Here is a 288,358-nt window from a genome sequence, read left to right as displayed (position 1 = left end):
TCTCTTCCATTATAATGTTGGGAGTGCTTTCCACTTTTGTTTCGATATTCTCCCTACCTTTGTACTGTTTTATTCTGTTCTTTGAAAAGAATGCTCCCCCCCATTCTCTTCTCTTGTGGATTTTTCCTCCTTTCCCTTTGTCTCTATAATCCATTTCTCCTTCTTTTTTCTCCTTCCTTGTGCTTCTCATTTTGCTTCTTTGGTATCCTTGCCGCATATGGCTTTACTTACTCGGTTTCCTCTACTAACACCCACAAGCACAGGGCCCCGCCTCCTCTTTCCCTGTCCTCCTTTCTTTGTTCCTTCTAATCCCTTCCCACAGTAGGTAGTCGGTGTTCTGGCTCTTCTAGTGTCGAGTGCATCAACCTCGTGTGTTCGCTGAATAGGTCTTTTAAGGACATAGCTCCCTGGTAACCCTGAAGCTTCAGAGAGAAACTTAAATCCTACCTATTAAAGGAAGCCACTCTAAATCAACTGAGATTCAAGAGCAAAGGTTTCGAAAGGGCAACCTTTTCTTCAGTCCTAAGAAATGAATCATTACCTGACTCATTATTTTTCTTCTTTTTTTTCCTCAACGTAAGGCAAATTTTCACAGGAAGTAAACTGGAACAAGTTACAAGCTCGTATTTGCTGTCCAAACTCATTTGCATAGGGAACAGTTATTGACTAGTGCTTTGGGGTTGACGATCGAATCTTACAAAAGTGAGTTAGATTAACGATGCTGAGAGGAAAGAGATTTGGGAAAAGGGCTGCTACCATTTTGGAAAACAGCTAATTGTATTTTATTATGGGATGTATATTTCTGTCTTTTTCTTGGTAGCCTGAAAACTCTTCCATGAGGTAATTAGTTTTACATTCCAATAACTTTTTTTTTTTTTTTAAGAGAGGGAGAGACTGGGGGTGGGGGGAGCGTGGATGGAGAGGGAGGGAAAGGGAGAATCTTAAGCAGACTCCATAGCCAGCAGGGAGCCCAACTTGAGACTTGACCTTACGGGGCAGAGATCAGGACCTGCTCAGCAGGCGGGAAGCCTGCTTCTCCTCTCCCACTCCCCCTGCTTGTGTTCTTTCTTTCACTGTCTCTCTGTCAAATAAATAAAATCTTAGGGAAAAAAAAGAAAGAAAGAAAGAAAAAAGAAAAGTACACAGCGAAAAGTGAGGTTTCTCTACTCTCCACCAGTCCCCCAGCTTCTCGCCTGTTTCGGCTTCTGTGGCCATCTTCTAGAGACTGTGTATCCATTTACATGTTGCACACACACACATTTAAAATTTGATGGTACCTTTATATACACTCTATTCAGAATGTTTTTTCCTCTGAACTCATGTGTCTTGAATCTTTCCATATTAAAACATAAAAATAGTCTCCACTAAAATTAAGAGTGTGTGTGTGACATTTTAAAAGTCCAATAGTACTACTAAACTCAGTGTTTACATAATTATGACCAAGCTAGTCTTATTAGCTATGTAACCAAGGGCAAAGCTACTTAGGTTCTCTGTGTTTCCTTCAGGTTCCTTATGTATAAAGTAAGAATATAATAGGATTGAATACTTAGTTCTGGCCCAGAAACCCTTATTCACAATCCTGAAAACCAAAAAGCTGAGAAATGGAAAGTATGTAACATTTGATGGCAAATGCTTCCTGGAACTGACTTAAAGATGCTTAAAGTTCTATTTATCCCTCTCAGTTTGGATTTTTGTACACTTTACCATAGAAATTTAATTTTGAGTTAGGATATTCCTTAGACATAATTGGATTGTTGAGTAATAAAGATTATATATGTGCTCTATTCCCTTTCTAAAATCTGGGAAAGTATCTGAATTTTGAAACATATATGGCTCTAAGAGTTTCAGATAAAAGACTGTGGACCTATATAAAAAGTACTCAAAACCATACCTAGCACAAGTCATGGGTATTATGTGTTATTTGTTTTAATTATTACCAGTTGAGCTACATAGCTCTCTGTATGTACATTCATTTTCTTTTTCTTGGAGGTAATAATTGTCTTGGTTTTCTGTTTGCTTGGTTTTAATGTGTCAGGTACAAATTTTTTATATATGAATTATAGAAAAATACCCATTCAAAATATTCAAACACACCATATATAAATATACAAAACTGAAAGTGTATTTATTCATAAATGTATTATTATATTCCTATATTGTGTCGCATCCTCCACCAAAATGCAAGTTTCTGAAAACAGATGCTTGTCTATTTTGTTCTCTGTTGTATCTCAAGTGCCTACAATAGTTTGTGGCATAGAGAAGGCACTTAAATCCCTACTGATAGGTGAATCTAGCAGGTATTCTATTAGCTTCATTTTCTTCTCAGGCTGTTCTCTCTTGGAGCCTTCTGTCCTCTTGCTCCATTCAGGACCAGCAGCCTTCTAGGATAATAGGGATTCTTTTTGCCTCTTTCTTTCCTCTTTCCTCTTTCTTTCTTTCTTTCTTTCTTTCTTTCTTTCTTCCTTTCTTCCTTTCTTTCTTCCTAAAGTAGGCTCTATACCCAACATGGGGCTTGAACTCATAACCCTGAGATCAAGACCTGAAATCAAGAGTCGGTCGCTCCACTAACTGAGCCACCCAAGCGCCCTAACTTTTGCCTCTTTCCAATATTGAGTTTCCTTTTTCCCTAAAACTTTCTCTTCCTTGTTTAGTTCTTCATTTTGGAGGGTCACAATTCATAGATTGTAAAATGTTTTAGTAACTCTTCCAATTGCTATTGCTATATAACAAACCACTTCAAAACATAGTGGTACTCTGCCACAACGCCCACTCATTGTATTCTAGATTGTGTGAGATAGGAATTTCAGAAAGGCTCAGCTGGGCATTGGTGGCCTGGGGTCTCTCACTGAGGTTGTATTCAGATGGAGCTGGAACCACAGGAATTCTACAGCAGCTAAGGGCTGTTTAGGTCTCTCTCTCTCTCTTTAAGGTATTTCTTTGTTATTAAGAGACTCTCCTGGGGTGCCTGGGTGGCTCAGTGGGTTAAAGCCTCAGGTCATGATCTCAGGGTCCTGGGATCCAGCCCCAAATCGGCTCTCTACTCAGCAGGGAGCCTGCTTCCCCCTCTCTCTCTGCCTGCCTTTCTGCCAACTTGTGATCTCTGTCTGTCAAATAAATAAATAAATAAAATCTTAAAAAAAAAAAAAAAGGAGAGAGACTCACCTTTTGGTCTCTGTGTGTGTCTAGTTTGGGCTTCTTCATAGCATGGCAGCCTCAGGGCAGTTAGACTGCTTACACAGAGGCTGGCTTACAAAGAATATCATTATTCTTGCCTTGTATTTAATGATAGGTTGGTGGGTATAGAATTTGAGAATGGATCATTTCCCTTCAGGATTTTGTTTCCTAACTTTCAGAAGCATTGTTGAGAAGTCCAATGTCATTTTATTTATTTATTTTTTTAAATTTATTTATTTGTTAGAGTGAGAGAGAGAGCAAGCGAGCACAGGCAGACAGAGTGGCAGGCAGAGGCAGAGGGAGAAGCAGGCTCCCCGCCGAGCAAGGAGCCCGATGTGGGACTCGATCCCAAGACGCTGGGATCATGACCTGAGCCGAAGGCAGCCGCTTAACCAACTGAGCCACTCGGGCGTCCCAGTCCAATGTCATTTTAATCCCAGATCCTTTCTATGTCAGCTGATAAATATTCTCTTTATCTACAGTGTTCTGGAACTTCATGGATATCAGGGAATAGATTTGATTAAATTAACGGAAGTTTTGCTTGGTTGAATTTTACATTCTGCTCAATTTTATATCCTGAAAACTGGGTTCCTTCCCATTACTTCAGTAATCTAGCTTGAATCAACCTGAGTCCATCGTGACTGCTTTAACAAAATACCACAGACTGGGGAGCTCATACTAACAGATTTTTTTTCTCATAGTTCTGGAGGTTGGGAGGTCCAAGATCAAGGTGCCAGCATGACTGTGTTCTGGTGAGAAGCTTCTTTTCTTCCTGATTCATGGCCAGAACCTCCTTGCTGTGTCCTCACATGTTGGAAATAGCTAGGGAGTTCTGTGAGGCCTCTTTTATAAGAATACTAATCCTACTTGTGAGGGCTCCACCCTCATGACCTAACCACCTCCCAAACTTCCCTGGCATCCTCTTAATATCATCACTTTGTCATTAGGATTTCAACATGAATTTTAAGGGGACAGAGACATTCAGACCAAGAGACCTCTTCTGACTAACCACCATTCATGTTGGTAATTTTCTGACTTTCCATTCTTCAGCGCCAGTATGTAAAGTTTTGTTTTTCTTTTTAAGATTTATTTGTTTGAGAGGGAGAGAGACAGAGAGAGGAAAGGGGGGAGGGAGAGGCTAGAGGGAGAGGGAGAGAGAATCTCAAGAAGACTGTGTACACACTGTGGAGACGGACACAAAACTGGATCTCAGGACCCTGAGATCACAACTTGAGCAGAAACCAAGAGTCTGGCACTCAATGGGCTGCACTACCCAGGTGCCCCAAACTATACATGTTTTATAATTTACTTCTAAAACTTAAATTCCCTAGATGTTTAGCCTATATGTTTCATTTCCCTCAAACTCATTTATTTTTATAAATTAAAAAATATATAAATATTATATATATATAAACATATATATATATAAAGAAACCATGTTTGCTCTTATTTTTTATATCCCTATAGCACCAACTGCAGGGCCCCCATTCAGTAAAGAATAGAATAAAGGCAGTCTATGAGTGAATACTCCACATCTTCCAAGAAATGAACTGCCCCAGGGACACCTCAGCAGCTCACTCCTTAAGCATCTGCCTTCAGCTCAGGTCATGATCGCAGGTTCCCGGGATTGGAGCCTGCTTCCTCCCTCTCTCTCTGCCTACCTTTTGTGTCAAATAAATAAATAAAATCTTAGAAAGAAAGAGAGAGAGAGAGAGAGAGAGAGAGGAAGAAAGAAGCTGCCCCATTGTTGACTTACTGCTATAGACAGAAACTTAGCACTTCTCTCTTCCTCTCTAGTTCAGATCAACCTGTCCCTTTTAAAGGCTAGCTCTTTCCACAGTACTCAGAAATAAGTCACATGATCCTCCTGTGGCGCGGCAGTTTACGCGGCAGTTTACCATAAACGGAGTGAAATTTCAATTAATGCATTGTTTAATCAAGCTGTTGTTTTCCCTCTAAGTCTTTAAGATGTTGTACTGTTTTGCAACTTGATGTTAGCATATATTTTATAACTCTTGAAGGTATTGCTACCTTGTAAAAATGTTTGTAATGATACAATAATTGTGTTGTGTTATGTAATCAACCTGGTTGAATCTCTGTTCTTTGGGGATATTGTAGTGTCTCAAGGTCACAATTTTGAGGATCTATCTTCACCACACAAAGGCAGAAAATGGGGAAAAAGAGACAACCTCTTAAAAATTTGGAAACTAGGTAAGGCTGCTCTGCAGTTCTTTTATTTAATCACACATCAAATAGATGAAGTTCTCTATCCCTGCAAGCAAATCAAGAGATAATCTTAACACCCAAATTTAAATGAATCAAACACAAGCCCAATAGGATGAACTTCTCTGTCTTCGGCAGTAAGTGGAAAGATTATTTTTAATACTCTAAACAGCAGTGAAAGTGACCTGAGTGTAGCCTCAGGCAAGCAGTACATCAATGATTGTGATTGATTTGGCTAAAATCTAACTGAATATATTGTATTCTGTACTAAGAAAGATGATGAATAGAGGAACAATGATCAGCATAAAGTATAACAAAACAACAACAAAATTAAAGTATTAGAAGTTATTTGTTTTGCAGTAGTCATGTGAAATAAACACAAATTCTGTTAGTCATGAATATAGGCATGGTGATTCAGTGGGCCTCACTATAATTCAATTTGTTGAGATTTAATAAGTGCACTTTTCAAAGATAGTACTCTGAATGAAAATGAAATCGAATCACAATCAAATACTTATCTTTCCAGTAGTCAGAAAGTTTTAAAGTGATCCCATCTACCCAGTCTTACATTTTCCACTTTATACACAACAGCTCTAGGATTGATAACATACCAGGTCCCAGCTCTTGCCCATTTGAACCCTTGCCCAATGACCCTGGTCATTATTTGCAACAAAAACATACCTCATAATCTCCAAACTAAAAATCCATTGTTGCCTATCCAACATGAAAACTCTTATATGAGACTAATCAGATAATAATTTAACACAAGATGTACATTTTTTTAAAGATTTTTTTTTTTATTTATGTATTTGACAGACAGAGATCACAAGTAGGCAGAGAGAGGAAGGGAAGCAGGCTCCCTGCTGAGCAGAGAGCCCGATGCGGGGCTCGATCCTAGGACCCTGAGACCACGACCCCAGCCGAAGGCAGAGGTCTTAACCCACTGAGCCACCCAGGCACCCAAGATGTACATTTTTAAAAACCAAAATATAAGCTTTCTAAAAAAGACCTAATCTTTAACATGCGCAAGTCACTTCATTTCTTTAAGCTTCTATGAAGAGGGTTTACCTAGCGCTAACCTATTATGAAAATTCTCTTACAGTCTGATTTTATAACGTACAATTATAGCCACATTTCCTACCAAAATAAAACTTTTTGCCAGCAAAATAAACACAATGGAACCCTCTGAACAGTGTTTTTCTAGCTGCAGGTTGCAATCCATTAGTAAATCATGAAAGCAATGTAGTGGGTGTACTGCTTGTGGGCATTAGAACCCAAACAAAACAAAAGCTGAAATAGAATAGAAGAGAATAGTAAATCTCAGACTGTATTTTAGCCGTAAAGGAAGTATTGTTTTGTGAAATACTTATTTTATTTTATCAATCGTGTACTGGGTTAAGATGGAAATTTTTTTGAGATAAACTGCTCTATAGCTGCAGTTTTCAGAAAGTGGTCTGAGGAAGACCCTTTCAAGAAGCCTAAGAGATCCTCTCTCTCCTTAATTACGTACATATCTGTATGAGGCCAGATTTTCTTCATCCAAATGCTTCAACCAAAACATTTCTCAGCAGACTGAATGTAGAAGCAGCTATGAGAATTGAGCTGTTTTCTTTGAAGTCAGACATTAAAGATATTTTAAATACTGTAAAACGACTCCACTCTGCTAATTTTTTGGTTTCGGAAAGAATATTTTAAAATGCTATTTATGTCAATGTTTGTTATCTAAACACTTTGAATTTAAACTTAATATTTGAATATATTTACTTTAATTGCTTTAATTACTAATACGGTAAATAGCAATTGGTAGAACCTACACGAAAAGCGCTTTGGCGCTCTCAACATTTTGAGGTCAATATGGTCAATATGAAACAAAAGACTTCAGGCCCGAATCGTGGCAGGTTTAACTCGGTCTGAAGGCCCTTCAGCAGAGCGCCTCGAGCACCACCCACTCCGCGGACACCCAGACGGGGGACGCCCCACCCTCGGCGAGAGTCCTTGCAAACAGAAACAGATATCGACTAAAAGGCGGGACTTGTCCCCTATGTGGACGTGTAACAGTGAACAAGGGTAGGTTCCAGTTGCAGGGGAAACCAGGTCACAGGAGGAAAGCAACCTTTCAGCGAATCTTTGCGACACTGTCGCGTTTCGTTGGTTCCCTGCCGTAAAAACAGTCGCGGAGCCGCCCCCAGCCGAGGCAGCGGCAGACGTGCGGGGCAATGGCGGATATGGAGGACCTCTTTGGGAGCGACGCCGACAGCGATGCTGAGCGTAAAGGTGGGATCGGTTGGGCTTCAGGGGAGGAGTGCGTGTAGGGGCTTCTGCGGCGGGAGCCCGACGGCGGTCCAGTTCCGGGTCTGCGAACCCTCGGGCACTGCGGGCCAGTGGTGCCGCTTCCTCCACTCCTTCCTCAGCGCCCCCTGCACTCCCGGCGGTACCAGCCTCCCAGGGCTGGTGGGAATGGAGGGACAAACAGCGTGAACCTCGGGGTTCTTGGTGTGCGTGGAGCATGCGGTGCTTGGGAGCGTGTGGGGCGGAGGGGGGCGCGGGGCAGGGGTGGCGGCGCGGGCGAACCTGCGCAGCCCGCGTAGGAACCTTGGGGTCCTGCTCCGTCCTGTCTTGCACAGGCTAGCTCAAGTAAGGGCTGTTCATGAATGAATGGCATTGGGTGCTCGGGAACACCGGGACGAGATGGATGGATTTACAGAGGGGTTCGGGAAAGCCACCTGATTGAAACCAGGGTGTGGCGTGGTGCGGAGTTTGAAATGTCTGGGGTGAGGAAGACTGGCGGGATACCGCGATCGGGCTGTGCATAGGCGTTATGCACCGGAGACAACGTGTCTTCTGAGAGCCTGTACAGAAACTGGAATTTCTTGAGTCTGTGGTATTAGGTTGGAGAGCGTATGGGGGATCAGCGTTTGATTTGGAGAGATAAAGGATTTGTTGATGAAATGATTACTGGTGCATGGAAATATTTCTGGCATAAAGACCGTAGATAGTTTGAGTATGAAATATGAATGGGAGTTATTTGAAGTAAGAATGGCCCCAAGATCCAAGTTCAGAATTCTTGCAAACTTCCAGGCTCAAAGTAACGTATCTACTTTTTCCCTTAGCAAAATGCGTTATTGTGGTTGCTCTTTTTTCTCTAACTCCTATTTATTTATTTATTTTTAAGAGTGTAGTGAAGGGAGTACTAGGTGGAAATGTAAAGTGAGGGCTCTATGGGGATGCGCGTATGGGAGGTTCTAATCAGGATGAGTCAGGAAGTGTAGAGTCCTGTGTACTAACTCTTGTTCTATTATCTTTGCTAATGTTTTCATTTCCCCCCTTATTTTTACTTGTCTGTATCTCATTTGCCTTTCAAGGCACAGTTTTATGTGAGCTCTCCCGTGACTCACTGTTATGAAGTTGTTCATTCATTCAATAAATATGCATTGAGCCTCCTATCATGTTCCAGCACTTTGCTAGGTTTTGGGGATAGAATGGTGAAAAGATTGTCTCCCGTTGCCCGACCGGCTTACCTGGATGTTTAATACTATTTGATAAGTACTTGGATGGGTAGAAGCAATAGTTTAGTAAGTGTACCCTGCACTTTCTCTTATTGCAAACTCAGTGTATGGGGAAGTGACGTATGGAGATGATTGCTTCTCTGGGCTTTATATTTTACTTTCTTGTGAGTCTGTTGCTGCTTTTTTCCATGTTACCATTACATAATAGGATGCTATAGGATTTACTTCTAAATCTGTCCTTGAAGGTTGCTCTTTGGTCTTGAAGGTAGTATGGATGTGACAGGGTAATTCCTCAGGCCTAACCTATTTCATTATGCCCTTGCACTAAGAGCTGTGGACCTGACAAACTTTTTGCCATAGCAATGGGTAGACTCTCTACCTAGGCCCAACGTGTTTCTTTTATGTATAATTGTGCCCGGTGTCTTTAATTTCTTTCAACAATGTTTTGTAGCTTTAATTGTATAAATCTTGCATCTCTTGAGTTAAATTTACTCCTAAGTATTTTATTCTTTTGGATACTATTGCAGGTGAAGTTGTTACCTTAATTTCATTTTTGGATTGTTCATTGTTAGTGTATAGAAATACAACTGATTTTCTTGTATCTTGCAACCTTGCTGACTGTATTAGCTGTAATTGTTTTGTGTGTGTGTGTGTGTGTGTGCACGCATTCTTTAGGATTTTCTACATATGAGATCATGGCTTCTATAAATAGGGATTGTTTTAACTTTTTTTTTTCTAATTTGGATGGTTTTCTTTTTCTTGCCTAATTGCCCCAGCTATGACTTTTTGTACAGTGTTGAATAGAAGTTGTGAGAATGGACATCCTAGTTTTGTTCCTGATCTTAGGGAGAAAGCATCCATGCTATCACAATTACATATGTTAGCTGTGGGTTTTTGTAGATGCCCTTTATCAGGCTGAGGAAATTCCCTTCAGTTCCTAGTCTGTTGAGTAGTTTTATCATGAAAGGGTGTTGGATTTTGTCAAGTGCCTTTTCTGCATCAATTAAGATGCTCACTTTCCTTTACTCTGTTAGCATGGTCATATTAACGTTGGACCACCATTGTATTCCTAGGATAACTCCCACTTGGTCATGGTGTATATCCTTTTAATATGCTGCTGGGTTCAGTTTCTTAGTATTTTGTTTAGTATTTTTGCATTTGTATTCGTAAGAGGTATTGGTCTGTAGTTTTCTTTTTGTGTGACATCTTTAGAATGAGTTAGGAAGTGTTCCCTTTGCTTCAAGTTTTTGGGAGACTTTGAGGATAGGCATTAATTCTTTAAACATTTGGTAGGATTCACCAGTGAAACCACCTGGTCCTGGGCATTTCTTTGTTGGATTTTTTTCTCTTTCTTTCTTTCTTTTTTTTAAGTGGGCTCCACACCGAACATGGGGCCTGAACTCAGGACCTTGAAATCAAGAGTCACATGCTCTACCAATTGAGCCAGCCAGGTGCCCCATGTTTGTTGGAAGTTTTTTGATTACTGATTCAAACCCTACTTGTTATAGGTCATTTCAGATTTTGTACCAAAATCTGTTTTGGTAGTCTTTTTTCTAGGAATTAATCCATTTCATCTAAATCATCTAATATGCTGGCATAGAATTGTTTATAGTATTTTCTTTTAATCCTTATTTCTATAAGGTTGGTACTAATGTCACTACTATCAGTAATTTGAGTCATCTTTTTTTCTTGGTCTGTCTGGCTAAAGGTTTGTCAGTTTTGTTATTATTTCAAAGCACAAACTTTTTGTTTCATTGATTCTTTTATTTTTTTCTTCTCAATTTCATTTATTTCTACTCTAATCTTTATTTTTTTTCCCCTTCTGCTTGCTTTGGGTTTAGTTTTATCTAGTTCCTTAAAGTGAAAGGTTAGGTTATCAGTCTGAAAATCTTTCTTTCTTTCTTTCTTTCTTTCTTTCTTTCTTTCTTTCTTTCTTTCAGCTCTATGTCCAACATGGGGCTTAAACTCACAACTCTGAGATCAACAGTTGCATGCTCTACCGACTAAGCTGGCCAAGTTCCCTTTTCTTTTTTAATGTAGATGTTTACAACTACAAATTTTCCTTTTAGCACTGTTTTTTCTATATCCCTTACCTTTTGGTATCCTGTATTTTCATTATCTGAAAATATTTTTTAATTTCCATTGTGATTTCTTCTTTGAGCCCTTGGTTGGTTGAGTGCATTGTATAATTTCTGTATATTTGTTCATTTTCCAGATTTGCCTTTGGTTCTGAATTCAGTTTCATCCCATTGTGGTCAGAAAAGATACAGCCTTCTTCAATTTATTAAGATTTGTTTTGGGTCCTAACTTAGGGTCTATCCTAGAGAATGTTCGATGTGCACTTGTGGGGAAGAATATACTCTGGTGGTGGTGGAGTGTTCTGTTGATGTCTGTATGTCTGTTTGGTTCCTCCGTTTCCTCATTGATCTTCTGTCTAGTTCTGGCTCTTACTGTAAATGGGGTATTGAAGTTTCCAACTAAAGATTCTATCTGTGTATTTGACAGAGACATAGCGAGAGAGGGAACACAAATAGGGAGTGGGAGAGGGAGAGGGAGAAGCAGGCTTCCCGCCTAGCAGGGAGCCCAGTGTGGGGCTCAATCCCAGGACTCTGGGATCAAGACCTGAGCTAAAAGTAGATGCTTAATGAGTGAACCCAGGCGCCCCAAATAAAAAACCTTAAAAAAAAAGATTTATTTTGTCTAATTTTAGTATGATCACTATAGCTCTCTTTCGGTTGTTTTTTTTACATGAAATATCTTTTTCCATCTTTTCACTTTCAACCTCTTTGGGTATGTGGTTCTTAAGTGAGACCCTTGTAGAAAGCATATACATGGGTCACTTTTAAAATTCTCCAATTTCTGCCTTTTCATTGGAGAAGCTAATCCATTTTCATTTAAAATGACTACTGATAAGGACTAATGCTATTTTGGTTTTTTTTTTTTCTTAAGATTTTATTTACTTATTTGAGAGAGAGAACACAAGCGGGCAGAGGGAGAGGGAGAAACAGACTGCTGAGCAGGGAGCCCCACACAGGGCTGAATTCCAGTACCCCGGGATCATGACCTGAGCCAAAGGCAGACACTTAACTGACTGAGCCACCCAGGTGCCCCCATTTTACTATTTTCTATATGCCATATCTTTTTTGTTCCTCAGTTCCTATATTATTGTTGTCTTTTAAGACTGATTCTCTTTTAAGGTACTGTTGATTTCCTTCCTGTTTCTTTCTTTTTTTTGTATAGTTTTTACTTTTCTTAGCAGTTACTTTGGTGATAACAGTTAACATTTTAATTTATAATAATCTATTTTGGATTAATGCCAACTTTATTTTAGTAGTATACAGAAACATTTTTTCTCTACATAGTTTACTCTCTCTTGCCCTTATGTTGTTATTGTCACAAATTACATCTGTATACATTGTCTTCTCAGTAATGTGGTTTTATAATTATAATTATTTTATGTTACTGTGTTTTAAACCTAATCGAAAAAGGAGTTACCAGAAATACATTGATGTTGACTTATAATTACCTATTTATTTACCTTTACTGTTGTTCTTTATTTCCGCATGTGGATTCAAATTACTGTCTGTTGTCCTTTCATTTCAGCTAGAAAGGCTTCCTTTAGGAGGCAGGCCTACTAGCAACCAGCTGTTTTCGTTTATCTGGGAATGTGTTAATTTTGCCAGTTTGTTTTTATTGAGGTGAAACTCCTATAACATAAAAGTAACTGTTTTATTTATTTATTTATTTATTTATTAAAAGATTTTATTTATTTATTTGACAGACAGAGATCACAAGTAGGCAGTGAGGCAGGCAGAGAGAGAGAGAGAGAGAGAGGAGAGGAGAGGAAGCAGGCTCCCTGCTGAGCAGAGAGCCTGATGCGGGACTCCATCCCAGGACCCTGGGACCATGACCTGAGACAAAGGCAGAGGCTTTAACCCACTGAGCCACCCAGGCGCCCCAAAAGTAACTGTTTTAAAGTGAGCAATTCCATGGTATTTAGTACATTTACAGAGTTTCTATCTTTTGACTGTTTGAACATTTGTGTACAAGTATTTGAGTGCATGTTTGCAGTTTTCCTGAATATATACACAGGGTTGGAATTGCTGAGTCTTACGGTAATTCTTTAACTTTTTGAGGAGCAAGTAAGTAAACCATTTTCCATAGCAGCTGGACCATTTTATGTTACTACCAACAATGTTCGAGGGTTTCAGTTTTTTGTTTTTTTTGTTGTTGTTTTTTTTTTACATCTTTGCCAACACTTAGCTTACTTTCTGTCTTTCCTTTTTTTTTTTTTTAAAGTAGGTTCCAGCATGGAGCCCAACACAGGGCTTGAACTCATGACCCTGAGATAAAGACCTGAGCTGAGATCAAGAGTTGGACTCTTAACCCACTGGGTCACCCAGGCACATGCATACTTTTTCTTTTTTTAATGTAGCCATCCCTGTTGGTGTTAAGTGGTATCTCATTGTGGTTTTGATTTGCATTTCCTAATGGCTAAGGTTGTGGAGCAACTTTTCATGTGCTCATTGGCTATTTGTATATATAGCTTTGGAGAAATCTCACTTCAAGTCCTTTGACTATTTTTTTTAAACATTAATTTTATTTATTTATTTGGGTTGGGGAGAGAAAGAGAGAGAGTGAGCACAAGAGGGGGGAGGGTCAGAGGGAGAAGCAGACTTCCTGCTGAGCAGGGAACCTGATGTGGGACTCAGTCCTGGGACTCCAGGATCATGATTGGAGCTGAAAGCAGTCGCTTAACCAACTGAGCTACCCGGGCACCCTCTTTTGTCTGTTTTTTAAATTGGGTTGCCTTTTGTTGAGTTGTAAACATTCTTTAAATATTCTGGATACTACACACTTAGCAGATAATGTGGTTTGCAAATATTTCCCCCATTTAAAAAAATTTTTTTTTCACTTTCTTGATGTCTTTTGTTGCATAAAAGGTTTTCATTTTGAAAAAGTCCAATTTATCTATTTCTTATGTTAGTCATATCACTTTCATTCTGATGTATAGTTTTGCTGGGAATAGAATTCTTGGTTTACAGTCTTTCTTTTAGCACTTTGAATATGTCATGATTTTGATGAGAAGTCATTGTTATCCAGGATTCCTTGTGTGGGACAAGTTGCTTTTCTTGATGCTTTTAGCATTCTTTTTTTTTTTTTTTTTGTCTTTGTCTTTAACAGTTTGATAATGAGGTATATAGGTGTGGATCTCTTTAACTTTATCCTCTTTGGCATTGACTGAGGTTTTTGGAATGTCTTTCATCACATTTGGGATGTGTTTGGCCATTATTCAAATAATCTTTCTGCCCTTTCTCTTCTTCTGGGACTCCCTTTATGTATATGTTGGTACATTTGATGGTATCCCACAAATCTTTTAGATTTTGTTCATTTTTCTTAATTTTTTCTCTTCTGTTCCTCATTTGATCTTAATTGACCTATTTTAAAGTTTGCTGATTTTTCTCCCTAACTACATCTGCTGTTTAGCTCTGTTAGTGAAATTTTCACTTCATTTATTGTATTTTTCAACTCCAGGATTTCTGTTTGGATCTTTTAAAATAATATCTTTTTTTTTTTTTTAACTATCTGTCTTTTTATTGATATTCTCTATTTGGTAAAACATCATTTTCATTTTCTGGGCTTCTTCAGGGACAGTTTCTAGCCTTTTTTCATACATATGGGCTCTACTTCCTTGTTTCTTTACATTTCCTTTTACTTTTTTCTTAGTAACTGGCTATTTTGAGTATTATAATGTGGCAACTCAGGAAGCCACATTCTCTCCCCTCCTCAGGATTTGTTGTAGTGATTCTTTTGAACTAATTCAGTAAAGTCCAGGATCTTTGCTGTATGTGGCCACTAAAATCTGTCCCATTAACTTGTGATTGGACAGAAATTTCCTTAAATGCCTAGAACCAAAACCAAAACCAGCCAACAAACAAATCCAAGACAAAACAAAAAACCTCCTGGTCTTTGCAGAGACTCAACCAGGCAGTTTAAAACCTGTTTATGCCTTCATTTCTTGCTTGAGCAGAGCCTGAAGGTCAGCCACACATGAGAGCTTACTGCCCTCTCAGTTCTTTCCTGAGCATATGCACAGTCCTGAGCGAGTGTGTGGACTTCCCAGATATCTAATAATATGTGGGAGCTTTTAAAAGCCCTTACTTCCCATATTATGTTTTTTTCCAGTCTTTCCTCCCAAGCTTTTTAAGCTTATTACTTATCCCAACTGCTATCCATTGTCCTAGGCAGAGGCAACTAATGCATTCACCTGTAAATGTTTTAGACAAACATTCCCAGGTAATTGCCTCATCTGAGAAAGTTCTAAGTGATCTAAAGTCAGCCCTTTGAGCCAGTCCTTCAGTGATCCACCAGGCAGATCAAAACTAACAACCATGATTCTTTGTGAATGAGATGCCTCTGTTTCCTCTAGTAGTAGTTCTTATACTAGAAATTTGGGCTGTCTTTAAGGCATTATTGAGCTGGGGAGCTGGGGATTGCAGGGGAGGAACGGGGTAAGTTAAAACACCCTGAAGTTTTATTGAGATTCAGCTGTTTTTTCTTGCTAAGCATTCCTCTGGTTGCTGCAACTTTCGGTTAGTTTCCTGAGTGGGGAGGAAATTGATTCTGACTGTTTTTAACATGTATTTTCATTACTTTTATGTTGAGATTGACTTTTGGTGTTCTTTACTCTGCCTTTTTCACTGACAGCACCATGTGTTTATATGCTTTCATAGATTCTGATTCTGGATCAGACTCGGATTCTGATCAAGAGAATGTTGCTTCTGGCAGTAATGCCTCTGGAAGTGAAAGCGATCAAGATGAAGGGGGTGAATCAGGAAAGCCAAGTAATAAGGAACTGTTTGGAGATGACAGTGAGGATGAGGGAGCTTCACATCACAGTGGGAGTGATAATCACTCTGAAAGATCAGACAATAGGTCGGAAGCTTCGGAGCGTTCTGACCATGAAGACAATGAGCCCTCAGATGTAGATCAGCACAGTGGATCAGAAGCCCATAATGATGATGAAGATGAAGGTCAGAGGTCAGATGGAGGGAGCCATCACTCAGAAGCAGAAGGTTCTGAAAAAGTACACTCAGATGATGAAAAATGGGACAGAGAAGATAAAAGCGACCAGTCAGATGATGAAAAGATGCAAAATTCTGATGATGAGGAGAGGGCACAAGGATCTGATGACGATAAACTGCAGAATTCTGATGATGATGAGAAAATGCAGAATACAGATGATGAGGATAGGCCTCAGCTTTCAGATGATGAGAGACAACTGTCCGAGGAGGAGAAGGCTAATTCTGAGGACGAACGGCCAGCAGTTTCTGATAATGAGGATGAGAAACAGAATTCTGATGATGAAGAACGGCCACAGATGTCTGATGAGGAGAAACTGCAAAATTCTGATGATGAAAGGCCACAGGCCTCAGATGAAGAACACAGGCATTCAGATGATGACGAGGAACAGGATCATAAATCAGGTAATGCATTTAGGAGAACCAGAATGGTTTAGTAGAAGCACCCAGATGCAGCAGTGGCCCATTTATTCTTTCTGCATTCCCACCTTTAGTGCCCTGTTTTTCTCTTCTGTCTCTCCATTTCAGTCTTTCCTAAGTATACATTTTGCTTTAAAAATTTTTTGTAATGCATTTATTATTTCTATCCCCCTTCATTTGTTATCTGATGATAGATCAGGAAGAAAAAAATTTAAGGAGGACAATCTCGGAGACAGATGTATGGTGCTTGAGTAACTAGGTAATGAATTGAGTTGGTTCCATTCTGGTGGGTAGCCGAGAAGCTTGCCTCGGGTTAGGGTATCTTTGGCTGGGGGGAAAAAAACAATGCCATTGAAACATCTCCATAGGGTAGTTGTACTGAGGTGTAAATACCATGTTCCAGCTCAGTTTTTTGAGATCCAAAATTTGATCATCCAGAGGTAATTAGGCTCCAAGGAGTTCACTCAGACTAATCAAATGCATAACAAACTAATTTATAAAGATCAAACTGCAAAATTATTTGTTTCAGGAGCATCAGTTATTTCTCTTGTTGTTGTATCCTTGCCCTTGGGGAAAATTGACATTGGATACCAAATGATAGTATCAGGAGCTTACCTAGGCAGTATAACATTTGGAGAATGAAAACATGGCTGGCTGACCTCAGTGCTATGGATGCTTAATACATGCATTCTCCTAGAAAGATGTGCTTGGGTCAGAATATTCATTCCTTAGAGACTACAGGAAACACATAGCCAAACTTTGGCCTCTTGACCCCTTTTATAATGTCCATTTACACTGTTCTTCTCACGTTAACATGTTCTTCATATAAAATATTAAAGGGATTTAGAGATCTTATTTGTTTGTATTATAAAAGTCATCTTGATCAGGTTAGACTTCTTCCTCAATCCAAGGAATTCTTGGATTGCTTCATTTCCATAGGTGTTTGATTATAATTACATATCGATCCTATCTTAGCTTACATATGGGGGAGGAGGTCTTTAACCCTGTAAACATACCTCACAGGATAACATTCAGGACCACATTTTGGCATCGTTTAGGAGAGGAGGCCAGAAAATTTTGAGAGGTGGATATAGATCTATCTAGACTACTGGGCTGCAGAAAGTATTCAATAACTAGTTCTGGGTAGAGTTATTTTTCTGGTAGCAGAATTGTTAAGGGTCATGCATTACTTCCCCAATACTAGCAGAGTAACATTGGACTAGGGTTATGGTAGAGAATCTTATAGCTGGTCATTCTGCTTAACTCTTACCTAAATTGACAGTGATTTTCTTGCAGTTTACAATTAGATAAACAGTTGTACCATCCAGAGATAATGTTATACAGTTGACCCTTGAACAACATGGGTCTGAACTGTGTGTGTCCACTTATATGTGAATTTTTTAATTAAATACAGTACATTATTGTAAATGTACTTTCTTTTATGATTTTCTTAATATTTTCTTTTTTCTAGCTTACTTTATTGTAAGATTACAGTGTGTAATACATATACAAAATATCTATTGTTTACATTATCAGGGAGACTTCCAGTCAGTAGTAGGGTATAAGTAGTTGTTTTTGGGGAGTCAAACGTGTATTTTTGACTTTGTGTGTTTGGGGGGGGTCTGTGCTCCTGCCCCCCATGTTGTTCAAGGGTAAACTATATTTGTCTCCTCCATTGCAATACTTTTACCTTTTTTGTAATGAGTCCTATAAATTTGGTCATAAGTTTCAATACTACTCTTCTCATTCTGCCAGATTTTTCTGCTTATAGAAAACAATTTTCCTTTAATGAGTTATAGTTTTAATTAACATACACATACAGAACTGTCTGTATGTGTATGTGCAGTTCTAGTAATGTTAATGCATATGTAGTTTTGTGTAACCACCACCACAGATCAGTTCTTAAAAAAAGGATCACCCTAAAAAAAACCCCTCATCCTGTCCCTTTTGTAGTCACATTCTTTTTCCATCCCTGTCGCCTGACAACTACTGATCTGTTTTATCACTGTAGTTTTGTTTTTTTGAGAATGTCATCAGAAAAATGAAATCATATAGTATGTAGCCTTTTTGTTTGATTTAGACTTGTTTCACTTAGCGTTGTGCATTTGAGATTCATCCAAATTGTTACATGTATCAGTAGTTCCTTCTTATTTGTTACTGAGTAATTGCATTGCATGGCTATACAACAGTTTGTTTATCCCCAGTGTGCTTCTAAAACACAGAATTCAAAGCTAAGAAATGACTGTGATTATGAAGAACCTCTAATTCTACTCTTACAGAATCTGCAAGAGGCAGTGATAGTGAAGATGAAGTTTTACGAATGAAACGCAAGAATGCAATTGCCTCTGATTCAGAAGCAGATAGTGACGCTGAGGTACCAAAAGGTATTCCAGATGCTTATTTTACGTACATATGTATATATTTCTGTCTCTCTTTCTGCATTTAACTGTAGTGCACTGCCAACTCTGGGCATTTACCCCAGACTGCATGACCCACAGAGAAGAGTGTGGATATAGGTAGTGTACACGGTGAAGTTGTATGGATATTAGATTAGATTAGGTAGTGTACACGGGGAAGTTGTGTGTTTAATCAGTTGAAGAAGAGCCACCTTTTTCTTTTTTTTTAATGTAAGCTCCTTGCCCAACATGGGGCTTGAACACATGACCCTGAGATAAAGAGTTTCCTGCTCTATGAACAGAGCCAGCCAGGAGCCCCTCTTTTTTTTTTTTTTTCCTGCTTCATTTAGGTTAGTTGAATGTATTGCTGGGAGGCTGTGGCTCTGGTTGAGGTGGTAACCTCTATTCTTTAGTTTGAATATTGATAGTTTCAGGACAACTTGTTCTTAAATGCTTAACAGGTTAATAACACATGAAGAACTTGATTCTTTAAGCTGTAGGTTAGATGAAGAATTCATCAAAATGCATGGTTAGATAAGGTAGGTTTGTTTTAAGGATAACAGATCGACCTATTCATCTCTATGTATGACTTTCAAATGGCAGATTGCTCTACAATAAAGATGTTAATATAAAAGTTTCTACAAATACAATTTTGATAGTTTGATTATGCACAACTATCATTGTACTGAATGGTAATTAGACATTAATGTTGAGTAGTTTATATAAATTATTATAAATAGCATGACAACTAAGGCAAGTAATTAGAGGGTCAACTAGAAATAAAAGGAGAGAGCTGGCAGAATAGCAGGCTCTGGGATTTACTTAAAGACAACTAGTAATTTTGTGCCTGGACTTTGGAATCAGATGATCTAAGTTAGAATTTTTGTGGCTCCACTTCCTAGCTGTATGAGTTTGGTCATGTTAATTACTTACTACACTTCAATTTTTTTTTTTTTTTTAAGATTTTATTTGTCAGAGAGAGAGAACACAAGCAGGCGGAACAGCAGGTAGAGGGAGAAGCAGGCTCCCACAGAGGAGCCTGATGTGGGATTTGACCCAAGAACCCTGGGATCATGACCTGAGCCGAAGCAGGAGCTTAACTGACTAAGCCACCCAGGCATCCTTTCTTTTTCTTTTCTTTCTTTCTTTTTTTTTAGATTTTATTTCTCAGAGAGTCAATTTTCTGATGTATAAAAGGGAAATGATAGAGGGTTATCATGAGAATTAGATACATTCATTCTTTCATTTTACTCAGTTATTTATTGAGACTCTGCTGTGTAGTGGTAATCTTCTGGGCACTGGGAATGTAGCAATGATCAAAACAAAGACCTTTTCCCTTGAAGAACTCACATTCTGGTGGGGTCAGGGTAGGTTAGGGAGACTGAGAACACAAGAAGAAATTGAATATATAGTATGTCAGATGGTGATAAGAACTGAGGAAAAAATGAATCAAGAAAGGACATGAGGGGCACATGAGTGGCTCAGCTGGTTAAGCATCCGACTCTTGATTTTGGCTCAGGTCATGATCTTGGGGTCCTGAGATTGAGCCCTTGCTGGGACTCCACGCTCAGTGGGAAGTCTCTTGAGATTTTCCCTGTTTCCCCCTGCCATGCACGTGCATGCCCACTCTCAAATAAGTCTTTAAAAAAAAAAAGAAAGAAAGAAAAAGAAAAGGGACACCTCGGTGGCTCAGTCAGTTAAGTGTCTGCCTTTGGCTCAGGTCATGATTCCAGGGTCCTGGGATTGAGCCCTGCATCCAGCTCCCTGCTCAGCGGGGAGACTGCTTCTCCCTCTATCTGCCTCTCCTCCTGCTTGTGCATGTGTGCTCTGTCTCTCTCTCACAAATAAGTAAATAAAAATCTTAAAAAAAACAACAACCGGGGGGGACATGAGAGTGTCTGTGGGTGGGGTTTTCATTTTGATTTTACCATATAGATGAACTTTGAGTACCCTGGCCTTCCTTGCCACCTTTTTTTTTTTTTTTTTAATTGTTTTGGCTTTATTGTTTTTAGAGCAGTTTAAGGTTCACTGTGAAATTGGGGGAAGATACAGAGATTCCCATATACCTCCCACCTCTACACATGCATAGTCTCCCTCATTAATAGCATTCTCCACCAGAGTAGTACCTTTGTTACAATTAGCGAACCCAGGGACACCTGGGTGGCTCAGTTGGTTAAGCGTCTACCTTTGGCTCAGGTCATGATCTCTGAGTCCCAGGATCTGGCCCCGCATCTGGCTCCCCGCTTGGTGGAGAGCCTGCTTTTGCCTTTGCCCTTTACCCCACTTGTGGCTTGCTCTCTCTGTCAAATAAATAAATAAAATCTTAAAAAAAAATTAGTGAACCTGCATTGATACATCATTATCATCCAAAGCCCATTATTTATATTACTGTTCCCTCTGGTTCACTCTGGTGTTACACATTCTGTGTGTTTGAATATATGTGTAATCACATGTATCCATCATTATGGTATCACATCTGGTATCATATGGAGTAGTTTCACTGCCCTATAAGCCCTCTGTGTTCTCCCTGTTCATCTCTCCCTTCCCCTAACTTCTGACAACTACTGATTTTTTTGCTGTTTCTATAGTTTGCTTTTTCCAGAATGTCATATAGTTGGAATCATACAGAATGTAGCCTTTTCAGATAGGCTTCTTTTACTTAGTAATATATATTTCCTCCATGTATTTTCCTGGCTTGACCACTTATTTCTTCAGAGCACTGAATAATATTCCATTGTCTGGATGTACCAGTATATCCATTCATCTCCTGTAGGACATCTTGGTTGCTTCCAAGTTTTGGCAAATATGGATAAAGCTGCTATATAAACATCTGTGTGTAGGTTTTAGTGTGGACTAAGTTTGCAGCTCTTTTGGGTAAATACCAAAGATCATGATTGTTGGAGCATATGGGAAGGGTTTGTTTAGTTTTGTAAGAAACTGCCACGCTGTCTTCTCAAGTGACCATAACATCTGGCATTCCTTTGAGCAGTGATTGAGAGTTCGTGTTGCTCCACATTTTTGCTAGCATTTGGTGTTGTCAGTATTGTGGATTTGGGCCATTCTAATAGGTTGCCTCTTGCCTTTTAGTGTTCTATCCGCCCCCTTGTCTTAATAGCTCACTATCCTGTTTTATCCTAGACTGTGTCATTGCCAATAATTGTAACTCTAATATAATCCCAGTTGCAAGCAGTCTACTTTCTGACCACCCTCCTGTCTTTCTTTTTACCCCCTCTTCTACCTACCTTGGTTTATTGGTTTATTACAGATTATTGTTGCTTTGTCAAACCTAGGTGAAGTTCTGCCTCAGATGGTAGACCGGGGTCTGCAGTTTTAAAACTTAGGGAGTATATAGAGAATAGGTGTGTATTGAGTGCCCCAAATGTGAGTATCTAGACTGTAGGAAGACATTTGGGCTCCTGGGGAATAAAGGAAAATAAAGAACAAGGTTGCACTAAATGAAGGGGAAAAGACGTCTCCTGTGCAGTTTTGCCTTTCACTGAATTGACCCCCTTCCCTTTCCACAGGCACTCTGGTCCTTTCTTTGAGAGCCAGGTTCAGAGTTGTGCTGAAGTGCCTGGTCCAGAAACCTTGGCAATGTGTGGAAGTTACAGCTTTGAAGAACCTTGGTTGTAGATACTAATACTGTAACTTTTTCCTCAATATTAAAGATAGCAGTGGAGCCATGGATCTGTTTGGAGGTGCAGATGATATATCATCAGGGAGTGATGGAGAAGATAAACCACCTACTCCAGGGCAGCCTGTTGTAAGTAAAATTACCAGTGTGAACTGGGCCCTTACTGAAGCCTAAGTAAATGTTTCAGAGATATCACTCTTATGCCAAGGAGAGGAAGTTGCTAACTGATTTGCAGTATGAAAATACAAGGAACAGATGACTTTCTTAGGTAAGGAACTGTTTATGAGGAGGAATAGGAAAACTGCCCTGGTACTTCTATACCATGGAGTACTGTTCAGCAGTGGAAAGGATTGCAATATTCATATACACAAGAGCTTGGATGAAATTCCAGGGTATGCATAGTGACAAAAAGCCAACCGAAAAGGTTACATGCTGTATGATTCCACTGACACAGTATTCTTGAAATGGCAGAATTACAGCAATGGAGAAGAGATAAATGGTTACCTTAAGAAGGAATGAGGGCAAGAACAAAGTGGATATAGCTCTAGAAAAAGGTGATACGAATCTTAGTGGTGATGGGAATGTTTTGTATCTGATTGTATCAGGGTCAGTCTCCTGGTTGTGATATTGTACTAGATAGTCTACAAAATGTTACCACTGGGAGAAACTGGATATAAAAAGAAAGAAAAAAAAAGAAAGAACGGCCCAGTATGAGGTTGGTGCCACACTTGAAGAGACAAGACTGCAACGATTTGTGATTTGAGAATCATTGATTTAAGTGTTTTTCTTGTTCTTGCCAAGAAGTGTGCTGCGTTGAAAATCTTCTCTGATTTTAACTGATAGAGTGACTTTGGTTGGTGAATATGTGGAACACAGATTTATCACAAAAGAGATCTTATATTGATGCTTTCCAAAGCGATCTTGTTTCCCTTGTGATTTTTAGTGGGGGCTTGTGTGGGTAGGGTAGAGATTGAGGGCTGCTTTAGTTCCAAAGCCTCAATATGCTTTCTGTCTACCTAAGTTATTAAAGTGTGGAGATTGAGCTAGACTAGACCATGTCTAATGTTCTTTTGAGCTCTAAAATTGATTCTTTTACTAGGATGAAAATGGATTGCCCCAGGATCAACAGGAGGAGGAGCCAATTCCTGAGACCAGAATAGAAGTAGAAATACCCAAAGTCAACACTGATTTAGGAAACGACTTATATTTTGTTAAGCTGCCCAACTTTCTCAGTGTAGAGCCCAGGTAAGAGGGTCAGTTAAAAGTGTTTCTAGATGTTGGATAGAAATATGTGGATTGTTGCTATTTTTCTGATTTTACACGAGGTGGCTAATCACAAAATGGAAAACTCATCATGTGTCCCTGAAAAAAATCAAGTGTATCCAGTGATGGAAAATATGTGGACTGTTGGTAAAAGAGACTTTTAATGCTTGTAATTGTTTTTGGCAGTTTGATACTTCCTTATGAATTAGCAGACATCACAAACCTTTGGTGGTTTTTGACCAGTGCAGCCCTGAAAAAGCTGAAATCCAGAGTGGCAGACTTAGCTAGAGAAATTGCAGCTGCTCACTGTAGCTGCCATCGTGGATCTAGAAAACCTAATGGTTTGGGACAGTTAGTGTTGATGGCTGTTATTCACTAAGTCACATGCAAGCTGTTGTGAGATTTAAATTCATTTTTTCCTCCAAGCAAAATGATGTGGAAAGCTAGAGCATGGGTGGCCTGTTCTTTGGAAGACTTACATAAGAGTGAAGAATATTTCAAATATTTAGCCTTGCCTTTTAAGCAGTATGTGTTAACACCAATTTTCAAGAAGGTGTAGTGATTTGAATACTTCCTTAAAGTTGAACATGAAAATATTTGATGGTTAATTAATTAAAATAATTAAAAATTATTTTTATTAACATATAATGTATTATTTGCCCCAGGGGTACAGGTCTGTGAATCATCAGGCTTATGCATTTCACAGCACTCACCATAGCACATACCCTCCCCAATGTCCATAACCCAACCATCCTCTCCCTATCCCTCTACCCCCCAGCAACTCTCAGTTTGTTTTGTGAGATTAAGAGTCTCTTATGACTTGTTTCCCTCCCGATCCCATCTTGTACGATTATGACTTTTAATTAAATTATGATTTTTAGTGTAATGGTGTCTATTAATAGAGCTGTTATATAGCTGTAATATTCCTTAAAAATATTAGTAAGTTTATTTTAAAAACATTTTGTAGACCTTTTGACCCTCAATATTATGAAGATGAATTTGAAGATGAGGAAATGCTGGATGAAGAAGGTCGAACCAGGTTAAAATTAAAGGTACTCTTCCAGGCTGTACTCATTTAGTTTTTTCTTTTATAAAGTAAAACCTGGGGATAGTCACTTGATACTTGAACTTTTAAAAAGGATTTTTTATGTTTTTTGTTTTATAAACAAATGAATTGTGTTTTCAGAATGTTTTTAGGAAGAAAATGTATAGCTTTTTCTTTGTATAGATCTCTGTAAAATACGTAGCACTTTTCCATCATCTTTTTCACTGTTACACTATTCTGATGCTTTAAAAAAATTATTAGCTTCTTCCTTCAGAGTAAGCAGCATTATGGTTTGGTGTTTATAATGACTGCCTCCATATGTACTGTGGGTTATGTTCTAGCGATTCCTGCAAGAGGAAATCCTTCAGGTTCTTTGATCTATAGATTAAAAAAATCATATACAAAAGGAGAATCTATTACTAGTGCCTTCCAGTTGCTCTTGTTGGCTATTAGAGATTTATTATGCTACATTCCTATTAATGTTTCTCTTTGATACCTTATACTGGCTGGCTGTCCACAAAGGGCCTCTGATCTTCCTTTAATCAAGGAGGGTGAAGGTTAAGCAGATACTTTAAAGCTGAGTTATACCAGAGAATGAGAAGCAGTTGAACTCATGGTATGATATTTGCAGCTATGCTTTTTGAATTCTTAAATCCAAAAAATTTCCTGTAATTATTTCAGTTTTCAGTGAATATTGTGTATGGTGTTTGAATATTAAGAAGTGGCAGTCTGGCATTCTTAGAATTCAGGGGCCGAATTTTGAGAATAATTCCATCTTTTCAAGTGTGATAGATCTACAGGTATCTAAAGAACCTTATACAAGATGGTTTCTATACAAAATGTGTGGGCTTCAAAAGTTTTCAATGAAATTTCACTACTCTTTCCTCTTAATGGAAATATAAATCAAATGAGAAAATGGAAATAGACCCCAATAAATCATTCCAGGACACAGAATTAATAGGCATAGTTATTAGACTATTAGTTATTTTTTTTGCTGTCCTTTACCTTGCCTCTTCTCTTCCCCCATTTGCTCATCTGTTGATATTTTTCCTTCAAGCATGTGTTTCTATTGATAGAGGGTTAGCACTGTGAATTTTTCATGCCTGTTTTAGTGCCTCTGATAGTATTCTACTGCTTTTCATTATTTCTCATCATTTATATAAATTAATGTGGTAGTTCTGTATTTATTTACTCTTTATTGATTTTTTGCATTTTTGCCTTACCTTCTGCTAGGGTGCAACAATACCAATATATCTATTTTCAGGCCATATAATATCAGACTAGTATAGGCATCAAAGATGAGGAATGAGTTTCTCATTTCTCATTTCTGTCATCAAAGCCTTGGTGCTTAGGGGCACCTGGGTCGCTCAGTCAGCTAAACATCCTACTCTTTTTTTTTTTTTTTTAAACTATTTCATTTATTTATTTGACAGAGAGAGAAATCTCAAGTAGGCAGAGAGGCAGGCAGAGAGAGAGGGCAGGCTGAGCAGAGAGCCTGGTGCGGGGCTCAATCCCTGGATCCTGAGATCATGACCTGAGCTGAAGGCAGAAGCTTAACCCACTTAACCCACTGAGCCACCCAGGTGCCCCTAAACATCCTACTCTTGATTTCAGCTCAGGTCATGATCTCAGGTTCCTGAGATTGAGCTCTGCATTGGGTTCCCTATTCAAGCAGAGAGTCTGCTTATCTCCTTCTCCTTCTGCCACTCCCCCAGCTCATGTGCTTGCTACCCCCCTTAAATAAATAAATAAATCTTAAAAAATAAAACCTTGGTCGACATGTAACAGAAGCTTTGGTATGTGATGGAAAATAACCTTGGACCCTTTGTTTTTTGAGCGATGTTCCCAAGACTAGGATGATTATTCCTTTTTTTTTTTTTTTTAAAGATTTTATTTATTCATTTTTGAGAGAACACAAGCGGGGAGTGGTCAGGGGTGGGAGGGAAAAATGAATCTGAGGCGGAGTCCATACCGAGTGCAGAGCCTGGTGTGGGGCTCAATCTCACAACCAGGAGATCATGTCCTGAGCAGAAACCAAGAGTCAGATGCTGAACTAACTGCCACACAGGTGCCCCCATGGTAACTGTTCTTAGATAGTCAGTTGGTGGTGTAATTAATTCTTTAACGAATAAGGAACCAGGATGCCTGGCTGGCTCAGTTGGAATTGTGTGTGATGCTTGATCTCAAGGTCGTGGGTTTGAGCCCCACACTGGGTGTAGAGAGTACTAATAAACAAATAAATAAACTTAAATAAACAGTAAGGAACCAGCTATTGTTTATATATTTCTATGAGGTCTTCCATCTTTAAAGCTACTTTACTGTGTCTTTCATCCCAATAGGGTTAAGACGTAGCAGTGTATCCTGTCATAGCATCATTATAATATGAATCACTTTATATAATAGCATTTTTCAAACTGGCTTCTCAGTTACTAATGGCCTATATGTGCATATTTTTTGGTGTGAAAGGGAGAGTAGGAATAGTATAGATTGTTTTTATCCTTTTATTAAGGAAAATTTTAACACATTACGAATATAATGAGAACCATATAATGAACACTGATGTACCCATCACACTCTTCAGTGGTTATCAGGTTGTACAATCTTATGTCCCCTATGTTCCCTACCATACCTTATCCAGACTTTTGAAACAATCTCAGATATGGTATCATAGTTAATTAATGAATATTGATTTCTTTTATCAGCTGGCTTCATGGTTTTTTTTTTTCTTTTTCTTTTTTCTTAATTTGTTTTCTTTGGTAATCTCTACACCCAGTGTGGTGCTGGAATTCACAACCTTGAGATCAGGAGTCAAATGGTCTTCCAACTGAGCCAACCAGGCGCCCCCATAGTTGTGTATTTAGTGAGCAGTAAAGAGGAAAGGAAAAAACTGGAAGGGAACCAGTAGGACCCTGTTACAGTATTGGTTTCTGGACTAGAATTCAGTGATTCATCCCTTACATACAACACCCAGTGCTCATTACAAGTGCCATTTCTCTAATACCTATCAACCATCTAACCCATCTCTTACCTACCTCCTTCCATCAACCTTCAGTTCCCTGTAGTTAAGAGCCACTTATGGCTTGTTTCCCTGTTTTCTTTACTTCCTTCCCATATGCCATCTGTTTTCTTTCTTAAATTCCACGTATGAGTAAGATAATATGGTATTTGTGTTTATCTAAATGACTTCACTTAACATTATAGCTCCATCCATGTCATTGCAAATGACAAGATTGCATTCTTTTTGATTACTGAATAATATTCCAGTGTGTGTGTGTGTGTGTGTGTGTGTGTGTGTGTGTGTGTGTATTATACTATATCTTCTTTTTTTAAAATTTTTATTAACATATAATGTAGTATTTGCCCCAGGGGTACAGGTCTACGAATCATCACAGTTACACACTTCACAGCACTCACCATAGCACATACCCTCCCCAATGTCCATAACCCAACCACCCTCTCCATGCCCCTCTCCCCCCAGCAACCCTCAGTCTGCTTTGTGAGATTAAGAGTTTCTTATGGTTTGTTTCCCTCCTATCCCATTTTGCTTCATTTTTTCCTTTCCTACCTCCCAACCCCCCCACTCTGCCTCTCAAATTCCTCATATCAGAGAGATCATATGATAATTGTCTTTCTCGGATTGACTTATTTCGCTCAGCATAATACCCTCTAGTTCCATCCATGTCGTTGCAAATGGCAAGATTTCATTTTTTGATGGCTGCATAGTATTCCATTGTGTGTGTGTGTGTGTGTGTGTGTGTGTGTCTGTGTAGACACACACACGCACACACAACATCTTTATCTGTTTGATGGCTGCATAGTATTCCAGTGTGTGTGTGTGTGTGTGTGTGTGTGTGTGTACGTACACACACACACACACACACACACACAACATCTTCTTTATCCGTTCATCTGTTGATGGACATCTATGTTCTTCCCATAGTTTGGCTGTGTGGACATTGCTGCTATAAACATTCCGGTGCACCTGCCCCTTTAGATCACTACATTTGTATCTTTAGGGTAAATACCCAGTAGTGCAATTACTGGGTCATAGGGTAGCTCTATTTTCAACTTTTTGAGGAATCTCCATGCTGTTTTCCAGAGTGGCTGCACCAGCTTGCATTCCCACCAACAGTGTAGGAGGGTTCCCCTTTCTCCGCATCCTCTCCAACATCTGTCATTTCCCGACTTACTAATTTTAGCCATTCTGACTGGTGTGAGGTGGTATCTCCTTGTGGTTTTGATTTGTGTTTCCCTGATGCTGAGTGATGTTGAGCATTTTTTTCATGTGTCTGTTGTCCATCTGGATGTCTTCTTCGCAGAAATGTCTGTTCATGTCTCTGCCCATTTCTTGTTTGGATTATTTTGTTCTTTGGGTGTTGAGTTTAATAAGTTCTTTATATATTTTGGATACTAGCCCTTTATCTGATATGTCATTTGTGAATATCTTCTCCCATTCTGTTGTCAGTTGTCTTTTGGTTTTGTTGACTGTTTCCTTTGCTGTGCAAAGGATGATCTTGATCTTGATCTTGATGAAGTCCCAATAGTTTTTGCCCTTGCTTCCCTTGCCTTTGGTGATGTTTCTAGGAAGATATTGCTGCAGCTGAGGTCGAAGAGGTTGCTGCCTGTGTTCTCCTCAAGGATTTTGATGGATTCTTGTCTTACATTGAGGTCTTTCATCCATTTTGAGTCTAATTTGTGTGTGGTGTCAGGAAATGGTACAGTTTCATTTTTCTGCATGTGGCTGTCCAATTTTTCCAACACCATTTGTTGAAGAGACTGTCTTTTTTCCATTGGACATTCTTTCCTGCTTTGTTGAAGATTATTTGGCCGTAGAGTTCAGGGTCTATTTCTGGGCTCTCTATTCTTTTCCATTGATCTATGTGTCTGTTTTTGTGCCAGTACCATACTGTCTTGATGATGACAGCTTTGTAATAGAGCTTGAAGTCTGGAATTGTGGTGCCACCAACGTTGGCTTTCTTTTTCAACATTCCTCTGGCTATTCGGGGTCTTTTCTGGTTCCATATAAAGTTTAGGATTATTTGTTCCATTTCTTTGAAAGAAATTGATGGTGTTTTGATAGGGATTGCATTAAATGTGTAGATTGCTTTAGGTAGCATAGACATTTTCACAATATTTGTTCTTCCAATCCATGAGCATGGAACGTTTTTCCATTTCTTTGTGTCTTCCTCAATTTCTTCCATGAGTACTTAATATTGTTTTCTGAGTATAGATTCTTTGCCTCTGTGGTTAGGTTTATTCCTAGGTATCTTATGGTTTTGGGTGCAATTGTAAATGGGATCAACTCCTTAATTTCTCTTTCTTCTGTCTTGTTGGTGTATAGAAATGCAACTGATTTCTGTGCATTGATTTTATATCCTGGTACTTCACTGAATTACTGTACAAGTTCTAGCAGTTTTGGAGTAGAGTCTTTGGGTTTTCCACACAGAGTATCATATCATCTGCAAAGAGTGAGAGTTTGACTTCTTTGTCAATTTGGATGCCTTTAATTTCTTTTTGTTGTCTGATTGGTGGGGCTAGGACTTCTAGTACTGTGTCGAATAGCAGTGGTGATAGTGGACATCCCTACCGTATTCCTGACCTGAGGGGAAAAGCTCTCAGTTTTTCCCCATTGAGAATGATATTCACTGTGGGTTTTTCATAGATGGCTTTGATGATATTGAGGTTTGTACCTTCTGTCCCTACACTTCGAAGAGTTTTGATCAAGAAAGGATTCCATACTTTGTCAAATGCTTTTCCAGCATCTACTGAGAGTATCATATGGTTCTTGTTCTTTTTTTTGTTAACGTATTGCATCACATTGATTGATTTGCGGATGTTGAACCAGCCTTGCAGCCCAGGAATAAATTCCACTTGGTCGTGGTAAATACTCCTTTTAATGTACAGTTGGATCCTATTGGCTAGTATTTTGGTGAGAATTTTCGCATCTGTGTTCATCAAGGATATTGGTATGTAATTCTCCTTTTTGATGGGGTTTTTGTTTGGTTTTGAGATCAAGGTAATGCTGGCCTCATAAAGTGAGTTTGGAAGTTTTCCTTCCATTTCTAGTTTTTGGAACAGTTTCAGGAGAATAGGTATTAATTCTTCTTTAAATGTTTGGTAGACTTCCCCTGGGAAGCCATCTGGCCCTGGGCTCTTGTTTGTTGGGAAATTTTTGATGACTGTTTCAATCTCCTTACTGGTTATGGGTCTCTTCAGGTTTCCTATTTCTTCCTAGTTCAGTTTTGGTAGTTTATGTCTCTAGGAATGCATCCATTTCTTCCAGATTGTCAAATTTGCTGGTGTATAGTTGCTCGTAGTATGTTCTTATAATTGTTTGTATTTCTTTGGTGTTGGTTGTGATCTCTCCTCTCTCATTCATGATTTTATTTATTTTATTTATTTGGGTCCTTTCTCTTTTCTTTTCGATAAGTCTGGCCAGGGGTTTTCCAGTCTTATGAATTCTTTCAAAGAACTAGCTCCTAGTTTCGTTGATTTGTTCTACTATTCTTTTGGTTTCTATTTCATTGATTTCTGCTCTGATCTTTATGATTTCTCTTCTCCTGCTGGGTTTAGGCTCTTCTGCTGGGTTTAGGCTTCCTTTGCTGTTATTTCTCCAGCTCCTATAGGTGTAGGGTTAGGTTGTGTCCTTGAAACCTTTCTTGTTTCTTGAGAAAGTCTTGTATGGCTATATACTTTACTCTCAGGACCACCTTTGCTGTGTCCCACAGAATTTGAAGAGTTGTATTTTCATTATCATTTGTTTCCATGAATTTTTCAATTCTTCTTTAATTTCCTGGTTGATACATTCATTCTTGAGTAGGATGCTCTTTAACCTCCATGTATTTGAGTTCTTTCCAACTTTCCTCTTGTGATTGAGTTCTAGCTTCAGAGCGTTGTGGTCTGAAAATACGCAGGGAATGATCCTAATCTTTTGGTATCAGTTGAGACCTGATTTGTGACCCAGGATGTAATCTATTCTGGAGAATGTTCCATGTGCACTAGAGAAGAATGTGTATTCTCTTGCTTTCGGATGGAATGTTCTGAATATATCTGTGATGTCCATCTGGTCCAGTGTATCAGTGAAGGCCTTTATTTCTTTGTTGATCTTTTGCTTGGATGATCTGTCCATTTCAGTGAGGGGGGTGTTAAAGTCCCCTACTATTATTGTATTATTGTCGATGTGTTTCTTTGATTTTGTTATTAATTGGTTTATATAGTTGGCTGCTCCCATGTTAGGGGCATAGATATTTGAAATTGTTAGATCTTCTTGTTGGACAGACCCTTTGAGTATGATATAGTGTCCTTCCTCATCTCTTAGAGTCTTTGGCTTAAAATCTAATTGATATATACGGATTGCCACCCCAGCTTTCTTTTCCTCTTGGTTTTGTTTTTAATTAATTAATTAATTTTTTATGTTCAGCTTAACAGTAATAATTGTTTTTGCACCACACCCAGTGCTCCATGCAATACGTGCCCTCCCTAATACCACCACCTGGTTCCCCCAACCTCCTACCCCCCGCCCCTTCAAAACCCTCAGGTTGTTTTTCAGAGTCCATAGTCTCTCATGGTTCACCTCCCCTTCCAATTTCCCTCAACTCCCTTCTCCTCTACAGCTTTCTTTTGATGTCCATTAGCATGGTAAATTATTTTCCGCCCCCTCACTTTAAACTTGGAGGTGTCTTCATGTCTAAAATGAGTTTCTTGCAGACAGCATATTAATGCGTTTTGTTTTTTTATCCATTCTGATACCCTGTGTCTTTTGATTGGGGCATTTAGCCCATTTACATTCAAGGTAGCTATTGAGAGATATGAATTTAGTGCCATTGTATTGCCTGTAAGGTGACTGTTACTGTATAGTGTCTCTCTTCCTTTCTGGTCTACTACTTTTAGGCTCTCTCTTCGCTTAGAGGACCCCTTTCAATATTTCCTGTAAGGCTGGTTTGGTATTTGCAAATTCTTTTAATTTTTGTTTGTCCTGGAAGCGTTTTATCTCTCCTTCTATTTTCTTTTCTTTCTTTTTTTTTTTTTTTTAAGATCTTATTTATTTATTTGACAGAGATCACAAGAAGGCAGAGAGGCAGGCAGAGAGAGAGAGGAGGAAGCAGACTCCCTGTTGAGCAGAAAGCCTGATGTGGGGCTCGATCCCAGGACCCTGAGATCATGACCTGAGCCGAAGGCAGAGGCTTAACCCACTGAGCCACCCAGGCGCCTCTCTCCTTCTGTTTTCAGTGATAGCCTAGCTGGATATAGTATTCTTGGCTGCATATTCTTCTCGTTTAGTGCTCTGAATATATCATGCCAGTTCTTTCTGGCCTGCCAGGTCTCTGTGGATAAGCCTGCTCCCAATCTAATATTTCTACCATTGTATGTTACAGACTTCTTGTCCCGAATTGCTTTCAGGATTTTCTCTTTGTCACTAAGACTAGTAAGTTTTACTATTAGATGATGGGGTGTGGACCTATTTTTATTGATTTTGAGAGTAGGTTCTCTGTGCCTTCTGGGTTTTGATGCTTGTTCCCTTTGCCATATTAGGGAAATTCTCTATTATAATTTGCTCCAATATACCTTCTGCCCCTCTCTCTCTTTCTTCTTCTTCTGGAATCCCAATTATTCTAATACTGTTTCGTATTATGGTATCACTTCTCTCTCGAATTCTACCCTTGTCATCCAGTTGTTGTTTGTCTCTCTTTTGCTCAGCTTCTTTATTCCTCATCATTTGGTCTTCTATATCACTAATTCTCTTTTCTACCTCGTTTATCTTAGCAGTAACAGCCTCCATTCTTGATTGCACCTCATTAATTCCTTTTTTCAGCTTTGTTAGATTTTAGTTCTTTTATTTCTCCGGGAAGGGATTTTATTTTATTTATTTTATTTGTCCAGATAGGGTTTCTCTAATATCCTCCATGCCTTTTTCAAGCCCAGCCAGCACCTTGAGAATCATCGTTCTGAACTCTAGATCTGAAATATTATACTGTCTGTATTGATTAGGTATATAGCTGTCAGTACTGCTTCTTAGTTCTTTTTTTTATGGTGAGTTTTTCCGCCTTGTCATCTTATCCAGATAAGAATATATGAATGAGAGAAAAAATACTAAAAGGGTGGCAAAGACCTCAGAAAAATGTATGCTAACCAAATCAGAGGAGACCCCAAACTGGGGGGAGAAGAAAGGAGGTTAAAAAGAAATTTAAAAAAAAAAAAAATATATATATATATATATATGTACACATATATATGTGTGTGTATAATTTAAATATGTATATATATTTTATATATATATATTTATATATAAATAAATTAGACTGGTGAATAGAACAGCTCCACCCACTTGATTCTGGGTGTATTTTGGTCTCTTAGAAGAAACTACCTCCCAAAATTTTAAAGAAAGAAAAACTTATACATATACACATATACATATACATATACACATATGTGTAAATATATACATATATGAAAATAAGGGTAAACATGAGGAAGGGATGGAATATGACTGTAAAGATGTAAAATTTTAAAATATTCTAAAAAAGGAATTGATAAGTTGGTTGGAAAAAGAAGAAAAAAAAGGGTGGGGGGAGAGAATGTGCTCAGGCTGGAGACGAGAACAAAGCCCTGTGCTAGATTTAGAGTATATTTTGATCTATTAGAAGAAATTGTATCCCAAAATTTTTTAGGAAAAAAAAAAACCCTATATGTATACAAAAAATAAGGTTAAATACAATGAAGGGTAAAATATGACTATAATAATGTAGGGTTTAAAAAGATTTTTTTTAAAGAAAGGTATTGTTAAGGTAAACTAGTTAAAAGATGTTAAAAGATGAAAGAGGAAAAGTTTAAAAAATTAGAATAAGAAAAAAAAATTTTTAAATTTAATTAACTTTGCAAGACTAAAGAATTATGGGGAGAAAGTCATGAATTCCATGCTTTGCTTTCTCCTCCTCTGGAATTCTGCTGTTCTCCTTGATTGGTGAGCTTGGTCTTGGCTGGATGTTCTTGCTGATCTTCTTGGGGAGGGGCCTCTTATCGGGATTCTCAAATGTCTTTGCCCGAGGGGATTCTCAAATGTCTTTGCCTGAGGCAGAATTGCACTGCCTTTGCCAGGAGCCAGGCTAAGTAATCTGCTCTGGTTCGCTCTCAGGAGCTTTTGTTCCCTGAAAGGTTTCTGTAGAGCTCTGGAAGATGTGAATGAAAATGGCAGCCTCCCAGTCTCCGGCCTTAGTAGCCGAGAGCTCGGGGCCCCACTCCTCAGTTCGCCCTCGGAGAAAAGCCATCAATCCCTCCTGTCTCCCTGGTCTCGGGCCATGCTCTTGGGCTCACCCTGCCTGTGACCAAGTGTTTCTGTCTCTGATGCGTGGGCCCATTTGGAGTCTCCAAACCCAGCGGATTCTTGCTTCCAGAGGAGGAAGGTGAGTCTTCCTGGGTCTGCCATTTGTGGGGTCCCTGCTCAAAGACCAGTGGTCCGACTGTGCTTAGGATCACAGTTAAAGGTAACCCCAAGCTGAGAGCTCACTCCTCAGCTCCGTCTCTGTAGTCAGCTTCCCCACTCCGATACCTGGCAGCTCTGTCACGCTCAGACACCCTAATCCTTCTGTGGCCCTGTGGGACCTGAGACCCCACTGTCCCTGTGAGGGCTCCACCACCACTTAGCCTCTGGAACAATGTCTCTCAGTGGAGCAGACTTTTAAAAGTTCTGACTTTGTGCTCCAGTGTGCCACCGCTTGCCGGGAGCCGGCCCCTCCCCAACAGTCTATCTTTCCATCGCCTTGTATTCACTTCTCTGCACATCCTACCTTTCAGAAAGTGGTCGATTTTCTGTTCCTAAAATTGGCTGCTCTTCTCTTTGCTCTTCTGTTGCATTTGTAGGTGTTTGGAATGGTTTGAGAACTATCTAGCTGAACTCCTGCCACCTGATGTCCTTTCAGTCCGCTGCTCCTCCGCCATCTTGCCCAGACTCTATATGGCATCTTCTTAATCAATTAACCAGTCAGTGGACATTTAGGCTCTCTCCATAGTTTGGCTATTGTTGATAATGCTACTATAATTATCAGGGTGTGTGTACCCTTTCAATACCCCTTGTATCTTACTTAGTAGTGCAATAACTGGATCATAGGATAGTTCTATTTTTTAACTTTTTAAAGTTAAAAAGTATTCCAGAGTGGCTGCACATTAGCATTCCCACCAACAGTATGAGTGGGTTCCCCTTTCTCCATATCCTCGTCAACACCTGTTGTTTGCTATTATTTTAACCATTCTGATAGGTGCGAGGTGATACCCATTGTGGTTTTGATTTGCATTTCCCTGATGATGAGTGATGTTAGGCATCTTTTCATGGGTCTGTTAGCCATCTGGATGTCTTTTTTAGAAAAGTGTCTATTCATGTCCTCTGTCAATTTCTTAACTGGATTATTTGTATTTTGGGTATTGAGTTTGGTAAGTCCTTAATAGATTTTGGATACTGACCCTGTATCAGATACGTCATTTGCAGTTAGCTTCTCCTATTCCGTAGGCTACTTCTCAGTTTTGTAAATTGTTTCCTTTGCTGTGCAGAAGCTTTTTGTCTTGATGAGGTCCCATCAGTTCATTTTTTGCTTTTGTTTCCCTTGCCTTTGGTGACGTGTCTAATAAGAAGTGCTGTGGCCTAGATCAGAGAGGTTTCTTTTAGGATTTTGATGGTTTCTTGTCTCACATTTAGGTCTTTTATCTATTTCGAATTTATTTTTGCGTATGGTGTAAGAAAGTGGTCCAGTTTGATTCTTCTGCATGTTGCTGTCCAGTTTTCCTGACACCATTTGTTAAAGAGACTTTTTCTCTTGGATAGTCTTTCCTGCTTTGTTGGTGATTAGTTTACCATTTAAAGATTTATTTATTTATTTGAGAGAGAGAGTGATTTGAGGGGGTGTGGGGAAGGGCAGGGAGAGAAGGAGAGAGAGAATCTCAGTCAGACATGCTGCTGAGTGTGAAGCCTGACACAGGTCTTGATCTCAGGACCCTGAGATCATGACCTGTGCTGAAATCAGGAATCAGTTGCTTAAATGACTGAGCCACCCAGGCGTCCCATTCCCATTGAGTTTTTAATTTCAGTAGGTTTTCATTTTAGAAGCTCTTGAATGTTTTCCAGAACCGCCTGGTGTTTCTCCCACATGCAGTCAAGACAAAGTTAGATTCTAAACCTTTTATTAAAAAAATCTGGGTTTTTAATCTTCTTGGGTGCTGCTTTTTTCCTTACCCATATTTGGGGAACTTCCCTATTTCCCTGGGCAGAAGTTTTTGGTCCTACGTTTATTTGGTTTTTAGCTTTATGAGAGAACCTTCTTTCTTTCTTTCTTTCTTTCTTTCTTTTTTTTTTTTTTAAGATTTTATTTATTTATTTATTTGACAGAGAGTACAAGCAGGGGGAGTGGCAGGCAGAGGGAGAAGGAGAAGCAGGATCCCGGCAGAGTAGGGGGAAGCCCGATGTGGGACTCGAACCTAGGACCCAGGGATCATGACCTAAGCCGAAGACCGCTGCTTCACCCACTGAGCCACCTAGGCGCCCCGAGAACCTTCTTTATAGAGGGAGCCTCAAGTCTAAATTGCTACTTCCTTTGGCCTCAAGTCTTATTTCCTGTCCTCATAGCTTTTACTATGAGTACTTTCTTAACATATCCCAGGGCTGCTATGGATTTAGCATTAGCTCAAATGCTCTGGCACTCAGCTTCTTTTGTGATTCCCGCACTAGGAGTTCAGAAGTTAAGCTAATTGTTTTTCCTGTTGTTAATGTAGTCAACCTCTCTTGTTGATTATAACAGGAGGGTTTCAGTATTGTCTGTTTCTCTGTCACTAAGTGTGTGACAGAAATGCTATGATTATGTGTCTCTTGAGGAAAAAGAAACATTAAACTACAGCATTCTAAGGCACTTGTGTTTTGAACCAGGTAGAAAATACGATAAGATGGAGGATACGCCGGGATGAGGAAGGAAATGAAATCAAAGAAAGCAACGCTCGGATCGTCAAGTGGTCAGATGGGAGGTAAGCTCAAAATGCCTTGAAAAACATTGAAATACCTGGAATGTGGCTAGGAGAGGTGAAACTTCAGAAGAAAACCTTATTTGGGGGATATCTCTTATTAAAGGGTTTCCACTACTTGGTCTCTGGCATTGCACAGAAGACCTGAGAGAAGTAAATAGGTAGTTGAATGTTGGACAGGCTGGTGAAAGACATTAGAAATAGGCCAAAAATGTGGTCATCCTCTCTGGCCATAGCCTAATAGTTTGGAACTATTAGACCAGCTCCCCTGCCCATCGCCAGCTGCTCACTGTAAGGTAACAAGTTAGAAAAACTACCTTTCATTGGGAAAGTGGTGGAGACTGAGTACCCATTAGAGCACGCTTTCCTTCTTGGCAGGCTTTGTTTGTAAACCAGAAACATACAACGTATGTTACTCTGTGTAGGTGGTTTCTCATATATCGTGTCTCCTTTTTTCCTCTCCTTCTGAACTCTGTGAAAGGAGAGAAAGTAGCAGTTGAGTCACAATTTAAGTAAAGTGAAATGGTAGAATAAAGCTTTATGACTTTAACGTGTGAAGTGTTCCTTCTTTTCAGCATGTCTCTGCATTTAGGCAACGAAGTGTTTGATGTTTACAAAGCTCCACTACAGGGAGATCACAACCATCTTTTTATAAGACAAGGTACTGGTCTACAGGGACAAGCCGTTTTTAAAACCAAACTCACATTCAGGTAACTATTAGAAACTACTGTTTTTACAGTAAAAGCAGTGAATATAGATACTGTCCAAAATACTTGACTCCTGATTTGACCTAACTGTCCATATAGTTCACCAAGGACTAGTGTCTGGTTCTCAGCTCTGAAGGCTCAGAGGCTGTTCTGTCAAGTGCACTAAAAGTTGCTGTTTCACAGGGAACCAGGTCATGATAAGAAAACTTAGAATTCTGAGACTGTTTTGTAAACCACAGTGTTAATTTATTAATTCCAGTGATGACCATAACTGCCAGGAGGCCTAGAATACTTGCTGGTCAGTGTGTCTTTTTTTTCTTTCTTTTTTTTTTTTGTTGTTAAATAAAATTGATCTGGAAGACTAACTGGTAGCTGGAGGTTGGTAGTGTGCATGCAGTCAGAGGAAAGGCAGTGAGTTGGGTGTGGAGGCTGGGGTCGTCTCGTTCTTGAGGCTGCAGTACCAGTAGCTCTGCAGGGATGTGTCCCTTGAGCAGCCCAGGACACTCAGGTCAGCTGGTGAGAGCATTTCCCTTCTTTAGACGGGTAAGCACTACACTGAGATGTTTTTATTTACTTTTTCTTGATTGGAAGCCAATCATCCTCCTTGGGTAATGTTTATCTTCAATGATCTTGGTTATGACTTAGCTTTTTGAGGATTGTAGTGGTCAGAAGTAGAGGCTTTCAGAATCAGATAGACCTGTATTTCTGTCTCACTTCCGCTTGTGTGACCCTGTGCAACTTTCTCATCCTCTCTGCCTCATTTACTTGATACATAAAATGGAATAATTATAGAGTAGCTGTGACAGTGAAGTCATTTCACTTGTAAAAAGTGAAGCACATTGCTTGGCACATAGTTTTCAGTAAATGCTCCTTCAACCCATATATTTATTGATTCTGGAGGGTGATCGTGCCTTGTAAAGACTTTTACTCCAGCTTTTGTTTTTCACTTGTAAGATAAGAATGTTCCAGTGAGCCACAGGATGAAGAAGGTTTGCAGTCCCTCACCTAGTATATGCAGTTGAGCGTCCTTGCCTATTTTTTGCTGGAGAATAGGAAATGGTGTCTGGTCTCTCGTTTTGGTGATGTTGATGATGTGACTGACTCACAGATAAATCTGGTAAACAGACATTTTTGTTCATTTCCTGCAGACCTCACTCTACAGACAGTGCCACACACAGAAAGATGACCTTGTCACTTGCAGATAGATGCTCAAAGACACAGAAGATTAGAATCTTACCGATGGCTGGTCGTGATCCTGAATGTCAGCGCACAGAGATGATTAAGGTTCGTTTGCTATGCGTTATCCTGAGATTTTTGGTACAGTCATGCCTCGGAGAAAGTGCAGGTTTGGTTCCAGACCTCTGCAGTAAAGTGAATATTGCAGTAAAGTAGAATCAAATGAATTTTTTTGTTTCTCAGTACATATAAAACATATTTACACCATGGTGTGCAATAGTATTATGTCTAAAAAATGTACATATCTTAGTTGAAAGCTTTTTTGCTAACCATCATCTGAGCTTTTCAAGTCATAACCACTCATCACAGATCGCCATAACAAATAGAATAATGAAAAAATTTGAAATATTGCAAGAATTACCAAAATATACAGAAACACAGCAGGTGCTGATGGAAAAATTATGCACATAGACCTGCTTGGTGCTGGGTTGCCACAGGCCTTCAATTTGTAAAAAAACAAAACACGGTATCTGCAGAGTGCAATAAAATGAGGTATAGCTGTATGTTAAGAATAGCATTTCCCAAGTCTTTGTTTCTCATTCCTTACCCACCTTTATTCTCCTCGCGCCGGCATGGGCAGAGAGCCGGATCAATTCCCGAAGCATTTGCCAAGCAAGAGTGTTGTGGTGATGGTCACAAGACAGACGCGAGGGCTCGGGTTTCACTCACCAGGTCCTGACGGTTCAGGAACAAACTGGGGTCTGAAGGGATCTGAACATTGGTGTAGAATTTCAGAGGTGATTCACTGAGCTATGTCTGTGTCATAAAGTAGTAGAAATGCTAGCGATGTAGTCTAAAATAGAATAAAAACAGACAAGAAGTTTAAGTGGGAACATGCCTAAGGACAATCAGGCAAAGGTCTGTTTATAATGTTGTGCCTTTTTGAGTTGCCACACTGCTGGTGAGGCATGCATTCATGCAGGGGCACCGTCCCTCAGTGATGAGGGCGTATGTGTATATGGACACTGTTGGCTTTTCGTGCAACACTTGCTATAAGAACCTGGATGCAGCCGAATAGGTTCATTCTCTGATACCTGCTAGATCTCACGCATTGCCCTGCCTGCTTCATGGGATTCCATTCCCGAGTGCACCAGAGCACAGTGAGGCAAAGACACTCAGGCTGTCAGACTCTGCTGATGGCCTGGCCCTGGGCCCCTGCTTTCTCTTCCTTCTCATATTTTGTTCATGGAGGCAGGTTAACTAAACCAGGTTCATAGCAGTGCCTAACCCAGTAGTGTGGGGGCACGTTGGCTTTGGAGCCTTACTACTTGCCCCATTTCCTAGCCTTTTCTCCTCAAGCCAAGGTAGCTACAGGAACCTTCAGACTCTGGTCTCAGCATTATTGGAAGAACCCTCTGGACCACCTTGAAAGATACCCCAGGTCCTACCCCACTTCCCCAGTTTCCATGGAAATGCATAAGGAATGAGCTAGTTGTTAATCCTGGTTGTACCAACAGTGATTTTTTTTCTATACTCTGTACAACTTTAATGAAAAGTTCCCTGCATAGAATGTCTAGCAACATAGAGTTGTGTGCAGTAATAGCAATTAAATGAGGAATTCAAAGAAATACTCTAATACCCCTGACCTCTCATATTCTGTCTCTACCTTGTAAACACTGTGAATGGCCAGGCAGAGGATGTGTGTGACTATTCTGCTTTAGGGCTCAGGGATCTTCCCCTACCAGCGCCTCCCCGTCCTGTCATCAGGAGCTGTGGGGAAGCTCTCTGGCGGGGAGGGGCCCAGACAGGACCATCAGCGCACCACTGTAGTTCGGTAGACCCCGAGCGTGCCCGGTGTCTGTCTCAGGGGTCAGCAGACACAGCCTCCCTCAGGCATTCACTGGGCTGAGGTTCCTCAGGCTGCTCGCTGCTCTCTGGGCTCTGCCTGGCAGCACGGGGGATGCTGCAGCTCCCAAGGCCACATCTGTGCCGGATCTGATTGGGTGATTAGCATGAGGGGGCCTTCTGCCCCTTCACCCTGTGTTGCTTTCACGCCTTGGAACTCATCTGCACTGAGTGATCACGGTGTGAGGTAATGGGTGTGACATGGGGAGGACTGCAGAAATAGGTGTTATCCTGGGCTGGGCATTTACAGGTTCTTTATAGTAAAAGTAGTTTAAGTGGGCAGTAAACTAGCTCATTTTTTAAAGTTCAGTGTATTATTTGCTTCTTTGCAGAAAGAAGAAGAACGTTTGAGGGCTTCTATTCGTAGGGAATCTCAGCAGCGCCGAATGAGAGAGAAACAGCACCAGCGGGGGCTGAGTGCTAGTTATCTAGAACCTGATCGCTATGATGAGGAGGAGGAAGGCGAGGAGTCCATCAGCTTGGCTGCCATTAAAAACCGATATAAAGGGGGCATTCGAGGTGAGTGTGCAGAAGTTTAATTTCGTAAATTTGGGGTTCAGGAATTTATCTTTGCATTTGGCCTACTCTGAATGCCATCACTGGATATTTTATTGATTTGTTTTTTTGGAGAGAGCTGGTGGTGGGAGGCGCAGTGGGAGAGAAAGAATCCTAAGCAGGCTCTACACCCAGCACAGAGCCTCACATGGGGGTTGATCTCACAACCCTGAGATCACAACCTGAGCTGAAATCAGTAGTTGGACACTTCACCAATTGAGCCACCCAGGCGCCCCTGGACTTTTTATTTTTGAGAAACCGGTATTAATGAGTGATACATTTCAAGGGCTACTGAACTAGACCTTGCAGAATTCTTTGAGGTGAGCCTGAAAGAACTGCTGTCTCGTTCTTATTGTGGGGGACAGAGACTTTGAGAGGGTGAATTGGTAAGATGGTAAGTGTTGAGTTGGTAAGTGGACAGTTCTTGAACCAGGGTCATCAGACTCGTGAGGCATTGGTCTCAACCACAGCACTGCATCCAGCGATTTCCCCGCAGTCCGCAGACGGAAGCTGGGGTAGAAGGCTTGGCCTGGTCCCTGACCTAACTCTGCCAGCTCTCAGTTCTGCTACTCTTCAGTTGGATGACTTATGGAAAGTTATAATACCTATCTCCTGTTACTCCATCAGGAAAAAAAAAACAACCTATTAATAATGATAGTACTTAGAAAGTGAGGTGGTTTTGAGAATTAAGTGACATAATATATGTAAAGTACTTTGCCCGGTGCCTGGCGCATAAGAATACTACATAAACGTAACCTAAAACCATTGTGACTCTTCTTACCAGTCCTCAGCTTCAGGCAAGTGTCTTCATATCTCTGCAGATCGTGTTCCCCATCTGTAAAATGAAACTCCAGTCCTCCCTAGATTGACCTGATAGAGCTCTGGGAACCACTGTACAGTGTAAGGTATACCATGGGGGACCATGCATCCTAGTTTGGTCCTTACTGAGTGACAGATTTTAAGAACACTCGAATTTCCCCTGTGCCATCCTATAAAACTCCTTTCTCCTTTTCTTGCAGTGACTGCATTTGTTCTCAGGAGCCATCACACCCTTCTTGCCTGCCTGTTAACTTATTTTGGCCCTACAGTACAGAGACGATTTTTTTGTTAGTGCTGATTTCCCACAGTAAAGATTAATTGTGGAAATAAACCACATAAAAACTGAATAAAAACAAAAAAATTGAGGATGCTTTTAGGTAGAGAGAGATATAATATTCAGTTCTCCAGAGATTAAAAACCTGACCGGTTCATTAGCGTTCATTAAGTCCCAGGGAAGATTCCGGGTTCGCTTGCCAAAGGGTTGGTCTAAAGTCAGCTGTGCTTGATTCCATCCTGAGTTTCACCAGGGCTGGGACATCCGTGCAGATTGTTGCTCATGTCCATCTCCTTTTGAAATGTCCATCTGGCAACAAATGGTCTTTACAGGACTGGGAAGCCACCACTTGTTTTTTTATCTTCAAAGCTTATTTTGGAATTAACAGTTATCCCCCATGAAAGAATGACTTGGGTGTCAGTAGCTTGTTCTGGAAGAGTTACTGGTGTTTGTGTGTCTAGTGACCTTGCACACAGCCTTTTTCATACTTAAAACTGGTCAGATGAACCATTCTTGTATTTTGAGAGGGTAAGTGCTTCACTTCAGCATACTAATCTTACATTTATTTTTAAATCAAAAAATTTTTAGGGATTTGTTTCTTCTGGAAAAATGTACAGAAGGAACTAAAGATAATCATCAGAAGAAAAATCCAGAAATGAACAGATCACCGTCTTTGAAAGTTACTCACAGATAATTCCTTTGCTTTCAGAGGAACGAGCCAGAATCTATTCGTCAGACAGTGATGAGGGATCAGAAGAAGATAAGGCTCAAAGATTACTCAAAGCCAAGAAACTGACCAGTGATGAGGTAAAAACAAATGTATTCAATGCTAGGGGTTTACCCTGTGTCCTTGAGTCCACTCCCGCCCAGAGGCACAGACAGATGTCTGTCTGCTTTGCTGAAAGTCAGTGAGATAGAGGCAGTGACAGGAGCAGGAGCGGCCCGAGGAGGGTCTGACCCCTGTGCTCAGGCGGAGGTTGCAAGGCTGCTCAGAGGAGTCCTCTCACTGGGTATGGAAGAAAGTGTTAGCTTGTAGGGCACACTGGCCCGGTGGGCATCCTAGGGGGATGGGAAGGCCTGTGAGGAAACATTGGGGTCCTGAGCTACCAAGGCTTGACTAGAAACTAGAAATCGTTCAGTGTGGGTAGATCAGGGGGTTTATGTCTTCTCTCTTTCTTTTGTTTTTGTTTATTTTCAATATTTATTTTTTAATTATAGAAACAGTTCTTATGGTAGAAAAATCTTTTTTTTCCCTTAGATAAAATAGTATTTGAGTAGTATTAAATAAATTAAATTTTTATTAAAATGATAAAAAATTATTTCAAAGTAATTTTAAAATATTTTAACTGATGTTTTTAATAGTATCCTTTCCAAATGATAAGAATACAGGTGCTGAGAAATTTTAAGTCTTTTTTTGAGGTGTAATTGACATGTAACATTAGTTTTAGATGTCCAATATAATGATTGAGTCAATAATTGTATATATCGCATAATGATCACCACAGTAAATCTATTTAACATTCATCACACATAATTACAAACTTTTTTTCTTATGGTAGGAACTTTTAAGGTCCTTTTTAAGGCCTATGCTATTAGCAACTTTCAAATATTCAATAAAGTATTTTTAACTATAGTCACCATGCTATACCTTACATCCCCAGGACTTCTTTTAGTTGAGTCTTTTTAAATCTCTTTTTACCTTTGGTGTTCTTGAATTGTATTGTGACATCTCTTTGGTATTTCCTTTTATTTTTCTGATTGGAATTTGTTTCTGAATGTGAATTCGTCATTAGTTCAGAAAATTTCTCGGTCGTCAATTTTTCAGATATTCTGTGCCATTCTTTATGTCCTTCCTTTATGAAACTGATTAAATGTCTGTTGTTCCTTCTCTGTTCTCTACAACTCTCAAACTGTCTTTCATATTTCCCTTGTGTTTGTCTCTGCATTCTGTGGTATTTCTTTAGAGCCCTCTTTTGGTTCACTGCCCCTGTCTTCACCTGTGTCTCATGTTGTTAATCTCTTTCATTGAGTTTTAATTTTGTTTTAGTTTTCATCTGTAGAGGTTTAGTTTCTTTCTCAAATTGGCCATTTACAAAATGCTTAATTGTAGTTTCTTTTTCAGATTGGTCATTTTAAAAACTCTTTTCCCTAACTCATATTTCCAGTTTCTCCTTTTTAGGTCTTTAAATGTTTTAAACCTATGTGTATATAGTCTTATGTCTGGTAATTCCAGTGTCTGAAATCTTTACATGTGTGATTTTATTGCCCATTTACTGGCTCTATTTCCTGCTGACTTATTTCTCTGGGTGTCCTGGGTTTAAGTGATTGATTTACTTAGCTCAGATCAATGGGAATTTTTGAGGTGTCTAGATTGATGCATTCCTATAAAGAAGATTTATATTCGCCTCTGCTGGGTGCATTGAATATTGGCCACCTAGGATCACTTCATGTTATGTATGTATGTATGTATGTATTTAAGAGAGGGAGGGGGGAGTGCAGAGGGAGTGAGAGAATCTAAGGCAGGCTCCACACCCAGCACAGAGCCCAAGGCAGGTCTTGATCCACAACCCAGAGATCATGACCTGAGCCCAAATCAAGAGTCAGACACTTAACCAAATGAGCCACCCAGGCACTCCAGCTACCTGGGATCACTTTAAAGTATACTTTAAATGAGGTCTTTTTAGATTACCTGGAATGAGGTCTTTTTAGATTACCTGGAAGTGAGAATTCTGACTTGAGGTTATGAATTTTCCTAGAACTGATTAATTTTTTCTGTTTTGTAATGATGACAGATATCCTGTGATCCAGCCAGTGACTTTAACTCTCATTCTGTGGAACCAGCTTTCTCATATTACTTGGTTCTAGGTTATTTTTTTTTCCTCCAAAATCCTGTTCATTCTTCAAATAATTCAATTACACATAAACTTGTGTGTATGTGAGAAAATTGAGCATGCCAACTTTTTGTTTTAAATTGAAGTATACAGCTGACACACCATGTTCGTTAGTTTCAAGTATGGAACGTACTGATTCAGCAGCTCTCTACGTTACGCTTGGCTCATACAAACTTGTTCGTGGCCATTGATAGCTCACTAGCCTGCCAAGCATTTTTTTAAATTAAGTTTTGTTAGAAACCAGGCATGCTTATTCATTTATGTATTATCTATGAATGTTTTTTGCTACAGGGGCAGAGTTGAATAGTTAAAACAGAAACCGGTGTCTTACCAAAGCCTAAGACATTTATTATCTGGCCCTTTACCAAAAAAATCCACAGATCATTGCCTCAAAGAAGTGGACCTGGGCTTATTTCTGGTTTGCCTTTATACTAAAGATGTAGTTCTTTGGGGTCTGCTATTAAAGTGCTCCAGCTGGCATTTGTCTCCTGTACTCAGCACCCATGGAGCATAAAAACCAAAGCTGATGTTCACAGTTTGGTAAAGGTTTTCAGGGAGAAAGCCTGCATTAGTGCTCTACTTATCTCTTGGTTTCACTTGATTTTTGGCCTCTAATTATGCCTTATTTTCTTGCCATCACATTGATTTGTTTCTATTTTCCCATTGTTGTTAGTTATTTTCAATGGGAGGGAGGGATTGTTTTGTCATATTGAAGGGCATAGATGTTGCATTTCTGTTACATGTAATTTTAATGTATTTTGATCATTTTGGTTTTCTGTGAACTATAAACTTCTGTGAGGCTCTTATGTGAAGCAGAGTACTATGTTGCATTATTGTTTGTTAGTCACAGTATTTAATATTTCCCAGTCTTTGTTTGAAGTGGCATGCTATGGAAGATAACTAGACAGAAATTGTCAAATTATTCTGCAACATATTTGTTTTAAATTATATAGGAAGCATCTTAATGATGGGTTTATAGTGTGTAGCACTGTTGGCAAACGGGAAGCCTCATCTAAGCAGATGCTATTTTATTTCTTGGCAAGCAGAAACTGTGAATGAAAATTGAGATTTGCCATGGAACTTCTGTTTCTCTCTAGTATTCTCAGAAATGAGATTTTTATTTATTTATTTTTTTAAAGATTTTATTTATTTGACAGAGAGAGAGAGGTGTCACAAGTAGGCAGAGAGGCAGGCAGATGGAGAGGGGGAAGCAGGCTCCCTGGTAAGCAGAGAGCCCGATGCGGGCCTCGATCCCAGGACCCTGAGACCATGACCTGAGCCGAAGGCAGAGGCTTAACCCACTGAACCACCCAGGCACCCTGGACATGAGATTTTTTTAAACGTGATCCATCATGTAGCCGCCTTCTAGGCTGGGAAAACCTATAACCTCCTGACTTACAAATGCCTCTTGTGGATGCCTCCTAGCTGTCTATTACCAGAACTACCCTCTACCTTCCTCACCCAGATATAATGGTAGGGCTTCCTGTACTCTTCCCTTCCCCTTTCATGACAAAGATTTTTCTTCTGCCTGGACCTCTCATGCCCTAGCCACCTTCTCACTACTCAAGTCCTGGCTGTGGATGTCAGTGGGAGAGAGAAGGTAAGGGGTCAGACCTGCTCTAGGTCCCTCTCCCTGTTTATACAGTAAGCCCCATCCAGACAGCAGGAGCCTGTGTGAGATGCTGGGGAACTTGCAGAGTCTAAGTTCCCAGAGAACTACCATTATCAGCAGAGATTTCTGTGATGGAGTGGGGGCGGGTGGGAGGGCATGAGTCTGGATTATAATCAACTGGATTATTGAATCTTGGCCACTTGTATAGCCTTGATCAAGTCATCTCACATTTCTACGTTTGTTCTCTCATCTCTTCAGTGGCATTTATGCTTGCTGCTTGCGAAGTTGTTGGATGATAATAAATAACAGGTACAAAAGTGGGTAGCACAGTGACCTGTAGTATCTGGGCAGGAAATGCTAGTTTTTCTTCCCCAACAGAGTCCATGTTACAAAAAAGGGAAAAAGCAGCTTTTTTATCCTCTCCTACTTTTGTAAGCAATAAACAACTTTAGAAAACCTAAATAACTTGAAAGGTAGAAAAATGGGAAGAGGAGAAACTGGAAAAAGGAAAGACCCAAGTGGAAAGAAACATGAAGACAACGGAAAGGAAGGGATCAGGGCCAGTCCTCAGCTTTCTTAGGTGGAGCAGGTGACCTGCTGAGGATTACTTAGAAGGTGGTGCCCAGTGGTCTGGTTCCTCTCCCAGTTCTCCCTCACCGATCCTGCATTCCCCACCTTGGCAACCCTGCCTTTACCTGTTTGAGGTCCTTGCTCTCTGTTTATGGGACCATGGGTGACTTGGATCCAGCATAGCCCTAGGTTGCCCTCCAGGATAGGATTTCCCATGACTGAGATTCTGAATATATTTCCCTGGAACCCTTTGACATTCTTCGTGTTGGCCTCTCATACTTGAAGACAGTCGCATTTATATATATTCTTAGGTATGTTTTGTGTTAAATAAACTCTGGGAACTGGCTTATTATTATGAAAAAATTAGTCAATGAGTTTTAAAAACAATTACAGTTAGTTAAAATTAGTTTTAAATTGTTGGAAGACAATTCCTTCAGAACTGGGCTGCTGTTCCTGTGTCTATATGGACTTGCATTCCTGGCTATGTTATCATACTTCAGTCTAACAGGAATATTTCTGTCATTTGTTATAGCACTTATACATGGCACCGGGATTTATTCCACTGCAGTTCAGTAGAGTAGAATCCCATGTTTTTACTTGCACAATATGAGGTCCCCTGAAGGATGGCATTCACTAAGTCTTACCTGCCTTTGCTGTGCTTTACCGTGCTTGCCTGTAGCTGCTGGGTAAATCAGTCCTGGCAGGATTTCCCAAGCAGAATTCTGGAGCATCTTAGCCCCGACAGTGGATTAGGATTGGTGCCAGTTGGACTTGTTTGGAGGGCCCTGACCATCTCCAGCCGCTGAGCCCTGTCCCGCATCCTTTAGAACAGGCTCTACCACCTTTTACTTTTTTATTTAAACTTTTTCTTTAAATTCCAGTTTGTTAACATACATTGTAATACTAGTTTCAGGTAATTTAATGATGCAGCACTTCCATACAATGCCTGGTTCTCATCACAGCAAGTGTCCTCCTTCATCCCCATCACTGTGTCACCCATCCCCCTGCCCCCTCCCCTCTGGTCACCGTCAGTTTGTTGTCTGCAGTTAAGAGTCTGTGTCCCGGTTTCAGGCTCTACCACCTGTGAGAAGTACCATGCCAGTTCTTTAGTTCACTCAAACTAAACTCCTTAGAGAATTTTAAAGCTGAAGGATAAACTGAGGTTTATGTAGGGAACAGTGCCTCAGGGGGCTTGCATGTAAAGTGTTTAAGACTTCTGCCTGAAAACTAGTGAAAAGACAAATGGTGGGATTGAATATCCTCTTTGCCTGTGCTGATGTTGGGTTGGGAGAGAAGGGAAGTTCTGGGTTTGCTCCAGGCTAGAGGTAGGAAGGAGCACTAGTCACACCCTGGGGTGGGATCCATCTTCCAGCACTGCTGTTTGGATAACTTGACTGTTGCCAGCTGGAAAGGAAGTGCAGGAGGACTTCTGACTCTCTTTTTGAGTTCATAACGTTCCCCTTTGAATTCTCCTTGGCACTTCAGGTCTGTGGGGATGCATTTGGGATAATAAAGCAGGAAGCAAGTGTGGGATGGTGTCTTGCTCCTCAGAAGTCCAGCCATGGGGACCATCAGAAGAAGTAGATGCACCAGCTTGTGCATCCAGAAGCTTTCTTGGGTCATAGCAGAGATGCCTGGCTTTCCCCAGCTTCGGCCTTTGATTATTTACCCTGATGAGTAAGAGTAAGACCTTGATGAGGAAGACGGTTAAGGCAGTTCTGGAGTGTCATATTCTGTACCAATTCATTTTAGTCACTATTTGATATTATTTAGAAGTTGATATATTTGAAATCTTTCCATAAAAATTATTTTTAGATAACTTCCTGAATTGTTTCTATTAGAACATTATACATGATTTTAAGTAATGCGAACTTGTGTAATAGGCCTTTAACTTCTTTATTTTTATAAACTTTTATGATGTGAGTTTTTAGTATATCCAAAATAGGAAATCTTTATTTTAAAAAATTAATGGTCTTTAAAATACTGAATTTTATTTTATTTTTTTAAAGATTTTATTTATTAGAGTGCACGAGCAGGTGGGAGGAGGGCAGAGGGAGAGGGAGAAGGAGACTCTACTGAGCAGGGAGCCCCATGTGGGGCTCTATCCCAGGACCCTAGGATCATGACCTGAGCTGAAGGCAGACTCTTAACCTACTGAGCCATCAGGGTGCCCCTAAAATAATGAATTTTAGATAACAAAGAGGTGAAATGCTGAGGAAGCAGAGGAAAAGTTTAATCACCCAATCACAGTAAAAATATCCAACAGGATCAGTGGTTCTAACAGGCAGACTTCTTTGGAGAGCCCTAACTATTCCCAGGGTAGACTTAGTTTCCAGTTTCCCTGTATGCCCTTCTCCATGTAGAAGGCCTCCCTTCCAAGAGATTGCTTATAATTTCTTAGGTCTTCCTTGCGGTCCTGAAGTTGAGTTGTTTTGTAGTTAGTTTGTAATGAGCTCTGGATAGTTGTCATTTTTTAATGCTTCTAGTACTTGTAGACTTGGAAACTGGCCATGACCTTTATCACTGGTTTTATTCATTTGGTAAATGTTCTTATTTTAAAAATTATTTTATTTTGTGTTTTCAGAGGATCATTCAGCTCAGAGCTACTTTTGATAAATCTTCCTAGAAATACTTTCTGTTGATTTTCAGATTTTTAAAAATTTTATTTGTTTAGGAAGGGGAACCTTCTGGAAAGAGAAAAGCAGAAGATGATGATAAAGCGAGTAAAAAGCATAAGAAATATGTGATCAGTGATGAAGAGGAAGAAGATGATGATTGAAGCACAATGTGAAAACATTTTATGTATTTTTGTACAGTTTATTAAATATGTAAACATGAGTTATTTTGAATTGAAATGAACTGATTTGCTTTTGTGTAATTTTAATTGTAATAAAAATTTTTTTAAAGCAAGTCTCTGTTCAGGAAATCTACTTTATCTAAAGCAAGTTGATTCTGTTTAAACTTCACAGGAAGTCTTAAGTTTTAGTGAATTCCTGCTGCTCTGCCCCTTCCCTACCCCCCACAAAGAAGCCTCCTAGTCAGGGTCAGGTGAGGCAAGTGAGGCATTCCTCTGGAGTGCAGAGTTTAAGGGCCCAAAAAGAGCTTCTTGTGCTTGTTTCAGTTTGTTAGGGCTTCTATAACACAGTACCACAAACTGGGTAGCTTAAAATCACAGAAATGTATTCTCTTACAGTTCTGGAGCCTAGAAATCCTAAATCAAAGTATTGGCAGGGCCACTCTCCCTCTGAAAGCTCTAGGGAAGAATCCTGCCTTGCTATGTGTGTTCTAGCTTCTGGGGCCTCCTGGCAGTCCTTGGCTTTTGGCAGCAGAACTCTGTTCTTTCCTTGGTCTTTACATGGGTTATTTCCCTTTGTTTGCTCTGTGTCTCTGTATGTCTCCAGGTCTTCCTCTCCTTATATAAGGACGCCAAGCAGTGTGTTTAGGACCAACCCTATTCAGTAGACTTCTTAATTATATCTGGAAAGACCCTACCGCTAAGTAAAGTCACATTCTAAAGTTCTGGGTAGATATGAACCTTGTGTGGGAGGGTCCCTATTCAGCCCATTATAGTAATCAAGATAAATGATAACACGATATATGATATTTAAAAAAAAAAAAATGGAACTGGGGCGCCTGGGTGGCTCAGTGGGTTAAAGCCTCTGCTTTCAGCTCAGGTCATGATCCCCGGGGTCCTGGGATCGAGCCCCGCATTGGGCTCTCTGCTCAGCGGGGAGCCTGCTTCCCTTCCTCTCTCTCCACCTGCCTCTCTGCCTACTTGTGATCTCTGCCTGTCAAATAAACAAATAGAGTCTTAAAAAAAAAAAAAATTCTTAAAAAAAAAATGGAACTAATGCGAAAATCCATAATGATTAAAATGTCAGAATTTTATGTAAACAGGACCAGATGGCTGAAATTAGGATAAAACAAGTGAGGAGAACTGTGCAAGTACAGAGCTGGATGGATTCATGCTTTTCTTAAAAATTTGGTAATGTATTCATGGGTCTTTCACAAGAAGCTTTAAAAAACATTGTATTGGGGCTCCTCGGTGGCTCATTCAGTTAAGCAGCCAACTCTGGATTTCAGCTCAGCTCATGATCACAGGGGTGGTGAGATCGAGCCCAGTGTCAGGCTGTGTGCTCAGCAGGGAGCCCGGAGCCTGCTTGGAATTCTCTCCCTCTTCTTCTGCCCCTCCCCCTGCTTGTGTGCACACTCGCGCTCTCTAAAATAAGTAAATGTATTTTTTAAATAAATAAATAAATAAATAACATTGTATTGCAGTGTGGTCATCTAGGTCACTGAGATTTTGGCACCCCTTGTATTTTTCACTCAAGGTAAGTGTCTCACTTTTGCATCTCAGTCCTGGCCCTACTTTCTCACAGCATAATGGCTGGGATCCAAAATTGAGCATCCTAAGAGAGGGAGCCAGGTAAAAGCTGTATTACCTTTCACATCCAAATCCAACACCTTCTGTTGATTAAAAGTGAGTCACTCGTGTACCTATATTCAAAGGGAAGGAAATCTGACTCCTCTTGATGGTTGGAATGGCAAAGAATTTGCAGGTATGTTTTATTTTTATTTTTTTTATCTTTTTAAAGGGTTTATTTATTTTGGGTGGTGGGGTCATGTGCTCACAAGTTAGGGGAGGGGCCGAGGGAGAGAGACTCTCAAGCAGCCTCCCTGCTCAATGTGGAGCCTGACTCCGGTCTTGATCTCATGACCCTGAGATCATGACTTGAGCTGAAACAGACACGGAACTGACTGAGCCACCCAGGCTCCCGTGCAGGTATGTTTTAAATTTATCACACACATATTTGTCTTTTTTGTGATTTTCTTCTACATAGACTAATTAATCTTTCCCTTATGAATGGATTCTACCCAACTTCCTTTCTAGTGCTGTTGGTACAGTCTGGGAGTGCTGGTTGTGGGAGGTTTACCTGAAACCTGACTACGGAGAAAGAAAAGTGACATCGAAAAAGAAGGTCCCAAATCACCAAGGTGCCACTTTGCTTTTTTTTTTTTTTTTTCCTCATGTGCCACCTCCCTAACACGAAAACCTTCAGTCTCTTGTTGCTGTTTCTTGGTTTAACAAATTGTTAAAACTATGCCTGGCTTTTAAGAGCCTTCATTCGGCCAGTCCTTTTTAAGGCAGTATACTTTGTTTTTGTTTTTTTAACTAGTAGAAACGTGTATTCGTTACTAAGCTCTTGTCTTTTCATCTCCAAACCCACCCTTTCTTACCAAGCTTGGTGGTGCTGGGGCCAAGATTCTGCAAGCACATCTCATCTTTGCCAGCTGCCCCCTGTTAGGGGGCGCTGGAGGGAGACTGGAAGACTGAATAACAAAGAAGAGATTGCTCCTTCCTGTTTGTTTATGGAACTTTATGGAAGCTTCCTGTCAACTTGCAGTTTTTCTAAGGGGGCCCACAAACACCTTCACCTCAGCAGAGGCAGTACCTTCCCACAGCAGCTCATCCAGTTTGCAGCTTTACCAACACTTGGAGAGCCAGCTTCATTGTATCTCCCCGCCCTGCCCCGCCCGAGGCATCAGTGCCAGCTGGACACTTCTCTTCCTCAGGTATGAGTTTCAGCTCCGTACTGTAAGTTTTTACGTTTAATAATTCCACCTCTTCCTTTGTTCCCTCATTTCTAGAGGTGGAAACCTAAGTAAAAAACAATTTTTTAAAAATTTAATTCTATCTGTATAGGCTGCTGGTGTGTTTTCTGTTCCTTAACTTGGACCTGACTGGGTAGTCCAGAAGAGAAATCCTCAAAGATGTGATTTGTAGATGAGTTTGGGTTTAAATGCAGGTCTGAGCTCCTTGCCAATGAAACGGGATGCTGGTAACGCATAGTTGGTGGCATGGTGCATCCGATCACCCCTCTGGTTGAGGGCTCAAGTGGCTGTTTGACTTGTTAGGCGCAGTGATGATACTGAGGACTGTGGTGTGGGGTGGATACTTGGGAGTGCCCTGGAGCACTTACGGAAGAATATTACAAGCTTAGGTCTTCAAACATTCAGCTCAGGTCAGGGCCAGAGAACCAGTGAGCTTTCCTCACAGCCTTAAACGAATCTCCTGTCTCCGAGGCAGAGGGCTTAGGTAGCTGAATATTAAACATTTCACTTGTGCGGTTGCAGAATTGCAACATTAGTTGAATTCATAGCCTCTTGAAGTCTCTCGTGAGAAACGATATTGCTAGAGAAAGAAGCTAAGGGTGGGATATCTGTTTGGACTCAGATAAGCAGGAAAACTCAATTTGCTAGTCACTCTGCCTGTGAGAAGCAGTTTGCTTCCGTGTATCTGAGGAACCTGGTCTTTCCTTGCTTGAAAATACGGTAATAATGTTAGCTGTGGCAGTTTCCATTCTCCTCAAGACTCAGCCAACTGCATGCTGTCTGCCCCACTTGTTACCAGTCACCCCATCACTAGGATCTCATCCTACTCTGACAAAGCATGAATTCCTAGCTGAAGAAGAAATGCTTATATGCCAGAAGAACTACAAGGCTTTGCTGATAAAGGGAAGAGCCTAGGGAATACTGTGGAACTATGTCCTAGGAATGTGAGATGAAGGACAGACTATAACAATAGCTTGGGCCAAATGGACTGGTTTGGGGCACTTACCTATTCAGGATCTGATGTGTTAACACATACAGCAGGACGTGGCTCCAGAGCTGGTTAGCTACAACCTACTGGTGGCCTACTTGTAATGAAGCTTCCCTGGCATTATGTGGAGGGAATCCAAAGGCTTAGGGAGATAAGAGTGTTGGATTAAACATATCTTGTGCGACCTGCGTACCACCCCTCACCTTCTCCAGCTACTCAGCTTCTACCCTGGGAAGGCCAGATGAAAACAACATCTAATATTCCATAATTTCTGAGGGTCATGACTGGTTTAGCAGGGTAGCTGTGGCTCAGGGTCTTTGATGAAGCTCCAGTCAGGTTGTTGGCCGAGAATCCTTTATCTACAGGCTTGCCTGGGACAGAAGGATCTGTTTCTAAGATGGCTCACTCGTGCTCTTGGCAGGTGGCCTCAGTTGGTTGCCCCATGAGCCTCTCCTTAGCAGTTTGAGTGTCTTCACCTCATGGCAGCTGGCTTCTCCAGAGCAGTGAGCTAAGGAGAGAAAGAAGGAGGTGGAAAAGCCACAATGTCATGGCCCACCTTAAAAGTGAAGTTGTATTCTATTGATCATATAGACCAACTGTGACACATGTTGGAGGAGACTGCAAGGGCAGGACTATCAGAGGCAGGAACCACCAGGAACTGTGTTGAAAGCTGGCTGTCACAGCAGCTTTGCCTTCCACCAACCAAACTGGCCACCTTCCTTCTCCATAGATACTTGTCAGGCTTCTGGGGGCTAGGCTCAGGGAGCAAATTCAAGGTTGGCTTTGTGGAGATTTGGTTTCTGAATCGGGACAGTGTTGAAGTGATGGGCTAAAAACCGTGTGAAGAACCTCAGAGAAATTAATACTGTATGTTTTTCTCCTGGCGTTGAAGGTCACAGTAGGACCATGGATCTGTTTGGAGACATAGATGACATTTCTTCAGAGAGCGATGGGGACAGTGAACAATCTATTCCAGGGCAGCCTGCTGTGAGTATAATCACTAACCTCAACAGGTCCCATTGCTCGAAGTAAAAAGAAAGCTTCAAAAGCTGAAGTGTCTGGTTTCTATGGAGAGAGGACATTGAAAATTGAGTAGTGGCCTGAAACACGTGAGGAATGGGTGACTTTCTCAGTTATGTTGGGGATTGTGGATATTTCAGGTACAGAAAGAACTGCTCAGAATGAGGTTGATGCCAAACTTTGGGGCTAAACTGTGAAGACTCATAATTTGAAAACCTTTAAGTTTTTCTTTTCTTTTCTTTCTTTCTTTATTTTTAAAGATTTTATTTATTTATTTGAGAGAGATGGAGAGAGAATGAGAGAGCATGAGCAGGGAGAAGAGGAAGAAGCAGAATCGAGCCTGATGCGGGGCTCGATCCCTGGACCCTGGGATCATGACCTGAGCCAGAGGCAGCGGCTTAACCAACTGAGCCACCCAGGCGCCCTTTGATTTAAGTTTTCCTTTCCTTTTCTTTCTTTCTTTCTTTCTTTTTTTTTTTTTTTTTAAGATTTTAAAGATTTTATTTATTTGTCAGAGACCTAGAGAGAGAGAGAGAGAAAACAAGCAGGGGGAGGGGCATGCAGAAGGAGAAGCAGGCTCCCTGCTGAGCAAGAATCCTGGGATCATGACCTGAGCCTAAGGCAGATGCTTAACCAAATGAGCCACCCAGGCATCTCTGATTTAAGTTTTTCCTAACACAAACCTGTGCCAGAAGGCATGTGCTATTTGACTTTCTTCTCTGATTTTAAAGTTACTTCGTACTGGGGAATTGTACATCTTCACAGTTCTGTCATTTAATGTCTTTTCTTTTTTTAAAAAAATATTTTATTTATTTATTTGACAGAGATCACGAGTAGGCAGAGAGGCAGGCAGAGAGAGAGGGGGAAGCAGGCCCCCCACCGAGCAGAGAGCCCAATGTGGGGCTCGATCCCAGGACCCTGGGATCATGACCTGAGCCGAAGGCAGAGGCTTAACCCACTGAGCCACCCAGGTGTCCCTGTCATTTAATGTCTTATGCAAACCAGATATGTCGACAAAATTGGTGTTTTTTCTACTAATGCAGGCTAACAGATCTTGTTTCCCATGGTGGTATTTTTGGGGGAGAGGATGAAATTTTAGGGAGAGGCCTGGAGGGGTTGCTAACTCTTTTGTTTCTGAAGTGGTATCTGAATTTATTTTCAGTCACATCTCTATCTCCTAGTACTCTAGAAGAGCTAGAGCATTTTCAGTTTCACTTCAAGCTCTCACATCCTGATTCCTCTCTTAGGATGAACGTGGAGTGCCTCAGGACCAACAGGAGGAAGAGCCGATTTCTGAAACCAGAATAAAAGTAGAAATCCCCAGTATCAACTCTGATTTAGGAAATGAATTGTACTTTGTTAAACTACCTAAATTTCTCAGCATAGAACCCAAGTAAGAGGACTGATTAAAGTTTTTTTTTCAAGATACTAATTTAAAATATGTGGAATGTAAATGTTTTTTCTTATCATAAGTTGGGTAATTAATTATAAAGATAAGAGAGTCCTCACATACCTCTGGAAAAGTAAATTTAGGATGTGCTGTGGTAAAAAATGATGAGTTACTGCTGTGAGATTTTATTTCATTTTATTTTTAAAGTTTTTATTTTATTAAGATTTTGTTTATTTATTTGTCAGAGAGCGAGTGAGTACAAGCAGGGGGAGCAGCAGGCAGAAGGAGAAGCAGGCTCCCTGCTGAGCAGGGACCCTGATGTGGGGCTCCATCCCAGGACTCTGGGAACATGACCTGAGCCGAAGGCAGATGCTTAACTGACTGAGCCACCCGGGTGTCCCTAAAGATTTTATTTATTAGAGAGTGCACCAGAGAGGGGAGAGTCAGAGGGAGAAGCAGACTCCCTGATGAGTGGGGAGGCTGATTCAGTGCTTATCCTGGGACTCCGGGATTAGTACCTGAGCTGAAAGCAGATGCCTGACCAACTGACTCAGACACCCAGGTGCTCCTCATGTGAGAATTTTTTTTTTTTTTAAGATTTTATTTATTTATTTGACAGACAGAGATCACAAGTAGGCAGAGAGGCAGGCAGAGAGAGAGGGAAGCAGGCTCCCTGTTGAGCAGAGAGCCCGATGCGGGGCTTGATCCGAGGACCCTGGGACCATGACCTGAGCCGAAAGCAGAGGCTTTAACCCACTGAGCCACCCAGGCGCCCCTCATGTGAGAATTCTAATGTGAATGATTCTTCTATCATTTGGCACTTATAAATAAACCGACATGACAGCTGACAGAGGTGTTTTTCACTAGTGTAAAGCTGAAAAATCAGAAAATGAGATGGAGAAAGTTTGCTAGAGAAATCATAAATGTTCAGTGCAAAAGCCACTATAACTAGAAGAGACAATGATTTTGGACAACAAAATAGTATTGATGGATATTTTTTGTGAAGGTTCATATGTATAAGCTCTTGTGTAACTAGCAGGATACTTTTCTTTAAAAAAAAAAGTAGATAAGACCATGTCTTACTTATATTTTAGAAGACCTATTTCCTCAAACAAGACTTGGAATTGTTAGTCACACTTGGATTTTATTTCTGATAATGTTTTTTTTTTTTTGATAATGTTTTAAAATCAGATTTCAGGAAAGTACACTGATTTGCATACTTTCTTGAAATATTACTTGAAGTTGTTTTTCTATGTGACTTTTAACATATTGGTGCATGTTGTAAAGATGATTATTTTATAAGCATTAATAATATTCATTACAAAAATGGCTAATATGAGATTAAAAAACGGTTTTTAGACCTTTTGATCCTCAGTATTACGAAGATGAATTTGAAGGTGAGAAAGTGCTTGACGAGGAAGATAGAACCAGGTTAAGATTAAAGGTACTATTCTATACTTGATTCCTTTTTCTTTTTCTTTTCAAGTTTTTTGTTAAGTAAAACAAATAATTATTTGAGACGAGATTATGAAATGATCTTTTATGTTTATTCTTTAGAACAGGGACTGAAATGTCTTTTGACAATATTTTTAGGGGAGAAGTTATATACCCTTTTTAAAGTTCTCACTTTTCTAACCTTTTTCTCCCATTTACAATTTTTCAATGGAAGTAATGATAAAAATTCTTGAAAATTGTTAGCTACTTCCTTTAGGATAAGTATTTTTAGGTATATGAACTGCCTTTGCATTTTATAGTGGGTAGGTCCTTGCAGCTTCCTCAGTAACATTCTCTCAGGCTCTCTATGGGATTCCGACTACGCACAAAGAGAGGCCTTGTCTGCAGGCGGTTCCTCTCAAGAAGACCTGGGCTGGCAGGACACTGCGGTGTTCTCACAGGGCTCTTGTCTTCTTGCTTCGGGTGGAGATGAGCTTCTGTGGGGGCAGAACCAATTTTTATGCTACCTTTGTGATTTGGAGTTGCCTCCTATATGGGTAGGACACATTTGAACTAAAAAACAGGGCAAAGTGGAAGTCTCAAGTTGAAATTGTTGATTTCTTAACTTTATATTCTTTTATCTTTTAATTTTTCATTTAATGCCCAGGACTTCCCTGTCTTACTAGGTCAGGCTTACTAGTCCCTCCTTCATTGGGTTCTTAGCCCTTCAGGTGGACTTGCGGTAGGCACAGGTCTCCATTTTAACTATCTATCCCATGTGGACCCAAAGCCTCACCCTCTCTTCTTTGGAGCTCCTGGTGTGTGTGGTAATCCCTCCATCCTGCATCATACTTGGATTCTGCTTCCACTGCCATGAGCTTGCAAGAGATTTAAACAAAATAGTTTAACCAGTATCTCTCGGTATTTGTAGCGGGAGGGTTTCAGCATTGCCTAATGCACTAGTTCTCTTGTGAGCTTCCTTTAGCACTACATACCAGCTCTTGGCACATGATTATAAGTCACTGGAGGGAAAAAGAACATGTAGTTGTTACATTGGTTTTCTAATGCCTTTGTGTTTTGAACCAGGTAGAAAATACGATAAGATGGAGGAAACGCCGGGACGAGGAAGGAAATGAAATTAAGGAAAGCAACGCTCGGGTGGTCAAGTGGTCAGATGGGAGGTGCGCCCATGATGCCCAGAGGGCCCTGGAAGACCCAGAGGGATGCCTGGGAGGAACGGGGTTCTCTGTGCAGGACCTTACTTTGGGGCCATCTTCCATTAAAGATTTAAACAAATCTAGGCCTCGGAGATGACACCTTAGAAGTGGGCCCACGGTGTGATCAGATTCATGGTAGCGGCCTTCTGGGGGGGAAGCCTAATGCTAGCTCGCTTGCAGGAGCTACGATCGGGCAGTACACACTGGTATTTTGGGAACAAAGTTTTTCTGTCTTATGAAGTGGTAGAGATTGGGAAAATGACAAAACAATTATATTTCAAGTTGAAGGACGAATTTTACCACCTTTGGCTTTAAAAGGCAATACGTTATTTACAGCACCTCTGTTTTTCTCATGAATTCAGGACACAGTTCCACAGCATTTTAAGTAAAGCCTATAGGGGAAAATGGAAACTGGGCTTTGTTGAATGTCCACCCCAGTACTGAACGGTTTCTCATTTGCAGCCTCTCCCTGCATCTAGGCAGTGAAGTGTTTGATGTCTACAAAGCCCCAATGCAGGGCAACCACAACCACCTGTTCGTTCGAGAAGACACTGGTCTACAGGGACAAGCTGTGTTTAAATCCAAGCTCACCTTTAGGTAACTGTTCATGCTGACCAGTTGTTACTGGTAGTTAACGAGCAGCAAGGCGGAGAGTCGTGCAGAAAGCCTGACTCAGCTCTGATGGACATGGTTTCAAGGTGCAGCTCACCAGGCACGTGGTTTGGTTCACCTCTACCACAGATTGCTGTTTCTCAGGGAGCCAGTCCACACTGTCAAAACCAACCCAAGACCCCCGTATAAACCAGAAGAGCAGTGAATGAATTCACGTTGGTCAGTGCACCTGATAGGAGGCCTAGGAGACTGGTGTTCGGTGCTCGGCTGGCCCGTGTCCTTTGCCTTCCATGGAATTTAGCTGGGAGATTGGCCAAGCATGAGCCTGCTGTTGATAGGTGCACACGGTAGAGAAAAGGGCGAGATGACCACAGGGGCTGCGGCTCGACCCCAAGCCAACAGGTGCTCCATATCCAGCCTTTTCACTGGATGCTACTGGCTCTGCTCCTGCACACGCCTTCCCCTAAGGACCCCGTGCTGTTGTCCTTCATGCGGCTCTCCTCCAAGTGGGGCATTTAGCCAACTAACAGTGTGCACAAGGTTTCTTTTTGAGGTCATGGAAATGTTCTAAAATCAGATTGTAGGGGTGCCTGGGTGGCTCAGTCAGTTAAGCGTCTGCCTTCGGCTCAGGTCATGATCCCCAGGTCCTGGGATCAAGTCCCTTGTGGGACTCCCTGCTCAGCAGGGAGCCTTCTTCTCCCTCTCCTTCTGTTCTTCCCACCCCAACTTGCGTTCTCCCTCTCTCTCTCAAATAAATAAATAAAACCTTTATAAATAAATCAATCAGATTGTAATAATGGTCACACAACTTTATAATTTTTTTTAAGAAATTTATTTATTTGAGAGAGAGAAAGAGCACAAGCAGGGGTAGTGCCAGGCAGAGGAAGAGGGAGAAGCAGATTCCCCTCTGAGCATGGAGCCCAATGTGGGCCTCGATCCCAGGACGCTGGGATCAATGACTTGAGCCTACGGTAGAAGCTTAACTGACTGAGCCACCCAAGCGCCCCTCACTCTAATTTTTAGTTTCCTTATCTATAAAATGGAGATAATATTGACTTCACAGGGATGAGTGTCAGGTAAGTCAAATAATATGTACGGTGTCATGCGGTGCAGAGACCTGGTGTAATAAATGCTGTTCAAATCCAGCCTCTTCCCGAGCTTTCTCGAATGGAGGTGTAAGAGACAAAGGATTCTACGGCTTGCTTTTTTCCATTGTGCTCGGTGTTTCACATTCCTTACATCCCATCCCCCTCCAGTCTCAGGGACACTCTCCTAAGGATCTCCCTTTCTTCTTTCTGATATGATGTACTGCTTTCTGCACCAGGGACTCCCAGTCCAGCGCTGTCCTGAGGCCTCCTTGCTTTGACCTTCCTTCTAATCATATTCAGATGGAGGGATCCCTGTTTCATTCTTGAATCACGACTTTTGGCCTCTGCACCGCCCTTACGGAACTGAGATTTCCTGTCCCTTCTTTTCTCTCTGAACGTCATCCGGGGCAGGTTGGTGGGAGGGGTGTGTTTCTTTGGAAAAGCCTTTGATCTGACCTCCTGCTCTCCTCCTTCCTCCACTTGCACTTCGCCCCATCAGCATTCCCTGGAAATGGGACAGAGGGAAGAACCAGAGAGTGAGGAGGCTCAGGGTGCCAGGGCCCGTGGCCTGGCCTACCCTCTCTGCTGAAGGGGTAGTGGTCACTGTCCGTGGCTGTCTGTGTGTTGATAGAATCGCCTCTGACTGTTCTTAGTCTACAGTGAGGCATTCTTGTCTCCCAGCAGACCTCACTCTACAGACTGTGCCACACACAGGAAGATGACCCTGCCACTTGAGAAGAGATGCTCGAAGATCCAGAGGATTAGAATCTTACCGATGGCTGGCTGTGACCCTGAATGCCAGCGCACAGAGATGATTAAAGTACGTCAGTTAAGCTTTATCCTGGAATTTTTTTGGGTATTAAGAGCTGTACTTTCCAGAATATTAATTCACAATTTTGTGTGGCCACAACCATTTTATCTTGCTCCTATCAGGGAGTCAGCTTCAACCCAAGTGTGGCATGTCAGTGGCCACTGGTGAGATACAGCAAACCAGACACTCGTGCTCTCTGTTCAGTTTATGAGATTTCAGGGGAAATCTGATAATTTAGAAAATGTAACCTTTGACAGCTATCATAAAACTTTGTTAGCCAGATAGCTAGGAAGGTCAAAAAGACATTCCTGACTCTCGACACCAGCTCTGCCTTGTGAACACCAGTATGTGGGCAGCCAGGCAGAGGACGCGTGTGACTGTTCTGCTTTGGGGCTCAGGGACCCTCCCCTACCAGCGCCTCCCCGTCCTGTCATCAGGAGCTGTGGGGAAGCTCTCTGGCGGGGAAGGGCCCAGACAGGACCATCAGCGCACCACTGTAGTTCGGTAGAGCCCGAGCGTGCCCGGTGTCTGTCTCAGGGGTCAGCAGACACAGCCTCCCTCAGGTGTTCACTGGGCGTGGCTGAGGTTCCTCAGGCTGCTCGCTGCTCTCTGGGCTCTGCCTGGCAGCACGGGGGACGCTGCAGCTCCCGAGGCCACGTGTGTGCCCATTGTGATCGAGTGGTTAGCATGAGGGAGCTTTCTGCCCCTTCACCCCGTGATGCCTGCACACCTGGAACTCAACTGCACTGAGTGATCGCTGGGTGAGGTAACGGGTGTGGCATGGAGAGAACTGTTCTCTGAAGACAAGAAATACAGTAAATGTAAGTTCAAGTGGGCAGAAAAGTAGTTCATTTTTTCAGTTAAAAAGATTTGCTTCTTTACAGAAAGAAGAACGATTGAGGGCTTCTACTCATGAGACAATCCATCTGTGGGAGAAGCAGAACCAGCAGGGGCCGAGTGTCCCCTGCCAGGACCCCAGCAGTGCCTGTGAGGAGGAGGAGGAAGGCGCTGAAGCCATTAAAAACTATTACCAAAGGGAGCTCCAAGGTGAGCTGGGCATGGAGGTAACGTCTTCTGAGGGCTGCAGAGGCTGGTGGGCTTTTATTCCCTGTCCTGTGATTTAGTGAGGACAACAGTGCAGAGGGCTTGTATTTTTATTGTTTTTCTTAGGGCCATTTTCCCACAGAAAAGCTAGGAAAATAAGGCACCCCCAAAATAAACAAAATCAATTAAATAATTTATGTCCTTGTGGAGGAAAACATGTAATGAGCAGTTTGCCTTCTTGTATAATTGATGCGGTATTTAAATGTAGTTTTTCGTTTTGTTTTGTTTAAAGATTTTATTTATTTGACAGAGAGAGATCACAAGTAGGCAGAGAGGCAGGCAGAGAGGGGGGAAGCAGGCTCCCCGCTGAGCAGAGAGCCGGATACGGGGCTTAATCCCAGGATCCTGAGATCATGACCGGAGCCGAAGGCAGAGGCTTAACCTACTGAGCCACCCAGGTGCCCCTAAACTTTGTAGTTTTTAATATGTGCATAAAACCTGTTGGGTGTTTAAAAGTGATGACTCTCTCTCAGAACAAAACCTCTCAAATTGAAGTCATTTAAGCATGTCTGAAAGTTATATATCCCTTCTCATCAAAATTTTAAGAAAGTTGGGGGCACCTGGGTGGCTCATTCCATTAAGTGTCTGCCTTCAGCTCAGGTTATGATCCTGGGGCCCTTGGATCGAGGCCCTTGCTGGGCTTCCTGCCGGGTGGGCGGGCGGCTTCTCCCTCTCCCCACTCATGCTCTCTTCTCTCTACCTCTCAAATAAATAAAATTGTAAAACACAACAACAGCAGCAAAACAAAAAGAAGAAAACTACAGGCTTTAAAATACTGAATTTTAGATAGAAGAGGTGAAATACTGAGGAAGCAGGGGAACATATTTCAAGTAATATGATTGGAATGTCAGCCAGTGTAGAGTGAGGAGGAAGTGTCCCTCCTGCCCTGTGTCCCAGGAGAAGCCCTGATTTGTGGGGCCCAACAGGCTAGTGTCTGTGGACATGGGCTGGTGCTTTGGAGTGGCCTTCTAATGTGAAGGGCTGGCTCCCCCATCAGCTCAGAACCACTTTATTTTTTAATTTTAATTTTTTAAAAAAGATTTTATTTATTCATGAGAGATAGGCAGAGGGAGAAGCAGGCTCCCGGCTGAGCAGGTAGTCCAATGCGGGGCTTGATCCCAGGACCCTGGGATCATGACCTGAGCCGAAGGCAGACGCTTAATGACTGAGCCATCTAGAAGCCCCGACTGACTTGCAAATATTGAACCTCCACTTGGTCAGTTGGTGAATGATTTTTTAAAAATACATTTTTGGATTCAGTTTGCTAGTATTTTATTGAGGATAGCTCAGAACAACGGTAGACAAAATTTCTAGAAACATTTGATATTGAATTTTACATCTTTCCTCTCATATCTGTTCAGGAGATGAGGCCTCCGGAAAGAGGAAAGTGGGGGGTGAAGAGGAAGAAAATGACTAAAGTATAAAACGTGCCCTCATGTATACATTGTACTGACCTTTGAGGAATACAGGTTTGAACTGCGTGGGTCCACTTACAGCTTTTTTTTTTTTTTTAAATAAATATGGTACAGTGCTGTAATGTATTTTCTCTTCCTTTTGGTTTTCTTCACAAATTTTCTCTAGCTTATTTTATTATAAGAATATATAATACATTTAACAAGCAAAATATGTATCAACTGTGTTATCAAGTAAGGCTTCTGGTCAGCAGTAAACGATTAGTAGTTAAGTTTCTGGGGAGGTAAAAGTTATTCTCGGCTTTTCGACTGTGCAGAGTTGGCACTCCTAAACCCATTATTCAACAGACAGCTGTATATTGTTTCCAACAGTTTGTTTTAAAGCAATCATGACATGACTTGTTTTTGTTGAAATGATGAATTGAATCGCTTTTGCATAATCCTAGTTGTGAATAAAAAATGTTCAGAAGCAAGTCTGTGACTTCAGAAAATCCATTTTCCCCTAACTATTCTGGGTCTTGGGTTTTTGTGCATTTTGGCTGCTCTGCCCCACCTCATCCTCCCGGCTGGGTCCCGAGGTGGGCTTCGGAAGTTCAAGTCAGGTATCGCCTCTTCAGGATGTCCTCCTGTCCTGCCTAGCTGGTCTGCGGCCCATCTGTGGATTGTCGTTTATTTCCATAGGTATGGCACAAACTTTCTGTTGACCACATGGCCCTGTGGTCTTGTCAGAGCAGGCACACCACGGGAGGGGTCACTGGACGCCGAGTGCTTTGCCAAGCACCATGCTGGCCCTACCAGTTCTAATCCTCAGAATAACCAGGAGGCAGATGTTGTTAGTCCCACTTTACAGACTTGGAAGCTGAGGTTTAAAGAACTTTAAGACTATCCAGGGACACGTTGGGTGACTCAGTTGGTTAAGTCTCTGCCTTCGGCTCAGGTCATGATCTCAGGGTAGTGGGTTTGAGCCCCGTGTTGGGCTCTGCACTGTGTGGAGCCTGCTTGTGACTCTCCCTCAGCCCCTCCCTCCTGCTTGCATGTTCTCTCAAGTAAATAAAATCTTTATTAAAAGAAATACCTCTATCCAAAGCTTTTTCCTCCCAAGTAAAAAAAGCACTTTTAAAGAAGTTTTTATTCATTTATTTGGCAGAGTGAGAGGGAGAAGCAGGCTCCCTGCTGAGCAGAGAGCCTGATGCAGGGCTCGATCCTAGGATCCCGGAATCATGACCTGAGCCAAAGGCAGAACTTTACCAACTGAGCCCCCCAGGCGCCCTGGAAAGCTTCACATTTGAAGGACAAAAGATGTTTGGTGATATTGGACGCACATATGGTTGGCCACCCTCGTTTGGTCCCTGAAAGAGCAGGGGCAACTCTGCTGGACATGAGGACACTGTCTCCCCAGGGCCACTCAGACTCATAGGAGCTGGAGGTGCCAGACGGTACAAGGGCCTGAGCCTCCTGACTTCCAAAGAGGACAGGTGTCCAGACCTGCAGGAGAGAGTGAGCCCAACAGCCATCCCTGGGAGGCCAGCCAACATTAAAGATGCAACGGGAAGGTCTTCGTTCCCCTATGTTTCAGAATTCTGAAATTTTTAAATTATCTGACACTTATCCCTAAAAGATTGCTCAAACCCATTAGAACACATTTCACAGATTTTCTCTTTTGCTTGTTGGATTTGGGTGACTGGTAAGAGTGTTTTGCTGTAAAAATCATCTTTAGTTTATTGGTAGGATTGGCTCAGAGTCAGGTCCATAAGACTCTGTTTCTTCGCTTTTGTCAATTCACTTTTATGGCCAGACCAGACCGAGTATCAAAGGTATTTCAACAATAGGAAATTATTATTTTTAACTGTAAAGATGGTCAAGTATTGACAATTTTATATGGCTTAATGTAACAGACTGGGATAGAATAACTACAGGAAATAAGCTTGATCCTGAAGGGTTATGTTAGAAAGTTTAGAACATAAGAACTAATGGGAAATTTCAAGAAGTTCAAGTCTATAGAATTTTTGATAAACTTTATTGAAATTATTTCAGTATGATGTAAATTCTAAATGCCTATAGTACATAGTCTTCAAAAGAAACTTCACTGTTATGAATCAAGCTTTACTTATCAGTATATTTAATATCAGTAATATTTGAGTAACAAGACTTATGGAACTGAATTCTAATGCAGAATAGAAGGACCAAATTACAGTGATGTAAAAATATAAACTCTGCTTATAAATACATTTTCTCAATTTAAAAATAGTGAAGCATTTCTTTGGTAAGCAAGTCTTACAGTGAGAATGATCTAGAAAGATGACTTGTCAGAGCTGACAGTGAAGACAGTTTGATAGATGGTTAGATCCAAGAACTCAAACCCTTGTCCAAGGGCAACAGGAGTGGTTCTGGTACATTGTGTGTTTGGTTCCCGTGGGAGCCTTGTGTTCAGCTAATACTATGCACAAGTGAAGTGGCCGTCAAGGCATTATACTAAGTGAACTAAGCCAAAGAAAGACAGATACTGTATGATCTCATTTATTTGACTATCTAAAAACAGTGACCTCAGGCCTAGAATAGCCCGGTGGTTGCCCGAGGCAGGGGTGGGGCGTGGAGGACACCGTGGAGGTGGTCAGAGCTAGAACCTTGATGAACAAACCCTAAACCCTGAGGACAGCATGGTGACCCCGGTTAACAATGCCGTATTACAGATCTGGAAAGTTGCTGAGAGAGTAGATCTTAAAAGTTCTCACCACAGGAAGAATCATTGTTTTTAACTGTGTGAGGGGACGGATGTTAACTAAACTTGGGGTAGATATTTCTCGATATATACGTATGTCACATCATGTTACCTACCTTCAGCTAATACAGTTATATGTTAATTATATCAGTAATATTAGAAAAACATTGTTTTTGTTTTTAATTTTTACTTAATTATTTTGACAGGCAGAGATCACAAGTAGGAAGAGAGGCAGGCAGAGAGAGAGAGGGAGAAGCAGGCTCCCCGCTGAGCAGAGAGCCCGACATGGGGCTCGATCCCAGAACCCTGGGATCACGACCTGAGCCAAAGGCAGAGGCCTTAACCCACTGAGCCACCCAGGTGCCCCAGAAAAACAATGTTTTAAAAGAGTGAAGGGGCACTGTGATGAAGGGGCGAAGGGACAGGACTGAACTCGCAGAGGATGGCAGCTGCTGGGGATCCGGGAGAGCGCATCACCCTCCGGTCTGTGGGGAGGTGCCTGTGCGTCCTGACACCAAAAGGTAAGGGCAAGGGAGATGTGCCCTGCGAGTACAGAACCCAAAATACCAGATTTTATGACACCTCATCAATCTCATCTTATTTTAATGGCAGCAAGGATTAAATAAAATGTACAACAGAACATGACTAACATTTTATCAAAGCATTTTTCTAATTTTTATTATACCATGGAATCCCCTTTTTCAGTGAAAATACATCAGATACTGTCAAAGAAAAAACAATTTACAAAGTTCTATTTACATTAACTTTTCCAGAGTGCACCTATTGCACAAAATGAGTGTGTGGGTTACTTCATTCAAATAACAGGAATTGGCAATTTAATGAGATAATTCTCCTTGAACTCTCTAACAATCCACTATTTTTTTTTTTAACACAGAATGTTTATTTGGTCTTCTAAATGACAGGCACCCTTACGAAATGTATTTTATGTATACTTAAGACTTCTACTAGATTTAAGCTACAAGTTTATAGCACCAAAATGTATTTTAATATCAGTATTAATATTGCTTTTTTCAATACATACAATTTCATGTAGACATACTTGCAAAATCAACTTCAGACAAATATGAATGTAAAATTGTACAAAATGGGAAATTAAAAGATTTTAAACAGCAATTTAAAAGTGCAAAGAGTATTCTTTGATTTGGTAACCAGATATGTTTAAATTGGTTAGCCTACAGAATGTTTTAAGGCCTTATAAAATCTTTGGTTTAAAAATTAAGACTATTTCAGAATCCTAATCTATTACAACATTTTAAAGCTATGTAGAAATACTGTAAGTTACTAAATGGTTAAGAGGTGCCAGAATCTTAAAGATCAAAGTAAACATCAGTTTTCTCCCTTATAATTATAATTCTTGATTTTCTGTATTCAATTGGATGAATGGTCATCTTTAAAGATAATTATGAAAAAATGTTTTCTTCAACTTTATAACGAACTGTTATGGTATAAGCAAAACACTGCTTCATACTTCGGTAATCATAAATGAAAAAGATATTACCCATAAGTATGATATACATACTGGGTAGGGCCCCACCAACCTATATTTAAACAACAACAACAACATGTGGTAGAAGGGGTAACATACTTCTCAATTCACCGACTTATAGGACAGTGCAAGCAAGGAGGCCTTGCTGTTAGCGTAGTGGGGACCCTTGCTGCGTGCTTGCTCCCCACCCTGTGGCAGGTAAGCAGTCTCTAGAATCAAATACATCTCCAAAGCTGTGTATGAAGAGACAGAAATACTTGCTAACTTCGAAAAAGAATATCAGTGGTTTCTAACTGAAAGGGAATAGTGCAAAGTCAATCTTTGGCCCCTTTGAAACACTGGATACTGACTCAGAAAAAAATAAAGACAACCAATTCTTAGAGGGAAGCATTCACCCATTGAGAAGGCTTATTAGCAGAGTACACAAGATGCTGCCTGGCTCATTAAAGTAAACCGTCCACCCCAAGCCAAAGGGGTGACATTTTCTAATTCAATTTCAAAAACTCTTCTTTAAAGAATCAACCTACCTATCCCCCACTCTTAAACGGGATTCTTCCCTTTATTCCCTGTAAATGATCCAGCCAGGCCTGAATTCTGGTGGTCAGGATGACTCCGATTTCTTCCTGCCTGTCTCCTGTAGCTGGGATGGCTCTGCCATCTTCTGCTCCAGGGGCTGCCCTGAAACAGAGCCAGAATCCAGGTCCGAATCCCCTGTCTCTCCGCCTGTGCAGGAGGCAGCTTGCACGAGTACACTGTTCACATGATCATTTGAATGCTGTGAGCATGGGCAGTAGGAAGAAACTCTTCTCATGAGAGATTACTTTTACACAATGTGGACAAAACAGTATACGATGAAAGGAAACGTAATAAACATTAGCTTTATGAAGGACAGTTTCCCTTACTGGTTGGACAGTTCATAGCAAGCTTCACGAGGTGAGTCACGACCATCTCTGCGATCCTGCGGAGCACGCACGAATTCTCACAATGCAGTGTGACAGCTAATGCCTGCTCAGGCCAGTTGCTCCCTTACTTTAGAGTATTCATCGGTTTCAGTGACCTTTTTGCATGTGCCTCAGATGCAAATTCCATCACGTTTATCATCTTTGATTTCACGTGTTTAATAACAGCCTTCTTTTTTCTTAAATAACCAAGAGCTGGCTCTATGTCTTTTACAGAGCAGAAAACAGCTTGCCTATTTAGATGCTTTTGACTATGAGCTTTTGCAAAATTTTAAATTACACAAAAATTTAATTATGCCCAATTAAAATAAAAAACTATAATGAATTTAGACACAACTCTACTTTTAAACAAAGTACGTAACCCGGCCAAGCTGGTGACTGTGTTTAAATAAGTCTAGATGTTGCTGGCTCACACCCATCAGGTGAGCGCGGTGACCTGCAGGAGGCCCCTTTCTCTCTCCCAGAGATGGGCTTGTACTCCTGAACAGAGGACCAGGTTTTGAGTCCTTGGTTTAAAATTCCGGCATTTTGCTTTCTTAAAAAAAAAAAAAAAAAAAAAAATTCCGGCATTTTGCTTTCTTGATAGAAACAAAAGCACACTCTTGTCAAGTTCATGTATTCTAAAACAGGGAAAGGGCTCCATGCGATGGGATAAGGAAAGAAAGCTCTGATGAGGGTCTTGTACCTAACAGGTGCAAAGGCAATTCTTCTATTAGGTCCCTTTATGATTTAAAAAAGATTGGTCCTTAAACTGTTCATAGTATTCTACATAAATGATTTCCTAAACTTCTTTCACAATTGTACTTTTTAACTCATGACTCCTCACAACCCATTTAATTAAGCTAAATTAAAATTGATTTTAGCAGAAAGAAGAAATGTGATAAAATACAAAATACCACCTACTATTGATTTTACAATTTGAAACTGTTAACAACATAAACTAGAAAAAAGATACATATAGTTTAAAAAAAAAAAAATTTCCAGTCTCTTCCCTTCTACCCAGGAAAATCTTACATCTGACATCACCACCATGAGCTCCTAGTGACCTCTTCAAGTCTCCCAAAGATTGGATCTTGGTGGACTTAGGGGTGGTCTCCTTCGACTCGTCTTTTGCGAACTGTGAGAAAAAAAGAAAGCGCGTTAAAAATCCCGGTTACTGGGGCATCTGGATGGCTCAGTGGGTTAAAGCCTCTGCCTTAGGCTCAGGTCATGATCCCAGGGTCCTGGGACCGAGCCCCGCATCGGGCTCTCTGCTCAGTGGGAAGCCTGCTTCCTCCTCTCTCTCTGCCTGCCTCTCTGCCTACTTGTGATCTGTGTCAAATAAATAAATAAAATCTTGGAAAAAAAAAATCCCGGTTACTTTGTACAATGTTAATTGCTTGTAAGGAACAAGTTTCTGTACGATCCAGTTAGAGCTGTACAGAAATGAAATATCCATTTGTTCACAAGCCATTAAAATATATTCACATCCTTCATCACTGCCATGTGTTGAGAACTGAGGGGCTTCGGCATGCGAAGCACGTGTCCTCTGCTCCGCTGAGCTCCCATGGGAGCAGGGAAGTCTACACCACTGCTCCACATTCACCTTCACATCACTGCACCCGTCTTATTTGTTATTTTTAAAAAACTGATACCTGTTACGACAATGACTTATAAATTACTGTGTTAAATTTTGAAGTCACACTCAGCTGGGATTAGAACATATTAAAAATAACGATTTGCATGCTCTTCTGATGACCCATTTCCTTAGTTTGTGAAAGAACAAAAATATTTTTATCATTTTAAAGGTAAGTGACTTGCTACTATTCTCCAAATTTTCCTTCTAGTGTCTCCTACAAAATGAACTGGGCTCTGACAAAAAAACAAAATACAAAATGATGCACGCCTCAGACCCTAGTAATATGGTGAGCTCCTATCTGGTGAACATAATAAGCTCTGGCCACCAAAGTGATCAGTGAACTAGTCTAGTGGACCGAGCAAAAGAAAGGTGAGTATGTCTCAGGAGCCCTCGGCCGCTTCACAGACTGGTGACCCCAAACTAGTAGGCCATACTCGGTGATGGTAGGATAGGGTCTTCAAGCAGACATTCAAATGATGTGCAAAAAAGCTTGCCCAGCCATTGGATGGGTGCTAGCTAGAAAGCAAAAAACCGGGAGAACTGAAGTATCAAGCTCTCATGAGCATTCTTCTACTTAGCTGACTGAGTACAACCCTTACTCTAATTTTAGTCCATGTTAACAAAAAGCAAGTCTTGCATGTTTACTGAAATATTAAGGGAAAAAAAATCAGGGACTTAAGTCCTCAAATACAAACCTGATTCATATATATAGATCTCTGAAAAATACAGAAATACTTTCTTGAAAGACAAGCCAGATTAACCCTTTTGGGTAGATTCTTTCCAAGTGAATGTTAAATTGCAGCAGGGTTTAGATGTTATTGGCAGAGCATTTCAGATATTAAAATAACACATGTAAAGGAGGTCGGTGACAGAAGGGAGCAGACCAAAAAGGTTGAAAATGATGTGGTTAGCTGGAGTGAGGATAGTAATAGGAGACTCAGAGTTCACATAAATATTGCATGTGTGCTGTGGACCCTGTCTGCTGCTCGCAGCTAGGACACTTCATAGCTGGAGAGATGGGAGTAGGTAGGATTATTTCAACAAACAGGAAACTATGAGAGGTAAGACATCAGAATCAACATTAAAGATCTGATATAGCCCCACGTGCAAGATGAAGAAAAACTAGAAGCCTGGGGAGTGTATGTTTCAAATTTTGATCTTTGAGGTCTTTCTGGCAGCTACATGCCAGACTGCCAGTACGAGCACAGGGTCTTGATGCTTGCCGCCTTGACCTGTGTGCCAAGACCAAAACATAGGTCTGGGAAACGAGCAGAGGGTGCTGGGAGCACACACGGCAGAAGACGGGGCCAAGAACCAGGTCGGACTCTTCTTCCTTACTCAGTGCCTACTTGCTACCAGCAATTTCTCAGTTCAGCTGCTAGATGAGAGGCTCATAAATTTGGCCCTATTAACTCATTTTTTAAAAGGTTTTATTTGTCAGCACAAGCAGAGGGAGCGGCAGGCAGAGAGAGAAGCAGGCTCCCTGCTGCGGGGCTCGATCCCAGGACCCTGGGATCATGACCTGAACTGAAGGCAGGTACTCAACTGACTGAGCCACCCAGGCGTCCCACCTATTAATAATTCTTTGGCAATTTCTTTCTAAAACCCACTCCACTAACAGAAGTTCTCAATACTTTATGATCAATTGCAAATAAATTCTAACCTCACATCCAATCTCTAGAAGAATAAAAAATAGGGTTTTTTAAAAAGTATCATTTTAATCAAGCATCCAATGGTCAATATAATGGCTCTCAAATGCTCCCGCCAAAAAATCCGAAGAAACTACGTTTCTTCCCATCTAATTTTAGTGCCTTCTACCAGCACTGCCTTTTTATCTGCTGTGTTAGCTTCCAGAAGCAAGTACTTCTGCAAGTTTACTCTGGAGGCAGTGGCCAGCAATGAGAGTCCATTTTTACAGTCTGCATGCTGTCCTCAGCATATAAATAACTACCTTGATCCCAAATGTGAGGTTTTATCCATGTACTTCCCCACTCCAGGAAAGTTCCTATTCTCATCTCATGTCTGAAACTCTGGCTTGGCTCAGAAAAAGTGAGCATGAGGTCGGGGGGGGGGGTCTCCAGAGCTACCTACACAAGGCTGTTTGCTTTCTCTCACTTCCGTTTTACGTCAGACCACACCTTCAACGTGGCCTCCGCCTCCACCTCCTCTATTACACATGGCCGTGGACACCCAGTCAGCGGCACAGTGTCAACATGAAGCAGCCCAGGAAGTATTTTCCATGTGTTCTCTCATCTTTTGGTGTACTGTTGATTCTCCAAGTAATTAGCATGACTTTGCAAGTTACACTGAGAATCAACAGCACACCAAACACACCAAATTTCTAAAATGCAAGAGACTAAAATCTTCTCTGAGAAACGAAGTCATCAAGGGATAGACAGGGTTTGAACTAACACTCTTCACAGTAATTTGGGTTGAGAGAAGGAAGCTGTAACTTCTTTGCTTTAGAAACCCTTCAGGAATGCAAACACAAATATGGCTGAAGTTTAAAAGAACTGTTATCACTTTGAAGTGTTACTCTCTTTAAGAAGTCTTACTTTAATTCTTGTCTAAACACATCTTTAAAAATATTTCAATGACAAACACCAAACTTAAAAGAAGAGTCAATTATTAGAAACATGTAGAAACAAAATTATAAGCATCATATATTCTTTAATTCAGCCTTGGCTGGAAAAACTTATTTCAAACAGAAACATAAGCCTCAGCAGTATTTTCAGTAGGAGTGTGCAGCGAGAAGACAAACTGCCCAGTAACGGCTGTGTTCGGGAGGCCGGTGAGGACAGCAGACACTTACGTGCCACATGCTATAAAACTTGGATCGAAACTATAAGCCATGTTTTATCATGTGAAAACAAATTTTTATGTAGGCCTGTTTGATAAAAAGGGCAAAAACTTCCTGAAATGTTGAAATCTTTAATAGCTCAAGAGGCGACTTGTAACTGAAAACAAAATTTTTGTTCCAGGACGCATTTATGTTTCTAGTAGAAAACTGTTGGCTTAAAGCTGTGAAATGTTTGTTTCAGGAGAATTTCACCCATGAACCCAGTAATCACTACAACTGTGCTTAAACTGAACTCTAATTCAATCAATATAAAAAGAGCTGTGCAGATTTTAAAAACAAAGGCCCAAAATTGTGTTGAAACTTACTGGAAAAAAAAGTCCCTCTAATACATTAGCTTAATGATACAATTCAGAAATTTGATTTGAAATGTGTCTGTCTTACCCAAGTCATTGTTTTTTGTTATAGCATTAGCTGCCCTGGTCCGGGGTCCCTGCTGTGTAAACTGATATCCAAATTTAAGGATATTTGTATTTTCCTCAAGCATCTTGGCCATTTCCAATTCTACAGCTGTTCCCAACTGCTGCCTCTGGAATAATTAAAGAATAGTATTAATAAATTAGATCAAAATACTTTTCAAGGTAAGTCAAGACTAAGACATTCAGGTAAATGCTGATTTTGCTGGTCTCTTTAAATTTTCCCAATTCTTACAACATACTTACACAGGAAAAACAACATTTTGAAGCTCAGTATAATACTGTTTATACAGACACCAAAAAACTGGATTACCAGAAGGAGGTACCACTTCATACCCATTATTATGAGATGATTATAGTGTTGGCCAGAATGTGGGAAAATTGGGAAGCTCACACATGCTGGTACAAGTGCAAAACGGTGCAGTTGTTGTGGAAAACAACTCGGCCATTCCTCAGAAAGTTAAACACAGAGTTACCGACCACATGACTTCGCAATTCCACTCCTAGGTATGTACCCATGAGAAATGAAAACCTATGTTCATATAAAAACTTGTATATGAACGTTCATATCAGCATTATTCCCAATATTTAAAAAGTAGAAACAACCCACATGTAATAGATTATTCAGGCATAAAAAAGAGTAACTACCGATACATATCACAACATGGATGAACCTGCAGAATATTTAGCTAAGTGAAAGAAGGTAGACACAAAGACCGCATATTGTATCATTCCGTTTATAGGCAAATGTGCAGAGACAGAAGAGTTAAGTTAATGGTTGCCAGGGCTGGCGGGAAGGGTGATGAAAATGTTCTGAAATTAGTGGTGATGGCTGCACAACTCTATGAATATGTTCAAACCCATACTCAGAATGTTAATATTCTGGATGCTTCAAATGTCCTCATCTCCTTTCAGGCCACCACCTTCCCAAAATGCCCCCCTTCCACCTGCCTCCTGAGTCCCCAATCCCTCCACGGCTTCCTCAGTTACTGCTATAGAACATTGACCTGATTGTCAATCTTGAGTTCTGCCAGGGTTTCATTATCTCGTAGAGCATCAATCAGGGCTTGAATCCCAACTCCTGTAATAAAGTTGGACTCTATATTTAAGCTCTTCAAATTTTTGTTCACTCTCAGCATATCTGCAAAAGCCTAGAAATTATAAAGAAAATATTTAGAGATAAAAATTGACAGTACCCAACATATATTCTACCTGCCATAAACAAATATAGTAATTAGCAGAACTGCTCTGTTTCTCTTTAGACTGTTTTAGGCTGACACACAAACTCATAGGCCTCATACCTATTTTTCACACATGCCCTGTCACAGTATTTAGATTTGTCACATGTAATACTCTGTTGGTAATATTCTCTGCTGCTTTTCACACTGTTATGTTCACTCATACCCTACTCCCTCCTTTCTCCTGTCTCTCTCACACTTTCTCTCAGTTCCTGTGTAGGCCTAACTTCATCAAGGTCTCTTTGGAACATCTTTTCTTACTTGGGTCCTACTGCAGCTGGTTTATTGTATAGCAAAAATGAAGATAAATTATGGACTGATTTTTGAGGCTGAGATGGGAAGCAATGCCTAAGGCAGAAGGTCAGAAATGCTCACAGATTACCAGAACACAGAGTCAAGTTAAAAGAAAAGGCAAAAGAGGGCAGAGATACTAGGAAGAACTTGGGACAGGTATCTCTACATGTCTACTTTTCATTAGTGACAACTAGCTATGTGGAACAAATCCCTTATCCATTTGTATTGTACATACAATTGTACATACAAATGAAATGTATATACATTTCTTCAAATATTACTGGTGGCCGATTATTTGATTAAGTACTGCTCTGAAGATTTAGAAATAGAACATAAAAGTTTCTGCCTGATGGAACTTATATTTTAGTGGGGAGGGAGTGGACAATAACCAAAATACGTTAGATGGTAAACAGAGCTACAGAGAAAGAAAATAGGGTAGACGTAGAGTGCTGCGGACAGGCGTGGTCAGGAAAGGCCTCACCAGGAAGGTGACGCTGGAGCAATGGCTCAAAGTGGTGACATAAAATGATGTGAAATATCGTTTCACATCGATATTTCATGTGAAATATGAAGGGCAAAACAAGGCAGGAGAAACAAGGGGGAAGGCCCTGCATCAGAGGCACGCACCGCACGTCTGAGGAAGAGCAAGAGGCTGTATGTCTGTAGTTGAATGAAAGAAAGCGCAAGCAGCGGAGCCTGACGCTTGGTTTCAGCTCGGGTCTGATCTTGGGGTCATAAGATCAAGCCCTGCATCAGGCTCTGTGCTTAGCCGGGGAGTCTTGCTTGAGATTCTCTCTTTCCCTCTCCTTCTGTCCTTTCCTCTCTCTCTCAAATAAATATTAAAAAGAAAAAAAATGGGGCAAGTAAAGGATTATAAGACTACTGAAGGATCGTGATTTTTATTATTAGACAAATGGGGAGCGGCTGAAGGGTTCTGAGTATAAGAATGAGGTAACTAGGGGTGCCTGGGTGGCTTAGTGGGTTAAGCTTCTGCCTTCGGCTTAAGTCATGATCTCGAGGTCCTGGGATCGAGCCCCACATCGGGCTCTCTGCTCAGCGGGGAGCCTGCTTCCCCCTCTCTCTGCCTGCTGCTCTGCCTACTTGTGATCTGTGTCAAATAAGTAAATAAAATCTTAAAAAAAAAAAGAATGAGGTAACTAAACAAGTTTTTAAAAAAAACACTTTTGGGGATATCCTGATGGCTCAGTCGGTTAAGCACTAGTCTTCGGCTTGTGTCATGATCCCAGGGTTGGGGGACTGAGCCCCGCATCGGGCTCCCTACTCGGCAGGCAGTGTGCTTTTTTCTCCCTCTACCCTCCCACCCCCATCCCAGATCGTGCGCTCTCACTCTGTCTCAAATAAATGAATCACTTTTGATGCTATGTAAAAAAAGCTGGCTTTGAGGTGGGAAAGATGGACACAGGCAGCTCAGTGAGGAGGTGATCACAATAATCCAGATGAGAGAAGATGCTGTCTTAGACCGACCAGCATGATAGTTGAGAAAATGGTGAGAAATTGTTAGATTCTGGAATATTTGGAAGACAAGCCTGGATATGCATTTAAGGTTGTGAGAAAGGAAGTCAGGGGAACTCCATTTCCTTTTGTCTTGAGCAAATGAACGAATGAAGTTGTCATTTAGTGGGACAGGAAAAAATGGTAGAGGAGCAGGTATGGGGTATGGGGTGGAAGACAGGAGTTTGGTTTGGGACCATTTGGGATGTCTGTTAGCCAAGCAAGGGGTTAAAGAGGTGGACATGAGCACATAGTTCAGGACAGAGGTATGAACTGGGGATAACAATCCTGGGAGTCCGAAGCATACACAGATAACACACAGTAATGAAACAGAGTGACATCACCCAGAAAGTGGACAAAGAAGACCTGGACTGAGCCCCAGGCCATTCAGATGCTTAGAGGTGGGGAAGATGGGGAGCAACCAGAGAAGGGACATCCAGTGAGGAGAGAGGAGAATCAAAGGTAGTGATGTCCTCAAAGCCAAGTACAGATAAAGGTTCATACCATGATCAAGTGGGATTTACCTCAGGAATGCAAGGTTGACTTAACAGGCAAAAGTTAATCAATGAATATACCATATTAATAAAGGACAAAAACCACATGATCATCTCAATACACACATTAAAAGCATTTGACAAAATCCAGCACTGTAGATCATAAATGGAATCCCCTGCAGATGTTAAAAGAATGGTGTTGAACTTTATGTAGTGATATGAAAGAGCTCTAAGATATATTGTTCAGCAAAAAATTAAGTTACAAAACAGTATATACTGCATGACTTCACTTACAGTTTTTAAAATTATAGGGAAGAAATACAGGAAAAAACAAACAGAAGAGTAAATAATGTCTTGCCTAACAGTGAGCTATACATCTACTGAAAAGAGAGTAAATCTTCATCATAAGATCAGTTGAGCCACTTCTGTACCATACCATAGTCACTATTTCACTACTATCAGTAGCAGCTTACTTACAACAGCGACGGGGTCATTGCTTCGCGTGGCTGCAAGACTGAAATGCTTCACGTGTGTGTTGGTTTCCAAAGCTTTTGCAAAATCTTTTAGAGTTGGAACTGGGATATTCTTGGAATAAAATCATGTGAAATATGACATTTTAGTTTTTAAGAAATTCTGCCCATTAATCAAATGTGTTTGTACTTTTTTTTCATTAAATGTACTCAAATTTTACAAGGGGGTGGGGAGAAAAAATATATAAACAAAACATTTATTCCACAAAGAAAGTCAAACAGCCTCCTTCATAGTTATCTGATTTCTCTATTATGGTACATTTGCACAAACTGCTGACCTAGAGGAGAGTATATATCATCATTTCTCTAGCATTTTGATTAAAGAAACTTTCATTATTCTACACTTAACTATTTGGATTATAAGACGCCAACACCTGAGTATTCAACATGGATCCACTTTTCTACAAAGGGAGAGATGTCACTTAGTTTAAGCTATAATAAGAGAGATTAATCCTACACTACCTGAAATGTGGAAAGATACAGTTCTAGAAGGCACTAATTTCTCCCTTTATTATCAACACTACAATTCCCTGTAGCCTGATTATTTTCAGATCATTACCTGTTGATTTAGTTATGTGAGGACTGAAGTTTTTAAAAATTAAAATTAGTGATCAACTAGGAATGTTAGCTTTTCTCAAGGCTTGCTTTCTTCAGCTCATAGGGAGGCACACCTGCTAAAGGAGCACAGAGGTCTTATTCCCTAGGTTCTTATAATTCCCAGATGCTCTCTCAGCCCTTAATTCAGACAAATCAAGATTTAAAATGAGGAATTCTTAAAAATAGAATAAAATTAAATGAGGAGTTCTTAATGCAACTATTATACAATGAACGATACTCAAGAGATAATCTGAATTTACTCTTTGGTAATTAATCATCCCTATGCCCTCCTATCTCATTTCTTCTTTACTCTAAGGAAGCACTGCATTTTTTTAAAAAACTCAAGATCCCAGAAAACCCACTACTGTTTACTCCAGAGAAACGAAAACATATGTTCACATGTTCAGATGTGTTTAACAGCTTTATTATAATCATTCTAAACCAGAGGGAATCCATGTCTATCAAGTAGTGAGTGGATAAAAAAATTGCAGCATATTCATAAAACAGAATACTACTCAACAAACTACTGACATACACAACCACACAGATGAATCCCAGATGCATTATGCTAAGTGAAAGAAGCCAGACTCAAAGGCTCATACTATTTGATTCCACTCACAGGACATTCTGGAGAAGGCAAATGAAGGGGAAGAAAACAGAAACAAGTGGTCAGGGACTACAGCTGGGGGCAGAGAATGACAATAAAAGGGACTGACATGTTCCACATCTATGGTGGTAGCTGTACAACTTCTGCATTGGTCAAAACTCATCGAACTGTACACAGAATTGGCAGAATTTCAGTAGGTAGCAGAATCTGGCTCAATACAAGGAATACCTCAAGAAACCGGATTAAAAAAAAAAACCCCGGAAGACTAAGTGTTCTTAGAAGTAGGCAGTACGTTGGAAGCCAGAAAGATTTATGCTGACAGTGTGTAGGGTTTACATTTTTATATGATACTTTTAAAAAAGCAAGTCAGAAAAATATTATACTTTAATTTCTAAAATATAAAGGAATCTAAGCATACTGTTAGGAGCAAAAACTTTACCTTGCAGAACTGTAAAATCACACTTTATCAAAACTGCCCAACTCTCATCCTAAATCTAACTTACTTAAAGCAAGTCAAAACTTTATTGTTTGCTTAGCACACATACCTTTATATTATTCAAATTAACTTCAACAAGATGGACATCATTTTCTTTAATTCTCTTTAAACTCTCTTCAACATTGGTTGGATTTGGTGGCTCATCAAATACTGGAAGAATCTTTTCACCTTTTACCACATCTGTATGAACAAAAAGAACAAGAGTCTCACTGGCTGACATTATTACAGCGAATGCATTTATGAACTTAATGCAAAGAACACACACGTACATGCACGTTCAATACAACTAACCAGAAAGCTTTCCCCCACAATTTCTAAAAGATCCTTCATGTGTTAACACACATTTAAAGCACTCAAATAAAATGCCATCCTCTCGTATCATTTTCTCTGAGATTTAACTAGTAATTACTATAAAGGCAGTACAAATCACAGACTTAAAGAAACACAGCCTCAGTGAGAAGAGTAAGGTGATGAAGGACATGTGACCTCTTTCTCTTATGCGGAGTACTATGCATGGGAAAAAGGGAAGTATGAGTAGGAATAGGGAAGGGGGAGATAGACAGACAATGGTACACAGAAGAGTTACTGAGACAGAAATCCCCCAAATTACTGCCCTCCTTCACTCCTATCCCCCAATCCTTCACCATATAAACCATATCCATATCCTTGGCGAAAATACTACTAAGCAAAGCTGAAAGAGGACCCAGGAGCCTTGAATCCTCTAATGAGGTGTAAGTACACTTTGATGTGTATGTGAAGGTCTATGAACACATGTAACAAGCGAACATTTTAATGGATAAGTTTTCTGGGGAGAAAACCTACAGCATCAGATTCATGGCAAATGACCCAAAAAAGTTAAGAGCAACTGACAGAAAGACTGACAGAAAGGGTCACTGTCTGGCTTAGTTCTTCCCTTCTACCCTCCTCTAGCTTTTACGGGCAAAACTCATCTTAAGATGAAGTATACTGGGGGTGCCTGCGTGGCTCAGTCAGTTAAGCATCTGCCTTCAGTTCAGGTCATGATCCCAGGATTCTGGAATCAAGACAGGCATCACGCTCCCTGCTCATCAGGGAGTCTGCTCCCTCTCCTTCTACCCCTCCCTCTGCTCTTGGTTCTCTCTCCCACGGTCTCTCTCTAATAATTAAAATCTTTAAAAAAAAAAAAAAAGTCAAAGTATATTGAATAAATTCCCTCTAAGAGTACCTTGTTCTTTTCAAATTTATTACACATATATACACACATAGCATCATGAGATCAATTTAGATGATGGCCTGAAAATTATTTTCCTGAGGAAAGTGGAAAGATCTGGATATATCTGGCCTGGACGTATATATTAAAAGAAAGTATGCTCATTTTTTTCAGATTTATCCTGTAGAAGAATAGAGAAATTTCAAGCTGTTCTGAAAGGCTAGGTTAGAACAGGTATAGACTGCCTGGAGGCAGAATTTGGTTCTATACAAGAATAAGCTTCCTCCCAGAGTTCTGCTAAAAGGACAGAGTGGGCTCCCTCTCACCTAAGTTCAGCAAGGTAATCTTCTTCAAGATTGTAGACCAAGGGGGCTAGAGAAGAGCTTCCTCACTACAAAAAAAACATGAATGAGTTCTATCTCAATTCTAAATTTTACAAAACCAAAAGATTTCTTCCTTACTCCACAGAGTACATGCATTTAGAGAGCACTGCTTCGGAATGAAGTAATGGATCCAGTAAATGGGATGCTGAAACCATTAAGAAAGGCTTATGGGAGACTTTAAGTGATGGATCAGGCTGCTAACATTTCAACACACTGATGAATTTGGCATATTCCCCAAAGAGGAATGACTAGACTTGATAGGCTTCCTAATGTGATTTAATCACTAAGAAGCACTCCTGCCCCCCCAAACCCTCCAAAACAAAAAACTGTACCCGAATCTGAATAAGCCACTAGAAAATAGTTTAGAGAAACATAGGAGACAGAGAAATAAGTAAAAGGTTTACCACAAGGGGAAGATGGTAGCAGAGTAGGAGGACCCTGGGTTCATTTTGTCCCACAAATAACAACTAGGTAACTATCAAATCATCCTAAATACTCCAGAAATTGACCCGAAGACTGGCAGAGCAATTCCACAACTAAAGGCAGAGAAGAGGCCACATCAAAGAAGGTAGGAAGTGTAGAGAGTTGGTCTGGGAGAGAAACAGATCATGGCCGCTGCAGTGGGGAGGAAGCCACAGTTGCAAAGAGTGAAAGACAGACTAGCACAAAGGGGAGTGCATGGGAAAAATGAATCCCCATAGCAACTGGCCTGGAAGTTAGGAGGGCCCTGAATTTCAGGAGTTCTTGCAACCAGCGAGCTTAAAGCCTAGAGTTTTAAAGGTCAGTGTACTTGGCTGTGGGAGACCTCAGAGGTCTTTGGGGCTGCTCTTGGAGGGAAAGCAAGCAAAGAGTCTGTGGACATACAGCATGGAAACAGCAATCTGAAGAGTGCCTAGAGCACACAGTGGGGAGGTTAGCTGCTCCTCTCAGAGTGTGACCCAGAGAAGCAGCATTCACAGAGAAACCTCTCAGGGAACAAAGGAATTGGCAGGTGCAATTTCCCTCCTCTGCCTCTCAGCATAAGCACAGGGCCAACACTCACTACCTAATTTGCTTACACCAAGTCCTGCCCCTTCACTCTCTGGCAGATCTGCCCTCCCTGCCACACTTGCCTCAATCCCAGCACAGCAGAACCCCTCCCCCAGAAGACCAGCCCAAATTCCTGCCAATACCAAGTCTCCTGACACACATGTTTTGTAAGACCTCAATTCCAGTGGTAGTGGTAAGAGGTCTCATTTCACAAGCAGATCAGAGCACATCTAGTTAAAATGTGCCACATTCAGGCAGGGACCAAATGCCCACAACAGGCAAAGAGAACCTCTGCAGACAACTGGCCTAGGATAAAGTGGCCAGACAAGGATAAAGTGGCCAGCACAGAACACCAGGTCACACACAGCACACGCTAGAGACAATCCTAGACACACCAAGCCCTGGGGAACAGTGGACACACTACACGGCAGGGCACTACAAGTCTTTTTTTTTTTTTTTTAATGATTTTATTTATCTATTTGACAGACAGCAAGAGAAGGAATACAAGCATGGGGAGTGAGAGAGGGAGAAGCAGGTTCCCCGCCGAGCAGAGAGTCCTACACGGGGCTCGATCCCAGGACCTCAGGATCACGACCAGAGCCAAAGGCAGATGCCCAACAACTAAGCCACCCAGGCACTCCACTACAAGACCTCTTCATAAAGCCATTACCCTCAAGAACAGGAGATGCAGCTGACTTTCCTAACACAGAGAAACAGGCACAGAGACTTAGACCAAATGAGAAGACAAAGGAATCTGTCCCAAATGAAAGAACAAAACAAGGCCGCAGCAGGAGATCCAAGCAAAACTGATAAAAGCAACATGCCTGATGGAAAATTTAATGCAATGATCATAAGGATACTCACTGGACTTGAGAAATGAGTGGAGAACACCAGTGAGACCATTGTCATAGAGGTAAGGAATAACATACCACAGATAAAGAGCTCAAAAAACAAAATGAGAAACGTGCATGATGGCATGAACAGCAAGACGGAAGAAGCAGAGGAACAAATTAATGACCTAGATGAAAGAGCAATGGAAAGTAATCAAGTTGAACAAAAGAGAGAAAAAAGAATTATGCAAAACAAAAAGAGGGAACTCAGTGACTCCAAACATAATCTTCGTATTATAGGGTTCCCAGAAGTAGAAGAGAGAAAAGGGGGCAGGGAATTTATCTGAAGAAATAATAGCTGAGAACTCCCCTCATCAGGGAAGGAAAGAGAAACCCAGATCCAGGAGGCAAAGAGAGCCCCCAACAAAATCACCAAAGAAGGTCCACCCTAAGACATATTGTAATTAAAATATATAGTGATATATACTAATTAGTAATACAGTAATATAGTGATAAAGAAAATATATTAAAAACAGCAAGACAAAAGACAGTTACAATACAAAGGAAACCCCATAAGGCTACTGGGATTTTTCAGCAGAAACTCTTCAAGCCAGAGGAGAGTGGCATGATATATTCAAAGTGCTGAATGGGGAAAACTTATAGCCAAAAATATTCTGTCCCAGAAAGACTATCACCCAGAACAAGAGAGATAAAGAGTTTCCCAAACAAAAACTAAAGGAGTTCATTACTATTAAACTTGCCCTGCAAGAACTATTAAAGGGGACTCTTTTGAGTGGAAAGGAAAGACCAAAAATGAGAGTATGAAAGTAGGAAACACAAAAAGCAGTTAAAATGAATTATTTCTGTTAAAAAAAAAATCAGTCAAGGAACACACAAAATAAAAGGATGTAAAATATGACACCATATACCTAAAAGGTGGGGAGGAGAGGAGTAAAGAATGGGTTCAAACTTAAACAACCATCAACTTAATATAGACTATATGCAGATGTTATATACCTAATAATAACCACAAATCAAAAACCCCTAATGGATACACAAAAAATAAAGAGAAAAATCCAAATATATCACTAAAGAAAACCAGTAAACTATGAGAGATAAGAAATGATCAGAGGAAAAATCTTCAGAAAGAATCACAAAACAAGTAATAAAATGGCAATAATTGCATATCTATCCAATAATTACTTTGAATGCAAATGGACTGAATGCTCCAATCAAAAGACAGTTAAAGAATGGGTAAAAAAACAAGATCCATCTATATGCTGCTGCGAAGAGACCCATTTTAGACTTAAAGACACCTGTAGACTGAAAGTGAGAGGACGGAGAAACACTTATCATACAAATAGATGTCAAAAGAATTTGGGAGTAGCAGTACTTATACTGGACAAAACAGACTTTTTAAAAAAAGACTTAATAAGAGACAAAGAAGGATATTAAATAATCATAAAGGGAACAGCTCAACAAGAAGATATGACAAGAGTAAATATTTCTGCACCCATATACATAAAAGTCATTAACAAACATGAACTAATCAATAACAATACAATTATAGCAGGGGACTTTTACACCCTACTTATATCAATGGACAGATCATCTAAACAGAAAATCCACAAGGAAACAATGAATTTGAATGACACACTGGACCAGATATACTTAACAGATATATTTGGAACATTCCATCCTAAAACAGCAGAATACACATTCTTTTCAAGTGCACACAGAACATTCTCCAGAACAGATCCCATATTAGGCCACAAAACAAGCCTCAACAAATCCAAAAAGATCGAAGTCATACCATGCAACTTTTCTGACCACAATGCTATGAAACTAGGAGTCAACCACAAGAGAAAAATCTGGCAAGACCACAAATACATGGAAGTTAAATAACATGCAAACATGTTCATCGGTACTCATTATCAGGGAAATGCAAATCAAAACTATACCTCACACCTGTCAGAATGGCTAAAATAAAAAACACAAGAAACAAGTGTTAACGAGGATGTGGAGAAAAAGGAACCCTCCTCTTGCACTGTTAGTGGGAATGCAAACTGGGGCAGCCACAGTGGAAAATAGTATGGGGGTTCCTCAGAAAGTTAAAAATAGAACTACCACATGATCTAGCAATTGCACTACTATTTACCCAGAGAATACAAAAGCGTTAATTCAAAGGGATACACGCACCCCTGTGTTAATGCAGCATTATTTACAATAGCCAAGATATGGAAGCATACTAAGTGTCCATCCACAGAAGACTGGATAAAGAAAAGATGATGATGATGTGTGTGTGTGTGTGTGTGTGTGTGTGTGTGTGTGTGTGGAATATTATGGAATATTACTCAGCCATAAAAAAAGAACGAGATCTTTCCATTTGTAGCAAACATGGATAAACATGGAGGACATTATGCTAAGTGAAATAAATTAGACAGAGAAAGACAAATACCGTATCATTTCACTTATACGTGGAATCTAAATAACAGAACAACAAACAAACACGACCGGGCTCTTAAATATAGAAAACAAAGTCGTGGTTAGCAGAGGGCAAAGCAGTGTGAGGACAGACGAAATAAAGGGAATTAAGAGGCACAAACTTTCAGTTATAAAATAAATAAGGCACAGAGATGAAAAGTAGAGCATAGGGAATATAGTCAATATTACAATAACATGATAATATTGTATGGTTACAGATGATGACTATATTTATTGTGGTGAGAACTGAGTAATGTACAGAATTGTTCCACCAGTATGCTGTACACCTGAAACTAATATAACATTATATGTCAACTACACTTAATAAAAAAGAAAATCATAAGGAAAATATATTTATAGTTCTATACTGTAATTATCAAAAAGAATCCATATATAAGTGGATCCACACATTTCAAACTTGTGTTAAGGGTCAAAAGTAATATTATTGGGGTGCCTGGGTGGCTCTGTGGGTTAAAGCCTCTGCCTTCGGCTCAGGTCATGATCCCAGAGTTCTGGGATCGAGACCCGTATCAGGCTCTCTGCTCCACGGAGAGCCTATTTCCTCCTCTCTCTCTGCCTGCCTCTCTGCCAACTTGTGATCTCTGTCAAATAAATAAATAAAATCTTAAAAAAAAAATTATTATTGAAAAATTAAGTTACTAGAAATAGCTGCAATATGATCCCATTTTTATAAAAAACAAAAGGCTATGTGTAATATGTATATATAGATATATGTATATAACATGCATATACATATGTATATACATATATATAAGTTTGTATGAACACAGTATAAGTCTAGAAGGACATACACCAAATTGTTAACAGGTTAGGGGGTAGGGGGAGCAGAAGGCACGATGGCAATGAACAGAGACACTTTTACTTCTTAACTCATTTACTTGGGTATTGTTCAAATGTGTTGCAAAAGTATGTATTACTTTGGTCCTTTTAAAGCACCCTATAGGGGCGCCTGGATGGCTCAGTGGCTTGGGGCCTCTGCCTTTGGTTCAGGTCATGATCCCAGGGTCCTGGGATCAAGCCCCGCGTCGGGCTCTCTGCTCGGCAGGGAGCCTGCTTCCCCCTCTCTCTCTCTGCCTGCCTCTCTGCCTACTTGTAATCTCTCTCTCTTTGTCAAATAAATAAAAATAAAATCTTAAAAAAAAATAAAGCACCCTATAAATGAATTTTTTTTTAAAAAAAAGCCTGGCCTTAGGCTATTTAGTATTAGTATCAAATTAAAAGGTTTAGGAGTTGAGTAGTTCTGTGATTTCTCCTGAATGTGATTTATAATGTAGTTTTTTTGGTCAACATTGTTGTAGATTTCTTGAAAATCAGTAACACTGAAAATAAAAATGTCAACAAAAGCCAAGTTTGATTAGTTTTTATAGTGTTTACTATTAGTATTATTTGGTGAGGTGAGAGTAGTTCCAATTACATTTGTTGACACATTAAGCATAAAATATTTAGGGGTGCCTGGGTGGCTCAGATAGTTAAGCATCTATCTGCCTCTGGCTCAGCTTATGATCTCCAGGTCTGGGAATCGAGCCCCACATCGGGCTCCCAGCTCAGTGGGGAGTCTGCTTCTTCTTCTTCTCCTCCCCCAGCCTGTGCTCTGTCTCTCAAATGAATAAATAAAATCTTTAAAAATAAAATAAAATATTTAATATTCTATTTTCAATGGTTTTCTACATCAATACTATCTAATTGGAATCTCAGGTTTCAGGTACATATACAAAACATTCAGTATGTATATACTGAAGTTAATACATGGAGAAAACAAAATACATTTAACAAAGGATTGGAATTCACAATGGATTGTTAAGTACTTACTTGAAAAATGTTCTTGGTCGACACCATTGCTGCTTCCCACTATATTACATAACTGGGCATTCGTTATCAAGTTGTGCATCCCAAGAATAGCTACAAATATAGAAAAAGTTACTTTTATTTCCATCAGTTTCAAACATAAATAATTGATTTTACAACCAAAAAATTCTGATTTTAACATTTTCTGAACATTTTATTTTGCAGCCAAAAAAGGAGACAATGTGATTAAAAAATCACCTATAACCTCTTTCTCATTAATACCCCTATTACTTCACCCCTTATTTGGATTTAGATTTCCCCACATTTATGAATTAGGACACGCAACTGAAGCCAGCCTAACCCTAAATGTAAATCTATACTTAGCTCCATCTGGTGGCTAAGAGAGAATACTGAAATGGTCTATTTTTGCTGCCCATCCTCACAAGGGTTCTAGGAACAATGCAATCTAAGGCAGATTTTTACATTTGTTAACCTCATGTTCATTTACATTCATATTTTAGCTAAGAGTAGAATACCAAAAGTATAGCTGAATTCTCATCTTTAAGATTAAAGTAGCATCCCTCAAAAATGACAGGAGAAATCTGGGTTTCAGTTTTAATGCCCCTTTGCACACATGTGGCAGAAGCTACAGTATGCCCCTGGCCCATTCCCCTCGGACGAAAGCACCATTTATAACTCCAATAGTCCTTGGCATCCCAAGGAATCAGACACCTGCTCTGGCACTACACACTGATTGTCCCTTCCTGGGTCCTTCCCAAAGAACCATCACTCTTCCTTTCAAACATGTTAGCTTCTGGGGTTCCTTGGTGCTAAGATATCCCCCCACATGTCATATTTTTCTACCTTGGTAAATAGGTGCATGCAGAGGCAGGTCGGGGAGATACCTGTCCAGGTAAGAAACCAGCAATGATGAAAACCACAGGGAGGTTTGGAGTGTTCCAGATACACTTCAGAAAGTAGGGAAAGTGGTAAGGATAGCTCAGGACTGTTTGTCTGCTTTCCAGTTACTCAACTTGGGGTCTTCCTTTTTTCCCCCAAAGTTTATTTTATTTATTTTTAGTAATCTTGACACCCAAGGTGAGGCTCAAACTCACGACCCTAAGATCAAGAGTTTCATGCTCTTCTGAATGACCCAGCCAGATGCCCCTCATCTTGGGGTCTTAATGGTAAAATGGGACAGTAGTTGACCCTGGAGAGACTTTTTCAGCTTCTAGCTGCACACCAACTGGTGAAAGATTTTTATAAAGACTTTCAAATAATGTAACATGGGAAAAGATATCAAATAATATATTCCATTAACATAAAAATTTCACCACTGAGAGCATTTTAAAAAATGAAAGTCTTTGCCAGATTTATAGTATAAAAAAGACTATACTACTGATCTACTGTAGTGGTCTACTGATTCAACAGCACTTTACTAGGCAAAGGAAGCATCAGTATGATATAAGTGCTGGCATTCCCCTCCCCACTCATTCACCCATTTGTTTTAGGAGATACCTGCAAGGTCACACAATTCTGTATCAGAAGCACTTGTCAAAGCTTCTTCTAATTCCGGATCAAGAGATATTTTTTCTTCTGTGAAAGTCTGCATAGGTTTCTGTTTCGGGATAAATATTTTCCCTGTAAAATAAAGCAGTTTGTTAATTCCGGTATTTATTGCCATTTTACTCTTTTAACAAAAATTATGAAAAGTATGTACAACTGAAGCTGAAGGAAAAAGTCAAGATAAACACCTACAATAATGTTGTTTCATCTTCAGATTTTTTTTTTATTTTGGTGGGGGAGTGGGGGGGGTTAGAAAATTCATCTACTATCCTGCTCTAAGATTAGGAGTCTGAAAACACTTTGGGAAAATCTTTACCTATAAAATGGCATAATGATGCTTCACTTAGGAACTGTTGTGAAACTAAATAAAATAATGCTCATTAAAAAAAAAAAGCAGAGTGTCTAGCTCAAACAGCATTCTTTATCTTGGCTATATAGGTATTATTTTCCTTATTAATGTAAAAAATTCCTGTTTTAGCTTCATTGTACTTATGATTTTCAATGTCAACCACCTCAAATATTGTTTTTTAAATTAATAAAACATACACGAATGCATTCGTAAAAAAAAATGTTGTTTCATCTTCAATATGTATTTTAAGTTTCCAGGGCAGTACTAGGGCTGGCTGTACAATCTGGAATGAAGGAGAAAAAAAAAAAAAAATCAACTGAGAAACTGTTCTATTTGTGAAAATAAAAATAGGCTCTTTTTGGAGTAATTATGAGTTACTCAACAAATACTGAATTGAACGATGAATGTAGGAATAAATTTTAGAAATCTGTAAAACTTTTAGAGATTAAAAAAAACAAAAAACCAAAAACCGGAATCCCCTTTCTTACTCTTAAGCAACAAACTGTCGGCCAAGGCAACAATAAAGTTTATGAGCCCAGAAATTCAAGATCTAATTGCAAACAAATTCCTGTATGTCCTAAGGGGTATCTGGAAACTTTAGGTCACTATTCTTCTAAGCCTCAATGGATGCTAAAAAGGTTACCTGTTAAGAAACTTACAGGTTTTTAGAAAACTAAAATCTTTATTATGTGAAAATCAGTATTTTATTACCATATGTTCAATGCAAGAGTGAAAACATGAAGCAAATGGAAAATGGTAATGATGTAACTGCAGCACAAGCTGACCAAACAAGACATACTCATACATGGTGGGCACTGGGTTATTAACAAGAATGCCTCTGGTTTCTCTCCCAAGACAAGTGAAAAGTCTCACTAAATGATCTAGAAAGGTCTATGCATACCTTCACAGAAGTGCCAATTTCTTTTCCATTAGGAAAACTACCAGGGAAATATGCAAGATTATATGGCGTGATGAATCTATGCAGTGCTCTATCAAAAGAATGTCTGTGGGCTTATAAGTAGTATAGTGAGTGTTGTGTACTTCTTATTCAAAATATACCTCAACCTGTGCAACCAAAAGGAATCCTTCCACAACAGACTGCTTCTAGCAATCTGGCCAAAACTGTTCAGCTATTTTCTACTAAGCCATCTAAAGGACCTTAATTTCTGATACTATGTTTTTTATGGTGAGCGTTTCCATTTGTTTCTTATTAAGAAAAGAGTTTCCACATCTCTGCTGAAATTCCTCCTCTGCTTATGCATGCTGTGTACCTTGTCCACTAGATTCTTTGGCATTTTTGTTATAGTTATTTTGAAGTCCCTAGCTGATAACACCAATATCCGGGTCAAGTCTAATTCTTATATTGACTGTTATTTTCTTGAGTACGGGGAATATGTATCTTAAGATCTTTGGCTGCATGTTAGGCATTTTTTTATAGAAGTATAGCAGAGACTGAAGGAAATGATATTTTTTCTTAGAGGCATGTCCTGTAGGTCAGGGCTGAATCAATATGCTCTACAGTTGAGCTGAATCTGGGCTTTGTCCCTTTAGTTTGAGTCAGTTCCTCACTGGCTTCAAACATTCTGAATATAGGATCAGGACTTTGTCTCCAGGAAAGCCTCAGATTACAACCCTCATGAGGTTCTGGAGATCTGTGCTCCCTCCCTCCTTTTTTGAACTATAAACTGTGAGGAGTTTCTACTGATAGGAAGCCCAGGCTGCCAGCTTTCTAACTGAATGGGGAGCTGCCCTTGTTTTCCTGTCCCATCCCCTGATTTTTGGGCTTTGGCAGATCTCTCAGGCCCCCTCACCTAGTCTACTCTACACTCTGTGACATTGGGGTTGGGGTTGGCCTGGAAGGGTTTTCTCCCAGCCCTCCTGCCTCTCTGAGCTGAAAACCTATACCTCAGGAATTTTCTCTCAGCTCTGCTTCACTGCCTTTGTTCTTCTAATATCCTTAGCACTAAATGAAGACCTAAGGAAAAGAAGTGGGGGTAGTGCAGTCTTAGCATCTCTAAAGCTGCACTGTCCAATATAGTAGCCACTAGCCACATGTGATTATTTAAATTTAAATTAATTAAAATTAGAAATTCAGTTCCTCAGTCATACTAGGCACATTTCAGGTATTTGATATCTATATTTGGATAGCATGTAGCTACCACACTGGTTAGCACAAACACTGAACATTTCCATTATGGCAGAAAGTTCTAGTGGATAACACTGCTGTAGCACTTCTCTGGATTTCTAATCTATCATCTAATCCAAACATAATCATTAAAAGTTTGTTAAAAGTTAGGCTGACTTCTCCTGACTCCTTTCTATGATGGTTTTCTGCTTCTCCCTACATTTCAGTCAGCCAAGAGAGAAATATGTCACTGATCTAATGGAGGGCTTGTCACTTTCTAAAGTCATTTAGGTTTGTGTCCTCAAGCTCTCTGATAGATTTTTATTTATTTATTTATTTATTTATTTATTTATTTATTTTTTAAAAAAGACTTTATTTATTTGACAGACAGAGATCACAAGTAGGCAGAGAGGCAGGCAGAGAGAGAGGAGGAAGCAGGCTCCCCGCTGAGCAGAGAGCCCAACGTGGGGCTCGATCCCAGGACCCTGGGATCATGACCTGAGCCAAAAGCAGAGGCTTTAACCCACAGAGCCACCCAGGTGCCCCAAAGAAGAACTGAACTTTTATTTATTTATTTTTTTAAAGATTTTATTTATTTGTCAGAGAGAGAGAGAGAGAGAGTGAGCACAAGCAGGCAGAGTGGCAGGAAGAGGCAGAGAGAGAAGCAGGCTCCCCGCTGAGCAAGGAGCCCGATGCAGAACTCGATCCCAGGACCCTGGGATCATGACCTGAGCTGAAGGCAGCAGCTTAACCCACTGAGCCACCCAGGCACCCCTGACAGATTTTTAAAAACGATAATAATGTACTTATACTGTTTGTCTGGGTTAGTACATAAGAACAATAGTCTCTTGCAACTTTCTACATTTGAGTTAGAAGTCTTTCTGGTTAATCATTATTTTAAAAATGGCATTTGGTCAATCCACAATATATTTGTATTAGTAAGGATGTTTTTAACTCTAGGTAATATAATACTCAATTAAAAGTGGTTTAAGGGTGCCTGGGTGGCTCAGTCGGTTGGACGTCTGCCTTCGGCTCAGGTCATGATCCCAGAGTCCTGGGATCAGGCCCCACATTTGGCTCCCCGCTCAGTGGGAAGCCTGCTCCTCCCTTTCCCTCTGCCTGCCTCTTCCCCCTGCTTTTGGTCTGTCTCTGTCAAATAAATAAATGAAATCTTAAAAAAAAAAAAAAAAAAGTGGTTTAAACTGGTGCGTCTTAGGCTTTAATGTGCACCTCACTCACCTGGTGATCTTACTAAAATACAAATTCTGATCAGTAGGTCTCACATGGAATCTGAGTTTCTGCATCTAACTAATCTCCAAAATGATGCCAATACCGACCCACAGAACACTTTCAAAGCAGCAAGACTTCAAACAATAAGTATTTTCACAATCTCTGTAAGTTCACACGTAGGTGGTTGTAGGGTTGGTTCAGTGGCTCAGTGTTGACATCAAGGCCCAGGACCTTTCCATTCTTCTCTTTGGTTATAACCAGCATAAAGGCCTTTGTTCTCAGGCCATTAGTCTCAAGATGATTTCTGCAACACTAAGTATCAAGCCCTCATGCAACAAGGTCAGGGCAAGAAGGAGGGACATAATTTTTATAAGGAAATCTGTGCAGACTTCTTAGGTTTCTCTGACCAGTACTGGTCATATGTCCAACTGCAGGGGTGGCATTTTCATTCTATTTCAGAGACAGGTTCTGCAGTAAGGCTGAAGGGATCTGTAAATTGTTACTGAACATGCCAACCACAGAGTGTGTCCAATATTGAACTGGATACAGGACAGCTCTGTGCTTTCTTAATTCCCTGAACATTTTGCTATAGCTACACAGACACATTCTGTTTATTTGTCTGTCTTCTGTAAACTTTACAAGGGCATGGTTTTAGTTCTCTGTACATCTCTACATCCTTGCCTAGTGTGCAGCAGGCAAGCCAATTTGTTGAATAATTTGGTGATCACCTCCAGTGCAACTACATCATTTTATAAAGTATAATTTAAATACCTTGGTTCAAAGTTACATGGCAAAGTGAACACTAGAACACAGGTTCCCAAATTCCTAATCCAGTGCTTCTTTCAATAAACTGGTAGTTTTCAAGCTTAACTTTTTTAGCAATGGACTTTCCCCCTTGTATACCTATATATATGATGATATCCATAACTGATCTTCTTCGTACCAAATTTTGGAGTTCTGATGATTATTAGATAATCTTTTATTCTTGGTTGGCAAAGGCAAATCCAAATCATTACATCCTGATAACTCCATAGTACTTTTCTCAGTGGTTTGACAGTATAATTTTTTTAAAGGTTTTTATTTATTTGACAGAGCACAAGCAGGGGAAGCAGCAGAGAGAGGAGGAGAAGCAGGCTCCCTACTGAGCAGGGAGCCTAAAGGAGGGCTTGATCCCAGGACCCTGGGATCATGACCTGAGCCGAAGACAGATGCCCAACCAACTGAGCCACCCAGGTGCCCCAGTTGACAGTATAATTAAAGTGGCTTAGAATTCATGCCTTTAATTGTCAGTTCAGGATAATTACGTTATCCTGAGCTCAGTCTCACCTGCATTTTCAACAGTCTATGGCAGGAGTTCTAGAGACTGGCTGCACACTGGATTCACCTGGAGGACTTTAAAAAATTCTGATGTCTAAGTCCCACCCCAGCGATTCTGATTTAATTGGTCTGCTGCGCTATATGAGACATCGGATTTTTAAAAGCTCTCTAGGGATTCTAATGCATAGCAGTCGAGGTTGAGAACCACTAGGTTATGGTATTCACTTACTAAACAAAACTACACAAGCTATCAAATAGCTGCCCACGTCTTATTCTAGGGACCAATGGAATCTAAAGCATTATAAAAATCTAAAATGTTTATTTTTGTTATCCTCATCTACATTCCATAGAGGCATTATTCATATCTAATTTTTCCCATACATAAACTTTTGCTAATACTTACAAATACAAAACATATTCATCATAAAAAACAATAAAGCAAAACAACAAAATTTCAAAGGACTTACGGAAATGTTCCTGTGATACAGAATTTTACTATTAAGTTATACAGCTCTGAGACAGTTTGGTACCTCACCTGGCACTCCTCTTTATAATAAATTCTCTGTACATAGACATTTTTGTTGTAGGCATATTCAGCCTGTATAATATTTTAACAATATGAAAAGTAATTACTTCATATTTCTTCATGTTTAGTTTAACACTGACACTGTAACAATGATTTTTTTTTTAAAGATTTTATTTATATTTTTGACAGAGAGAGAGAGAGAGATCACAAGTAGGCAGAGAGGCAGGCAGAGAGAGAGAGGAGGAAGCAGGCTCCCTGCTGAGCGGAGAGCCCGATGCGGGGCTCGATCCCAGGACCCTGGGATCATGACCTGAGCCGAAGGCAGAGGCTTTAACCCACTGAGCCACCCAGGCGCCCCTGTAACAATGATCTTTTAATGCATATATACAAAATCCAATTATAGAAAACTAGCAGTACCTAAGGAGACCCCCCCCAAATTAATTTATAGACCTAAACAATCCCTTTCAAAATCTCAGCTGACTTCTTTGCAGACAGTGACAAAGTAATACTAAAACTCACAGAAATCCAAGGGATCCAAGACAGCCAAATAATCTTGAAACAGAAGAACAAACTGGACTTACAGTTTCCAATTTCAAAACTTAATACAAAGCTACTGTAATCAAGACAGTATTATGTTGCATAAGGAAAGACATCTGGATCAATGGAATAGAACTGAGAGTCCAGAAATAAACCCTTTATGTTTATGGTTAATTGAATGTCTACAAGGGTACCAAGACAATTCTTTCTCCATTGAGTTCAATGGAGAAAGAATTGTCTTTTCAACAAATGGTGCTAGGAGAACTGCATAGCTATATGAAAAAGAATGAAGTCAATCCCCTACCTCTTACCATACAGAAATATTATTTCAAAATGGCTTATAGACCTAGATTTAAAAACTGAAACTATAACACTCTAAGGAAAAGCTGTAAGAGTAAATCTCCATGACCCTGAGTTAGGCAAAGATTTTTGGATATGATATCACAAGCACAAATGACATAAATAAATAAACAAATAATAAATTGAACTATGCCAAAATTTACAACTTTCATGGGGCAAATGATGCCACCAAGAAAGTGAAAAGAAGGGGCACCTGGGTGGCTCAGTGGGTTAAGCCTCTGCCTTCAGCTCTGGTCATGATCTCAGGGTCCTGGGATCGAGTTCCGCATCGGGCTCTCTGCTCAGCCGGGAGCCTGCTTCCCCCGCCCCCTGCCTGCCTCTCTGCCTACTTGTGATCTCTGTCTGTCAAATAAATAAGTAAAATCTTTTTTAAAAAATTAATTAAAGAAAAAGAAAGTGAAGAGAAAAGCTACAGAAGGGTAAAAAAATGTTTTTCAAATCACGTACCTGATAAGGGACTTGTATCCAGAACATATAAAGAAAGCTCATCAATATTAAGTCAATGACTGATGTAAAACACCAGGAATTTCTTTAAGTTTTTTTTTTAAATCACTCAGTGCTCATCATAACAAGTGCATTACTTAATCCTCATCACCTATTTCACCCATGCCCCTACCCACCTCCCTTCTGGCAACCATTAATTAGTCTGTTCTCTCTAGTTAAGAATCTTTTTTGTGGTTTGTCTGTTTTTTTCCTCTTTGTTCAACTGTTCTGTTTCTTAAATTCCATATATGAGTGATATCATACGGTATTTGTCTTTGACTGACTTATTTCACTTAGCATTATACTCTGTAACTCCATCCAAGTCATTGCAAATGGCAAAATATCATTCTTTTTTATGGCTGAGTAATATTTTTGTGTGTGTGTGTGTGTGTGTGTGTGAGATCTATTGATGGACACTTGGGCTATTGTATATAATGCTGCTATAAACATAAGTGTGGATATATTCCTTTGAATTTGTGTTTTTGTATTCTTTGGGTAAATAACTAGTAGTGTGATTGCTATATCATAGGGTAGTTCTATTTTTAACTTTTTGAGGAACCCTCATACTCATCTCATAATGCTGCACCAGTTTGCATTCCCACCAATAGTGCAAGACAGTTCCTTTTTCTCCACATCCTTGACAACACTTGATTCTTGTGCTTTTGATTTTAGCCATTCTGACAGGTATGAGGTGATAAAACTGTAGTTTTAATTTGCATTTTCCTGATGATGCGTGATGTTGAGCATGTTTTCATGTGTCTGTTGGTCATCTATACGTCTTCTTTGGAGAAATGTCTATTCATGTCTTCTGCCCATTTTCTAATTAAGTGTTTGGTTTTGGGGTGTTCAGATGTGTGAGTTCTTTCTATATTTTGGATACTAACCCTTCACCAGATAGATCATTTGCAAATATCTTCTCCCATTCAGTAGGCTGCCTTTTAATTATGTTGTTCCTTTGTTGTGCAGAAGCTTTTTATTTTGATATAGTCCCAATACTTTATTTTTGCTTTTGTTTCCCTGTCCTCAAAGGACCTAGCAAAATAATTTTTAAAAACCTAATTTCAAGGTGGGCAAAAGATTTGAACAGACATTTCTCCAAAGAAGATACACAGATGTCTAACAGCACATGAAAAAAAAAAATGTTCAGTGTCATTAGTCATTGGGGAAATGCAAATCAAAACCACAACACATTATCACTTCTCACCTACTAGTATGACCACAATCAAAAGGACAGACAAGTGACGAGGATGTGGAGAAACTGGAACTGTAATATATTGCTGGTGGGAATATAAAATGGTGCAGCGACTTTGGAACAGTTTGGCTGCTCTTCAAGTTGTTAAACATAGTTAACATATGACCCAGTAATTCTATTCCTAAGCATACACCTAAGAGAAATGAAAACATGTGTCTACACAACAACTTGTACACAAATATTCACAGCAGCATTATCCATAATAGCTAAAAAGTGAAACAATCCAAATGTCCATCAACTGATGACATTTATTCATACAATGACATATGATTCAGCCATAAAAAGAAATGAAGCACTGATACATGCCACAACAGGGGTGAAACCCCAAAATATTTTGCTAAATGAAAGAAGCTCATCATAAATACAGATTGCATGATTCTATTTATACAGATTGTCCAGACAGGCAAATTTAAAGAGACAGAAAGTAGATCAGTGGTTTCCTAGGGCTAGGAATAGAGTGAAGAATTGACTGCTAGCGAGTGAGTGAGACTGACTGCTAATGGGTAGGTACATGATCTGTTTTTGGGTGATGAAGATGTTCTAACCTGAAGACTGTTGTGATAGTTGCACAACTCTGCAATATACTAAAAACCATTAAATTGTATACTCCAAATGGGTAGTATTATGGTGTGGACTGCATCTTAATAAAGATTTCAAAAAACCACGAAGGGGCTGATATATCAAATAAGGTTTTCTGTCTTCCCAAGTGAATTTATATTCACCCCCTAAAATGTAAAGAAAAAAGAATGTTCTAGGATATATTAAGTGAGACAGCAGGTTTGGGCTTCTTAATCAAAATCAGCTGTTTTCTGAGAAATACATCATTAGCAAAATGCTAGACTGATTCCATGTAACAGAAAATGCCTTTCTAAATGTGTGCCCTAATTAAGTATTTTATCAGTTAGGTTTAAGCTAAAAATCTTAATGACTATGAGACATCAACAAATATAATAGACCTTTATAATGGTTAGTTTGATTTGTGCCCTCAGTATCTCACAGGATGAGTGAAATGTTAGGCTTCTGTTAGATGCAGAGGTGTTTTGTACAGGAGTGTTTTTGCAGACAGTAAGGAAATGCACCACATATTTGGTATTGCTTTTACATAAAATTATTAAGCTTATTAGTATCATACTTTAGTATGATCATCTTGATTCTTTTTGTGTTTTTTCAAAACATGGATTATTTCTTTAAAGAAATCTCCATCTCATTCTGATAAAATGACTTAACATATATAAAGGAACTGGTATATAATAAACGTAATAGATACACATTAATTCTTTATTCTTATATTCTTATTCTTAATATTCTTATATTTCTCTTGGGATTTCTTGCATATGTGTGTGTGTGACAGAGACAGAGATGGAGTTTTCCAAAACAAACTAACAAACCAAGACTGAAAACTATATAGTCCCAGGTATCTTTGTTAGTGGTTCTTAAACTCAAGAATGGAAACAGGCTAGGCAAGGTTATTTTTAAAAAAGCTCCCTAAGTGATTCTGACAATTACCTACTCAAATTAATAACAACTAATCTGTATAATTAGAGTTCTGAAAAGATTAGGATGAGTTACCCTGGACTAGTCTAATTTAATTCCCATCTCCTTGAACTACTGTCAAAAAGCCCTGACTTATAACTTTAAATATGTGCATTTATTTGAAATAATATAAATGTGTGAGGAAATAACCGCTCATTTTTGTCCTTCAGGAGACAGCACTCAATCTAAATGACTTTAATTTCCTTGTTTAACATAGCAAAGTCTGAAACTGGAATTTTTTTAAAAACTGAAACTACAATTCTTTATATTGAAGCAAAATAAGAAAATAAACAATGTCTAGATCAGAAAATTCTGTCAGACAAGTATGATATGATATGTTCCCCCCTTGCCTCAAATGGAATAAAACAAACAAAAACAGGGCTATGACTCCTGGTTGCTAAGAATATTAAAATAGTTCAGTAATGTTTACGCAACTACCAATGACAGCTAAGGAAATAAAAGAAACCAAGATAAGAATTCATATAATAGCAATTTAAATGCATGGCACTGAGCCAAACTCCTGTTTGTGCCAAGGGGGGCAGCGGGGAAGGAAAACCTTGCCAAGACTCTTGTTATTGTCACAAAATCAGTAAGAGATACTGCTAACCATGTTAACAATTTTATTGCCAGACCTTTCTTCACTAATCCTCATCTCTTTTGCTATGATACCAAGTTACAGCTACCACAAATGCTAAGAATTATCTTAGTCATAGCTTCAGCCTTGCTGAGCATATAAAAGGTATAGTAATAAGAAACAGAGATGGCTCTTATTTATTTCATTTCTACAGAGGTGGAAGGCCCTAGCTAATTTTACTGTTTGTTTGTTTGTAAGCTACCTGTTCCAAAACAGAAATGAGGTAATTAGGCCACTTTAATGTCCAAGGGGCTTTGGGATATGCCTTTTGGCCAGATGCACACCAACTTCCAATCAACCAAACTAAAGAATGAAGGACTAACCCTGGAAAGGCATTTTTGCTTTCATCCAATGACACATGATCGCTGCTTAATACTGTAATATGATCACCAATAAATGCTCATTTATTCAACAAATGTTTAGTGAGTTTGTGCATACTAGATAATGAGCTAGAAGACACTATAAAGAAAATAAGAGATCTTTACTTTGAGGAGAGATGATTCTGGAGACTTCTACTTCTGACCAAATTCAAATAATAAAGACAGGATTTACCCACATGCCTGAAACACAAAAATGGACAGACTATACAAAAGTTTTCAAGACACTAATAATCATCAGGCAACTAAGGACAGTGATCCCGGAGAGATGAGAAACAAAGCAAACCCTCTGACTGCTCAGCTTCCTGCCTAGAGAAAAGTGTCCAGCCACAGCACAAGGGAATGGGAACCCAGGCAGGGCCTGGGAAATGTTCTGAAGTAGGAGCCAGAGCTGACAGAAAGACCAAAGCAGCTGGCATCTGCAGAACAGCATACCAGAGAGGACAGAGTTACAGAGATGAAGCTCTGGAGTTCTGGAGCTCTGCAGAGGGCTACCTTTTCATCCTCAGCAGAGTACTACTTGGCACATGTGTGAGGAAACTACCTGGGGCCAAGGAAAACACACCTGAGAAGATGCCAGGTAATAGTGCCTGTGCTCATGCAGAGCTGGGAGTAAGACCTGTTCCCAGCAGCCAGACTGCGAAACCTCATAAATCACAGGGCCCTGGGGAGGGAACTCAGAAGGGTCTTGCCTAGTGGAGCAAAAATTAGCCCTAGAACGAGCACCGCTCCAGTCCCACCCAACAAATTGTAAAAATAAGACTCTAAAAATCAAACTGTTTCTAAGTCACTTAATCATGTTCCAGAATGAAACTCAAGGATATTTACAGGGATACCAAAATATCTAGTACCCAACAAGTTAAAATTCATGTCTGAATCCAATAAAATAAAAAAATAAATGCCCACTATGGTAAGCAGCAGGAAAATTCGATCCATAAGGAAGGAAAAAATTGTCCATCATAACTGAGCAATGGCAGATGTAAAATTAGCAGGTAAGGATATTAAGAGTTATTCTATTTCATGGGTTCTAAAGTTAAATAGGGACATGGAAGATATTAAATAAAAAGGAGGAAAAAGAGAAGAACTGATGGGACAACAAAAAAGATATAACATCCTAGCACTAATGAAAAGATTGGCTATATTAATATTAGACAGTGTGATTTCAGAGCAAAGAATATTTTACCAGGGGCAAAGAAGATCACTTTATAATGACAAATGGTCAATTCATCAAGAGTATTTGCCAATCCTAAACAAATAGAAACTAGTAGGAGAGCCTCATAGTATATGATTCCAGAACAATTAATACTAGTATTGAAAAGTATGTAAATCATATACAAAAATGTTAGAAAGGAATATCCAGGCCCTGAATATGGTTATCCAGGTAAAGTTTCCCATAAAATGAGGTCTTAACATGAGTGATGAATGGTCCATCTGGTTAACTCCTTACCCCAAAGAGATAGTGAGTGAATTGTTGAAAAGACACAGTGAGAGGTCTGAAAAGGAGACCCCAGCATCTGCCTTGCTAACTTAAAGAGCTCATTTCAAATACCAGCTTCAGTGCCAGAGAAAACCACTTTTTGGAGGTCCATATAAGGTACATTTAGACTCATAAGACATGAACAGAAAAATAGGATCCCATCTACATCTTGAATTTAGTGAAAACCAACTGCCCGCTGGCAGTTACATAATCCTGCTGATTTAGGCAGGTTATAATCACGATCTTTCTGGTTTACTAAGGGATGAGGCCTGCCTTTTCTCAAAAGAAATCATGTATTCAGCAAGGTGAGGGAAGCTTCCTTTAGTGTAAGAGTGAATACAGTTAAGTTTTCTGGAAAGCCAATGTAATTGTGAATAATTAACTTGGAGAGTGTATGAGAAGTTTTTAGTTTAAAATAATCTGGTTAAATTTGCCTTCAGTAACAAGCAGGGTAAAGTAGGGCTTATGGGATTTGTGGGAAAGAAACCCAAGGGCATTCCCTTCACAGGGAAGGAAAGGAGGGGGAGGGAAAAAGCATAAATGACTCTACTCCGAGGGCCAACAGGGAAAACAAGAGGCTTGGCAAGGAAGGGAGGAGCCCCATGTGGGTGAGCCAGTGGCTCAAAAGGAACTCTCTGGTGCACCTAAGTATAGTGGACACGGTGCATGCAGCCTGGCTCCGGTCTTTCAGTGAAATAAGGGACGCTCGGGGGGGAAAAACAGACTAGGTTAAGGGTGAAGTGTGATATCAGAAATGCAGAGAAAGACTTCTGGCAACGAAAAGCAAAATGAGAGGCAGTAAAAAATATTAAAGACTAGGGCAAATTATTTCTCCAAGTGTCAAATTCATGGCAAGGATCTATGCCTTCTCTCTCTTGGAGACAGAATATTCAAGATACATAAAAATACGATGGGAAACAATCACCAGCTAAACAGTCAGCACTCTGCATTTTCACCATTCTCAAGAGGGAGAAAGAACTGGATGAATGCTCTCCTTGACCCTTGTCTTGGTCTCTACTGCAGTTACGTATTCTGTAAAATTTCAAGGAAAAAGAGGTAAAAAGCTCCCAAATATTTTAATATTTTATTTTCAAATACAAGGGATGTATGTTGGAATTACGTTGTTTTGACTTTCTTACATACTTAGTTTCTCAACATTTTGAAGATAGTAGACTCCTAAGAAAGACCTTTTCCTTTAATACTTGCCCAGACTCTTGATACCATATCAGACTTAGCAAGAGCTTATTTGACTTTGATGAACAGATGCATCCTGTGAATTCTACTGTACATGATGCACTTAAAAACAATCTTTAATACATCTTTCGTCAGCTATGCCTTCCCTTCTTTTTGCTAATAAACTACAGTATTAAAAGCAGAACATTTACTAGTGTTGGACAAAATGTTCCCCGAATGCACCTAAGACAAAATGCCTTGAACTTCACTTCATTAGGATTAATTCCCCCTTCACAGATGTTGACATATACTTTCAATTCTGTAAAATAGACAATATCATAATCATTTCACAAATCACAAAATGCAATTACTTGTTTATCTATAAATCCAACTCTCAAGCGTCCTTCTTAGTCTGTCATGTCTTTTTAAAACAGTTTGAGGTGGTCTAGAAAGACAAAATTTGGCGTGAGTATAGTTTTTGTTCATGGCCAAGAGAAAAAAATCCCAAAATGTCCAATTTTCAGTTTTATGTGGATTCCCTTCTGTCACACCAATCCTCTGTAATTTTAGCTCCGCAAAGAGGGTGTGTCTTTTAGGTGAACAACAAGTATAATTAATCATTTAATTAGTCTCAGAGTATGAAAAAGTAGTCAACTTTAATGACTGGATAATCATTTTAGTGGTTCCCAATTCTTGGCTTAAAAAAAAACAACTTGATGGGACTCTTGGGTGGCTTACGCAGTTAAGCATCCGACTCTTGATCTCAGCTCAGGTTTTGATCTCAGAGTCATGAGTTCAAGCCCCACGTTGGACTCCACGCTGGATGTGGAGCCTACTTAAAAAATAAAATACAAAAAACTGAGTAATAAGTTTTTTGACAATGCTAACCATGTGACAATAATTCACAATGTGAGATCACTATGTGATTTTGGCATACAACCTGGAGCTGAGTGACTTTGCTATAACATGCCCTGGCACCTGTCACTGGTACTCAACTCCACAACATGTCCTCCTAGTGTGACCAAAAAAAAAAATTGAGAGACTAATGGCACATCTTACAAGTTCTAACGAGTCCAAGTACACCAAAAAAGTGCATGCTTTTGTTTCTTAACAGGTTTGCCAACTTTTTTACAAAGAACTAGGAGAACCTCTACTGCCTAGAACGCATCCTCAATCTGAAAGTCTATCTCCTATGTAGTAAGTTAAGAAATTTGGGGCTCAATGAAGGTGTTCAGGGTAAAAAGTCATAGGAGAGGCATTGAAAAAAAAAAAAACAAAAAAACAAGCTTTGGGATTTTCAGAGCTAAGGAGGGGATTCACATTTAGCTCAACTGGGAGGTATGCTAATAAGCTGTGGGTGAATTACTGTCAGAATTTTCCGGAATGTGATCAAGAGCTTGAGGATGAGACCCAAAGAAAGGAAGACATATTAGTGACAAAGGATAAACAAAGCTAACTGACTGAAGGCTGGGAGTCGAGGCTGGATTTGAGAACATGAGAGCTGGCTTTGAGCTCTAGTTCAAAGTAGAGCTCTACAACCAAAGTTTCCCAACTGCTGAAGACAAGTTTGTGCCTCTTGGGGTCTAAGGCACTGTAAGGCTTTTTTATGGCTTGACCCACCCCATCTAGGGTGGTGGCATTTGCTTCCACGAGAGGGACTGCTGATAGTAGGCAAAGCAGATACTCAGACTGTATAGTTCCTTTTACAGAAATTTCAAAACAGGCAGAACAAATTTACTGTATTAGAAGCTCAGATGATGATTACCTCTCAGAAGGGAAAAGTGAGTAGGAAGAAGCCAGGTAGTGACTACACGGCTATGTAGGTGCTCACTATGTAATCCACTGAGCTATATCCTTCTGATTTGTGCATTTGCTATTTAAGAGTGTTATGCTTCAAGATAAAGTTCATTATTTTTAAAAATGCCAGTCTTAGCCACTGATCATAGCTGCCCATAAACAGTATTTAACAAACATACATAGCTAGAAGAAACAGTAAAAATACTGAATGTATTTTTTTTAGAAGATTCTATGTATTTATTTGAGACAGAGAATGAGTGAGCAAGTGTGAGTGGGGGTAGGGAGAGAGGGACAAGCAGACTCCTTGCTGCACACAGAGCCCAACACAGGACTTGATCCCAGGACCCTGAGGTCATGACACGATCTGAAGTCAGACCCTAAAAGAATAAGCCACCCAGATGCCCCCCAAATGCTAAATGTATTATAAAAAGAAAACACTAAGGGGCACCTGGGTGGCTCAGTTGGTTAGGTGTCTCTTAAGTTTGGCTCGGGGCATGAGCTCTGCTTCGGATTCTGAGCCAGCAGGGAGTCTACTTGAGATTCTCCCTCTCCCCCCCACATGTATGAGTACGTGCATGCATGAGGACACAGGCACTCACTCTCTCAAAAATCTTTAAAAAACAAACAAACAAACAAACCCACAAAAAACCCCCACAGATTATGAATGCAAAATTACCTGCTTTTTAACTCAACTATTTATTTCATACCCATCTAAAACCTAGTAAGATAAAATTTTAAAAAGTTAAAAAAGGAAACAAAAGTTATTACACTCCAGTTGAAGATAGTGTTTTTTGACTTGTCACTCATATTCCTCACCTCTATCATTTCTCCCCTCTGATATTTTTTTGTTTTACACAATTCTTCTCTACCTTCTTTCCTACGTCCTCTAATCCTCCAAGATCTTTCCCTAGGCAACTGGAGATTATGAAACAAGAGCATACTGGGAAGCTTCCTGGGTCAGCTCAGGACAAACTCAGCTCTTTCACATCTCTTATTTTCTTCTCTTGTCCTCAAATTCCACATTTTTTCCTGACATCTCTTTTTCTCACCTCTTTTCCTCTGCTTCTATCTCCATAACTATACCCCTGAGTTTACTTGAAACACACACAGTAGTTAAAGGTAATCAATATTTATTCTCAAAATATTATGTTTTCCTATATAAACAGGACTGAAGCTATAAATACTGTGTTATTATAGGTATGGCTGTTCAGATGAAAACATAACCAATAGTTGTTTCTGTAAAAAACACAAAGAACTGATGCTTTTACTCATCTCTGTGATTCTCCATACTTCAAACTATGCATTAATTGGTTCTTAATCCTTTTTTCTGGCCCTAAACATCTGAGGGACAAAACACTCCCATCCTGAACAGTAGTAACATGGTTAACTTTATGAGCCAATGTGGTCGGGCATGGTGCCCAGATAATTGGTCAAATATTATTCTGGGTGTTTCTGGGAAGGTGCATTTTAGATGAGACTGACATCTGAATCAGTGGACTTTGAGTAAAGTCATATGTGGTGGGCCTCATCCAATCAGCTGAAGACCTTAACAGAACAAAGACTGATCTCTGAGGAGAAGGAACTGTGCTGGCAGACTACCTTTGGACTTGAACTGCAACTCTTCCCTAGGTCTCCAGCCTGCTGGCCTATTCTACAGATTTCAGATTTAATAAGCCTCCATAATCACACAAGCCAATTCCTTACAATAAATCTCATCCTCTCCTCAACACAGACTTCTGGTTCTGCTTCTATTTCTCTGGGGAACTCTAATACAAATAGCCACAGTAGTGTGCTGAATTACAGATAAGGGAGAAGTGGGGTCTAGTGAAAGAGCAGAGGAACTGGGGATGACAGATAAATTTTTAAAAGGTTTAATGAAGACCTCATGTATTACCTACTCAAAAGTTATTTGCTAGCCTTCTGCTATTACAGAGACCAGAATGCTAAAATGAATTTTCCAGCCTCCCTTGCCACTAAAGGGTAGCCATGTAACGGACTCTTTTTTTTTTTTTTAAAGATTTATTTATTTATTTGACAGAGAGAGATCACAAGTAAGCAGAGAGGCAGGCAAAGAGAGAGAGGGAGGGAAGCAGGCTTCCCGCTGAGCAGAGAGCCCGATATGGGACTCGATCCCAGGACCCTGAGATCATGACCCGAGCCGAAGGCAGCGGCTCAACCCACTGAGCCACCCAGGTGCCCCTAACGGACTAATTCTTGAGAAGGGCTTCCTTCCTAACTTAAATGCTGAAGCCTAACCAGGAGAAAGCACTATGCTCTTACCATTCTTCTGGTCTGGACTACTAAGGATTCTGATGTAAAAACAGTCCCTGGAAGAGCTCATCTTCAGATCTTGCAACTGCTGCCATCATTCCCTAATGTTCCACACCCTCAACAAGAGAGTGCAAATACACTGTGGCTTCTTAGGCCAACCTGTACTGAAAGTGGAGAAACTTAACCTACTTCACATTGTGTTATATAGAGAACTTTAAGATCTATATTTGTACTCGGTCTCCAGTCGGTTTGCCTAAGGTCCAACTCTGCAGTGGGAGGGATCTGGACTAGAAAACTTTCCTGAAAGTAACGGTTATGAAGCATTGACAATTATAGCTATGAATTACTAAAGGATATCCTTTAAAAAGGGTCTTTGAAAATATGGCCTGAATTATTTGATGGCACGTCTCCTTAGAGAGAGGAGTTGGAACAGAGAAGTGTTTTGTCATCATTTGCATTCTGAAATACACTACTGAATTTAAAATTTTACCTCAGCACACTTTTAAATTTGTTACAGTAGAGAACTAGAGTGCTATATAAAATCACTGTATTATAAAACCTCACTTACAAATCATTAAAAAGGAACTTATTGGCCAAGTTGATGAAAAATGCAAATGAAGTGCCAAATTACCTAACAAGTTTTTAAGTCAACAGTCAACAGTGTCCCATCTTTAAAGCTACTAATGATGCATCTCTACAAATATTATTTCTCCAGACTTACTCTACCTATAAAAAGAAAAATCAAGTGCTACCAAAAAAATGACTTCAAAGTTCTGTGTTTACCTTTCTTTTCTCCAGTGTAGGGCACATAGTCTTCCCTGTCCTTATGCTCCAATGCTTCCTTCTCCAGGAATGAAAGGAGGTGTTCTCTATCAAATGGCCCTGTGGCGGACTTTGACGTCTGGTTCTTCTGCCGGAACCCTGCAGGCAGAAGGGCGTTCTGCCAAAGAGAACGAATCAGCCATTATGACCACCAAGAATGCCAATACTATATGCTTCCATAGATTACCCATTTAAGAAAGAATTACAGACCAGAATGTGATACAGACATTAAACACCTCATTAGAGGATTTTAGGGTAGCAATGTAAAAGTGTCCCACACAAAGTTTTTCTTCATTAGGTAGAATTCAATCATGTTATTAAAATAAGCACATACACATTTTCTTCAGAGGTACTCTACTAGAAGGAAACACCCTTTACTTTTTAAATGTCCTAGATGGTAATAAAAAATGTTTTCTTAATGACTAATAACTGCTCAGCATGTATGCATATATGGAAAATAATTCTATTACAGAAGAATTTTAAATGATATATACATCGTATTCCTTCATAATGATTACTATTTCACAGTAAAGACTTTTTCATATAAAACCATGTACGCTGTATAGCAAGATATCAGGACATTAATGTTCACTCATTTGTGTCTAAACATAATGTGAAAGGTTCAACTTCTTCATGCCTGTATGTACACATCAGTACTAGGATGTATTTGCAGCAACCACCGTCACTGCTACTCATGCACCAAGGCACACCTCGGCAGTCATAGCAAGAGCTACGTCCCCGGGTTTCCCTGTGGGTACAGTCTTTTTGAGTGCATGGAGGGACTCAGAGTGGGGAAGGGGGGGGAGGTGATAGACTAAAGTTGTCTCTTACAAGAAAATTTTCTGAATTTTTACTAAGTCCAGGAATAACAAGCAGTGATTAGACAACATGAGCTCCATCCTTTCGCTCAGTGAAAGGCAAAGTGGTAATACGGCTTTGTCTCACTATTCCTAGATATTCCTTTGCTTTGGAAATGGAAGGCAGCCTGAGAAGTCACACAAAAGGGCCACCTTCTTTTGTAACACATCCCAAAGTTGGCAATAATGCTGAATCTCATGGAGGTTATAATTTTCATTATAAAGGGAGATCTTACATAGGTAATAATAAGGAATATACATTTTATAACTAGAAAATATAGCACTTCAATTATGGCCATTTGCTGAGATCCATAGTAATTTACATAAAATCCACCTTTGTGTTCTCCTCTAACAGTAGGCATTACACAGAAAGCTCACCTATAAATATGAAACACAAAGAAGGTCTGTTCCTAACCTTACATTAAAAATGTTTCTGTAACACGAAATTGTATACGGGAACATAAATAAAGAAACAAGATTTCTACCTACCAACTTCAAAAAAGAGAGCTACGCTTGAAGAATCCACTCCCAATGAACCATCAAGTTCTACCCATTTGTACTTTCTAAAAAGTTTATTCATCTGTTTACCCTCCTCTATCTCCAACACCATTATTTTGATCCAAGCTATGATCAAGCTGGCATGGAATATTACCTTAGCTTCTCAAATGGTCTCCCCAGATCAGTTGTCTGATACTCTTCATACCTCACTCTCATACTCCATGATGTTTCTCTAGCCTCACCTCACATACCCTCCCCATTCTAGCCACTCTAGCCCTTGTTCCTCCCCTGTGCTGTGACACACTTCCTTCTACCAGAAGCCTTCTCTAGAATGCTCTGTCCACCATTTTTTGCTACTCATTTTTGAAAAAGATTTTTTCACTTATTCATTTGAGAGAGAACAAGAACATCAGCAGGAGGAAGAGTCTGAGTGAGAGAGAAAAGGACACTCCCCGCTGAGTAGGGTGCCTGACTTGGGGCTTGATCCCAGAACGAGGGGATCACGACATGAGTCAAAGGCAGACACTTAATTGAGCCACCTAGGCGCCCCTTACTACTCATTTTTAAGACTGCAGCTCCATTTCCCCAAAGGAAGCTTTTCCTGACCTACCATTATCTGCTCTTATATTAATATGGCATGATTATTCGATTAATGCCTACCCCCTCCCATTCCTCCCAGCCTGCGTCATGAGGGCAAAGACCACATTTGTTTTGTTACTCTTATATTCCTAAGCCTAGCATAGTACCAGAATCTATTAGCTGCTCCCCAAATATTTACTGAATAACGATTTGAGAATACTTTTATTTTTTTTTAAGATTTTATTTTTTAGAAAGAAAGAGAGAGCACAAACGGGGAGGGGGAGATAGAGAAGCAGACTACCCACTGAGCAAGGAGCCTGATGTGGGGCTCCATCCCAGGACCCCAAGATCATGACCTGAGCCAAATGCAGATGCTCAACTGACTGAGCCACCCCGGTGCCCCTGAGAATACTTTTAAGGAAAAATCCTCATTAAGGCAAATTAATCAAAGTTACTCTCCATCCCTGTCAATAATGCATACTGCTCTTTCACTGTGGTAGTGAAGGAGTTGCACTACTCCCAGGTATGCTCAAGCCCATGCAAAACAAGGAAGTTTTAAGGGATATGTCAGCTGGAATCATGGCTCCTTAAATATAGTTTCTGAACACAAAATAAACGACAGGTAACTGGCTATGTAGGCTATAAACCCAGCAACCATGCTTTATTGGAAGTATCCTTTAGTCAAGTTAATAGATCATAATTACTCAAGAAACAGGTAAAGATCTCATTAAAATGACTGCCATTAAAAAGTACAGGTTTCTCCCTTGTAGAATTTTGTTGTAATTATATATTCCAAGCCTTGGAAATGGAAAAAAAAAAAAATAATAACTTTTGCCTAGGCTGGCTAGCTGGCTGTCTTTAGAGATGGGTGTTTTGAGAAAATGCAGTAAGTTGGCAAGTAAATATACTGAATGCAGCATAAGGAAAATAAAGTGGCCCTCCAAAACATAACAAGGAACCACATACAACCTCTGTCCACTCTTCTCTTCCTTATCTTCTGAGACTTTGTAAGTTCAGAGAGGTTTCTCTGCCTGAGTAGCTGCTACTACCCTTGTTCTCTTTTCTTACCTCATCTTTCACTGGCACTCTTCCCCCAAATTTTACCTAACACGTGGCATGTTGTCAATAAACATCATTGTTCTTCTTGTTTCAACTAATAGTATCTGAGGTTGGGGGAGTTGCAACTGGGGTTGGGGAGCTGGAAAAAACACGTCTAAAAGTTAGAACTCAAGCCTCCCTATATAAGAAGCAGGCCACGGTTTTGCAAACAAGAATATATAAACCATGGGCTTTTCCACAGGTATAGCATAGAGCATGCATTAACAGGGGCCTCACTGCAGCTGAACAGAAGGACCACTAGACTTTGTCAGGAGCAATGAGGCAATGAGGGATCTGGTCTCAGTTCTTTCCCTAACTGCAGAATTGAGGCAAGTCACCCAATTTTTGTTTTCCATCTGTAAAACAGAGGGCAAGTGCTAACCCAGTGTTTCTCAACCAAGGTGCTCCCACAGGGGACAACTGCCAATGTCCAGAAACATTTTTGGTTGTCAGAACTATGGAGAGGATTTTTGGTTGTCAGAAGTAAGGAGAGGAAATATTAATCACGTTTTTTATTTTTTGGATTTCATGATTCTTTGCCTCTGGGGGCCTTGCTAATGTTAGACTACCCCTCCTTGGGCTAGCTAATTCCTAGGGATAGCAACAACTCTCCCTGCCCCTACCCAACAGTGTGCTTTCCATATGAAAACTAACCAATCCAGAGCTCAAACCCCAACCGCGCCCTTTCTCTCACACCAAGCCAATATCCCCCACAGACACATCCTGAATCATCCAGAACCAGTTATCTAGACAACTGGAGACTACTCCTCTGGCCCAAAGCCCACTCAAATTACTCAAATTTTCCAATACTAAACTTGCTCAAACTTGCTAACCATGTCCCACCCATTCCTTCCCTCGGAAATCGTAAGAAAGGTTCTGGGCCACTTGCTGCTTCTGGTTCCTGACCAACCCAGGTGCTTTCCCGGGCGGCCCTGTGTGCTTCCTGCTTTTGGAAACTAAGAATTAAACTATTTCTCCATGTCTGTAATCTTACCCCAGCTAATTAAAACAAAGTCCCAGATCCATTTTTAAACAGGGGGCTGTGCTATTGGCATGTAGTGAGTAGAGATCAGGACACAGGATAACTTAAACACACAGGATAACCGCCATAACAAAGAATAATTCAAGCCCCCAAATGTCAATTGTGTCAAGGTTAAGAAACACTGGGCTAGGTGAGCACTTAACACTCCTGACAGTTGTACAATCACTTGATTCAAACAGGTCTAACAGGGTGAACTGCCTGTAGAAGATATTGCTGTGACATGATCAAAACAGTACTGTTATACTGAGTTATCCCCCAGACTCAGGAGTACCACAAACTTTTCCTTGTGATAACAATTATGGTTAAGGGTTTTGATCTGTGGCATAGACACATTATTGAAGTGCTCAAGTAATGCTGAGAAAAAGAGTTAATTCTCAATAAAAATTCAAACACATGCCAGCAGGAAATGTGTTGTAATAACAAGAACAATTTTATAAAACAACCTCTACCTTGTTCTTAAAAGGCACTAAAAATCAATGTCTCAACATAAAGAAACATGTAGTTAAAAAAAAAGCCTAGCAAATAACCCTTACCTTCTAGTTAAGCAGCCATAATCTTTGGGCTCTGCCTTCAATGACTACCCTCCCTCCCCACATACCTACCAGGGAATAACAGTTCAGAAGTCAAGGGGCTCTACCTTAGCCCCGTGTAACTTATAAGACGAATAACACCCACTCCGCAAATTAAAACATTTATACATATATTCAGATCTGCTCCACATAGATTGCAACATTGCTGTGTACTTAGATCTAGTCTACTAAGGGTTAGAAACTTACTCAATTTGGTCAGCATGTTTCAGAAAGGTACAGTTAGATTTAAGGTCACAAAGAACCTTCGAGAGACACTCTACACAGGGCCATCATAGTATAGAAGCTCTGAAGAGGCACAGAGATTGGCAGACATCAGAGAGCTAATCATCTGCTTCATTACACCAAAAATGTTTCTCCCTGCCCAGAGAGAAAAAAAGTTTTTTCCTTTTTTTTTTTAAAGACATTATTTGAGAGGGAGAAAAAGAGAGAGCAAGTGAGAGCACAAGAGCAGGGGGAGAGATGAGAAGATTCCCCACTGAGCAGGGAGCTGATGTGGGGCTTGATCTGGGGCTTGATCCGAGGACCCAGGGGTCATGACCTGAGGAGAAGGCAGACTCAACCAGCAGAACCACCTAGGCACCAAGAAAAAATTTCTTATAGGACCGACTTCATAAACTTGAGAATAAGGGTGTTGGTGAAAGTAGTTCAGAAAAGGCATGTCAGTGGAGCTGAGGGGGCAGAAGTGGGGGAACTGAGAAGAGGGAAAAAGTTCATCTGGATAAAGAGAGAATGGTGGGGGCAGAGAGCGCCAGAGAAAAGTCACAAGAAAGATAACTGCTCAAAGGAAGTTATTTAGTTTCAAAGGGTCTGAAGTTATCTCATTACCACCTACCTCAGGGTCAAGGTCATCCAGAACAGTCTCCAGTTGTTTCAGTTCTGTTTCTGATAGATTCCCAAGGAGCTCATCTTCATCTAGATCCTTGTACTTTTCTAAGTCCTTCCGGAATGGTAGTGCCATGATCTGCAGTATAGGAAATCACTAAATTTTTGCTATGCAGTATAGTCAGGAGTGATTTCCACTTTTCCTTAAAGCTATAGAGAGAAAAAAACATACACATTTCAAATATTAAGTCATCTCCACCTACTTCGATCTATTTTTAGGTTGAGTGAAATGTAATTCCCAGCTATTGTATATTCTTTGGCCATCTATTACACACCACCCTTGTCTATGGATCATTCAATTTTCTTACCTTTAATTTTTTGTTGCTGTAAAACAAAATCAACTGGGAAAATTAGGAGGAGGAGGGAATATAAAATTCAAATCTATAAAAATCCATTTGGTAGAATTTAGAATTTCTCATAACTAAGTTTTAGGAGGAAAGAACTCATGTATGCCAAAATAAAATTTTTCCCATCAGTGACTTTCAAATTATTGCTACCAGAGTACTTTGCTTAAGCACATTGTGTTTAAGACACATTTGTTTTACTGTAAATTGTACAGATCACTATCTTCTGACTCAATATTAATAAGGGGGGATATTAACACACTCCCCCAGTAAGGAGTGGCCAGTTGCCACTAGGAAAAACAAAACAAAACAAAACAAACATGGGTTTTGTTCTAAAAATTTTTTTTGGAAAGGTGTTTTTAAAGGAAAAAATGCAGCTTTTTGAAAATGTTTCTATAAAAAACTCCAAACCGTGCTGGGATATGTCACCCACTGACTGGCAAGGGTGGTCACGAGGGTCTCACTATAGGAAAGGACCTTTGTCATTTCTTCACCGTGTGAATCTTTCCTAAATGAGGTAAAGCTCAACAAGCAGCCTTTTTCCAAGTACAGCAGAATTGTTCCTATGAAAGATAGTTTGAATAAATCCCACAAAATGTGCGAAGTAAAAATAAAGTATTTCTGTAAGTTCTAGCTGTAAATGTGGATCATTTGTTTCATAAAATGTTCCTATGTGAACAAGAAATAATCCTTAGACTGTGATTTGGCTCAATTTTTCTTGGCTGCAAAAACACCCAGTACTTCAAAGTCTGGATATATTTCTTTTACTACTCCTTTCTCCCAAGTTTTCCCCACTTAATATTTAAACAAATATATTTTCCTCCTTAAACCAGTAACAGTTTATGGATCCTTTTACATGTTTTCATCCCCTAAGAAGAAAGGAAGGTTCACCGCAGGGGTCTGTCAGCTCCTGACCTGACTAGCAGCCACCTGGGTCCAATAACAAGCAAATTAACAGAACTGTACTGATGCAGATGTTAAACTGCAGGCATTTTGTGTATCTGCCTGAGACAGGTCTGGCTTCCACCTGTTCCACTTGCCATCTCATCTGGTTTAGCAATTACCCTGGATTTTTTCAGGGTTGGTTTTTTTTTTTCCTTAATCAAATTATTATCATTGTTGTTATTACTAAGTTTGGTAAATGTGCACTTGATACTTCCAACTTAAGTTAACTAAGCTTATGAGGTATCTTCAGGGTTATTTTTCTCAATTAAAAGTAATACACTCTGGGCATCTGAGTGGCTTAGTCATTAAGTGTCTGCCTTTGATCATGATCCCAGGGTCCTGGGATAGAGCCCCATGTCGGACTCCCTGCTCCGTGGGAAGTCTACTTCTCCCTCTCCCACTCCCACCCACTGCTTATGTTCTCTCTCTCTCTCATGGTCTCTCTCTGTCAAATAAATAAATAAAATCTTTAAAAAATAATAATAATACACTCTGCAGAGAAGATTTAATAGAAGGTATAAGTACTTTCAAATATATTAACCATCAATTGCAGTTTTAAAGAAACTGGCAGGCAATTTGGGGGGTAAAAAGAAAAATTAGGAACATTTGGAAAAAACAGTCCCTTCATAAAAATACCAATGACATGGTATTTGAGACAGATAAGGGTAAGAAATTGATAAAAGTATATGAGCACATACCAAGAGTAATTATTTAGAATATACTGTTTTTTAATGCTTAGACAATCATTATAAAAAGCTTTTACTGTGGTTCAACAGAATTTATTTTTGAGGTTTACAGTATATAATAAAGCCAATCTCTTAGTCAATAAATATTTTAAAAAAAAACTAATTATTTTGTGTATCCACTCCCTTTACTTTCAAGTGTTCCGGTATAGGCCATAAATTCAATAGTCATCCTACTACTACAGCACTATAATGGATAAGATAATGTTAGAGGTGAAGGCAATGTTGTGTCACCCAGGTTCTATAGGTTTGGAACACAACAGTCCTTGGAATGACTGAAGAGCTTACTCCAACACATGGTCTTTATCTCAGAGTAAACTCTGTCACACAAAGCATGTTTATAGTATGGCTGAAAGAATAATAAAATATAAAAATAAATAAATAAAAATTTAAAAAAGAATAATAAAATAGGGACGCCCGGGTGGCTCAGTGGGTTAAAGCCTCTGCCCTCAGCTCGGGTCATGATTCCAGGGTCCTGGGATCGAGCCCCACATCTGGCTCTCTGCTCGGCAGGGAGCCTGTTTCCTCCTCTCTCTCTCTGCCTGCCTCTCTGCCTACTTGTGATCTGTATCTGTCAAATAAATAAATAAATCCTTTAAAAAAAAAAAAAGAATAATAAAATAAATACCTACAAACACAGTGTCCAGCTTCAGAAAAATATTAGAAGGACTCACATGTTCCCTTTCCAGCTGCATCTCCTTCCCCCAACGAAGCAGCTACTAGACTGCATTTGGAATTAACCATTCTCTTGCTTTCCCCTACAGCTTTACATTACATGTACACATCCTTAACAGGTTTAGGTTTGTTCTTTTTTTTGCACTTTATGCAAATGGATTCCTATAGCATTTATCTTTTAGCGACTTGCTCAACTTTTTTTGAGTCCATGCTTAGAGCTGTACCTCTTACATTTTCATATTTGTATAGTATTTCATTGTATAAATGAACATTTGACTGAACTTGTTCTTTCCCGTTTTTCTGTTATAAACAATCTTGTTACCTATTTCCTGGTATACATGTGCAAGAGTTTCTCCAAGTTATTGAAACCTAGGAATTGCTGGGGAAAGCGTATAGTAATACTCAACTTCACTAGGTAATGTTAAACTATTTTCAAAGTGGTTATATCAATTCACATTCCTAGAAGAATCAGCACATGACGATTCACATTGCTCATCCTTGCTAACAGGTTAGCTGTTAGCTAACTGTTGGTCCTAATGGTTCCTTATCTATGTTGCCATTATCCTTGTATATACCTCCATTTTAACCACAGATTGTACCTAAGTATCTTCAATACTTAAGGGTTTAACTGATATTTATCAACATACAATGGTAAGAGATGATTTCCCAAAGAAGCAGATAAAATAATTTACTACTGAATGGTGGTAACATAACTAAAGAAGCCAGTAAGCATGCAGGTGTAAAGAAAATACGGGTCATCAAGCAAGATCTGGCCACGTTCAGTAAGCACAAGGGAGGTCTGATGTCCTGACCAGCAGAAGTGACTGGCTTGTTCTCATTCCAATTACAGTGCTGGTATGGAGAAGCAGCATCAGGCAACCAAAGCCTGATACCATTTGACATTACATCACTCAATTATTTCCCTTTATTCTTCTACATGCTCACCAAGTAATCTTCTTATTAAAACTTGGGCTATTCACATAGCTTTCCTCACTGTAAATTACTAAACTGGTATTTTGGCTTATGTACCAATCTCTTATGAGTGTGGTTAGTATGGGCCACTTTTTAGGAGATTAGGCACTTACTGGTGGATTAAGATCAGATCTCTATAAAAGTAAAGTTGAGGACCACCATGTGAAATCCTAAGCATGGACTGGCTGACCAGCAACTCCTAAAGATATCTATCTCCTATCAAACCTACAATAACACTGCATTAGAAGTCATCATTCATCTGTCTTTCTTGCTAGACACTGTAAGCCCCCGAAGAGCGGACATTCCCTCCTATGTCTCATTCCTCTGGGTTGCCATCACCAGGGACAGCACCTGATGCCAGGTAATTAAACCAAATTTGACTGAATTGGATCATATATCACCTCCCTTTGCCCTTTTTAGTAGTTCCCTCTTCCTCCCCCAGTTATCTAGTGTCCCTCTGGCTCCCTAAAGAGTTAGGAGTTCTCTTTCCCATAATTCAAAAAGCACTGACAATTCGTTTTTGATACTTCTGTCAATCCTGTGCAGCCTCTGCATTACTCACCTTCTCTTCCCTCAGTGTCAGCCCATTTTGGCTTGATATTCAGAGTTCTCCACTATCTAATCTTCCCCAGTTAAAACAAACACATCTAATTGTCAGTCATCAGAGCTCTGTAATTAAATACAAACCCTGATGAAAATTTCATTTTCTTTTGGGTAAAGAAAAGAGTTTCGTCCTCAGGAGGCACCAAGCCTCACTGTTCAGAGGTACTAGGCTCAAGACTGTGTGTCTGTTCTTCACTGGCTTCTCCTAGGACCCCTGGGTACTGAACCAAGGTGACCTACCACATCAGAAAGTTTTCTCTCAAGATCCCAGATTAATATTTGTTTTCCAGTATATGTGCTGTTCACTCAACAAATATTTTTGAGCATCCTGTGTATCAGGAATTTACTTGTTCCAGACAATAGACATGCACAGTATACAACACAGACAAGTTCCTTGCTCTATTTTGAAGGTGGCATACAGACAAAAAATGACAAAGGAACAAGATAATATCAGTTAAAAACAAATACTGTAAGGAAAAATCCCAGGACAACTTGCTATGGGGGAGATGAGGATCAGGAAGGTTACTGTAAGTGGTTCAGAAAGCTGTTCTGAAGGGTGACTTTTGAGCTGGGACCAAAAAGTCCCCAGCCACTCTCCCAGTCTAGGACTCTGCTATCTAGGTGAGAAACAATAGTTGTAGGGTTGTAGCTGTGGAGATGGAGAGAAGTGAATAAATGTGTGACATATTTTGGAAGCAAACTAAAAGGACTTGTGCACAGATTGGTTGAAGGGGTAAGAACAAGAGATGCACTAAGGGATGACTCCTATGTTAATTTCAGTTAGTAGTTAGTATTATTTTTTTGTTTTACACCTATTTTTTCTGAGAGTTTAATATGGCCCTGCAACACCTCTATTTCTCAGTCTGGTTAAAAAAAAATTTCTTGGTTAATATTTTCATAATGGCTTTGAGATCCACGCTGTGAACTGTTCACTATGACTACTGTTGAACAGATTTTTGAACAAACAATTTTTGGACAAATTTTTTAATAATAACCAATGAACTAAACAAACAAACTGTAAATTACTAAATAAAACAATGGCTGGCTATGGCCTTTAATACATTTTTATGCTAAACTAAGGCACATGTCTTTGTCAATACCATTTCTGGTATCATCTTTTGCAAAGAGCTAAATCTAAAAAGTGAAACAAGCAAATAATTTGTCATGATTTTTTAAAAATGTTACACAACTACTCTATTTTCTCTCCAATATTTTGCATTAGGATCACATAGGTGGCAGGGGTCCTGGGATCAAGCCCTGTATCAGGCTCACTGCTCAGCAGGGAGTTTGCTTCTCCCTCTCCCTTTGCCCCTCCCCTCCCTCTACTTGTATTCTCTCTCTCTCTCTCTCAAATAAAATCTTTTTAAAAAGGCCCCAAACCCCAAAATAGTCATTTCAATATTTTCCATGCTTCAAGTCAAATTGCTAAACAAGAGATGGTCATGAATTTGGCACCCAGCAATCAGTGATTTTAACATCTGCACAGCTACCCTTCTAACACCTAGTCTCTGATCTCTCTTCTGACGGTACAGTCCTCCACCCTACCTCAGTCCTACAGTCCCATGGTTGTAACCTAATCCTTGTCATTACCAATAATTGTACCACGCCACTACTCTCAACAATTTTGATCCTGTCTCTGAACTCCTTTAACAGCATCCTACCCCTGGTTAAAACTCTCTTCCTACTCCTCCCAAGCAAGGGTGGTGGCAGATCAAGTGTGAGAAAAACACACACATACTGAATGGCCATATTTAAAATTTATAAAGAATACTGCCTAGGAATCCTATGGCATGTCCCTCATCCAGTCACTCTCCCACTCTCTTGTATGACTATTTTGCCTCTTTTTCCCCCTCGAACCTTTAATATTTCTTATCACTCACTCTCACACAAAGACCTAATCCTAATATTTCACTGAGACTGTAGAAACAATCATAAAAAGACAGACACCTAAGCTCCCACTGCTACACATATCAGCCTACCTATATCTATGCCCCTATACTCTACCGTCCTTTTTGCCTTTTTTTTTTAAGATTTTATTTATTTATTTGTCAGAAAGAGAAAGAGAGAGAAGGAGCATACAAGAAGGGAGAGCAGCAGGCAGAGGGAGAAGCAGGCTCCTCATTGAGCTAAGAGCCCAATGCAGGGTCTATCCCAGGACCCTGGGACAGTGACCTGAGCTGAAGGCAGACGCCTAACTGACTGAGCCACCCAGGCACCCCTGTTTTTTTGCTTTTATAGATGAAATGTCCACACTCTCATCTAAAGCCAATCTCACTCCTTGTAATTATATCCCACCTCTTCTCCTTTATACATGACTGCTCCAGTAATTGTGACCCTTCTTTATTGGATCATGCCCATGAGCATACAAACTGTAATATATCCCCCCAATTAAAAACAAACTTTCCTTTGACTTCATATTCCCCTCCAGATACTACCTTACTTCTTGGTTTCTCTCTATAGAAAACTCCTTAGGGTGCCTGGGGGCTCAGTAGGTTAAGTGTCTGCCTTCAGCTCAGAATGTGATCCCAGTATCCTGGGATCCAGCTCCAAGAGTTGGGCTCCCTGCTCAGCAGGGAGTCTGCTATTCCCTCTGCCCCTCCCCTCATTCATGCTTTCTCTCTCTCCCTCTCTCAAATAAATAAAATCTTAAAACACAATCAAACAACTCCTTGAAAGAAAAACCAGTATCCCTAGCCCTCTCCCTCCTATTTTCTCAAAACTTTTCCAGTCTAACTCTTGTCCTCAGCACTCACTCCACCCCAACTGATCTGGTTAGCAATAATCTGCACAATGCCAAATCCAAGTGTCAGTTCTTAACCCTCATCTTAAGGAGCCTATCAGCATTTGACAACAGATCATTCTTTCCATCCTCAGTTGGCCCTGGAGACATTATTTTCTCTTGGTTGCCCTTTACTTCTTTGGCTGTCCCATCTCATTCTCCTCTACTGGCTCCTCCTCATCTTTCCTGTCTTTAAGTGTTGGAGTATCCCCAGGACTTAGTTCTCCATACAGCTTCTTTATTCACTTCCCAGGTGAGTCACATTTTGACAGTTCTTGGATTTATATCTTCAATCTGGACCTTTCTCCTAAATGCCAGACTTAGAAATACTTCTAAATTTCTTCCCTATGCCTGCTCTTACTGTATTTTTCACCTTTTCATAAATGGCAACTCCATCCTTTTAGTTGGTTGAGCCAAAAATCTTGCTATTCACTTTGACTACTCTCACACTCTACATCTGATCCATCAAGCAAATCCTGTTGTCTCTAACTTAAAAACATCATGTTATACTACCTCCACTGCTTCCATTATAGCCCATGTCATCATCACTTCTTACATGCCTACTGCAATAGCCTGGGGACCATACTCCCACTCTAACACCCATACAGTCTACAGTGTAGACCTTCTGCAAAGGTGCCAGAACTATCTTGTTCTTTTTAACTGAAGTTTTTATTGAGATCATTATAGATGCACACGTAAGAAATAAAACAGAGGGATCCCTTGTACACTCTATTCAGTTTCCCAGTGGTAACATTTTGCAAAAGTGTAGTACACCTACGAACTGACATTTATATAGTCTGCTAATCTTATTTTGATGTCCCCAGTTTTACTGGTACTCATGTGTGTCTGTGGGGGAGTCCGTACCATATTATCACTTAGTAGGTTTGTATATCCACCACCTCAGTCAAGATACTGAGTAGTTTCCACACGAGAAGTCTTCGTCCACACCTGCCTCCTTCTCTAAGCCCTGGTCAACTACTGATCTGCCTCTATTTCTAAAATTTGGTTTCAAAAGTGTTACATACATAGAATCATACAATATGCAACTTTAGGAACTGACATCATTAAACATAAATCTCTAGAGATTCATCCAAGTAGCTGTATCAATAGTTCATTCTTTTTTTTTTTTAAGAGACTTTTTTTAAAAAAGATTTTTTCATTTATTTGACAGACAGAGATCACAAGTAAGCAGAGAGGCAGGCAGAGAGAAAGGGGGAAGCAAGCTCCCTGCTGAGCAGAGAGCCCAATGTGGGAATCAATCCTAGGACCCTGGGATCATGACCTGAGCCAAAGGCAGAGGCTTAACTCTCTGAGCCACCAAGGCACCCCATTCTTTTTTTTTTTTTTTTTTAAGATTTTATTTATTTCTTTGCCAGAGCGAGAGAGTGTGTGCACAAGCAGGGGAGCAGCAGGTAGAGGGAGAAGCAGACTCCCTGCTGAAGATGGAGCCCGATGTGGGACTCGATCCCAGGACCCCAGGATCATGACCTGAGCCCAAGGCAGATGCTTAACCAACTGAGGCACCCAGGCGTACCAGTTCATTCCCTTTTATTGTATTCCATGGTATGTATGTACTACAGTTTAACCATTTAGATACTGAAAGCCATCAGGTATGATTCCAGTTCTTGATTATTACAAATAAAGTGTCAGTGAACATTTGCGTACAGATTTTTGTGTGATAATTAGTCAAATTGCGTTAATTCTATTGCTCACAATCTTCTAATGGCATAAAATAAAATAAAAAATGAGAATAAAAGCCAAATGGTCTAGAAGGCCCTACATGATCTCCCTGCAAGCCCCAACTCATTTTCAACCATTCTATCCCTTACTCACAGCACTTGATGTTCTTGCTCTTCCCCCAACAAACTGGGCAAATACTGCCTCGGGGCCTTTGCACTTAATGTTCCTTCTGCTTAGCACACTCTTCCCTAATACAGCTAAATAACCTGATCCCTCACTTCCGGAAGGTCTCTGCTTAAGTGTCAACTGATTAGAGGAGTCTTCTCTGTTTATTATATATAAAAGATGAACCCCACAGCCCCCCGCCCCCATGCTGCACGAGGCAACCTCTTCTTACCCTGTATTTCCCTCTATATTATTACTTGACATTACATATTTATTGGTTCACTGTCTGTATTCTGTCACTAAAATCTAATTATATTCAAGCAAAGCCTTTGTTTTGTTCACTCCTGTATCCTCAATAGAGAACAGACTGTGGCACATGCTAAGTAATAAAAAATGGCCAATATAATTAATTTCAATGCTAACAGTGAACTTACAAAAGTCATATAAGTTAACCTGGAGTTGGGGTACCTGGGTGGCTCAGTCAGATTCCTGGGATTAAGCCCCACATCAGGCTGCCTGCTCAGGGGGAGCCTGCTTCTCCCTCTCCCTGGGCTGCTCTCCCTGCTTGTGCTCTCTCGCTCATGCTCTCAAATAAATAAAATCTTAAAAAAAAAAAAAAAAGCTAACCTGGAGTTACACTAACCTCTTAACTTTATATGACAGTAACTTTGTTTTAGGATGGTTCTTCCTGGATCAGATCTTCCTAAATTAGGAAGCTATTTAAGAAATTAAAAAATCAAGGGGCATCTGGGTAGCTCCATCAGTTGAGTGTCTGCCTTGGGCGCAGGTCATGATCCTGGAGTCCCAGGATAGAGCCCTATGTCAGGCTTCCTGCTCAGTAGGGAGTCTGCTTCTCCCTCTCACTCTGCCCCTCCCCCCACCTTGTGCTCACTTGCTCTCAAATAAAATCTTATTTAAAAAAAACTTAAAAGAAAAAAAAATCAATAAATGTTTATTTCTTCTTATACCAAAAATAGAAAACTTAACCCTCGATTAATATGGCTCACTCCATATTCTTAAGTTTTTCATGTTAAATTGCTAGGCCTAAGTTCTTCAAAATTTGCCTCTTATTTTAAAAGTTGTATTTATTTATTTAAGTAATCTCTACACTCAACATGGTGTTCAAACTCATGACCCTAAGATCGAGTCCCATACTCCCCCAACTGCACCAGCCAGATGCTCCCCACCAATCTGCCTTTTTTAAACATACACACACACACACACCCGGCACGGCTAAACGAAAAAATGATGAAACTGCCAAGTGCTGACAAAAAGACATGAAACAACTGAAACTCTCATAAGTTGCTATTGGAATGCAAATGGATTCAACCACTTTGGAGAACAATCTGGCAGTATCTACCAGAACTAAACACACTCATACAATAGTAACGCAGGAATTTCTTATGTCCAAGGGATATTAGTGTTTGTTAATAAAATAACAAAATAAAAAATAAAATAAAAATAAAATAATAAAAAAATAAAATAAAAATAAAATAATAAAATAACAAAAATCTTTAATGCAGCTTTATTCATAATATCCCCAAACTAGAAATGATGCAAATGCCCATTACCAGGAGAATACACAAATGAATTGTGGTACAGTCTTAAATAGAACACTCACAGTAATAAAGTTCTGGACATGTAAAAACATGAGTGAACTTAACATGTATTATGTTGAAAGGAATATAAAAAGCTAGATATGAAATACATACTGTATGCTTTTATTATAAATGAAATTCAAGAAGAGGCAAAAATAATCCATGGGGATGGAAATCAGAATAGCTATTGGGGGGTTAACTGATTAGGTATGGACATTAGAGAACATTCTAAGGTGATGAAAATAGTTATATCTTAAACTGAGTAATAGTTACACAAGTATATACACATGCATAAAATTTATTAAGCTGCTCACTTAAAATTTTCTTCCTTTATTCTAAGTTACATATCAAAAAATCAAATAATATACTTGCTTTGTGCAAGTAATTACATGTACTTGATGTTGAGGATTAAAGTTCCCACAAACAGAAAAGGCTGATTTTTCTGTAGCCATGGTAACAAACAGTCATCAAAAACCCCAAAAACCAAAACCAAGGATTTGTCTTTGCAAGCCAATCAATCACCAGCAGCTTCTCACTTCTGAAGGTCAGCCAATCAGGAAGAGACTCACTCCATTAAGCACGCCTCAGTGGCAACCAATCAACAGACTCACCCAAATAACCATGCTTCTCTGTATGATGTCATTTTGGCCTTGGAAAAATTTGCCAGTCCCGGAATTCCACACTTCCCAAAACCCTATATAGAAAATTGGTCTCCTTGTTCAGGCTATACCTAGCCAGCACAGCTTTCCCTTATTATAGTTTAGTATTGTTTAGCTTTATCTTCATGTTTCAGATACTGACTACTGACTGATCGTCTTATTATCCTTTCATGCTAAAGTAAACTTTTAGTCATTATTTGTGTTTAATTTAAATAAAAGTATTTCAGTGTTGATACATAGTAGCTAATAGTAGTTAGGATCAAAATATTCCCTCTAGACAAATACCCATCTAATCATTTAAACTGGATTACAGCACACCATCCAAGAACTCCTAAGTATCTGCTTCAATTTGCTTTCAAGAAAAAAAAAATCAAATCAACATTGCCTTTTTTTGTTTGAATCTGGCTTCAGAATTAATCCAGAAAAAATTTTAAAGTAAATTAACTCTGTCTGGAGATTTTAACACTTAAAGCATCTAAAATGTTCTTTTATTTAAATGCTAGGCTTGAGTTTCATCTCTGCTGGTTTGAGGAACATTCCCTGTGATGGAGAAGGCTGGAGTAAAAGAGAGTCATCTGTTCCTTCCTGGCATTATCAAAGCAGAGGCTGAGTATGAATATCTGTCAGGGACAGTGTGCAGCCACTTCCTCAGCTAGAAGGGAGTTGAAGAGTCTCATAAGATCATTTCCCCTTTATGAGCTAATGGTCTTAGATAACACTAATTATAACCAAAACATGTACTTCGTGTCCACTGCATCCAAAGTACTATGCATGGCATTTACCTTCTAAAAAGTAAAACCATTTTATTTTTAGTTATACATAATATGTATTACTTTTATAGCAAATAAGACTTTTTTAAAGAGAAAAAATTGGATGCTAAATCCATCCTTCTGCTCACTACATCTTTTATACAATGCGGCCTAAAAGACAGTACATGAAATAATTTTGTGAAGTTCCTGGGATGCTATGATTGACCCAGATGAGGACACATCTGAGTGATGTAGCTGCTTTGCAGACAGACATCTGAGAAAATGGTAGCTGATTATTCTGTGTAAAAAATTCCATGAAAAGAAACCGACCCATATATGAGATTAGCTAAGTAGCCCCATCCTTCCTGCCATTGCTACTGACACCACCGCAAATTTCGAAAAATGAGATCTACAGATCTCATAAAGAAAGAATATAAAATGTGAAGTCTGAAGGCAACCCAGAAAAACTTGTTAGGGTGAGAAAAAAGAAGAGATTTAATTAGAAGCAGGTCACTCAGGGCATCCCGAAAGTAGAAAGCAGCCAGATAATTTCTGTGACTATTACAAGAAAATACTTCACAGGTTACTCATACAACTACAAAAACCACCTCTCGACAAAACTGAGAGACTTTGTGGCTCCCATGTACCCCACTTCTTTCTCTGGCTCAAAGCAGCAAAGCCAGCTCCCAGTCCTGGCCCACCTCCTCTCTTTTTATACTTCTTGGTGTTGTTGTGGCATCAGAAATACAGGGCAAGGTCAGAGAGGAACCCACTCTGTGCACACCACTGGTGAATGCCAAAACAGCCACACCCTTAGCACACCCAGTTTCTCAGAACCAAGTATTTTTCAGTCTTCTCCTTTTCCTCCTCCTTCTTTTTGGTTTAATAGATTGGGTAGGTTAGGAAATGCTGAAGCTTTTTAAAAAATTAATAGATTGGGTAGGTTAGGAAATGCTGAAGCTTTTTAAAAAATTGTTGCAAACTCAAAAAATCTTAAAATAGCAATTACATCATATGAACAAGTCTCTCGGGGTAAGAAGGTTACAGAGCTCTTTATCTTTGCTGGTTAACCTAAAAGAGCTTTCTCCCAGTCATACTGTGGACAAAACCAAATATGAGATGAGGTAGTTTGGGGGAAGCTTAACAGTGCTCAGCCATCAATCAAAATGCTGAATCCATTCCAAGTATATAATGGAGACCAATGTGAGGGCCTTCTTTCTCTTTCTCTCCCAAAGGGAAGTATCGCTATGACTCATTCCTCCTCTACCAAGAATGTTCTTAATCCACCAAGTTAGTAAGTTAGTAAGAATTGAACTATACACAAAATCTTAAATAAACTAGGCTAGGTCTAAAAGAAATCATGCTGAGAGCAAGCTGAATTTCATGCAGTGAATAAAAGGTGAATGGTAACATCTTTCCTCAGTTTCATCCCTTCTGAATTTCCTGGGCTTCAGACCAGATTCTTCTCTTCTCTTCATTCTGAAAAGCTCTCCTTTTTCAACCTCACCAACTACTGTATCTTCAAATCACTATATATTTGTATGCATTTATGAAGTGCCTATTATTATATTTAATGTACTGTCCTGGGGAAGGGGGAGCAATGAACTGGAGGGGTAGGACATGGATAGAGAAAGGGACCATGGGACAGGAGGAAAAGAATTTGAGAAAATTTATAGAACAGATTCTTGGTTTTTTTCCTCCCCACTTTATAAATGCTTCTCCAACTGGAATTTAAGACATCACAGGAATCAAAGATGGTACAAATAGGGCATAAAGACTTGAATAATCATAGACTTAATGTTAAATGTAGGTACATACTTAATAGTATCAATTTTGATACAGTGTTCCTCTGTTTTCAAAAGTGGTGACCAGAAAAGTTGGGTATACAGCAAAAGTAAATCTGAGTCCCTCTCAGACCCTCCTGCCCCCTTGACACCATAGTGTAGCCTGGGCAGTACACTGCCAAGAAGCCATCACTGGGATGTCTCTTCTTTCTCCACTCCACCTTTTCATCCAAGGGTATGCAGAACCCTATCCTCTAGCAATGCTATACCAACAACTGTGCCACAATAAAGATTAAGAAGCAAACTGCTGTTAAACTGAAAATGGGTTTATATAGAAAAATATACCTCCAAATGAGAAACTATCCTGGGAGAAATCAACAAAATGTGCCTGGATGAAGATATACACGATGGTTGTTAGCCATACCTGCATGGCTGCTGATTAACAGTTAATAAGGCATGGAAATACTTTGTATGAAAGCTGCCCCAGCATTCTATAGACTGTAAAAAGGTAAGGTTTTGGTAAAACAAGGGAGAAAGTGCTCTAAGGGCTTACCACAACTAATTTAAACCACCAAAACAAAACTACAAGATGTGGAAAATGTCAGAGAGAATATTTTTTATATGAAGATTTCCCAAATCAATGTTTAAAAAATACTAGTGAGCACACAGTATAGAGTACTATTGTTATTTGTGTTTATTGTATTATTTGTAATTGCAAAATAATATACTATCTTGACCAAAATGGCAAGCATTACAATAGACAAACGTCTAAAATAAAAAATTTTTTTAAAAAAGATTTTTATTTATTTATTTGACAGACAAAGACAAAGATCACAAGTAGGCAAAGAGGCAGGCAGAGAGAGAAGTGGGGAAGCAGGCTCCCTGCCGAGCAGGGAACCCAATGCAGGGCTTGATCCCAGGACCCTGAGATCACGACCTGAGCCAAAAGCAGAGGCTTTAACCCACTGAGCCCCTAAAATAAAAAAATCTTAAAGTATCTCCTTATCCTGTGTCTCATGCTGCTAGTGTTTTAATCCTTCATGACCAGATTTTGTTTTGAACCAACAACTGATCTTCAAATAAAATGCATTCTTTCTAAATAAAATTCTACTTTTCCCTCCTTTTTGAGAAGGGTGTGTCTGGCTGATTGTAATGGGGATACAATAGTATGAAGTTCTAAAAACTGAATGGGAAAGCCTTCAGTCTTAAAAATTGATGAAAAGAAAATTCTCAATTTTAGATAGACTATGTAACTCCAGCCCCTATTCTCTGCCAAAATAAGAACAATCCTATCTTTAGACTCCCTGATGAATACTTCCGAGTCTTTCCCAAAGATACAACAAACTGTGACAAATTTAAGTACCTGACAGAATTTTTTTTTTTTTAAGATTTTATTTATTTGACAGAGAGATCACAACTATGCAGAGAGGCAGGCAGAGAGAGAGGGGGAAGCAGGCTCCCTGCTGAGCAGAGAGCCCGATGAAGGGCTCGATCCCAGGACCCTGGGATCATGACCTAAGCTGAAGGCAGAGGCTTTAACCCACTGAGCCACCCATGCGCCCCCAGAATTCAATTATTACTTAAGGAGGAAAAACGACCCAAAAAATCCAGAAGGAATATCAGAATTCTTAGGGAGAAAATGACTAGCACTTAGTTCCTAGCACTGAACTGGGCTTAAGAGCTCTGTGACTGGGGCGCCTGGGTGGCTCAGTGGGTTAAGCCTCTGCCTTCAGCTCAGGTCGTGATCCCAGGATTCTGGGATCGAGGCCTGGGATCGAGCCCCGCGTTGGGCTCTCTGCTTGGTGGGGAGCCTGCTTCCTCCTCTCTCTCTCTCTCTGCCTGCCTCTCTGCCTACTTGTGATCTCTGTCTGTCAAATAAATAAAATCTTAAAAAAAAAAAAAAAAAGAGCTCTGTGACCATGAGTAAGTCACCTCCCTTCTCAGTTTGCTTGGGTCGACAAGGAATATCCCAATCATGGCCTCAGTTCTGACAATGGATTCATCCACGCGCACAGCGGACACTGCAAATCAAACAGCCTGTTCTCCAGGGAGCCAGACTCCGCCTCAGTCCTTAAGCAAGCCACTACCAACAGATGAGAAGTGGCAAGAGGATGAAGTTTGTTCACTTTATCCCTGGGCTCATGGGCCTCCGTTTTTTTTCTAGCTCTAATAGTCCATCATCTTAAGGAAACCCTATTTAACTCAACCTTGGAAAAAAACAGTAACTTGCCCTCATCATTGCCAAGATGAACAATGTAGAAGTAAGAAGGAAATATATGAAAAGCTGAATCATGCTAGATAAGCACAAAAACAATAAAGTAAAATATTTCAGGAAAGGGACTTGAAAAACCAGAACAGACAGATTAAACAACAAGAAAAGTAAATAATGAAGTCAAACATGGGCCAATGTTGTGTAATAGAGAAAAAGAAATTAAAGTGGAATGACCATATTAATAAATGCTTTCTTGAAAAGTCACCAAATAAAGCAAATTTCTCTCATTTCCTATTTTCCTGTAATAAAATAGCATGGTTTATGAAAACATGTATTCCCAAGACATCATAAATTATATGAACGCAAAAAAAATTTTAATCACAAAATATAAATTTTATTAATACAGTAAAAATTCTAAAGTAGCACATTCATTTCTGCCTTGTTCTTTATTTCATTTTCTCTTTTTAAATTTAAAAGTATCTAACTATTGTCGCTATTATTATTAAATTTTAAAACCAAGACACTCAAGAGTATGACAGCACTGGAAGATATTACCAAGACTTAAGAGTAAGGAAAATAGGTCAGGATTTGGAATTTAGGAAAGAGATCTTTGGGAAACAAGCTTCATAAAGGCTTCAGTTTCAGACAGTGATATTCTAAGGAATTTTAGAGAGGTCACCCAACCCCATTATTCGTCTACATCCATTCCTCAAGTGTGGTCCACTTTTCTTCTTTAGCACAAGAAACTGTAAGGATTTCTGTGGCTCAGGTCCTGGTTACCAGGAGAGTCCTGGGATTGAGCCCCATGCCATCATTCATCATGTTCCCTGTTCAGTGGGAAGTCTGCTTCTCCCTCTGCCCCTCCCCCTGCTTGTGCTCTCTCTCAAATAAATAAAATCAGAAAGAAAGAAAGAAAGAAAGAGAGGGAAGGAGAAAGAAAAGGGAAGAGAAGAAATGAAATGAAACTGTAAGGGCTAACAAATGACTCCTGAGATGCTTCCAGATCTGAGTCTAAGGTCACTCAACTTTTAAAAATGGGTGTCTTGGGAATAACTCTGAAAGATTCACGAGAACCAAAGACAAACTAGAAAACTAAAGACAGAGGGAGAGTCTCCCTGTATATATACAGTGGTCACTTTTGGTGGTCTCTTTTGAGTTATGTTTCATATGCATTTATTTTATTTTGAACTTAAAGAACCTATCACCTGTTGCATTGTGATGCTGTATATGAAAAAAAAAAGTAACAAACACCGTCTTTGACTTTTGAATTATGCATGTCACACCCAGGAATAGCAAAAGTATTTTGGTGGAAAAACAAAACAACAAAAAGCATAAGCCATCAGAGTCCTGGTAAAAGAATTTCAGAATGTTAATTAAGAAAAAACCTAACAATCTATGAGACCAATATTAAAACCATTTAAAGAGTTTTAGGAGGTTTTTTCCTTTTCCCTAAAGAAACATCAAGAGAATAACTAACTTTTCTGAAGTTCTTCTCAGGCCTTCAAAGCCTTGTGTTTCTGGACCCTGCCCCTTCCAGGAACAATTCCAATACCTAACGAAATTTCTGGAGGCTTATAAAGAGAGGAAGTAAAAACAATGCTTTTACCACGTCCTCTCTCCCAGGGACAAGAAAACTCCTAGTATGACTCTAAGCTCTTGTTCTCCCACTCTAACGATCTGGCTTACAGTCATTTAACTATGCTTCCTCTAACAGTGCTTTTACATTTCATTCTTTTGCTTAAAATTTTTGATTCATTAGGTGTTTGTATTTTGATAGTTTCTCAGGTGATTTTGGTAAAACTCCACCTTCCTTTCACTAAGAATTACTAGGAATCCTCTGCTCTAACCTGACTGGCTTCCTCAGGGTCTCACAAATAAGTTCACTACACCCCTTTGCCTCATTTGTTTCTTACAGTGGTGTGTATTTCTCTTCAACAATCTTTCCTATTCCACCCTCAAATTTCACTTCTCCGTTCTATCCATATTCTGTACATGCTACAAACACTAGCTGAAGTCCAACCTCTCCAAAGCCCTTCCTAGCTCTTCCAACCCTACGCGGTCTCTTTTCTACTCTGAAGGTCAACAATGCTCAGGGTGCACACCATTTGGCCCCAATATTCGTCACTGATTCAAGTGTCTGGTGCCCTGACTGGTATGAACACAGGCTCCTCCAGACCATGCCTCACTTCTATATGGTGAAGACATTTCATACACCTTCAGAGACACAGCACACTTTTGATTTTTAGAGATACCACCAGTTTTGCTCTAATTAATTTCAGGAGCCTGGGGATATAACAAGCTTTGCTATAGCAATTAAATTAATTTTCAGACTAACATGGAAAAGCAGTTATAATGTCTGAAAAGGCACATGCCCACAATATGTCTTGATGTCTCAGAGGGGAGAAGGGGACTACAGAACCGATCAAAGAGATTGTAGATCCTGGAGTTAGGGTATAATTCTTTTCTGGTGGAGAATATTAAGAGAAAATGAGTTCCATCCGTCAACAGTTAAGCAAAAAAGGAGCCATTCTTCCAGACAATGGCACTAACCCGACCCCAACCTTGACCCTAAGTCCCAAGTGTAGAGAACCTCATTCTTAACAAGTTACTAGAATATTTAGAATGAATAACTGAAGCCAATACCTGAATACCAACAGATGTGGTACTTGTCAGTAACCATGTGGCAGCCGGGAGCAACATCCACATGGACCACCTATGTGATCTTGTGAACAGAAGAGAAAAGGGCAAGTTGACTATCATCTTATAGACCAAAGAGAGCACTGAAGTGTTTTTGATAGGAAAAGTTATTTGGTATTATTTAATTGTACACTTATAATGGGTGAATTTTATAGTATGTAAATTATACCTCAATAAAATTGTTTAAAACAGATTTAGTGACTTGAGCTGGAGTATCTGCATGTGGTGAAGCACCCGACAGTCCAGTAAGGACAGGGTATCACAGGTTTTTATTTGGACTTAAGACAGAAGGCAAAGAAAACCCTGGTATAAAAATAAATTTTTCATGATACTAAGATAGGAGAGTTCCTTATAAATAATAAAAACTACAAAAAATAACCTTTGAAAAATACATATACTCATACTATAAAAACCAAACCACATAAAACTACTGAAATAATGAGGACCAGACAGCTAATGGGAATAGTTTCTAGGAAAGGAGAAATGGAAGGGAGTGGGGAGGAAAAGAAAAACTAATATTTAAGACTGATGATAGCTTAAAAGAAAAAAAAAAGAAGAAAAAAAAAAACAGAACTGATGAAAGAAGGGATGTCTTAGAAATCATTGCTATTGGCCAAGAAGCTTGGTTACTGCCCTCAGGGTCATAAGGTTTGCCTTGGCACAGGTTCTTTTAAAAGGGGCTGATGGACAGTTTTCCTGTAATAGTAGACAAGGGGAATCAAGAGAGCCACACAGAATTAAAGGCAATTTAATGCAAGGAAGAAGAGGAAGTTGGCGAGAGGACCCAAAACAAAAGTTCAGGATAATATTTCTCAAATTAACAATTATCATACCAACTGGGAAAAAAAATAATATATATATATATATATTTATTTATTTATTTTAATTTACTCATTTGAGAGAAAGAGAGAGCATACAAGCAGGGGAAAAGGCAGAGAGAGAGGGAGAAGCAGGTTCTCCACCTCGCCAGCCAGGAGCCCAATGTGGGACTGGATCCCAGGACCTGGAGATCATGACCTAAGCTGAAGGCAGATCCCTAACCATCTGAGCCGCCCAAGTGCCCCTGAAATTTATTTTTAAGTGATAGAATAAGACTATATCTTGCATCTTAAAAACATATTTCTTTCATTTGCCTGAGTTTCTCAAATTAACAAGGAATCCAGATGCCATATCCTGATATTATGGAAGCAAAAAAAAAAAAAAAAGGAATCAACTTTTATCTGCATACCTATTATATGCCAGGTACTTTACTATATACATCACCTCATACTAATTCTGAAAAATATTACTATCCCCATATCATAAATGAAGAAACTGGAACTCAGACAATAAAGTGCCTGCCCAAGGATATACCTTCTTTCTCAACAGTGGATGTGAGATTTGAACCTGACCCCAAAATCCATGTTTTTTACACTGTATCACACTGCCTCTATAAAATACTTTCTACCAAGGTTTTACTTTTATGTTACAACACACTACACAATAACAGAAACAAATTACTGAAGTGAGAGTAAATGGCAACAAGAAGCCACAGCTAGGGGCAAAAGAGAAGGACAAACTATAAAATAACAAAAACACAAAATTGTGGAACAATGTAATGCAATTACTAACAGCCTATAAATCAAAAACCTCAGAAGGCAAATCAGTAGCACAGAATAATACCCAATGCACACAATGAATTCTCAATTTTATATCCTCCAAATCATCTTGGTTAAATTAAGTTTGAAGGATTCCATTTAAGAATTTCATTTCATGGGGCGCCTGGGTAGCTCAGTGGGTTAAAGCCTCTGCCTTCGGCTCAGGTCATGATTCCAGGGTGCTGGGATCGAGCCCCACATCCGGCTCTCTGCTCAGCGGGGAGCCTGCTTCCCTTCCTCTCTCTCTGCCTGCCTCTCTGCCTATTTGTGCTCTCCGTCTGTCAAATAAATAAATAAAATCTTTAAAAAAAAAAAAAAAAGAATTTCATTTCATGATGACATTGTAATTCTATCTTCTTCCTTAATTAACTGAAATTACTTTATAAGGAGGTACCATTCTTCATTAATTAAAGGCAGAATAAATACTTTCCTTGTTTTCTGGAAAAAAAAAAGAATTTCATTTCATCAACAAATGGTGCTGGGAAAACTAGACAGCTACATGCAAAAGATGCCACTAGACTACTTTCTTTCACATGCACAAAAATAAACTCAAAATGGGTTAAAGACCAAATGTGAGATCTGAAACTATTAAAATCCTTGAAGAGAGCACAAAAAGTAATTTCTCTAACATCAGCTGTAGCAACACATTTCTAGATATGTCTCTAGAGACAAGGGAAACAAAAGCAAAAATAAACTATCAGGACTACAACAAAATAAAAAGCTTCTGCACAGCAAAGGAAACAATCAACAAAACTGAAAGGCAACACACTGAAAAGAAGATATTTGCAAAATATATATTCAATAAAGGGTTAGTACCCAAAATATATAAGGAACTGATACAACTCAACACCCCAAATTAACAAATAATCCAATTAAAACATGGGTAGAAGAACATGAACAGACCTTCTCCAAAGAAGACATACAGATGGCCACAGACACATGAAAAAATGCTTAACATCACTCATCATAGGGAAATGCAAATTAAAACTACAACGAGATACCGCCTCACAGCTGTCAGAATGTCTAAAATTAAAAAAACACAAGAAACAACAAGTGCTGGTGAGGATGTGGAGAAGAAGGAACCCTCTTGCCTGGTGGGAATGCAAACTGGTGCAGCCACAATGGAAAACACTATGGAGGTTCCTCAAAAAATTAAAAAAAGAACCACCCTACAACTCAGCAATTGTACTACTAGGTATCTACCCTAAGGATACAAAAATATTGATTTGGAAGCAGTCCAAGTGTCCATCAACAGATGAATAAAGAAGATGTGGTATACAGTGCAATATTATTCAGCCATAAAAAAGAATGCAATCTTACAATTTGCAACAATTAAATCTCCCCAGGTGGGGTTTGTATTCTAGGATGCTGGTGGGAACAGATGGTTACCGGAGGGGTGGGGAGAGGAACGGTTGAAATGGATGATGGAAGTGAAATAGTACACTTATCATGAAGAAAAAGAAAGAAAAGAAGAAAGGAAGAAAGAAGATTAGGAAAAACTTTATAATACATTTTACAAAAAATGACATTTAAAATAGTTTTGAAAAGATTTCAGTCTTCCCACAAAGATTTCAATTGGTAACCTTGGACAATATAGTGAACTATCTTTGTCCCTGTGTTCTCATCTGTGAAACAAAAATAATAATAGTACCTATCTCATGGGACTGATATATTAATTCATTAGATGAATATATGTATTAATATATTATATGTTATATAATATATTATATTAATATATTAAATGAATTAATATATTATATGTATTAATTCATTAGATGAAATACATATAAATCACTTAGAATACTTATTGACACATGGCAGGTGTTCACTATATGTTAGCTAATGAAGTCATTAATTATTCTCAAAGTTCATTTTAAGGAATACTTCATTAGTTCATATTACTATGCTGTAATCCATATAATGCAGTTAATTGCAGAGATTAGGTAAGAAAGATGAAGACTAAAAAAGAATACATAAAAGTGAGAGATGGATGTACAGAAAGAGAACAGTAGAAGATAGGTGCCAAGTTACCACCTTGCCCACATTTCTATCAAAATTTATCAAAATATCTGTTTCCTCCATAGGCTGTGAGCACTTTGAAGGCAGGTACTTTTATATTATTTTATATTTTACATTATTTTATATCATTATTTATATTATACCATCATACTGCCTGCAACACAAGAGACACTAAATACGTGTATAATAAGGGGGGGGATCAGAAAGTTTTTGTTTTTTGTTAAGATTTTTATTTATTTGTCAGAGAGAGGGGGGGAGAGAGAGAGAGAGAGAGCAAAGAAGCAGGCTCTCCGTGTAGCAAGGACCCCGATGTGGGGCTCAATCACAACCTGAGCGGAAGGTAGCCGCTTAACCAAGTGAGCCACCCAGGCATCCCTGGGGATCAGTAAGCTTTGAGATCAATGATGGGAGTACCTGATTTAACCATATCCTAACTGGGCCAGGGGTTAGAGTCAATAAAGACCTATTATCACTTTTTACTCAATGGATTATCAACACTCTATTTCCCTTTTCTTTCTGAACTAGAAAATAAATTTCTAAAATGTTTAAAAATAGTTAACTTGTTCTAAAATTAGAAATCATTCAAATGATAAAACAAATTTCAGTGATTTATGTTAAATATTATGAATATTGCTCTGATTAGTCATCTCCAAGGTTAATTCTAATGGTCAAAAGGTCAGAGTCATAGCAATAAACTGACGCTACGTAAGAGACACACCTACTTTTTAGCTGTTAATCTGCCAGATGCAGTGCAGATACAAAAAAGTAAAGGCACAGTCACTTTCCTCTGACCTCAGGTACCAAAATAAGCATGTTTGGGGATGACCAAACCTAAGCCGCCTTGTCTGGAACCAACCTCACCCCAGATCCTGTTTAGTATACAGCCTAAGCAACCATCAATTTCCCTTCCTCACAGATATTTGGTGCAAGGGATATCACTACCCCAAGAAGGAGAGCAGTCCAATTCTTCACCAGGAATATGGAAAGCTGGGAAACAAAACCTGAATTGAGAGATCACATGTCTCTTGTCTGGGGGCAGCATCACAGCAAGTTTAAGTCATATGCTGAAGCTAAGGGGAAAGCAAAAGCCAAGAGAAAGCCAGTCCAAAAAGGAGATAATGAAGCAGGGGTGGGGCAAGGGTGAGGGAGAAAGGCACTTGCCCTGGGTGCAAGTTTAAGAGGGCACCAAAAAAACCTCAGTGATCAAGAAAGGTAAATACTGTAATGCAGTCTTAAAAAATCCAGATTAGTGTCCTACAATGGAGCAGAGGCACAACAGGAAACTGAAGAGAGTTCATGCAAGCTGCAGCTGAGGAGGGAGTACAAAGGCTTTCCAAGTGCAGGCTCTGGGTTCCAGCTGAGAACCCAGCTGTAAGGGAGTTCAGCTATCTTAAAAACAATCCACTGCAGGGGCACCTGGGTGGCTCAGTGGGTTAAGCCTCTGCCTTCAGCTCAGGTCATGATCCCAGGGTCCTGGGATAGAGCCCCGCATCGGGCTCTCTGCTCATCAGGGAACCTGCTTCCCCCCACCCCCTCTCTGCCTGTCTCTCTGCCTACTTGCGATCTCTGTCTGTCAAATAAATAAATAAAATCTTTAAAAAAAAAAAAAAATCCACTGCAATTCCCAACCCTGCCACCATACCTTCTGGAAACCTAGCTTAAGTGTCAGTCGTTTTCCCTGAGACCTAAAAACCTTGGCTAATGTATAATACACCTTTGGGAAAATGAGACATGCACATAAAACTATCTTTAAAAAATCAAAGCAAAATAAAATTAACTGATAAAAGAATGGGACTGGTAAATAGTGCTACAAAAGATCCACTGTGGGTGGTAAGGGAAGGACAGATTTAGCTAGATAGAGAAGAGAAGCATATACTAAGCAAAGAGATCAAAGTACGTGCAAGGGGTGGGGAAGGAAAAGGAACGGAGCCAGCAAAAGGACAGGAAAGGAAAAGGGAAGGAGTGATCTTCACACACCCTGTATTCTGGCAAAGTAGTACAGTTCCTTCTTTTCTGCCTCCAACCCTCAGATCACACTGCTCATTATATCTTTTCCCCTTTTTCCTGTTCAAATCCTTTCATATCTTTTGGGGACAGTTCAAACAACATTTCTTTGAAGAGGCTTCCCTGGTATCCTTTTTTTTTTTTTTTTAAGATTTTATTTATTTATTTGACACAGAGATCCCAAGTAGGCAGAGAAGCAGAGAGAGAGAGAGGAGGAAGCAGCCTCCCTGCTGAGTGGAGAGCCAGGACCCTGGGATCATGATCTGAGCCAAAGGCAGAGGCTTTAACCCACTGAGCCACCCAGGTGCTCCTTCCCTGGTATCCTATTCAAAAGGAGATACATGCCAGAAGTGAGGTGTTGGCAGTGGGAAAAGACAAAAAGAGAAGAGGGTATGGCAGGGGGGAAGGCTAAGAAGCTGAATGCAGTGATAAGCACTACTCTCTCGAGAGCAAACTATACCCAGGAGTTCACCTGGGATGCAGTACCATGTCTTAGGACAGCAGATTGTTTGAATAGCCAAACTATGGAAACAGCCCAGATGTCCATCAATAGTTGAATGGATAAAGAAGGTGTGGGATATTAGCCATCAAGAATAAAATAAAACAAAACAAAATAAAATAAAATAAAATAAAATCTTACCATTTGCAATGACATGGATGGAACTAGAGGGTATTATGCTAAGCAAAATAAGTTAATCAGAGAAAGACAATTATATTATTTCACTCATATGTGGAGTTTAAGAACCAAAACGGAGGATCACAGAGGAAGGGAGGGAAAAATAAAATTAAATGAAATCAGAGACCAACTGTAAGAGTCTCTTAACTATAGAGAACAAACTGAGGGTCACTGGAGGGAAGGTGGGTGGAGGAAGGGGTCACTGGGTTATGGGCATAAAGGAAGGCACTTGACATAATGAGCACTGGGTGTTAAATGCAACTAATGAATCACTAAACTCTACCTCTGAAACTAATAATACACTATGTTAATTGGATTAAAAAAAAAGATTGTTTGACAAAGAGTAATAATGAGGGCTCAAAGTGGCAAAGCAAAGGCAGGTGGAAAGGGTGTGCTGATGACTTACAAGGCCTTGGAGAGGTAAAAATACGCATTTGACTTTCAAATAATCACATATTTATTGATATTTGCCAATCTAATTAAGCATTCTGTCCCACCACCAACCCACCCCCACCTACTCCCATACTCCCACTAAGGAGGTATAACACTCCAGTGGCAATATTAAAGAGAAAACAAAGAAAGAGGTCTTTAAGAATACTAACTTGGGTTAACGATCACCCACCATGAACAAAAATAAATCTTGGGATTATTTCAAATTTTGCAATACCTGCCCCAGGGTAATGGTTGCCTGAATAGACACCGGACTTATAATGTCTACATTAAGGGGCCTCCTCTCTTTTCACTGTATGCATATCAAAGAAATACTCCATAATGACACTTCATTAAAAAGATAACACCACACCCAGGGAACCAAAATATTTTGTTGGTTAGAGTTTTCCATACAGAAATCCCTTTACCTTATAATAACAATTAATAACCTCCTGCTCAAAGGGTCTTCTTGCAATAGGCTCAGGAACTTCAAGACTCTTACCTATATGCCTATACACATACTTAAATAATATATGAATGTCAGACCATTGCTTCTGGTTAAAACAACTAAAAGCTCTAGGGAGTGTCTTAAACATCCAGAGAATACATGCGAAATAAATTCAACCTGCCATCACATTCTCCTCTACTCTAGTCCTCAGCCCTCATTTTCTTTCAGCTTGCCCTATTTTCATCCATTTTTTTTCTCACCCACTTCAGGAACTGTATTCACTTGCATGTACTTGTAATGATATTAGTGCTCAGATATGCTCTGATAGGAAACTGTTTATTTGTAAAAGGTTATCTCTGTGTATCAGGTACCTTAGTTTGCAAGTTTGTCTTGGTGTGTTTGTGTTCTTTAGTGAGTAGGTGTAGGTGTTTGAGCATATGTACCTGAGGGAGTGTATATCTTTATAGGTCAAAAAGTGTGCACATCTGTGAATGATAGCTGCTTCTCTGTATTTCAACGACTCTCAAACTATTCAGAGCATAAAAGCAAAAGAAATAAGTCATAAAAGATTATATACTGTATGATTCCATTTTGATGAAATGTCCAGAATAGGCAAACCCACACAGATAGAAAGCAGATTAATGGCTGCCTGGGGTGGTAGGGGACAGGAGAGGCTGGGGAAAGCCAGCAGCAGCTGCTAATGTGTAAGGGGTTTCTTTTTCAGCATGATGAAAATGTTCTAAAATGGATTATGGTGATGGTTGCTCAACTCTCTGAATATACTAAAATTCACTGACTGGTACTCTTCCAATGGGTGAATTGGATGGTGTGTGAATTTCAATAAAGCTGTTATGTATTAAAGAGAGAAAATAAGGAAACCAGAGCTGTCCTGTATTTCCACAGAAAGGTAACCTGTCTTTGAAAATATTAACTTTGCTTCTATTTTACTTAAGCTTTGGATTCAAGATTCCCCACTAAAAAGTCCCCTAACTGCTCTTTTCTCCATCTCCAGCTTTCTCTTTACTAACAATGACACACATGTGGGAGACAGTGTTTACTGATTATTGCTCAGTGTCAGAACAGAAAAGAACAGATACACCATGATACACCCATATAAAAGTATATATATGGATGAACAAAGCCCAGAAGGAAATGAAGAAAAATTCAAATAGTTACATTGGAGTAACACAGTTTGGCATGGAAAACAAAGGCAAAGGAAAAACTATACTTCCTTACTACTTGCAGCTCATCAACAAGTCGTGGAGACAGGCAGAGTAACATTCCTCTAGGAACTCAGCTGCCTGGATGTTAATGCTTTGCTAGGGGCAAAAGGCATCTTAGCCCCACCCCCATAATCCTGGGGGGTCTACCTTAGGGTATGAATGTTCCTTTGGAAATTTGCTTTATCTCTATCTCCAAGATATATGCTGGCAGTTATCCCCCATATAACCCACTGATATACACCAGAAGGGTCTCATGACTAAGGTTTATTAGACAGTAAAAAATGACTTTTTCCTAACAACAGCTAGTCTTATTCAAGGTCCTGGAAACCTTGCTTCCAAAACTCCTTAGAGACTTCCCCATCTCTAAACCCCTCCCAACTTGAAAGTATACAATGGGCCACTCCTCACAACCCTAGTGCAGCCCCTTCTGCCCACAAGTCCTTCCCCATGCTTTAATAAAACTACCTTTTTGCACCAAAGATGTCTCGAGAATTCTTTCCTGGCCGTCGGCTCCAAATCCCAACATCTTCCCTACCTCACAGTTGAGGTGACACTCTTTTAAAAATAATATTGTACTGTGTTATATCGGCCAGTAAAATCTGGGAGAAGAAAAAACCAACCCGTCTCCTTACAAATTGTTCCACGTCTAAGTCAGGAATTGTGTTGCACAAAGGACAGGACTAGAGTAGTGGAGTACAAAAATGGAAACTAAAACACATGGATTATATATAGTTTTATCTATTTTCAGCAAATCAATAAACAAGAAAATATTAAGCTCTCTACAGCTTGCTCTAATAGAGGTGATCTCTCTGGGCTTGAATCTCCTTTCTCCCCAGTATCAGCCTGGCTTATGGGCAGGGTGCAACTGCTACTGAAACTAAGGTTGCCTCCATTACCTCAACCCACAGGAAAGCCATTTCAAATTCAAATTCTTTACTGGCATTCCTGCATCAAAAAATGCAAGGTAACCAGCCCTGGATTAATCTCAGGGTAGCTGCAGTCTGGAAGAAGTGCATAAAAGGTCTTTGTATTTTCCTTTTGTTTTTAAAGATACAGGGCCCATGCTTAAGACACTACAAATAAAAGCACAATGAAAATAAAAAGTAGCCCTACTGATTTTCAATTAAGATACCAAGTCCATCTAAGGGAAAAAGGCAAAAATATTTTTTAACTATGTTGCTGGCACAACTAGATATTTGTATGAAGGGAAAATGAACCTAACTCCTACCTCCCATCTTTACAAAAAAATTAATTTGAGAGGGATCACAGACCTAAATGTAAAACCTGGAACAAGTATGCTTCGGAAAAGAAACAGAGAATATCTTTGCAACCCTGGGGATAGGCACAAAAAACACTAACCATAAAGTTAAAAACCGATAAAATGGACTTCATAACAATTAAAAATTTCTGCTCATCACATCATCAAGAAAATAAATAGAAAAGCCAAAGACTGGGTAAAAAATATTGTACATCTGAAAAGGACTTGTACTTACAATATATAAAGAACTCCTACAAACAACAGTTAAAAGATGAAGCACCCAGTGAAAAAAATAGGCTACTTTAACAGAGAAGTCAATTACTACATAGTGAAGTTCCTTAATTGTCCAAAAAAACCCCATAAACAAACAAACAAATTAAGGAACACCTGGGTGGCTCAGTCAGTTAAGCAGCTGCCTTTGGCTCAGGTCATGATGCCAGGGTCCTGGGATGGATTTCTGCATAGGGCTCCTTCCTCGGTGGGGAGCCTACTTTTCTCTCTCTCTCTGCCTGCCGCTCCCTCTGCTTGTGCATGCGTGCTCTTTCTCTGACAAGTAAATAAAGTCTTAAAAAAAAAATACAAATTAAAACCACAACGAGGTACCATTTTACAGCTTCTAATGTGGCTAAAATAAAGTCTGACAGCACTAAAATTCAGCCACATTAAAAAAATGTGAAGCAACTGGAACTCATATATAAACCACTTTGGAGAACTGTGTGGCAGTTTTTTAGTAAAGCTAAACATATATTTACCCTATGACTCAGTAATTCCACTCCTAGGTATTTATCAAGAAAAATGAAAACATCTATCCCCAAGAGATTTGTAAAGGAAATGTTCGTAACAACTTTATTTCTAATAACCCAATCCTGGAAAAAACCCAAACATCCATCAAAAATAAAACAGATAAAGAGCTTAGGCTATATTCTTATAATGGAATACATTCCTCAATAAAAATGTACCAACTGGGGCACCTGGGTGGCTCAGTCCGTTAAACACTCAGGTCATGATCTCAGGGTCCTGGGATCAAGCCCCCCCCACCCCCACCTCCCGCTAAGCCTTGAGCTCCCTGCCAAGCTTTGAGCTGAGTCTGCTTGTCCCTCTTCTTCTCCCTCCGCCCCTCTCCCTGCTTATGCTCTCTCTGGCAAAATCTTTTTAAAAAAAAAAGTACCAACTACTGGCACAACACAGATCAATCTCAAAAACATTATATAACACAAAAGAAGCCAGCCACACAAAAAAGCATATACTACTGTACAACTCCATTTATGTCAAGTCCAAGACTAGGCAAAACAAATCTATGGCGTCAGAAATACGAGGCTGAAAGTGATTGCCTTAGTGGAGGAGTGTGGGTGAGGAATGACTAGAAAGGGGCATGAGGGAACTTTCTATGGTGATAAAAATGTTTTGTATTTTATTTTGCTAGAAGTTACAGCGTATAAAGTTGTTAGAACTCCTTGAACTGGACACTCAACATATGTGTGTTTTATTGAACGTTACTGATACCTCAATAAAAATACAAAGTAGCATTTTGCTTCAAAATATGTTAATCATTTTGTTTCAAATGAAATTCTAGAATATGACATAATAGACAACCACATTTTCAATTATTTGCCACTCTCAATTACTCACATATCTATTCCTTCATTACTGCAAATACCCAAATGGATTACAGACACAGCTATCAGAATATGTTCACGTTTAATTTTCATAAATAGCAAATTTAGTTTGATCCTACACAATTTCAATAGGTACCTAATGGACTGTCAGAAGTCCAGTAGACTTTTCTGTTTCCTATAGTATTTTCCTCTCAATATGATCTTATAGCTGTGATTTATAGTTGTGTTGATCTGCTATAAAGATGAGATAAGTGGCGGTTCCTGGCTGTCTTGGTTGGTGGAACATGACTGGATCTCGGGGTTGCAGGGTATAGAGATTACTTAAAAAAAAAAAAAAAAAAAGAAGTAAGACATATAAATCAAGTGTCTTCAAGGAAAGTCACTGACAGAACAATAATGCTTTAGCCACTATGACAGCCTAGAAAATAATGCCCTCCTCAACTATTTTAATCAAGACAGAGCCCATACATATTTAACTTTAAGAACAATTGAAAAGCAAAAAACATGATGAATAGTTTGCCAGCTAATTGGAACCATAAAAAATAACAGCCTAAATAACAAGATTTACTATATTAGTAATATATATTAGTACATCCAAATGATACCTGAAAACCCACGAGTTCCTTTTCTCCTGTTTTACTAAGTCCTCTTTCATCTTTCTTTCTCATCTTTTCCTCTCCCTCTTTTGGTCTCTATCCCAGTATAGTTTTATCCCCACCGCCTCTCACTCTCCCTATGATATTGCTAATTGATTTTCATACAGCCAGCTAGCCCCAGGTTCCAAACAAATTTACAAAATTGTACTGTATTCTATGTAGATTTGTCACATACTCAAAACTGTATAGAGAGTATAGCCTGAGGGCTACCTTCAGGTGAAGTTATGAACTGCAGAATAATTTGGCCTGGAGGGTAGACCACAAAACTTTAGAATTAGTCATAAAAACATGATTTAAAGAAATTGAGAATTGGGACAGTAACATTCTCAGGAAATCATTTTTGTTCCTTCAGGTCTACCACAGGACTTGGAAAGACAAATGGGGCCAATGTTTCCTGAATGAATAAAATAAATGAATATTAAAAATCAGAGATATTTAGGGCTAGAATAATCTTGGGATCATCTGGTCTAATAACCTCATTTTATTTATTTATTTATTTAATTTATTTATTAAGTTTGTTTGACAGAAAAGGGGAGAGAATGAGCGGGGAAGGGGCAGAGGGAGAAGCAGGCTCCCCACTGAGCAGGGCAGCAGAATGGGGGCTGGATCCCAAGACCCTGGAACCATGACCTTAGCGAAAGCAGACCCTTAACCAACTGAGCCACTCAGGTGTCCCTAATAACAAACTCCAGACACCTGGCTAGCTGGGTAGAGCGCACGATTCTTTACCTCTGGGTTGTGAATTGGGGCCCCAGGTGAGAAGCAGAGATTACTTAAAAAAAATAAAGATAAGTAAACAAGAAATTTTCATCAGATGGAAAGTAAGGAAGCTTATAGAGTTAGAATATACTGGGTTTCGCATTTTAATTCTCTTTTTCTTTCCTAAAAATGAACTAGAAAGGGGATTGTAAATATAAGACTTCGGACTCTGAAAGAAGGGTAGGATAAAAGAAGCCCAAGACTAGAAGGAAGAGACTAGCAAAAATAAATGAGGCTGGACAAAACTATTTTTCTAAGCCTAATATATTTTTTGACAGGCCAATTAACTAATCAAACTAATCCTCCAAAAAATTAATCTGAAGGATTCTCAGAAAAAGAAACATGAGCTGCATGAAAATGTTACAAACCAAGGGAGACCGCACAGAGCTAACTTAAATCTCCACAGGCTTATTTCCTGTGCAAGTATGACCTCCTGGGATAAGTTTTACTGCAGTGTTCATTACCAGACGACTTTTGGTTTTAAGAGAAGCCAAGGGCACGTTGGAAATGCGATTCTTAACTAAACACTAAAAAAAAAAAAAAAAAAAAAAAAGAATGAAAGAATGAAAAAAGCTCTTTCCCATTTGTTTGTAATTAGACTGCAGGCTTGCAGAGGAGACACACCAACTTCATAAGCGAAATACAACGACCCAGTCACGTCCTCAAAACAAATCAACACACAAACTTAACAGCTGGATCCAGCTGTGCTGCACAGGAGCCAGTAATTTATTTTAAGGCAGAGGATATAGATCAAAAACAGCAAATCCAAGACAAGCCAGATTTAAACCCCCCTCCCCGCCCGCAAAAGGGTGTGACCTTTTCGTTTTTGTTTTTTTTTTTTCCCTTTTCTCCTCTTTCTAACTTTCAACCAACAGAAGCCTTTGAAGGAGTGTTGCTGAGAAAGCCTTTTTAAGAGGATCGCCCCTCAGCTACGCCTCCGTGGGGTGGAAGGGGCGGACAGGCACGGCGAGCCCGCACAGCTTCGGCAGGCGCGGGCTCCGGCGGGAGGGGAAGGGGCCGGTCCCGAACCCGGGGAGGCTGGGCCCCCGAGTGATTCATCAGCAACCGGGGGTTCGCGCGCCTCCACCGCGGGCGACGCCCAACGCACCCCACGGCCCCTACCCGGGCCCGTTTGCCCCCCTCAAGCAGCCCCCAATGTCTCCACGCTCCTCCCAAGAGACACCGGTAGGGTTAGGAAAACGGGGCTGGCGGCTGAAAGGCAGCAACCTCTCCCTCCTCAGCCACCATGGCCGGTGCGACTCCGAGCCTGCGCCCGCAGACGGACTTCCTGGAAAGCACCGGGCTAGGCTTACCTGACTGGCACCCGCTGGGGCCGCCGACCTTCTTTACAGACCCGCGGGAATGGGCTGTCCCTCGGCTCACGGCACCCGCCCGCAAGCCTGCCTCTTTCTCCTTGGGAGTTGTCCGATCCACTCGCGGACGCCCCAACCCGACGGCTGTGTCCGTGCTGCTGGTTCCCCCTCCGCCACGGACGCGCGTGCGCACTCCCGGGTTGCGGGGCATCTTGGGAGTTGTAGTTCCGGCAAGGAGGGAGACGCTCAGCGCTGACCCTGGTCTTTGCAATTTGCAGGATGTTTGGAAGCAGCGGCGGATAGCAAGCCTTACTCCAGCCGGCGACAGGGATCTTTACTAGTGGAAATCTCTACCCTGGACCTTTGGGAGCTATAAACAGCAACTCGAGGCTCTTTGGGATAGACTTCCTCTTTACTTTGACTTTTACTGAAGAGGCATTCAAGGCAGGGCTTACATCCTTCCTACCCTTGCTTGCTAATGCAAGGACATAACACCGAGCCCTTTAAGCTCGTCGTGAAAAACTGATAGAAAAGTAAACAAAGGCGAAGTCACAAAAGGGGCATAAATCACGCAGAAGTCATCTCAAGGGCGTAGTGACTCTAGGGGATTTCCTTGGGCATGTACAAGGGATGATGTCTCAGCGATAGCCCTATATACCCGGACAGTTTGGGCTGCAACCCATCTTCCCATTCCAGCCTCAAGCTCTACACCAGGTGGTGAAGCTGAGTTAGTATGAGTGGGAGAAAAAACCAGAAGTGCCTCTCAGAGAAGGGGACTGGGACAAATGGGTAGCCTAGAAGGACAGACGAGGAAAGTGGGAATACCTCAGAGGGAGGTGCTAAGGTGGCCAATGAAGTGACTGCCTTTTGTGCAGGGCTCTGTGGAGAGGGAACAGCAACGGCCTTCCATTCATTGGTAGTTGCTCATTGGTAATTTTTCTGTCCTGCTCTTCATGACTAAACAATTCCCAGGAGTCATGCTCGGCTTTGAAGAACGCAACCAGGAAGAGGACGAAGTGCCTGCTTGAGGTACATTCCAGCTACTCCTAGTGTGGAAACCGACTCATGGTTAATCCTCTCCTGTCATTTACGTGTTCCCTTCACAGCAGGAAGCACCCTAGGTAAAGTAAACACCCTGGAATTTCATGCTAGTTGTATCCATTAATCCCTGAAATGAAAATCACTCATGATTTGGAGTTTTTAAGGGAAAAAAAAACCCTTGTAGGTTGCAAGTACGCTTAGAAGACCGTTGACTCTAAATCTCGTAGCCACTACATCTTATTTTCTGTAGCATTTTAGTGTTTATGGATTTCTCCAATATTCTTGGATATAGCAGCTTTCTGAGAGCAACTTCCTACAGAATTCAGGTTCAACTAATATTGAGTACTTAATCCACACCACGCACTGTACCAGCACATTTATAATATTTCATCCAATCTTCCAAATAACCCTACAAAGAATATATTTGTATCTTCCATTTCTACAGATGAGAAAGCTAAGACTCAGAAAAGTTAAGTAATTTGCACAAAGTCACACAACCATAATTGGAGATCCAGAAATAAAGCACAGGTATCCTGATTCAAATTCTAGCATGCTTTCCACTGTTGATCAGACTGATGTATCTCCTAAACTCATCAAATTCTTGAAGGTAATATAATCTGTGACTGTGTCCACTGTACATGAAAAAAATTCTCTCACACAATCCAGGAACATTGTACTTTGACTGGATAAGAGATTCATTTGATCTGGATTCATTTGGTAGTTCTATATTTCATTATATATTAATATATAGGAATTTTGGCTTACCAGCAAGTGTCCTATAAATTCCTGAAACACCTCTGGGGCATCACTCCTGGGAAAACTGACAAAATTTCCTGAACAAGTTGAGTTCTTGAACAAGCAAAGCAGACTACAGCCGTCGAGATATGGTTTGTGTCTTTAGGCATGGAGGGCTTTTAATTCAGTATCTGATCATCTATGACATGTTTCCTCTCTGGTCTTCCAATATGGGGTGTTAAGAATACCTTCAATGTATTTTATCTTTCTCTCTCTCTCTCTCTCTCGCTGTCTCTCTCTCTCTCTTTTTTTTTTTTTTAAGAGAGAGAGCACACATGTGCATGGGGGAGGTGCAGAGGGAGACAGAGAGAATCTCAAGCAGGCTCCACACTAAGCTGAGCACAGAGCCCCATATAGGGCTCAAAGCCATAACCCTGAGATCATGACCTGAGCTGAAATCAACAGTTGAACGCTTAACCAACTGAGCAACCCAGGTGTATTTTCTCTTTTAGTTAAGTTACTCATTTAAAATTTTTCCCAACAAATGTCTAAACTCTTTTTTTAATTGCTTTTTCTAAAATAATGTGATTTGGTGCTGGGTTTTTCCCCCTTTCCTCAGACAAATATTAATGTATTATAACCACAGGGCTCACAGACATGAATCTCCTAACCCCATGTGATTTAAATATTACATATGAGGTGGGGGTGGGGAACATCTGGGTGGTACAGTCAGCGACTCTTGGTTTTGGCTCAGGTCTTGATCTCAGGGTCATGAGATAGAGCCCCGAGTGGTGCTCCACGCTGAACACAGAGTCTGCTAAAGTTTTTCTCTCTCCCTCTGCCTCTCCTTGCCTTATGCTCTCTCTAAAGCAAAAAAATCTTTAAAAAATAATTTAAAAACACTACACATGGGACCAGTGGTGTTATCAATCATATCCTGGTGCTGAATAAGACTTTAAAAAATAGAACGTGCTTCCACTGCTGTGATTCTCCACACGAACAGTTTCTGATTTAAAAACAAATGAGATCATGTCACCTTCCTGCTCCAAACCACTCATGGCCTCTCAACACATTTTGAATAAATCCCCAAGTTACCACCCCTACAAGTTCTTATGTGACTTTTTTGTTTCCTACCATACTCTTTCACTCTGCTCCAGGACCCTGGTTTCCTTGAGGTTTCTCCATACTGCCAAGTACATTCCCACCTCAAGGTCTTTGCACTACACAGGAGAATGCTTTTCCTTCCAAATACTCATGGCTCGTGCCATCATTTTAATGAAGGTTCTGCTCAAGTGTCACCTCCTCTGGTTATCCTACCTTGCCTTCCTCTCCTTTCCTTACTGTCTTCAGAGCATTTGTCACTACCTAATATCATCTTGCTTGTATATTCAGTGTAAGCTCATGGAGGACTTTGTGTTGTTTACCCCTCTATCCTTGCATCTGCTACAGTGCCTGACACAGGCTGGAGATTCAATAAATATTTGTAAATATGAATATTGAATCCTTCCATCCCCCTCCTCTTCTCAGTTGAGGACACAGAACAAGCGGGTTTGCCTGTAAATGCCAGCCAGTGACCTCATGCAGATATAAACACCCGCTGTGAGAGGGTTGGCTCCACAGGACAAGACACAGTGAAGCTCATCCTGAAATGGAGACAGAGCTCTCTTTTAAAAAAGACTAAGCTTTGGGGCGCCTGGATGGCTCAGTCAGTAAGTGTCTGCCTTTGGCTCAGGATCCTGGGATCGAGCCCCGCATGGGGCTCCCTGCTCAGCGGGAAGCTTACTTCTCCCTCTCCCACTCCTCCTGCTCTCATTCCCTCTCCTGCTCTCTCTCTCTGTCAAATAAATAAATAAAAATCTAAAAAATAAAAAGACTATGCTTTGTGGGTTGTCATTACTAGCTTACAGTTAGCAAAACACATTCTTAAAAAGAGAAAAAGAAAAGGAAAACCCTACAAATTAGATTGATATAAATAAGTGAAAAGATAAATCCACTGAAGTCCTGTGGTAGATTGAGATATTTTCCCCAAATATTTGCTCTTCTCTACAGGACAGAACAGCCCTACCCACTGCCATGTGACTTGCAATGTCTTATAGACATTTTCAGGCTTGGCTATGATCTGGTAATATGTTTTTCCTTCTTTCTTCACACAGATCTTGTTATACTGTAATCTCAAAGTTCATATACATGGACCTTTTCTTGAGCCAATGAGATGTGAGTGGAAGGGACAACGGAACAGCTCTGAATAGAAGCTTTAAGAGTCATTGTATTTCTGGGGTGCCTCCATCGGTTAAGCATCTGCCTTGAGTTCAGATCATGATCTTGAGGTCCTGGGATCAAGCCCTGCATCAGGCTCTCTGCTCGGCGAGGAGTCTGCTTCTCCCTCTTCTCACTCTCCCTCTGTGTGAGCTCTCTCTCAAGTAAATAAATAAAATCTTAAAAAAAAAAAATCACTGGTGTTTCCCACTAGTGTGCTTACTCTCTCTCTCTCCAGGAGGAGTGTGACTTGTCCCAAATGGCAGTCGGTCCACCTGCCTGGGTTGTAGAATGAGAAGTCACATGGGGCAGCACCTGAGACAGACACAAGGGCTGAAATGTAATGTGCACAAGAAGTAAACTGAGATCTAGGTTGGTTTGTTCCTAGAGACTCACCTAGCAAGAGCTGACTGCTGCACTGCCCATTCAGTGAAAGGCAATAGAAAGAGAAGAGGTATGGCACCCCTTCCCCATGCAGTGAATCCCACTTTGAATAATGGAAAACAGTAAGTTCAGTATACTGTCAAGAACAAATCTGAGACTGTTAAGTAAAATATATGAATGAGGGACAGAGTATGGTTCCTATTAGTTTTCGGGGTTTGGTTAGAGTGAATGTGATTGTTAAAATGTCACTGTAACTCTACTTAATGTACTATAAGCCCTAATTACTGTTATCTTTATTTTTTTTAAAGATTTTATTTATTTATCCGACAGAGAGAGATCACAGGTAGGCAGAGAGGCAGGCAGAGAGAGAGAGGGAAGCAGGCTCCCCGCTGAGCAGAGAGCCCCATGCGGGACTCGATCCCAGGACCCTGAGATCATGACCTGAGCCGAAGGCAGCGGCTCAACCCACTGAGCCACCCAGGTGCCCTGTTATCTTTAAACTTCCAGGCAGAGGCACTGGGATGGCTCAGCCGGTTAAGTGTCTATCATTGGCTCAGGTCATGATCCCAGGGTCCTGGGATTGAGACCTGCCTCAGGATCCCTGATCAGCAGGGAGCCTGCTTCTCCCTTTGCTTGCTACTTCCCCTATTTGTGCTCTTTCTCTCTGTGTCGAATAAATAAATACAATTTTTAAAAATGAATGAACGAATGAATAAGTGAATAAACTTCCAGCCAGAGTAACTCATAAAGCATGTCACAGTGACTCAATATATGCAAATCAACACCAGCAGCACTGGTGTTCCTTTAGCAAATAGTGTCCCTGATATATTTATGCATTTTTTAAACACACACATATATATTAAATATTTTATTTATTTATTTGAAGGAGAGCAAGAGAGGGAGCAGGAGTGTGGCAGGGAGAGGGGCTGAGACTGAGAGAGAAGCTGGCTCCATGCAGGGCTCCATGCGGGACTCGATCCCCAGACCCTGTGATCATTACCTGAGCCAAAGGGAGATGCTTAACTGACTGAGCCACCCAGGCACCCCTTAAACGTGTATTTTATAGGAGAGCTAAGAAAACTTAAGCTAAAGACATAAACTTGAAACTAAGAGGTAAGGATTTCATTCTGGGAGCTTGGAGTTGGTTAAAGTGGGAGGTAGGAATCAGAGAAGACAAACACCAATGTTGGGACATACAATTTTATAGAAAGGATTCAAGTAAACTCTATTTTTTTTTTCAAGCAAGCTCTTTAGCTTGAAATGTTCTTACCTATCACCCACCTCTGTCAGTTAGAAGCTTTCTTGTGTTTCCTTGTCCATCTCAAATGCCTTTCTCCCTCCAACTTCCCTAATGCCATCAGCTGGAATTAATTTTGCTATTCCTCCTATTTTCATATCCTATTATGCCTTCACCAGAGGTGCACTGAATATGCATCTCAGCCAAATGCCAGAGAGCTGAGAACTAAAATTTTCAGTTGAAGCCAAGGTTGCTGGAAAATATCACTACCAACGAATAATTTCTAGAATACACAAATAAACCTCAAATTTTATGCCGAAAGTTAATTATTTTAATATTATTATGTAAAAGATTAGTGCTAAAATGGTGAAGTTTTACACTGTAGTACAGAAACAATAATTTCCCAGCATTGTCAGCTGTTAAGGCTCATCTGCAGACACTATAGAGTCAAATTCAGCTGATGTAAGGGGATGAACAAGATCCATGTCCTAAATGGAATTAAGTAAGAATTAAATTCTGGTTTTAAATTATAAATGCTGGTTATACCAAACACTTCTACAAAGAACAGAGTTATATGAAGTAACCTCTATTTATGCTTCCTTATATTGTTTAAATTTTTATAAACATTTGCTGACTAAAAAAAATTTACTGTTCTTCCTACATTATCTAGCTAATGCGTTCTCTGTATTTGTAGTTACTGTCATTTATCTACTTGAAAGTTCTTAATGATTTTTAATCATTTTGAATTGATTATTAAATTAGTTTTGAACATAAAATAAACCTTTCACAATCAGCAGTTATTACAGCATTTTACTTACCAATAATTAGTACATATTTATACTTACCTAGAATTTTAACAAATAAATAATATAGAGATTTTTCACTCAGATTATATCTAGAACACTTGCCTGTATCTGAAAATGATTATTCATATAATAAAAGCAAATCCAAGTTACATACTTAGTTCTTATCAGTGATACTGTTGACTGATTAGCTATATGAATAACCTTTATAGGGGCGCCTGGGTGGCTCAGTTGGTTGGGCATCTGCCTTAGGCTTGGGTCGTGATCCCAGAGTCTAGAGATGATTCCTACATTGGGCTCCCTGCTCAGGGGAGAGCCTGCTTCTTCTTCTGCCCCTCTCCCCACTTGTGCTCTCTCTCTCTCTCTCTCTCATGAATAAAATCTTTTTTTTTTAAAGATTTTATTTATTTATTTGACAGAGAGAGATCACAGTAGGCAGACAGAGAGGGGAAGCAGGCTCCCCGCTGAGCAGAGAGCCCGATGCAGGGCTTGATCCCAGGACCCCAAGATCACGACCCGAGCCGAAGGCAGAGGCCCAACCCACTGAGCAGCCCAGGTGCCCCTCTCATAAATAAAATCTTAAAAAAAAGAATAACCTTTATAAACACATAAATACTTACCATGCCAAAGTTCAACGATAATGGAAATAATATTGAAGTACACATTCCAAAAGCTGAGGCCCAGAGCCCAGGACAAATAGATTTTTTTAAAAAAGATTATTTATTTGAGAGAGAAAAAGCACGAGCAGGGGGAGGGGCAAAAGGAGAGAGAAGCAGACTCACCACTGAGCAGGGAGCCTGATGAGGGCTTGTTCCCAGGACCCTGAGATTACAACCTGAGCCAAAGGCAGACACTTAACCAACTGAGCCACGCAGGTGCCCAAATAGGAGACTTTTGGCCAAATGTCAAGATTCTTTGTCTAATGTAACTTAAGATAGAGTTAGCTTTTAGGTAGGACATTCTACTTCTTATTTACAGTTAAGCTTTTAGCCAAGACCAAACTCTAACAGATGGCAGTTAAGTCATATTTTTCCCATTCTATCTTCCATAGTTTATTTTTTTGGATTAAAAATTGACAAATACACTGTTCCTTGTACTAAATTTTACCTGATTAGATACAGGCTTAGACTTTGGCCTGTCCAGATATTTTTGCACCTCTCAAAGAATTCCTTGTTCCTTTGAAGACTCAGTATTCTAGCAGTATACCTCTAAATTCCTGATGAACTGCTGATCCGAACATATTAAGGAAAGAGCTGTGTGGCAGCTACTAAGCCCTTCTGTTTGAAATTCTTCCATTCATCAGCATTTATTTAAGATTAAGAGTCAAGAAAGATTGTTTAAAACAGTCATTTCACTATTTAGTTTGACTCTTACGCAACCCACGTTTCTCAAGGATGTTGCGAGACTCTGTCAAACGTCTTGCTGAAAATTGCAGTGTGTTCTTTCCCTGGACTCTCATGATTTTCGATTTTCTCTAAATGAATCCGTGCTCCATCTTAGAAACCACTGTTTCACTTCTAAGTGCCTAAAAACCACTAAAGCACTAAAAAACACTAAAATTTTGCTGAGGATTGGTAAGTTGAGTTGTCTACAATTTGGAGAACCCCCTCCCCCAACATCTTGAAGCTGCCTGATTTTCCCATTTCATCTTCTTAGGTTGCTTGGGCCCCCTGCACAGCCCACTCTCAGTTAAGAACACTTACATCTAATTCCTCCTACTAAGGTCCTGTGACCTGTGGGACACCTGCTGGAGGCTGTGGGCATCTCTTCATGTTCCTTGGCTGGTGGAACCAGGACATGGGTAAGTACTGGGACAGAGGAGGCCTGGGACACCACTTCTCATAGCCATAAGAGGAAGGCTGGATAATCAATCTGAGAGAAGGAGGTCCATCACAGAGTCAAGCTCAGCACAAGACAGACCCAAAAGTCAAGGAGTTGCTCCTGGATCTGGACTGCCAAAAGCCAAGGAGGGTACCAAGAAAGCAGAGCAGGTACAAACAAATGAAAACATCAAGGAAGAGACAAGAATCAGAGCTAAATGACAGGGCATGTTAGGAGTAACTCCTGAGTCAGCTCTATCTTGTTTATATTCAATTACTAGAGTGAGGAGGGAGGGCTTGTTTGCCAGAAGGCTTGGACAGTAGAAACACAAAAATAACTAAGATAGAGTCTTACTTAAATTCCTGACATTGTCAACGTAAAAGGGACAGCTTTATTGGCACTAATATTCATGGATATTTAAGTTACAGTTTAGGATAGTAATACCACGTGCCTTCTACATGTCAGGCACTGTCCTAAGTGTTTTATACATTAATCCTCATAACAGTACTACTGTCACATAGGATTATGATTCCTATTATACTGGTGAAGAAATGGAGGCTATGAAATCTATACAAATTTATACAACAAGTGAGATTTGGACTAGGCAAGTTGGACTTCAAAGTGCATATTTGTAACTCCTATTCATTACAGGCCCACAGCCTGAAGGAATCCTTTAAACAAAATAATTACTGTACTTGTGCACAAGAAGGTGTGGAACAGCAAATACAGAAGTTAGACATAGGCCCTCTGTGTTTTTTCTTGGACCTTTCCATCAGTCTAAGTGACAAAGAGGGCAGAGTTCAGCAGGAGGAGAGGAAAAATAGTTTTTCTTTTTTTTCCAGGGCAAATCTTTGTAACTTTGTTATTTTTAGTGTTCTGGGTTACCAATCCCAGCATAGCTTTTAAAAAACCCACACAAACCCTAAATCCAAAGTTAACATAAGAAAATCAAGGTAGGGGGTGCCTGGGTGGCTCAGGGAAGCCTCTGCCTTCGGCTCCGGTCGTGATCCCAGTGTCCTGGGATCGAGCCCCGCATCGGGCTCTCTGCTCTGTGGGGAGCCTGCTTCCTCCTCTCTCTCTGCCTGCCTCTCTGCCTAGTTGTGATTTCTGTCTGTCAAATAAATAAAATATCCAAAAAAAAAAAAAAAGAAAGAAAACCAAGGTAAAACAATGAACCCGTTGGGATTATCTATATTCATGCTCCCATTTCTTCTAACAATTTTTAACTGTTTAGCCAAGTGTGTGCATATTGTTTTAATAATGAGTTTTTTTTCCCTCTGGCTACTTCTCATTGTCCATACTTCTTATCTTCTTTATAATAAGGACACTTTATAGTCCTTTCTGAAAATGTACTCATCTAATATGAGAACACAGTGCCAACCGTTCATTTTAAAAGGAAAACCTGTCTAAAAATTAGCCAGATTAAATCAGTCTTTACTTTTATTTTAAAAGGAAAGTTTATTAATTCCTAATGTTCTGTAAATTTTCACTTGGAAACTTCATTCCAGACATAAATGAATACATCATATCTTTGAAAGCAGAAAGATCTTGATGAATTAAAACAGTATACATTTACCTTACCATTAGGTCTGGCTGGTTAATTCCAAAGGGTCAAACATTGCACCTGTTTGTGTCCATTGGGATTCTTATTAATTATCCCAGTAAGAGGATGTCACACTTCATACATTTTGTTTTATCACACACTTATTTCCCACAATGTCCACTTTCACATTTAAAAGGCAAATTAGTCTTTAATCCCCTAATGAATAAATGTCTACCTTTGACTGAAAAGTTTCAAAATAAAAGTGAAACTATACGAATTTTTCAGTAACTGCCTAGCTAAATAAATGTCGCCAATATAAGTTTAAACAGTTTACAAAGTATTATTTTCTTTGTTCTCTTCAAAACAACACAGGTACACATAAGGTCACACATTACAGGCATCCAAACTGGTAAGATATTACGATTGGTGGCATGCAAGTATTTTACATTTTTAAATGCAATGAAAAAATGCTGCTTGTTTTCCTTGAGTTGATGAAACAGAATTAAGATAAATGTTTAATTAAAATATCAATATAATTCCATGAATATTGTGGGGTTTTTTAAAAACCAAAATGACAGAGATAAGAATTTTAGGTCAGAATAATTTCATTCTTAACTAAAGATTGTCACTGGCAATGTTTGGTATGAAAAATTTCCTTACAAAGCACATTTTCTATTCATCTCATTTCACCATATGGCCAATTCCTATCTATTTGGATTTAGATTATCCATGGGAAATTTTAAAACCTGGGCCAGCTTGCCTCAATTGCACAGTGTATTTCCGATTGGCTTCTCCGTGTTACCAATATGTGCTCAGAAACACACACTCATACATACACACACACACACACACACACACACACACACTTTAAGCAAAAGCCTGTGAAAAACCCGCTGTGTTTACTGCACTCAGTTTCCTTCTTTGCATTTCCTCTTCTCCGCCAGTTTTGAGGAGAAAATATTGTGTATTTTAAAATCTCCTTTCAGAGAAGGCTGCTCCTCCAGCACTATCCTGAAGACAGTAAAAGCCACTAAAGAGGAACAGATAACTGTCTGTGGAATGCTCAGACGTCGTCTTCTGGCTAAGAAACCTTCTGAAGAGAGATGGAACTGCAGTGGAGGCATTACTCATGCATGCTCAGAGGCAATGGAAACTTCAAAATCACAGGGTTATTGTAAAGCTTGGGAGCTGGGAGGACCTTAGAGAGCATCTAATCCACTCACTTCATTTTACAGATGAAATAAAGACAAGAGAGATGGAAAGTCTTGCCCAAAGTCACACACAGCCAGCATCTGAGTCAGCACTGTTTTCCAAATATCATGTGATGACCAATGGAGCATCATTCTTGTGGGGCAGGAGGACAGTTCAACTCAAGCAACATTTATGAAGCACCTGATATATACAAAGCACCTCACTAGATGCTATTGAAGACACAAAGCTTGATGAGATGGTCCCTGCCTCTACGTGCTTATGAAAGCCCCGTGATACCATGTTTCAGTATTTTTTTAAGCACGAAAATACTGACTAGGGCAAAGGTTGCTGGTGATAACAAGGCAGTTGCTGCCTGGGAGAGCTGATCTCACAGGTGACACTTTCTCCCCTTCGCTATCAGGACTTGAGCCTGTCAAGTAGCTGCTAGAGCCTTAAGGATAATCTTCTCTCCTAGGTCTCCTGTCACACCTCAAGTCGTAGATTACCCCGGTGGTGACAGAGCCTGGCAGGAGAGCAGCACTGCCCCAGACTCTCCCCTCAATTCTTAATCACTGTTTGCTCCCCAAGTGTCCAGCCTTAGACTCACTGCAAGGGTCCTTACCATGTGCAGGTACTGTCAAGATGACCCAGGGAAAATGCTCTACCACACACATCACCGGTATATAACACCCACCTGTCAACTACCTCTCCCATCTCTGTGTTAAAAATGAAATAATTCCAGTCCCCTACATCATCTCCATGCTGTGATTGCTCATACTCAATGCTCGGAAGAAAAAAAAAAACAGATTTAAGAAGCAGTGGAAAACATTAGTGAATATATGATGAAAATGATCTCCAACTTCTGTATAGCCCTTTCCAGTATAATGTTTTCATCCCATTATCTGATTATTTTCTCACCACAAATCTGTGAGGTAGTTAGTGAAGATATTATTCCCATTATAATATAGCTGAAGAATCTTAGGCTTGAGAGACTAAGTGGCTTGCCACAAAGTCACCCAGCTAAGAAAGTGTGGAGCCAAGCGTCCAGGTGTCTTGACTCCAAATCCAGTGCTCTTCCCCCTATGTAGACTATAATTGTCAGGCAATTGAATGAATTGCCCATGATCATATACCTGCTAAGTGTTGGTGATGGGATTGGGAGTTAGCCTCTGAGTCTGTTAGTATGGTGCCCTTCCACCATACCAACTAACAGAGCCGGTGTGCTCAAAATGACTACCATGGAAGATGTCAGAGGAAAGTCCAGTCTCCTTCATCCTCTCCCAAGTCAGTGATGCATCACAAAACTGGGATGACTTCTGCTAAGTGTATGGCCTTCCTAGAACAGTACCCAGAGCCAGGTAACAACTTTAAACTTTGAAGTACTTTCTCCACCCATCTCCTGAATGTTTAATAATTATTGTTATGGGCAGATAGGAAGGCGGTGAGCCGAGCAGAGCTTACTTCTTCCCTTAAGCAAATGGAGACCTTCAATTTCCATCTTCCTCCCCACCTCACTCAGCCCCTCCACTTAATAACTTCTGAACCACAAAACAAAATTTGATCTAATCTAGAGTTGGGAGCAAGAAAACGATAAATCCATCTCGAGGTTCTGGGTACTCTTCTTTCTCAAGCTTGTTCCTGGGGGGCCCAACCCTGTGACTTTCATCCAGAGGGCTCAGCTTGGTGCTGCCAAGTGTTCTCACACCTTGTGTCCCAATCCTTGCATGTGTCCCAATCCTTGAGCTTTGAGGGGGCTCTGGAAAATGGCAGGGATATTTGAAGTGAGGAGCAGTAAGGGGAACCTGGTACTAGAAGGCAGAGCTAAAACATTTCTTTTTCGTTCTCTGCTCATTAAAATGAAAACCGCTATTATTGCATCATTAGTGGAAGAGAGGAAGGAAGCTTCAGGATCATGATTTAAAATCTGACACTAGAAACAATTCCAACTCAGTAGAGGGAACATACCACAGAATGTAGTATTTGTAACTTACTGCCCCCTGCCCACTTCCACCGATGCTATCAAAACTTGAACTAAAAAGATGGTATCCACTTTGCAAAAAGGCATTCTACCCCCCAAACCCAGAAACATATATCAAATTGTATTAATCCATAATTCTTACACTTTCTCAGTCTGCTTTACACTGCCTGGGAGAGGGCTAAGTACATCATTATCTCTGAAAAAAGGAAGTATCTACAAACTCTTATGTAAATTTAAATGCCTCTCCCACATTTAAAGCATGCTGAAGCTTCACACTGGTTTCGAGTTTGAGTGTCTGAAATATTCTCATGGTAGTTCTTCAGAGCACACTGGTTTCCCTCATGCTGGTGCCCTGCAAGGGGCTACCTTTCTGTCTGGAAGAGAAGCAGCTCTTCTTTTGGTCTGCTGTACCAAGCTTCCCTTAGGGAAATTGTTCTGAGGAGTATAGGCATTGGGATGATTTCTGAGTTTTTAAATGGAGATGGGCTTTTATTGTAAGATGAACTGTAAGATGGGCTTTTATTATAAGACTCATCTTACAATAAGATGTTCTAAGATGGGTGAGCTGCACGTGCTCCTCCAGGTTAGCGATTCTCTAACTTAGGCTCGCAGCAGCTCCAAGAGGGTAAGGGAAGAGGGACTGGGAGATAGCTTCTCCCATCAATGTGGTATCCATCTTTAGCCAAATACCACTTACAGTATTTGGTGATCTTTATGTACAAAATATTTATATACAGCCTGCCCTACCACGATGGAAGGAAGGGGCGTAATAATCACGTTGATGAAGATGAACGTGCTTGTACTTACACACTTTAGGCATATGAAGAGTTTGGTGCTGGAACAATAAAATGATTTCCAGGCTTCTAATAATTATTCCCTAAGAGTTATCTTCTATACATGCTGTGAAATTTGGTCCTTGGTGACCTAAACTGCCAACTCCAGGCGGTGATCTGCATTGAACCTGGGCCTGCAGCAGTGCTAAAAAGGACAAGGGCAATGGAGCTGGGGAGAGCACATCTCCCTTCAATCAGTGGTCCAGATGTAGCCACATACCTCATTAGATAATTAGATATTTGGCCACACACACACGCGCGCGCGCGTGCGCGCGCGCGCGCGCACACACACACACACATTTATTTACATTATGCCCTTCCAAGAGGAAAGGAAAGGATGTAATTGTGTTGATGATAAAATAGCTTCCATTACATGCCTCAGGCAGATGGGGAGTTGTAGTGCTGGACTAATTATACGATCTCTAGACTTCTAAAATTCTCTCCTAAAGAGTTGTCCTCCACATACGCTGGGATGGGTGCCGGTGATAGGAGCCTGCATATCCTAATGAGTGATCTGACACTAGCATCGGTCTGTACAACTCCCAAAGGGGAAGGGAGGTGGTCTGGGGAGAGACTGTCTCCCTTCAATCCGTTGTCCAGATGTTGCCAAATATCTCAAAACATAGTACTTGGCAAAATGCATACATATAAAAATATTTTATATACCTTATGCACCACCACGATGGATGGTAAGGGGTTAATCATGTGCAGGATTATGAAAAAGCTTCTACTTACACACTTTGGGCAAATGGGGAAATGAAGTCCTGGGCTAATTCAATGATTTATAGGGTCTCCCAAATGTAAGTTTATCTTCCAACAGTTATCTTTAATATGTGAATACTTATAGAAATGTCACCTTTCAAGCTACTTTAAAAACACAAGTAATGATAAGATAAACTGATTAGTAATAAATATTTGATTTTATAAACTCTATTACCTGTGACCCAACTATTTCACTAGCTAAAAACTAGGGCTAAGTTTTGTTAATAGCCCACTATTTTGCTTTAATACTATCAACAACCACAGCTTGGTCACCATCAAATTCTGACTTTTTTTTTCTTGCTTTCTGCCAGAGTTTGTCAGGAACTGCTTTAGCCCCCAGTCCTTGGGGCTACAGGGAACACTCTGTAGGATACAGGATTTTGTAGAGGTGAAGGCAAGAAAGAGAATGAAAGAGAAAAGAAAGGAAAAAGTCTTCCTTGAAGGGCATGTCAGGGGCTTGGCACTTAGAATATATCTGCAAGAAATCTAAAGGGACAGGAGAAAGACACTTAAGAGAAAGGTTCTTCCCTATAGCAACATGGTAACCAAAACGTGTACACAAAAAAGGAACTGTGTACCTTCTACCCTGTGGTGTGCTGATGAATGTTTATCAACCAGCAACCTAGGGGGGCAAACATCTGATTTGTAACATTTGCTATTTTCATAGTAAAAGTACTCCCGCCATGGCCAAGTTCAAACAACCAACGAGAAGCCCTAAACTTCTGAGTTGGGAAGAGATTTACAACAGCACATCATTAGACAATATTTCTGTCACACAGACACAATATAGATCTGAAGAATCTCAAGAGCAAAGAAAACTAAAAGATAGTTTTGAGTATTAGTTTTGTTTTAAAAATAAACTAATTTTAAGTGCATGCTGTTTAATTTTTAATAATGGCTGTATTTAATGAGTTTGTAAAATTCTTGAAAATTTAATACTTGAGGGGTGCCTAGGTGGCTCAGTTGTTAGGCGTTTGCCTTTGGCTCGGGTCATGGTCCCGGGTCTTGGGGTCAAGCCCTGCCTGTGGCTCCCTGCTCCCTGCTTGGCTGGAGGCCTGCTTCTCCCTCTCCCACTCCCTCTACTAGTGTTCCCTCTCTCCCTGTGTCTCTGTCAAACAGGTGAATAAAATCTTTAAAAAAAGACCAACATACCACACCTATATGAGTAAAAGGGAAGGAAAAATCAAATTGAAAACCACCAAAAGGTATTTACTATGTCTTTTGTAGAGAGAGATATAGTCAAAAGCTAATTAAAGGATTTTGAGGATTCAAAATCTATCAACATATTCTGCTCATTATTCCCTCAAGAAAAAAGTAAAATATTGTCAAGAAAATGAGATGTCTCAAAGGATTTTAGAGATATGAGTTCTTACAAATCAGGTAAAACGGCCAACGTCATGAAGGCTCTCCCTCCTAACCAGATTCCGTAGGTTTTACAACCTAACTGGAATAATACACGCATTGTTTTCCCCTTAGCTTGTCTTACTACTATCGAGCAACTCAGGAACGCTCAGTCACTGAACAAATTTGGACTTGGGCCCATCTTCTTCTGAGTCAGCACTCTCTTAGCTCCGGGTGGAGGGAGGTCGCCTTTATAAGGCTCAGGATTTCAGACAAAAGGGAAAAGAGAAAGAGTTGGAAGGAAGCAAGGGGAGAAGAGAGAAGGGAGAGAGGGCGAGGTGCCTGAGGCAGGGTCCCAGCGCCACCAATGACAGCCTGAGGTAGGGTCCCAGCGCCACCAATGACAGCCTCAGGCACTGTCTGCCATCAGAGGCCTGGGAGCTTGAGCCAAAGGCTGAAGTCCCGAGTTTCCCTAGTTGAGCATCATACTGTTGCAATGCTAGATGAGAAGCTACTGCACACAACCACACAGTCACCTCAGCTGTACATTCACAGGCTTTGTCCTTGAATGACAAACATCTGGAGAAGCGATCATTCCCATTTTAACCCCTGATGTCTGCAAATGTCTGGATACAGCATGCCGTATGGACAAATGTCTGTATACATAATGGGAACATTCACATTTCATTCTGTGATCTCGTCACACTAAAGGTAAAGCAATAAATGCTTCTAAATTTTGCCAAAATGACTCAGTCATATGTATCAGACAATTCTGACTAAGGTGCAATTATTTTTGTTTTATTGAGGAATGTACTGTTTTAAAAGCCGCCCTGTTTCTAAAATTTAAAAATTTCCCATCACGTCTGGAAAAGTTTAAAACAGCTTTGTAAAAAGTTATCTATTAGAGTCATGTTAAAGATCGAATTCGTGTTGAATCATCAATAAAAGTAGGTGTGCTGATTAATTTTGCTGCCTGTAAGTCTGCCTTGAAGACCGTTCATGGGTTACTATTTCAGACTTCTTTGCTGATGTTGTATTAAAAGTATCATAATGCTGCCTTGCTTTCAGGAAGATGATTCCACTGATCTTCAAACAGTGGGGCATGTGCATTTAGTGATTTTTCTGGAACTAGAGGAGAATTTGTGCCAAGTTGGTCACATTTTCTCATCCAGTGAAAGATTGGCAATACTAACTTCTTATGTGGTCAGAAGAGTACTTCTGATCTATTTAGCCTAACTCAAAGCTATGCATGTAAACAGAGATAGGCCTCTATCGTAATCACAGTTACAAATATACATATATACTAAATTCCTTTCAGTGATTTAAAAAAAAAATTCACATAAGAAAGCCAGACAACCCAATATGAAAGTGGTGAAGTAATTTTCAATTGCTGTTACCCACTAAGGTCTGCTGAGGTCCACTGGCACGAGTGGCCAGAGGTGCCCGTGAGCAAATGAGACAACTGTATATATTTAAAAGTCCAAGATAAATAAGTAGTGCTAAAAAAGAACAACAATTACATGATTAGCTGGGTGGTTAACGGAAATGCACAACCTTGGGTAAAATGGTCCTGACGGGGAAAGAGAAGACTTTTTGCTTGCTTCTTTTTCACTGGCCACCATGGTACAACTCTGCCTTCTCTTGTAGAAGTTTACCTTCGGTCTCCTTCAACTCGCTTTTTACGAACTAGGTGAGAAATAAAGACAGGAAAAAGAAAAGGTAAATGGAAGGAATGGTCCTTAAATTCCAGACCAACAACATTAATCACACTAGCAGCAATCCCACCTGTTTAAGGATATGGTTATCTTAAATTTCAATACTCGATTACCCAGTACATGATATAAATGGAAATTATATAAATGGAACATGATATAAATGGAAATTACTTCATTACCTAGTGTCTTGTGGAATTTACATTTTAAATAAAGTCATGTCTGATATTTGGGAACTTGAGTGTTAGAAATTTCTACAGAGTAGCAGGTCCGGAATAGACCCATGAAACAGTGAACTTGTGAGTATTTCCATGGTCACTTATCCACAGCACAGCTCAGCCTCTGTGCAGTCTGATCTCCAGCTGCCTTTAACTCCTCAGGACGACACATTTATAATCTATGAATGCTGCTTACGGCCTGAAGATCAGGAGGAGCTGCAAACAATGTTCCAAGTTTCTAAACCCATTTTATATAAAACCCCCCAAGTATCAGCTTCCCAGGAAGGGATGATTCAGATGGCAGGCAAACTCAGAGATCAAGGTTCCCCAATGGCCCATTCCCAGTTTCTGCAACCCATTTCCCCCTTTCACCTCTCCACCTGCAGTCCTGTCTGGTGGGTCAGAAGAGGGTTACTGTAACCTTCCTCGATTTCGCAAAAAAGGTGCCCTGGCTGTGGTCCTGCTCTAACTCTCCACTTTACATAGCTCAGCCCGCAGAAAATGAGACAAAAGCTATTGCCCACCACTGCCACTCCTGGGCTCATGATTGTTTTTCCATTTACTTCCAACCTCTTCTTTTGCCTGTTTCTTTTTGGTCCCCATGTTGTTCAGCTGCAGACTCCCTGCTGTTCTCCTAGTTGTCTTCTGGCTGCTGTCTCTATCCTTCCCCAAAGCCCTGTTTGCGGGGCTGCCCCCTTCGCCTCATCCTCCACGTCCCCACGGGAAGAACTGCCATATGCTTGGCCAGACTCTAGAGGCCACACAACCTATTTCACCCGAGGCTCAGCATCTTGGCTGAGGATGCCTGGGCAGGGAGATGTGCATTTATCTTTACCTGCCCCTTCTGGTTCCAACTCCTGGTTTCTGTCTGGTCTACAACCCAAATCCTCCCTGTGGCCAGCATGCTTCTTGGTAGAACACTGTGCCCAGTTCTCTTGTTCAAGGTCTGGCATCTGTCCCTGAACCTCAAACTGGGGACAGAGTTCTGCTATTGGCTGGCTGTTTGCCAAGTGACTGTCTGCTCCTGAATGTCCTTTTGCCATGCTGCTTCAGGTGACTGAGCTGTGTGCCCAGAACAAGCCTTCCCAGTCTGTCCCAGTCTTCTGTGCTGCGGTTGACCAGGATATGCCCCCTCCCATCCTAACAGAAGACATGTCAAGGATCCTCAGCAAAGAGTAAGGAGCAGGAAAAATTAATGAGGGGCTAACTGAAAAAGCTACTTCTAAGTTTAACCTTTATAACATAGCTCCACTAGTTTATTTCACATGGAAATCACCAAAGTATCAGACATAACTGTATTTAAACCCAAGTGCAAGAGCAGAGTCAGGGGTCAAACATAAGTGAACTGGCAATCTCCATGTCACTGTATCCATTGTCTGGTGCAGATAACAACATAGGGTAACACCTGTAAGAAAGGAGAACCAAAAACATAAAGAAAACCAAGCAAAAATCAAAGGCTGTCTGGAAAAAAAAAGAACAAACAGTTCTTCTTGAGAGAATGTTACAATAAAACCAAAACACTGTGAAATTGATGAGAATTCCTACGATAATGTAACAATGTGCCTTTGATCCAGGGCTGACACCAAAGGCCAGTGGAATGAGGTCTGTGAGATACCGTATCTAAAGTGGAGAAATAAACCGTCATCCTGCTCTTCTAATTGCTAACAGCATACATTAGGGCTGCATTACCCAGGTCATTATTCTTTGTGATGGCGGCTGCCACCCTTGTTCGAGGCCCTTGCTTGGTAAACTGATATCCAAACTTGAGGATCCTTGAATTCTCCTCGAGCATCTGGGCAATTTCCATCTCCACAGCCGTTCCCAACTGCTGCCTCTGGTTATAGGTGCGGACACAGACACAGGACGATCAGGAAGAAAGAGGAAAAAGTTACTTGCATGGGAGAGATGCATAGCTACTTGCTGGACAAAAAGGGAAAAGGGCAAAAGTCTCACATGGAAAGGAATAAAGTCACTGGAGATATTTTCTCCCATACAGTCACTTGAGACCTGCTTCTTGTCTAGAAGCAAAATCCAACAGACAGCCAAATCTGCTGGCATGCTGAACTGAAAAGACTAAGCAAATTATTGATGAGGGAAAAAATGATTCCACATGTAAAATTAAAGATTTTTATTTATTTATTTGACAGACAGAGATCACAAGTAGGCAGAGAGGCAGGCAGAGAGAGAGGAGAAAGCAGGCTCTCCACGGAGCAGAGAGCCCGATGCGGGGCTTGATCCCAGGACCCTGGGATCATGACCTGAGCCGAAGGCAGAGGCTTTAACCCACTAAGCCACCCAGGCACCTCCACATGTAAAATTAAAGCAAAACTAAATATTCAGTGTTTCCAATTTACCCCAGTTTCTACAGTTTAAACAAAGGGTTTTTTTTTTCTTTTTTTTAAACAAAGGGTGTTTTTAAGTAGTTGAAACTATCTTACAGCAATCAATCCAATTACTGAATTTTCTATTCCGGAATCTATTTCCAAAAATAATTAAAGGTCATCAACCAGCTGGCCATTCTTTCTCACCAGCGTCTCAGTGGGAGTTCCCAAAGAAACTTCATTGTGGTTTGAACCATAGCCACCGGAATTAACAAACACTGAAGGGGTTATTGGGCTGTACATAAATCCCCAAGTTTCTTAAGTTGGTGAAAAGAGGTTTCTTGGTTTGTTTTTGTTTTTGTTATTGTTTTTGTTTTTGTTTTGGAAGTTGAGATATAGAAGAAAAAAATAATTAGAATTAAAAAGAAAACCCAGAGACATACAAATATAGGAATTTAAAATAAAAATTTAACAAAAATTAAAATTCAAAATTTCCATAATATATTTATTAAAAATTTTTAAATTAAAAAGTATAGGCTTACTTAGAAAAAGCCCACAAGAAGTGTATAAAATACAAAAGCTCCCTTCCCCCAGTATTTCCACTCCCCATAGAGAAAGCCAGTTTGGCATATAGTATGTAGTTTTTAAAGACATTTTCTATGCATTCATATGTCTGCCTAATATGTACATGTATGCTTTTTCATATAAATGGATTATATGAGCATTTTGTTCTGAAACATATTTTTATTTTTCCATTTCTACTTGCCATTTCTACTATTCCAAACAATGCTGCAGTGAATTTCCCTTGCACATGTAGTTTATCCTAGGACATTTCTGCAAGTGTGCCTGTAAGGCAAATTAGGGCTGGGCCCAAGAGTAAACATGTTTCAAATTTTGATACTCACTTACCCTCAAAAGTATGACAGTTTTTTACTCCTACTAACAGTGTTTCAGATTTACTATTTTCCCTATGCTGGCCAACATGGGATATTATCAATCTCTTCCCCCTCTGTCAATCTAATAGGTGAAGATTTATATTTCACTTGTATTTATTTAATTGCCTTAATTTGCATTTTTTAAATTATGAATAAGAACAATTACTTTTCTTATGCATCTGTATTTCTCTTTTTGAAAATACCAATCTTAGGTGCCTGGTGGCTCAGTGGACTAAGCCTCTGCCTTCGGCTCAGGTCATGATCTCAGGGTCCTGGAATCGAGAACCCGCATCGGGTTTTCTGCTCAGTGGGGAGCTTGCTTCCCCCTCTCTCTCTGCCTGCCTCTCAGCCTACTTGTGATCTCTATCAAATAAATAAATAAACAAATAAATAAATAAATAAAATACCAATCTCTGTCATTTGTGTATTTTTTTTTTTTACCAGCCCATGGTTCCTTTTTTCTTTTTATTAATTTGTAAGTTTCTTATATATTAGGAAATTACCCTTCTGTCAAATGTGTTAAGTTTGTCTTTTGACTTTCTTTTTGATTCTCTTTTCATTTCATATGGCTAAATTTGTATCAATCTCCTAGATTTTACATCTTGTTTAGGAAGGCTCTTCTGATCTCTTCTATCAGAAAACCTTCTGATTTCTTCCATTTTATGATTCCATATATTTTCATATTTAAATCTTCATTTCCTCTGGAATGAATTTAAGTATAAGAGTCAAGATAGAGCCCCAACTTAATCTTTTTTCAAAATGCTAATGAAATTGTCCCACTATCTTCTACTTTATCCTTTCCTCACAGGAACTTCGCTACAAAATTCTCAGGTGTACTTGGATATGTTTCTGGAATCCATTTTTCTGCCAAGTCTATTTCTGTGCCAGGATCCTGCAGTTTTGATTGTTTATTATATTTTTATCATATTTTAAAATATACCTTTTAAATTTGGAAAATTTAAGTATTGAGTAGATGAAGGAGAAAAGTTTAGGGAAAAACTTTTGTGTTCTAGGTGAGTCCTAAGGTTTAATTCTTTGCTCCTTTTCTTTCTTTTCACCCAGCAACCTGTCAAACCAGTCTCTCCCCCAAGAAATTAACAAAATGTGGTATTTCCAGTCAGACAATAACAACTCTGGGTATCCAGTTTAGAGCTTAGCATTCCAGGCTAATAGGAGGGAGAGGCAGCAAAAAAGGGATCCTGACCTCACAGTTCCATGAACAACTTTAGCTCACGACACGATTTAGAATAGTGGGTTGTGCTAAAGATTGAGCTACGGTTGGGGCCCCCATAGCTATGCCCTATGGAATGAGCCAAGTAGTGCTATCCAAGGGCAGAAGGAGCTCATGCTGGATGTGGCTGATGGGGAGGGATGACATAAAAGTCCCTTTACTACCCCTCACAATTCTCACGCCTTCGGAGTCCTGTGCTTGGGTAACATGCAGGATGGGTTTGCTGCTGGGATGTAGGAGCTGCAGAAAAGCATACTGGGGAGAGGCCGAGAAATGGAGGGGAGAAAGTAATGTAACATAGGGCATCTTTCTTTCTCAGACTGAGTCTTTTTATTTGAGGTCTTTTGTGTTACATAAACCCAGGGCAACAAATGGAGGTCTAAATTTCTTATAATTTGTTTGTTTCCTCTTTATAAGTCACTAAATACAAAGGAGAAAGGGAAATAAAAGTTTAAGCATACATTTCTTCTGTTTTTTTTTTAAATGACCTTTTTTGTTTACTCAAATTTATTTAGCAGTTACCCATCTGTTTCATTAATATGCGTCACTGATTGTTCCTCTCACATGGGGCATCTGATTAAATCATTACCTATTTCCCTGGAGCCTAGCCACGGCAGCCTGCTCCAGTGACGGGTTCTCAGCAGGCCTTCACTTCGGTGCAGCTGCCCACTCCAAAGGATGCTAAATTGGTCTGAGCTGCTGAGACCAAATGATCTTACAGTTTATTTTATTTCAAACCCTTCATTACACAGATGAGGAAACTGAGGTCTACTTCTAATAGCCTATGAGACAATAAACAAAATTTGGATGGAAATTAAGTTCTGACTCTGAATTTCCTCTTTCTTGGAATAAAGCAAAGAATTTTTCCAGTTGCTCTAGAAAGTCTCAATCCTTTTACTTATCACAAATGTAAAGAAGCTATTTCAGAGGTATATTGGGGAATAAAGTGGAAAAATGACATGCTTTCATCCCAGAGGACTGAAGAGGGGTGATAAGGTTGACGTAAGGAGATTTAAGACAGCAAATTCAGGCTTTGTATTTCAGGATCTTCTTCACATGCATTATGAAAAGCTGCTCTATTCTCAATGTTTGGGATTCCATCTCATTCATCAGATGTCAGGTTGCCAGGTTTAGCAAATAAAAATACAGGACACTTAGCTAAACCTGACTTTTGATTAATAATAACAAATAATTTCAATAAAAAAAGAAATATATATATATTTTAGTATAGTGTGTCCCAAATATTCCATGGTACATACTTACACTAAAAATCATTTGTCATTTACCTGAAATTCAAATTTAACTGTATTTTAAATGGCCATCTTAACCAGGTGGTATCTTACAAGAAATCAGGAACACAGTATCTGGAACATTAGGTCAGATATGGGGTTTCATAATGACCTAAACCAACATGAGAAGTTAAATACACGTATCCACCTCTGTTGTAGATGTCCTGGAAATAATATGCTAAGAGCTCATTTCACTTCTTCCTAATACTAGTTCATTTGGTAAATATTCCTGAGCTGTCACTGCTTTTCTCTCAGTTCATATTTCTCTCTGGCTCATTTCCCCACTTTCCCACTCCCTGACAAATCCTCTCCTTAAATGTATTAGCAGCTGGACACACACCAGGATAATGGCTTCGAGCTTCCTGAGGGTGTATGGCTGGGTGTGCATATCCCCTTCACATATCGTCCTTTGGGAAAGCTGCTTTGGGGATGCATCCCTTCTGGGGAGGGTGAGAGGAAAGGAGCACCAGTCTTCTGTATGTTCCCCTGCTCCCCCAGCAGCAACCCTCTGGAGGAGTAGAGGGGAGGAAGACATGCACTGCAGTAGCCCACATGTCCTCATTAGCAAAAAAGGGAAGTAGAGCTATTCATGGGACCTATTCATGGGGGGTTTCCAGATTTAAGGAATAAGTCCTGGGTAGAATCCTGGAGCTTTATCAGCTGTTAGACTGGGGAATTTCCAGACATGCAGGGGGCACTCTCAGCAGGCGCTCCCCCCACGGTCCCTGCCACCACTCCGTAGGAGAACTGTTCCATTGCAGGGCCCTTTCTTCCCACTAAACAGTGTCTAGGCCTCTCAGAATCACTGAGTCCCATGGCAGACAGTTCCCCATACGGAAAGGGGCAGGGCACAGCATCGTGCTGAGAACTGAGAATTGCCGTCCAACAGCAGGAGCCAGCTGAAGGCTGCAGAGCAAGTAGAAACATGGCAGGTGGACGCTGGAGAAAGGACTTCGGGATCTGGGAGGATGTGGCCCTAGGGACAAGCCGCTTGCTTTGGCTGTTGATGGGAACCTAAGAGACACTGCAACAGAGCTGAGACTGTGACTGCACTGTGGGTGTGGCCTGCTTCTCTAAGCCAGACCATCTTCTAGAACCTGGATTCCTCCAAACAGGCTCGACAGCCAGCCCCAGACTGCAGGAGTCCAGTTCCGCTCATTCCCCGCCCCCCCCCCCCCTCCCAGCTCTGGCAACCTCCAACTGAGAGCAAGGAGTCTGCTTCTGGGCATGGCCAATCTGCTTTCTCCCCAAGGCCACATCCCCAGTCAGATGCATCAGCAAGGCTAGAACAGGACTGGCTGAGATTCCTGGTGGGAAGCAAGGGTGGTGATGGCTGTCAACACTTCTGGCCCCACCTCCTGTCTCCCCTGGTGTCTGACTAGCTGAGGACTGGGGGAGAGCTGGCCCTTTCTGTCTTACTGTATGTCATATTTTGTTACTGACATGCGCTCCCACACACCCTCCACCGGACCCCAGATGTTGTAACTTAAAGGAAAGCCAGAACATCAAATTGAGTCACAGAATGTTGACTTTGAACTCACTGCCATGTGGCTCCCCAATTCACATGCACCCTGTGAGTCATACCTGGTTGTCGATCTTGATCTCTGTCAGGGTGTCATTCTCTCTCAATGCCTCCACCAGGGCCAGGATCCCAGTCCCAGTGATGAAATTGGATTCGATGTTGAGGCTTTTCAAGGTCTTATTCACTTTCAGCATATCTGCAAAAGCCTTATTATGCAAAAAGTAACCATTAATGCTTCCAAAAATTGGTTTACTGAACTCCCCAGCCCCAAATTAAACACAGAGGTTTTTTATACACTTAAAGAAAAACTTAGTTAAATCAAACTAAGAATAATTCAGTCCAGCAGCCCAGACTTATGAATTTTATACACCTGCAAAGCAAAAACAAAAAACAAAAAAATCCTGACATAGGATTACAAAGTGTTGGGATGCCTGAGTGGCTCAGTTGGTTAAGCGGCTGCCTTTGGCTCAGGTCATGATCCCAGGGTCCTGGGATGGAGTTTCGCATCGGGCGGGCTCCTTGTTCAGTGGGGAGCCTGCTTCTCTCTCTGCCTCTGCCTGCCACTCTGCCTCCTTGTGCTTGCTCGCTCTCTCTCTCTCTCTCTCTGACAAATAAATAAATTAATTAATTTAATTAAATTTTAAAAAAAAGGATTACAAAGTGTTTACCTTTGTTGGGTAAGGACATTAAGTAAAATCCCACTACCATTTATTATCATTATCAGTTTGCTTTCTGTGTGTGTGTGGGGGGGGGGGTTCTGTTTTTTGCCTTTTTTGCTTTTTGAGAAAAAGACATTTATTTATTTTTAAAGATTTTATTTATTTATTTGACAGAGAGAGAAATCACAAGTAGGCAGAGCAGCAGGCAGAGAGAGGGGGAAGCAAGCTCCCCACTGAGCAGAGAGCCCGATGCGGGGCTCGATTCCAGGACCTGAGATCATGACCTGAGCCGAAGGCAGAGACTTAACCCACTGAGCCACCCAGGCGCCCTGAGAAAAAGACATTTAAACATTAGAAGAAATGTAGAAAGGACATGATCTCAGAATTATTTTACTGTTGACTAGAACACTTTATTGTTGACTAGCATGTGGCACTACTGGCTTAGTCATATTATTTCAGGTCATCTATAAATTAGAATTCCTCAAAAATAACTTTTGGAATATAATTACCATTCAGAGTGGCAAATCCACTGGACACTTCTAGTTTAAAACAAGAGATATATAGATGAACCTGCCTGTTCCCCTTACACCCAAAGTTTGCCACAGGCATGAAGAAAAGATACCATTTTTAAGTGGCCGAACTCTCACAGTACAAGAAAAACAAAAAACAGAGGGCCACTACCTTGAAGAATTGCTGAAATACAGAAAAAAGACAGACTGGTGGAGAAATGACCACCAAAAAAGCTGTTGCCTGAGACACCAGAGGTAAGTCCCGACTGGGCATCTTATTAAAGAACTGTCTTAAGAATGGATTGGGGGCACCTGGGTGCCTCAGTGGGTTAAGCCTTTGCCTTCGGCTCAGGTCATGATCTCAGGGTCCTGGGATCAAGCCCCACATTGGCCTCTCTGCTCAGTGGGGAGCCTGTTTCCCATTCTCTCTCTGCCTGCCTCTCTTCCTACTTGTGATCCCTCTCTCCCTGTCCAAAAAAAAAAAAACTTTAAAAAGGAACAGACTAGAACAGCTAGAGCAGATGGAAAGCACATCCTCCCTGCATCTTCCTGGAAAAGAACACCTGCCAGCGCCACTGTCAATGAAAACCTTCCCAGAAAGAGCCTCTCGTGAGGCTAGGACCTGAGACAGAAGGTGTGCAGAAACAGAGGCACTTTCACACCTCCCGTCAGATACGATGTGGGAGAAATGGAGAGGAGAGGCAGCCATGTCCAGGAATGAACCCCTCCCAGAGTGAAGCCCTCCTAGCTGTGACTTGTGGGATACTCCCAGCCACCTGTCAGCTCCTCACCCTTCAGAGAGTGCTGCCAATCAATCCATCTGTCTGCTTACAAAAGCATTCATTCATAAAAGACTATTTATTGGGCTACTACAATGTGTCAGCAGCAGAAAAAACAAAAATCTCTGTCCTAAGAAGGCAGTTGATAAATTAATAAAATACATAGCCTGTTGGATGGTGACAAATAGGAAACAGAAAGGGCTTCCCTTTTAAGAGAGAGGTCTATTGGTGAAATAGATCAACACAACTGCGAGGAAATGATCCAGATTTGCACAATACCACCTCATTCTCTGCAAATCTGGCAACCAGTGACTGCCAGACAAAGTAGGAAAACCAATCTCATGGAAGAGAAAAGTCAAGTTAGCCAAATGGACAATATGCCATAGAGAGAACAGAGATTATTCAGGGAACAGAAACAAATGTAAAATTTCTAATTGTTATTCTCCCTCTTCTTTCCCACCAAAAAAGAAAAAGAAAGAAAATACACTGTATCCATAAAATAAATACTGGCTATTGTGGGGAGAAAAAAAGAGGAATTTGAATAAGAAAATGTTCTGAGAAATTCAACTACTACATTGAAATAAGGAAAAGTAATGGACATCCAGAATTACAAAATGAGCATGGCTGAAAGACCAAGTTGGTGAGTGAGAACATAAATCTGGGGATATTCTTGAGAAGGTAGAGTAAAAAGACAAAGCTAGGAAATATGAGACAAATTAAAAGGTATGGGTAAAGACATAGAAGTTCAACATTCATTTAGTAGGAGTTTCAGAAGGATAGAAGAAAAAAAAAGACAAGAGAAGGGAAAAAAATTAAATAGGAAACAAATTTCCTAGAGTTGAGAGTTATGAGTCTTCATCTGAAAGAACCCACTGGATGCTCGGGCACATATAAGTGAAATTTCAGAACTCCAAGGGAAAAGAGAGAGTCCTAAAAGTTTCTAGTAAGAAAAAACAAGTTACTTACAAAGGAACAAGACTCAGATCAGCATTAGTCAGTAGATAGCAAGGCCCATGAAAACAGAGATTTCCACATTTACATAGCCAGGTAACTGTAAATATTGGTGAAAAGTTTTAAATTTTTGTAATTAATCCATATACAAAACAGACTATAAGGGCATAAACATATGTAAAGCTGAAATATGTGAAAACAATGGAATAGCTACAATTTGGAGAAAGAAAAAGGAGAGGGATGAAGGCAGAGTATAGAATCGCTCTCGGCTTCTCTAATGGAGAAACAAAAATTACCTAAGATGATAAATCAAAAACAAAAAAGTATGTATATCAGAGGTTTTCTACTCTGCCTGCATGTTAGAATGATCTGAAACTTTAAATATATAAACTACCCCAGATGAATTAAATCAGAATCTTGGGCTATAGCTTGGATTGCTATATAATTTTTAAAAGATTTTATTTATTTATTTATTTATTTATCTATTTATTTATTTTAGAGAGAAAGAGAGAGAGAGTAGAAGCAGGGGGGAGGGGGTGGTGGTTATGGGGAGGGAGAGGGACAAGCAGAATCTATGCAGAGCACACTGGCTGACACAGGGCTCAATCCCACCACCCTGAGACCACAACCAGAGACAAAACCAAGCTGCAGGACACCCAACTGACTGAGCCACCCAGGCATCCCTGGACTTCTGTATTTTTAAAAAGCCCTGAGATCATGGCCTGAGCTGAAGGCAAACGCTTATCTGACTGAGCCACCCAGGTGCCCCGCCTTTTTCTTTTTTCTTTTGTTTTTTTTTTAAGATTATTTATTTATTTATTTGAGAGAGAGATAGTGAGCACAAGCCGGCAGAGCAGCAAGCAGAGGGAGAGGGAGAAGCAGGCTCTCTGCTGAGCAGAGAACCCGATGTGGGACTCGCCCTTTTTCTTTTTTAAGAAAAGATTTTATTTCAGGATTGACAACCACTTTGATTAAAGTCATAAAGATAACAATTAAAAAAATGAAAAACAAATTGCTAATACTGATTGCTCTGGGAAATGGAACAAGGAACTTCTTAATTATTTTAATTGTTTTTATGGTGGAAAACACAGGAAGAAGGAAGAGAAGGAATCTAACTTGGGACCAGAACAGGATTTCTCAACCTTGGCACTAATGACGTTTGAGACCAGAGGATTCTTTGTTGTGGGACGTTATCCTGTATCCTGCAGGATGTTTAGCTGCTTTAAACCCATTAAAAGCCAACAGCACCCTTCCCAGTCATGACAACCAAAAAATTCAGACCCTGCCAAATGTCCCCTGGAGGGCAAAATTACCCCAAGTTGAGAAGCACCAGACTAGAAGAATAATCCTTTTGTATTAGTCAAACAGTTGCTTTAACTGCAAAGAAAGCTCGAAGATTTGGACTGACATTATTATACACCATGTAAATTAAAGCGCTATTTATTCACTGCTAGGTCCTTAATTAGAATTAAATGTACACATTTTAATTAGAGCATCAGAAGGAAATACATCAGGCTTTTCCTTATGGACACTCCAGGCTTCAAGATTTATGTTCATTATTAGAATAACAAAACGTCGAAGCAATTAGGCCTTTATAAAAAAAAGTTGCAGGACTTCCTGGCAAGTAGCCAGGATCTTGCCACTTTCTTTTAAACTTGAGAAAACACTTTTCTCATACTAAACAAAACAGGGGAGACCTAGCCAAACATAACCCTGGGCTGCAGGCCCAAGTTAATTTCAGTTCAGCAAATATTTAAGCATCTATTACATGTGCTGGGGATAACATCAGTAAAACAAAGACTAAATTTCTTAAATGTTATATAAATAGTTACAGTAGAAATAAATTTTTAAAAAAGATTTTATTTATTTATTTGACGGACAGAGATCACAAGTAGGTAGAGAGGCAGGCAGAGAGAGAGAGGAGGAAGCAGGCTCCCCGCTGAGCAGAGAGCCCGATGTGGGGCTCAATCCCAGGACCCTGGGATCACAACCCAAGCCGAAGGCAGAGGTTTAACCCACTGAGCCACCCAGGTGCCCCTAGAAATACATTTTTAAAGAGGAGGTTTTGCTTTCTGTGCTTTACAGGATTATATGGAAAGCTAGTGTCCTGCATTGTCCAAACCTGGACCATCCATAGGGTAGCCTCAAGACACATGTGGCTCTTAAGCCCTTGGAAAATGGTTGGTCTGAATTGAGACGTGCTGTAAATGGAAAATTTGCACTGGATTTCAAAAATGTGGTATGAAAAAAAGTAAGGAAAATACCTTATTACACTTTCAAATTATATTTTGAAATAATATTTGGGATGTATTGGTTTATTTTATTTTATTTTTTTTTAAAGATTTTGTTTATTTATTTGGCAGAAATCACAAGTAGACAGAGAGGCAGGCAGAGAGAGAGGAGGAAGCAGGCTTCTTGCCGAGCAGAAAGCCCGATGTGGGGATCAATCCCAGGACTCTGGGATCATGACCTGAGGCTTTAACCCACTGAGCCATCCAGGTGCCCTGGGATGTATTGGTTTAAATAAAATATATTATTAAAATGATTTCCATTTATTTCTTTTTTTTAATGTGGCTACTAGAAAAATTTTAAATCATACCTGTGGCTTACATCTGTGGCTTTCATTTTATTTGTTATGAACAGTGCCATCCTAAACTCATGACTTTTATATAGCATCATTGTTAATAGTAAAAGCATTTTTTAATGTATCTGGACTTTTTCTGCTCCCTGCTAAAGATGTGGCTACACAGAAGTGCTTGGGGCATGGTGAACTGAACTTGATTACAGGTTACTTAAATGCACTTCCTGGCTTGTCTACATGCTGTGTAATCTTAGTGAAGTTACTCAAGCCTCAGTTGCCTCATCTGTAGAATGGGGATAACGCCATCTCACATATACATAATCTGCATATGTTCACAATAATCTCACAAGTGCCTCACTGAATCTGTTTCTGAACTTAATTTTCTGCAGCTTTTTAAAAGATTTTATTTATTTGACATGGGGCAGGGTGGGCAGAGAAAGAGAATGAGTAAGGTGGGCAGAGGGAGAGGGAAAAGCAGGCTACCCTGAGAGCAGGGAGCCTGATGCGGCACTTGATCCCAGGACCTGGGGATCATGACTTGAGCCAAAGGCAGATGCTTAACTGACTGAGCCGTACTGGCACCCCTCTGTTTGTGAATTTTAAAAAGAAAAATTTCTTGAAACTCTTTGCTTTAACACTGATCTTTAATTCTTTTCTTCTTCTTCTTCTTTTTTTTTTAAAGTAATCTCTATACCCAAAGTGGGGCTCAAACTCACAATCCCAAGATCAAGAGCCGCATACTGTATCAACTGAGCCAGCCAGCCAGGCAGGAGCCCCCATCTTTAATTCTTTACAGTGAGTTGTTCAGTCATAATCAGCTTTTGAAGATCGCTGTTGCCTCTGGGGTGATCAACCAATTTTCAACCTACAGAAAGGTTCTTTCTTGAATCTGGCATGGCTGAAACGAGAACCATCTGAGGGCTACCAGGTGAGGGCTGGACCATAGGATCCCATCCAGGAATCAGGCCAGAGAGGCTTGTCTCTTTGCACCCTAAGGACTAAAACTATTCCTTTTGGTTGTGTGGTGTGCATGTCACATGGTATGCAATCAACACATGGTTGCTGCATTAGAAACAGTATGGAAGAGCTTACTAGATTTAGAATTTATTTAGTCTTTTAGCAAGTTATCTATTTGACCGGGTAGAAGAGTTAGACTATTACTGGTAGTATTGACAATGGACTATAACCTATTTCCATCCCTGCAATTCTACTGCAACGTACTATATAGAGGTGACAATCATTTCTTTATTCATCCCTTTAGTCACTTAGATACAAAATGTACTGTGAATATTTTGCTTTATTGAAAACAAATCTACCAAACAACAGAGGTTATATAAATCATATACTGATAAAAATCCTTAAATTGTTAACTTCACCTTTACCAATGATCTGGTTCTGCTCTTTTTCTTTTTTTTTTTTTTAAGATTTTATTTATTTATTTGACAGAGAGAGAGAGATCACAAGTAGACAGAGAGGAGGACGCAGGCTCCCTGCTGAGCAGAAAGCTCGATGCGGGCTCAATCCCAGGATCCTGGAATCATGACCTGAGCCAAACGCAGAGGCTTTAACCCACTGAGCCACCCAGGCACCCTCTCTTTTTCTATTTTAATTATAGGTTTCAAATTCAAAACTGCTTTCAACTTACACATTTACATATGTAATAAGTGCTGGTGAAAACAGTTCTGTAGCTTAGTCCCTGTTACATGAATACTTATTTTATATATGCTGTTGACAGCATGGAAATATTCTTGATTGCTGAGAATTTGGAGGGCATGTTCATTCATTCTTTTAACAAGTGGTGTTCAAACATGTACTCTGTGCCAGCACTGTTGTGATAGGTAGTCACTACTTTCATGTTGTCTGTTATTTTATTTTATTTATTTTATCTTATTTTATTTTTTAGGGGTGGAGCAGGGGGAAAGAGAGAGAATCTTAAACAGGTTCCACGCTCAGTGCAGAGCCTAGCTTGGGGCTGGGTCTCACTATCCTGAGATTATGACCTGAATCGAAATCCCAAGAGTCAGATGCTTAACCGACTGAGCCATCCAGGAACCTCCCACAAGTTACCTATTTTTAACGCTATTTTAGGTCTTCCAACAGACATGTTACTTTAAATCACATCAAGTCAAGAAAACTTGTTTTTCCAGCTTGAATCAAGGGCTGAGCATTAGATGTTTATAGAACCACAGCCTGATGCTCAGGCTGCCCCAAACTGACATATTTTAACAATTGTATGACAGGAGGCATGGTGTACAAATGTACATCAAGCATAGCTTGATGGCTAAAGCATCCTGCTTATAGTACCAGAAAAACAATAAGTACCACTTATTGGCTGTGTTACCCTGGAAAAGATACTTAACCTCTCTGAGCCTGAGACTGCTCATTTGTTAAAGTGGGAACTAAAAATAGTATATACCTCATAATATTACTGTGAGGATTAGGTTAGCTGATGTGTGTAAAGCACAGAGATTACTGCTAACATTTACTAATTGCCCAAGAAATGTTAGCTATTAATAGTAATAACATTGATGGTGGTAATAGTTGTAGTGCTTACTTGGGTCCAGGGTGTCCTTATTTAGTTGAACTACCTAAAATGCATGGAAGGAACAGGGCTTTTTAAAATTATTTTATTTTTATTTATTTTTAAAATTTCTTTTCAGTGTTTCAGAATTCATTGTTTATGCACCACACCCAGTCCTCCATGCAATACGTGTCCTCCTTAATACTCTCCACCAGGCTCACCCAACCTCCCACCCAGGAACAGGGCTTTTGATTGGTTATTCTTTTCACATTCTGGTTAACAGTGTTAAAAAAATGTTTTAAGATTTCATTGTTTAAAGTATTTTTGAAACATACGAATCCACTTCAAAGATTAAAATGAAATATCCTTTTATATGTGCTGACTTCCTATAAGATTTGGGGGTCTTATAATATCCATAGACTGTGCCAGAATGTTCACGTAGATACAAAAGTTTCAGAAAACTGATACTAAGCACAGAGCAAAATCTAAATATTTATTTAGCTAAATGACAAATCCAATCTTATTTCTTTCACCTAAAAGTGTAGTGCTCACAAAATTTTAGTTAATTCAAAGCGCCTGACATTTGGGTTCTGTTTTATTGTCTCATTATAACTGATGGTGTTTAACTGTGTAGAAAATACATTTATCAGATCTAAAAATTGTTAATTGGTAAAACAAATTAAAGATAGTTTCTATTGAATTAAATACTTTCATGTTATATTTCTTTTTTTTTTTTTTAAAGATTGTATTTATTTGAGAGAGAGAATGAGAGAGAGGGAGGGGGGAGGGTGAGAGGGAAATACAGACTCCCCACTGAGCAGGGAGCCCGATGTGGGACTTGATCCTGGGACTCCAGGATCATGACCTGAGCCAAAGGCAGTCACTTAACCAACTGAGCCACCCAGGCACTCTTAGGTTATATTTCTAAAAAGAATGTTTTTCTAAAATTTTACTCACAATCGCCACAGGGTCATTGCTACGGGTTGCAGCCAGGCTGAACTTCTTTACATGAGTGTTGGTTTCCAAAGCTTTTGCAAATTCCTTCAGGGTTGGAATTGGAATGTTCTAAAATGAAGAAGACACAGACAGTTGATAAACCGTTCTGTAGTCCCAGCTAAATCCTTTCTAAAAGACTCATTAACCATCTTCCAGCCACCAAGCCTTCCTGGCCAGTAGCACCACTTAGTGTCTAATAAGGGAATCAAACACAATAAGACATTCTAACATCACCTTTCTGTTCACTTTAGCCAAGAAATTATGCACATACCCAACTTCCCTCTTTTTCTCTTTCATTCTCTATATTCTAGCTAGACTGATCTACTTGCCATTCTTTAAACATATCATGCTCTTTCTCTCCTCCACACCCTCAGGTATGCTTTTCCCTTCACCTGGAAATTCTATTGTCCTTTTTTAAAATTAATATCTAGCTGAAATATCACCTCCTTTGTTTATTGACTCCCTTAGGCAAGATGAAAAAATTCCTCACCTGCAATTCCATAACACTTGGGGGTTTACCACATCACGTTGTAGTTATTCATTTAGTGTTTTTCTCCTAATATAAGACTTTCAGAATAAAGACCAAATGATTCTTACTCCCTCTTCCACAGCACTCAGCACAGTCCTGACCACTGGGAGGGAGGCAACATGGGGTGCACTAGAGGTTGACATGAGTCCCGGATGCCTACAGATTAGCTCTGTGGCCATGAGCAACTTAACCCCTTTAAGTGGCACTGAGGATTAAATGAGATGCAGTAGTCTCCCCTTATCCACAGGTGCCTGCAACCACAGATAGCACTGAACAATATATATATTTTGTTTTTTTCCTATACATGCATACCTATGATAGAGTTCAATTTATAAGTTAGGCACAGTAAGAGATTGACAAAAGTAACCAATAATAGAATAACTATAAAAATATATTATAATAAAAGTTATATGACTGTGGTCTCTCTCTCTCTCAAAATATAGCTATACTCACTCTTCTTGTGATGTGAGATGATAAAATGCCCATGTGATGAGGTGAGGTGAGGTGAGGTGAGTGACATAAGCACTGTGATATGTTAGGCTACTCCTGATCTTCTGACAGTACGTCAGGAGGATCACCTACTTCTGCACTGTGGTTGACTGAGAGTAACTGAAATCATGAAAAGTAAAACCACAGACAACAGGGAACTACTGTAATGAATTTCAAGTATTTAGCGAAAGGTATGGCACAGAGTGAGTACTCAATGTAAGCCAGTTATTATTAAATGGCAGATGTTGGCCCAAAAAGAAGCAACAAAATAGATACAGGCAATGTTCTCTCTCTCTCTCCCTCTATCTATCCACCTATCTATCTCACACACACCCTTCTTTCCCCTTTCTTTGAGAGTGACATGACTAATTACCAAAGAGAATAAAGCAGAAGTAACAATTGTAACTTCAGGGAATAGGCCATAAAAGGCACCGTGGCTTCCTGTTTGTTCTTTCTTTTTCTCTTTGACCGCTTGCACTGAGGGAAGCACATCGTCATGACATGAGGACACTGAGACAGCTCTATGGAGAGATCCATGCATGTGGTGAGAAAAGGAGTCCTCCTGCCAACAACCACATGAGTGTGCCATCTTGAAAGTGGATCCTTCCACCCCAGTCAAGCCTTCAGATGATTACAGCCCCTGATGACAGCTTTACTAACAGCCTCACTTGAGACCCCGAGCCACAACTACCCAGCTAAGTCCAGATTCCTGGACTTAGGGGAAAAAGAAGAAAAAACTGTGTGAAATAATAAATGTTTGTTGTTTTAAGCCTCCAGGTTTTAGAGTAATTTACTACCCAGCAGTAGATAACCAATATTATATGTTTAACACAAATACTATGATTCTTGGGGCGCCTGGGTGGCTCAGTGGGTTAAGCCTCTGCCTTCGGCTCAGGTCATGATCTCGGAGTCCTGGGATCGAGCCCCACATCGGGCTCTCTGTTGTGGCGGGGAGCCTGCTTCCCCCTCTCCCTCTGCCTACTTGTGATCTCTCTCTCTCTCTGTCAAATAAATAAATAAAATGTTAAAAATTTAAAAAAAAAATACTATGATTCTTTCTGAAGAATTCCAGAAATCACTTTTTAAAAATTTCTTCTTTGCAACAGAATATCTTGTCTCATAATTGGGGACTACAAGGGATTGGAACCAGGTGTGAAAGCAGGCAATCGGTCATCGCTGTTAAATTTTCTAACTTCATGATACATCAAGTGACTGACAATAACCATAATGAAATACCTTAATGTTGTTGAGGTTGACTTCTTGCAGGCTGGGATCATTGGCTTTCATCTGCTGCAGACTCACTTCCACATTGGTAGGATTGGGCGGTTCCTCAAATATTGGCTTGACCTTCTCACCTTTGACCACATCTAACACATAAATTTTAATTTAATTTTATTTTTGTTCTTTTTTTAAAACAAATTTTAATTTTAAAAAGAAAATGTAGGGGCTCTCCTGCCAAAATCAGAGATGACTTCCCCCAAAATGCACTTTCCTTCCTATGCTCAGATTCCGATAATACTCTAATAGCAATCACAGTACAGCTTATGCTCAACAAAGTAAGCATAGGAATGGTATGGTTCGGAGTTACAGTTTCAAAGAGGCAGTTATTGCTGCTGTGTATGGACTACTTTCAGACTATAATAATCAAGCCACAGGATCTGAGATGCAAAAAAGAAATAGAGTCTTTTCATTTCCAAAACCATACTGTTCTCCTGGAATATTTTTTAAAAATATTTATTTACTTACTTATTCTTTTTAGGTAGGGTCCATGCCCAACATGGGGTTCAAACTCATGACCCCAAGATCAAGAGCCAGCCAGGTGGCCCCTCTGGCCTCTTGACTATACCCACCCTTCTCAGATACCCATTTTGGAGCTTTAATTTTGACAAAGATATGGAAAGAGAAAGGGATAGAAAGGCAAAATGGAACAACTCTCAAAAGCAGTTAACAGAAAATGTTTGCAGCATATATTAAACATACACAGTGCTAATATCTCAATATACACAGAGCTCCTACAAATCAGTAGACAAGTCAATTAGAAATGAACAAATAATATGATCAAAGAGTCTTTGCCACTCAACCAAAAATATAAAAAGTCATTAAACTGTGAAATAAAAAAATGAAATACCTTTTGAGTAGCCAAAAAAAAAAAAAAAAGTGAAAAGATATAACATGTGCCATTGGCAGCAATGTGGAGGGAAACACATTGTCTTATGTTGTTGGTAAGAAGGTAAACTGAAGCAAACTTTCTGGGAGAGTCATTTGGCCTCACCTATCAAAATGGAAAATGTCGGTACTCTATGACCCAATAATTATGTATCTAGAGGTCTAATCTACAGGAAAAAATAGCATGGACACATAAAGACATATATTAGGGTTGTTCACTGACCTGTTGCTTGTGACTGCAAAACATGATAAACAAAATTTCACCAATGTGAAAATGGCTAAATAGCTTACAGCATATCACATAATAAGGTGCTACCTATTTATTAAAAGAATATGGCAAACCTACATGTACCGATAATAGAAGAGAACCACAGTTTGAAAGAAAAGTTAATGTAAAAGGAAATATATATAAATATAACAAAATATGTACAAGAGGAAAACGATACAACTTTATTGAAAACAATAAAAGAGAACTAAATGGAGAGATCTGGGAGAGACTCAATATTGTCAAGATGTCAGTTCTTCTCAACTTGAGCTATAGATTTAATGCAATTGCAGTCAAAATCCCAGCAAGTTCTTTCGTATTTATCAACAAACTACTTTTAAAGTTTATATGGAGAGGCAAAAGACCCAAAACAACCAACACAATATTGAAAATGAAAAACAAAGTTAGAGGAGTGACACTACCAGAATTTAAGACATACGATAAAGCTACAGTAATCAAGACAGTGTGGCAGTAGTGAAAGACTAGACAAATAAATCAATGGAACAGAAGAGAGAGCTGAGAAATAGAGCCACATAAATACAGTCAACTCATTTTTGACAAAGGAGCAAAGGCAACGCAATGGAGAAAAGATGGTCTTTACAATGAATGGTGCTAGCATAATGAGACAACCACATGCAAAAAAAAAAAAAAAGAATCTAGACATAGACCTTATACTGTTCATAAAAACTAACTCAAAATGTATCACCTAAATGTAAAATGCAAAACTATAGAACTCCTAGAAGACAACCCAGGAGAAAATCTAGATAACCTAGGGTTTAGCAATGACTCTTCAGATAAACACCAAAGGCTTGGTCCATGAAAAGAAAGAATTGAAAAGCTGGACTTCACTAAAATTAACACAGATCTAATAAAGGATTATTATCCAAAATATACAAAGAACTCTTAAAACTTAACAATAGGACAACAATCTGGGTAAAAATTGGGCCAAAGACCTTAATAGACACTTGAAAAAAGAAAATATGCAGATGGCAAGCAAGCATATGAAAAGATGCTCCACATAATATGTCATTGGAGAAATACAAATTGAAATCATGAGATACTACTACCCACTTAGAATAACCTCAGTCTGGAACACTGATAAAACCGAATGCTAGCTAAGGGTGGGGCAACAGAAACCCTCGTTCTTTGCTAGTGAGAATGCAAAATGTTACAACCACTATGGTGGATAGTGGTGGCTTCTTACAAAACTAAACATGCTGTTATCATTTGATCTAGCAATCATGCTCCTTGGTGTTTGAAAGCTTATATACACACAAAAAATCCACACGTGGATGTTTATAGAAGCTTTATTCATAATTGCCAAGATTTGGAAGCAACCATGATGTCCTTCAGTAAATGAATGGATAAACACATCCTTACAATAGGGTATTATGCAGTGCTAAAAAGAAATGAGCTGTCAAGCCTGAAAAGGCATGGGGGAAATTTAAATGTATATTACTAAGTGAAAGAAGCCAATCTGAAAGGGCTACACATTGTATGTTTCCGACCATATGACGGTCCAGAAAAGGCAAAACTATAGAATAAGAAGATGAGTGGCCATCAGGAGCTAGCGGGGAGAAAGATGAATAGGTGAGCAGAGGAAATTTTCAAGATGGTGAAACTACTCTTGATAATACTATAATGGTGGACACATGTCACTAGACATTTGTCCAAACTCCAAGAGTGGACCCAAATGTAAACAATGGACTTTGAGTGGTAAAGATGTGTCAAGGTATGTTCATCAAGTGTAACATACGTACCACTCTGATGGGGGACGTTGATACTGGGGGAGTCTGTGCATGAATTGGGGGCAAGGAGTATATGGGAAATCTTTGTGCCTTCTGCTCAATTTTGCTGTGTACCTAAAATTTCCCTAAAAAAGTAGTCTTAAAAAGACTTAATAATATGTATATGCACAAAAGCCCAGAAGACGATGCATCAGACTTTTAATAGCCAACGTGCTGTCAGAATGTTACCCGTTGATATCCAAGTTTAAAAGGATAAACATTTTCATCTGCACATATTAAAAGCTAAAAAGAAAAAAAAGAAAAGTAACATTGCTTATGGTCTTGATAAATAACCCAGTATAAATGATGATTTGTAAACATGCTGCTCAGACTAGAAAGTACCTGCTCAAACTCCTTCAAAGAGAATAAAATACAATTAATCTAAGAAGAGCTGTGATCTTCTGTAAGTTTTTACAGCACCTGGATCATGCTGGAGCAAAATTACCTGATTTTATTGGTCCATCCTAACCCTGGATAGGTAAGTTCCTTTGGGCAGAGGCCATTTTTTAACTTTGTACCTAAGCCTAGAACCTTCCTGACACACGGTAGGTATTCAGTAGATGACTAATGAATGAGTCAGTGAGAGAACCTAATAAACTGTACACTTTTTCAGTGACTGACCCTTGGCGAACTGACAGAATCCACCTGCGGAGTCTACAGGGTGGAAATCTGGATTCAACAGGCAGCCCAGTCAATAGGCCTCCCTCTTACCAACAAACTCCTGGAGCTCCCAAGTTTCACAGACCATGGACTCCACATCAACTTACTTCTCACAGGCACTTTGCCACCTTTAGCGCTGGTCACTTCTTCATCAAACTTTGGATTGTTGAGTAAATTGTGTACCCCGAGAACAGCTAGAAACAAAGATAATCAGTAAATGTATCATAAGCTTGGGAAGGCACATTAGGATGTCCACAACGTTAACTTGCCCCTTGACTATCAACTCTTCATATTATAAAGTAAGTCTCCGGAACCCCCTTGCCTTGCACAGTGTGTGGGACACATGTAGTGTTCAATAAGCTTACATATTTTTTAAAAAATCCCTTTCCAGGGGCGCCTGGGTGGCTCAGTGGGTTAAAGCCTCTGCCTTCGGCTCAGGTCGTGATCCCAGAGTCCTGGGATCGAGTCCCGCATCGGGCTCTCTCCTCAGTGGGGAACCTGCTTCCCTCTCTCTCTCTGCCTGCTTCTCTGCCTGCTTGTGATCTCTCTGTCAAATAAATGGATGAAATCTTTAAAAAAAAAAATCCGTTTCCAATCCTTCTCCATTGCCACTAGCAATCTTCACGTCTTTCTGTGGCTCTACAGGTAGAGTCATCTGCAGGGCAGTGGTCTAGCATGACCTCAAGTTACTGAAAACTTGCTTAGACCTCCTAATTACGTAGACTCAACCTTCTGTTTTCTCGTCTGTAAAATGTGAGTGTGGGACTGAGTCTAAGGATATTGTAGGATCTAACATTATACAGATTATAGCAAATGGCAGAAAGATCATGGGCCTCTTTCAGGGAAAGCCACCCCAATCTCTCAGTACCAACAGCAGTTGTTCTCTCCAGTTTCGAGCACTGTGGGATGGGAAAGAAAAGAGACGTCAGCAGTAAAAGGTCGGATAAGCATACCGAGCATTTTGCAGCTCCTGTGTTACAGGGAGCTTACACCAGGAGGCAGCAAAGGATGCAAGAAGCAGCACCCGTCCAGAATGTACTCTAGGCAGGCTAAAAGGCAACCACAGCCTCTGATAATGAAATTATGCAAAAGAGACTGGCAGCCTGGAGAAGGATCCCAGAGCAGGTAATCTGTCAGCAGGAGGCAGAGGAATATCTCAGAGCTCCTCAGCTGTACTGTAATCTACACATCAGGAGAAGGGAGGCAGCCAGCAGGAGCCGAGTAAAGGGCAAATGTTTAGAGTCAACAAGTCTAGGGTTAAGGGCGGCACTCGGGAACAGTCGGCCAGAGCTGGAATCCTGGTTCTGTCCCATAATACCCGTGTGACTTGGGAAGTTCTAAATGCCTCTGAGCATGCTTCATCATCGGTAAGGCAGGGAAAATAATTATACTTTAAGTGTTACAAAGGTGAAATCACTTCTCATGCATCAGACACTGTTCTGAGCACTTTACAAATTCTTGTTAAATAAATAAGAATTTGTCACTATGTATCTGGCACTGCCTAGAGAGGAGACACCCTATTTAATAAACACAGGCCACGGATCATCCAAATATATCTTGCTTTGGCCCTATACTCACTAAGCAACTTCTAATTATAGTTTGGCTCCCACTGCCAACTTTTAACTTTTGTTTCATCCATTCCCTGTGAATCTGGCTAGTAGATTAGCCCCAAATTGACGGCTCCTATGTGCACTGACAAGATGGACTCTCTAGATCCTCAGAATTGTGACCATGCTGAACTCCAGCTGCTGTAGGAAGGGCTGTCTTGGAAGTCAGCTGCTGCTCCCTTGGTGACTGTCTTTCTGCCCTCTACCGGCCAGAACAACATGCACAGGGTACTGGCACTCTTTCTTACCTAAACCTCACTGGCTGTCAGTCCATTCACTCATGGGGCTGCTCTCAACCTTCCAGAAAGATCCACCCTAGAGAAGATGCTGTCACCCACCCCCCAGGTGGGCTTTCTCCTGAGTTCTAAGGGAGTATCTGATGAGGGATTGAGGGTAAGCAGAGAGGAACAAAACAGTTTTCTATCTGGAGTATTCCCCTGGTTTTATTGTATGAATTTCAGAATCTAGACTCTTCCAGATGACTGGTATTTTTCTCTTTCTCCTTTCTTAAGCATTTCCTGGGAATTCAAGCCCAGCCCTGCATTCTCCCTTTGGGGAATTCTAGTAGAAACCATGAGACAACCCTTGAGAGGAGCAGTAACCATGACAGGATCTCTCCACAGCAACCACAGGGCTCAGAAGAAAGGTCACTGCAAAGTGCCTTAACTGTGTGATGCAGATGCTTCAATTCCTGCAATGATGTCTTTTTCTTTCTTTCTTTCTTTCTTTTTTTTTCCTTTATTTTATTTTATTTATTTATTTGACAGAGAGAGGCAGAGCAAGAAAGGGAACACAAGCAGGGGGAGTGGGAGAGGGAGAAGCAGGTTTCCCACTGAGCAGGGAGCCCGATCAGGGCTCGATTGATCCCAGGCCCTGGGCTCATGACCTGAGCCAAAGGCAGACACTAAATGACTGACCCACCCAGGCGCCCCAACCTGTGGTGATTTCTGAGAGAGGTTCAAATATGTGAACTTGTATTGACCACTGACGTCATCATAGTAGGAATGAAGATGTAGCTGAGATAGTAGGCATGCTATTAGAATAAGGCATAGCTGGTTCTCCTGGGAGGGAGGATGGATTATTATTACAAATGTCTTTCCGTGGAATAAAGATGTGAGGATTCTTGCTAAGGCTCATGGACTGTTTTTTATTTATTTATTTATTTTAAAGGTTTTTTTTCTTGGGGCACCTGGGTGGTTCAGTGGGTTAAAGCCTCTGCCTTTGGCTCAGGTCATGATCCCAGGGTCCTCTCAGCTCAGCGGGAAGCCTGCTCCCTCCCGCCCCCCACCGCCTGCCTCTCTGCCTACTTGTGATCTCTGTCTGTCAAATAAATAAATAAAATCTTTTAAAAAAGGGGGGAGGTGTTTTCCTTTCTTTCTTTTTCTTTCTTTTTTTTCAGAGAAAGAGAGCACAAGTAGGAGGGGTAGAGGGAGATGGAGAGAGAATCTCAAGCAGATTCCATACTGAGGATAGAGCCCAACTCAGGGCTTGATCCCACGACCCTGAGATCAGGACCTTAGCCAGAATCCAGAGTCGGGCACTTGACCAACTGTGCCACCCAGGCACCTAAGTATGGGCTATTTTTAAAGCACCTTAACCTCTAGTGACCTAATGACCCTAATAATCTAAATTTACATCCCACTTGGAAAAAAAACACATCCTATGAATGCATAAATATGCTGGTAGATGCATGGGATCTTTCTCCAATGATATAGTAGAAATGAGAGAGGACTTAATTAGGGTGAGAAACTTACTTCCATGACATATTCTTTTGTTGTTGTTGCTATGTTCCAATAAAAGTTTATTTACAAACCCAGGAGGCAGGTCGCAGTTTGCAGACCCCTAATCTAGTGCCATCTTGTCTACCCATTCTTTGTCTACCATCTCTAGCGCCATCTTGTCTATCCATTCTTTTATACCATGTGTGTTTTGTCTCTCTGCATGTGTAACCAATTCAAATAATAACACCAATTATTATTTTGTTGCTACTGTTTAGAAAGCTAGAAAAAGATGAGCAGATCGGGCTGAATGTGGCTTTCATTACTGTGTGGGTGTAATGGTAAATAACTCCTGCTCTGTGGTTAGGCTAACAGCCCTCTTCGTGGCAATCAAAATGGAACAGCGACCGTGGGGAAGAGCAGGAACTTCACGGATGCTTCGTGATGGTAAAATGTGATAAAATGCCAAATGTGGAAGCTTCTTAGAGGAAGGGCTATTATTTCATTGTTTAAGCTTGCAACACTCTTTTAGATTCCTTCTTTTTGGTTTCTCTAACTCTTGAATTTCGTAGGAAGGGTATTATTAGGGCATTTTATAGCCGAGATAGGAATTTATATTTTACAGCTGAGATACAGCAAAGTAAGATTTGCTTAGAGAGGTGAAGTCACTTCCGTCAAGTCTTACGGCTACATACAAGCTGAAGTCACCTGGTATTGCAATACTCATAAGTAGTTATTAAGAAGCTCAGAGGCTGCTGCTGGGCATGCCAGTGTGTGCCTAAAGGTCCAGAGCCAGACAGAAAAGTGTCCCAGAGCTGAGGACTAACCTGCAAGATCATAGAGTTCGGTGTCGGAGGCACTGGCCAAAGCTTCTTCCAGTTCTGGGTCAAGGGTCACTTTTTCTTCTTTACGAGTTTCTATGGGCTTTTCTTTGGGGATGAAGACTCTCCCTTTAAATCAGAAGGAAAACAAAAATCATTGTGTGCTGTTGACCAAGGCAGGGTAAGAGGACTGACCAGACAATGCAGTTCTGAGAGCCACTGAGAGCCAAACCATTAAGCCATTGCACACCCAACTGGGATTCCTTCGTTGCTGGGATGATAGAAGTATCATTAATCCACCATTAGAGGGAGGGAATGTCGGAGGAGGAATCCTGCATTCTGCAACACAGAGATCTGAGGAGACTACGGTCATTAAACGTAGAAGGAAACGGTGGTTTCTACCTCTCTACTATAGATCGCCAGCATTGCCCTTAGACCTGGGCAAGAGAGGCCCTGCCATGGGCCCCATGCTTTATAGGGCCCACTCTGGTCCTCCTCTTCTGCAATCTCCCTAATCCCCACAGCAAGGGAGAAGTCATGGGGCCAAAGGGACATTCCCACTGAGAATCCCACTTGCTAGGCTCCGCTCCAGGCATCTGGGACCCTGGAATTCCCTGCTCAAAGACCCCTGAACTTGCTTCCAGGGCCTGTATGCATCCCTTCCCCATGTCCATCCTCCCAAAGGCATGTCACATTGCTGGAGTGGGCACTCCCAGGCCAAGGGGAGGTTATTTGTGGGTGATATGGATGAAGCTTCGATCTGTAGGCTTGGTGTCAAATATGTGTGAGGCTCTAGCAGTGTAGGACAGACCCATATGCTTGCATGGAACTTTTGGAAGCCCAAGAATCCTGGGTTTCTAGGTGTATTTGTAACAGGATAGAACATATTTTAACAGTTTACTAGTTTTTAAACATTTATTAAAAATGGCACACAGGCTTCTATTTGTATTCTTCCTTTGGATCCTGCAAATACTGGAGGCAGAGTCACCCATACAGCCCCAGGGGTTCCTGAGGGACAAACTAGAGCTCTCTGAGTTTTTCTTGCTAGACTGACATTGTAGACCACTAGGATGCTCTATCTGGGGTCACTTGGAGTAGCGTAGTGACCTGGGGATACAGCTACCACTCCAGACATACCAAAGGAAGTCAGATATAAAAGGAGAACTCAGGATTGACGTATTTAGAAGTTGCAGAGGTCTGTGAACAGCAAGGTACAATGTGCTTCCCACATGGGGATACTCTGCCATCACCTCCCATTTTGTCCTTGCAGTCAGATTCCATTTGTTTTGCCCCTGCCTCACTTCTGAATATGCTGACATCTATGCCCTACCTCCTCAGCCCCAACCTCTGAAGATCACATCGCTGGGAGGATGGCAGATTACCTGCTTCTAACTTTCAGCCAGCTCAACGTACCCACATCCCACGCGTGCAATGACTCATAAGGGGAAACCTAGGACATCCCATAGTTGCCATAGCAATACTCCAGACCTGCTTACACTCTTTCCCAATTTCTGCCAGCTTTTCACTCTTCCATTTCTTTTCTGGAGCTGCTCTTACTTCTTGGCATGATCTTTGAAATTGGTCTCCTCCAGTTTGATCTTTGGAGTTCCCTATAGACTCACCCTTCCACTGCCTTCTCTTTGTCATCTTGGGTAGAACACAGAGCTGGCTCCCGGTTCAGCCAATGGAGACCAACACTGTTTCCAGATCTTTCTGGCTGGCCAGCCCTCCCCACTCCCACTGGAAAGGTAAAAGTCAAACTCAAAGTCAGTAACTCTCCTTCATAAATCCTCTCTAACAGCTGTCCCTGGTTGCAGGGGCTGCTGACTTCTTGATAGCTGACCAGATCTTCAAATGGCTGGACATGAAATCAGGGACCAGGCAGCACTGGGCATCCTAGAGAAACACCACTGCTTGGTCAGACTGGGGTATCCTGGCCACAATGTTTCCTCCACTGACCATCACCCTGCTTTCTGCCTCCCCATCATGTAAACTGCCACCTTTCCCAGAAAGAAAGAAAATACACTGGAGCTTAATGAAAAATACAAGGAGAATGGCCAGAAGATAGAAAATGGAAAAGAAAATAACCAATCAATAACATTTCAGACACCGGGGTTTATCCCAGATTTCTTTTTCAGAGTATCTGCAGCCTGAAGTATTTTCTTTGTGGCTCCAATGACTTTGGTTCCAGAGTTACCGAGATGTTACCGAGATGTCTACATTCCACCTTCCCGTGAATGTTCAGGATTACCCTCAACATCAGGTGCACAGGGGGCCCACAGCTCTTGAACTTTAGGACAACTGCTGCTGCACATCCATTCCTGGGGGGGTTGGCAGGCAACCAAACAACAAGTTCTAAGTGAATAAAGCTACTGCAGAGAGTGAAACTTGGCCCAGACACCTGAGGGCTTAATGCACATGGTGTTCAGAGCTGAGGTTGCATACCCCTCCCCTGAGAACTTTACAGTAGCTTCCACTGCCTCCAGATCACCCGCTGGTCCTTCTGGTGGTGGCGGGGGGGGGGGGCACGTCCTGCATGTTCTACTCTATTCCCTCTGCTCTGTTTGGAAAACTTGCTCTTTGAGCATTTTGCCCAACAGTGTTGATTTCCAACCTTCTCCTAAGCTACACCGGGCAACTGTTGTACCCCTTTTGTCTCCCCATTTACTACTCAGACTGCCCCTGCTTTCCTAACTCCCCTGTGAATCACCTGCAGATTAATCTGGATCAAGAGATAATTCACCGTGACTGTTCCTCAGACCTCGACTCCGAGAAGAAGAGACAAATCTTTCCCCTTATTATTGTCACTACCCTCATACTGGATGTTTGTGAGGATTTTATTGAAGATTTGACATTGTAACTTTTCTTTCACAATGAACTTAGTCCAATAGCAGCTACACTGCCATAGAGACAGCTCTGTATTTCTATGGCAATCCTTAGTTATCTGCCCAATATTTCACTGTCAACATCACTTTCTTAATAAATTGACACGATCAGTGGTGCACAATCCATCAAACGAGCACGATTCAGAGGAGAGTCAGATGTCACGTAACAGAAGGCAGCAGTGCTCGGACTCACGCCAGCTAAGGAAGCATGCTCCTGCTGCCCAAGGCCCCATTCATACACTCCCAGGTAGCGGTCATTCGAACCTGTATTTATCAAGAGCCTCCCCTGAGCCAGCGTCTATGCTGGGGGGCAAAAGAGACACAGTCCCACAGTGGAGACCTCATCTAAGGTGGGAAACGCACAAAACCCAAAGTAAATAAACCGATCGATGAACATAGCTCTATGAAAGCAATCCATGAGTGTCATGGCAGAGAGAAGGGATCTATTTTAGACAGAAGGGTCAGGGAAAGAAAGCCCAAAGCCCTGGTGTTTAAGCTCAGACTTACAGAATGTGAAAACTGGGGACATGGGTCAGAGGGAAGAGATCATGAGGAGACCCTGGGATGGGAAAAGAACTCGGTACTTTTGGGGAACTGAACGCAGACAGTGGGGCTGAGGCTTGGCAAGGGAAGGGGAAAGGTGATCAGAGAAGTGGGTAAGGCGAGCTCTCCCAGGGTGCTGAGGACCACAGTGAGGATTTGAGGCTTCAAGCAGGGAAGTGACATGATCTGATTTGCATTTTAAAAAGACTGTAGTTGCCATGAGGTTGTAGATGATTCCGTTAGGATCTGCGGGCCCAAGTCCCTCTCTGTAGCTGAGGAAACCACACAGGCTCTTGGTAACTACTTTTTGTCCCAAGGGGAGCCCGGGGTTGGGAGCTAAGGCGGACTGTTTTCCCTGTCTTGGTTCTGAGCTCAGTCCTGGCATGGAGGAACATCCCTTTGCTCCTCAGAGCCTCTCCAGGACAATCACAGAGCTTCTCTCACTAGACCAGAAACTCCTGAGGGCAAGGCAGGAACCTATGCACTGTGGTGCCAACACCTGGCTCATAGCTCTACACAGAGCAGGTGCTTGGTAAATGCTGGATGAGGGAATGCTTGACTGCATTGGTCTCTAACGGTAGCATCTTAAGTTAGGGGTCTGGTGCCACAGCTATCCTAGACATGGAACAGAAAGGCCTGGAGCGGACATCTGCAGCTGGTAAAGGCTCGGGCTAAGAGCAATGCACCAATGTCTACAGGACCTTCTCTCAGGCACAACACCGCACACTGCCAGAGCTTTTTCTTTGGGGCTTCAGATATTTTTCATAGAACTAATTTGAGTACCTTGAGCATTAATTTAATTAGCTTCTATATTCTCATATTATTCTTACAGATTTTTTTTGGTAACTAATAAACTTTATTTTTTCAGAGCAGTTACAGGTGTGTACAGGAGAGTACAGAGAGTTGCCATATACTCCTCGTCCCATGCTTACAAACCCTCCCCCAGTGACATCCTGGAGCAGAGCGCGATGTTTGTCACAACTGATGAAACCTATGTTGCCATCGTTATTATCCAAAGTCCATAGTTTATGTCAGGGTCCACTCTTGGGTGGTGCACAATCTACAGGTCTGGACAAAAGTATACTGACATGTCTCTACCAGCCATGATTCTTTTTAATAATGAATCCAGTTCTTGGGCTTCTTTCCTACTTTTAGGTCAGTTCCCTTGCTGGACCCCTGTGACAAGACATGAGGAGACCTTAGTCCCGGGATGTGTTGCCCAGAGTCCTTACCTTTCTTTTCTCCAGTGAAGGGCACAAAGTCTTCCCTGTCCTTCTGTTCCAAAGCCTCCTTCTCCAGGTACATGAGGAGGTGCTCACGGTCAAACGGGCCAGTGGCTGCTTTCTGGGTCTGGTCTTTCTGTCGGAATCCAGCTGGTAGCAGTGCACTCTAATGAAACAGAGATGTGAGTAGGAAGGATGGTGTTCGCCCTACTGACACTCTGGGACTTGGCCCCCACCCCTGGCCCTGCTGTCTATGGGGGAGGCAGGGAGAAGGACACCTGTGCAGAAATGCAGGTGTGCACTGAGGGCTGGGGACTCTGGCACGTCCCTGAGGCCCTACCTGCTCTAACCTCCTGTGCTGAGAGGGAGTCCCCACCATGCGCATAGGCAGAACACAGCCAGCCAGAGCCATCTCTGGGTCTTCAGAGCTGCATTCTAGAATGTGGTAGCAAAAGGCCAGGCACCCTCCGTGGCCTCCTTCCTCGTAGATCACACTTGGGGTTGGCCAGATCTCTACCCAAGGTTCTCCCAAGAAGGCATACAGATACTAACAAGGAGCCTCTTTCCTGGGAAATCACCCAGCACATAAGCAAGTATTAGGGTAGATGCTGACACCTGCTTGACTGAGCTGAACGATTCCTTCCTTAATGTTCAAACATAAAAACTTTTTTTAAGGCTGTGTTTTGGGTTATTTATTTATTTTTAATCTATTTTTTTAATTTAAAAATAATGTATACATATTCTTTGGTTCAAGGGTACAGGTCTGTGATTTGTCAGTCTTATATAATACTCGGTGCTCATTACAACACATACACTCCCACTCCCCAATGTCTATCAAAGATAGAAACATTTTTAAAAGTAAATAAAATACCCAAAGTGTCTGGCATATCAGCATATCATATATATAATTTTTAGTGATATTTTTCTTTATAGTAAAATCACTACTTTGGATGCCTCTGATTCTAATTTTAAGAAAATACCATCAGGACTGAAGAAAGTGCTTGCGAAACAAACACTGTAACAGCTACTTTGTTTTTCAAGAGCTCATAAAAATATTAGAATCTCCACTTAAATTTACATGATATTGTTGTTATAATTCAAATATCTCCATTGTTGTGAGATCACCAAAGATTTCTAGTTATTTATACATTTAAGAAAATGAAGTATATAAAAAAGATCTACTTGGGGGATTAAAGGCCTGGTTTAAATAGCATCCCTGATGTTTACTAGTATGAGCTCTTCTGTAAATTGCTTCTCCGCATTTGTTCCCCTCATTTATGAAATGGGAGTAATATAATTTACCCCCAGGGGTTCTGTGCCCAGTAGAGTATAAGACCTCAAAGAAGAAATTTGGTAAGATTTGTCCTCTTTTCCTCTTTCCTTTCTTCTTCCCTAAGTCAAACTAGTCCTTTCTCAAGCAATGGAAAATGTTTTAACATTTACATTAAATTGGTTTTTGAGAAATTTGCCATATCATATTGTAGATGTGGCTACTGAGTTTCTTTATGAATCTGTCAGAGTAAGTGATCAAGAACCAATCAGGGAAAGAACATGGAATTTGTATTTGGAGCTAAGGGATTTCTACACTATTGTTTAAGGACCAAGTCACACCATTTATCCCCTACTACCACTGACCACGATGTTTCCGTTGCAGCTCACGAACCTTGGGATCCAGGTCATCAAGAACATTTTCCAACTGTTTCAGTTCCTCTTCTGAGAGTTTGCCAAGAAGCTCATCTTCATCAATGTTCTTGTATTTCTCCAGCTCTTTTTGAAAAGGGAGTGCCATGGCTTCTTATATGTCCTTCTCATGGGTCGCGGACATTTAAACAGGCCAGCCTCCTGAGACTTCAGAATACTATCAATCAGAAAGAAACACCGTGATCGTACTCTGCAAACAGGACTTATTCATAGGAGACAAAGGCTGTGCTATCTGCCAATGGAGTCTTTATTGGACAAAGGATTCCACAAAACGGTCACACCACCTCCGTTTGCAGAGCGACCTGACAGCTTAGAATAGGTTTCCATGTGTACTCTTTCACTTATTTAGATCTTTACAAACACCCCTGAAAGGAAGCCTGGGCAGATACTACTATCCCATCTAACAGGCAAAGATTCTGAGGCAAAGGTGGCTAAGTGCCTTGCTCGAGGCTCCAGAGCTGCCATGTGCCAGACCTCCTGGTTCCCAGCGTACAGGGTGCCTTTCCACCACACTACTCTGCCTCCTCCAGCTTTCCATAGAAAACAGAGAAAAACAATGAGCTAATTGTAAGGCCTTCGTAAGAAGCATACTTGTCTCTTTTCAGGGAGAGAGTGATGTGAAGAATACAAAATGGGGCTCATTCAGGAAAGAGAGTTTGGAACGTCCATGTGAGAAAACATTGTCCAGTAACTCCCTGCAATTAATCTCAGTAAGATCCTAAAATCCTGACTGCATAGTCTCTCCACAGTTCTCCTCTTTTTGTTCTTCCCCCATCTCCTGTTCTCTTTCTAGTCCCGTGTTTTTTTGTGTCCTTAGTCACGCTGCCTAGTTCATTAAACCTCTAGTCTGCTCTCCTTTCAACCCCTTCTTTTATACTACCTCACTGCTAAACTTCCATTAGGAATGTAATTCTTACTCAATCCTATCTTTCTTGCAAAGGATTTTCCATCTCTCCTCTAGAAGGATAATATTGCATTTAGGAACTAGTAAGGTACTTAGCTGATTGTGTTTCTCCCTAGGCAATATTAAACTCAATCAGATCTTTCAAGACAATTAGTATTTGCTGTGCACCTACTGTTTGCCAGGCACATACCTAGAAAGCAGGAACCTAAAGATGAACAAGACGTGACCCCTTCCTCAAGAAGATCACAGCTCAGTGAGACACACAAATAGAGATAATGCCATTTGATAAGTGCTACAATAGAAGTAAAGCATAAAATAGGTCTAAAAACACACAAGGAAGTAATCATTGGGTAAAGGGGGGGTGTTAAGGGGAAACTGTGAAAAAGAGGTTGCCTTTGAGCCTTGAAGGAAGAGACCGCAGTGGGGATGTGGGTGGGGAAGGGTTATTCCAGAAAAAAGGAACAGCATAAACAAAGGCACAAAGATAAGAAGGTGGATGATGGTGTGTTGGTGAATGGTTGGTGTGCTATAGGGAGAGGAAAGAACTAAAGTCAAGAAAGGGACGTTTGTGAAGGGCCTTCCTTATAATCCCTGCCAAGGAACCTGGGCTCTGTTCTGTTGGAAATGGGAGCCACTACAGATGTTTAAAACAGAGGAACCATCTGAGAAGCCAGTTTTTTACATAAAGCAATTCAAAAGGTAAGGATAAAGAATGGGTTGGCATAGGAAGAGACCAGTTGAAGGTGAGCCACTGAACAGTCATTAGAATGTTGCTTCCTTCTCTAATTCAACGGCTCACCACATTCAAGTTTGTGGTTTTCTGTTTAGATATCTTTTCTATGTACAACGTAACTGTCTTTTCCACTGGCCAAACTTCTTTTAATCTTCCGTTGCTATAGTACAGTAAAATGCACAAATAAACAGAACCCTCCCCCCAAAACCATCCCACTAAAGTCAGAGACCAATTAGATCTTGGGTACTCTGTTTTGGTCGCAGCTACCACTAATTTATCATGTGACACTGGGCACAGACCAAAATCTGCCAAGCCCTTAACCATCAAATGAACTGGCTGAACCATCCTTCTTAATGGACTTGACATTACGCAGTTTCCCACATTTAACATTCTGAAACTCAGATGTGTTTTACAATTGATGATCCTACAATTACTGTGGGCCCAACAGCAGTCAAGATATCCCTGACATTGTTTATGAATGCATAATAGCAAAAGCACCAGCTTCAAAACTAGAAGAATGCTGTCAGGGATTCCAGGGAAAAAAAAATCCCAGGTACTTGTAAAAATAGTGGACCACTCTTTTGAAACCTAAAGGGGAGGGAGTGAGACAGGTGACAACTCAGGGATGTTTAGCAATGCTCCCAAAGGAAGATGCAGGTTAAGCTAGAACCACATAATTATAGAGTGGGCTTAAAAGCCCAGCATTAATGGCTTTTAGCTCTTTCACAGGTTTTTTAAAAAATGACCACTTTTGATGGTGCAGAGGCGATACTGGGTGGAAAAAAAAGACATTCATTATTGTGAATCAAAAAGTGATACAAAAAGTTACACTCTGAACATGAAGAACTTTTAAGAATATTAACCAATTCATTTCAATTGTATCTTCCTTTTCTATGCCTGGGATGATCTATAATTTAAAAAATCTATTCATAGAAACTTTATTTCAAATAGCCAAAACTGTAAATAAACTGAATGATCATTGGTGGGTGAATGGATAAAAAAATCATGGTATATCCACATAACGGAAACTATTGGGAAGTAAAAAGGAATAAACTACTGAAACACACATCAACATGGATGAACATCAAAATAATTACACTAATGAAAGAAGCCAGACCCAAAAGAATGCATCGGGTATGACTCCATGTATCTAAAATGCTAGAGACTGTCATTTATATGACAGAAAGCAAAGTTGTAGTTGCTTGGGGATGGAAGAGAGAGAGGTAGGGAGGGGCAAAGGGAGGGATCATGAAGGGACATAAAGAAAATTTTGAGTTTTACATATGTTTATTCACTACCTTGATTGTGGTGGTTTCACAGGTGCGTGCATACGTTTAAACTTAGCAAACTCTACACTTTACATATATGCAATTTGTTGTATGTAAGTCAAAAGATTTCAAAAAAGTCTCTGTAAGTCTAAAACTGTTCTTTCAATAAAGTGAAAATTATATATATGTGTGTGTATATATATATATATATATTTGTTTTTTGTTTTTTAAGATTTATTTATTTATTTACATGGCACAGAGAGAGACAGCAAAAGAGGGAACACAAACAGGGAGAGTGGGAGAGGGAGAAGCAGGCTTCCCACCAAGCAGGGAGCCTCACGTGGGGCTTGATTCCAGGACCCTGGGATCATGACCTGAGCCGAAGGCACACACTTAACGACTGAACCCAGAAAATTACGTTTTTAAGTAAGCATGTATCATATTTTAGTTGGCAGCATTTTTTCCTTAGTGGTATATAAAATATTGGTGTTTTTAAATGGTGATATCTTAGGCCTGGTAAGATTCTATTTGTATCTAGTCCAGGATTCTAAAGCTAGCCTCCTAACTTCACATCTTTCTATGAAACTGACTTGCTCTCCTGATTTTCTAGATCATATAATTAATCTACCAGTCACTCACTTTAAAAACTTGGACCACCCTTCGATTCTCCCCCCTCTTTCCATGGCCACCTGGTTAGCATCTCCTGCAGATTCTGACTGCACAGAACCTTTCACACCACCCTTCTTCCTGTCATTCTTGTTTTGCACCTCTGTCCTTTGGGCCTGAAGTACTCTAACAGCATCTTGAATGGTTTCTGTTCTTCCCTCTGAGCCACCAGAACACCACAATCGGGTCATCTCTCTTTACACTGCTATAAAGCCACTTCTCTGGGTAAGGACTTACAATGGCTCCCTCTTGTCTACAGAATGAAATTCAGACAGTCTAGCATCCAGAACTCCCACAATTTGGCTTCAGTTTGCACTTTCTGCTTTCTGTCTTCATTACTTTCCCAGAGAGTTACTCTACTCCAGCCAGAAGGCTTATTGGCTCCCTGTGACAGGCAAGATAATGACCCCTTACCTATGTCCAAGCTGGAATCCTCTGGGACCTGGGGATATGCTACTTTACATGGCAAAAGGGACCGGGTGGGTTAAATAAAGGATCTTAAAATAGGGAGATTATCCTGGATTATCCGGGTGGGTCCAACAGAATCACAAGGGCTCTTAAAAGATGGAAGAGGCAGGCAGGAGAGACAGAGGAGGTGTGATGACAGGAGCAGAGGGTCAAGTGATGTGATTCCTGGCTCTGAAGACGACAGAGGAAGGGGCTGAGAGCCAGGAAATGCGGCTGGCCTCTAGAAGCTGGGGAAAAACGGGAAATGGATTCTCTTCCAGAGCTTTCAGAAAGGAGCACAGACCTGCTGACACCTTGACGTTAGGCCAGTGACATCAGTCTTGGGTTTCTGACCTCCAAAAGTACAATGTAATAAATCCTCGTTGCCTGAAGCCACTGAATTTGTGACAGCAGCAGCAGGAAACGAGAGTGTCTACTCTCTTTCTCATATATTTCCATTTTTCAAGATAATTGTTCCGGATATCTTCTGTTTGCCCCTCTACATCCACTCTCGCCTTGCTCCGTGCCCCAGGAACATAACATATTTAAATTGTGCCCACGGGCTCTCTTGCTCTCTCAGGCGCACTGTTGGCCAACAGCAGGCCCTGGTGAGAAGCCAGAGGGCAGGGAGAGAGGGAGGCTGATCCAGAAGGCCACAGTTCCTCTCAGGCAGCTCCTCATTCTCAGCTGCTCTCCCCTTCAGCGGACCCTAGGCCTGGGGTGGTGAAGGGTCTCTGTTGCGGCCCGTGCCTGAGTTCCGCCGTCGTGCATTCCCGAAACCCACCCCACATCTTTGTGAATAGCCTCTTTATTAAAACTTCTTCAAATTATTCGGTTTGAGTGTGTCCTCTGTTTCTTGTTGGGACTTTGGCTGATACAGTAATATTCCTTGGAATGCCCTTCTCTGTTCTCATTGCCTATCCATGTGCTTTGCTTTTGAGATCTGGCTCAAATCCCAGCTCTACAGGACCATAACATGTCAGAGGCGACTGAGGCCTTAGAGATCATCCAGTCTGGTGGCAGAGATGGTTTTCCCTCACTTCCCTGGTCACTCTGTCTCTGTGTCTTGTGGCAATTCCTCTTCCTCCACTTGAAATGCTGGCATCCTCTATAGTCCTGTTTTATTATTTTATTTTTTTAAGATTTTATTTATTTATTTGACAGAGAGACAGAGAGAGAGATCACAAGTAGGCAGAGAGAGAGAGAGAGAGAAGGAAACAGGCTCCCCGCTGAGCAGAGAGCCAATTTGGGACTGGATCCTAGGACCCTGGGATCATGACCTGAGCCGAAGGCAGAGGCTTTAACCCACTGAACCACCCAGGCACCCCCACAGTCCTGTTTTAGAACTTCTCTTCTCACACTATCATTCTCCCTGGCGGAACTCACTGCCTCCAAACTTTTAACTATAATCCATATGTTAAAGACCCCCCAAATCCGTATCTTTGTCCTAGACCTCATTCCTGAGGGCTAGATCCAAATATTTCTAGCTGCCAAACCAACATCTTCACTTGGCTCCCTCAAGCACCTCTGAGGACTCTCATTTGTCCTCCCAAACAGCTTCCCCTACTCTAGAATTTCCAGTTGGTGCCAAGAAACCAGGGAGCCATCCTTGACACCATCTTTTCCTTGTCTCCTCCCCCTCCCCCATCAATCACCAAGTTCTGTCCTTACCTAAACATGTTAGAATCCACCCACCAGACTTGTCTGCTCTGCCACATCCAGCCTTACCCACTCTCCATCCATTCTCCATGCAAATAGCCAAAGTGACCTTTTTAAACAACTTTGCCCTATTACTTAAAATTCTCCAGGGCTTCCCACTGCCTTGAGGATAAGGATCAGATTCACAGTCTGGCCCCTGTCCTCCTCATCAGCCTCACCCTGCACCACACTCCCCATCTCCTCCTGGCTCCAGCCTCCTGGACCACTTCCAATTCCTGGATCGTGCCTTATGCCGCTCGTTCTGCTCAGAGTACTAGTGACCCCCACCCTCCTTCACTGAATACTGCCGTATTCATCTTCTGGTCTCATGTAATCTTCAGTTCCTCAGGGAGGCCTTGTTCAGACACCAAGACAAGGTCTGGGTCACTTCTCTCCCCTATGGCATACCCCCTTGATCACTGCTCTTGACTTTATTGCCATTGCTTGTTTTATCTCTGTCTTCCTTGCTAATCTCTGGGAGGATGGGGACTGTATCAGTTTTATTCACTGTTATGATTCTGGCTGCCAACACAAGTATTTTTTAAAAATTTTATTTATTTATTTGGGAGAGAAAGAGACAGAGCGAGCGAGCACAGCAGGGGGAAGAGGGAGAAGCAGGCTTCCCACTGAGCAGGGAGCACGACGCAGGGCTCCATCCCAGGACTCTGGAATCATAACCTGAGCCAAAGGCAGACACTTAACCTACTGAGCCACCCAGGCACCCCAACACAAGTCTTGACCCAAAGTAGGCATCCCACAAATGCAAATGAAGAAAATGAGCACAGAGGTGAAGTGACCCCCTGGTCCAGAGTTCATTCCACTATATGCAGTGCCTCTACTCTGTGTCATGGAAATTTTTGAGGCCACCTAAGATCACAGAAATTGCTCCTCTTCCTAAATTCATATTGCCTATGTCACCAATTTGGTGTTCATGTCTTGCTCTCTCGTTATCTTTTCATGTTTGTTACATATATGGTTCTCTCTTCAACTATACCACGAATTAAGAGGACAGGGTCAACATGGTAATTCTTTATATTCTTAGGCTTCGCAAGCTCAGATTTGTATATTCATTCAACAAGTATCTACTGAAAGCCCATGATTTCCAGATACTGCTGGGACAACAGCAGTGAACCAAATAAATGATACCCTGTGCCTCAACCAAGCTTACAGTTTAGTACGGCAAGTAGTTACAATAACATGTTAATACTATGTAACAGTACCCGTTAAGACAAATTGCATATGTTGCATAAATAAGGGGGTGTCAAAGCCAGAGGAGAAAAAAAAATAGTGCATCCTCCTGGAGAACAACTTTGACTTGAAGATTTGGGGGAGAGCCAATTACTATTGTTTAATACAAAATACAGACATACTGTGGAGAAGAATGCAGCATTCACAGAGCTTTTAAGGTCAAACTGCAGATTTCTGGCTCATGGCTGGCTGGCCTGCTGTAGCTCCTGCCTGGGCCCCACAAGGGTTCACATCTGTTCTCTCCTCCTGTTGGCGATGCCACAGTAGAAAGTCTGCACAAAGCACTGCAGCAGCGTCACCTCCGGCAGAGTGTCTGTCCCACAGCAAGTGCTCAGCAGGCAACCAGATACTGACACACATGCTGGAATGAAGCAAGTGCCCAGCAAGGCTTCCCGGAGTCCAGGTGGGAGTGTACACCAAGGCAGTTAGGAACACAGAAGACAGGAGTAAGGACTAGAGCTGAAGGTAGAATGCTTGGGCCCCCTAATAACTCTTTGGTTACCCAAAGACACAGGCTCTAGTAGGGAAAACAAGGAGTATAGCTTTCTTTGCTTCAATTTCCACTGCCTTATTCGTATAACTGCAGGATGAAAGAGGAAAAATCAGATACCACACCAAGTGGCCAGCCTTTGGCACAAAGACTTGGAACCAATGTCAAAACAAGCAGCCCTATTTATTAAACCCTGTCCAAACCAGAGACTAATTTCTGCAAAAGAGTAAACAAAAAATACTCTGAAAAACCTAGTGAAAAACTAGTGAAAATTTTTTTAAACTGGCAAAACAGTGCCATAAGTTATGTCAGAGGACATACATTTCTAGGAAAGCTACATAGGACTGAGCATGCAAAAGATATATACCACACTAGACGGGGGAGGGGGTATTGCCTGGAGAAAGAGGGCTTGGGCTTCAACTATAGTGGTGATGATTTATTCCCAAGTAGGGATAGGGAAATGAGAATTTATTAGTCTCTATTATAAATCTTTAATATTTCATAATTATTTTTAAATAATCAGGGAACCAAAGTGCATGAGGGCCATATCTACATTTTTCTAAAACTAGTAGATTAGAACAAAATCAACATATCATCATATTCTCCAACAAGACATGAGTTGTTCCTATATATTTAATTCCTTTCTAGCTGTGGGTAAATACAAAATGTATACAAAACACACAGCCTATGTTTTAAAATCTAGCTATTTGGTTTTTTAACCAAATAGCTTATTTGTTTTCTTTTTTAAAGATTTTATTTGAGAAAGAGAGAGAATGTGTGTATGTTCACAAGCATGGGGAGGGGCAGAGGGAGAAGGATCTCTGCTGAGCAGGGAGCCAGACATGGGGATCCATCCCAAGACCCTGGGATCAGGACCTAAGCTAAAGGCACACACTTAACTGACTGTGCTGCCCACGTGCCCCCAAATCAAGCTATTTGAAGATGGCCCAGTCATGTCTGTTTCTCTCTCTCTCTTTTTTAAAAAAGCCAAATAGCTCCTACCATATTCTGGGAATACTTGCAGAGGATGAAGGACAGAGAATGGGGTGAGATAAGAAGGAATTTCAGGCAAAAAGTCCGACAGGTCAATTGAAGGGAACAAGTTGAAGGGGGAATGAGGAACAGATCTTACCAGAATGAAGAGTTTGTATCTGAGACTATTTGGTCTTAACTTCCCAAACTTATTACACAAAAGTTGCCATGGCTCAAATTTTGCTTGAAAACAGTCTCCTTTTAAAACAATGTGCCCACCAGTGAACCACCCCCCTCTGGGTTCAGAAGACTTAAAGCAGGGGCCTTGGAGATAACCAGCCCTGGGTGTGATCATTACAGGTCTGAGTGCAAGTGAAACTTCTCCAAGCCTCTGTTCCTTCCTCTGTAAAACAGGCAAAGAGCAGTATTCATCTCAGAAGGCGGAGGTGATGCTTAACATAATGTGTGCACTAGGAGCAATGCCTACACACAAAGACTTGGAACCAAAGTCAAAATGAGCAGCCCTATTTATTAAGCCGTGTCTAGTACACACACATACAAACCCTCAGTCAAAGCCATTTCTCTTTTGTCCTTGGTCTGGGAATAGTCTTTTATTTGGGGTATCTGTTCCCTCTGTTATCCTTGTCAGGATCTGTTGAATATAGAGAGGCAGCATCTTCTAAGAGCCCTGGGTCAGCATTGCCAGGTGTAGTAAGCCACCATGTAGAGGCTGGCCAAAGGAGGAGATAGGTTTCCCCCTTGGCAGGAAGCAGCCAAGAAGCTTCCTGATGGGGGCAGAAGCTCCTTAGCACGGAAGTCTGAGACTCTCTGCCCAGACTGCTACCTGGTTTCTCACTCTCTTGGCAGGTGCTACTTCCTGCTGCTGCTTGATCCCTTTGTCTGGCCCTGTTCTCTGTTTTCTGAGGCGCTCCCATTTCCTGACTTCCATCTCCTTGCCTTGCACGTGGGTATCTGTGTCTGTTGGTTCACCCTGCCTTTGGAAGTTGACGGCTTCTCACTTCTGGACCAGCACTATGGGTTCTCTACTTTCTGTCTTTTGATTCCCGTGCCCTTCTGGGTCCTGCTGGCTTATGTAGCCTTTGACTCACCTACCTTGGTTCTTACTCTAGCATCTCTATTCCAGCCAGGTTTGATCAATGTTTTGCTGTGCCGTACTGGTACTATGCGCACCTTGACTCATGACTACTTATCAAGATGATATGCAAAAGACTTAGTGAATGGTATGGAATGGGCACTGCCCAGTCAGAATGGTTGTCAGCTCTAAACAACAGGGATGGCTGTCCCTGCACATACGGGCCGAACAGCAGCCCAGCTTACCAGACTCTAGACCCCTCCAGCTGCTCTGATGAGAGGCCTCATAGGGCTGGTGCCTCAGATTTGCTCCTTACTCATCTCCAGGCTTAGCACAGCTGGCCCTGTGTCCTGTTTCATGAGCTCCTATTACCCACAGTCCTAGAACTGACCTTCTCATTACCATTCCAACCAGAGGTCAATAGGGGAAACCTAGCGGCATACTTAAACAGCGGGGGTAGCATTGATGCTGAAACAGGAGGCAAAACGTAAAAGCAGAAATATGTATATTCCAGGTACATCAAAAGTCTCTTGGCAGCAAAAGGCTCTGTATAAAACTGTATTGTATCTTGAGAGTTGATTTTGTTCCCCTGGCCTGGCAACAGGAAGTCTTTTCTGCACGTCTTCTACGAACCTCTATGAACCACTTATAGTCTATGAGAAACCATTTGGGTGTATGGGATTTACAAATAAAGAGAATGAGAGGAAACCATACACCTTCTGTTCTGTCAAAAGTCTGGATCTGTTCTTTCCCCTAAAACTCCCCTAACTCAAAATAAAAAGAAACACTACTGGGAACTTCCTTCTATATGGACATAAATCTTGAATGTAGAGAGGAAAGAGAGGAAAGGGACAGTGCTTTCAGGATGGTTCTTGAGTAGAGCTAGCATTTCAAAGGTTTGGGAATTATTAATGTTTTGAGGTTGGAGCTAGGGGAGGCAGTATCTTTTTTTTTTTTTCCTTCCTTTCTTTCTTTTGTTTAAAGTAGGTTCCACACCTAAATATGGGTCTTGAACTCACAACGCCGAGATCAAGAGATGCACGTTCTATCTACTGAGGCTGCTCCCCAGCGGATGCAGTGGCTTACGAATAAATGATTGTGGGGCGCCTGGGTGGCTCAGTGGGTTGAGCATCTGCCTTGGCTCAGGTCATGATCCCTAGGTCCTGGAATCGAGCACCACATCAGGATCCCTGCTCAGTGGGGAGCCTGCTTCTCCCTCTCCCTCTGCCTGCCGCTCCCCCTGCTTCTGGTCTCTTTCTCTCTGCCAGATAAGTAAATAAAATCTTAAAAAAAAAAAAAAAGAATAAATGATTGAGAGTAGCCAAAACAAACCAAGAAAGGGAACTTGCCCTAAGCCCCCTCACACGTCCAATAGGATTTAAATCCTGGTAACTCAAAGCCACAGATACACTGCAGCTGTGTGTCACTAACCAACTAGTTCTCTACAATTCTCTTTATATACTCTCTAATTTCATTGCTCTCTCCCACTTTATTTTTTTTATTTTTTTAATTTTTATTTTTTTAAAGATTTTATTTATTTGACAGAGAGATCACAAGATCTGAGAGGCAGGCAGAGGGGGTGGGGGGAAGCCGGCTCCCCGCTGAGCAGAGAGCCCAACACCGGGCTCAATCCCAGGACCAGGACCCTGAGATCATGACCCGAGCCGAAGGCAGAGGCTCCAACCACTAAGCCACCCAGGTGCCCCGCTCTCTCCCACTTTAATTTAAAAAGTCCGCACTTACTGAAAAGACAAAAGAACATTACAACAAATACCTGGGTACTATTCTCTTCAATTCACTGTCATCTTGCCACATTTCCTGAGCTTGCTCCCCCACCCTTAGACTTGTCCCTGAACTAGCTGAAAGTTGCAGATATCACAACACATTTCCTCTAATACCTGAACCTCACACGAAGGACAGTGTCCTACATAACCACAGTACCACTATTGTGCCTCAGAAAATGAAAAGTAATTCCATCATATTATATAATATGTAGTCCCTGTTAAAATTTTCCAATTGTCTCCAAATAATCTTGTAGCAATATATATATTGCTAAAGGATATTTTATATATATATATATATATATATATATATTATATATGTGTGTGTGTGTGTGTGTATTTTTTTTTCTGACCTAGGATCCAAAGTTTATGCATCTCAAATTGTTGTTACACCACTTGAGTATTTTTTTTTTTTTTTACCACTTGAGTATTTTAATCTACAAAACTCCCACCCTCCCAAATTCGACTTTCCAGTCTTTTTGGCAGGAACACTGCATAGGTGAAGTCATGATCTTATTGTATCCCAACAGGAGACTCTTAATAGATGCTGGTAAGCTTGATCACTAGGCTGAGGTGATGACCTCCTCATCTTTCTATTGTAAGGACCCATTTTCTCGAGGTAATCCATGGTGAGATAATCCTATTCTCCAACAACCTCTCACTCAAAGGTTTTGAACCCATGGATGAGTCCTTGCCTGAACTGGTTATGTCAGGGTTTGCTTAGCACTGGTTTTCTGGTTCTTGTATTCCTTTCATTGTGTATTATTCAAACAATGACCCATCAGTACTCATCCTCTCTTTCCTCAGCGCCTATGCTCTCTGGTTACTTCTTGCTGGGGCTTTCCCCCATGTCTTTGCTGACCACATCTGACCACTTTAGCCCAGACTGGGGAGCCATTTGCTTCTCCATTAACCCGCCCACCTCATGACTTCACCTTCAGCAAATTGAAAACAAACACAAAGAAACCATGTTGCCCACCAATTTACAGCTCTGTGAACAATAAAGTGGCTATAATATTTATTTATTAGGTTGCCTGAAGAAAGTAGATAGAGAAAATCAGTTTTATTTTTTTTAAAAATCAGATTGCCAGAGACCTGAAAAATCTTTCCTCCTCGCTAGGGTAAAGCCGCTCGTTCTATCACAATCAGGCTTTTTGTAATGGTGTTGAACAGACGCAGCCTCACCTCCTCAGCCCCCTGATATGAGAATCTTGGAAGAACAGAGGTTTAGAAATCATGCAGCCCAAACGCCCCATTTCACATGCATAGAGAGACTCAGGTCAAGGGGCTTGCCCAGAGTCCCTCAGCTCCTTAATCGTAGATATAGGACAGGCACCTGATTTGAAAAATGCCTTCTCTGATGTTCTTTTCGTTCCCTTCCCAAGTGCCTTGTGATTTGGCTGTTGAATGGGCAAGATGATGCCAGAGCACTCGCGGCCTCCTTCAACGCTAATTTGCATTTTGCCTGCATCACCTTCCCACCTTGTAACGCTTTAAGTAAAAATTCCCATTAGGAACTTTTTATTAATCTTATTATTTTTAAATCCATCTTCATTTCTGCGGATCGACAGGGACAATTTAGGAAGGCTCGGGGAGCACAAGCTACCATGACTTTAACCAGGAAAAATAAAGGTCTCGATGACCTGCATCAGGCCGCTCCCTGAATGCCGCTTTCCCAGAGACTGAAACGCCCCGCGGGTGACAGCTCCAGGGGTCATAAGACGCCAGCCGGAATGCACCCTTCCCCGTCGCCCGCTGCAACGATGCGGTGAGAGGCACCGGGCTCCAGAAGCTTGTCTAACAGTCACAGGAGAGGAGAAAGCGGGGAACAAAGCCCAGCGTGGAAAAACCCAGCCCCGCAGCGCGAGGAAGGCAGGAGACCGCGCCCTCACTGCAGCGGCCCGGCGGGCTGCCGAGGCTGCGGAGCCGCAGTGCGGAGCGTGGGACCCACACCCCGGGGGCGCCTCCCGCCCGTGCCGCCCCGCACAGCTCGCCCGGCCGCGAAGGGAGGCCACCGGCGGCCCCGGCTCTGGGCGCCCGCCGGGTCAGACGCGGGCGCGGCGGAGCATCCTCCAGCCAGCCGGGAGGGCGCGGCCACCCCCGCACCGCGGGCCGGGGTATGCACACCGTGCCCCGCCCGGGCCTGCCCCCGCACCCCCGCGCGCTCACCCGTCCGTGCGCCCATCCCGGAGCCGGCGGTGCGGGCCGTGCGTCCGTCTGCCCCGAGGTAGCGGGGACCGCCGAGCAGCGGCGGCGCAGTGGCCGGGGCAAGCGCGCGATCAACAGGCGGCGCCCGGCCGGGCGCGGCGCCCGGGCGCGCGGAGGCAGCGGAGCAGCCTGGGAAGCGTAGTTCGCGGCGGCGCGCCCCGGCCGCGCGGAGGCGGGACCCCCTACCGGGACCTCCCCTGCAGGTGTCCTCTCCCGGAATCCACGTCCCGACCCCGTCACCGCCCTGCAGGCGACGAGGACCTCAGCCTTGGGAAAACGCTGTGCTGGCTCTTTTGAGAAGCTCGGGGCTGCGGATAGGGTGGGTGGCAAAGGCTTTTCAAGCCTGTGAGGAGCAGTTGGGTGAGTGCACATCTTTACGCGCAAGCCTTAAGATCTAGTTTTTACTGGCTTTACTGGGGCCTGGGGCGCGGACGCGGGAAGGAGGAGTAGCTAGGACAGGTGCCTGCAAGGAGGGAAGTAAGCAGGTGGGGTTGAGCGAGGCTGGTTTAAAGTTTGGGGGTCAGGGTGTTGAAGAGCTCATGCACACGCAGTGGCTTTTACTAGATGTTAGACTGGACAACGCAGCCTATGCCGAGTGTTGCCGTCATCATCCATAAAGTGGACTTAAAGCCTGAAGATACATTTTGAGGACTAACCCCATATTAGGTGCATATATGAAAGCAGCTGTGCTGGGCACTTAACACATCCGCAATGAAGTTTCTTCCTTGGGAGTTACAGGGGTGTTCCCGGACACATGTCTTGCCTGGAAATACCCACCTATAATACTAAGTTAAAAATAGGTGAGCTTCTTTGGGCTGGGTAGATAAATGTTAAAACCCACCTCGCGTTTAGCCGGTTCTCTTCATCCCCGAACCTTCTGAAATGTCCTCTCTGCCGGGTTCTTGGGAGCTACGAAGATAGAGAAAATATGCTCTTGTCTCTGAAGCATGAAAGTGGGGTGGGGTCACACGGGACTAAGGCCGAAATTCCTAAAATACGTGTCATGATGGAATTATCTTTCAGAAGCTTTATCTAATTAGATGTGTTCTCACTCCTTTTTGAACTCCTTTTGCATACTTCTAGCACAACTCTTGTATATAGCATTTATCTAGACAGTTTAAGTATGTTGACTTTTGTTAAGTAGCTGCTATGCAGTAGTTCACCTTATGGTGAGATTTGCATCTTAGGGATATGATGGAAGGAAAATAAACCAAAGGGATGGATATAATATTGCTGGTGTAATCTGCCTGAAACAGTCAAAGGGTGAATGCTTCATAATCTGGCATGACCTGTCAGTTATCATGTGGCAAAAAAAAAAAAAAAGAAAGAAAAAGAAAAATGCAGAGGAAAATCCATATTCAAAAATAATAACACAGTTTTGCATTTGTGAAAATACTTTCCTATTCGTGTTCTCACTTGATTTTGGCAACAATCTGTGAGATACAGAGTAAGGCTTTTCCCCAGATTTCTAAGAGGTACAGAGAGGTGCTATGACTTGCTCAAGGTCATCTAGTTGATTATTAAGCTGATCTCCTCTCCTTCCACCCTGCACATTCTCTGCCTTCCCCAAAGAGGCACTCTCAGCACTCTTTCCTTTGTACATTTCAAACAGGGCCATGCGTTGCCCAGAAAACAGTTAATTCTCTAAAGCTGTTGGGACTAGTGAGATGAACTATGACACACAGGAGGTGCTTTCCACTTTCCACGGTGGTAATGGATTGTACCCTGGGCCTCTTCACCAGAATGGCACATCTGATCTGGAAATAGTGAAATGAAATGGAGGTATGAACAAACCCACTTAAATCACGCCCCCAGGTTTTCCTATCATTTGTTATTCCAAATGTCCTGGGAGATCTATGATATCTTTGACTTTTTCATGTTGTGCATTTATCACAAATCATAGCCTCTGTTAAATAAGAATGGAACTACTTATGAATCAAGCCAGCAGTTTTCCCAGAGAAAACTGATGGTAGGCATAAATTCAAATAAAGCAATTTTATTCATATTGAAAGAAAGAGTAACAAAGGTTTGATATAACAACATTACTCAGTGGTGTTCCATCTTTCTTTTTGGTGTTCTTGTGGTTCTCCACAAGGAAAATGCCTGTGTGTGATGAAATGAATGGAGAATTACTTCAGATGAAGTCTGTGAAAGGTAGCAGGGATAGAAATGATTTCTTAAGTTAAAGTCATAGTTGGTAGTGAAAGCAAAGGTAGAAGAGCTCTGACAGTCACAGAGCCATGTATGAGCTCCAGGAGGATGCTGACATCAAGCGAAAGGAAGTAAGTTATGAAAAAGATCTCCTAGGGGCGCATGGGTGGCTCAGTGGGTTAAAGCCTCTGCCTTTGCCTCAGATCATGATCCCAGGGTCCTGGGATCGAGCCCCGCATCGGGCTCTCTGCTCAGCAGGAAGCCTGCTTCCTCCTCTCTCTCTGCCTGCCTCTGTCTACTTGTGATGTCTGTCAAATAAATAAAATCTTAAAAAAAGAAAAGAAAAGAAAAGAAAAAGTTCTTCTAATTAAACTCTGTGGGTAGCATGAGGGCTAAAAGCTAGTAGATGTTAACAGAAGAGGCAGGAAGGTAGAACACTTAACCTTTCTATTTTTAATGTTAAAACTTAATGAAAAGATATGATTAGTTCCAGTTTGTTTAGTTCTTTAAGTCTAATATCCATGTCTAAAACTCTTTAAGGGCTAGAAGGATATCAGCCATGCCTAGGACTTGGCAGCTGAAACCCATCATCATTTCTGGACCATATCTTGTAGGTTTTTTAATTTATTTGTCAGAGAGAGAGAGAGAGAGAGCGAGCGCGCGCGGTAGTGCACAAGCAGGCAGAGTGGCAGGCAGGGGCAGAGAGAGAAGCAGGCTCCATGCCAAGCAAGGAGCCCGATGTGGGACTTGATCCCAGGACCCTGGGATCATGACCTGAGCTGAAGGCAGTGGCTTAACCCACTGAGCCACCCAGGTGTCCCCATATCTTGTAGGTTTAAATTTTGAACTTGCTTTTACCAAAATGTAAAATTGAAACAGCTGGAGCTGGAGGAGACCTTACATATGATCTTATCTAGTGTCTTTGTGCAGGCAAGAAAGCTGATAGCTCAACAGTAAATGTCACTTGATAGAAAGTAAAAAATTCTGTGTGGCACTTATAACGAAGTATTTGTATTATTCACAATGGACTATGTAGCATAGCTCATTAGGAACATGAAGCAAATACTGTTGCTTGCCCACTCAACATCCATTTACCCCTCTTCTTCTTTGCAGAAGCCTTTATAGGTGTTGACCCACCAAGGAAGGTGATCTTATTACCATCTCAGAGGTACACTCCTAAACTACCATGGGCAAGGGGAATAAGATCCTCTTGACTGGCTAGTGAGAGGTTAGGGGTGGGCATATGACCCAGTTTTGTCACTGAAACCTGAGGAGAGGTGTGCTGAAAACCTTCTGGGAAAGATTTTTCTTGCTCTTAAACAGAGACATACAGGGCGCTGTGTGGCTCAGTGGGTTAAGCCTCTGCCTTTGGCTCAGGTCATGATCTCAGGGTCCTGGGATACAGTCCCGCATCGGGCTCTCTGCTTGGCGGGGTTGGGGGGGGGCTGCTTCCTCCTCTCTCTCTCTGCCTGCCTCTCCACCTACTTGTGATCTCTCTCTGTCAAATAAATAAATAAAATCTTAAAAACAAAACAAAACAAAACAGAGACATACAGGAAACATGCTACCATCTCTACTGGGTATTGTTGCTTCTGGCTGTGTTACCTGAAACTTGACCCTTAGGACAGAGCCAACACATCATTGATGGCAGGGTAAAGATATAGAATGAACCTAGGTCTGTAATGTTGTTGTTAAGTCACCAAATCAATGAGACCTGCTGCTGTCCCACTTCTGGATTTCTTTTTTTTTTTCTTTCTTTTTTTAAAAAATATTTTATTTTTTTGAGAGAGAGAGAGAAAAAGACAAGCAGGGGGGAGGGGCAGAGGAAGAGGGAGAAGCAGACTCCCTGCTGAGCAGCGGCTCCATCCTAGGACCCTGGGATCAAGACCTGAGCTGAAGACAGATGCTGAACCCATTGACCCACACAGGCGCCCCTGGATTTCTTGTTCTATGAGATAACAAATGCCCTTATTGATGAGTCACTTTGAGATGTTTTCTATTACTTGAAGCAGAAAGCATCCTAAGTATTACAGATGATATGTAAAAGTAAGTTCTTTGGTTGGACTGAAGGACTATTTCTTAGAGTTTACAAAAACAACCACAGCCACAGGCAAGAGATGGGGATGTTGTCATGTAATGGATAGAAGTATGGGTCGTAACATCAGACAGACCTTGGTTGTGACAAGATGTTCACTGCCTCGGGGGTTGACTGGGACCACTTTTTTTGAACCTCTCTAAGCCTCATTTTCTTTATCTCCAGACTGGGGTAATAATACCACATGGAGTTGTTTTACCAGTTAAATGGGATAATTTGTGTCAAGTATGCTACGAGGATCTGGTGCCTGGTAAGCACTAAGGTGTGGCAACTATGTTGTTGAATATGAAGTCACATTTATAGTGTACTTGGCAGCAAGCATCTAAAAGCGAATCACTATCGAATAGTGATCATGTTAAATCACATCACAGTAATGCAATCAGCAAAATCCAGAATGTGGGAAACTCTACACAACAACACAATCCTTGCAAGAAAAACAAAAGAGGGGGAGGGTTTATGGATACACAGAAACATAAGAGATAATGAAATGCAATATGTAGCAGATCTAGATTTGAACAGCTGCTAAAAAAATCAAATTTATGAGACAATTGAGGGACAACATGGAAACACAGGATTTTTTATTATATGAAGATATTAAGTTTTTAGATGTGATAATGGTACTGTATTTTTTTTTAAAAGAACCCTTATCTTTTAGAAAGATGCTACTGAATATTACTGAAAACACACTGAATATTTGAAGAAGGAATAATATCTGGGGTTTGTTTTTTAAAATAAGCCAATATGAGAGTGGAGTAGGGTGACAGCATCAGGTTATAGATGAAAAAACTTGGTCACGAATTGATAATGGTTGAAGCTGGGCATTGGACCATTATTAAACCATTCTCTGTACATGTTTCAAAATAGCTTCATTGAGATATATTTAATATCTCAATGAATTCACCCTTTTAAAGCATACAGTTGAATGGTTTTAGTACATTCACAGAGTTATGTAACTATCACCCAAACTAACTTTAGAGCATTTTCAAAATCCCAAAAAGCAAACCCTTACACATGAGCTGACCCTTCCCCTTCCCCACAAACTGCCAGACCCTAGGGACCACTAATCTATGTTGTCTTCTCTGGATTTGCTTGGTCTGGACATTTCACATAAGTGAGATCTATAATATTTGGGGTTTTGCGACTGCCTTCTTTCACTTAGCATACTGTTTTCATGGTTCAGCCATGTGGTGGCATATGTCAGTACTTTATTTTTTATGGCCAAATAGCATTCCACTGTATGAATATGCCACATTTTCTTTGTCAGTTGGTGGGCATTTAGGTCAATTCCTCATTATTGAGGGTATTATGGCTAGTGCTACAAGCCATAATTGTGTACATCTTGTATGGACATGTTTTCATTTCTCTAGGGTATGTACCTATAACATAGTGTTGGTAGGTCATATGGAACATGCTAAACATAAAGTTTAGCATTTTGAGGAACAGCCAAACTGTTTTCCAAAGTAGCTGAACCAGTTTGCATTTTTACCAGAAAGATATGAGGGTTCCAATTTCTCCATATCTTTGCAATCACTTCTTCATGGCTTTTTTGTTTTTACCGCAGGCGTCCTAGTGAATGGAAGTGGGTATCCCCTTGTGATTTTGAGATGCATTTTTCTAACGGCTAATGATATTGAGCCTTTTTTCATGTGGTTATTGGCCATTTTTGTATCTTCTTTGGAGAAGTGTCTATTTAAATCCCTTGCCCAATTTTTTTCAGGTGTACAACATAGCGATTTGACAATTCTATACGTGAAATGCTTACCACAAATGTAGTTCCCATCTGTTGCCATGCATGGGTATTACAGTATTATTGGCTGTCTTGCCTATGTCCTGTGACTTATTTTATAACTAGAAGTTTGTACCTTGTAATCCCCTTTACATGTTTCACCTATTCCCCCCCACACCTCTCTCCTTGGCAACCATCAGTTTTTTCTCTGTATTTATGTCTGTTTGTTTGGTTTTTTGTGTGTGTGTTTTAAATTCCACATAAAAATGAAATCATACAGTGTTTGTCTTTCCCTGTCTGAGACATTTCACTTGCCATACTGCTCTAGAGGCCTATTCATGTTGTCATGAATGACAACGTTTCATTTTTGTTGGCTGAATAATATTCCATTGTGTGTATATACCACATAGTCTTTATCCATTCACCTATTGGCAGGTACTTAAGATTGCTTCCATATCTTGGCTATTGTAAATATTGCTGAAATAAACTTAGGGGTGCATATTCTTTTTGAACTAGTGTTTTTGTTTTCTTCAAGTAAATACCTAGTTGTAGAATTACTGGATTGTGTGGTATTTCTCTTTTTAATTTCTTGAGGAAACTCCACATACTGTTTTCCACAGTAGCTGTACCAATTTATATTCCCACCAACAGTGTACATGTTTTTCCTTTTCTCTACATCCTTGCCAACACTTGTTATTTTTTTTTCTTTTTCTTTTTTAAAAGATTTTGTTTATTTATTTGAGAGAGAGAGTGCACCAGCAGGGGAGAGGGGCAGAGGAAGAGAGAGAAGCAGACTACCTGCTGAGCAAGGAGCCTGATGTGGGGCTCAATCCCAGGACCCCAGGATCATGACCTGAGCCAAAGGCAGAACTTAACCAGCTGATCCACCCAGGCACCCCCTTTTTCTTGCCTTTTTGGTACTAGCCATTCTGACAGGTGTGAGGTGCTCCTTGTGGTTTTGATTTGTCTTTCCCTGATAACTAGTGATGTTGAGCATCTTTTCATGTGTCTATTGGCTATCTGTGTGTCTTCTTCAGAAAAACGTGTCCTCAGGTCCTCTGCCCATTTTTAAATCAGATTTTTTTCTTTTCTTTTCTTTCTTTCTCTCTCTCTCTTTCTTTCTTCCTTTTTTTTTGTGTTGAGTTGTATAAATCCTTTATGTATTTTGGATACTAACCCCTTATTGGATATATCATTTATAAATATCTCTTCCCTGGATGCCTGGGTGGCTCATTTGGTTAAGCAACTGCCTTCTGCTCACGTCATGATCCTAGAGTCCCAGGATCCAGTCCTGCATTGGGCTCCCTGCTTAGTGGGGAGTCTGCTTCTCCCTCCCATTCTCCCCCCTCTCCTGCTGTCGCTCTCCTTCTCTCTCTTCCAAATTAATAAATAAAATCTTAAGAAAAAAACAAAACAAAAATAAAAACAAATATCTTCTTCCATTCAGTAAGTTGGTTTTTCATTTTATTGATGGTCTGCTTTGCTGTGCAAAACTTTTTTAGCATGATGTAATCTCAATTGTTTGTTTTTGCTTTTGTTTCCTTTGCCTAAGGAGACAGATCCCGAAAAACATTGCTAAGGCTGATGTCCAAGAATTAATTGCCGTTTTTTCTTTTAGGAGCTTTATGGTTTCAGGTCTTACATTTAGGCCTTTAATCCATTTTGAGTTTATTTTTGAATATGATGTAAGAAAGTGGCTCAATTTCATTCCTTTGCATGTAGCTGTCCAGTTTTCCCAGCACCATTTATTGAAGAGACTGTTTTTTCCTCACTGGATATTCTTGTCTCCTTTGTCCTAGATTAGTTGACCATATAAATATGGGTTTATTTCTGGACTCTCTATTCTGTTCCATTGATTTGTGTGTCTGTTTTTGTGCCAATACTACACTGTTTTGATTACAATAGCTTTGTAGCATTGCTTGAAATCTGGGATTGTAGATACCTCCAGCTTTGTCTTTCTCAAGATTGCTTTGGCTATTTGGGGTCTTTTGTGGTTCCAAACAAATTTTAGGATTCTTTGTTCTAGTCCTGTGAAAAATACTGTTACATTGTGATAGAGATTACATTGAATCTGCAGATTGCTTTGGGTAAACATTTATATTTATTTATAAACGTATATAAACATTTATAAATATATACATTTAAAAATGATAAATAAATGATAAATAAATTTTCAATTTATAAACATTTTAACAATATTAATTCTTCCAATCCTTGAGGTTAACATATCCATTTTTGTCATCTTTAGCTTCTCTCATCAATGTGTTAGTTTTCAGAGTACAGATCTTTCACCTCCTTGGTTAAATTTATTCCTAGATATTTTATTCTTTTTTTTTAAGATTTTATTTATTTATTTGGCAGACACAGATCACAAGTAGGCAGAGAGCCAGGCAGAGAGAGAGGGGGAAGCAGGCTCCCCGCTGAGCAGAGAGCCCAATGCAGGGCTCGATCCCAGGACCCTGAGATCATGGCCTGAGCCGAAGGCAGAGGCTTAACCCCCTGAGCCACCCAGGCACCCTTATTTTATTCTTTTTAATGTAATTGTAAATGGGATTATTTTCTTAATGTCTCTTTCTTTTTAATTAGGTTATCTTTTTATTATTGATCTATAAAAGTTTTTTTTATATGTTCTGGTTATATATCCTTTATCAGACATGTGATTTGCATATATTTTTTTCCCATTCTGTGGATTGGGTTTTTTACTTCTTTTTTTTTTTTTTCACTTTCTTGATGGTATCCTTTCATAAGTACCCTTTATCAGCTTGAGGAGGTTTCTGTCTATTCCTACTTTGTTTGATATTTTTATCATGAAAAATCCCATTGCGGGACTTGATCACACGATCCTGGGCTCATGCACTGAGCCTAAGGCAGATGCTTAACCAACTGAGAATACCCAGGTGTACCATCTGTTGGAAATTTTAAAAAATGACTACCTCACGGGGCGCCTGGGTGGCTCAGTGGGTTAAAGCCTCTGCTTTTGGCTCAGGTCATGATCCCAGCATCCTGGGATTGAGCCCCGAGTCAGGCTCTCTGCTCAGCGGGGAGCCTGCTTCTCTTCCCCTCTCTGCCTGCCTCTCTGCCTATTTGTAATCTCTGTCAGTCAAATAAATAAATAAAATCTTAAAAAAAATGACTACCTCAGTCTCTTTGCTTTTTCTACATGTATTCAGAATATATATTTCTTCTTGAGTCAGTTTCCTTAGTTTATGTCTTTTTAGGAATTTATCCATTTCATCTAAGTTATCTAGTTTGTTGGCATATAATTCGCCATGATTTTTATAATTCTTTTTATTTCTGCAAGGTCAATGGTGATATCCCCTCTTTCACTCCTAATTTTAGTATTTGACTCTTTTCTCTTTTTTCCTTGGTCAGTCTAGCTAAAGGTTTGCCAATTTTGTTGATCTTTTCAAAGAGCCAACTTTTGGTTTTCTTTGTTTTCTCTACTGTTTTTCTAGTCTCCATTTAATTTATTTCTGCTATAGTCTTTATTAGTTTTAGCATGGCCTAGATGGTTTCACTCTGAGTTCTACCAAGCATTTGAGAAAGAAATGATACCAATTCTCTGTAATGTCTTCCAGAAAATAGAACTGCAGTGAATACTTCCTAACTTGTTCTATTAGACCAAGCATCACCCTAGTAACAAGACAAAAGACATTAAAAGAAGGGAAAATTACAGGCCAATATCTCCCACGAAAATGATGCAAAAGTCTTCAACAAAATGTTAATAGATTGAATCCAACAATGTATAACAAGAATTATGCATTAAGTGGGATTTTATTCCAGGTATGCAAGTCTGGTTTAACATTCAAAAAATCAATTAATGTAATCCATTAAATGAAGAGGCTAAAGAAAAATAATAATATAATCATATCAATAAGTACAGGAAAAGCATTTGGCAAAATCCAACATTCATTTATGATAAAAAATCTCCCAGCAAAACAGGAAGAGAGGGGAACTTCCTTAATATGATAAACAACAGCCATAAAAACTCTACAGGTGACATCATACTTAATGATGAGAAGGGAGATACTTTCTCCCTAAGATCAGAAACTGGGCAAGGTTGTCTCCTCTTGCAATTTCTTTTCAACATTGACTAAAAGCCCTAGTTAATGCAGTAAGACAAGCAGGGTTGGGTGAAAGATTGATAAAGAAAAAATAAAACTGTCTTTGTTCATAGATGATATAATTGTCTGTGTAGAAAATCCCCAAAAATCATTGAAAACAAACAAACCCTGGAACTAATAAATGATTATAACAAGGTTGTAGATACAAGGTTAATCTAGAAAAATCAATTGCTTTCTTAAAATTGGAACTTGAAATTAAAAATGCAACACCATTTACATTAGTACCCCCACCCCCAAAAAAGCAAAGAAAGAAAAATACTTAGATATTTATATAATAACTCTATGAGAGAAAACAACAAAACTCCCGATGAAAGAAATCAAGGAAGGTCTAAATAAATGGAGAGATATTTCATGTTCATGGGTAGGAAAACTCAATGTTGTTAGGATGTCAGTTCTTCCCAACTTGATCTATAGATTCAATGCAATCCCAATCAAAATCCCGGCAAGTGATTTTGTAGATGTCAATGGACTGATTTCGAAATTCATATGGAAAAACAAAAGACAGAATAGCCAATACAATACCGATGAAGAACAAAGTCAAAGGATTCACACTACCCAACTTCAAGACTTACTATAAAGCTTCTGTAACCAAGACAATGTGGCATTGCTGAAAGACAAATAGATCAGTGGAACAGAATAGAGACCCCAGAAATAGACTCACCCAAACATGGTTAACTCATCTTTGACAAGAAGCAAAGAAAATTTGATGAAGAAAGAGTAGTTTTTTCAACAAATTGTGCTGGAACAATTGGACGCCCCCATGCAAAAGAGTAGATCTAAGTTCAGACTTTCTGCTCTTCACAAAAATTAACTCAAAATGGATCATAGACTAAATACAAAACACAAACTATAAAACTTCTAGAAGATAACATAGGAGAAAATATAGGTAACTTTGAAATTGAAAAGACCTCTTTAGATACAGCACCACCAGCAGACCCATGAAAGAAAAAAATTGGTAAGTTGCCCTTGATTGAAGTTGAAAACTTCTGCTTTGAGAAAGACACTGTTAAAAGAATGAAAAAGCAAGCCACAACCTGGGGAAAAATATTTGTTGGCGAAGGTGTGGGGAATTTGGAACTCTCACACATAACCAGTGAGAATGTAAAATGGTGCAAGGGATGTGGGAAATAGTTCAGTGATTTCTGAAAAAGCTAAATAGAATTACAGTATGACCCAGCAATTCCACTCCAGAGTATCTGTCCAAAGAAATTGAAAGCAAGGACTTGAACAGAACTTCCATATCAATGTTCTTTGCAGCATTATTTACAATAGCCAAAAGTTGTAAACAACCCAAGTGTTCATCAACAGATGAACGGACAAACAAAATGTGATATATCCATACGAAGGAATATCATTCAACCATAAAAAGAAATGAAGTTCTTTTAAAAAGACTTTTATTATTGAAATGTAGTTGCCAATATTATACTAGTTTCAGGTGTACAACATCGTGATTCAACAATTTAAACTCAGTGTTCACTGTGAGAAGTGTAGTTACCATCTGTCACCATACAACCTTATTACAATATCATTAGCTGTATTTCTCTGTTACTTGTTTACTTTATAACTGGAAATTTGTGCTTCCTAATCCCCTTTACCTATTTCACCCATACCCCCACTCCCACCTTTCTAGCAACCACCAGTTCTCTATTTATGAGTTTGTTTCTTTCTTTTTTTTTTAAGATCCCACGTATAAGGGAAATTTTATGGTATTTGTCTTAGTCTGACTTATGTTACTTAGCATAATACCCTCTAGGTTAATCAGAATGATGTTCTGATACATGCTACAATACAGGTGGACCTTGAGGACATTATGCTAAGTAAAATAAGCCAGACACAAAAGGGCAAATATTGTCAGTTTCTACTCATGAAATATTTAGAATAGGCAAATTCATAGAGACAGAAAGTAGATTAGAGGTTACTAGGGACTGAAGAGGCAGGAATGGAGAGTTATTGCTTAGCTGTTAAGTTTCTGTTTGAAGTTAATAAAAAAGTTTTGGAAAACAAACTGGTGGTGATACTTGCACAACATTGTGAATGTAATTTGTGCTACTAGATTGTATACTTTAAAACGGTAAAACTCGGGGTGCCTGGGTGGCTCAGTGGGTTAAAGCCTCTGCCTTCGGCTCAGGTCATGGTTCCAGGGTCCTGGGATGGAGCCCTGCTTCAGGCTGTCTGCTCAGCGGGGAGCCTGCTTCCCCTTCTCTCTCTGCCTGCCTCTCTGCCTGCATGTGATCTCTGTCTGTCGAGTAAATAAATAAAACCTTAAAAAAAAAAAAAAAGTAAAAGTCGGGGCCACCTGGCTGGCTTAGTTGGTAGAACATGCAACTCTTGATTCAGACCCCACATTGGATGTAGAGCCTACTTAAAAATAAAATCTTTTAAAAAATAGTTTAAGTGATTAACCACAATTTAAAAAGGTAATGTAATATGAATATACAAAAAACACATTGAATCATACATTTTAAATGGATGAATTGTATGGCATGTGAACTGTTTCTCAAAGAAGCTCTTAGCACAATTTATTTATTCTACTCTTGATGAATAATTGATTATTTCCAGTTTTTTGTTATTCTGAACAATGGTACAATGGACATTCTCACACCTTTCCTGGTGTGTAGGTGCAAGGTTTTCAATAGAGCATATACGGTTTCTCGTATTGGAATATCTGGTTTGTAAGAATGAACATGTACAGTTTTGCAAGATAATGGCGGAGTGTTTTTCAAAGTAGTTGTACCAATTGTACTTGTCCCATCACTGCATAGAATTTTTTTTTTTTTTTTTTACTGCGTAGAATTCTTATCTTCACCAGTAACTGGTCTTGCCAAACTTAATTTTTTCCCAGCCTGGTGAATGTAAAATGGTTATTCTTTGTGACCTTAAGGTGAATTTTTCTGATTATTAATGAGGTTGAGCATTTTTCATATTTTTAGTCAACACTTGAATTTTTTTTCTTCTATAAAATTCTAGTTTTGCCATTGGGTTATTTGTTTTTCTCTTTTTGTTATGTAGGAATTAGCTTTTCAAATATTCTAGATATTAATGTGCAGTTGGTTGTGTATGTTGCAAATAAAACATTCCTCGTTATCAGTGTTTATGCTGTTTTTAAGCTCAGATAGCTGAGTTAAAATAAGGAAGAATACCTAGATTTCAGAGTCTGTTTGGTTCCTGATTTTCACATAAAAGTTAGCTGGAGTTCAAATGATAAAGTATAATTCAAAGATTCCAGTCAAGTATTCTTGTTTCCTGGGACGCCTGTATTTTGTTCTAGTTCCTAATTTAATTTTTCTCTAAGGTATCTTTTTGTTAGCAAAAGTTCTGAATTTTAAAGTTGTCATGCTTACCCATCTTCTTTATGAAGAATGCTTTTTTTGTCTTGCTAAAGAGGTATTTTCTTATCCTGGGATCATATAAATATCTTCTATATATTCTTCTGCAAGTTTAATGAGTTTTATCTTTCATCTTGAAGTCTGTAATCCATCAGAAATTAGGTTTTGCGTATGGTAGGCGATAGAGGTCTACCATGTGGATGACCCTTTGTCCTGACATCATGTATTTCATACACCATTCCCCAGTGATCTGCAGTGCTCCCTGTGTCATGGATGAGTTCTTATACATTTGTGATTCTGGTTCTGGGTGCACTAGTGGTATTCATTAGTCTCCCAGCATGAATAACACCCTGTTCTAAATATTATAGCTTTATAATAATTCTTGATAACTGGTAGGGCAGTTTTCCTTTTCTTCTTCCTCTTTTTTTTTTAAAGATTTTATTTACTTATTTTTGTGCACATGAGAAGGGGGAGGGGCAGAGGGAAAATCAATCTCCCCACTGAGGAGGGAGCACAATTCAGGGCTTGATCCCGGGACCTGGGATCATGACCTGAGCCGAAGGCAGATGCTTAACTGACTGAGCCACCCATGCGCCCTTCCCTTTCAGCATCTTCGCTGTTTATGGTTCTTTGCTCTTTCATATCAAGTTTAGAATTAGCCTGTCATGTTTCTTGCAAACTCATATTGGGATATTAGTTGCTGCTGCATAAAATATACAGGTCAATTTGAAGCGTATTGACTTTTTTTATGATTTTGTATTTTCCTGTCTATACTACTATACTGTCTATACTAAAACTACATGGCATAGTTTTTTTTTTTTGTCTTCTTTAATGTATTTTTAAAAATTTAAAATTTATCTCTTTATAAAGGCCTTGCTCTTATTTTCTTAGATTCATTACTTGGTTCTATCTATTTTACCCTAAAATCTGTTAATGTTTTAATAGTAAGTCACCCTTGAATTTCTGGGATAAAGTCATCTTGTTCATGATGGATTATCTTTTGTATGCACTGCTAGATTTGGCTTCATAGTATCTTAAGATTCTTACATCCATTTTTTAAAAGATTTTATTTATTTATTGAGAAAGAGTGAGAGAGAGAGCAGGAGTAGGGGGCAGCAGGCAGAGGGAGAGGGAGAAGCAGACTCCCCGCTGAGCAGGTTGGACACACATCTCGGGGCTCAATCCCAGGACCCTGGGATCATGACCTGAGCCTGAGGCAGTCACTTAACCAATTGAGCCACCCAGGTGCCCTGTACTGATTGGTTTCTTAATGGTTATTGGAACCATTCAGACTTTCTATGTCTTCATATATTAATTTAGGCAAGTTATTTATGGTTCTAGCTTTCAGGTCCTTCTTGTTTCGATGTATAAGGCTGTCCCTTCTTTAAATGGCCTGCTTCGTTATGAATTTCATTTAAAAAATTAACCTAAATTAGGGGCGCCTGGGTGGATCAATGGGTTAAAGCCTCTGCCTTCAGCTCAGGTCATGATCCCAGTGTCCTGGGATCAAGCCCCGCATCGGGCTCTCCGCTCAGTGGGGAGCCTGCCTCCTCCTCTCTCTCTGCCTGCCTCTCTGCCTACTTGTGATCTGTCTGTCAAATAAATAAAAATAAAATCTTTTAAAAAAATTAACCTAAATTGGAAATACTCGTAGTAGGAGGACTTCATTTAAGTTTTAGACCTTCTAGCTTGCTAGAGCCAGAACTCCGGATATGTGCTTCTTCAACTTTACTAGATATTGTCTTATAGCTCTTCAAAGTGGTGGCACCAGTTTATATTGCCAACACTGTTTGAGATTTCCTTTTGTTTGACAATCTCACCAGTACTTAGAATTGTCCAGTTGTTTAATTTTTGCTAACCTCGTGCCTATGAAATTGTAGTTTTAAATTGAATTCCTCTGCTTATTAGTAGCATTGAGCATCTTCCCCTAGGTTTGTTGGCCATTTGAGTTTTATCTTCTGAAAATTTTTGACCATTTTTCTAGTGGTTGTCTTTTTATAACTCATAGGCATCTTAATATATTCTAGATAGTAATATTTTGTCAGCTATATGTATTCAAATATATTTTTTTCCATTTCATACCCTTCTATTCAAATCTTAAGGCAATTTAAAAAAAGGGATTTATTTATTTTAGAGACAGAGAGAGGGAGAGAGAATCTTAGGCATACTCTGCACTGAGTGTGAGGGCCCAACATGGGGCTCGATCTCATGATCCTGAAATCATGACCTGAAGTGAAACCAGGAGTTGGACATTTAACCAATTGTGCCACCCAGATGCACTTAAGGGCCCCTTTAAGGCACAGGAATTTTTTAAAAAGATTATTTATTTGGCAGGGAGATGGAGAGAGAGAGAGAGCACAAGTATGCAAAGCGGCAGACAGAGAGGGAGAAGCAGGTTCTCCGCTGAGCAGGGAGCCTGATGCAGGGCTCGATCCCAGGACTCTGGGATCCTGACCTGAGCTGAAGGCAGCCGCTTAACCCACTGAGCAACCCAGGCGCCCCTAAGGCACAGAAATTTTTAATGTTGGTATACAGAATTTACCAGTCTTTTTTCTTTGTGGTTTGTAATTTGGTATCTCGCTTAAAAGATGTCTTGTGGGGTGCCTGGGTGGCTCAGTCATTGGGCGTCTGCCTTGGGCTCAGGTCATGACTCCAGGGTCTTGGGATGGAGCCCCGCATTGGGCTCCCTGCTCAGCAGGAAGCCTGATTCTCCCTCTCTCACTCCCCCTACTTGTGTTCCCTTTCTTGCTGTGTCTCTCTTTGTCAAATAAATAAAATCTTAAAAAAAAAAAAAAAGAGAGATGTTTTGTTATCCCAAGGTTATAAAGATATTGTTCTAAAAGTGTTAAAGTATGTTTTTCTCAATTATGTCCTCAATCTGTAACTGATTTCGGTATGGTAGAAGAGAGATCGAAGTTGATTATTTTTTCACATGGTAACAGTGCCAACAAGCATTTATTGCCATAGATTAACTTTCTCTGATATGGATGGGCCTGTTGCTGGGATTCCTTTGTTGTCCCTTTGTTACATTTGTCTGTCCTGGCAGTATTTACTGCTGTGGTGTAGTTCTCATTGCTGCATTGTATTGATGGCTGTGTGAAGGTAAGTCTGTCTGCCTCATTCTTCTTCAGGAAATGTCTTGCTCTTCTTAGCTCTTGATCTTATTTTAAAATAAGACTGTCATGTCCTTTGGAGAATCCCATAGAGATTTTTTTGGAATTGCAATGAGTTCATATATTAATTTGGGAAGGAAATGATATTTTCATTATTTTTCATCTTCCCATCCATAAACATGGTATATCTCTGCTTTTATTTCCATCTTCTTTTGTATTTTTTAGTAGAATTTTATAATTTTGCCATGTTAAGCATGCTTTCCTTTTCTTTATTCCTAAAAAATATTTTTTTGGTATCTAGATAATCTTTTCCCAATTATATTTTCTGATTGGTTGATGTAATTGATATTTGCATATTGATCTTTCTGTCTTAAAACTTTGAAGTTTGAACAGTCCCAGTGTAGATGTTATTTGTATTGCCTGTAAACATTTTAGTGTTATCTATTATCAATAAACAGCTAATTATTTCTTGTTAATTTTCCTTTCCCTTTCTCCTCCTTTTCCTTATTGCATTGGCTAGGGACTACAGAATTAAATAGAAGCAGTGATAGGCGGCCTCCTTTTCTGGGGTGCATGGGTGGCTCAGTCCGTTGGGCATCCAACTTGTGGTTTTGGCTCAGGTTCTGATCTCATGGATGGTGAGACTGAGCCCCATGTCAGGATCTGCGCTCAGTGGGAGTCTGCTTGGATATTCTCTCCTTTTGCCCCTTCCCCTGTTTGTGTTTTCTCCCTCTCTCTCTAAAATAAATAAATAAATCTTAAAAAAAGGGTGGGGGGCTTCTTTTTCTTATTCTTGACCTCAAAGGAAATGCTTCTTTTTTTAATTTAAATTTAAATTTTATTTTGTTTATTTATTTTTAAAGTAGGCTCCATGCCCAGCATGGGGTCCAACGCAGGGCTTAAACTCAACCCTGAGATCAAGAGTCAGACACTTAACCAACTGAGCCACCCAGGCACACCCAAAGGAGATGCTTCTAATGCTTCACTATTAATTGTGAGGTTTGCTCTGTGTTGTATGTAGATACACAAAACACCAATATTGAAGTTCATTCTTGGGGTGCCTGGGTGGCTCAGTCAGTTGAGCATCTGCTTTTGGCTCAGGTCATGATCTCAAGGTCTTGGGATTGAGACCCACATCGGGCTCAATGTGCCCTGGTCTCCCCTCTCCCTCTGCCTGCTGCTCCCCCTGCTTGTGCTCTCTCTCTTTCTGTCAAATAAATAAATAAAACCTTTAAAAAAATTCATTCTAAGCCATAAATTGTAGATATTAACTTATATTATTTAGATTATAGAAAATTCAATATAAAACTTAAAGGAAGATTAAATACTTGGAAATAGCCCCAGTATCTAAGGAAAATACCTCACAAAGGACCCTAAGTATAAAATATCAAGTAAGTATTAATTCAAGCTGATTAATTCCTGAAATCTATAGGAAATTCTAGTGAAGATCTTAAAAAGGAATCATGGAAAAAATTCTGAGAATTGTGTAAGCTTTATTTCAGAGCATTTTATAACTGTTTTGGAGGTGTTTCATGATCCAGGATTTCTTAAGGAAGGAAAAGTTGAAAATAACTGAGGACAGCTTAGAAACTTATCCTTATGAGAGGGGGATGGGATGGCTTTTGAATCTCTCTGTATTTTTGGTGGTACTTTTTTTTTTTTTCATTTTTATAGAGGCCTTGGTCATTTTATAATGTAATTAAGTGATCGTCACCTAGCCCTTTTCCAACTGGCTCATTTTCTGCCCCTTATTTTAGGTACCAACTCTTCTATCTTTTGGTATTCTCTGATTTCTCAAGTCATCTTCCTGGTTTCTTATATAGGCTTGTCTTTCACCCCTTTAATTTAGCACTACCCAAACTGCTAAAATTCTGAAAAAGAGGGGTTCTGTGGTCAAATGAGTTTGGCAAATACAGTGTTAAGCCACACCTAATAGCTTACTTTACTACAGGCCTTCTAGAATCTTTAGTATTCTAATGTGCATTGTGAACCTCCAAAAGGGAAATATAGCTTGTTAGTGTTTCCCCAATTAACTGATCATTGAACTTTTCCCAAAGAGCACCAAATCACACCTCTCATAACCCAGTTCATTACTCTTCAAATAAAAACTTCCGGTTCTTGTAAACTTTTCCTCACTGGAAGACATGGTATATGCGCTCTCAATACTAGGTTGTGAATTCTTTGAGGACAATTTCTTTTTCTTGAAGTATTTCCTGATCTTATAATATATTGAAACTCGGGCATTCTTCCTCTCTTATAATTCCTGGGATGGGCACAATGGATACCACTCAAGAGTTCATGTATGGCACAATCTTGCTAAATAATCCAATTTAGCTTTTGGGATCTTTTTACCACACCTTCATTCAACTACTTTTGATGCTTTATTGAAGGCTCTGGGCTAAGCACTGCTGGTGCTAAAAAGATGAGTAAGATCTAGTTACACCTCACTGGAGAACATGTAGAGGCAATAAGTACATGATACAAAACACAAGTGCTAAACAAGAGATACCAACTGCCTTGGGGTTCAGTGGAGAAACAATAGCGATTGGGTGGCTAAGGGAGGGAGACACATGGCAAGAGTCAGGAAAGATTTCTTGGAGGATGTATCATTTGGGATGGTCCTTAAATTAAAAAAAAAAAATACAGACAGGATATAGAAGAGTAGCATTATAGGTGGGGGTGTATAGCATATGCACACAGGAAGGTAGGCAAGAGGGGCAGGTTCAACTGGCTCTGTCTGGCGGGATGCATACAGGAGAAGTTGTAGATGGGATATGACCAGCGCATGGATAATAAAAATAGAAAGAATACTTTGGGTGCCAGTGTGAGTTGTGTTAATGCTGCTGTCCACACGGAGCCATTGAAGAATTTTTGAGTGGGAGGGTGATGTGAGGACCACTTGCTCCTCTACCATCCTTTGTGGTGTCTCCAAGCTCTAGTGCCTTTGCCTCTGTCCAGCTCAGCGACACAGAGAAACTTCAGCCAATGAATTAAACTTCCAGTCTCCTGACTTTCATATTGGGTACCTCCTGTCTTAGAGCTGTCCAGAGTACAACAGAAATCGTGGCGGCAGCCTCTAGTAAATGCATACCCACTCTGTGGAGAATACTGTCAGAAGCCAGCATGCTGAGGAGGGAGTGTTCAGATGAAGAATACAGATGAGGTCAACCGTGGATTTAATTATAATACTTTGTGGAGTCATGATTTCAGCGTCTTAAAAAGGAAAAGGGTAAGAAAAAAGGATGGGTGCAGATAGTAAATTTTAGTGAGCCACGAGAATGGGATGTAGCTAGTGAGCCCGGAGAATTGACCCTAACCGGTCACTCGTTCCAGGCAGCTCAGGACTGAGTTTGGCACGGGTGTGCAGTGAGGAGTGAAATCCAAAGAGCTGGAGGGTTGGTTGGAGGTGACCCACCTGGTGTAATGTTCAAAGGCCTATCCCTCCTGCTGTAATGTTGAAAGGCCGGACCCTCCTGGCTGTTGAGATGGGCCTGGAGAAACTGTGTGCTTAATGGCCTTAATGTTTTCTGTGACGTGGACTTTGAGGTCATCAGGGTGGTCGGGTGGGGGGAGGGAAGTACCCTTCGTGGGAGAGCTTGGAGGTCTGAGAAAGCGGGCGCCTGCTGGGGAATCGATATAGGAAGCAGAGCGAAGCTCTGGTGTTTCTCCGTGGTGGGGGCAGGGCTCTCACTAGCATCTGCCGGCGTGCCGCAGGGTTCCGCTGCGCCGAGGACGCCTGAGGGTGGGCCCCCCTTAGCCCCCGCGGCCGCGGGCGGTAGCGCACCCCGCTTGCCCGCACCGCAGGGCCTGCCCCGCACCGGCGAGCAGGGTGGAGCCGCGGCGCTCGGCCCCGCGGCTGCGGGATCTCATCTCGCTCTTCCGCTTGCAGGTGAGCCCGGGGAAGGCGGGACGCGCAGGAGGGGGGCGCCCGCCATGCCCGGCCCGCAGCTCCCCGTCGCGGCCTCCAGCCCGCCGCCCCCGCGAAACGGCCCGCCGCAGCCCCTCTGAGGAGGAAGAAGAGGCGGCGGCGCACAAGGCGCCGCCCCCTTGGCGAGCTTCGCGACCTGGCGGCCTCCGCGGGACCCATGGCGGATTCGTCGCCCGCGCTGTCCCTGCGGGAAGGCGGCCCCCGGGCGCCCCGGCCCTCGGCCCCCTCGCCGCCGCCGCGCTCGCGCTCCGGCTCAGAGTCCGAGGAGGCCGAGCTGTCGCTGAGTCTGGCCCGCACCAAGACCCGCTCGTACGGCAGCACGGCCAGCGTGCGGGCGCCGCTGGGCGCCGGCGTCATCGAGCGCCATGTGGAGCACCGGGTCCGCGCCGGCGATACGCTGCAGGGCATCGCGCTCAAGTACGGAGTCACGGTGAGCAGGGCGCGCCGCGGCGGCGGGGCGGGGGTTCGGGCGGGGGCTCGGGGCGGGGCCGGGGGCCCGGGGGTCGCGCGGGCGGCTCTGCGGCCCCTGGCGCTAACCCAAAGCGCACTGAGGGCCGCCGCCGCGGTCGCCGAAGATGGTTCTGCGGCCAGAAGGGCAGGCCGCCCAGGCTCTCTCCCCAGGTAGGTGCATCGAGTTCCCGGCGTCCTGCCCGGACTCGGCGAGGCAGGCCAGAGCCGACCAGGGAGCCATGTTCACCCGAGTTTCAGTCCAGATCACACTGCTGTAGAGCATGTTTACTCAGAGCCGAGCTGAGGTGTGGACTCGGGCAGAGAATTTTGTTTTGTCTGTAAACAAGCGCGGCGATGAGTCAGGGGTGGTACAGTTGTTTCCGCAGGATGGTTCTGGTTTTATCGATGATGCTGCTTTATTTAGAAGTGAAATTACACCCCTGGGCTCACGGGCAACTGTGAATGTGACACCTGTCGCCAAGCAGCAGCCCAGAACTGGGGTCTAGGTGAGCTGGAGAGCTGTGTTTATTATAAATTTATAAGTGTGTGTGTCCTAGGTATATTGCATTACACCTCTGGGAAGAACATGGAAACCTGAGGGAGCATATTGTCTCATTAAAATTACTTATAATTAACTCTGAGCCATGTGATGGCCTTTTTGCATTTGAGTTCTGTATCAGTTTTCAATGTTCTTTCCTGAAACACCTTAGACACTGATGGGAAGAAAGGCGATCTTATCTGTATCTTTCTCTTAAGTGAAACTCTTTCTGGCCCTTCACAGAATGACAGAGACTAATTTATTTTGCACCTTCAAGTTGGTACTGTATATTTACCTGGCAGGTCTTATCATTTAAACATTTTGAGACCAGGGATCTTGCTGTGCAGGCATATACTGGTATTACCACGCTATGGATAGTCCCTTTCCATCTGCCTGGGAGTTTCTAAATGTGAACATAGAACTGCCATTGTTATGTACATCAATAAGGCCTGGTTTGGGTGAGGGCCAGAGGAAAGCAGAGTTGGGGCATATCAGTAACTACCTTCTGCTGAATGCCTGCTGTGTGCCAGGCATTACATTTGTCCTGTTCCATCTTGTTTTTATTCAATTTGGTTTTCCTAATGAGCCTTGGAGGTAGGTGTAATTAATTTTTTTACAGATGGGAAGAGGGGTAAGAGGTAAGGATATTATCTGAGTATGTTTTTTCATTGAGAGCAGCTTGAGTTAGCACAGTGATAAAGCATTTGCTTTTATCTAGATACTACTTCAGATTTCCACCCTTGTTTCTATCCTAGTCTTATCAAGAGCTCTCTTAGCATCTTGGTTATTGAAAAAGGAGGGTCTCTTCTGTATGGTTTCTGTATGTCATACCTACTGGGCCAGGGTAACTGTACCAGGAACCCATGATCTCTAGAGAAGTGTTATTTCCTTGGTCCTCACCCACAGCAGTCTCTCCAGGCCAGTGCCCTACTTGGCTGCACCTGAGTGGCTTAGAGCTCCTAAACATCTGCTCAGAGCTGCTCTCTACCTTTGATCAGATGCTTTCTAATCTATGTTTTTGCTCACTGTAGGTCCTGTTACTCATAACCTTATCACCCTTTATGGTTAAGGTGTAAACTAGATTTTTCAGTACTTTCAAAAAGACTTGATTTTACGATGTTAAGCTCAAGTATAACGAATTAGGAACTATAATGTATGGCCACAGTCTCAACTGCAGCACTATTGATATTATGGGCCCTATAATTCTTTGTTGTGGGAGTTGTGCTGTGCATTGTAGGATGTTTAATAGCATCTCTGACCTCTGCCTGTTAGATGCCAGTAGGACCCCCACCCCCCATCGAGAGATTGCCAAATGTTCCCCAGGAAGAAACTCACTCTTCATTGAGAACCACTGGTTTATTACATGTATATCATTTAGTTTAGGCCCTGAACTATAGTTGATGAAATTTTTAGAGACTCTTCCACTGATTATGTACAACCAGTGGAAGTGATAATTGTTACTGTAATGGTGAAGTGACATTAGTGCTTTAATAATGTAGGCAATTATTAATTAGATTTACTCATTGTAAATTGAGATTTTACATGGGACCTAAAAAAGGAGAGAAGTTTTTTTCTTTCTCTGATCGAACAGAAAGAAGTTGAATTAGTTAAGTTTCTAATATTGACTGCAGAGGTCATAAGCATATTTAAATTATTGTTTAAAGGAGTCAGTGATATGTTAGAAGTTTAAAGACCCAAGGCAGTGCACCTGGAAATTAAGAATCAGTCCAGGCAAACATTTGACTTTAACCTCCCATGTCTGGCAGGAGCCAAGCATGGCTCTGCTGTTTTACTTAGAGGAGCGGGAACTCTCGGGGAAGCCTGTCTGCTGATGACAGCTCTCCAGCCCCCCAGCTGGGAGTCCAGGCAGGACTCCAGTCCCTTAGCATGGAGAGACTGGTAGGAGCCAGTACTATTTTAGGTATACGGATGTTTCCAGAACAAAGACTGACAAGGCATGAAGGTGGAGTTCTAGTTGTCCACCCTGGGTTTCCAGGGGAACAGATTGGAAACTGGTTATCTGAAGTGGTGCTCACTGGCTAGCAGCAGGGTACAATCCCAAGATGTGGGGGTAGATGTGTTCCTCCAGCTTGCCTGGCTAGGAGATGCACTGGGGAATCCTAACTGACCTTGAGCCTACTGAACCAGAATATCCAGAAAAGAAGCCCAGGAATCTTCATGTCTTACAAGCGTGGCCTGTTTCTTGTTCCCAAAACACTGTCCATGCTGGGAACTTGGCACTTCTGTTCCATCTGTATGGAATGTTCTTTCCCTGAGAGCTGCATGGAAGGTTCACTTCGTGGGTGTATGACCTGTGCAGTCACACAGGGCCCCAGGCTTAGAAGAGCCCTGTACTTGGTGTCATGCTCTACTATTGCCATCTTGAAAAAAGAATCATTTAAAGATTTTATTTCTTCATTTGAGAGACGGAGGGAGGGAGAGAGAGAGAGAGAAAGAGAGAGAGAGAGAAAACATGAGTGGAGGGGAGAGGGAGAGGGAGAAGCAGAAGCAGACTCCCTGCTGAGTAGGGAGACCGATGCAGGGCTCAGTCCCAAGGACCCAGAGATCATGACCTGAGCCAAAGGCGGATACTTAACTGACTGAGCCAGCCAGGTGCCCCGCCATCTTGAAATTTTTAATACTTTCTGAACAAGGGCCCCACATTTGCACTTTTCACTGGGCCCTGCAAATTATGTAGCTGATCTTGGCTCTGTGACTTGCTCCCTCACTGCCTTCAAGTTCTTGCTTGCATGTCTCCTCCATGAGGCCTTCCTGACTACTCTCTGTCAAATTACAGCCCTCCTCCATACCCCCATTCCCCTTCCCTGCCTTGTCTTCCCAACAGTATTTATTATTCATCTTATTTTCCTTTTTTCCCCAGCTTCTATCTTTTTGGTGATACATTAGTGAATAAATAGAAATCCATGACCTCATGGAGCTTGTATCTTAGTGGAGACAGCAAGTAAACAAACAAAATATGTTATAGGTCAGGTATTGATAAGCAAAATGAAAGAAAATTAAGCAGGGAAAGGAGAGAAGGAGGGCTAGTGGAGGTGGCTATAATTTAAAATGGTGTGACCACAAAGACCTCACTGAGAAGGAGGCAAGGGGGTGGGGGGTACGCAGATATCTATGAAGAACATTCCAGGCAGGAGAAATAGCAAGTGATGCAAAGGCCCTGAGGTGGGAGCATAATTGGCAAGTTCCAGGGATAATGTACCTGGTGTTTACAATGCCATAGGGTGTATTTGGACCAGATCACTTAGGGCTTTGAGGGCCATTATAAGAACTTTGGCTCTTTCTCTGAGTGAGTTGGAAAGTGGAGGAATTTGAACAGAAGAATGACATGATCTGATTTGTGCATTAAGAGGATCACTCTGGCTGCTGCTTTGAGAACAGGCTGTAGCCCAGGGAGTGCCAAGGCAGGGAGACCAGATAGGATAAAGGCTTTGTAATAATGCAGGTGAGAGGATGGCAGTCTGAACGAAAGCAGTGGAAAAGAAAGTGGTGGGAAGGGGTTGGATTCTAGATGATTTGTTGATACTATATATATACTATATATTTTCTGCTTATTTGTTTACTATTTCACTTGAGTATTTCTGCTGTAGAGATGGGCCCAGGCATCCAGAAGGCTTCTCTATAGGAAAGAAGAATGCAGATGTTGGAGAGCCTGGCCAGGCCTGACGCCTGATGGACCGAAGTTGTTTGGCCAGTGCCTTAGAAAATATCTAAAGGACCTTTCCCACATCCCTTTTAAAGTCATTTTAGTTATTAATAACTAGCATTTATTATTATTTTTTTTACTTGGCTTTACTGAGCCTGGTTTGAGTCCTTGTGCTACATGCTGGGATTACAGGATGATACATGCTTTTCTCCTGTTATTCATAGTGAGTGTAGTCTACTGCTGATTTCCACTAGCCTGTAGCTACTCGAGAAGCCAGGTTGCTTGTCTGACTCATCTCTGTACATTCTGTGCCTAGCCCGAGTCTGGCACATGCAGGCCCTCCACATATGTATGGACCTAATCCACAGGCCTGTCTGGAGTGAAATCGCTGGGCCCTGGAGTTGAGCAGACCCTGAAAGACAGAGCCCAAGTAGGAGTTGAGTGACTGGATTTGCGAAGTGTGATTTGAGGCTGGCTCTCAAGCCTACAGCAAGATTGGTGCTGGTTTTCTCCCCTTCTACTGGCAGGGAATCTTGACATTGAATTAAACACAGGTTTGCTTTTAAGCATCTCTACCAAAGAGGCATTTGAGGAAGTGGTCTGGGAAACTGAAACTATTTGGGCTAAGTTGGGAAACTACTAAATATGATGTAGATCTCAGACTTGAATTTGCTTGGGCTGGAATTTCCCTGGCTGTGCCTGTCTCTCCTGAGATTTAAGGTCCTTGCCCTAACCCAGTGTTCTAGATTTAGCTGTGATGTTTGTGGTGATCCTAGCTCCTCTCAGTTGGATGCAAACTTTGGGAGGACGCTCATGGCTCCAGGCAGCCACTGTGAACTTTTTGTTTGGAAACCCTGGAAAAACATCTAGAGAACAGTATACAAACAAAAGTGAGCAGGAGGCAGTGAGGAGACCTATTATTTGCATTAACTTTTTCATTTCTCTTTGCTTCCTCCTGGCAGCTTGCCTATCCTCTCCCCTCTCGAGAGGCCACATTGCTTCCAATGCCCTCAATTACTTACTGTCCGGTTTTATTCCCAGAGTCTTCTCACTTTCTTCCAAACCTAGTTGCTTCATCACACTTCCCTGAACAGAAGTCACCTTGCTGAGACAAGGTGAAATGATTGTCATTTTAGGGACAAGGTTGTGAATTAGAAATGTAATTATATGTACATCTTTTGTGTTCATAACTTTAGGCCCTGCTGCTGATAGAAATTGTTGATCCTTGCTGATCAAAGGCAAGAGAACCATAAATTAATAGTGCAACATGTAATGAGAAGTATGGTAAAATGGCCTTTAGTAGCTTGGGATTTAATAGATTCTCATGTATTCTTTTTTATTATTGTATTTTATTTTTAGTGGGGAGGGACAGAGGGAGAATCCCAAGAATCCTCATGTTTTCTTTTTTATAAAACAATTTCGGGGTGCCTGGGTGGTGGTTCAGTGGGTTAAGCCTCTGCCTTCGGCTCAGGTCATGATCTCAGGGTCCTGGGATCAAGCCCCGCATCGGGCTCTCTGCTCAGCAGGGAGCCTGCTTCCCCCTCTCTCTCTGCCTACCTCTGCCTACTTGTGGTCTCTGTCAAATAAATAAATAAAATCTTAAAAAAAAAACCTAACAAAACAGTTTCATTGAGGGGCATCTGGGTGGCTCAGTCAGTTAAGCCTCTGCCTTCCACTCAGGTTATGGTCTCAGGGTCCTAGGATGGAGCCCCACGTTGAAATCCCTGCTCAGCAGGGAGTCTGCTTCTCACCCCCCCCATGCTCTCTCTCTCTCTCAAATAAATAAATAAAATCTTTTAAAAAAACCAACAAAAAACAGTCTCACTGACATAATTCACATACCACAAAATTCGCCCATTCTAAGTGTACAATTCAAGGACTTTTAGTGAGTTTACAGAGTTGTGCAACCATCACCACAATCCAGTTTTAGAACAGTGCCATCACTCTAAAAAGATCCCTGTGCCACTGACCTTACTTCTGTTTCCTTCTCTAGCCCCAGACAGCCCCCAAATATACATTCTAATCTTATAGATTTGCCTTTTCTAGGCATTTCATATAAATGGAATCTTGTATTTCTTCTGAGATAGCGTGGGAAAAAAGTAAATCCTTTTTCCTATTAGCAGGTGGCAGTGAAGGAATCCGATTGTCACCAACACCTAGGACTTAAGAGTGAGAGTAAGACAGTGGCGCGATTGGTGAATCTAGCACTTACTGGAAAAGGACCTTGAGAGAGTCCTTTCATATGTAAGTCTTTAGTTTTCTGTAAAATAATAATCAAATTAAAGTTGTATGTATGTATGAATATATTCTGTAAGCCACACAGTGCTGAGTAAGTGTTAGTTATTATGTAATCCTGAAATGTTGTTGGAAAGGTTTGTCTTTCTTAAGGAATGGAGAGGTAGAAACAAATTCTGAACGCTGTTTTCACTGTTAGGCTAGTGGCTGGATGAACCTGAACAGAGTAGCCTTTGTGGAAGGTCCCTGGCAGTGCCCAGCAGCTGCTGTTGAGATACTTTTATAGGGGGAAGTTTTGTGAGTTCCCTCCAGACTCAGTTCACCTTCACAAAATGTATTTACGGGGGAATCATTGTGAAGAAGTTGTTTTTAACTTATCAGTGGCGCTCGTCCTACCTAATGTCACGATGGTTGATCTTGTGGCCATTTTGTTAGCTCTTAATTATTCTGTAATCTGTTTCTTGGAGACCAATCAATTTGACTGAATCATGCTATTCAATCCTGATTGAGAGACATTTTTTTTTTTAAGATTTTATTTATTTGTTTGACAGAGATCACAAGTAGGCAGAGAGGCAGGCAGAGAGAGAGAGAGGAGGAAGCAGGCTCCCCGATGAGCAGAGAGCCCGATTCGGGGCTCCATCCCAGGACCCTGGGATCATGAACTGAGCCGAAGGCAGAGGCTTTAACCCACTGAGCCACCCAGGCACCCCAGAGAGAGACTTTTGAAATGAAAGCAGTTCAGTTGCTATACCTACCTCCTACTTGTCTGTCCATAAGAAATAGAGGGTAGTTCTGTGTCACTCTAAAAAGGTCATACTTTCTATTCTCAACATTAATTAGGTGTTAGGAAATGTTGGACAGAGGGGTGGGCAAAATAGGTGAACTTTTTTTTTGTTTGGATAAACTGAATAATAATTTTTTTAAAAGGCACAAGGAGTTGGGTTCTGTTTTGGTTTTGGGTTTCAGTTTCCCCAAAAGTAATCCATTCTCCACCATTCACCCAAGGCCTGGTATGATCCAATGTTGTTTTAGAAGGATAACTATAGGAGTACCTGGGTGGCTCAGTTGGTTAAGCGAGTGCTGTTGGCTCAGGTCTTGATCCCTGGGTCCTGGGCCCAAGCCCCCTGTCGGGCTTCCTGCTCAGAGGGGAGCCTGTTTCTCTCTCTCCCTCTGTCTTCTGCTCCCCCTGCTTGTGCTCTCCTGCTCTCTCTCCCTCTGTCAAATAAATAAATAAAAAATATATATATATTTTTAAACAGAAGGATAACTCTAGCAATAGAGTGGAGGAACGAGTATATATTGGGGAGGATGGAGGAAAGGGATCATAATGTCTTCTAAGAGTTCTAATGTACTGTTCCCTGCTTTATGTGTTCCTAACACAACCCAGCTCTGCATTGGGACTGTGCCAGAAAACTGCAATTTTCAAAGCCTGTAACAAATCAAATCCTTGTCATATCCAAAACTTGAAGCAGCTGTAGTTATTCTATGTGTGTTTTTAACAACAAAACTTGATGGCCTTCTGTAACAATGGCAGTTAAGCGTGCTAGAATTAGAACACACTGGGACATTGACCATTCACGTAATCCCCGAGCCTCGGGAATGGTGGACTTCCAGGGTTAAGAGTCGTTCTGGAGCCTCAGTGTTTAAGTTATTTCTGTAGCTCCTGACAAGTGTGTGTGTGTGTGTGTGTGTGTGCACTGGATGAAATTTAGTGAGGGCGCCTCTTTATTTCTCCAGGAAGCTCATTCATTTACGGAAGAACTCTGCTAGACACCGCCTCCTTGTATTGAAAAATTTTAACTTTTTTTTTCCTGTGAGAGAGAGAGAGAGAGAGAGAGAAAGGGGGAGGGGTGGAGGGAGAAGGAGAGAGAGAATCCTAAGCAGGCTCCACAGCACCCAGCATAGAGCCCCACACAGGGCTCAATCTCACGACCCTGAGATCATGACCTGAGCCGAAACCAAGAATCATATGCTTAACCTACTAAGTCACCCAGTTAACCTGAAAAATTTTAACTTTTTTTTTTTTTAAGGATTTTATTTATTTATTTGACAGATGGAGATCACAAGTAGGCAGAGAGGCAGGCAGAGAGAGAGGAGGAAGCAGGCTCCCTGCTGAGCAGAGAGCCCGACGCGGGGCTCGATCCCAGGACCCTGAGATCATGACCTGAGCCGAAGGCAGAGGCTTTAACCCACTGAGCCACCCAGGTGCTCCCCAAAAATTTAACTTTTAACAGGATCTTTCAACACCAGGTTTCTAGTTCTAAATCTAGGAGACAAAAGTTCAGAGGAATTTCCAACTTTCACAGGACAGCATCTGAACTACTTCTATCCTTGTGTAAATAAATAATTAATAAAATAAAAATTGGATATCAGGAAGTGTTGAACAGAGGGCAGGTGGGGAAGTTACAGAGTTTTCCAGCTTTTCCCTTGGGTTGGATCATGACTTTTCTTAGCTTTATGTGAGGTGGCATTCCCAGAGCATTAGACCCATCTATGTTCAGATAAAAGTGTAAAACTTTCCTAAAACATCATTTCACTGTTTGGGATTATCTCGTCTCTTATCTGTGCTGGTGAGGTTTTCTCCATGACTAGGCTTCCTGTTTCCACTAGTGCCTCTTTCTTGCTAATCCATTTTCCACAAAGCTGCCGGAATGATCTGTAACTGTAATCAGATTGCGTTGCTCCCTTTCTTCACCCTCCAGTGGCTTCTCATCACATTTGAGATAAAAACCAATTTTGGGGACTCCTGGGTGGCTTGGATGGTTGGATGTCTGACTCTTGATTTCAGCTCAGGTCATAATCTTGGGGTCCTGGGATTGTGCCCAGAGTCATGCTCTGAGCTCAGCAGGAAGTCTGCTTTGGATTCTCTCTCCCTCTGCCCCTCCCCACCCTCATGCGTCCACCTCTCTTTCTCTCTCTCTCTCCTCCCCACACAGCTTTCTAAAATAAATAAATAAAATCCTAAAAAATAAATAAATAAAATAAAATCTTTTTTTTTTTTTTTTTTTTTTTTTTTTTTTACCTTGGCATCCAAGGCCTTGTGTGGTCTAGAGTTTTGTTCATTACTCCCTATACTTCAGCCACACTGTTTTTTGTTTTTTTTTTTCCTGTGCTGGGGTCTTGCATCTGCTCTTTCTCACTGGAATGCTGCTCCCCCACCCCCACCCCGGCACCAGGCTTTTTTGCATGACTGATTTATTCCTTAACTTTACTACAAGTCCAAAGTTTGCAGCCTGTTCTGTAGGTTCAAGCCACCACTTGTAAAGGAGAATAAGTTAAGATCAAAATTATCACCTTTGGGGCGGGGGGGAAACAATATAGAGCTCACACACCTCAGGACAGTGACAACATATGAGGCTAATTATCTGGGCTTGGTTTCATGAAATTTTTTTAATATTTTCTTAGTTTTTAGGAGAAATATTTTTTATTGTGAGAAATTCCTACCTCCTTCCTTCTCATTTGCTAAATACATGTTAGAATCTGCCCTTACTTGTTATTTTCTCACTTTTAAGCAAATTTAATACCAAGATAGCAGTATTATCATTATCGTTTTGGAGGGTTTCCTGGGGGCTATGCATTATCCTATTATCCTAAATACATGAGTTAATTCATGTAACCCTGATAATGATCATATTGTGTGGAAGGTACTATTATAGGAAATAAAACAGAATAGTGAATGATTAGAAAGTGGCAAAGCCAGGATTTGAACCCAGAAAGTATGGCCCTGGAGCCCCTGTTTCAAACTACCTTGTATTAGGTTCATTTCATCTTCAAACTCAGATCTACCAGTCCTTAGGTTGTTCCCCACGTTGATGCTATGTCTGGATATCCCATCTAGTCTATAGGGTGAATGTACACCTTAAATGCTTGCTGATGATACCGAGATGGAGACGGCATAGTCTCTGACTTCAGGAAGCTCATAGGCTAAAGAGGCAGTTCTATGGGTGAAACAATGGGCCGATCACAAGAATTAGGGAATCCTGCCCTTCATTACCTGTGCTCCTTGACCACACCCAGCTGTTGACTCAGTTGCCTTGTCTTGTGGTCCCTGTCATTGGCCCTTCACCTAGCTGTGGTGGGCTGTCTTGTTTTGAATGATAGATGTATGGGTCAGGGTTCTGACAGGAAACAGATAGTGGGCATGGGGGGTGTGGCCAAAGAGAACTTCCTGAAGGAACATTTACAGAAGTATGAGCAGGGTTGAGGGAACCAACAAGGGATGGTGAAGCACCTGAGACTAGCAACAGCAGGAAGACATTACCCCAAGGCTTGAAGGGCAAGAAGAAGACATGGTGTACCCCAAACGAGGAGGGCTGGAGCCTTGGACGAGGGAATGGCTACCTGGCAGCAACTCTGCTATAGAAGAGTGCAGCCCCTGGAGTCATGGTGCTGTATCTTTCTGCTGATGACTTCCTTTGGAACACCCACTGGAATTCCAAGGACAAGGGGGCTTAGGTAAAGCAGTTTTTAAGAGGTCAGCTTCCCGGGTTCAGAACAGGCTCAAGAAGAGCTGGGCATGGATTGGGTGGGGGGATGGATTGAAAACGAGAGTCACTAACACAACTGATGACTCATGGTCCCTTTCTGGTTACTTCCCTGAGTTCACCTTTTTTTTTTTTTTTTAAATATTTATTTACTTATTTATTAGGGAGAGAGTGAGAGCACAAGCCAGGGGAAGAGGCAGAGGAGATCACACTCCCCGCTGAACAGGGAGCCTGACATGGGGCTTGATCCTAGGACCTTGGGATCATGATCTGAGCCCAAGGCAGACACTTAACCAACTTTATACCTATTCCTCTGACCTGTTTTGTTTTGTTTTTTTTTTAAGATTTTATTAATTTGACAGAGAGAGACACAACGAGAGAGGGAACACAAGCAGGGGGAATGGGAGAGGGAGGGAGCCCAATACAGGGCTTGATCCCAGGACCCTGGGATCATGACCTGAGCCGAAGACAGATGCCTAATGACTGAGCCACTCAGGTGTCCCTCCTCTGATCTGTTTTAATTAATTCATCCATCCATCTTTCCATCCTTCTATCCTAAGCACTTACTGTGTACCAGGTCTTTGTTACCCCCAGGGAAGATATAGAAATAAAAGTGCTTGTCCTGAAGGAATTCACAGTTTATGCTTGGTATTCTCAGCCCCGCCTCAGCATTCAGATCTGGTGTTCCTGTCAGTTTCTGTCCCCCATCATTATTGTCAGAAGATTATAGGCCCTTGCCAGTAAGCATTTCGAAGGGCACTGTATCAAGGAAGGTTCTTTGGCTTACAAGTGACAGAAGACCTAACTCAAATTAGCTTAAGCAAAAAACAAAAAACAAACAAAAAGTGGTGTTTATTGGGTCATGGAACTGAAAGGCCCTAGGGAATTCTGGCATTAGGCTTTGCTTCAGAGGACTGATTGCTCTCCTTCCAGATGGCCTCAGGTTCCGTGAGGTGGAAGGATGGCAGCTCTTTCCAGCAGAAAAAATACAGGATCTTCCCCCTTCCGCAACCCCCCCCCCCCCCCGCCCCAGACCCAGCAAAAGTCTGCCTCTGTCTTTGAATTGTGGGACTGTGACTGATCATGAAAGCCAGGACATTGTGACACTCCGAAGGGCAAGAATGAGTCATATGCTCCCCCTGGAGTGGGGGGTGGGGGGGAGTTGTTCAGTGCCATTGGAAGCCCACATACTAAGATGGAGGAGGTAGATGCTAGCTGGTTTAAAAAAAAAAAAAAGGGTATTAAAGGCCGAGTAGAATACACCTGAACCTGTTATGCTAAGGTATTCAAGTTATTTACATCTCTTAAATAAAAGCCTGACCAGACCAGAGATACTTAGGATTTTCAGATTTTAATTTTGTCTCCTGAATGCACTCTTGCCTATTCATGCCTTTCTTCTTCACCCTTACCTTCTCTCCTTTAATCAGAAGCTAGAACACAAAAGACTACCCCACTCCACACAAAAGATACTTTAATGTAGTATCTTTAAAAGAAAAAAAAAAGCTTTATGTGTACCATTTGTGTAGATTCAGCTTGTAGTAAGAAATCAGGAGATACAGGGTTCATTTAGTGATCGACTGTTGTTTTTCAGGCTCTTTGATGTAGAATCTGATTTTTTCACTCACAATTTGGCATTAAAGTATCCCATAATTTGGTCCCATTAGTCATGCACTTTTATCCTGCTATTGTAGGGACTTCAGAGTCAGACAGAAATCCTAGCTCATGGGGAGCCTGGGTGACTCAATGGGTTAAAGCCTCTGCCTTCGGCTCGGTTCATGATCCCAGGGTCCTGGGATTGAGCCCCGCATCGGGCTCTCTGCTCAGCGGGGAGCCTGCTTCCCCCTCTCTCTGTCTGCCTCTCTGCCTACTTGTGATCTCTGTCTGTCAAATAAATAAATAAATAAAATGTTAAAAAAAAAAAAAGAAATCCCAGATCACACATTTATTTTTTATTTTTTTAGATTTTATTTATTTGAGAGAGAGAGAGGGAGTGTGCACAGGAGCATGAGGGGAGAAGGTCCGAGAGCCAAGGAGAAGCGGGTTTTCCGCTGAGTTGGGTGCCCACCGCGGCACTCGATTCTAGGACCCTGAGATCCCAACTTGAGCTGAAAGACTCTTAACCAACTGAGGCCCCCAGGCGCCCCTCCAGTTCACACATTTCAAGAGCCTTAGGCACTTGGTCAAATCAGTCATCTGTTGTGTGCCTTAACTTCTTCACTGGAAAATAGAGAGTAGTATCATCTGCTGCCGGGGGCTCTGCTCAGTAGTTTTTCTCTCGTAGACATCCTGTCTGTCTCTGTGTCTGTCTGCCTGCTTACCTACCTACCTCTCCGTCTCCTCTATGCGAGTGTGTGTACACACCCCTGTGAAGGGTGGGCGACGCCTATTTGACGTGGAGGTGGTTGGTGTTGGTGGAGCTGGGGTTTGAAACCAGGTCTGTCAGGTTCCCAAGCCTGCGCACTCAGCTCAGCAATCTTTCCAAACCGTCTTGGTTCCCTGCCTCACCGGACCGAGCTGTGCAGAGACTGAGCGGGTGCGGGGCCCTGCGGAGCCCAGTGCAGGACAGTATCCGGCTGGAGGCCTGGAGGTCGGCAGGCCCCAGGTTCTGCAGCGGACTCGCAGCGCTGTGGACTTGGGCATGCCACTCACCCCTCTGGAGTCTCCATTGCTTCATTTGCAAAAAGGAGATGACAGTGTCTGGATGGCAGAACTGTTGTGGAGGTTACCTGAGACCCTGTGTAGATTCCATTTCTCCCTTCCCACCCCCGCCTCCCATCCCCATTGCTGAGGTCTGCGGGAGGCATCCGCAGGCTAGGAAAGAGTTTGGCAGGGGGTGGGGGAGGTGGGGTGGGGGGGTGGTAACTATTAAATTCTAGCTTCTTCGTCTGCCATGTATGATCATTCCATGGTCCGTAGTCTCTCTGACTTTTTTCCTTTTATTTGTAAAGTGGATCTTCAAATGCCTGCTCCTTGGGTGGAAATAGGACACAGTGTTTGTAATGCACTCTCCACCTCCTTTCCTTACCTGCACCACTTCTACCTGTTCTTCAAGGCCCGTCTAAAGTCAAAAGAATCAAAATCAGAACCCCACCTTCTCTGTAAGGCCTTTCTTAATGCCTGCAGCCCCAGTCCACACCATTCTTGCAAATGCTTGTATTTATCCCTGTACCAGCTCCTGTTTCCGTTATATTTACCAGACACAATTCCAGAGACCCCAGAAGCACTCCGTAAGTAAAAGAACAGTACTAGTTTTTTTAAAAATAATCAAATAACAGAAGTGTTAAGACACGAATAGAAATTATTAGATGATCTGAAAGTTCCACATTCTTTAACTTCAGGGATTTAAGGCTGCTTGGTAAAAGCTGCCTCGTAGGGAGAGTATTATAGTGGGGGGGAAAATGAGTCTTTCCTCTTTTAAAGTGGGAAACAATTTCCTGACTACTCTTGAAATAACCAGGAGTACCCAGGGAAGTGACTAAACCCAAATTAAGACTCTCAAATCCAGAGAAAGCATTGCATATATTCTAAACCTGGATAGTTTTAGTTCTGTTTATGTAATAAACCCTACTAATGGATTTACTTATATCTAACTGTTTCCTTTTTTATATTTTAGATGGAACAGATTAAAAGGGCAAATAAACTGTTTACCAATGATTGTATATTTCTGAAGAAAACTTTGAACATCCCAGTTATATCAGAGAAGCCTTTGTTGTTTAATGGACTTAACTCAATAGATTCTCCAGAAAGTGAAACTGTTGGTAGCAGTTTTTCTCATGAAGAAGAGCCCGTAGCAGCTGGGGAAGACCTTTCTCCTCCCAGTCCTCAAGAATCCAGTGGTCAGCCTGTACAGCCTGAAGAAGTGTCTGCTAGAGATTTCCTGCAGAGACTAGACTTGCAGATTAAGTTGTCAACACAGGCAGCCAAGAAACTGAAAGAAGAGAGCAGGTAAAAATATGCTGGTAAAATGTCAGAGGTTGAATAAATTACTCTTACTATATCCTTGCTTGGCTAAGTTTTGTTGTGTTTTGTTTTCTCTCTTTGCTCTTCTTTCTTTTTTTCCTTTTGCTTTAAAAACTATAATTCAGGGGTAACTGCGTGGCTCAGTCAGTCAAGCGTCTGCCTTTGGCTCAGTTCATGATCCCGGGTCGTGGGATCGAGTCCCACATAAGGCTCCCTGCTCGGTGGGGAGCCTGCTTCTCCCTCTCCCTCTGCCTGCCACTTCACCTGCTTGTGCTCTCTGTCTCTTTCTCTGTCAAATAAATAAATGAAATCTTAAAAAAAAATAAAAAAAAACACTATTTTAATTCTAGAAAGTTATTTTCAATATGTGAAGTGTAAAAAGAGCTCCTACATTCTGCATAGGGCGTTATCTGTTGCAGTATACTTGCTTTTGTCCCTGTTATTTATTATAAAAAGTTTGCTTCTTTGCTTTAGTAGCATAACTGTCCAGCAAGCAATTCTGGATAGCAGCCAAGCAGAAACATCTAGTTTATCCCATCAAAGGAAGGACTGCCCTGGGAAGGGCAGCTCCTTGTGAAATACTGATCCTAATGTAATTTGTCAAAGACATTGTCCATTCTTTGTTACTGCGTGTTTTTCGTGTGAGCTGTTTTCTTTGTTCTTTAATTTGGTACTCGGGCAAATCTTTCTCTCTCCTACAGAATTGGTTTTCTTTTTCCTTTATGAATCTAAGAATGGCACAAGCTATTGTGTTTCCTTTTTAACCCTGGCTCCAGGAAGCTAACAACTAAAACTGATGTTCAGTTCAACTACTACAGTATTTCTTATGGTTAATATATTCATACAGTTCTCCTTTTCTTAGTCCTGATTTTCTATTTCTATCTAACTCATCTTATTGTATGTATGCTTTTTTGTTGTAGGCACATCGAGTCCTTTTGAGGAAAAGGTGGAATATAAAAAATATAAACAAATATGAATATAATCATTTTATAATTTAAAATGTTTTATTTAAATGGAATAGAAAAATGTAAATATATAAGAATAGAATGTATTTTTTACAAGTACCCTTCTTTATTCCAATAACTGAGATGCCAATAAAATACAGATAATAAGGTCCATCCTAATGAGTATTTGTATCGCATATAACTTCCAGGACATGCAAAATATTATAAATTGATATACTCTTGCCCTTCTTTGGCAAATGGATATTAACTTATATAATAAGTATGTATATTAGTTTTTTGAATATCATTTTTAAGCACTGATTTATACTGAATTTTTTTTTTCAGAGATGAAGAAAGCCCCTATGCAGCTTCCCTCTATCACAGTTAGATGATCGGGGTGATCATCTAACCTCGATTAAGAGATAGCTGGATCATAAGGAAACCAACAACCGAAGATTCGAAAGCGTACATCGTTAAATCACAATTTAGTAGGTCCACCTCCTGCAGTTGCACTGACGTGATTATTTCCCTCTGGCTTTCTATAATTCTAAGTCCCTATTATGGCATGAAAGCAAAATTGTATCCTAAAGCTCATCACTTTTGTAGGTGATGGTAGTTTTTAGACTAGTTTTGTAAATACTAGTTAACATAAAGCATCAAAGACTATATACATCTTCAAGCTGAAAACAATGTTGATCTTCTGAGAAATCCTAATTATGTGACATACATGGTTGCTGTTGAAGTGATGCTGATTTTGCTATGTGTTTATAACTTAAGTGCTATATATTTCGATATGCATTACATATTCTGTATTAATATAAAGAACCAAATTTTGTCTGCTATTTTGTAAAAATAAACTACAAAAGCCTGAATGAGAAAATAAACTATGTTTTCATATTTGAGTCTTCGGTTTTTTTCAACAAATGGAAAAATAAAATTGATTTTTAAATTGTTTTTGAAATGGTGACAGCTTCTCCATTATAAATGCTTTTATTATTATAACTGGAATTTTGAAAAAGTTTCAGTAATGTAAAAGCAAATCAATTATGGGTGTTAGTAACCTTTACATTTTCATAATATTTTTCCTGATTTGTTTGAGATATGGTATAAACATAGAATATAATGAGAAGGAGAAATTAAAAATGCCATGCTCTTGACACATTGGTGAATTCTAGTTTAGATTTCATTATGTCACTTTATAGAGTGTTTCATAGTCACTGTGTTCATTTGAATTGAGGATTAAGTTTTTATTCACATAATTTGTCTTTTATCGTATGTACAGGTTACAGCCATAAATCTTAAGCAAAATATTACTTAGAGTTAAACTCTTTTTGGTCTCAGTTTTTATTCAAATACCAGGTTAAAGAAATCATTAAGCGGGCGCCTGGGTGGCTCAGTGGGTTAAGCCTCTGCCTTCGGCTCAGGTCATGATCTCAGGGTCCTGGGATCGAGCTCCGCATCGGGCTCTCTGCTCAGCAGGGAGCCTGCTTCCTCCTCTCTCTCTCTGCTTGCCTCTCTGTCTACTTGTGCTCTCTCTCTCTCTGTCAAATAAATAAATAAAAATCTTTAAAAAATAATAAAAAAAAAGAAATCATTACGCTTTCACAAAAATTCCCTATATTTATCTCTCCCCTGCATCCCCAAAGGAATCTGCTTTCTGTGGGGGCAAACAGGACTCTCCCCTCATTTTCTCTTCCTTGTCCTGCTCCTCCAGGTCTTCCACTAAGCAGGAAACAGGTGCCTTTAGGCATCAATGGAGCAGAGCTTACAGAACCAGAACTGCACATTTCCAGCCCTTGAGGGTGACCAACAGGTGCACGCATGGGAAACACTGGTCATCTGCTCTTGTCTCGAATTTCTTGTTTGTTCATAACATACACACTCCCTGATGTGTTGGGGTTTTTTTTCTCATGCTGTTACCATCTTTGATATAGGGTGATCTCTTGATCATGCTTTGCTACTGCCTATGGGGGGTTAGTTGGAAGAGGAGAAAACAGAAAAATAAAGGAAGGGAAAACACATAAGACAAGGTCTAGGCCTCCGGAGGCACAGGTACTTTCAAAAATGTAAAGTTATCATGCTGTTTAACGTGACATGATCTGAAATTTGAGAGTAATCCAAAAGACATAAATCCAAAAATGCTGTCCAAAAGATATAAGCAGAAATGTAAAATTCAGACCACAATCTTAAAAAGCTTCTTCTGAGTATTTCTTTGTTTCCTAAGGTCTACTCTTAGCACTTTCTGGCCAGCACATTTCTCTCCTTCAAGTAATTAAGAACTCTGGATTTGTTGAGGCCACAGTTGAACTGTCTTGGACCAGAGTACTCTAGTGCTGCCTTGGAGGAGCGGACTGAGCCACAAGAAACCTGGTTCGAGGCCTCGAGGCCCACTTTTAACCACTTCCTGCTCATCTGACTTTGAGTATGCTCTGTGTCCTTGTGAACCAGTTTCCTCATTTCTGAAACAAGGCCAATGATCTCCCTTTTCTTTTGTCTTGGTTACTGCTCAGAGTTAATGAATGTCTGTGTGTCAGAAAACTACAATAAACTCCCTACATAAATGTCTTATTTAAAAATAGACTGCATAGATACCTAGATAAATTATAGAAAAATGAACGGATAAAATGCTTTAATTGCAGCTAGACTTTTTTTGTCTTGATGTACAAGCAGCCTACTTGGACTATAGGACATGGGTGAATGGTCGGTCATGTTATCAAAGATGACATTAAAAGGGTCTGACTCATTGAGTTGGGCAAGGATAATTTGGGCACAGGTGTTTCTAGTTCCATCTTACTGCTCACCAGGGAGTAATGACTTCTCTAGAACATACCAAGTTTAGTTTTTGTAGGTGTCAGGCTTTGGTTTTGTTTATTTTTACAACTCTAGAGAGGATGGGGAGGAGCAGCAGTGGTTTCCTCCCCGAGAAAAATAACCTCTTAATACTTTTCCCTGTAAGTTCCCCAGCCCTCACCAAAAAGTAGATACCAAGTAGGAGCATTCAAGACAAGTATCAGAAGGCTGTTTGAAGTCATGACAGGTAATACACAAAGATGATATTATTTTTAACATTTCTAACTGAAATAGATAGAAAAATGTTATAACTTTATGCTGAATAATGCATTTTCAAAGCATTCTCTGGCTTGGGAGCATTGCCCATTACCAACCATTTCAGGAGGATGTTGGGCCACTGTGTGTTGTTTCCAGAGCTGTGTTTGTGATGGCAGCTGAGGAAGAGGAGTTGCAGGGACCCCAGGTTCATTAAACCTTTTCTTCCAGGAAAACTCGTTTAAAAGCTTTGGTCCATGAAGAAGGGACTGATTGTTTTCTCTGTTTCTGTCCTACTGCCTGGCCCTCTTGCTCTCTGTTGAGAAACCTTGGCCTGGATTAAATTCAGTTTAGATAACTCAGGTCTGGCAGACATGTTTACTTTGCTTCTGCAGTGTTTATGACCTCATATTTCTTCTTGGAGAGCACATAGTTATCCTTATCAATAAACAATGTCGATGTCTGGACATGTCAAGAGTGGGGAGAAATTGTTGATGAGTCCAGCAAACCCTATGCTTATCTTTCAGGTTCCTTTTTGCACCACTGGGCCTGATAAAGAGCCCGCAGGAACAGCCAAAAAAGCAGAGTTATCCTTTAAGTTAGAGAGGCTTGGAGGAAATGTTAATTTATTTTAACTCCCAGAAGGGAACTGAAAATGACATCTTGTAACAGACAGAGTCTAGGAGGTGCTTTGGTACCCAGCATGCCTTGAAAACAGAACCCCCTAATTCTTTGGGGGGCGTGCCTGTGGGTGTGACACAGCGGGAAGAAGCTTCAATTTTAAGTTCTGACCATGACAGGCTTTCCGAAGCCACATATCTCTGATTATAAAATGTAAATCTATAAGGAAATGAGGATTCTATATACAAAATCACAGCTTACATACAACTTTACTTTTCAGACAGTTTTTATGGCAAGAAAGCTATGTTGAACCACTTCTAAAAGGTTAACTACTGCAATTTCATCACTTTCTAATAATCCTTGGGTCAAATAACTTTAATGACAGAATTAGAAGTGTTTTAAGCTACGTTTACTGGGACAATCTAAAGACTCCCGGATCTTCTGCTACTTTTACAGGCTGCTGTAGATACGCTTGATGGCATCGGCTTCTTCTTCATCAAGGATGCCTTTCTCCACATAAGCATCAGCTTGTTGGTTGATGAAGTCCCTCATCTTTGAAAGGTCATAATCTGGAAAATATTGTTAGCGTATTGTGAGCAATGATCAGGAAAGAGACTTCCCATTACAATGATTACCATTAGCTAAGAAGCTTTTAATGCAACAACACAACTACCATTCCATCCCTGTCTTTCACATTGGAAAACATAAGAGCTCTTGGCATTTGTTCAGTCTTTAGAGTTTAAAACCATGTGTGTGTGTGTGTGTGTGTGTGTGTGTGTGTATGATATTATCTCATTTGCTGTCCATCACCCCTGCAAGGTGTTCAGGTGGGGAGTGCCACCCTCATTTGACCATGGAGGAAACAGGCTCATAGACCAGGGCTTTGCAAACTTAATGTTTATACCAATCACCCAGTGCTCTTGTAGGTTTGTATTAGTTGGTCTGACGTGGAACTCCAGGGTCTGCATGTTAAATAAGCTCCAGGGAGATGTCGATGCTGTCAGTCTAGGAATCACATTGGGGTAACAAGATCCTAAAGCTTAAGTACCTTGTTCAGGCTCACACAGGTAGTAAGAGTTACAAACAGAACCAGGTGTTTTGGTTTTCCGCAATTGTTATACAGGTTAAGTCAGTGTTGATGGGACAACCCACTTTTTTTTTCCCCCAAATTAAGAATTGCCATGATTTTTTACATTATCTGAATTATATGCATGGAGCAAAACAAACAAAAAATTATATGTATGAGCTTTTTTTTTGAGAAACCTCTTTATGGGTCTTCTGTCCTACTTAAACAAAAAATACCACCCATCAAAAACAAAGATTCCCAAGTAAGGAGGCTGCCTGTGGCATTTTTCTGAAGGCTTAAAGAAAACCCACATCCTCCTTGATGCTTATTGTTTAAAAAATGGAAAATACGGAAACATGGAAATAAAATTTAAATCACCTGAATTCTATCAGTCATAAATAACCACAGATGGTTTTTCATTTTACTTTCTTGCTTTTCAAATATATCTATCTCAACCCGGAATTGAGATCATGGTATATATACAACCTTATTAACGAGCTCCTTTCCCTTTACTCAGTGGGCATCAATATTCTTCAGAAACTCTTTTAATGGCTACATGCAGTGCATCCTATGGTGGTACCAAAATCCATGACTCACATGTCTCAAGGCTGGACGTGTGGGTCTTCTTATACCCCAGCATACGTGGGAAGACCCCCACCCAGATTTCAAGTTGCCTGAGGCTGTGTTCCTTGAGGACAGTGCCGTTCCACCTGGCTATGGCAGCCCCTGGAACAGAGCCTTGCCTTCTGTCAGTTTGTAAAGGGGAAGAAAAGGGAGAGAGTGGGGAACAAAAGCTCAGAGTTCCCGTGAAAGGAAAACTATAAAAAACATTGCTGTGAGCACCAGGTGTTTATCATATCAAGCGAACCGAGGTTTAGAGAAAACCTGTTTTCCCTCCAGGAAAGAGGTGTTTGTTCCTGTTAGGGCTTGGCCATGAAGATTAAAGAGACCACTGTAGCCCCGGGCACTTCACAACTGTCATCTGTCTTGCTCCTCACGGAACTCCAAGAGGTAAGCGTTAGTAACCCCATTCAGAGATCAGAGACGAAGAAACAGGACAAAGGAGGCAAGTCACTTGCTCAGGTCATGGCGGAGTCCGGTTCTGAGCCCCAGTCTGTCTGCAGTTCCTGCTTTGGCTATCTACGGCCTTCAAGTAGGGAACGTGAAGTAACGAACAGGTATAGAACCCAAGTTCAGCAAGTGCTTGGGGTTTCTGTTGTTGGTGTTCTTTTTCACGTTCCCTTGCTGTCAGGACAAAACAGAACGGAGCTGAACATACATTTTGTGCACACCTCCCCAGCGGATTGCTGACTGACCCGGAGGGCACAAAGAGGCCTCTCCTGATGATCGCCGGTTCAGATTAATAATGGCTCTCCCGAGCTCGCTGCAGGGTCGACATCTTTAGTGGGACGAAAGGCAGCCCAAGCACAGATGTGAAGAGGTCCAGGTGATTTGAATGGATGCAAAGGAAAACTGTATCGTTAAGATGTAGCTGCCATGCGTGCCTGGGAAAACGAGCATGGTGCAGAAGAAAGGTTGCTGTCTGCCTGTTAGGTCACCCAAGTCAGGAACCACCTTGTTAACCTTAAGAGGGTTTTAAGGTTGTTAACACTCCAAAGAGAAAAGCGCTGTGATTCACTTTTTTAAAAGTACAGACTTTAAGGGTGCAAAAAGTTTTTTCCTTCTCCTCAGTATCACATCCCAGGGACCTCCCTTTCCTGGATTTGGGAAGGGGACGCAGGTCACCCAGACCCCTGCCCAGCAAAGGGCATCCACAGAGGTTAAGAAAGGTCAGAACTAGAGCAAAGGGACTTGCTGCTTACACAGCTGCAGCCACTCCAAGGTCCCAGATCTAGATGCCCACAGGCTTAAAGAGGTGAGCTAGGTCAAGCAGAGCACATACAAAGGCAATGGAAGAAAGACTTTCTGCTTCTGCCTTCAGGAGGGTGTAAGGCAGGTTGCCTTCACTGCTTAGAGGCAGAGGGGAGCCTCGAATTCAACACTGTCATTCTGCAATTTGCTCACAGTCCTTTGAGATGCAAGCACTAGGGTTCCATGCTTCATTAGGTTGGTCATTTCTGGAAGTGGAAAATTAAATTGCAGGATGTTGCGGGTCATGACCAGGGTCTGATTCATGTTAATCAGTGAAAGAAAGAATTTTAAGTATTCTAAACTGTTGGACCATAAAATGGACATCGGTTTCAAAATGTGTTTGGTACTTACTGTATTACACTCATTCTTAGATCAACATTTTTTTATTTTAAAGTCTTCACAGTCACTGATGGCACATTTTTTCTTCCTTAGCGGTATATGAAACAATGGTGCATTTTTCAATCAATGACAGATTTGATGAAATATGGTTCATGTGAATTTGAATGGAACTGACAGAGTGGAAATTCACACCATTCTGAACCAAATAAAATGAAATATGTGCAAAAAGCTGATAATTGTTTCCATCTCACTCAATTTAATAAAATCACAAGCTAAAGAGGGACAAGAAATATCTCTTTCTCCCATTGTGCTCTATCTCAGTGGTTCCCAAACTTGTCCACACAGTGGAATCATGGAAGAGGGCGTTAAAAATATCGATGCCTCTGTCCTTCCACTTGAGTGTCTGATTTAGTGGTTCTGAGATGCAACCTGGGCATTAAGACCCTGAGGGGCTCCACAGGTGATCTGAATACACATTCAAGTTTGAAAATACCGCTCATCTCATTTTATTTACTTTTTTTTTTTTAAGATTTTATTTATTTATTTATTTGTCAGAGAGAGAGAGAGAGAGAGAGAGAGAGAGCACACCAGCAGGCAGAGTGGCAGACAGAGGCGGGGAGAAATGCAGGCTCCCTGCCAAGCAAGGAGCCCAATGCAGGACTCAATCCCAGAGCCCTGGGATCATGACCTGAGCCGAAGGCAGCGGCTTAACCAACTGAGCCATCCAGGTGTCCTTCATCTCATTTTAAAAGCATCACTTGGCAACTGCTTGGTCAGATACCTGGGACTTGTGGTAGACTCTTCTCTCTCCACGTTGCTCTCAAGTTTCCCCCTCCTTTATTTCTGCTGCCTTGCCTCGGTGTAAGCCCCATCATTTCTGCTCCAGATTCTCCAATCTCTGCCCAGTCCTCTGGGTCCTATTTCTTCAATCAGCTCCTAACCTAATGAAGCCCTAATTTAGGCTCTTCTGGCTGAATCTTACCTCCTTTGCAGGGTGCACAAGCTCCTTCCTGATCTGGCTGCTACCCACCGTCCCACAGATACCCAGTGTTCCAGGGAAACTGAGTTAGCTCCCGTTCCCAGAACACATGACTCTTTTGTCTCTTTATGTCTTGGCACCCAGTGTTGCCTCTGCCTCCAACTCTCATCCCTTAGCTTTCCAGCAAAGGCTTTCCTGTGGACCTTTCTCCCAGTGCTATAGCTCCCTGTAAAGAGATGGGCTCCCCACCTTTGCACCACTCCACCTGTTTGTGATAACACTGAGCAGGGCCATCTGTAGCTTGAGTGATGCTGGGAGCCCCCTGGGGGGCTGGGGAGGCCAGGGGGAGGCTGCAGCTTCCATTTTCACTTCTCTGGTACTCAGAACAGAATAGTCTTATTCTGTGTTTTATTTTAAGTAAATGACTTGACAGCTTTTATGACTGCAGGGTACATCTAATATGCGGTCATAAATGCCTTTAACATACTCAGAGGAATGATCCCAGCATCCTGGGATCGAGCCCTGAATCAGGCTCTTTGCTCAGCAGGGAGGCTGCTTCCCTTCCTCTCTCTCTGCTTGCCACTCTGCCTGCTTGTGATCTCTCTCTGTCAAATAAATAATAAATAAAATCTTAAAAAAAAATAAGATACTCGAAGGAGGGGCACCTGGGGGACTCAGTCAGTTAAGCATTTGACTCTTGATTTCAGCTCAGGTCATGATCTTAAGAGTCATGGGATTGAGCTCTGCGCTGGGCTCCACGCTGGGTGTGGAGCCTGCCTAGGATTCTCTATCCATCTTTCTGCCCCACCTTTGCCTCCTCTCCCTCTAAAAAATGTAAGTAGGGGCACCTGGGTGGCTCAGTCAGTTAAGCATCTGCCTTTGGCTTGGGTCATGATACCAGAATCCTGGGATGAGCCCCCGCATCAGGCTCTCTGCTCAGTGGAGAACCTGCTTCTCCCTCTCCCTGCTGCTCTGTCTGCTTGTGCTCTCTATTTCCATCTCTCTGTCAAATAAAAAAATAAAATCTTTTAAAAAAAGTAAAAATATTTTTAAAATTTAAAAAATACTCCAAGGAAAGGGCAAAGTGTTGATAATTATTGGAGGTAGTTGATGGATACATGGGGATTTATTATACTATTCTCTCTACTTACGTTTGGCGTTTTTCATAATAAAATGTCAAAGAAAAGGCCTTTGCTTGAGAGGCTGCTATGAAAAATAAGAGAAATGGAGATTCTATTCCCGCACTGTCATTCCTTCTTCCTGGAGTCTTTTTACACCAGTTTGACTATGAGAAACTTCATTTAACAAGAACCCCTGACAAATGGGTAAAATTGGCAGTTTACAACCATACTAAATCCTTACCTTCTTTATTTCCTTTTTTGTTGTGTTTCTTTAACCATTCGATATTTTTTCTGATGGCTTCCAAATAGGCTTCTGTTTTTCCTGGAAAAGGGCAGAGAATCCCTATGAAACACTCATAAAATATCACTGCATTTCTTTTTAAAGACTACACTCCTGTTTAGAGCCATAAGCCCTGGCCTTGTCGAGCACTTGTGAGGCAGTATCCCTCATGAAGTAGTGTGTGTAATTGTGTGCATGGTGTGTGTGTGGGGGGGGGGGGCGTTGGCTGCTGAGGAGAGTGGGTAGGGATGATTCCAGGAGATAGGACCAGGCTAGTGTCAAGGAGCCATTACACACACACACACACACACACCCATCTGTTGTCCTGACAGAAAAGTTTTGATTCAGTTCACTGGATAGGTAGGGGCCTCTAAGGACCTATTTTATATTTTTATATTTTAGGAAGAGGCTTTCATGGAGGTTAAACAAAAGCCTTGTTGTTTAACCCTTAAACTGTCCCTGCTTCCCTTCCCCCAGGGGATTCACTTAAAAACAAGTCCCAGAAACCAGCTCAGGTAACAAAGCCCAGATACAAGGGTGGGTCAGGCCAGGTGGAGACATCCGATCAGTAGGGGGTTGCATACTGTCTCCCTAGCTACCAAGGAGTATGGGCCCCCGCCCTTTGGGAACCCTTTTGGCGCCAATCCTAATCAAGGTGTAATAGGCTGATTCAAATGTCTACTAGGGCAAATTATAATTCAATTGGTCACCTAGCATCACTGTGGAGTTTCCTGTGTGTTACAATCTCATTGGTCACCTGTGCGTGGCCAGGCCCGACCGCATGGCCTTTGCCCTTAAAAGCTAGACTGTGAAACAGAGAAGGGTTGCCGTCTCATGTAAGAGGTGTGGCCCTGAACGTTTGGTTAGATTCTTGATGTTTGGCGCGAAATAAAGCTTTGCTTGACCTTTGCTTTGTATCAGTCTCGCTCCTTTAATCACGGACCCGTTATTGGGGCATAACAGGGCCTTGAATTCTTAGACTGCATCATCTCTGGTTAGCACTGGTTCTTCCAAACCGGGGAGTATTCTCAGGTCAAGAACTAAATCAGAGTGGTGATACTCTCAAACTGAAAAGACTCCATCACTAAATGAATGATGTTAAGTACGTCCGTGTGTGTGACTTTGTGTAGGCCGCCATACAAGTCTTCTGTCCAGTCTGGTATGGGGTGTGTAAAAACTCAGATGAAGAGGTGACACGGGCCTCATTTCAAGGTTTGGATGTGAACCTTAGAACTCATTCTAGTAAAGCTCCCCGGGGGTAAACCTTCTCCTCAGGTGTGGTGAGAGGAAACTAGGCATCACTGAAACACCTGCTCCCCATGCCCTTTATATACATTGTGGCCTGCAAGTGGGCAGGATAAGGAAACTAAGGCTCAAAGAGGTAAGTGACTGGGCTGAGACCACATCGGAAATAGCAGTAGAACTTAGACGCTGGTCTTACCAAGTTTCTGCTACCTGCATCATCTGAAAGAAAAGATCTGTCTTGGGACGTGGACACTGGTGTAGCCTTGTTCTGTCTCAAAGAAATCAACCACACCTGAAAGCAGAGGAAGTCCCTAGGGCTCAGAGTGTCTGCACCAAGGGACCAGGTAGTCTAGAGAATTCTGAATAGCCTGAGAAAAGAAGCCTTCAAAGTACAGGGGCTCTGCAAGAAGTAACGGCTGCCCAAGCTCAATGGTGACCGCCCATTCCGAGCCCCTTGTTGAGCCCTGCTACCTCTAGTGTACTGCCCAGACTTCCTGGTTGAGTTAGAAAGCTTAGGACGTGCCAAGGGCTGTGCTTTGTGCTCCAAAATGCACTATCCCTTTCACTATTCACCACACCCTCTTCAGGTGTTCCCATTTCCTCCTGGTGTTACAGATGAAGAAACTGAAGCAGAGAGAGACAAAGTAACATGCTGAAGGTCAGACGGCTAGTCGGCTGTGGAGCCAGGCTTGAACCCAGGTTCATCTGACTATAGCCCATGAACGACAACACTGCCCAAGGATCTGCTGACGCTCCAGTTTCCACCTCTGCATTTACCTAAGTGACCTCCTGGGCATCTTTCTTCCTGATCTTGTAAGCCCAAACTCTTGCCTCACCACTGGGGCTTCATGTTACCTGGACCCAAAGAAGCACAGGGAAGTTCCTGTGCCAAAGGGATGAGTGGACAAGAGAAGAGATTCACACTTTTCACCCCCAACTCACTGTAATCGCCTGTGCGGAAGAAGTCTTTGTTTCAGTGCTTTGTTTTTAAGAATGTTGGAGCAAATGAAAGACCAAGTCTTCCTGGCTGAAGTTATAATGTTACAATACAATGAACATAGTGATATTCATGGCCTGTTGCTTGTTTGCTGAGAAGGTCAGTTGGATTTGGTAGCATAAAAACAGTGTATTCTATTTCAAATTAATTCGTATAGAAAAAGCATTTTGAACAAAGAAAGAAATCTTAATAGAGACTATTTCTAAAGAACCGCGGCTTCATCGTTTTTAAAGCATTTAAATCCAATTAGTGAATCTCATATAGGGCTTTAACAGATAGAGAATTTATTAGCACATTAAGTAATCAGGGCTTCTGAAACTTTCAAGAATGATTGAAAATGATCTTGTTCTTTAAATCATGTTAAGCATTCACCCCACAATCTTATTTATGATATAGCATAATGTGGAAAGCTTATTCAAGAAAAAGAAAACCTGAGCTTAGTCTCTGTGTAAATACTGTGTTACACACTCTGAATTAGGAGGGGTGCCTGGGTGGCTCAATTGGTTAAGCATCCAACTCTTGTTTTCAGCTCAGGTCATGATGTCGAGGTCATGAGACTGAGCCTCGTATTGGACTCTGAACCGGGCAGGGAGTCTGCTTGAGATTCTTCCCCCCCCCGCCCCACCCCCACATGCTGTCTCTAAAAATAAAATAAATAAATAAAATCTTTTTAAAAAGCATATCCTTATTTTTAAAACTAGTAGAGTACAGAATAAATATGGGCTTTTTGCCACAGTGTAGCAGAAACTGTTGCTTCCCCAACTTCCCGTCTGCTTTATTTCACATATGCTAATAGAGGGGCCCTCACCTAATGATGGGTAGAATGGTAGATAAATACCTAGTTTCCTTTTGCTTCAGGAACATTCCACACAGCCTCCCAGAGATCGTCCGTGGGACTGAGCTCCAGTTACAACTGAAGACAGTTTGTGAACCCAACTTATATGGGACTCTTTCCTCTCCCTGTCTCATGTACCTATGCCCCCCAGAGGTATTCCCTGGGGTCATCTCCCTATTAAACTTGACCTCAAATTCTTCTCTCACGATCTGCTTCAGAAGGAACCCAACCTAAGGCAATTTGAAATAGAGGACTTGGCATCATCTTGTTAGTTGCTTTTTGCTCAGGAACTGATTTCCTACAAAAATGTTAAATTTTGGGGTGAGCCTGGGTGGCTCAGTGGGTTAAAGCCTCTGCCTTTGGCTCAGGTCATGGTCTCAGTGTCCTGGGATTGAGCCCGGCATCAGGCTCTCTGCTCAGAGGGGAACCTGCTTCCTCCTCTCTCTCTGCCTGCCTCTCTGACTACTTGTGATCTCCGTCTGTCAAATAAATAAATAAATAAAATCTTTTTAAAAAAAAGTTAAATTTTTAAAAGTATGAAATGGGAGTGCCTGGGTGTCTCAGATGGTTAAATGTCTGCCTTCGGCTCAGGTCATGATCCCAGGGTCCTGGAATCGAGTCCCACATCGGGCTCCTGGCTCAGCGGGGAGCCTGCTTCTCCCTCTCCCTCTGCCTCTCCCCCTGCTCATGCTCTCTCTCTCTTTGTATCTCTTTGTCTCAAATAGATAAATAAAAAATTTGTTTAAATAAATAAAAATTATGAACTGCTTGAAAGTAATTTTATCTACTATATTGATATTACCAACCCATAACCGAAAATGAGTTTACTGCTTAAAGGAATCTATTCTGTAATCCATTAAAACTAAACTACTATCTTGTGGATCATAACCACATATGATTGGGACAGTTTCTCTAATTTATTTATTTTTAAAGATTTACTTATTTGAGAGAAAGAGAGTGAGGGTGAGTGGGAGGGGTGTGTTGGTAGAGGGAGAAGGGAGAGAGAGAATCCTGAAGTAGATGCTGCGATAAGTGTGGAGCCCAGTGCAGGGCTCAATCCCACAACCCTGAGATCATGACCTGAGCCCAAACCAAGAGTTTGGGCTCAATGGACTGTGCCACCCAGGTGTCCCAACAGTTTCTCTAATTTAAAATAGACCCTCCGCCAGCACTCTCCTCCTCCTCTTCTGCTGTATTGTTTATCTATAACACTATCACTTTCTACCAAATTATATAATTTATGCAAGTTTATTGTTTGTCTTCCTCCCTTAGAAATATTTCTTATTTGCTGATAAAGCCTGACATGTAGTAGTCTATCAATAAATATTTGTCAAATAAGTGAATGGATAAAGGCTTCTTAGATGCCGAATTGTAATCAGAAGAATTTAACTTTTTTAAAGTGTAAATGGTACAGATTTCTGTTTTTAACAAAAAAAAAGTTTATTTGAAAGACTTGAAGTATAATGAATTCTGAATTGAAATGACAGTTATAGCAGAAACAATTTAAAATACCTACAAATGTGCTAGACATACTATATCCATATGTCATTTAATCTTCACAGAACTCTAAGAAATTAGCATTTTCATTCCCATTTACTCACAAGGGAACTAATGCTCAAAGAAGTTAAGTGACACGCCCAAAGGAACACAGCTGAGTAAAGGTCAGGACCTGGTCTTGAGCTAGAATGAATCTGGAGCCTCTACAGACTGTAGCTGGGTAAAATCCCACCTTTTAGACTAAAACAATTTAGTCCCTGTTGTTGTTGTTGTTACCGAACTAGCCAACAAGGCAGTAGTTCTCAAACTTGGCTGCATACTAGAGTCACTTAGAGGAGGTTTTAAAAATCCTGATGCCAAGGTTACTCCTCATACCAGTTAAATGAGACTATCCAGGGGTAAGGGCCAAGCATGATTTTTAAAAAATGGTCCTGAGGTTCCCATGTGGGGGGGGGGGGCAGGAAATTTGGGAACCAGTGCCACCAGCATTGAGCCCTCCACACACTTACTGGAGCACTGGTGACAGGTGAATGAAATCAGGTGTCTTCTGCTCTTAGAGAGGAGCAGCTGGTTCCTATTTACATTTTCTTTTCCGGGGAGCTGGAAAGCAAATCTTTTATTTACACAGTGTGCAGTAAAAGCCCATGAGAGTCCACTTTGGAAAGCTGGACTATTTTTCTCGAGTTTATTTTAGTTTCCTTTGGAAACAAATAGCTCATGGCTGAGGTAATATGGCACAATCTTTAAAACATATGCTGAAGCAGATGGGAAGAGGGCCAGGATCAAGAAGCAGCCCTGCTTTTCTGGCTGTTCTGGTTTTCAGCACTGCAAAAGTAATACCCCTTTTTATACACAAACGTTAACCTGATCTGTCCCCCCAGCCCCGTAAAGACAACAGCAACAACAAACCTGTAGAAATCAATAGAAAGAACCTATTGAATACTGGACATACTAAAGATATTAGAGCTTAAGAGTGTTTATAAAAAATTAAATTTGATACCCTTAAAATTCTGTGAAGATGACATGATTATAGTTTTGAATGGCATAAAGTCAAGTCAGTGATAATGGTATCATGGATGCCAACATGGCCTCAGAGCCATTCATTTCAAGAATTTCAGTACAATGCTGACATTTTTATCTGCCCCAAAGAAATACTCAGAGGAGTACTGGATGGGAGTCAAGGGGCATGGGTTTAAGATCTGGCTCTGCCACTCTGGCTAGGAGATCTTGGGTGAGTTCCTTCATTCTCTGAGCCTCAGTTTATTTATTTATAATTTAAGGATGAATTCTGAAAAGAAGACCCATGGGTTCTACATATAAAAAGAAATTCTCCTTTGCTATCCTCGAAAAACTTCTGTTGATGGGAGGTAGCCTGTGCCCGTGCTTAGCTCCTGGCATGCTTGCTGACTCACAGGGGAGAAGACTGGACTTACTATTTTTGGACATTCTTAGCAGAATGCCTTGGGGCTTGAATAAAGGCACAGATTTTCTCCTCTTGTGTTGCTTTAAAAATAACAGCATCCTCATGAGTTAGCCAATTTATTAATTAAACAGGCTACCTTCTCTTTTCTGGTTTCTGTAAGGAAGATAAGGGAATGATAGAATATTTCTGTGAAAGGTGTCTTAGAGATAACTTTTTTCACCTATATCCATTATCTGGCCATAAATTTGACAGAGGATAGCTTTGGAATGAGTTATGATAATGCTTATCTTATCCCTTGGACAGTTTAAAAAAAAAAAGATTTTCAGTGACTCATAGAGCAAAAGTGAATGAGTAAACATCAAACTGGCAAATAGACCCACATTGAGATCATGGAATAAAGGTTTAAAGTCGTTTTCTTTAGTCTCCAGAGAGCAACTTACTTGAAAAATTAGGTAACTTTATAAATACAGTTGAAATCAGAATAAATTTGATTTCATTGGCATATCCCTAAATTTAAGAATTACTGAGTCATTCAAATGACTATACCAATTAGAAATCAGTATTTTAAAAGATGATTCTATTTTTTTAAAAAAAGATTTTATTTGTTTACTTGACAGAGAGACAGAGAGAGAAGGAACACAAGCAGGGGGAATGGGAGAGGGGGAAGCAGACTCCCCACTGAGCAGGGAGCCTGATGAGGGCTCAATCCCAGGACCCTGAAATCATGACCCGAGCCAAAAGGCAGACATTTAACGACTGAGCCACCCAGGCTCCCCTAAAAGATTATTCTTAATATGAGTCTCTGTTGGATAGAAGAGTTCAAATAGTCTAACTGAACTATATTCAAAGGTGGGGGGGAGACAAGATGGCGGGGAAGTAGGAGGAGGCGCCCTTTCAACCTGTACCCTTAAGTGAGCTGATTACCTACCAAAGAACTCCGATCACCCACGAAATCAGCCTGAGATCAGAATTATATACGTCTGGATCTCTACGGGGGCAGAAGACGCCAGTGGGCAGTTCCAAAATGGAAACAGTGACTGTGCCTCATGAATTGTTGGAGAATTAAATGAAATATTCACGTAAAGCTCTCAACAGAATGTCTGGCAATTAAATGCTCTTAAAAAAAAAAAAGGTGGATGTGCCATTTTCATCATTGGTAATTAAATCAGATTTTTTGGTTTAACATTAAACCTAAAAAGAGAGCCATGGAAACATGCTCTGTAAGTCTAAGGGCGTTATAAATTCAGGGCATTGTTGTTCTTCCTATGCCCGTTATTATCGCTATTCCTCAGACGATCCAGCATATGCTTGGCATGGTTGATAGTATTTGCTATGGTTTGATGGGGGCCATCACGCCACATTGCCAGACCAAAACAGACTCTTTACAGATATGCCTGACAACGTGTTCTGCTTATAATTATATTTTAAAGTGGTTTTGGCTGGACCATTACCTCATTCTTTGCTCTGCCCCGTACTGTCTTCCAACCTCTGTTCTACGCACTCTTGACTCATCAATCAGGGAGCTATGTGCACACATATGTAGCTTGTGTTACACTGGGCTGCATATGGCTTAAGAATCATTCTCAAATCATTTCGAAGCTTGCTTGAGTCCTCGGAGGTAAGCATTACTTCCTATATTACTACTAGAGGTCTGCTTCCTGAGCCTGATGCCAGCCATGCCATCAGAATAAATACTTATTTATAGCTGGATAAATGTCTCAGGAAGCCCAGTAAATCCTGCTTTTACCCACATGGATGCTTTTCTTTTTCTGTCCAGAGACAATACGTGTTGTCTCAGTGGGCTTTATGACAAAGCAAAGCAAAGCAATTGTCAATACAAAGGTATATGACATAATATGCCCTTTGGGGATGACATACTTTTCAAGAAATCCTGGCCCTTGGCTCATGCTGAGGTTGGAATTTTCTAAACAGTACTAAAATTAGTTTTCCTTGTGTCAGAGTAAAAGGAGTCAGGGGTAGCATGAATAAATTAAATCTCCAAATAATGGAGAAGGAAATAATTTTAGTCCCAAATCCCTACACTCCTCCTAATATTTCAGGTAAGCCATTACAAACAGTAACACTACAGGGATGGAGTTTTACTTTCTTCTCTCCCTATTAGTATCTGATGGAATTCCTAATGAGAAAATAAATCTAACCTCATCCTTAGTCTCTAAACACTCACTTTCTAAACAGGATAGTAGGCTACCAAGAATCAACTCCTTCATATTCCTTTTTTACACAACATTTTCCTGAAATAAGCAAAGACACCTGGCAGCATCCATTCCCATGGATATTTGGGTAATGGTGATAGAAGGTATTGTCTTAAGCACAGAGCATGCTGCCCCTACAAGTCAAAGGTCTTAGATGACGGCTTACTGCCTTTGGGAAATACAATCATCACACATGGGTTGCTCCCAGAGGAGATGACCTAGGCATACTGGTTTTCTGTGGGGGTGAACAGCAGTGCTCTGTGCTGTCCAGTTCCTGGCTTTGTATCTCAGGCCACAGGACCATTCTTTTCCTGGTTAGCTATCTTTTAAAAGTTCACCACTCCTCTTCCACCTGACATCTATTAGTATTAATGAGGATGTGGAGAAATTGAAACTCTTGCACACTTTGAGGGGGAGAGATGTAAAAACGTGCTGCTACTATGGAAAACAGTATGGTGGCTCCTTAAAAAATTAAAAGCAGAATTAACATATGACCTTAGAATATTCGCCCCCAAACTGAGTGCAGGGTCTTGAGGAGATACTTGTTTGTTTTTTTTTTAAGATTTTATTTATTTATTTGACAGATGGAGATCACAAGTAGGCAGAGAAGCAGGCAGAGAGAGAGGAGGAAGCAGGCTCCCTGCTGAGCAGAGAGCCCGATGCGGGGCTCGATCCCAGGACTCTGGGATCATGACCTGAGGCGAAGGCAGAGGCTTTAACCCACTGAGCCACCCAGGTGCCCCTTGAGGAGATACTTGTACATGCATATTGATAGCAGCATTATTTTTAAGAGCCAAGAGGTGGAAGCAACCTAAGTATCCATAGACAAATGGGAAGATAAAAAATATTTGGTATATAACTGCAATGGAATATTATGCAGCCCTAAAAAGGAAGGAAATTCTGACACATGCTACAACATAGATAAACCTTGAGGATATTAAGTGAAGTAAGTCAGTCATATGTTATATGATTCCACTTATTTGAGGTATCTAGAATAGGCAGATTCACAGAGACAGAATGTAGAATGGTGGTTGCCAGGGGCTGAAGAGGGAGAGGAATGGAGGTTTTTTGTTTTGTTTTGTTTTTACAGATTTTATTTATTTATTTGACAGAGAGAGACACAGCGAGAGAGGGAACACAGGCAAGGAGGGTGGGAGAGGGAGAAGTAGACTCCCTACTAAGCAGGGAGCCCAATGTGAGGCTCGATCCCGGGACTCCGGGATCATGACCTGAGCCGAAGACAGGAGCTTAATGACTGAGACACCCAGGCACCCCAGAATGGAGAGTTGTATTTAATGAGTATAGGGTTTCAATTTTCCAGGATGAAAAGAGTTCTGGAAATGGATGGTAGCAATGGTCACAAATAATATGAATAGACTTAATACTACTGAAGTATATCCTTAAAAATGGTTAATGTGATCATTTTTATGTTATCTATATTTTACTATATACTGAAAAAAAAAGAAGAAGAAAAAACATTCAGAAGAGTTTACTATTCATCCAAAGTAGACCTAATGAAGTCAAGGCAGTGTGACTGGTTGGTCTACAAAGTCAGCAAACATGACATGTATATTACCAATTCTCCCTTCTTTATGCCCATGACAAACATTACCAATTAATCATTCCCAAGTTCTTTCCCCCTGAGCCCAGATGCAACATCATAATCTTTCTCAACATACGTTACTACATCAAATGATTAGTGTTGATATGTCAGTTATTTTGATGTAGGAGAAAAATGTGATGGTCTATGAAGTCTATGCTAGAGGAAAAAAAATACAATAATATAAAGCTTTACAAGATTGGAAAAATCAACATGAACTTGATATATTAAGAAAAAAATTATTTTTCCTGTCTCAAGAAAGTCCCGATAGTTGAACTAGAAGTAGTACTTTTGGCCCATATTACTACTCATTTGAACCATTTAACCTAGGTTCAGGTCTCTATATTTTCTACAAAAAAGAACTAGAACTATTTGAAGAGGAATTGATTTTAGGTCTTGGAAGGAGAAAGTTCAGTGAGTCAAGAATATCCTATTGTTGCCAGAGAGCAAAGATCCTTTAAAAACTACCAGGCACACTGGTTGCGATGAGCACTGGGTATTGTATGTAAGTGATGAATCACTGAATTCTGCTCCTGAAACCAATATTGCACTATATGTTAACTAACTAGAATTTAAATAAAAACTTGGAACATAAAAAACAAAACAAACAAAAACTACCGGGCACAGGGTTAAAAGGATAAAGGAGGATTAGGGGCTCCTGCTCCCAAGCTACACCAATTCAAGCATAAAATCATCTTCATTATCATCAACATCATCATCATCATTGAGGAGAACATCCTACATAAATGGAAAAGGTTGATACTAAGTCTTAACAAAAGTAGTTGTGATATAAATGGAAAGTAGTTTGTAATTATTTTTGCTCTTAAGACGTCAGAAGATATTAAATACATAATTAGTTTGTTTCTTTTCGATTTAATATACAGACTCTGTTAAGCAGGATCTATTATCAAGTAGGAATGTGAACTTGTTTCTGTCTGTATGAACAGAAGAGACTAGGAACATGTGAGTAGGCCAAGCAGTCCCTTCAAAAGTAAGAGCTATACCATGAACGTGATCAGCTTTCGTGGTCTCATATCATCCAGAAAGGGAAAGCAAAGTCCATCTGTTCATTTACACTAAGGATTATACATAATAAGTAATGACAAGAGAGCCTAGTGGTGTCTCTTCAGACGATAGATGAGCTGAATGTCACACCTCCTCTGCCCCTGAGAGAAAGAGCACTAATCCACTCCCCCAGTTTCTATGGAATAAAACCTCCAGATGACCCTACTAATAAGACACTGATAAGATATAGGTAACATTCTAATTATACCATAAGGGTCAAATATACCATAATGACAGAAAAATAAGGTAGGTTAAGCCATCTGTTCACAACTTCGAGTAAAGACACTGAGTTTCAGAAGAAGAATATCTATCTGAGGGGTAGATACATTTTCCATGATGTAACTAGCCCACATCGTAAAAGGGTTTTGAGCCACTGGACTGTGCAACCAGATCCCACATCCTGACCTGAAATTGAAGGGTTAGCAGCTTGGAACTTGCATGTTCATAGGGCCTTTTTCTTTTTTCTTTCTCCCCACCACCTCCACCCCCGACCCCTCCACAGGGTTTTTTTCTCCAATACTGTAGTAAAATCTCTAAAATCCTAGGAAAAAGTAAACTTTATATCACATAGACCCTCTAAGGCACAGTAGAAATTGGACCACAGGAATGTGTAAGAATAAGGATAAAAACATAAGTTTTGTAATTATTGGACTATTTTAATGTGTGCTTTTGTGCATTTTAAGGTATTCAAATTATTTAAGGAAATTTGATATATTGGATTTATGATTTCTAATCAGGTCCTTAAGACTGCTTATCTCATTTCAATCACTATAGATGATTAAGGGAATATGCTCTGTTAAATCCATAAACATTGATGACTTTCTTGAATAGTAGCATATGATTATTTAGAGGAGTGTTAATTATGTTTAAAAAAGTGTTTAATAGGGGCACCTGGGTGGCTCAGTGGGTTAAGGCCTCTGCCTTTGGCTCAGGTCATGATCCCAGGGTCCTGGGATCCAGCCCCGAACCGGGCTGTCTGCTCAGTAGGGAGACTGCTTCCTCCCCTCTCTCTGCCTGCCTCTCTGCCTACTTGTGACCTCTGTCTGTCAAATAAATAAATAAAATCTTTTAAAAAAAGTGTTTAATAAATTATAAATTAGACCTTAAATGATGCACAAATGGTCACAAGTATTCCTCTTCAAGTACAAAAGCCCATTGGACAGTAAAGACCATCAGAAGACAGAACCAATTTGCCATTCTAGGAGACTCAAGACCATTAAAAAAGATTGTTATTCAAGTAAAGATACCATGTGCTGAATCTTTTCTATACAGATGGTGCTGATTTAGTTGGGGCTTGCATTTTTTATCAACCTGTGTGTCATGACAATTTTTGCTCCTTCAGTTTCATTGCCAACTTAAAGCTGTTAATTCCATACCTTTTGGCTTATCTGTCTTTCCTCTTGGGTTATCACCTTTCGTGGAATCTTTCAATGTTCCATATTCTTTTTCCATCTTAGCTGCTTCTTCCTTGGTGCTATCTGTTTCTTCATGACTCTTTTCTGATGGTGCTGTAATCAGATTGTGCACTGTTGTTATCACCCTATTTCCTATCTATTAATTAATTCATAATGTAGAAATAAACTTTATTGTAAAGGTACTGTTTAAGGTCAGATCATTTTTTGAGCTGAAAGGGACCTTAGTGATTATCTTGTCCAACTTCTTCCACCCACCCTTTCACAGAAGAGGAAACTGAGGCCCAGAATGGGAAGAGATGAGCACTGAGTGAGCAAAAGAGCTGGGACAAAGCCTCACCTTTCCAGGTTTTGGTTTAGTGTTCTTTCCCTTCTGCTACTGTGTCATTAGAGCATAGACTATTTTCCTTACTATAATCAATGTAGGCAATCAAGTAGGACATGCCAGGTCCCAAAGTAAATTTGAATCTTCATTCCAAAGTAAAGTAACTCTTTAGTTGTTTAATCTCTCCATGATGTTGTACTGTTGAAGAACACTCTAGAGCTCGGAGATAGCACCTAAGAATTTGGGGATCTGGCAAGACTTTCCTTCTGCCTCTTTCTTCATATTCCCTTATCCCTGGACACCGTAATACAAAGAGGAGAACTGAACCCCTGCTGCCAGAATGGGAGCTGTTCACTTGTCACTTAAAAATAACTAATTTCTGTATCAATTATACTTAAAAAAAAGTGAGGGGACAAGAGTGGGGAAAAAACTATTTCCTTCTAGCAATCTTCTATTGAATTAAAAATGTCATACACCTTGTAGTAGCTAACCACTTGAAAACGTTGTAATGCGTTCCTGTTGTAAATAAGATAGGAAATGCCAAGCAGCCTAACCATAAGGTTTGTTTTTTCAATAAAAGGGTTATTACTATAGAAAAAAGAGGAAAGAAGAAAGAAGTCAGTTATTACCTCATTATGAAAACATCTGCTTCTAGTGCTATGGTCTGTATATATTTTTTGATGTGTAATTTCTTTTCATAGTTGCAGTACAATTTTGTTTCTTGCTTTTGTCGTTAACATCATGATAGAAAGATGTTTCCAGGGTATAAGAAGCTACTTGGAAACATCATTTTAAAAAGCTGCATAATATTCCATCAAATGTATGTACATAACTTCTGTGACAGGGACACATAAGAACGTGTGATCTTTTCTCTTTTTGTTCCTCCCTCCTCCCTCAGAGCAGGCTCCTTTGTACCACTTGGTTCCAGGTGTGATGGGTGGAGATGCAGGAGGAAAAAAACCAAGAGGAGGGGGTAAATCACACTACCTAGGGGCACAGACTTTCTCAGAGGAGAGAGGAAGTCTTGGGAGGGGAGAACCAGTGGAGGCGCAGCAGAGTGGACAGATGATCAGAGAGAGTGTTGTGGAGAAATAGTGATCTTGGGAGAGAAAAAAAATGCCTGAAGGAAAATTTCAGGAAGAATGACTCAGTTTTGTGATATACAGTTACCCCCCTTTCCCACCAGCCACCTGTTAAGAATCTTCAGGGCAGACCTGCATTTCTTTTCAGTGCTCCTTGGGATCAGATATCTATGCGGAGACCAGCCACAGAATAGCAAAATTTATAGCTACTTAATCCTATGCTTGGATTTCAGACTTTAAAAGTTCTGAAATCTATAATTGTTGATCAATGTTTATTGAAATCATTATTTACATGAAGGATGATTGTGCTAAAGGTAGAAACATAGTGAAATAAATCATACCTGGGAAAAGTTTGCTTTTATTGTCAGTAACATTTTTTTCTAGCTTGTTCTTGGTCTGAAGAGCAATAGTTTCATCTAAGTTTTCTGGAGGGAGGAAGGGAAGAAATATGAAATATAATTTTATTTCCTGAAAGATGATATCAAACTTCTACTAAAACTGTTTAAACCTCACCAGACAGATCATAAAGCCATTCCACAATATTAACATTGTGGTTAAGATGTTTGGCATGGATCTTATTTCTAGGAATCTGTTATTTTGTATTATTCGGGATCCTTAACTCAGCATCCTACTCAGTTAATTGAGTAGTTTCTTCCCATCTCTGGGGCCACTGCTAGAACATGTCTGGGATTGAAGCCTTTAATGGACACCTGTGGTAACTACACCTTGATTTTCCTTTAGAAAACCCAGACCAGGGTCACCTGGGTGGCTCAGTGGGTTAAGCCACTGCCTTCAGCTCGGGTCATGATCTCGGGGTCCTGGAATCAAGCCCCGCATCAGACTCTCTGCTCAGCAGGGAGCCTGCTTCCCCCTCTCTCTCTGCCTGCCTCTCTGCCTACTTGTGATCTGTCTCTGTCAAATAAATAAATAAAATCTTAAAAAAAAAAAAAAAAGAAAAGAAAAGAAAACTGAGACCAGGAGCGCCTGGGTGGCTCAGTCATTAAGGGTCTGCCTTCGGCTCAGGTCGTGATCTGATCAGTGTCCTGGGATCAAGCCCTGCATCAGGGCTCCCTGCTCCATGGGAAACCTCCTCCCTCTCCTACTCCCCCTGCTGTGTTCCTGCTCTTGCTCTCTCTCTCTCTCTCTCTCTCTCTGTCAAATAAATAAATAAAAATCTTAAAAAGGGGGGGAAAAAAAGACCATTCTCATTCTCAGCACATTTGGCTCAGGCGGGGCTAATAACCCAGGCCTGGTTCCTCAGGGTCTCCACCGCCCTGGGCTGAGTGATTGGTTCGAAGATGAGCCCGATGCAAGCCAGGACCATGAGATTCAATGCTAGGACCACAGGGAAAGACGATCTTTTCCTGCCAGGTTTGCCGTGCTGTGAGGATGGAGGTTACCAGCCATCTTTTTCCTATAACAGGGCAGCTTCTCTGGAATGAATCAACACATGGAAAGTCAGTGCAGGGACAAGGGGAGGGATAGATTCCTCACACTACTGGTGGACTTTACAAACCCAACGTTAGACCATCCCTGTCCCTGGACTCCTCAGTTACATGAGGCAATGAATTCCCTTTCCACTACTATACTGGATAGCACAGCTATGAACAGGAGTGGAAATACCTACCTTGCCCCTAAGACTTGTGGCATTTCTAGTCTATTTCCATTGGGTGAACGACAAGTGTGGAATTTGAGTCACAGGGTATTGGTATGAAATAGTGATTGATCTGAAACAATGCCTTTGATCTACTGAGTAAAGTAGGCCTCAAAGGACTATGTATAATATGACCCCATTTTTTTGTTAAACAAGATAAAACAAAGAAAGAAAGAACCATGGTATATATGTGTGCAAACACAAACAAACATCTGTAAGGATATAAACCAGAATGTCACCTGGGTGCCAGTACTATGAGTGATTTTTTTTACCTTTTCTTCTTCTTCTTTTTTTAAAGACTTTATTTATTCATTTATTTGTCAGAGAGAAAGAGAGAGCTAGCACAAGCAGGGGGAGCGGCATGCAGATGGAGAAGCAGGCTCCCAACTGAACAGAGAGCCCCATGTAGGGCTGGATCCCAGGACCCTGGGAGGATGACCTGAGCCGAAGGCAGACACTTAACTGACTGAGCCACCCAGTTGCCCCTTTTTACTTCTTTTTAAACATCATTTTGCATTGACTGATTTTTAAAAAATAAATATGCTCCTTCACAACCAGGACAAAACCAGCAAAATTACTTTCATGTGGAAAAAAATGGAGTTCATAGAGAGTAATTCTGGATCATTCTATCCTTTAAGATTTTTCTCTTCTTCTTCTTCTTCTTTTTTTTAAGATTTTATTTATTTGACAGAGAAAGAGATCACAAGTAGGCAGAGAGGGGGAAGCAGGCTCCCTGCTGAGCAGAGAGTCTTGATCCCAGGACCCTAAGATCATGACCTGAACCGAAGGCAGAGGCTTAACCCACTGAGCCACCCATGTGCCCCAAGATTTTTCTCTTCTAATTCTTCCTCCTCTCTTAGAGATCAGAGTAAGGGGTCATGAGGTCATCTTGTTCAAAGGACATCAGAGATAAATGGTATTTGTTGATTAACTAAACCAAGCAGGAAAACCAAAGGCTTTTTTTTTTTTTTTCTTTAAACAACCCACACACAGAGAGAATGTTCAAGCTTATCACAAAGTTCAAGGAATCAAACCAACTTTTTTGGTAAAGGGCCAGATAGTAAATACTTTGTGGACCATCTGTGGTCTGTGTTGGAATGACTCAACTTTGCCATTGTGGCACAGAAGGGGCTAGAGACAGCGTGGAAACAAACGAGTGTGCCTCCTTTTTCATTATGTGCCAATAAAGCCTCATGTATGGGCACTGCCACGTGAATTGTATATACTTTTCTTGTGTCACAAAATACGATTCTTCTTTGCATTTTTTTCCAACCATTTGAAAGTATAAAAGCAATTCTTAGCTTGTGTGCTATACAAAAATAGGCAATGGGTCAGATTTGGTTCCATGGCTGTAGTTTGCCAACCCTATCACTGATCACACAGTCCTTTATTTTACAGATGCAGAAATTAAGGTCAAGCAAGGTGAGTGCTTGGGACATCCCATGGGACCAAGCTGGTATTTGGCAGAGCCAGACCAGGGGGCATCACTTCTGCAGCTCAGTCCTGGTCTCTTTCCTTCCTACCACACGCAGACCTCACTGCTTAAAATCAACCCTTTTAGTCCTGACCATGCAAACACAATTGAAAAAAACAAAAGGAGGGGTTGAATTTTAATAAAATTGTCTCCATGGAGATATTTGGAAAATGTTAATAAGACAAAATGTAATAAATGTGAAATGTTTGCACTCAAGCCATATCTATAAAGAGTTGAAATTTTCTGGTTAATTTTATTCCTATGCATTATCAAGCTGGTCAATTCCAGTTACTCAGATGTTTCAGGCTATTTTGGTATAAATGATCAGGTTTGTGAAGTAATTATTGCTACATCCCTAATTCACTTTGGACAATGAAGGCTGTTACAGTGAAAACAAAACAGATAAGACTCTCACCAAGATAGGAAACACCTTCTTCTGGAGATATTGTGCCATACTTCACCATCATCTTCACAAAGTCAATCAATGTCTTCATGATAGTAATCAGTGTTTCTTTCTCTTTTGCCTCTTTTTCTATATAAAAGAACAAAATAATTAAAAAAAACTAGTGGAGTATAGCTTCCTCTTTCAGTGTCAATTTATGAAATAGGCATCTTATTGAAATATTTCTCCCTACACTTTCAGCTGAAACCACATATATTTAATTTACAGAAAGGCTGAGATTTGATTCAGAATACAGGATAATGTGCAGGCATACTGAACTTTTCCAGAAATGGGCAATCAATTATAGCTTCTCCAAAAAGATTTACTTTAATCTAAAATACTTTATTAATAGAGTAGATGATAAAGAGGCAGTTTACAACCTGAGGCAATAGGAACTCAAAAACAAAGTTAGAAATTTTGTGACCCAACAATTTTTATTTATTCAGGCTGTATGTTTTTGAGGGCAAGAATGACCTGTTTTCATTAGTCAAATAATATTTGAAAATAAAAACACACATGTATCTTTATTTTTTATAATGTAGGGTTGATCTTTTAATATTAATAGTAGTATATATTGTTTTCTAAACTTTATTTTACTTGAAAGAATATATGCATGTAGTAAAAATATTCTGACAGTACAGAAGTAAATAGTAGTGAAAATAACATTTTCTTCCTACCCGCCCCCCCAACTCCTCTTGCCTGTAGGTAACCACTTTCTTGGAAACTCTTCATAATTTGACATACTGTTCTGCATATTGATGGAAGACAATAGCTGATAATTCCATAGTCATTATATATATATAAATTCTAAAATTTAAAAAAAATTATTTATTTCTGTTTTTGAAGAAAGGTGCTAGAGGAGAGTCCATTTTCTCTATTCTCTTGGCTGCCACGAAGGCTCTCTTCTAAATACTCCTGGCCTTTCCCCCACCATCTTTTCATCCTTCCTACAGATGGGGTTGGTAGGCAATGGCCAATAGTCTTCATTTCTTGACTGATAGGGATTTAGAATCTTTCTTCTTTTTCCTCCCCTGGAACAGTGGGAGGCAGAGATCTGAGACAAGTATCTGCTCTGTAGAATCCAACGATCCTTGTTATTGGCTATTCTAAGAACTAGACTGAGGACAGGGTGTGAGCAGGCCTATTGTTGGATCTCACACTAAGCTGCATTCTACAACCCTTACAACCCAGACTTTATCAGTTATCAGAAATATTTTGGCTTTCTATTCATTTTATTATTTCTCAGTTGGTTCAGACTTTGGGTGAAAAAGATGGGTATTGTCAAAGACCTTAGTGTAAGGATTTAAATTAAAATTCTATATTAAAAAAAAGGAAATTAAGAATGGGTGGGGGTCAAGGAAATTGAAAGATAAGTAAAATAAAACATTCCATGCAGTGGAATCTTTCAAATACCATAAAAGTTCCAAAGTTGGGAGAGAAGAAGTGTGAGAGAGGAAATGGGGAAGAGATCCTGGAAAAGCAATGGTAAATAACTTCAGCTATCACACTGTTTGTTCAAGGTCACATCTGTAAAGTTATCTGGTGTCATGCTAATGTTCTTCCCTGACAAGAAGTGACTCACCAAGATGACAAAGGTTCTGAGCTGGGCATTTGCCATCCAATGGGGCAAGATGGCTGAGAATGGACCCTCAAGATGTACCAGCCCTGTAGGCACCAGCAGAGGGGCTGGTGCCATCTGGCCAATGTCTGGAATTGAAGGACAATGGATGTTCTCCAGAAATGAAAGCTCACTCTAAGGTCACTTCTTGGGGAAATATTTATTACAAATGTTCAATCCAGGGCTGAATCTTTGAACAGAGAGAGGAAAAGCCATAAAGCAGTGCAGAGCACCTGTCTGGACAATAATAACAACAGAAAATTTGCTCATTATTATCTTCCTTGAAGATTAATCAAAACTAAACACGAATTGAAATCTTCAGCTAACCTATTCTGATGTACATGTAAGAGAAAAGACACATTGAGGACTTTGTTTTTAAAAAAACAAATCATTTGCCAAGTGTGTTTTGAGCTCCTGACCTGCTGTGGTCCAATGTTAAGTTCATTTGATCTCATTTCAAGACTGAAACTGAAATGTCTAAAAAGCAAAAATCTGAATTATTTTTAAAAGGATTAAATTATGTTATACACACTGTTCCCACCAAGAGAGGAAAATGAATACAGCCTTTAGAAAAAAAAAAAAAAGATTTGCAATAAGATTTGAAGCTGAGCAAGTCAGGCAGTGACATTGATTTCTCTCCTCATCTGCACCGGGCTTACTTACCTCAGCGTCCTGAACACCGCACATGTCCAGTGACTGTTTTTTTTTTTTTTTTTTTTTAAGATTTTATTTATCAGATAGAGATCACAAGTAGGCAGACAGGCAGGCAGAGAGGGAGAAAGGAAGGGAAGCAGGCTCGCTGCCGAGCAGAGAGCCCTGTGCGGGGCTCGATCCCAGGACCTTGAGATCATGACCTGAGCTGAAGGCAGAGGCTTTAACCCACTGAGCCACCCAGGCACCCCCAGTGACTGTTTTTTGAACAAATAAGTGAACCCTCTGTTAACAAGAAGATTGAATTATCCAGAAACTCCACCTTTCCGGATTACCCTTTCCTAAATATTTTCATAACTAGTATTCTTCTTTTGAAAAAATTGATGTGAACTCTTTTCCCTGAGGCCATAATATATGTCATAGAAGACTGCATTTAGAAACTGAAAAAAGGAAGAAAAAACCCCACCCATACATTTCCTGGAATTACTGTTTCTATTCCACATGGTCAGAAAACACAGTGTTTACCTGAATCAATACTTTTCAGTAGTGCATAGAAGTTTGGGAAATATTGGAGTTCCTCAAAGTTGTCTTCATTGTAGATCTTAGTTCTCCTTTCCAAGCCATTTGTCAAAGTTAAGGTATTAGACACTGTTTCATCATTTTGTCCATTAGTAAAACCATCTTGAATTGTTGCCATTGGAGTCTTCATTGGGGGGGGGGGATCAATAAAAAATAAACATTTTGTTAGAACTACTTACTCTCCATCTTGATTCTTTCCTCTTTGGTGTCCCTGAATGTGAAGTGTAGAAATACCTCCTCCTTTGCAAGCTCCTGCAGGATCAAACCCTTTTACAGGCATGTGGGCATCTAGCCACATGGAAAGGTCATTGGGGCTAAGAGACATATGCTTCACCCGAGGACCCTGGCTCCTGCTCCTGGAGAACAGACAGGGAATTTCTAGGTTCCTACTTGGCCAAGTTCCCCTTCTGTCAGTTCTCATGAGTGTCTCCTCATAAAAATGTCTTTTACCAAGGAGGGGAGCTTTGAAGTCATAGACTTGACGACAGGATACAGGAAAGCCTGTCAGAATATCCAATGCCATCAGAACAGTCACACCATGGGAACTGCTCAGTGAACTTTTAAGGGCTATCTGGAAAGGTTCATGGGACTCTTTCTCCCAGACCTGATCCATTTCCAGTGTTCTGCATCTTAGTTAATGATCCATTGTCCATTCACTGGACTAGACAGAAATTTAAGAGCCTTTCTTGTCTCTTCCTCTTCATTTCCTTCATCTAATCCATCAGTAGCCTTGTTAGCCCTACTTTCAAAATCTATCCCAAATTTGTACATTTCTCTTTTTCTCCATTACCTGGCTCTAGTCCAGATACTTTCATCTCTTACCTTCTAACTGATACATCAACTACTTCTAATCTATTCCCAACACTGCATTTTCCGTGTTGTAGCCAGAGTTACCGTTTTAAAAATATGATCATGTAACTCCTTTGCTTAAAATCATCCAGTGTTTTCCCAATGGTCCTACAATAAAGATCAGAATCCACAGCCTTACCTGGTCTGCCCTGGGTCCACATCCCCAGGCTCATCTCTCATTGTTCTCTCTGTTTGTCAGCCACCTTGCCCTTGTAGCAGCTACTTGGATACTCCACATTCTTCACTACATTCTACCTCTCATATCCACAAGTTAACTCCCATTCAGCCTTCAGTTTTGGCTTAAGTCACTTCCCTGAGCCCAAGTCCAGTACAGGTTCCTTTTTAACAAGGTCTCATAGAACCATGTTTCTCTCCCCAAAGCACTTAAGGCAGTTGTAGTTAAAATAGGTGACTATTTGAAGAAAACCATCTACTTTTTCCATTAGACCTTAAGCTTCATGAGAGCAAGGATCTATCTTTTTAAATGAGCATTACATCCCCAGTGTTTGGTTCATAATTGGTACCTCAATAAATATGTACTGAGTGAATATTTCATTTGCATTAATGCATTTAGATGACAGTGAACAGGTCAAGCATATGGATGTTTTAGAGATGGGTGAATAAGGAGTACAAAATGGGAGTGAAAGATCAGGAAAATACAGTAGTTGTGTCACTTTCAGTTCAGATGGTTAGCTTGAGTGAATGTCTTAGATTCTTTGATAAATCAAGAATGTTATAGGTAGATCTTTAAAATCTGTTTTAAAAAAATGGAAGCTGGTGGAGATGGGAAATAGGGAGACCAAAAGGGAGCTGTTATGCTATCCAGTAAAAGAAAACCCCAGACCCAGTTTCTGTTTTCTAGCCTCCTCTAAAACAGGACGATAGGCCTATATACTCTTTTTCCTTGTATTTGGGATACAGCATTGGAGGGGATGAGGAGCCATGGGGTCTGGGTGCTCTGGTGGAGAAGTAAAGGAGAGGTGAAGAGTTTGATATTTTCTTATATCCCTCTGTGGTCAGCTCCGTCTAGAGTTTTATAGAGAATTCAAAGTGGGAGGAAGATTTTAGTAGCGTGGCGATGCCAAAGAAAAAATGAAGGGGCATAGAGCTGGGAAGGGGAAGGAAGGGGGAATGACCAGCCCAAAGAAAGGATGGTTGCAGGCCTCTGAACCAATGCAAAGAGGAAGGAACAGGTGGAAAGGCAGAGAGGCAGCGTCAGGGAACTAGCTCTGGGAACACAGGCTGGTGTGGCAGAGGACCAAATCAACCCGAGTTTCTTTTTTTGGGCTCTGGAGGCAGATGATGACATTCTGTGAACAGAAGTTGTATACCGAAAGAGCTGTGAAATATTTGGTTCCAGTCCACTGACATTATACAAGCAGTTGCTATGTGGAATGGTTATGACATTTCCACCTAACATTATGGGTTAATGTACTGTGGAGTATAAGATGTAACCTTTACTGTGTAATATAATATAACCCGTATCTTCATTTTCAACTGAGAGTTGGTTTATATCTTTTAACTTACTGGTATTTCATGAGTATATATTTTAAGTGGGTTCAACGTGTCACATATCCCAAATCTTCTTTGGCATCAAGTAAGATATTAATTATATACAGGTTGTATTAATTACATACAAATACAAGTACACACAGATGCACATCCATGCACATGCATATGCACACATTCATAACATGCATATGAAGTCACATATACATACCACTTTCTCTGGTATTTTTCCAGCCTGACTTTCAGTCACGCTTGTTGGTTTATTGGGTTCCTCCTCATAAGTGTTGGCTTCCTTTGAGATCAATTTCTGTAAAACCTCTGCTACTTCATCTTCTAGTGTGTGTGCCTGGCTTTCTGTGATCTGTTATAAAGAGTGAAAACATATATAACTGCTATGCTCATACTTGTGATTAAAAAATCTAGACTAAACTCTGGTTAAATACATTTTTTAGTAGATGAGAGAATCTTGTGGTCCCTCTTTCTAGATAACCTTTGTTTATGCCTCTATTAGTTGTTGGCCATTCTAGTGACTGCCCCAGCCCTCCTGGGAAACAGTGCCTTTGGGCTGTACAAATAATCAGGCCTGTCTTTGGGAATCCATGGAACGTTTATTTTGAGAAACACCTTGAGGGTTTGTTTTTTTTTTTTTTCTTTCTCTCTCTCTCTTTTTAAAAGATTTTATAAATTTAACTGAGATAGTGAGAGAGAGCACGAGCAGAGGGTGCAGAGGGCGAGAGGGTGAAGCAGGTTCCTTGCTGGGCTGGGAACCCAACATGGGACTTGAACCCAGAACCCTGGGATCATGACCTGAGCCAAAGGCAGACGCTCAAACATCGGAGCCACCCAGGTGCCCCTCAAGCGTTTTTTCTCAACCCTCAGCTGCAGGTCATGGCAGCCTCTGAAACAGACAAATTTAGCCCCCTGCTATGGCCTGACAGAGCTGTACAAGGTCTGGGAGTCAGGCTGAGTGATGACCTAATTAAATTGCTTAGAGTTTCCCAAATGTTGCTTGTCTTTGCTCCTGTTAGTCTCTTATCACAACTCACATATCTTTTACTGCTGTTCATTAAATCCTAACCATCCTTTTAAGCTGACTTCAAACACCTCCTTCTCTGAAGCTCTTCCTTATTGCCCAACTGCATATAACCCATCCTCTGGCATGCTGGACTGCTTTTACGGTTCTGATGCAGCTTGCTTGGTGGGCATGTGTATATTTGTGTAGTTCCTCTGGTAGACTACAAGTTCCTAGAAGATTGTTGTCTTATTTGTCCTCACAACCCATCGTGCTTAATATAAAGTAGAGATATTAGAGACATTCGGCTACAACTTGGACCACGTAGCTTGGCTTCTTAGCAAATTCCAAACTGTACTAAGAAATGGGTTTATTCACATGCAGGACTTACGAGGCCAAGATTCAGCAGTTTAGAAACAATCTTATCAAATACTCCTCTGTCATTTTCCTCATAAATCCTGGTAGCAATTTTCTGGACGATGTCTTCAGCAGTTAAGGGAGTTCCATCTAGTTGATGAAGGCCATCTGGATCATCTAGAGGGCGTAATCACAATTCCACATCATAGTTATCAAAGGCCTATTTCTTTTTTTTTTTAATATTTTATTTATTTGACAGAGAGAAATCACAACTAGGCAGAGAGGCAGGCAGAGAGAGAGGAGGAAGCAGGCTCCCTGCAGAGCAGAGAGCCTGATGCGGGGCTCGATCCCAGGACCCTGAGATCATGACCTGAGCCAAAGGCAGAGGCTTTAACCCACTGAGCCACCCAGGCGTCCCTGAAAGGCCTATTTCATGGATTGTATTACATTTACAATCTGTACCTTGCTCTTGTACACTCAGGTATGATTGGAATGCATTTATGGTGTTGTTTGGTCCACATAAGCCCTTGGTTAGAAATAAAATTTTACTTCAAGGTGAGATGCTAAGGTGGCAATGGAAATTCTGAAAGCTTCTTATGTGATTTTAAGTGAAAAGATGATCTGAAGACAACACAAAAAGCCTCTCCATTTTTTATTCTCACTAATAATACAAACAAGGTTGTATTTTTAAATTTTACAGTGGGCCATATTTATGTAGTATGCCATATTGTCCAAAACATCCTTCTATATACTATGTAATTTGATATTCCATTTCCATACAAAGAATAGACTGGTAATATCTGCACGTGTATTTCTTCCACTGGCAAGTTCCTGGCCTGAGGGTGAGGGAACCTGCCTCACACTCGGAATCAGAGAGGTGTGCTGAAGATTTGATGATTTATCTGGGATAAATATTTACTTCTAAATGAACGTGTGTTTGAACTCCTTTACGGAAGATAGCTTAATGTGATAAGTCCCTTTCTCTAGAGAACAGGGAACTTATTTTATGTGTCTGATATTTAAACTTTTAAAATGAGACAACAGATTTGGGCAAAGCAATATGTAAATCTATGTAAATCTCTGCAGAGATGCTTGCAAATATGTGTCCTTGGCTTTCCTGGGAATACATTTGGCAGCACTACTTCAGAGGAAACAAGAGAACAAGAGCCCATCCTGAGGGAAAGGCAGTCGTGTTGGTGGCAAGGAAACACAGCAACATGTCCAAGACAACTCTCAGGAAACAGCTGATCTTTTCTAACCTAGAGCACATCGAGCAATATATTAGTATGTGCAAGTTTACAAGCCACTTAACTCTTCCTGTCACCTCTAGATGGATTGGACGATCAGAATTTTAGCCCACCATACCACTTGTTATCTATATATCCTTGGACCACTGTAAAGGGTGATCATAGGATTATCTGTTTCATGGGCTTATTATGAAGCTTAGATAGAATAAGATGTAAATGTACCTCTTAAATTGCAAAGTATTCTATGAAAGCTGGTATGCAGCATCATGTGAAAGCTAAAAAAGTATTATATGTAGTAGATTTGTACCAACTGTGATTATATTCTAGAGAAAATGGAAATTGAATCTCTGGTCAAATTCTGCCTAAATAATTCTGATCATATTTACTCAAAGAAAGAAGAGCCTCATATTTCTATTTTTATTCTGTCCTTTTTCTTCCATGACTTTGAGGATTCAAACAAGAAATTTCTCTCCCAACCTTCCTTTCAGAGTCCATACAGCTGAAGGGATATGCCGTCTTGGGCAGAACATTTTCTTATTGTTTGAAGAAAAGCTTAGGAAACTGAATAGAATGATTATACATGGAGGACCAGAAGCTTCCTGACAGTATATTATTGCTGAGCTGTCGACCAAGCCATTAGCTATGAGCCCTGGGAGCCCCTGTGTATCAGAGTGACTAATAAACAGAAAACACCCTAAGAAAAAAACCATACAACCGATTTCCCTCCTGACTGACTGAAAATTGGGTTCTTCATCCACGTTTTTCAGGAGCAGAGACTCATTGTTATTTAGGTCTGATTCTTCCATTTGTGGGTTGCAAGACAGACTCTCGGGAACATGTGGAGCAGAAACTACCCAAGGTCTATGCAGAGGTGGAAAAATTTATTTCCCTTCCCACTTAATCCCTCAGGATCTGAAAAAAAGGAAGAGCACTGGTTGCCTGCTGGAGCTGGAAAATAACTGAGATGACTGTTTTTCAGTTCATTTACTTCATAACAGGGAAAACATAAGCAATTCTCGGTAGAAACAGCCTCTCTGCTCTGCTGCACTGCTGCCTGCTCTTGAGCCAGGAGCTCAGACTTCCCTAGCAGACCTTTGCTAGATGGTGTTAATCGTTGACCACTTGGGCATTGCTCCTTACCTTCACTGATTTTACCTGGCTTCTCTAAAATGGAGAGAATTACTCAGAGTGACTTCTCTACTGCTCATGAAAGCATATTTTACCCTCCTACATATACCCTCAGAGGGAAACCAAACATGAATTCAACATCCATAACTTTTTTTAAGCAGCTACAACATTCTAAGTGGATGTAAAAGGACCGTCTTCCAAGTCTTCATCTGCCCTGCTATTTTTTGAACACTTGGCATCTATGTACGGCACCTGACATTCATTTGTCCAACACATATTTTTATTAAAGTCTTCATATGGGCCAGAACTGGAAACAGATTGATAAAAAGTTTAAGCATGATACCTAACTACACAGAGCTTTTTGTCTAGCTCATAGTCTGAAACATAGTAATTGCTCAATGAATATTTGTTTGGTGAATGCACACAGGAACCCCAAAGCACTACTTCATAAAAGAAACTTGGAAAAATCCTGAATCACATATCCTGTGGCAAACATAGAAAAGGACACCCGATGGGCCCTACAAGCCCATCTGGAGGTTTCATAAATGTGTAAAAGTATCCTGCAGAAGTTTTGCTCCCTCACTTTTTTACTCCTTTTGGGATGTAAGTCTGCATGCCTCTGAGGTTCCAGTTAACTTGGTCGTCACAAACCCAGCTGGTTCCAGGATTTCCAAGGTCTAAGAGGAGAACAGTAATTCACTCATAGACCATTATCTCCAAAAGTCTCCTCTGTAGTCTCAAATGGACTTGAAATGACTCCTAGGGTAAATCTAGACCTATCAGGGGTAGGACTTGAGAGTTCTGAACCCATTTGGGATGGTAATAAAACGTTAAACAATTTAAAAATAAGTTACTCAAATTAGTGGTCAGACACAAACAGATCTATAACTCTGTCTGCACATACAACAAGTTTGACCAAAAAAAAAAAAAAAGGTAGTCAAACAAACATTAGACTATTTTTTTAAATTTTATGAAATTAAACGGTCTGTTCAATCAAAGTAATTTAAACTATAAAATTTTCCATTTTGTATGCAGCTATACCCAGTACCTATTTATTTCTAGTCCAAATATTTCAGGTTAAAAAGTAGAATTCAAGAGAAACACATTTCTGTGAGTAGTATACAATACGAAATGTTTCAAAATATAAACCATCTCCCCTATCCCGTTCATATAGAACACACTTCTGAATTTTCCTCAGGCTGTGATATCCAATGAAAGTAATATTTAACTGGTAGTTGTTTTCTGGCAGAGATAGCCAGGATAATTCTCTTGTGGCCATGGAGCAAAATAAGAATATTAAAGAAAATTTGTAGTCACTTTTAAGCAGTGCTCCTCAGCTCAGAAAACACACTCTCCTCCTCCATGCTCAGATACAATAGTTCATTTATTCCCTGGAGTATTATTTTATTTGCTCACTCATTCCTTTATTCACCTATTCATGCAGTGAATTCATAAGGATTTAGACACTGGATATACAATGTTTCTGTTCTAGTGACATTTCCAGTTTAGTTAAGAAAGACATAAATCATAGGTAGTCACACTTAGGAGTATAAAATTACAAATTACATGAAGTGTCATGAACGAAAGAACAGGTTTCTATCAGATCATATGTGCTGGATGAACACAGGAATCTGTCCTTCCAGGACTATGGAAGCCACATTAAGGATTTGGGTTTTTATCCCAACACAAATAAGAATCTACTAACGGGTTTTATGCAAGAGTGGCAAGATTGTACTTGTGTGTTGAAAAGATCACTCTGGCTGCTCTGAGTTAGAGAAGGGCAGAGTGGATGCTGGAAGATCCATTAGAAGATTTTGCTGTAGTTCAAGTGAGACATGATTAGAGTTTGGACAAGGATGGCGGTGATGGAGGATAGAGAACAAAACTATTGTATATATAGGTAATATATACATATTTCAGAGAAGGAGAAGTGTGGGCTAGTGTTATGAGACATCAGGCTATAGATGATAATTAGGGCCATGGAAAGGTTAGAATGACTAGGGAGAAAGATATGACTAGGAAAAGACCTCTGAAAAGAAAGAAATGGCTATTTCAGCTTTTGTAACGAGCATTTTATTGATGTAATTATTTGAGAATTATGATATTTTCTTTGTACTAATAGTTAAAGTAAATTGAAATGTTAAAATGAATTCAACTGCATAAGATATAGACAGCAGAGTTAAATTGTTTTCAAAGAATCAGTAAAGGAACCTTAAAATGAGAAAATAAAATTTGGGCTTCTGTGAAGCTGAGGCCTCACACAAAAATTTGGGCTTTGCCTTAATTTTGATCCTAACTAATAAAGGACTATGAATATAAAGAGGCTATTTTTAAAACATAGGACTTTCTCTTAACCCACAATGGGGAGACTCCAAGTTAGAGAAAATAGGAATCAAAAGTTTTATTTCCTCATTTACCTTGAAATTTATGATTCAGCCCACTCTTAGTAGAATCATAATCATCAATCAGTCTTCGATTCTTGGTTGAATCAGCGTCTTCCACATTTAATTTATTATCATATGGGGAGCTTCTAATGGATTGTCTTTCTTTCTCAGTTTTTTCCTTTTCTGTTATTGCCTTTAGCAGGTTGAAGTTATCAACAAAGGAATAATTGCTTTCACCTGGCTTGTTTTCTGGAAGAAAAGCCCCCAAGCCCAACACATCCATTTTAGTTAAGATTTTCATAACCTACATTATTTAAATTACATCATAATTTCTTTTTACCTGGAGGGTATGTTTTTTTAATCTTGTCTGCTTCTGCTTCAGCAATCTGGGAAGTAAATTGGAGATAGACCTGGTTTTAAATCATTGCTCCAGCATTTACCAAATATGACAGCTAAATAATTTAATCTCTGTGGGATTTCATTTTCTTATTTGTAAAATGTAGATAATAATTTCTATTTCAAAGCATTGCCATGAGGATTAAATGAGATAAAGAAAGGGCAGATGGTCTGCAAATATTAATTCCCTGCTCCTGTAATATTGGTGAAAGATAGATCTGATAAGTTAAGCAGTCTTAAAATAGAGTGGATGTGATACTGGATTTACTGGGTTATTATACAGTCAGTTCTATGTATTATACAGAATTCTATGTATGTAACTGTTAAGATGTACAATTTCCCAAAACATATGTTCCATCTTAATTTCTGCCAATTTATTATTAAGTTCCTGAAGTTTGTGAATTCAAAATGGCTAAAATGTCACAGCTTAATTACATTAAATATAATAAGTAAAATAAAATGAAATAGCATTTATAATTTTACTTTTGACCTACCTGTTCATTCAAAGGTCTTTCTGCACTTAATTCTCTATTATGTAGGGGTTTTTCTAGAATAACCAAACACAAATATAAATTTTATTGTACAGTGGAAAGATACAATATGTATCTTACTACATAAAATCTCCAAAAAAGAAAAACAAATATTAGGAGAAATGTTTTTGGATGCCTGTGAACAAAAATATGTATTAACAAAGATAATCAAGATTATACAGTAACAATGATTATCAGCGTTGCCTTGCTTATTATCTTGGTGCACTTCCTGAGTTAATGGAATTACACTTTTATTTTTCTGCCCAGAAGTCTAACATTTAGTTCTAACACTTCTCTTACCAGCTGTTTCCAGCTAGATAAAGCATAATTTGGATTGGCATTACTGGTACATTAAAAGCTCTTTTATCATATGCTGCACACATTATGAATAAAATATCCTAGTTGTAAGACAACTAGGGGGAAAAAATGTCACTTTTTAAGGCGGAAAAAACCACCCCCTCACCCAGTTTCAAAATAAGATATTTAAAAACAACCCATGTTATTACTCTATCACTCAAAAATTGTGTGTGTGGGGGGGGTGGCATCTGTCTTCTTGTCTCTGAATTCGGACTGATTTCTCTATCAATATGCACGGATACGAACTGATAGCAAAGAGGCAAGGTGATTTACAGTTCCCGGGATTATGCCAAGCTTTACCTCTTCGCGGCGAAATAAAAGAGAGGTGGGAAGAAAAGTGCCCACGTACCTTGACTGCCTCCCGGCTTGGGAAAAGCTTGAATTGGGCTGCTTTGGAGCACCAACACCAGAATCCAAGTGCCGGTCCAAAGGAACCCCATTCTTCCACGCTTGGCTTCAGAAACAGCCTGGCGCAGGATTCCCAGAGCTGTGGCTTTTGTTATGAATGAAAAGGAGGAGTAAAAACAGGAAGAGCTGGGAGGGCGGGTGAGGGGAGGAAGAGTGGCAAGGACCCAGCGGCCGGGGGAGCTCCGCGCCGCTACTCAGTAAAGGGATTAGAAAGGCTCCCGGCGCTCGGGAGTCGGGTCCTCAGGTGGGGGAGAGCGCTGTCCGCCCCGTGGGTGCTGAAGTTCCTGTGACGCGAAGCCGGCCCCGGGTCGGCTAGGGCGTAGCCTTACTCTCTCTCTCTCTCCTTGAGAGGAAGTGAGAGGAAGGAAGCGCATGCTCTCTGAGAGCCAGAGGCGGTAAGGGATGGCGTCAGCGACTCCAATGCTACTCCAATCCCCCGAGAATGCAAGGGGGGAGGGGCGACCGGCAGGCTAGCGTATTTTCCGTGCCGCAGTCTTTCGGGTGCTCCTGCGCTCAGGGTCACCTGGATTGCTATAAACTTGGACGTCATTGTCGTAACGTCCCAACCAAATGTTACCTCAAGGACCAAATGCCTTCCCTGCCCTTGCACCTGCCAAGGAGAGCTAGATAACCTTGTATGAAGGTTTCTGTCTTGGGATAGTTCTGGGATATCTGTTCCAGAATCCCTTCTTTCCACTCCACCCCCTTTAACCAAAACGTAGATATAATACTTACATCCTTAGAAAAGCCATGCCTTTGTGATTTGGACATACAAAATGTCCTTCGTCCCTCAGTGCTCTTATTTCTGTCTTAATTCTATGCAGTCTTTTGAATTGGGAAATTCAAGGAATATTCTTTCACATATATTGCCGCTACACATTCTCACTCTCCTAGATGCTGAAGCAGAACTAAAAAAATTACTACCTGTTCCCCCAAGCATCGATGTCCTCATCAGTCTGGGATAAGTAAGCATCAAGGGCCAGTTTCATTGTAAAACTCCCCCTTCCCCACTAAGGGGAAAGCTCCCTCTTCAGCACCACCAGCACCACAAAACAAACAAACAAACAAACAAACCTGCATTTCCGTAAAATTCTTCCCCAGGATTCAATTATGCCTAAGGGTCTGGCTGTTCCAGAAGTCTTGGAAGAGAAGGGATCCTAACTAGGTCAGGAGGTGCTTCCCACATTCTGAGAATATTCCCCAAAGTCTAACACTATTGCATAAAAGGAGTTATCAAAAGACTTTTAAATAACGAAAACAAGCAACAGTAATGTCAGCAGGATGCTGAGTAAGCTCTTCAGATTCTGATTTTTAAACAGAGCTTGGAGCCTTTCCTTCGTACTGTGGCATTCTGGGAACTCATCTGAATAATGACCAAATAGAAGGATTCAGCACAATCAGGCCTTTGATTTCTGCACCCTTGCTTTTCAAGGA

The 288,358-nt window shown here is 40.7% G+C and overlaps 6 protein-coding genes across 9 annotated transcripts; 3 read left to right on the top strand and 3 right to left on the bottom strand.

Moving 5' to 3' along the window:
• Window positions 1-7,537: 7,537 nt before the first annotated feature.
• LEO1 (LEO1 homolog, Paf1/RNA polymerase II complex component) lies at window positions 7,538-51,857 on the top strand. 2 transcript variants are annotated; one of them, XM_080809407.1, is made up of 12 exons: window positions 7,538-7,671; window positions 15,638-16,390; window positions 18,685-18,789; window positions 22,470-22,564; window positions 23,535-23,680; window positions 24,666-24,750; window positions 37,651-37,745; window positions 38,318-38,452; window positions 39,598-39,733; window positions 41,863-42,049; window positions 43,888-43,985; window positions 50,926-51,857. In XM_080809407.1, exons 1-12 carry the CDS (start codon window positions 7,614-7,616, stop codon window positions 51,028-51,030), a joined length of 1,998 nt encoding a protein of 665 aa, XP_080665533.1. In that variant the 5' UTR covers window positions 7,538-7,613; the 3' UTR covers window positions 51,031-51,857. The 2 variants fall into 2 exon arrangements, with proteins under 2 accessions (XP_080665533.1, XP_080665534.1); XM_080809408.1 differs by having other exon boundaries at window positions 50,930-51,124.
• A 7,398-nt stretch (window positions 51,858-59,255) lies between these two features.
• Window positions 59,256-65,617, top strand: LOC308346453 (RNA polymerase-associated protein LEO1-like). Of its 2 annotated transcripts, XM_080809390.1 has the most exons (5): window positions 59,256-59,877; window positions 60,376-60,510; window positions 62,295-62,433; window positions 63,309-63,471; window positions 64,890-65,617. In XM_080809390.1, the coding sequence occupies exons 2-5, from the start codon at window positions 60,425-60,427 to the stop codon at window positions 64,943-64,945; spliced, it is 444 nt and encodes a 147-aa protein (XP_080665516.1). In that variant the 5' UTR covers window positions 59,256-59,877; window positions 60,376-60,424; the 3' UTR covers window positions 64,946-65,617. The 2 variants fall into 2 exon arrangements, with proteins under 2 accessions (XP_080665516.1, XP_080665517.1); XM_080809391.1 differs by lacking the exon at window positions 59,256-59,877 and having other exon boundaries at window positions 60,380-60,510; window positions 62,298-62,433.
• Window positions 65,618-68,246: 2,629 nt separating this feature from the next.
• Window positions 68,247-146,718, bottom strand: TMOD3 (tropomodulin 3). The gene is made up of 10 exons (XM_080807311.1): window positions 146,524-146,718; window positions 113,831-114,030; window positions 108,296-108,452; window positions 90,024-90,146; window positions 88,530-88,619; window positions 80,834-80,964; window positions 79,032-79,139; window positions 76,024-76,167; window positions 74,985-75,129; window positions 68,247-71,242 (listed from the first exon to the last, which is right to left on the bottom strand). The coding sequence occupies exons 2-10, from the start codon at window positions 113,954-113,956 to the stop codon at window positions 71,208-71,210; spliced, it is 1,059 nt and encodes a 352-aa protein (XP_080663437.1). The 5' UTR covers window positions 113,957-114,030; window positions 146,524-146,718; the 3' UTR covers window positions 68,247-71,207.
• A 16,508-nt stretch (window positions 146,719-163,226) lies between these two features.
• On the bottom strand, window positions 163,227-197,223 carry TMOD2 (tropomodulin 2). The gene is made up of 9 exons (XM_080808950.1): window positions 197,029-197,223; window positions 195,375-195,531; window positions 190,721-190,843; window positions 186,676-186,762; window positions 182,927-183,057; window positions 180,634-180,741; window positions 171,739-171,882; window positions 166,068-166,212; window positions 163,227-164,134 (listed from the first exon to the last, which is right to left on the bottom strand). The coding sequence occupies exons 1-9, from the start codon at window positions 197,152-197,154 to the stop codon at window positions 164,100-164,102; spliced, it is 1,056 nt and encodes a 351-aa protein (XP_080665076.1). The 5' UTR covers window positions 197,155-197,223; the 3' UTR covers window positions 163,227-164,099.
• A 33,456-nt stretch (window positions 197,224-230,679) lies between these two features.
• On the top strand, window positions 230,680-248,266 carry LYSMD2 (LysM domain containing 2). 2 transcript variants are annotated; one of them, XM_080808486.1, is made up of 3 exons: window positions 230,680-231,467; window positions 246,022-246,353; window positions 247,658-248,266. In XM_080808486.1, the coding sequence occupies exons 1-3, from the start codon at window positions 231,195-231,197 to the stop codon at window positions 247,698-247,700; spliced, it is 648 nt and encodes a 215-aa protein (XP_080664612.1). In that variant the 5' UTR covers window positions 230,680-231,194; the 3' UTR covers window positions 247,701-248,266. The 2 variants fall into 2 exon arrangements, with proteins under 2 accessions (XP_080664612.1, XP_080664613.1); XM_080808487.1 differs by lacking the exon at window positions 230,680-231,467 and adding an exon at window positions 231,504-231,658 and having other exon boundaries at window positions 247,658-248,209.
• Window positions 248,267-251,428: 3,162 nt separating this feature from the next.
• Window positions 251,429-286,956, bottom strand: SCG3 (secretogranin III; the record flags this gene model as incomplete). Its single annotated transcript, XM_080807408.1, has 12 exons — window positions 251,429-251,547; window positions 256,597-256,677; window positions 268,887-269,018; window positions 270,671-270,754; window positions 273,873-273,989; window positions 276,694-276,871; window positions 279,317-279,466; window positions 280,509-280,651; window positions 285,267-285,482; window positions 285,574-285,619; window positions 286,124-286,176; window positions 286,866-286,956. The coding sequence occupies 12 exons, from the start codon at window positions 286,954-286,956 to the stop codon at window positions 251,429-251,431; spliced, it is 1,410 nt and encodes a 469-aa protein (XP_080663534.1).
• Between the last annotated feature and the right edge of the window lie 1,402 nt (window positions 286,957-288,358).

Source organism: Martes martes (genome assembly GCF_963455335.1).
Source record: "Martes martes genome assembly, chromosome: 7".
Classification (NCBI taxonomy): Eukaryota; Metazoa; Chordata; class Mammalia; order Carnivora; family Mustelidae; genus Martes; species Martes martes.
The sequence above is the reverse complement of the archived record's forward strand: the minus strand, read 5'-3'. Positions and strand labels throughout refer to the sequence as shown.

What these genes read in the sequence shown, in the direction of transcription:
- LEO1 (XM_080809407.1), top strand. Translation starts at nt 7,614, where the DNA reads ATGGCGGATATGGAGGACCTCTTTGGGAGCGACGCCGACAGCGATGCT. An exon ending in GGAACAGGATCATAAATCAG is followed by an intron (nt 16,391 to 18,684) that starts GTAATGCATTTA and finishes CTACTCTTACAG; the next exon opens with AATCTGCAAGAGGCAGTGAT. An exon ending in GTCAAGTGGTCAGATGGGAG is followed by an intron (nt 37,746 to 38,317) that starts GTAAGCTCAAAA and finishes CCTTCTTTTCAG; the next exon opens with CATGTCTCTGCATTTAGGCA.
- LOC308346453 (XM_080809390.1), top strand. Translation starts at nt 60,425, where the DNA reads ATGCAGGGCAACCACAACCACCTGTTCGTTCGAGAAGACACTGGTCTA. An exon ending in AAATCCAAGCTCACCTTTAG is followed by an intron (nt 60,511 to 62,294) that starts GTAACTGTTCAT and finishes CTTGTCTCCCAG; the next exon opens with CAGACCTCACTCTACAGACT. An exon ending in TTACCAAAGGGAGCTCCAAG is followed by an intron (nt 63,472 to 64,889) that starts GTGAGCTGGGCA and finishes ATATCTGTTCAG; the next exon opens with GAGATGAGGCCTCCGGAAAG.
- TMOD3 (XM_080807311.1), bottom strand. Translation starts at nt 113,956, where the DNA reads ATGGCACTACCATTCCGGAAGGACTTAGAAAAGTACAAGGATCTAGAT. An exon ending in TGGATGACCTTGACCCTGAG is followed by an intron (nt 108,453 to 113,830) that starts GTAGGTGGTAAT and finishes TCTCTTTGGCAG; the next exon opens with AACGCCCTTCTGCCTGCAGG. An exon ending in AGAATTGTGTGACCTTGCAG is followed by an intron (nt 88,620 to 90,023) that starts GTATCTCCTAAA and finishes CTATATTTGTAG; the next exon opens with CTATTCTTGGGATGCACAAC.
- TMOD2 (XM_080808950.1), bottom strand. Translation starts at nt 197,154, where the DNA reads ATGGCACTCCCTTTTCAAAAAGAGCTGGAGAAATACAAGAACATTGAT. An exon ending in TCAACCTCAACAACATTAAG is followed by an intron (nt 180,742 to 182,926) that starts GTATTTCATTAT and finishes TCTTCATTTTAG; the next exon opens with AACATTCCAATTCCAACCCT. An exon ending in GCAATGACCCTGTGGCGATT is followed by an intron (nt 171,883 to 180,633) that starts GTGAGTAAAATT and finishes TTGCATAATAAG; the next exon opens with GCTTTTGCAGATATGCTGAA.
- LYSMD2 (XM_080808486.1), top strand. Translation starts at nt 231,195, where the DNA reads ATGGCGGATTCGTCGCCCGCGCTGTCCCTGCGGGAAGGCGGCCCCCGG. An exon ending in CGCTCAAGTACGGAGTCACG is followed by an intron (nt 231,468 to 246,021) that starts GTGAGCAGGGCG and finishes TTTATATTTTAG; the next exon opens with ATGGAACAGATTAAAAGGGC. An exon ending in AAACTGAAAGAAGAGAGCAG is followed by an intron (nt 246,354 to 247,657) that starts GTAAAAATATGC and finishes TTTTTTTTTCAG; the next exon opens with AGATGAAGAAAGCCCCTATG.